A 241141-nucleotide genomic window follows, 5' to 3' on the forward strand; every position below is an offset into this window, starting at 1 on the left:
GGGTAGCTAAGGAAAGGGTGGTCCACTCAAGGGCAGTGAAGGGAATTTGTGTGTGGAGCCAGATGAGGTGGGTGAGGTCCTTAACGAGTTCTTTGCATCAGTATTCACAAAGGAGAAAGATGTGGTGGATGCTGAGTGTAGAAAGGTGGATGTCAACATTCTAGGACATGTTGAGATAAAAAAGGAGGAGGTATTGGAGGTTTTGAGAAACATTAAGGTGGACAAGTCCCCAGGGCCAGATAGGGTCTATCCCAGAATACTGAGAGAGGCGAGGGAAGAAATTGCTGAGGCCTTGGCCAAAATTTTTGTATCCTCTTTAGCCATGGGCAAGGTATCAGAGGATTGGAGAATAGCTAACTTTCTCTGTTTAAGAAGGGCAGAAGAGACAAACCAGGAAATTACAGGCCTGTGAGCCTTACATCAGTGATGGAGAAATTATTGGAGAAGATTCTTAGAGACAGGATGTACTCACATCTGGAAGAGAATAGGCTAATTAGCAATAAGCAACATGGTTTTGTGAAGGGGAGGTCGTGTCTCACAAACTTGATTGAGTTCTTTGAGGAAGTGACAAGAAAAATTGACCAATGCAGGGCAGTGGATGTTGTATACATGGACTTTAGTAAAGCCTTCAATAAGGTTCCTCATGGCAGGCTGATACAGAAGGTGAAGTTATAAAGGATCCAAGGTGAGCTGGTAAGATGGATCCAAAACTGGCTTGGGCATAGAAAGCAGAGAGTAGGGTACTTCTCTAACTGGAGGTCTGTAACAAGCAGAGTTCCACCAGAATCAGTGCTGGGGCCTCTGTTATTTGTAATATATTATAAATGATTTGGAGGAAAATGTAGGTGGTCTGATTAGTAAATTTGCAGATAATACAAACATTGGGAGAGTAGCAGATAGTGAGGAGGATTGTCAGAGGATATAAATCAGCTGGAGACCTGGGCTCAAAGATGGCAGGTGGAATTTAACCCAGACAAATGTGAGGTGATGCGATTTGTAAGGTCTACTGCAGAAGGAAAGTACACAATAAATGGTAGACCCCTTAGAAATATTAGCATACAGTGGGATCTAGGTGTGCAGATCCACATTCCCTGAAGGTGGCAACTCAGGTTGACAAGGTAGTCAAGAAGGCGTATGGCATGCTCACCTTTGTTGGTCGGGGCGTTGAGTATAGGAATTGGAAAATCATGTTGCAGCTATATAAAACTTTGGTTAGGCCGCATTTGGAGTATTGTGTACATTTGTGGTCGCCACTCTACTGGAAGGATGTTGATACATCGGAAAGGGTACAGAAGAGATTTACCAGGATGTTACCTGGTTTGGAGAATATGGACTATGAAGAAAATTTGAACAAACTTGGATTGTTTTCATTGGAGCGTCGGAGGATGAGAGGGAACCTGATATAGGTTTACAAGATATTGACAGGCTTGGTTAGAGTGGATAATCAGAGTCTTTTTTCCAGGGTTGACGGGTCAATTATTCGGGGGCAAAAGTTGAAAGTGAGAGGGAGAAAGTTTAAAAGAGATGCAAGGGGAAAGTTTTTCACACAGAGAGTGGTGAATGCCTGGCACGTGCTGCCAGAGGAGGTGGTGGAAACAGATTCTATCGCAATGTTCAAGGGGCATCTGGATAGGTACATAAATAAGCAGGGAATAGAGGGATATGGACCACATAGAGGCAAGAAAATATTAGATTAGAGAGGCATCTGTGTTGGCACAGGCTTGGTGGGCTTTGTTCTTATGTAGTATATGTGGAATGCTGTACTGTTGGAGGTGCTGTCTTTCAGATTAGACATTAAACTGAGGTCCTGTCTGCCTTCTCAGGTGAACACAAAAGATCCAATAACATTCTTTTGAAGATGAACAGGATAGTTCTCTTTGTTGTCCTGGGAAATATTTACCCTCAACAAACAGCACTAAAAATAGATTATCTGGTCATTATCACATTGTTCTTTGTGGGAGATTGCTGTGCACAAATTAGCAATTGTGTTTCCTACTTTATAACAGTGACTACATTTCAAAAATACTTAATTGATTCTAAAGAGTTTTGAGACATCTTATAGTTGTGAAAGGCGCTATATAAATGCAAATTCTTTCTTTATGCCTTGCAGTGTCCAAGAGAGCACTGCATTATTCAATTAAATATTAACCCTGTTTTCTCTTCACAGATGCTGCTTGAACTGCTATTTCCAGCATTTTCTGTTTTTAAACAGATGAATTTTTAAAAGATGGCTCTAAATAGGAAGATTTTTTATTCTGGAAGTATTAGAATAAGTAATTTTTAAACGGAGGTTTCTAGACATCTTTTTCCTACCTTCTGCTGCATTTGTAATTTATCACATTTGGCAGGAGGTGGCAGTGTGGTCTAACATTTTTTTCATATAGTACGTGAAAGGGAGGAAGACTTGCATTTACAGGAGCACTTCTCATGAATACGAGATGTGCTTTGCAGTTGTGATGATTGACCCTTACTCTGCTGTTTTGCACTTGATGTGGCAACACAGCAGCCAATTAAGTACCTTTTCAAGCATAGTTGCTTTGGAATGTCTCAAGTATATTCCACCTCTACATTGCAAACGTTTGCCAGGAGTGAACGCGGCATCTCCTTGAATGGCAAGAGACTGAATCACAAATAACATCCCATGTATCTTGGTGTTACCCTTGATTGAACACTGATGTACCAAAGCCTCTGAGCAACACAGTAGCAAAGATCAAAAGGCAACAAAAACAACATCCTCAGCAAATGTGCTGGCTCTTCATGGGGTGCAGATGATCAAACTGTAAAGACCTCAACTCTTGCCATCATCTACTCAACTGCAGAGTATTGTGCACCAGTATGGTACAACTCATCCCACACCAGTCTTGTAGATTTCCCGCTCAACACAACAATGCCTAACCACCCTGGGTACCCTCCAATCAACTCCCCTAGTTCCTAGTCCTGAGCAACAACCCACTGATGCACTATCAATTAGGCGAAAGACTACCGATATGCCAATATAAGTGTAGGCTTTTATTCACAACAGAATCAGGAGCAGATCCCAACAATTAACCGACCTGGACTGAACAAGGGGGAGGAGACAGCCACCTTTATACTAGGTGCTGAGGGGAGGAACCAAACTGGAAGGGGATGTGTCCAGGTATGACAAACACACACAACGGTGGTCCATATAGGACAAAGGCACAACTGAGGTCCACCACACCCACCTCCCTCACATAAGGAGGGAGATTGCAACAAAAAAGCTCCTGAAGACAGTCTGCATCCGCCCAAGACTGCCACTATTGCGGACCTTAACAATCCACCTGCTGCTCACCTCCCATCACGCCTGCCTGTATGACTAAGAACATCATGATGTGGAGATGCCGGCGTTGGACTGGGGTAAACACAGTAAGAACATAAGAACATAAGAAATAGGAGCAGGAGTAGGCCATCTAGCCCCGCGAGCCTGCCCCGCCATTCAATAAGATCATGGCTGATCTGAAGTGAATCAGTTCCACTTACCCGCCTGATCCCTATAACCCCTAATTCCCTTACTGATCAGGAATCCATCTATCCGTGATTTAAACATATTCAACGAGGTAGCCTCCACCACTTCAGTGGGCAGAGAATTCCAGTGATTCACCACCCTCTGAGAGAAGAAGTAAGAGTTTTAACAACACCAGGTTAAAGTCCAACAGGTTTATTTGGTAGCAAATGCCATTATTTGCTACCAAATAAACCTGTTGGACTTTAACCTGGTGTTGTTAAACCTCTTACTGTAAGAACATCATGCCAAGGAATAACAGCAAGACCCTGTGTTAGCAGGTATGGAACCAGCACGCCACTATTAAAAATTCACTTCCTTATCACAGATCCCACGGCCCACCCAACCTGCTGCAACCTGCCATGCCAACATTGGGCACTTCTCAACCATTTCTGCACTGGCCAAGGCCTTTATGCAGCAAATTGTCACAAGTAGAACCTTGCAGGGAACCCGACTGCAGCTATGGTGCACCCCAATCAATGACTCACATAATTGAAGACTGCCTCCTGACAAAATTCAGTGGAAAGCTCAGAGAGCTCCAATTAGTAACTGTGGAAACTACTACCTGGCTTAGTGATTACTGTACATATTAAAAAGATAACTTGTAATGTAGGAAAGGAAGAACTTGTGTTGATATAGCTCCTTTGATATCCTTGAGACATCCAACAGTGTTTCACAGCCAATGAATTATGTTTTGAAGTCATTGTTGTTATAGATAAATGCAGCAGGCAATTTGCGCACCACAAGCAATGAAGTAAATAACTAGCTGATCTGGTTGTGGTTTTGGATGTTGTTGCAGGATAAATGCAAACATACGAAAACCGTTGGATAGTAAAATATCAATTGTTCAAATCAGGCTTCCTCCATAAGGTTGTGATGCCTTATGGGTTACAACACAGGCACTCACTCACCTCCCTACCCCACAAGGGGCCATGTAATCTTCTGAGGAAAAAACCCCAAAAAATGTGGACTAATCAGCAGAAAAATTATGAAAATTCCTCTCCGACCCTTTTAGATGATTAAAATTATTCTCTGGGAAACTCCTGGCATCAAATCTAGTCATGCCTTCCATTTGTAAGTATGACCCCCTCACCCAGTTTTCCCAAACCTATTCAATTCAGTTATCCTGACCTCTGCTGGAGGTATTGTTTGAGCAATGAATGTTGACCTGGACATTTTTTCAAACAAGTGCCATGGGATCTTTTACATCCGCTTGAACAAGGCAGGTTGGGTCATGATTGAATGCCTCATATGAAAGATGCTGCCTCTGTCAATCTAGTGCACCTTCCATGCTGCACTGGAATGTAAGTCTTGATTTTATGTTCATATATAATCCAGAAATAAAATTGAAGTGTCATACTTGACACAACCTGTATTATTCCTCCTACACGAAAGCTGACAGACCTGCTGTGTATTCCCAGCATTTTCTGTTTTTATTTCAGATTTCCTATGCAAAGTATTTAAAGCGCAGAAACAGACCATTCGGCCCAACTGGTGCATCCCAGTGCTTATGCTCCACTCGAGCTCCCTCTCACCCCTCTTCATCTCATAGCATCAACATTTCTTTCTACTCCTTTCTCCCTCAAGACACTGATCTAATTTCCCCTTAAATGTATCTATGCCGTTTATCTGAACTACTTCTTGTTTTAGCAAGTTTCACGTTCTAAACTGAGTATATTCCAAACAGAGGTGGATGCATGTTTGATGACTAAGGAGATTAAGGGATATAGGGATAGTGCAGAAGACGGAGTTGAAGTAGAGGATCAGCCATGATCTTATAGAATGATGGAGCAGGATTAAAGGGCCAAATGACCTACTCCGGCTCCTATTTCTAATGTTCTGAACTTACTGGATTTGTTATATTTATAGCTCCTAGTTTTAGTCTCTCCGACAAGTAGAAATATTTTTTTCTCTACATCTACTCCATTTATTCCCCTTCGCAGTTTTAAGACTTCCCATTAGGTCTCCCTTCTAGAGAAAAGAGTCTCATCCTGTTCAGTCTTTCCTGATAGTTGCAACTTCTCATTTTTGGTATAATTTTTGTAAAGCTTTCTTGCACCTTCTCCAGTGTCTGAACCAGAATTGTGTACAATACTCCAAGTATTAATTTTTATTTAGGATATTGATAAAGATGTACCTTTTCCCCCCACATCTGATTTTTTCCCCCTCTGCTTCCCACTGTAAATTGATCAGAAACTGCACCATAGGGAGATGCTGCCACCTGTGGGACTGCTCCACTCTCTGCATAAGTTGAAACCTTCTGAAGAAAGGTCCATTCATTTGTTGTATTCTGCCCTCGGCGAAGATTCCAACTCCAGTCTCACTGAGATTTTCGAATTACTTACTAGAAATCATAGAATCCCAACAGTGCAGAAGGAAGCCATTCAACCCATCAAGCCTGCACTGACAACAATCCCACCCAGGCCCTATCCCTGTAACCCCATGTATTTGTCCTGCTAATCACCCTGACATTAGGGGTCAATTTAGCATGGCCAATCAACCTAATCCATACATCTTTGGACTGTGGGAGGAACTGGTGCACCCAGAGGAAACCCACGCAGACACGGAGAGAACGTACAAATTCCACACAGTCACCCAAAGCTGGAATTGAATCCGGGTCCCTGGCACTGTGATGCAGCAGTGCTCACCACTGTGCCACCCAGGCTAGGGAAGAGCACCTGAGGTAGTTTCCTATTATCTTTCCTGATGGATTTTATCTTCAGATATCATTCCCTGAAATAGCTTGCAACTAGGGATAAAGAATTCCTCTTTGGGATGGAGGGGGGCCACCCCCACACCCCCCTCCCTCCCCAGTGAGCATCTATCCCCACAGGTTGTCTACTGTCCCCAAGCCAGAATTTATTTCATCGAGATGTTAGTTACCAGCGGGACATCAATCCAGTATTCTCATTTCCACTCACTGTGGGATGTCTGGAATGGGCTCAACCCCCTTCACCTTTGGATTCAGAAGTGGGGAATGTGCTATTACTGAGCCAGTGGTCACTCCATCTGGATAGGAATATCTAACTGCATGGTGACTGACATCTAGTCTCCATTCACTGAGGGTGCTGATGGGCAGCTCAAAGGTTAAGCGAGAGAAAAATTACAAACAAAATCATGCAGGACTGTTTCTGAATGAAACAGATTTGCAGATCCCCAGATAGAGTAAAAACTCAGCTTCTAGTGAATGCTTTGGACTTCACAATATTGTTGAGCACAGAGTCAAATTCACAGGACAGACTTTGAATAGTTTAAAGTTTATTGACTCAGAGGGTGGTGATTGTTATGGAACACGTTGCTCAGGGAGATGGGCAACATCAGCAGGAAGGAACAGGTAAGAGACTTGACGGAGGAAGGGTGGAGAACTACATGTGTCAGATCCTATTGTTGTGTGTCACACTCCTTTTATGTACATAGAAACAGACCATTCAGTCCACTGGTCCTGCTCCACACCAGCCTCCTCATTTAATCCTATCAATATAACCTTCTGTTCCCTCATGTGCTTGTTTAGCTCCCTTTTAAATGTATCTATTCAAAGTATCACATGGATGACTCCCAGGGCCCTATTTTACCATTTTGATTCAAAGCGCTGGGCTGACTTGAAACTGGGAGTGTTTCAGATCCAATTTTTAGACCCATTCTCAGGCGCTCCCACACGCACTCTGCCTGAAAAAATATCAGCAATTCCGAAACGCATTGCAGAAGCCTGTGGGTGGGGCTTAACGCACTTGAAACCCTGCAGCTCCAATTGGCACCTCAAACTGCGCATGCGCAGAAAAAAAATGATAAAATGCGGCTTCCCCTGCCACATCACTCCCGGACCGGATAATGCCTCCCCCTGGCCCCCACAAACATTACCCCACCCTCACAATATTACTGACCCCCCCCCCACCCCCCCCCCACCCAGACCGATCGCAGGCCCCTCCCCCCCCTTCACCCCAACTGATCTTAGGCAGAGTGGCAGCAGACCCCCCTTCCCCTTCACCGATCTCAAGCAGAGAGCCGCCGGACACTCGGCACCTGCCTCCTCACTAACTGGAGTGCCCGAATCGGACTTTTGTGGAGCGTGTCTGTTTCATGCTGATTCTGGATGGGCGAATGCGGTAGTAAAGGGGGTGCAGTCCATTAAGTCAATTTAAATATATGCAAATGCATTTAAATGGCCGTCGTGCCCGTTTTGGCTGCGGTCACAATCACGGCCATTTTCGTGCCTTGGTAAAGGGGGAACCGGTGGGGAGGCGGACTAGATCGCGCTACTTGCCTCACACTCGACTTTACCAAGTTTCCACGCCTGAAAGCAGGCGCAACGCGATGTTGAACTTGTAGCAATTCAAAAAGATTGTATTGTAAGGTTTAGGCTGCACACCACTGCACTTTGTGCAATCCCAGCTCTTGATTATAGAACACAAATCCATCTATTATCTCTGTAGCTGCTTCCTTTAAACTCCTAGGTTGCAGGCCATCGGGTTGACTTTATGTTCCATTAGGAAGGTCAGGCACCAAGATAAGGAGGCGGGATTGTGCCGATAATAAGGGATGAAATCAGTACATTAGTGTAGAATCAGTTTGGGTGGAGCTCAGAAGCAGCAAGGGTAACAAGCATTGGTAGAAGTTGCTTATAGGCCATCAAACTATAGTGTAGGGCATGGCATAAATCAGGAAACCAGAGATGCATGTAACAAGGGTAATTTGATAATTATGGGGGACTTCAATCTACATATAGACTGGATAAATCTAATTAACACGAATGCTGTGGAGGATGAATTTCTGGAATGTATACGAGATAGTTTTCTGAAGCAGTATGTTGAGGAATCAACTAGGAAATATTATGCTAGTGATCTACTATTATGAATTGAGAGAGGGCTTATTAATAATGTTGTTGCAAAAGAACCTTTAGGGAAGTGTGACCATAATATGGCAGAATTTTCTATTAAGTTTGAAAACGATGCAGTTCAATCTGAAACTAGGGTCTTAAATCTAAACAAAGGGAATTGCAAAGGTATTTGGGGCTACTTGGCCGTGCTGAATTGGAAAAATACATTAAAATGTTTGACGGTAGACAGGCAATGGCTACTATTAAAAAAATTAATCTGTGGTTTACAACAAATATACATTCCTTGAAGGCACAAAAACCGAACAGGAAAAGTTAGTCAACCATGGCTATCAAAGAAAGTTAAAAATTGTATTTGATCAAAGGAACAGGCTTATAAAAGCAACGTGGGTTTTGACGAAGGGTCATCTAGACTCGAAATGTGGCTCTATTCTCTCCCCACAGATGCTGTCAGACCTGCTGAGATTTTCTAGCATTTTCTGTATTTGTAACAGGATTATAAAGTTGTCTCAAAAAAATGGCACGCCTGAGAATTGGGAGCACATTGGAATTCAGCAAAGTCAAACCAATAAACTGAAAAAGAAAGGGCGAATGTGAATGTAAACTAGCAAGAAACATAAAATTGGACTGTAAAGGTTTCTATCCATATGTCAAAAGGGAAAGACTAGCAAAGACAAATGTGGGTCGATTGCAGGCAGATTTATAATAGAATTTATAACAGGAACATTTATAATAGACAATAAGGAAATGGTAGAGAAGCTAAATAATTATATTTTGTCTGTCTTCACAGAGGAAGGCACAACAAATCTCCGAGAGATAATAGCAAACCAAGGGAGTAGTGAGATTGAGGAACTAAAGGATATTAGTAAAGGTAAAATAATAACATTGGAGAAATTAATGGGACTGAAAGTTGATAAGTCCCTGGGACCTGATGATCTATGTCCCAGAGCGTTAAAAGAGGTGGTTATAGAAATAATAGATGCATTGGTGATCATCTTTCAAAATTCTATAGGTTCTGAAATGGTGCCTGCAAATTGGAAGGTTCCAAATGTAACCCCACTGTTTAAGGAAGGAGGGATTGAGAAAATGGGGAACTATACACCTGTTAGACTGATGTCAATTGTAGGGAAAAAACTAGAATCTATTACAACGGATGTGGTAACTGGGCACTTAGAAAATAATGATCTGATTCTGCAGACTTAACATGGGCTTATGAAATCATGCTGAACAAACCTGTTGGAGATTTTTGAGGATATTACTAACAATAGATAAGGGGGGGATCGCCAACCCCCCACCCCTTCCGATTGCTGGCCTCATGATCACTGGCCTCAACCACTGCCTCCCCCCGTTAGGCTCCACCCTGTCAGACCCTGCCAATTCAGATCCCACCCCCATGGGGCCCTGCCCCTGTGGCACTGTCGGGTGCCCATTGGGCAGTGCCAGGCTGGCACTGCCCATGGGGCACTGCCCACCCCTGCCCCTGACCGAGGGCGTCAATGGCCTTTGGTCCCACCGGCAAGGCCATCACATCTGGTCCCCATTGGTGGGGACCATCTGTGATCCTCCACTGGTGAGGATGGAAAGTTAAGTGAGCCTGGACTATTGCATCCCAGACTCACTAATTACATTAAAATAAGTTTATAAATACTGAAATCAGCCTCTGCCCTTTCTGGGCGTGAGGCTGATTGTGCCGGCAGGCCGGGGCCAGCAATATTGCAAGAGGTGAGAAATTGGGCGTGAACCCGATTTTTTGTTACTCACTCATATTTCTGGCCGCACTACGCTACTCAATCAGCGCAGAGGGGTGGAAAGATTGCATCTGATATGTGGGTGCAGCAAGCAATTAGGAAGGTAAATGGCATGTTGGCCTTTTTCGCAAGAGGGTTTGAGTACAGGAGTAAAGATGTCTTCAATTACAGCCTTGTTTTGACCACACTTGGAGTATTGTGTACAATTTTGAACCTCTTATATAAGGAAGGATGTACTTCCTTTAAAGGGAGTGCAGTGGCGATTTCAGGGATGGTAAGACTGTCCCATGAAGAGAGATTGAGAAAACTGTGCCTGTACTCACTAGAGTTTAGAAGAACGAGAGGTGACCTCATTGAAACTAATAAAATTCTTAAAGGGATAGACAAGGTCGATGCAGAAGGGATTTTTCCCCGGCCCGGGGGAGGGGGTGTGGTTGGCGAGTGCACTAGAACTAGAGGACGCAATCTCTCACAGTAAGGGCCAAGCCATTTAGAACTGAGATGAGAGAGAATTTCTTCATTCAGACGCTAGTGACTCCTTGGAATTCTCTATTCTAGAGGGCTGTGGAAGTTCAGTCATTGAGTATATCTAAGACAAAGATCAATAGATTTCTAGATACTAGTGACATCAAGGGATATGGGCATAGTGCAGGAAAATGGCATTTGATTTGATTTGATTTAATTTATTATTGTCACATGTATTAGTATACAGTGAAAAGTATTGTTTCTTGCGCGCTATACGGACAAAGCATTCCATTCATAGAGAAGGAAAGGAGAGAGTGCAGAATGTAGTGTTACAGTCATAGCTAGGGTGTGGAGAAAGATCAACTTAATGCAAGGTAGTCCATTCAAAAGTCTGACAGCAGCAGGGAAGAAGCTGTTCTTGAGTCGATTGGTACGTGACCTCAGACTTTTGTATCTTTTTCCTGACGGAAGAAGGTGGAAGAGAGAATGTCCAGGGTGCGTGGGGTCCTTAATTATGCTGACTCCTTTGCCGAGGCAACGGGAGTGTAGACAGAGTCAGTGAATGGGAGACTGGTTTGCGTGATGGATTGGGCTATATTCACGATCCTTTGTAGTTTGTTGCGGTCTTGGGCAGAGCAGGAGCCATACCAAGCTGTGATACAACCAGAAAGAATGCTTTCTATTGTGTATCTGTAAAAGTTGGTGAGAGTCGTAGCTGACATGCCAAATTTCCTTTGAGATCCGACCCATTATGGTGGTGACGTCAGCAAACTTGAAAATCGAGCTGGAGGGGAATTTGGCCACACAGTCACAGAGTCATAGAGGTTTACAGCATGGAAACAGGCCCTTCGGCCCAACTTGTGCATGCCGCCCTTATTTTTTTTTGAAACCCCTAAGCTAATCCCAATTGCCCGCATTTGGCCCATATACCCTCTATACCCATTGTACCCATGTAACTATCTAAATGCTTTTTAAAAGATAAAATTGTACCCGCCTCTACTACTACCTCTGGCAGCTTGTTCCAGACACTCACCATCCTCTGTGAAAAAATTGCCCCTCTGGACACTTTTGTATCTCTCCCCTCTCACCTTAAACCTATGCCCTCTAGTTTTAGACTCCCCTACCTTTGGGAAAAGATATTCACTATCTACCTTGTCTATGCCCCTCATTATTTTATAGACCTCTATAAGGTCAGCCCTCAGCCTCCTACGCTCCAGAGAAAAAAGTCCCAGTCTATTCAGCCTCTTCTTATAACTCAATCCAACAAATCCCGATAGCATCCGAGTAAATCTTTTCTGCACTCTTTCTAGTTTGATAATATTCTTTCTATAATAGGGTGACTAGAATTGCACACAGTATTCCAAGTGTGGCCTTACCAATGTCTTGTACAACTTCAACAAGACGTCCCAACTCCTGTATTCAATGTTTTGACCGATGAAACCAAGCATGCCGAATGCTTTCTTCACCACTCTGTCCACCTGTGACTCCACTTTCAAGGAGCTATGAACTTGTACCCCTCGATCTCTTTGTTCTGTAACTCTCCCCAACGCCCTACCATTAACTGAGTAAGTCCTGCCCTGGTTCAATCTACCAAAATGCATTACCTCGCATTTGTCTAAATTTAAACTCCATCTGCCATTCGTCAGCCCACTGGCCCAATTGATCAAGATCCCGCTGCAATTGGAGATAACCTTCCTCACTGTCCACCATGCCACCAATCTTGGTGTCACCTGCAAACTTACTAACCATGCCCCCTGTATTCTCATCCAAATCATTAATATAAATGACAAATAACAGTGGGCCCAGCACTGATTCCTGAGGCACACCGCTGGTCACAGGCCTCCAGTTTGAAAAACAACTCTCTACAACCACCCTCTGGCTTCTGTTAAGAAGCCAATTTTGTATTCATTTAGATACCTCACCTTGAATGTCATCAGTGTATAAGGAGTATAGTAGGATTCTGAGAACACAACCTTGTGGGGCACCGGTTTTGAGGATGATCATGGGGGAGATGTTGTTGCCTATACTTACTGATTGTGGTCAGTGGGTTAGGAAGTTCAGGATCCAGTCGCAGAGGTAGGAGCCAAGGACCAGGCCACAGAGTTTGGAGATGAGTTTCATAAGAACAATGGTATTGAAGGCTGAGCTGTAGTCAATAAATAGAGTCTGACATAGGTGTCTTTGTTATCTATGTGTTCCAAGGTTGAGTGCAGGGCCAGGGAGATGGCGTCTGCTGTGGACCTGTTGCGGCAGTAAGACTATAAGACCATAAGATATAGGAGCAGAATTAGGCCACTCGGCCCATCGAGTCTGCTTCGCCATTCAATCATGGCTGATATTTTTCTCATCCCCATTCTCCTGCCTTTTCCCCATAACCCCTGATCCCCTTATTAATCAAGAATAGATGAACTGTAGTGGATCCAGGCAGTCTGAGAGGCTGGAATTGATTCATGCCATGACTAATCTTGCAACGCATTTCATAATGATAGATGTCAGAGTCACCAGACGACAGTCATTAAGGAACGCTGCTTGGCTTTTCTTTGGTACTGGGATGGTGGTCATCTTCTTGAAGCAGATAGGGACCTCAGATTGTTGTAAAGAGAGGTCGAAGATTTCTGCGAATACCCCCACCAGCTGATCCGCACAGGATCTGAGTGCTTGTCCGGGTACCCCATCCAAGTCACTTTCCATGGGTTGACTTTCTAGAAAGCTGTTCTGACATCTGCAATGGTGACCTCAGATACAGGTTTATCTGAGGCTTCCAGGGCAGAGGGCGTGCTCTCGCTGACCTCTTGCTCAAAACAGGCATAGAATGCATTGAGCTCATCAGGGAGGGGTGCGTTGAAGCCGGCGATCTTACATGCCTTCATCTTGTAGCCTGTTATGTCTTGCAGACCTTGCATAGATGGCAGGGGTCCGTGTGGCTAGCCTGGGACTCTAGCTTGGTCCAGTACTGTCTTTTGGCATCTTTGATGGATCTCCTTAGACCATGTCTGGCTTTCTTGTATAGGTCAGGGTCGCCTGACTTGAACACCTCAGATCTGGACTTCAGCAAGCAGTGGATATCCCTGTTCATCCATGGTTTCCGGTAGGGAAACACACAGATTTGCTTCTTTGGCACACAGTCTTCTACACACTTACTAATGGTCGGTTATTGTAGTGGTGTACTCGTTCAGGCTGGTTGCAGAGTTTTTAAATACTGACCAGTCCACTGACTCTATTTGAGGTAGAGGATCAACCATGATCTAGTTGATTGACAGAGCAGGCTTGAGGCACTGATTGGTCTACTCCTGCACCTATTTCCTATGCTCCATTAATTTCTCCAGTACTAATCAGTGCTAATAATATCCCGAAGTGCCTCATTTTCACTAGACCCTTGATTCATCCCTATTTCTGCAATAGTGATTTTTTATTGAGAAGACAGAAAAAGGTATTCCCTCGTATAATTGATATGTAATTTAGATGCATTCTGCTTTGTTTTCTGCTCGCTGAAGGTCATGGTTTTTGATCAAGTACTGTTCCATTGCAACCCCTGATCCAGTATTTGTTCTTTATTTGGGGAACTAAACCTTCAGAAGTTACAGACTTTAAACAATAAAGGGCATCATAGCCAAGATTAATAGAAGGCAGCTCACCACCACGTTCTCTAGGGTAATTAGGGATGGGCAATAAATGCTGGCTTAGCCAGCAAAGCCCACATCCCTTGAATGAATAAAAAATGCTGTCCACATCTCACATATACACATCCAAAAACATATAGACATATAAACATATAGATAAAAGCACTCAGGGATAAACATGCACGACACATACAATCACACATTCCTGTTGGGGCACTGGGTAGCCATCAGGATAGGTAATTTCTGGTTATTCTTTCACCACCATATGTTATAAAGTTTTTAAAAGTTTATTTATTAGTGTCACAATTAGGCTTCCCTTAACACTGCAATGAAGTTACACCACACTATGGCGCCTGTTCAGGTACAATGGCCAATGCACCCAACCAGCACGTCTTTTGGATTGTGGGAGGAAACCCAAGCTCCCGGAGGAAACCACATAGACACGGGGAAAATGTGCAGACTCTGCATAAACAGTGACCCAAGCCAGGTATCAAACCTGGTTCCCTGGCACTGTGAGACAGCAGTGTTAACCACTGTACCACCGTGCCACCCTACATGTGGGTATTGATGATATGCATTGCATGTCTAAAACCACTGTGTCTATGGTCAAGGATCAAATCTGAGACCTTGGAGTTAATATGACTCAGTTTACATTTTATAAGCCAAGACAATTAAGTCTTGCTTAAAGTGAAGTGACAATTAATAGGCCTGTTAAGAATGTTCAATAAGGCTGTCATTTTTACACTTGCCAGAAGGTGACACAATTGTCTTTTTCAGAGAAGTGGAAAGGAACAACCTGATGATATAATAGCCTCAGCTCTGGCAAAATTCAAGAACATGTCTCAAAACCCACATGGATTTTTACAGCACAGGAACAGGACATTTGACCCAGGACATCTGAGCAGGTGTGTATGTTCCACACATGCCCCCTCCAGCCCTACTTCATTAATATATACTTCTATTCCGTGAAACCACATATACTGATCTTAAATTTTCTTTAAAATTCATTTATGGGATGTGGGTGTTACTGGCTAGGGTAACATTTATTGCCCACCCCTAATTGCCATTGACTAGATAGTGGTGAGCTGCCTTCTTGAACCACTACTGTCCAAATGAGTTAGGTACACCCATAGTGCTGTCAGGGAGGGAGTTTCAGGATTTTGACCCAGCGATAGTGAAGGAACAGCAATATATTTCCAAGTCAGAGTGCTGAGTGGCTTGAAGAGGAAGTTTCAGGTGGTGGTGTTCCCATGATTCTGCTGCCCTTGCCCTACGAGGTGATAGCTGTTGTGGGTTTGGAAGTTGCTGCAAAAGGAGCCTTAATGAATGCCTGCTTTGCATCTTGTAGATGGTAGACACTTTTCATTGATGGTGGAGGGGAATGCATGTTTGTGGATGGGGTGATAATCAAGTGGATTACTTTGTCCTGGATAGTTTTGAGCCTTTTGAGTGTTGTTGGAGCTGCACTCATCCAGGCAAGGGGAGAGTATTCCATCAAACTCTTGATTTGTACCTTATAGATGGTGGACAGACTTTGGGAATCAGGAAGTGGGTTGCTCGCCACAGGATTCCTAGCCTCTGACATGCCCTTGTAGCCACAGTATTTATATGGCTGGTCCAGTTCAGCTTCTGGTCAATGATAACTCCCAAGATGTTGATAGTGGGGCATTCAGCGATGGTAATGCCATTGAATGTCAAAGGGCAATGGTTGCATTCTTTCTTGTTGGTGATGGTCATTGCCAGGCACCTGTGTAATGCAAATATTACTTGCCACTTGTCAGCCCCAGCCTGGACATTGTCCAGGTCTTGTTGCATTTGGACATGGACTACTTCAGTTTATGAGGAGTTTTTGATTTGATTTGATTTATTACTGTCGCATGTATTAGCATACAGTTGGGAGCGATCCTCCCAGCCCGCTACAGTGCTAAAGCATTGCAGTAGGCTGGGAGACTCGAGTGGAGGCCATTAGCGGGCTATCCACTGGGTGCCATGGCCTCCGCGAGTCTCTGGCCGCTGGATTTCTAGCGCTGTCAGCTCCATGCCAGAAATCGGCGTGGAGATGTATAAGTTATTTAAAGTAGAATTTGCATATTAGCAGGCCAGGGACTGATGTCTCCGGGCCTGCTAGTGTCTCTCCCTCCCCGCCAGGAGTGTTTCACTCTAGGAGGGTTTGCAATAGCTTCACATCCACCGGTTCTGCTTGGTTAACTCTACTCGTTACATCCTCAAAGAATTTTAATAGATTCGTCAAGCATGATTTCCCCTTTGTAAATCCATGCTGACTTTGTCTGATTATACCACTACTTTCTAACTGCTGAGCTATGAAATCCTTGATAATGGACTCTAGCAACTTCCCTGTGACCTAGGTTGACTGGTCTACAGTTTCCTGTTTTTTCTCAACCTCCCTTTTTGAATAGCGGGCTTATATTATACGGTGGGATAGAGCTTATCCAGGAGTGGTGATGGTGGTATCTGAGACATTATCTGTAAGATATAATTCAGTGAATATGGCTATGTCAGGTAGTTGCTTGACTTGTCTGTGAGACAGCTCTCTCAATTTTGGCAAAAACCCCCAGATGTTAATAAGGAGGACTTTGCAGGGTGACAGGGTTGGATTTGCTGCTGTCGTTTCTGATGCCTAGGTCGATGCCAGGTGGTCCGTCTGGTTTCATTACTGTTTTATTGACTTTGTAGTGATTTGATAATGAGTCAACCACTGCTGTGAGTCACATGTAGGTCACATGAAGACCAGATCGGGTGAGGATGGCAGATATCCTTTCCAAAAGGGCATTCGTGAACCAGGTGGGTTTTTACGACAATGGTTTCATGATCATCATTAACATTCCAGATTTGTAATTGAATATAAGTTTCACCATCCATGTGTTCCCCAGAGAGCGTTACCATGGGTCTCTGGAGTACTAGACCAATGACAATATCACTACACTATCTTTACCTTGACTTTTTTTGCAGTTGTGAGTGCCATATTCTCATAGCTCTTCTTATAAAGGGGTTTCTATAGAATTCTTTATTGTATTTTGACTCTTTCATATTTATGGCTCCTAGTTTTGGACTCCCCAGATATGGAAACATTTTTCCTGCCCTATCAACACTTGCATATCTTTAAAGAACTCTATCAGGTCACCCCTCAGCTTTCTTTCTTCTAGGGAAAAGAGCCTCAGCATATACAATCTTTCTCAAGAAGTATAACCTCTCAATTTGGCATAATCATTGTATCTTCTTTGAACCTTTTTCAGGGCCTCTTATGTTCTTATTGGAAATGAAGACCAAAACTGTCCTTCAAGTGTGGGCTAATCAAGAATCTAGATAAGTTTAACACAACATTTGTGAGTCATCTCTCGGCATTTGTTGGAAATGTTCTTCTTGTGGAGAACCACATGACATGTGGTCCTCTGTGATGTGCAATTTATTAAGTTGCTTGTTGGTTCACTGAGTGTATTCAGTGACTCACTATGTCATAACGGTTCCCAGGTCTATCCTTGGGTCTACACAGCCAGGTCAGAGGTAGAGATTCTACAGTGTGGTCTGGGTCCTGATGTGCATGGGGGAATTTGTATGACGTCCTCTTCACAGGAAGAGTAGTGGAAATTTGTAACTCTTTCAACAACAGTTACTTATACTTATATGGTGCCTTTAATGTAATAAAATGTCCCAATTCACTCTCACAGGAATAATATAAAGCAAAGTATGACACTGAGTCACATCTTGCTCAAAGGCTTTGAGGCCTAGGGGTCTGAGTGGAGGATCAACTGGAAATTTCCAGACTGAGATTGAGTTAGATTTTTTTTTGGTAACGTTATGAAGAGATATAAAATCAAGCGACCAAAGAAATCTGGGCTGACATTTCTAAAGTGGAACTGAAGGACTGTTGGAGATGATGAGTTTTGAATGAAATGTTAAACCAAAGCCCCATCTATCTGAAAAAGTCATATTATACTCGAAAAATTTGATTTGATTTGATTTATTATTGATTTATTATTAGGGAACAGCGAAAAGTATTGTTTCTTGCGCGCTAAACAGACAAAGCATACCGTTCATAGAGAACAAAATGAGAGTGTGCAGAATGTAGTGTTACAGTCATAGCTAGGGTATAGAGAAAGATCAACTTAATGCGAGGTAGGTCCATTCAAAAGTCTGATGGCAGCAGGGAAGAAGCTGATCTTGAGTCGGTTGGTTCGTGACCTCAGACTTTTGTATCTTTTTCCCAACAGAAGAAGGTGAGAGTATGTCCAGGGTGCGTGGGGTCCTTAATTATGCTGGTTGCTTTGCCGAGGCAGCAGGAAATGTAGACAGAGTAAATGGTTTAGAGGCTGGTTTGTATGATGGACTGGGCTACATTCACGACCTTTTGTAGTTTCTTGTGGTCTGCGGCAGAGCAGGAGCCATACCAAGCTGTGATGCACCCAGAAAGAATGCTTTCTATGGTACATCTGGAAAAGTTGGTGAGAGTCGTAGCTGACATGTCAAATTTCCTTAGTCTTCTAAGAAAGTAGAGGAGTTGGTGGACTTTCTTAACTATAGTATCGGCATGGGGGGACCAGGCCAGGTTGTTGGTGATCTGGACACCTAAAAGCTTGAACTCTCGACCATTTCTACTTCGCCCCGTTGATGTAGACAAGGACATGTTCTCCACTACGCTTCCTGAAGTCGATTACTATCTCCTTCACTTTGTTGACATTGAGGGAGATATTATTGTTGTCACACCAGTTCCCCAGATTCTCTATCTCATTTCTGTACTCTGTCTCTTCATTGTTTGAGATCCGACCCACTATGATGGTGTCATCAACAAACTTGAAAGTCAAGTTGGAGGGGAATTTGGCCACACAGTCATAGGTGTATAAGGAGTATAGTAGGGGGGCTGAGAACACAGCCTTGTGAGGCACCGGAGTTGAGGATGATGCGGAGGAGGTGTTGTCGCCTATCCTTACTGATGTTGACTCTCTCACCATAGGTACTGCCAGACCTGCTAAGTTTTTCCAGCACTTAATGGGTGGAATCTTACCATGTTATTTCAAAGTGTCAGTTCAGGTGAGAAAACTGGTGTGAATTCTATCAGAGCTGGTGAATTGCGCCATGCTGGTGGAAGTTAGCCTCTGATTCTCTTGCCCCGGGAAAACGTAATCTCTGCAACCACTGTGGCGCTCCTTCCCAGCACTTACTCCAGATCCAGTCGAGGGGATGGCTACCAGGAAGCCAGCAATAAGATTCTCAAAGGGAGGATGGGGCAACTGTGCCGCAAGAAGATGAATGACCCTCTTCACGCAGGCAGAGTAAGTTTGCCTCCTCATGTCTCCCACTGCCCCCCTAAGCATAGCCATTACACATCCTGAGTGATCTCTCACCCAGCCACCTCATGGGTACCCAAAACTTCTGATGTGGCCTGCCCATCCACACCCCTGCCACGCTCCACCCCCCACCATGGTCCCCCAAGTAACTAATGTGCTCCTCATATCCTTGCTCCTACTCAAGTTCCACACATGCCAGATTTCATCACCATCTCAACTGGCCGAACTCCTGCCTAGACTTTCCCATCTGTCTATTTGCAGGATAAACTCAAACACAGCTGGAGTCATACCCTAGCCAAGAACACTAACGCCCTTTGAAGAGAGAGCCCTTGAGTTTGCTGACAAGGAATAGGACCACACCCCTACAGAGAGCAAAGTGGAGGCAGCAAACAAAAGTGAGAACCCTCACATGCAGTCATGGTTCAAGCTGCACGTACGTAACTTTTCTCCCAGAGATGGAAGCGGGGACTTCCCAGGGAACCAGCACTCGGAGGAATGCCAGAATGGCATTCTAAGAGGAAGCCTAGGTTCCACTTCCTCACCCTCCCACTACATCTAGGTTTATTTCTCCAAGCAGGTGGAAGCAGGGACGTCCAGACTAGTTGAACTCCTGGCCGATGATGTCCGGTCATCCCAGAACTGCTGGAACTGCAAAGGCAGAGTCAAGAGCATCAGGAAGGGATGACAGCATCCATTCTCATCCTCCAGCAGCAAGTTGTTAAAGTGCCAGTACGTGGACATCGCCTAAGCACAAGATGGAATGAATTCTGCCCACAAGACAGTAATTTGAGTGTCGTACCTGCCATATGGAAATCGACGGAACATAGGGCAAGGATCCTACGAAATGTAAAGGTGATCAATTATGGACATTCCAGAATGTAGGCCTCACAAAAGTGAACATGCTGGCGTCAGGATGGAGATGTCACCAGACATCCACCAAGTTGAAGGACCCCCAACTTCACCATCGCTGGCGTGCAATACTGAGTATCGAGATCGAGGGTGCAATTGAAATGCCCCCCTTCTCCCCCCCGAGGATGATGTACTCGCCCTCATCGATGAAGCCAAGAAGAATGGACACTTGTTCAAAGAATGTTGTTTGCTGCAGGCCAGCCAGTGGAGCACCACACCCCCCTCACAGACTGTCATGTGCAGCAATTGGCCTGGCACAGACACCTTGACCCCCAAGATCATCAGCTGAAAATGCGAGGCCACCATGATAGCCAGCCCTCCAGAACTGGAGGCTAGGTGACTCACGTAGACCTCCCCTAGCCACGCCAGGAGCCATGTGACTCTGTCTCCCGAATGGTGTTGATTTCCTGCAGGAAGCACACCGCATACTTCCCATACAGAACAGCCAAGAAGTTCTGGAACTAGCAGAGTGCCTCGCTGCTACTGTTGATGTTGAGGCTGGCTATGGTCACCTTCATTGCGAAGATATTGTGCTCCCAACGCCAGCACCACTTTGGTACTCAGAGGAAGAGGAGGAAGGTATGCCCCTCCACTGTCTTAGGAGCCCAGCAAGGAGGCCATTCAGTCCATTTTGGACAAATGTCCAGCGCCCCTTTGGCATAGGCAAAGATGAACCAGACCAGCAGTGCCAGCTCTGACCAACAGTCAAGGGTCAGCTGGATTCTGGCTGAGGAACAAAAAGTCCCAGAATTCCCTGGGGGAATGAGGGACAACTTGGTGAGGGGCACAAGGGAGTCAACTACCTCACTGCAGATGGACTCTAACCCATCCCCATTGCCCACCAATGAGCAGCTGTCCTCCTCCAGATAGTTGCCTTCCGGGTCTGAATTCTCTGCCACAATTAGTGTGGCAGATGGCACGGACCCACCAACCAGCCTTAACTCTGTCTCGATCCCATCCCCAGGATCAATGACCGAGGGGTCCTCCTCAGGCACCTCAGGGCTCTGGGCCAGAGGGAGCCAGCGACTCAGACCCCATGACCCGGGTGCTGGGCTACCCAGCAAGTCTGGAAAGAGCTCCTGATCCAGGACAGAGGAACCCGGCACTAAAGGCTGGGACAGTGTGGGGAGCCCTCCCTCACCACTACTGCCCAGTGACCCCTGGCATTCTGAAAAAGGATGGCACCGGGATGCAAGATAGTTCTGGGTGGGACAAGGCTTCTGGGGTCCCACCCACCCCTGGCTCAGGGGGCTGTGACAGCATGTTCTTCTGTTTTTGTCTTACTTTTTTACCCACTGGGGGTTGGGTTGGGGTCATGTGCCCCATCGCCACCAGATCTGTAATCCCATGCCATAACGACTCTGGATCCAGTGTCAGGCACTGAGGCGTCATCTGGCCTGGGACCACATGCTAACACAACACCAGATCCGGAGTTCTTTCCCCCACCCCCGCAAACTTGTGTCTGTGTGTCAGGCGAGGGTTCGAGATCAGGGTCCATCTTAGTATACTTGGTCTTCCTCCGTGCCTTTCTTCTGGACGGACATTCCTCCCCCACCTCACTGACAGCCGTGGTCTAGTTTGCTGCCAGTGTCACACCCCCTTTCAGGGGATGAGATGGTGTGGTCATGGGGGAAGTGCAGCCACCTGGATGTCTTCAGCGGAATTGGAGGAGGGGCAGATCACCTTTTTATAAAGTTGTTGTAAATGGCACCAGTGTGACCGCTGAGTATTCATTGAGGGGGGAAGTCCCGGAGAGAGTGCTTGCTAATGACGTGCTAATGTATTAAAATGTGGTTGCTGGGCTCCCACAGTGTTTTTCATGTTACTCCGCCAGCAAGGAGGCTTGTGAATCTGAAATTGCGATCTTGCCGGCAAGATTCACACTTCCCAATTCTCTCTGGATTTTGCACTTCCATCAGTGATCCCGCACATGGCTGATGCGGGCTCAAAAATCATCCTCATTATTCCCCAAATGTTCTCGGGTGGATACACAGCATTGTATTAAGAGTAGGGGAGTTAACCCCATGTCCTGGTCAATGTTTAACTTCAAACAACTTCACTAAAAAAATTGGCCCTTATCACATTGCAATTTGGCAGCTGTATTATAACAGTGACTGCATTTCAACAAGTATTTTATTGGCTATTAAGTGCTGTGGAATGTTATGGCATTGTGAAAGGCTCTATATAAAGTTCAAGTTCCTCTTCAGCTGAATATTACCCCTCACCCCAAAAGTCTGTAATAGAAATGATGGTGGCTATTTTCATGGGGTGTCTCTACTGTAGTCTAAAAATAGGGCTTCCACCCCTGAGGATATGAGTGCTTGCACTTTCTTGCTGCTGCCTCCTGACTTCTCTAATCTTCTGACCAGGCCCAATTCTGCTGGGATCACTCTTTGAATCTCCACTCAAGTACAAGACACAGGAGAATTAAGACAGAAGCATAATGACATCACCATTTAATTTCCAAGCTCCTTTGATTTCCTGAACCTGCTCCAGGGGCTGGGGAGAAGGAAGACCCTGGGAGTAAATGAGCAGGGAAAAAGGGATGTTTGTACCCAGGAATAAGCAGCCTCAGTCGAGGAAAATCAGCCCCTCAGTCTCCAAAGCTCCCACATCACAAAATGTAACTTCTTTATTCTCCAAATTTAGAAATTTGATTTGATTTATTATTATCCGATGTATTGGGATACAATGAAAAGTATTTTCTTGCGCGCTATACAGGCTAAACATACCGTTCATAGAATACATACGGGAGAGGAAAAGGAGAGGGTGCAGAAAATAGCATTACATTCATAGCTAGGGTGTAGAGAGAGATCAGCTTCAATATATGGCATCTCGATTCAAAAGTCTGATGGCAGCAGAGAAGAAGTTATTCTTGAGTCGGTTGGTACGTGATCTCAAATTTTTGTATAGCGTGCAAGGAATAATAGTTTTCACTGTATCCCAATACATGTGACAAATTTTCCTGATGGAAGAAAGTGAAAGAGAGAATGTCCGGGGTGTGTGGGGTCCTTGATTATGCTGGCTGCTTTTCTGAGGCAACGGGAAATGTAGACAGAGTCAATGGATGGGTGGCTGGTTTGCATGATGGACTGGGCTACGTTCATCACCTTTTATAGTTTCTTGCGGTCTTGGTTAGGGCAGGAGCCATACCAAGCTGTGATACATCTGGAAAGGATGCTTCCTATGGTGCATGGCAAAAAATGGCAAATGTAGGCCTGGCAGCAGAAAGTTACTCATATAGATTGACCAATATATGGAATGGACTAAAAACAGAAAATGCTGAATATATTCAGCATGTAATGGACTGTTGAATACAGTAGAAGATACAAAAATAATGGAATAATTTAAAGAGGAATTAGGAGTTGTAATACTGGAGGATTTTTCTGGCTGTGTGAACTAAGATGAGCTGAATAGATTTCCTCATCTTATGATCTAATTTTTTAAGATGTCAACATCCATTGTCCCAATATCATGAAATGTAATTTGAAGGAATTTGGTGATTGCTGCCACTATTGTCATAGTTCAGAAGGTAACCAATCAAGCTTGCTCCATCTTTTTAATCCAAACTCCTGCCTTTTCTTCAAATTCCTTGGAAACTCACTTAGGAAATGAGGATTGTAAGGTAATTCTGTTATCTGCACTCTCCACCTTTCTCTAAAATATGCATCATCATGATGTTAAATAACGTACCAATTGACTCAAGAACAGCTTCTTCCCTGTTGCCATCAGACCTTTAAATGGGCCTACCATATATTAAGCTGATCTTTCTCCACACCCTAGCTGTGACTGTAACACTATATTCTGCACCCTCTCCTTTCTTTCTCCCTGTGACATTAGTGTACCTTTAAGAAGTGATTTTTAATCATGTACTCTGCAGTTCTAAACAAACTTTTTCAGTTTGTTTTTCTCACTGTTGCTGGGCTGTCTATGAGAGTCTTTTTATTGCTGCTTTAAAGGGGGTTTGTTTATTTTTACTGGGATGTTTATGACTGCATTGTTAGGAGAAAAATTGGTTGGCAGGTCAGGTGATAGGAGTTTCTTTTCCATTTTCCGTTTTGAACTGCAGGTTTGACTTTAGAAGGGGCATCGATCTGAAAAGAAGTCTCTCTATCTCTCTCTCTCTCCCGGGTTTTGGAAATTCTGCTGGTTAGCTGAAAGCCAAGGTCTTGCCTTTCTGAATGGGGGAATTGGCCATTCTGGCTGGCCTAGAGGCCCTGGTATTTTGGGAAGTTGTTCTGACTTCAAACGGTTCTGAGTCCATCCAGAGAACTGCAGACTTCATCCAAAGGTCTCAAGTTCAGTATCACGTGAGCATTAGACGCTGGTAATCTAGTGATGGGAGACAAGGAAATAGCTGAGGAACTTAATAAGTACTTTGCGTCAGTCTTCACAGTAGAAGACATGAGTAATATCCCAACAATTCAGGAAAGTCAGGGGGCAGAGTTGAATATGGTTGCCATCACAAAGGAGAAAGTGCTAGAGAAACTAAAAGGTCTGAAAATTGATAAATCTCCGGGCCCAGATGGGCTACATCCTAGAGTTCTAAAGGAGATAGCTGAAGAAATAGTGGAGGCGTTAGTTATGATCTTTCAAAAGTCACTGGAGTCAGGGAAAGTCCCAGAGGATTGGAAAATCGCTGTTGTAACCCCACTGTTCAAGAAGGGAACAAGAAAAAAGATGGAAAATTATAGGCCAATTAGCCTAACCTCAGTTGTTGGCAAAATTCTAGAATCCATCGTTAAGGATGAGATTTCTAAATTCTTGGAAGTGCAGGGTCGGATTAAGACAAGTCAGCATGGATTTAGTAAGGGGAGGTCGTGCCTGACAAACCTGTTAGAGTTCTTTGAAGAGATAACAAATAGGTTAGACCAAGGAGAGCCAATGGATGTTATCTATCTTGACTTCCAAAAGGCCTTTGACAAGGTGCCTCACGGGAGACTGCTGAGTAAAATAAGGGCCCATGGTATTCGAGGCAAGGTACTAACATGGATTGACGATTGGCTGTCAGACAGAAGGCAGAGAGTTGGGATAAAAGGTTCTTTCTCAGAATGGCAACCGGTGACAAGTGGTGTCCCGCAGGGTTCAGTGTTGGGGCCACAGCTGTTCTCTTTATATATTAACGATCTAGATGACGGGACTGGGAGCATTCTGGCCAAGTTTGCCGATGATACAAAGATAGGTGGAGGGGCAGGTAGTATTGAGGAGGTGGGGAGGCTGCAGAAAGATTTAGACAGTTTAGGAGAGTGGTCCAAGAAGTGGCTGATGAAATTCAACGTGGGCAAGTGCGAGGTCGTACACTTTGGAAAAAAGAATAGAGGCATGGACTATTTTCTAAACGGTGACAAAATTCATAATGCTAAAGTGCAAAGGGACTTGGGAGTCCTAGTCCAGGATTCTCTAAAGGTAAACTTGCAGGTTGAGTCCGTAATTAAGAAAGCAAATGTAATGTTGTCATTTATCTCAAGAGGCTTGGAATACAAAAGCAGGGATGTACTTCTGAGGCTTTATAAAGCACTGGTTAGGCCCCATTTGGAGTACTGTGAGCAATTTTGGGCCCCACACCTCAGGAAGGACATACTGGCACTGGAGCGGGTCCAGCGGAGATTCACACGGATGATCCCAGGAATGGTAGGCCTGACATACGATGAACGTCTGAGGATCGTGGGATTATATTCATTGGAGTTTAGGAGGTTGAGGGGAGATCTGATAGAAACTTACAAGATAATGAACGGCTTAGATAGGATGGACGTAGGGAAGTTGTTTCCATTAACAGGGGAGACTAGGACGCGGGGGCACAGCCTTAGAATAAAAGGGAGTCACTTTAGAACAGAGATGAGGAGAAATTTCTTCAGCCAGAGAGTGGTGGGTCTGTGGAATTCATTGCCACAGAGGGCTGTGGAGGCCGAGACGTTGAGCGTCTTCAAGACAGAAATTGATAAATTCTTGATTTCTCGAGGAATTAAGGGCTATGGGGAGAGAGCGGGTAAATGGAGTTGAAATCAACCATGATTGAATGGTGGAGTGGACTCGATGGGCCGAATGGCCTTACTTCCGCTCCTATGTCTTATGGTCTTATGGTCTTATGGTCTTTGCTGTGTTAAACCTGTGAAAAAGGTTTTGTCTATGGCAAGGGTTTTGTTTGATTGGAACATTTTAGATATATTTGCTAAGGGTTATACATTATAGTGGTTGTTTTGCTTCTTGTTTGTAATTGATAAAAATTCTTGCTACTTTTCTTACTATACATGTTAATCATTTTCTTAAATAAACTTTGTTTGATAAAAGCTCTCGAGTGGGTCATTTGAATTATACCTGAAATGAAACATCTTATGCTTATCCTAGCCAAATTCATGATGCAAAACCTATGACCCAGACTTGCTCCATAAAAAACTTTGGAGTTTCTGACTTGAACCATTACACTCCCCTATGTACTTTATATTTGTATAGCGTGCAAGGAATAATACTTTTCACTGTATCCCAATACATGTGACAATAATAAATCAAGTCAAAAATCAAATCAAATCAAATGAAGTTACTGATGATTCAATAGGTTTAGATTGGACAGTGCGGGTACTGATCGTCACATACCAGGAAGTTCCAAAATTCAATATAGATTCCTTACAGGATAGACAATTACAGTTGGTCCTCTCACCATGATGCGCATCAATTGGACACGAGGCACGAAGCTTCGGTAAAAGAAGGCTTTTATTAACTAACAATGGAACTAACAGAACTTTAACACACTATCCCAGACTGAAGAGGTCCCGCCCGAGCAGGGGGTCTTATACCTCTCCCAGGAGGCGGAGCCCGACTGGGATGTGCCACAACAGTAACAACCACAGGTGTATCAATCCCACCCTAGCCCAACAACAATATTAGAACAGCCCAACAACAACATTAGAACAATCCCACAGTGGGAACCAACAATGGTTCACCACACACCATTTGGCAAGGAAGGTTAGTGTGGGCCAGAAAGGAGTGAGAGGGAGAAGTCTGAATTCTATGCCCCCAGTGAAAAGAGCACATTGTTGAATATTGGGTCAGGATCAGTTGAGTTTCAGTGACCAGGCTGAGTCTGGGACTCAAAGCCAGTTCAGTTTTTACAGTAACCCTATCTCTACATAAGAAAATTCTGTCAGTGTTAATCTTGATAAAAGCATGTCACATCCAAATTCACAGAAAAGAGATTTGCATGAACTTGGCAGGCTATCACTTATTACAGCACCAGGCATTCCTTTTTCAGCCCAAACCTGTTCCATTGCCGATGTGGTTTCCGGCAAATCTCTATGTGCCCATAACTGGTTGATGGTTATCATATTACTCAAACACGCACAGTCTTGCACAATGCAGCTACATATTCAAATGTTCAATCTCTCACAACTCACATAAAAATATAATCGATACTGGATTTGATAAGGATTCTTCCCTTTTATTCAAAACCCTTTTAACCAGTTGGCATCTATCATGCCAACAGGTAGCCCTCTCTTTCATTGTGTCAGCGAGGAAAACTGTAACAGATCTCATAGGAAAGTAATGTGTATGTTTTGGGAAATGCAAGGCACAGATCAAGGATCTCAGTTTAATACATAAGATTCACGAAACAAGCTTTAGCTCATTGATTGCCACGTTAAGGTGACAGGTCGCAATCTGTAATACAAGATGTCAGGTTTGGGAATGGGATACAAGAGATACATTAGTAAGCAGAAAATAGATGAGACAAGCTTTGGTTTCAAAAGTTGGCAGATTGCTGGAGGCAGAGAAGACTCAAGTGGGGGGTAAGTAGTATCACTGTTTAGAGGTTTTGCAAAATAATGAGTTTGAGTAGGTGGTGTGATTGCTTGATTTCAAAAAACGCCCTGCGGTAAACAGGTTTGTCATGACTGAGAAATTAAAATGTTGAAATTCCAATGGCTTTCAAGCAGTTGGCTTGAAAGGGGCATTGCACAGATAGCAAATTCATGATTCATCCATTTGATGAACTAACCTGCATTTATTACTGAGACATTTTGTGAATTTGTAAAAAATAATTGAAGTAGCTGTTAATACTCATGGTGTCTTGAGCAAAGTTTTCTGTTTTGCCACCATTCTATTGCTTAATCTGCCTCTTGGGTTGGGCAAAAACAGTTGATTCAGTAGCCTTGCGGGGGTAAGATTTGTGAGGTAGCACCAAGTTATTATTTCATTAGATTAGATCAACAGATGACATGTGTACATTTACAAACAATATACATTCATATAGTTATTTTAGCAGTAAGACATGGGGCTTTTTTTTACATGCAAAATCATAGAAACCCTACAGTGCAGAAGGAGGCCATTCGGCCCATCGAGTCTGCACCGACCACAATCCCACCCAGGCCCTACCCCCACATATTTACCCGCTAATCCCTCTAACCTACGCATCCCAGGACTCTAAGGGGCAATTTTTAACCTGGCCAATCAACCTAACCCGCACATCTTTGGACTGTGGGAGGAAACCGGAGCACCCGGAGGAAACCCACGCAGACACGAGGAGAATGTGCAAACTCCACACAGACAGTGACCCGAGCCGAGAATCGAACCCGGGACCCTGGAGCTGTGAAGCAGCAGTGCTAACCACTGTGCTACCGTGCCGCCCTCCACTGTGCTACCGTGCCGCCCTTGGTAATGATAAGAAAATGAAAGGAAATTAAGTTTGAAGGAGGATTAGGAAGTTGTATGAGGTATCAAAGAGGTAGACTTTGATGATGCTTTTGAAATAAGGTGGAGAGGTTTAAGATGGGAATACTGGATTCCAGGTTTGTGATAGCGGAAGAAACTGTCATCAATGGGGATGTAGTATAGGCTCAATAACCATGGAGGGAACTTTGAGCCCAAACTCTCTGTGTGTGGGATTGGGGCATGGCTGTGAAATCTGGAGACAGTCAGAACTCGTGAATCTCAATGGCGAGATCACGATTTCCAATTTTTAACCCCTCGCGGAGTAATTTCAGGCAAGCTGCAGGAATCAGCGAACCCCATTTTAACATGAGCATATCATTACCAAGCACTCACTCCAGACTTTCCCAAATATTCAGTGGGAGCTGTGCCATTAACAACAGATTTGTATAAATGTAAACCTGGCACACTCCGAGGGGGATTTTGGAGGTAAGTGCTCAGGCATAACTTCTGCATGGGTGGAAGTCACTGACCCAAAGAGGAATGAGAGTCAGGGCTCTGGCAGGAATCCTTACAGCTCACTGTGGTGTTCTCCTCTTTTCAGTGCATGGTTCTGGAGAATCATAGAATCAGTTGAGTTGGCATTTCTGCTCATTACAATAGAGCCATAGCAGAGACACTGAACGTGGCCAGAACCACTGGCCTCTACTGGAGGCTGGGCCCGCAGCAGTTGCAGGAGTGGCACCACAGATGGTGGAGCTTCATAGGAGACACTAACAGCCAAGGGTCTTCCAACGTTGGTCATCCTACCTGCAGATGTCGCAGCTTCTGTGCTGTACCTGGAGGATGGGGGACCAATTCTGCCACTTCATGCAAGAGTTGGCACCTCATGGAATGGGAGGACACCCAGTGCCTTAAAGTTACCACCACGCTGAACTTCTATGCCAGTGGCTTGTTTCAGGGCAGCATAGGAGACCTCTGCGGCATCTCCCAATCAGCTGCACACAAATGCATCAGGGAGGAGAAATCAGGGAGGTGGTAAAGTGAAAGGAGGTCTCATTGGAGACAGTAAGGACAATTTGCCTCAGTTTAAAAGAGAAACATATGAGGTGGGAGAGAGATAAGACAAATTTTACCCCCATCAGGCTACTGAATCAACTGTTTTTGCCCAACCCAAGAGGCAGATTAAGCAATAGAATGGTGGCAAAACAGAAAACTTTGCTCAAGACACCATGAGAGATAAGAAACCTTAAATATTTTCATTGTAATAAACTTGGACACACAAAGTCACAGTGTTAGTGACTTACGAAAAATACTGGGAAGACAGACGTGTGTGCCACAGTGCTGAGCACTGCTGCATCACAGCGCCAGGAACCCGGGTTCAATTCTGGCCTCGGGTGACTGCCTAATTCTCCCCATTGCTGTGTAGGTTTCCTCCCACACTCCAAAGATGAGGGGGTTAAGTTGATTGGCTATGCTAAATTGACCATTAATATCAGGGGCATTAGCAAGGTAAATACATAGGGCTACGGGGATAGGGCCTGGATGGAATTGTTGTCAGTGTAGGCTTGATGGGCCAAATGTCCTCCTTCATCTTTGTAGGGATTCTATGATTAACAAAATTCCTCTTCTTGCTTCATCATTGATCATTTGTTTCTATGTTTCTATATTAGATATAGCTCTTGGGCTAAAGGGCTCAAGGGATATTGGGGGAAGGGGGTATCAGGATATTGAATTTGTTGATCAGTCAGGATCATAATGAATGATGGAGCAGGCTCAAAGGGCCGAATGACCTGCTCCTGCTTCCGTTTTCTATGTTTCTATGATTTGATTCGGCCTTCTGCTGCTTCTAGTATCTATGTTTCTAAACCAGGATAAGCCAGAGGGATGGATTTGTTAAACTGGCAAGAAATCCAATTAGATCAGGGATCCAGTTTTACCTGAAGTATGGATAGCTTAGGAGTAAAGCAATTTAAATCAACTGCTTATCATCCAGAATCACCGGGAGCATTAGAACAGTGGCATCAAACTTTAAAGACCATGTTGAGAGCCTATAGTCAGGATTAGCCAGAGGATTGGGATAAATGGAATTCCATTTGTACTCTTTGCATTTAGAGATGTGCCTAATGAATAAACTAAATTCAGTCCATTCAAAATGATTTTTAGTCATGAGGTAAGATGACCATTTACATTGATCAAGGAGAAATTGGTGAGTCAGTGTTCTGAGACTACATTGTTGGAATATGTGATGAACTTTAGGGAGAGATTAACTAGGGCTGGTAAATTGGCTAGATAGCATTTGAAAGTGGAATAGCTTGTGATGAAAAAGAAGCGGTTAAGAGACCAAAAACTCGTAATTTTGTTAGTGGGGAGACAGTAATAGTATTATTACCACTGGTAGATGAACCATTAAATCAAGGTATAGCAGGCCTTATCAAATCGAAAGAAAATTAAATGAAATAGATGCAGGATGTTCCCGATGGTGGGGGAGTCCAGAAGCGGGGGTCACAGTCTGAGGATTCAGGGTAGACCATTTAGGACGGAAGTGAGGAGACATTTCTTCACCCAAAGAGTGGTGAGCCTGTGGAATTCATTACCACAGGAAGTAGTTGATGCCAAAACATTGAATGTATTCAAGGGGTGGCTGGATATAGCACTCGGTGCAAATGGGATCAAAGGTTATGGGGAAAAAGCAGGATTAGGCTATCGAGTTGGATGATCAGCCATGATCGTAATGAATGGTGGAGCAGGTTTGAAGGGCCGAATGGCCTCCTCCTGCTCCTATCTTCTATGTTTCTATGAGATGAATTATTTGATAAGCTTGCCAGATAGAAAGAAAATGCACAGAGTGTGTCATGTTAATATGCTCAAACAGTATTTGGACCAGGAAGTAAAGCAGAAGGAGGATATGTTAGTTGTTACAACTCAGAGTAGAGGCAAATCCAGATGATTCTGAATTTGACATTCCTCAAATTAGATTGGACAATGAGGAAGTAATCAAAAATTGGGATAAATTATTGAGTTACCTTCTGGAGGAAAATCAAAATTATTTTAAAAAGTTATTATAATCACAAAGAGCTATATGTGGAAACAAACTGAGAAGTACCAAAGTAATTCTGCATGATGTAGATATAGGAAATGCCGTTCCAATTAAGCAACATCCATACTCAATCCACTAAAGTTGGCACCGGATCAAAAGGAGATTGAAAACATGCTTAAGAATGATATCATTGAAGTGAATTGCAGCAATTAGAGCTCACTTATCATGATGGTACCAAAGCCAGATGGTACACAATGATTATGTGTGGACTATAGAAAAGTCAATGCGGTTACGAAGTCAGATTCGTATCCTATTCCTCAATTGGAAGAATGTATTGAAAAGGTGGGAGAAGTAAATTGTATCACCAAACTTTATTTGCTTAAAGGATACTGGCAAGTACCTTTGTCAGAAAGGGTGAAGGAAGTTTCAGCTTGTGCGACACCAGCTACCTGAAGGGTTGAACGTCGGGCTTGCAGTGTGATTCACTTATGTTTATGCGCGGAGCCCAGTTCTTTGCAGACAGAGGGACCATGTCCATGCATTGCACCTTTTTCATCAGAACAAAAATAGGGGGGAATAGCCATTCTCTGATTCAACCCCAATAAGAGTCAACTTGTCTGGTTTGAGTTTGGGCAGGGGCTTGGCAGTTAACTGTTCTCTGGTAGAGGTTTTACCCTGGAGAATGCACCAATCAGTCCACTTGAACCTCTTTTTATGCAGTATAAATTGTTGTTCCCTTTGAGATTTGGTATTCCAGCATTTCTGTTGTGGTGAGTGCAAGATGAAAAGCTTTTTTTCAGCCATATGCCAAATATGAGGGAAAACATCAACCAGCTATTGCATCTGTGTCTGAGACCCCTGCCTACTGAGCCCAATTTATTCCATCCTTTCCAGTAGGAATTGCTGATCACAGATATTTGCCTCTTTCCAGGTGTTGTGGTGAACTGTATCATCCTTACTCCTGATCACTGCTTTAACACAGACCAAAAATCAAAGCCATTCTGTCTCCTCAGTATATATTACATGCCACATTTACTAACAGAACTGTCAATGCTGTTTCTGTGAGAGGTTTTAAACAGAATGGACAGCACAGTGGTCAGCACTGATGCCTCCAGCACAAGGTTCAATTCCAGATTCGGTTGACTGTGTGGTGTTTGCACGATCCCCCTGTCTGCATGGGTTTCCTCCTGGTGTTCCGGTTTCCTCCCACACTCAAAAGATTTGTGGGTTAGGTTGATTGGCTATGTTAAATTGCCCATTAGTATCAGGGGGCTTAGCAGGGAAAATACGTGGGGTTATGGGGATAGGCCAGAGTGGGATTGTTGTTGGTGCAGGTTTGATGGGCTGAATGGCCTCTTTCTGCACTGTAGGGGTTCTATGAAATGGTTTGTATCAATTTAATGTCATGCTGTTTGGAATGAAAAATCATAGACACCCTACAGGTTATTCGGCCCATCGAGTCTGCACCGACCCTCTGACAGAATACCTTACCCAGGGTCTATCCTCGTAACCCCACATATTTACCCCACTAATTTATCTTGGGACACTAAGGGGCAATTTAGCATGGCCAATCAACCTAACAATATGCCAGCAACATTCCAAACCCACAAGGTCATTTCTGGACTAAATAATTGTGGTGTATATAGATGATCTGGTGGTTTTCAGTCAGATTGGAAGGAACATTTGGGACATTTAAAGGAATTGTCTATTCAACTACAGGAGGTGGGCTTGGTAGTAAACTTGGCTAAAGGTGAATTTGCAAATGCCCAAGTCACGATCTTAGCGCATACAATTGGACATGGACAGACGGTCCCATGCAATGTGAAAACAAGTTATTGGAGTTCCCAATACCGTCAATGAGAAGTGCTGAGATTCCTGGGCATGAGTGGTTTCTGCAGGAAATTTGTGCCAAATTTTAGCAGTGTGGTTGCTCCACTGACCGAACTGCTGAAAAAGCACAGGAAATTTGAGTCTGGATGTCAGGAAGCAAGTGACAATCTGAAAATTGTGTTAACCACCTCACCAGTTTTGGCAACACCGAATTATGCAAAAGCAATTCAAGGTGACTATTTATGCAAATGATGTGGGTGTTTGTCTTCCTGTAACAGTACAGCACCATGAAAGGATAGAAAGACCTATTTGTTACTTTTCCAGAAAACTAAATATTCATCAAAGGAAATATTAAACCACGGAGGAGACGATGGGCCTGATTTTACCATTTTGAGTCTAAGTGCCGAATCTGGGTGTCAAATAGATCCGAGCCTGGAATCCTCTTTGCAGCGCGCCCATACGCTTTTTGCCGGCTCCAGTCCGATCCGCGCTGTGGGCGGGGCTTAGCGCTGCCGGAATGATTGGAGCTCTGAACTGAGCATGTGCAGTTCGAAAAAAAATCTGAAGCAGCGCGCCCAGGCGCGAAAGAAAAAAACAGCAGAGAGAGCAGAGAGGGGGGGAGGATGGACTTGGGAGAATCTTGCAAACTGAAAATAATGTAGCATCTTCTTTGTGCTGCCTAATTATCTATGGGAAAGGTAATTAAACTACAGTGTCCTAGTGAGCAATTAGTGACCTGTATAATACATTTGTGATCTGTAACTGGATTGTTGATGTCCCTGTAGCCATGAGCCAGGTGCTCAAATGTTCAGAGTCATGTGGTGAACTTGGAAGAATTGTCCCTGTGGTGGAACTTGGTTGGAAATAAGATTCAAGGAGATTACTAAATCTGGGAAATCAACCATAGTGAAAAGAAGTTTGTATTGGCAACTCTTCTCTCACATTCCATGGCAGCTGTGCCCCTACTTATGAATGTGATTTGCATGGGCAACGTTGGGTGCAGCTAATCAGCCTCTGGAGCAGCCTTGGATCCTTTCTTTCATCCTGTTTTCATCTGAGCATTGCACAGAATTAGAGCAATTCCCTTTGGAAGATAATGTCAGAATTATAATCGCAGGAACTAAAAACCTGACAGTCAAAAATTTGGGAAAATATTCCAAAATATATATCATCCATATTTTGAGGGGGTGGGGGGTGGGGGGGGGCTGATCCTGGGGGAGGGGTCTGATCCGGGGGGGGGTCTGCCGGGGTGGTTAGCGGGGGGTCTGCAAAGGACGGTCGAAGAGGATAGGCTTCGGAGGTTCCCCTGCAGAATAGAAATCCACTTCGCTAAAAGCGCGGATCCGGAACGGACCAGAAGATGGTAAAGTGGGATTTGGCGGTAGAGTTGGGCGCGCGGTTCATTAAGTCGATTTAAATGCATGCTAATGCATTTAAATCATTGGGCCGCCCGATTCGGGTGCAGACCGGACCCGCGCCCGAATCGGGTGTCGGTAAAGCCGCGATCTGCTCTGATTTGGGTGCAGATCGCGTTTAAGGCCCGACGCCCGACTTTACCACGGTAGGGGAACATGTGGCAAATAGTGACCACAACTCTGTTAACTTTAGGATAGTAATGGACAAGGATGAGTGCTGTCCTACGGGCAGGGTGCTAAATTGGGGGAAGGCTAACTATAGCCGGATTAGGCAGGAATTGGTGGATGTTGATTGGGAGAGGATGTTCGAGGGTAAGTCCGCGTCTGGCATGTGGGAGTCTTTTAAGGAACGATTGATAAGGCTGCAGGATAGGCATGTGCCTGTAAAAAGGAAAGATAGGAAAGGTAGGATTCGAGAGCCGTGGATAACCAGGGAAATTGAGGATCTGATTAAAATGAAAAGGGAGGCGTACGTTAAGTCCAGGCAACTGAAAACAGATGGAGCTCTGGAGGAATACAGAGAGAGTAGGAAAGAACTCAAACGGGGAGTTAGAAGGGCAAAAAAAGGTCACGAGATGTTCTTGGCAGGCAGGATTAAGGAGAATCCTAAGGCATTCTATTCATACATTAGGAACAAAAGAGTTGTCAGGGAGAAAATCGGACCTCTCAGGGACAAAGGAGGGGAATTATGCTTAGAACCCAAGGGAATAGGGGAGATCCTAAATGAATACTTTGCATCGGTATTCACGAAGGAGAGGGGCATGTTAACCGGGAGTGTCTCGGAGAGAGGTGTTGACCCGTTAGAGAAAATCTCCATTACAAGAGAGGAAGTGTTAGGTTTTTTAGGGAACATTAAAACTGACAAAGCCCCAGGGCCTGATGGCATCTATCCTCGACTGCTCAGGGCGACGAGAGATGAAATTGCTGGGCCTCTGACGGAAATCTTTGTCGCTTCTTTGGACACGGGTGAGGTCCCTGAGGATTGGAGGATAGCGAATGTGGTGCCGTTGTTTAAGAAGGGTAGCAGGGATAACCCGGGAAATTATAGGCCGGTGAGTTTGACGTCCGTGGTAGGGAAGTTGTTGGAGAGGATTCTTAGAGACAGGATGTATGTGCATTTAGAACGGAACAATCTCATTAGTGACAGACAGCATGGTTTTGTAAGAGGGAGGTCGTGCCTTACAAATTTGGTGGAGTTTTTTGAGGAAGTGACAAAAACGGTTGATGAAGGAAGGGCCGTGGATGTCGTCTATATGGATTTCAGTAAGGCATTTGACAAAGTCCCACATGGCAGGTTGGTTAAGAAGGTTAAGGCTCATGGGATACAAGGAGAAGTGGCTAGATGGGTGGAGAACTGGCTTGGCCATAGGAGACAGAGGGTAGTGGTCGAAGGGTCTTTTTCCGGCTGGAGGTCTGTGACCAGTGGTGTTCCGCAGGGCTCTGTACTGGGACCTCTGCTATTTGTGATATATATAAATGATTTGGAAGAAGGTGTAACTGGTGTAATCAGCAAGTTTGCGGATGACACGAAGATGGCTGGACTTGCGGATAGCGAAGAGCATTGTCGGGCAATACAGCAGGATATAGATAGGCTGGAAAATTGGGCGGAGAGGTGGCAGATGGAGTTTAATCCGGATAAATGCGAAGTGATGCATTTTGGAAGAAATAATGTAGGGAGGAGTTATACAATAAATGGCAGAGTCATCAGGAGTATAGAAACACAGAGGGACCTAGGTGTGCAAGTCCACAAATCCTTGAAGGTGGCAACACAGGTGGAGAAGGTGGTGAAGAAGGCATATGGTATGCTTGCCTTTATAGGACGGGGTATAGAGTATAAAAGCTGGAGTCTGATGATGCAGCTGTATAGAACGCTGGTTAGGCCACATTTGGAGTACTGCGTCCAGTTCTGGTCGCCGCACTACCAGAAGGACGTGGAGGCGTTAGAGAGAGTGCAGAGAAGGTTTACCAGGATGTTGCCTGGTATGGAGGGTCTTAGCTATGAGGAGAGATTGGGTAGACTGGGGTTGTTCTCCTTGGAAAGACGGAGAATGAGGGGAGATCTAATAGAGGTGTACAAGATTATGAAGGGTATAGATAGGGTGAACAGTGGGAAGCTTTTTCCCAGGTCGCAGGTGACGATCACGAGAGGTCAGGGGCTCAAGGTGAGAGGGGCGAAGTATAACTCAGATATCAGAAGGACGTTTTTTACACAGAGGGTGGTGGGGGCCTGGAATACGCTGCCAAGTAGGGTGGTGGAGGCAGGCACGCTGACATCGTTTAAGACTTACCTGGATAGTCACATGAGCAGCCTGGGAATGGAGGGATACAAACGATTGGTCTAGTTGGACCAAGGAGCGGCACAGGCTTGGAGGGCCGAAGGGCCTGTTTCCTGTGCTGTACTGTTCTTTGTTCTTATTTCACGCCCGAAAATGGGTGTGAAGTTTTGGTAAGATCGGGCCCATTGGGTCCGACTTTACCATTGCATTGCGCCAGTTTTCCGGCGCAATGAGGCAAGTAGTGCGATCCACGCCCACCTCCATACCAGTTCCCCCGAAAATGGCCACGATCGGGACCGCACCCAAAACGGGCGCGACGGCAATTTGAAATGTATTTGCATGCATTCAAATTGATTTACTGGGCTGCACGCCCAACCTTACCAGCACTTCCCCCATTACCACCACGTTCACCACCCAAAATCGGCACGAAACAGACATGCGCCACAAAAGTCTGATTCGGGCACTCCAGTTAGTGAGGAGGTAGGTGTCTAGCTCTCTGTTTGAGATTGGTTGGGGTGGGCGGGGGGGTGGGGGGGGGGGCGGTCCGCTGCCACTCTGCCTGAGATTGGTGGGGGGGAGGGGCCCGCAATCTGTCTGGATGGTGGGGGTGTGGGCAATGTCTGTGGGGGTCAGGGGGAGGCATTATCCGGCCCGGGAGCGACGTGGCAGGTAGCCGTATTCTATCTTCTCTTTCTGCGTATGCGCAGTTGAAGGCGCTGATGGGAGCTGCAGGATTTTGGGCACTTTAAGCCACGCCCACAGGCTTCTGTAGCACGATTCGGAATCGCTGACATTTTTTCAGGCAGAGTGCGTATGGGGGCGCCTAAGAACGGGTCTAAAAGTCGGATCTGAAACACTCCCAGTTTCAAGTCCACACAGCACTTAGAATCAAAATGATAAAATAGGGCCCATTGAGTTTGGGATTGGCCTTGCAACATTTTAACATTTATGTCGCAAACAATTCATCAGAGACAATTGTTTACACTGACCGTAATCCATTGGAGTTTCTGGAGAAGATGAAAGATAAAAATGCAAGACTGTTTAGATGGAGCTTATTGTTACAGCCATGTAATTTGAAGATCTATACATGTGGCAGTAAAAGAGAATGTGATTGCAAATGCTTTATCATGACTTCGATATGTAAAAGGATGGAATGTTCAATGTTGAAAAAGACTGAACTGAACTATACTACTGTTTAAATTTGCATGCTTCGATGTAATAGGATATACACACCTTATAAAGTGCTAATAATGTGAAAAAACTAGAGGCTTTAGAAAAATGAAGCCATCTTTTCATATTGTTGATTCATTTTTTTAAGGGGATGGTGTGATGATGATGATGCAATTGATATAAATATATATTTTGGTTTTTTATGTTTAAGGGGAATGTTTAAAAATTCAGCTTTATTCTATAGGGAGTCAGTATGTCTGGAGGAAATGCAACTGAGATGCTGGGAGACCATCACAGTACATTGGGAAATCCTCTCCCCCATGGACATTGGGAACCCCCCCTCATTGGTAGCATGTTCCGCCACCCCCTCCCCGAGACCGGTCACAGGCATCAGGGCCCTTCCAATGGCTCCTTCTATCTGATCCTGACATGTTGCCCCCATCAAGACCCCTGATATGCCCACCCCCATCAGGCTTCCCTGTCATGACCCCCCCACAGACCTCATTCCCTTGGCACTGACCCAGTACACTAGTGGTGCTTACCTGGCACATTAGTGGGGACGAAGTGGCACTGCCAGTCTGTCCAGTGACCAGTGGTCACTGTACGAAGGGTACTGCCCGGCTATGCACCAAACCACCCGGGGGCTTCAATGGCCCCCAAACCCCCGGCGTGACCATCTCGCCAAGTTTCTGCTTGTGGAGACCAGCAGTGATTTTCGCCATTATCTCGCTGCACCCGAACGCTGAAGAATGCCGTGCACTGGGATTCAAACATTCTATGCGTATTTAAATACTATTTTTAATATGCTAATCGGCCTCGCTCCCTCTCTGGGTGGGGGGGGATCTGGCTCGTACCATTAGAAAGAGGCCAGGAGAATCTCAAACCATTTGGCGTCAGGTGCAAAACCAATATCTAGGCCCGCATGCTATTTTCTGGGACCAGCGCGATCTGTTAATGGTGCAGCGAGGTCAGAGAATTGACCCCATGGTATCAAATGGTGGAACAAGAGGCCATGGGGAAGACAGTGTTATAATGGTAATGTTACAGGACTAGTAATCCAGAGGCCAAGTCTAATACTTTGGGGATATGGATTCAAATTCTAACATGGCAACTGGGGGAATTTAAATTCAATTAATACATGTGGAATTATCATAGAATCATACAGTGCAGAAGGAAGCCATGCTGCCCATTGAGTCTGCACCAACCACAATCCCACCTAGCCCCTATTCCCATAACCCCATGCGTTTACCCTAGCTAGTCTCCCTGACACTAAGGGGCAATTTAGCATGGCCAATCCACCTAACCCACACATCTTTGGAGTGTGGGAGGAAACTGGAACACCCAGAGGAAACTCACACAGACACAGGGAGCATATGCAAACTCCACACAGACAGTGACATTGAAAATTAGTCGCAGCGATGGTGACCATGAAACTGTCATCAATTGTTGTAAAGACCCATCTGGTTCACTAATGTTGTTCCTGATATAAAAGTCTGAGATCATGTACCAACCGACTTCTTCCTTGCTGCCATCACACTTTTGAATATACCTACCTAATATTAAGATGATCTTTCTCTATACCCTATGACTGTAACACTATATTCTGCACCTTCGCCCCATGTACTCTGTGAATGGTATGCTTTGTCTGTATAATGCACAAGATGTGGAGATGCCGGCGTTGGACTGGGGTAAACACAGTAAGAAGTTTAACAACACCAGGTTAAAGTCCAACAGGTTTATTTGGTAGCAAAAGCCACAAGAAACAATACTTTTCACTCCATACCAATAAATGTGACAATACTAAATCAAATCAAACCAAATGAAATTTAGAAATGGAAATCTGCCATCCCTCCCTGGTCTGGCCTACATGTGACTCTGAATCCCCAACAATATGGTTGGTTCTTAACTGCCTACTGAAATGGCCTAGCAAGCGCTCAGTTCAAGAACAACTGGGAATGGGCAAGAAATACTAGCCTGGTCAGACACACTCACATCTCATGAAAGAATAAAAAAAGAGTCAGAGGAATACGGAGAACTTGGAGGTTTGTAGTTCAGGCAGAGATTAAACAGATGGGGAGGGGCAGGCCAGGAGCTGATTTATACGTGAGTTAAGAATTTTATAATTAAGACAATAGTGAACCGAGAGACAATGTAGGTCAGCAAGCATATGGGCTATGATATATGCGGCAGAGCTCTGGAAGAGCTCATGTTTACAGAGGGTTGGTGGCCAGGAGAGAAGCCATGTCTGAAAGTAACAAACGCATAGATGAAGCTCTCAGCTGCATCCACAATGATGATGCAATGGAGATGGGCGATGTTACAGGGGTACTGGGTGGTCTTTGTGATGAAGACTATGGTGTCAGAAACTCAGCTTAGAGTTAAGATAAGAAATATGAAAGGGCCAAGTATAGATCCGTGTGCAGGCAAGGGATGAGAAACACAAAAATAAACTTATTGCTATTTGAAACAATGAAAATATTATGCAATCCTAATGACCACAGCAGTTATCCGATCTCAGCATATTTGTTATAAAGTGCTTACATTCGTTCCCGTGATGAAATATATTAGATTATTTCCTTGTAATTGTACCCAGATATCCATTATACTGTTTAAATGTAGAACAATGGGCATTGCTTGAGATCCCGCCACATTCCATTTAGGAACAAGAACAGTTAATTTGTCATGTCACTAGCTCTTCAACACATTGAGTCACTTATAATTGTATCTCAAGATTGAGTACCCATTCTTGGCTGGCTCTGTAACCTATCATTTCTACGTTTCGTTCTTACATGCAGTACAAAAGGTTGAAATCCATAAACTTGTCAGCAAACTTTTTTGATAATGGTTACTAGGTATCTAAATTCTAAGCGAACATTGACTCAGAGATTCCATTAGGAAAACACTTCCTTCTCAGCAGCACATGAACGCAGTTTTATACAGATTTTTGTTTTGTTTAGTCAGTCGGTTCCCTCTTTTATAGGATCATAGCTTCCTTGAGCCTGCACCACCATTCAATTGGATCATGTAAGATCTGGACCTCAACCCCATTTACCCACCTTTGCATTGTACCTCTCAAGATCTTTGCCTGACCAGAATCTATTGATCTTGGTCTAGTAAACTGTTTAGTACCCTTGTGTGAAAAAGTGCTTCCCATTTCACCTGACTGACCTAACTATAATTTTAAGATTATGCCCCATTGTTTTAGATTTCCCCACCAGAGAAAAAATGTCTACCTTTTCCTTCAGGGGATCCTCGTTGGAGAATGCTTTTACCAATTTTGCCTCTCTCCGCCACCATGCCCAAATAATTTCTTCCTGTGCCAAGTCAGATAATGATTGTCAGTGATAGCCCCTTTTTTGTAGAGAGGTGGTGTACCAATCTAATTCTGCCCTCATTTGATATTCAGCCACATCCCACTTCCCACAGTTTGGTGAAATGAGTTTAAACTGAGCAATAGTGGGAGTTTGCGTTGGGGGGGTGGGGGGCATTGCAACAGAAGGAGAGGTGGTAAGCCTGTAACATTTAACATGAAGGGAGGAGATTGCAAGGTGCAGAGGCATGGACACTAATTTTCAAATCCTTTCTGGCCACTGAGGTGTGCCAGAGAATTAGCTAATGTGGTATCATTATTCAAGAAGAGAAATAAGGAAAATCCAGTTAATTACAGGCCAGTGTGGGAAATTATTGGAAAGATTTTTAGGGACAGAATTAATCTCCATTTGGAGAGGCACAAATTAATCAAGGATAGTCAACTTGGTTTTGTCAGGAGATCATGTCTAACAAATTTGATTGAATTTTTCAGAGAGGTGACAAGGTGCAGAGATGAGGGCAATGCAGTTGATGTAGTCTACATGGACTTCAGTAAGGTTTTTGAGAGTGATGGTGGGAGGTTGCTTTTGGTGACTGGAAGCCTGTGTCCAGTGGCGTACTGCAGGGATCGGTGTTGGGTCTCTTGCGGTTTGTAATGTGCATTAATGATCTAGTCATGAATATGGGGGGTACGATCAGTAAGTTTGCAGAAAACACAAAATTGGTGGTGGAGTAAATAGCAAGGAGGGAAGTCTTACATTACAGGACAATATAGACGGGCTGGTCAAATGGACAGAATAGTGGCAAATGTAATTTAACCCTGAAAAGTGAGGTGGTGCATTTTGGAAGGATTAACAAGGCTAGGGAATACACAATGAACAGTAGGATACTAGGAAGTACAAAAGACCAGGGGGACCTTGGGGTGCATGTCCAAATATCCTTGAAGGCAGCAGGACAGGTTGATATGATGATTAAGAAGGTATATGGGATACTTGTCTTTATTAGCTGAGGCACAGAATATAAGAACAGGGAGGTTCTGATGGAGCTGCATTAAATGCTCATTAGCCCGCAGCTGGTGTGTGTAGTTCTGGTCGCCACACTACAGGAAGGATGTGCGGAATAGAAAGCGTGCAGAGGAGACTCACCAGGATGTTGCGTGGGCTGGAGTGTTTCAGCTATGAAAAGAAGCTGGTTAGCTTTGGGTTGTTTTCCTTAGAGCAGAGAAGGGGCGGGGGGGGGGGGGGTGACCTAATTGAGATGTACAAAACTATGAGGGAAATAAATAGGATAGGTAGGAAGATACCTTTCCCCTTAGTAGAGGGGTCAATAATCAAGGGGCATGGATTAAAAGGTAAGGAACAGGAAATTTAGAGTGGATTTGAGGAAAAACTTTCACCTGGACGGGTGGGAACCTTAAACTCACTGCCAGAAAGGGTGGTAGAAGCGGGGACCTTGACAACATTTAAGAAGCATTTAAACCAGCAATTGAAACACCATAGCATACAAGGCTATGAATCAAGTGCTGAAAAATGGGAATAGAATAGGTAGATGCTTGACGGCTGGTGCAGAAATGATGAGCCAAAGGGCCTCTTGCTGTGCAATGAAACTCTACGGGGGTGATCTTACCAAAATAATTCTAAATGCTGAACGAGCGTGAAAAAGGGGAGAATCACACCAATTTTTTGGGTGAGCTCCCAGGTGCTATTTTATGGTACTTAAAAAAGAGGCAAAACGTGATTCCTGCCAGTAGGGGAAGTGGGTGCTGCCTCTTCACGCTAAGAAGCCGGCTACTGAGCCATAGGGGCGCTGTTGTGCATGCACCCCAATCTCTCAGTGCACTGTACAAGTGTACATGCTACAATGGAACATCTATTGCAGCCCCCCCCCCCCATCGATTGCTGGCCCAGAATCCCCCCTGACCAATCACTGGCCCTGATATCCCCCTCCAGCCTATCACTGACTCCGATATCCCACTCCCACCCGGCCGATCCCCAAAGCAGAGTACACCCCCTTTGCCACTCTATCATGGCTCCGCCCCTTGTGTCACCTCCCCTTAGGCCCCATTCCCTTGGCACTGTCCAGGGTGTCAGACTGGTACTGCCCCTAACCACCCAAGGGGCTTCAGTGGCCTCCAGTCCCACTGATGAGGCCATCACCAGCGAGGTCATTAAACAAGTGAGCTCGGACAATTGCGCCTGATACTCACGAATGGTATTCAAATTACCTCAAATATTTACATCTGCCTTGCGCCCGCCGGAAGAACATGGCCAGTAAAATCGCGGGAGGCAAGGAACCAGGCACGAACGCAGTTTTTTGCCTTTTGCCCAATCTTACTGGTTCGCCACGCTGATAAACCAGTGTGATGAGCCAGTAAGATCGCCCCCTTATGACCCTAACAAGATGACCAGTGCAATGCTAAGTTGACAGTGCTTACAAGGAGGAAGCTTTTCTTTCTGGAATCAATCATCCTGCTCAAGTTCATAGAAGTTTAATACCTAATAACCATAATATGGATTCCATCCTTGCTCCACCATCAGATCTCAGACAAGGTAAAGGAGAAACAGGTTTATTCCTCCGCACTTCAATTCCCTTCATCCCAAAAGAAAGCATGAAATCTCAACCAGATCATCAAGGAAGGCACTGTACTAAGAATAGGGAGTTAACCAGAATAGGAAGGAATTATGTAGGGTTAAATACACTGATCCAGTCGTGCCAGTCTATTAATCTAAATTGCAGCTTTACAGTAAACATTTGCCAGTCATGTGGTTCATGTATAATGAACTGGAAAGTTTTCATTCATTTTAAACTACTCATTATCCTTTAGAGGATTATAATTAAAAGCAAGCCTCCTACAATATAAGAACACCATTATTATAATGGTTGATTCTGTGGGAATTGGCTTTTTCTTTGAAAAGGTTCACCCAACTAGGACATTTTACCCCAGCGAAAATAAAGATAATGTTACATCAACGTGAAGCTCACTTCAGTGTTCCAGAACATTTTAAAAATCAAAACACAGAGTCGAGATTGGTATGTCATAAGGATGCCATGAAGTTCACAGGCTTATTTCTCAATCGGTGAACACTGTGATTGGCCTCTGCTTCACTCAGAGAAGAAGGGAAAACACATTGACAAGCGCTTCCAGCTTTTCCATCATTGGTATATTGTCAGCTCAGTCAGGATTCCAGGAATGAGGCGATTGTGACTGCCCTTGGCATCAAATTAACATTTGACCAAGTTGAGCATCAAGGAGTCCTAGCAAAATTGTCAATGGATATCAAGGGGTAATCTCTCAAAGGAAGATTGTTGGGGTTTTTGGAGGTCAATGATCTCAGCCCTGTGTCATTGCTGTAGGAGGCCCTCAGGGTAGTGTCCTCGGCCCAATCATCTTCAGCTGCTTCATCAATGACCTTCTCTCCATCTAAATGTCAGAAGTGGGAATGCTCTGATGATTGATCAGTACTATTTGTGACTTCTTAGCCACTGGGGATGATTTGCCGGTCCCATTAGCCCCAGGTGCAAATTACGCTGTGACAATGAATTTGGAGAGGGGCCTAAAGCAGGATTTGTGCTGGCTGTAAACCAGTTTCCAATGCTCCCATCTGTTAAAGGTGACGTGATGATCTGACCTAACCTGCATCTGTTTTAACCTCATTAGTTAGATTATCATGATATGTTAACTATGTTCTGTCCACAGATGCTGCCGGATCTGCTGAGATTTTCCAGTATTTTCTGTTTTTGAGCGAGGATTAATATTTTTTTTTATACAGCGCTTCATAGTCCAATAACTCTGAACTGCTTCCAGGAAGGTACAGTTGTTCGGTCAGAACTCATTTCTTTTAAAAGGGGGCTTTTTTGCTACCTCTTATGCCTGAACAGCCTGGAGGCTACATTCCACCATACAGGCAACTGGCACCACTCAGACATTAAATTGCAAGGGTTTCACAATGACGATCTTCTTGCTGCCACTGTTGAATTCTCTGATATGAGACCACACTGGGGGGGGGGGGGGGGGGGGGGTTCAAAAGAGTCCATTGCAGCCCCCAGGTGATCAGGAAAATGACTGGACAGTGCCCTGGTGCTGCAAACATGGCAGTGCCAGGTTGGTACTGTCAGGGTGCCAGTGGGCAGTGCCAGGTTGGTACTGCCATGAGTTGGGGCCTGAAGGAGGTGGAGCCTTTGGCAACCCATAGTGAAGTGTTGCTCATTTGGAGGTGGGGGCACAGTGGTACTGGCAATTGGGGGAGGGGAGCTGGTGGCCTTTCTGGTGTTGATAAAAACAGCATCCCGATCTCGGAGGTTGGGGGTGGGGGGGGGGGCGGCGGTTTGGAGGCCTTGCCAGCATCCTTAGGTCCCACACATCTCATTCACAATGCAAATCACCCCAAAATCCAAAGGCGTGGGTGGATTGTGATCGGGATTGTGCCGATCCAGCCAGTGGGTATTACACACATATAATGAGCAGAGACCACACTTAGAAATTTTTTGGGAGAATTGCACCGACTGAGGCAGTTCACATCCATATGCAGCAAAACATTCAGGCTTGGGCTGCAAAATGACAAGTAACATTCATGTCACGCAAATGCCAATGACCATCTCCAACAGGAGATAACCATCTCCCACTGACACTTTAAAAAATGTATTTGTTCATGGAATGTGGGTGTTGCTGGCTAGACCAGCATTTATTGTCTATCCACAATTGCCCTTAAGTGATGGTGAGCTGCCTCCTTGAACCACTGGAGTCCATGTGGGAAATACAACTAATTAGGAGTCTAATATTGTTCGAGATACTTTCTCCTTAGAATTCACGCTTTTGTTAAAGGAAGAACGAACTAGCTTCATTTCCAGGGATAAATTCTTGATCATTTAAGACAGATGAGAATTTTTATTTTCTAAGGAATTCTCTTCCCTAGTGGAGGCATGGTCCTGGGTATCTTTAAGGCTGAGTTACATATTCTTGATTGACTCCCTTGTTAATGATTATAGGGAGTAAACAGGAAAGTATAGTTCAGGCCACAATCTGCCAAATGATGTAGCAGGATCAAGGGGTTGAATGGCCTTTTTCTGATCCTAATTTGTATGTTCATATTGGCAAAGGGACTTAAGTTTGTATAACCGAGAACAAAGCCAAACAGTGGATGATATGGTGGAGGTTGTCGGGTTTAATGCATGTTTTGATTTAAAAATTGTGACAAATTGCAAAAGAAGCAAATGTGATGTGAGAAAAAGCTTTTTCACGCAGCAAGTGGTTTGGGTCTGGAATTCACCACACAAAGTGTTGTGGAGGCAAGTTCAATCGAGACATTCAGGAGGGCATTAGATGATGATTTGAATAGAAACAATGTGCCAAGAGTAAAGGGAAAAGGAAGCAGAATGGTACTAAGTCATGATGCTCATTTGGAAAACCAGTGCAGACACGATGGGATGAATGGTCTCCTTCTACACCATGACAATTCTTCGATTCTGTGACCATAATAAAATGATTTTAATGATTTTGTTTTCGAGTAAGTCTCTCACAATGTTCCAAGACAGCAGACATTTTCAAGAAACTCAGTCTCTCCTTCATAATGTTGGTGATCTGCTTCAGAAATTCAGGGCCTATTCCATGTCACTATATACATGGAAGATTAATGTGTGACCATATACAACACAATATTATTTACAACTTAAATATTAAAGGCTAGCTACAAAATCATTAAATTAGGGTATAAAGTTAAATATTCATTAGCATAATTCCTGCTGGGAAATGCTGTATTTTAAGGGTTGTGGGGTAATAGAAACATAGAAAACAGAAGCCGTAGGCCATTTGAACCTGCACCAACATTCATTAGGATCATGGCTGATCATCCAACTCAATAGCCTGTTCCTGCCTTTCCCCATATCCTTTGATCCCTTTTGCCCCAGAAGCTATATCCTTCTCGGAAACACAATGTTTTGGCCTCAACTACTTTCTGTAGTAGTGAATTCCACAGGCTGACCACTCTCTGGTCAGAAAGAAGAATTTTTTTCTCATCTCAGTCCTAAATAATCTACCCCGTAGCCTCAGAGTGTGGTTCTGAACTGCCCTACTAATCAGGAACATCCTTCCTGCATCTACTCTATCGAATCCTGTTAGAATTTTATAGGTTTCTATGAGATTCCTTCCTCATTCTTCTGAACTCCAGTGAATATATCCCTAACTGACTCAATCTTTCCTCATATGTCAGTCCTGCCATCCCAGGAATCAGTCTGGTAAACCTTTGTTGTATTCCCCCAATAGCAAGAACATCCCTCCTCAGTTAAGGAATCCAAAACTGCACACAATATTCCAGGTGTGGTCTCACCAAGGCCCTGTATAATTGCAATAAGACATCCTTGTGCGTGAATCCTCAATTTAATTGAAGTGTTTGAAATGGTAAAAGAATTAAATAAAGTGCTTGCAGAAAAGCTATTACCTCCTTTGGAGGATCCAAAACTATGGGATATAATCCTAAATTTAAAGTTTGATATAATTGAATGGCTGAATAGGCGAGCAGGGAAGAATCAACTATTTCTGTTCCTATACCAAAAAGGGAAAGGCATATAAAATGGGACAAGTCTTTTTCTACAAGTGTATCATACACAAATTGCATGTAACTAGTCTGGAGATGAAAGTCTAATGTAAAAGAGCCAACTGATGACACAAGTAGCAAAAATGGAAAGGTAATAAATGCGCAAACATATTGTCTGGTTATTTTTTGGATCAGAAATTCAAATTTGGATTAAAGTTTTCATAAAGAATTAGAAACAGATGAAGACACAATGTACAAATGATAACAGACTCCTCCAAGTAACAGCTCTGCTGTAGGTTTTATTAGATATTCTGCACAGCATGATATGGTTAATTTAGATAGTAGGCATCAAACGTACTACCACCATAGGGTGGAATCAATCTGTTACTAGTGTGATTTTGATAGAATTATTGAACCTCAAGGAAGCCCAATACAGGAAGAGATTATCCTACTTAGCAGGACATAGCATAATACTATACAAGACCTATGGCACAGTAATAATTTGTGAACACTGAACGCAAGAAAATAATGTGCGAGTAATTTGATATTTAAGGCAGAAGATCATATTACTATCGACTATTTGGAATCCTTGCCCTACAACTGGTAAGGGGGATGAGTTTCTGAAAAGGACTATTCACAAAGGACAAAACAATGAGTGCTACGATGAAGATGCAATGGCAGAACAAAACAAAATGAAATGCTGATCAGATGGAAGACACCACATCGTTAGATAGCCTACCAACTGTTGTCGCCAACTGAGTTAACAGCCAACACCAGTCTGATAAGCTATCTCACAGAATGGTAAAATGATGGAGAAGCTGGATGTGACAGAAAATCTACACCTGGTACCAGAGGGTGAAAATGGAATGATGAGGGTACACAGAACCTTACCTCATTCTGAATTACTATGAACATCTTTTGAGCACAAAATATTGGCTTGTAGTTTGGAAAAAAAAAACTAACATCTACAAGAATGAAATTCTGTTACACATCTAATGTATTTTCTTATTTGGACAAAAGCACCAGTAATAGAATTCCAGTTTGCTGTGCCAGATGGTCACAGGTTTAAATCCCACACTTTGCAGAGATTCAAATTCTCAAGCCCTCATTGTACAAGTTTGCTTAGTTGTTGGTCAGGCTGTAGCAATGCAGGGTGGTGGTTGGTCCCACTGTATGGAGCATATTGTTGGCTGATCTGAGAGAGTAATAATGATCATTAATCCAGTCTCGCCGGAGAGAGAAGATTTACGTGGTCAAGATTGTGCACAGGCACCCAAAAAAGTGTTAAAGAGATAAATCCAACTTTGTGCAACAGAATTAATACTGAAAATCCCTCATTTGCAGTTTTTAATTTTCACAAAATGTACTTTTGGCTTTTCAAGGATTCAAATCACTTACCTAACACCAGGCACTAGAAAACATTGTGAAATAATTCTCCAGTTGGAATTATTGGAATAGAATAATGACACAGGAACTATACAAGCCACTTACATCTCCTCATGTGATTTTAATGAGGTACACCTTTATCATGAATAGCTATGCACAAACACTCTCATTCTTTTCCTTAAATGGACCAATTCCCAAAACTCCAATGGAAATGTTTGATGGAAAGATGGCAGAGTTACAGATCCTGTCAAAATGACTCTGTGGGCCAACCATCTGTGGAATGCTGAGATGTGTTACCAGAGTTGGAAATTGCTTTGGACGTATTACTTTTTTTGACTTGACATCATTGGTCCACTGTATGCTGAATGTCAGTGCTAACACACTGTTGATGGAAAAGCCCACATGCAGATCAATTGTGACTGAAATTGTAACCTAGATTCACCCAGTGCACTGGGCAAAACAGTACCCTGGAACCACATCAATCCATATTAGTTAAATTTGTTTACTTCGACGAAAATCCTAAAAAGATAATACCTTCGTTCCAATTTTATTCTGGTTAGAAAATGAAATAATTAAGACAGAATCTGAGTTTCTTTAGTTCAAACAGTTCCTACAGAGAAGTTTCTGAATTGTCGCTTTCATGCAACATACTTTGCATGTGAATAATTTAAGATTATACTCTACAGCCTAAAACAAAGACAAATTTGTTTGCGTATTCCATTTTTGATAACTGTACTGATATAAACAATAGAACATATTACTTTACGAATGGTACTATATAAATTACTATTGAGTTTATACATAATGGGCAGGTGTAGTTTTTGAAATATACACAATCATGACATTCCCCACAAAAAGTGACAAAGACACAGACTGAAGTTCAGTCCGTGGAATGACTGAATGTAGTTTTATAAAGTCATTAAATGTTAAAATTTACAGAGCAAAATGTTACGTTACTTTTCATATATACAGTTGGAGATGGACCGGTTCCATAACTTCAAATAGCTTTTCTTTCACCATCATTGTGTAAAATACAAGCAGAGATGAGCAATATAGTTTTAATGGTTTTTTGCCACGTAGGGCACAAAACACATGGCCTCATTAAGAGATAGATAAGATACAGATGATTGAGATAATAAATACCTACAGTTTTCGAAAAAATCTATTTATCTCTTTGAGATAGTCTACACATACTGCTGTTTCACTCTCCACTTCTATCCTCCATCAGTAAGTGTGAGCGGAACAAAATGGTACTTATTAACATCAATGCTTTCTCTTTTCAACCAAGATGAAGTGTACTTTCTGAAGATGATGGCCTGGTCTTTAGTGCCTCACCTAATCATTGGATGTTGCAATACTGATGGGACTCTTTATTATATGAAACTTGCAGCAACAAATCATAGTTCAAATAGTTGCTGGAGTATGAAATCTTCACAACAATGGCAATGTTATTTGGCAGGGTGTTGTGGAAGGAGGGATAATGGAGGTAAAAAGATGCAAGAAAGAGGGAAAAAGAAGTTTAAAATGTTACCATTTTACAATTCCAAGCTCCAAAAAAAAAGTTTAACTATTATTTTCAACTAATGGGTTAAAAGTTAATGAAACATTGTCACAATTGTGTTTAATGAGCTGACAATATGATCAACCACTATGCCAAGAAGGGCCAAATTTTGCTAGTCTGAGGATTCCAATTCAAAAAAAGGCACAAGTGAATACACTTGCTCCTCAAGCAACTGACAATGCTAGCATTCAACAAGCTAATGCAGTTGTGCTTTCCACAAACCACGTCAAGATCAGCACTGTGCCCAAAGTAATTTGGAGCAAGTTAAAATCATTGCTTTCAAGTGGGTTCCATGCCTAATATTTACATCTATCCTGCAATTTCCTTTATGCCATTTAACACCATTCACCACTAATACGGCCTCAACTGAAACTAAGATACATTCAAAAAAATAGGAGACAACAATTAGGCAAGAATCCAAAAAAGTGGACTCCAAGCTGGAGTGCCTGTGCTAATAAAGATGTTTTTTTCAGAACCTGTAAATGCAGAAACTTATAATACTCTCCCTACGCTTCCTTACACTAATTCCAGTTTGTGGAACCAAGAAGCAGCAGATGGTTTTCATGAATCACTATCTAACCTGGGCCTTGTGCAGTCCCATCTTTATGAATAAAAAAAGTTACTTTTTCATTTCATTTTCTCTTCAGTGTATTTCAGTGACTGGATCCGTTTGGCGTAGCTCTGAGCCATGGAATTAACGATGGAAAGAATGAAATAGCACACCATGATGATGACTACTTTTTCAAAGATCCAAGACAGCCAGTTTTCACTCTAATGGGGGTGGGGTTTCAGGGAGGAAAGAGAAAAACGACATAAAAAGTATTTATTAAAGACTGTTTAATCTGAAATCAATAGCAGACTGCTAGCAGCTTAATTGGACCAACATGCACAATTAGGAACAGTTCCAATTTTTTTGGTGTAAAATCAAAGAACTGAGGGATGGAGAAGTGTGCGTAAATCTCAGATACAGAATTGCTGGGAGCAGAGGTTGGGGGTGTTGCCTGGATGGGGAAGGATTGAAGGACCCTCCACAGACTAAACACATGTGTAGGAGGAATAAAGCAGTGGAAATATGTTTCTATTCATATTCAGTGTCAAAAACTATGCTTTATAAAGTTAACCTAGCAAATGGCATGAAAGTGCCCTCCAGATACTCTTAATTCACATATCCAATTAACCAAAATTCCAATTGTTTAATTTAATATTTGATCAAAGGACAGATTTAGTGCTGCAATTTGAGATGAACAGGGTATAATGCTATTAAAATATTAGCTACAGATCTAGCTGGCTCTTGGACAAATCAAGCGCATCAATATTGACACGAGTATAAAATTAATTTGTGCTACGAATTGCATTAAATTACACCAGTCCTGAGTCATTGAAACTTTCTCTCCACATTTCTAATCTCTCTGCTTAATTCTGTTTAGTTGGTATGGATGATTTCCTGAGGGAGGGTAAATTCATTTTGGGAATTGAAACAAGTTTCTTATTTTCTGGTTCCCAACAGAAGTTTGGTCAAAGATTTTTTTATATTTGTTCACAGTGGTGCCTCTGGCCAGGCCAACATTTATTGTTCATCCCTAATTGTTCTTGAGACTGTGTTGGTGAGCCAATAGTTGATGCTGAGGATAGCTTTGTAAAGTGGGCAACAAGGTGACAATCTGTTGGCCAGTACTGGAAATTTATTTGTCTTTATAACAAAGACAAAAAGCCATTGGAAGCCAGCGCAGCTACAGGAAACCAGATCCTCACTACTTTACTGAGGTTAAGTGTGTTCTCTCACTCCACTGAGGCCATTAAAAGTGAGCAAACTAAATTCTGGCAAATCTGACAGTGCAGTGGGGATCCCCACTCAGGAAGAAACAGATGGGGATTTAGTTCACCACCTGCTCTTTCAGGCACGCATATAGCACTTCCCGTCGCTGGTCAATTTAGCCTGTATTGGCTGTGCTGAGGTGTCTACTGATCTGCCTGCCAGCTGTTCCATCTGGAAATTTTAAAAAGCATGAAAAGCCAGAAAAAAAGAGTCTGAATCAAAAAGAGAGAAAATCTTTCAACAACTCAATTAGACTGACACACACACGCATACACATGCAATCCTTCTGTACTAATCTGGCACCAGGATCACCATTTTGCTATAGCATTAAGAGTTTGATTTAGATATTCTGCATCTACGTCAGTGCTGAAGCAATGGCTTTGAGCCAAACCAAAGTACTCTTGTTAAGATACTAGTGGAAACTTGTTTGATATGGGCTTAAAAAAAATAAAGCTTTTGTGCATTTTGAAATAGTTTGTCAGATACTGGAAAATACCATCATTATTTAAGAAGGAAGGAAAACATCTTTTCTGAAGTCTTTTCCCTATTTAAATTCCATTTATTAATGTCTTCAGAGACGGTAAGTGTGTGAATATTAACAAACACTTGGCTTTACTTTTCATCTGGATCACCAGCAGATTCAAACCACCAGTATTTTCAGCACAAACAGCAGATAAGCTTTTTATATTTAAAACCTGATTAAATATATTACAGTAATTAATAAAATAACTGGAAACTGATCCTTCCAGTTTTAACCTTCAACCCTCCGAGGGGGTCTTTTATTTTCATAGTTCAAAAATTAAATTGGTCAAAGAGTAAAATTCAGAGAATACTTTTACATCAGCTTTCACATAGCGTGCGAACTGTGTTGTAGAATCCTGTGTCTATGGCAGCATGACGCAAATTGCTGTTCCACCGGGAGGAAGTACTTCTTTTTAAAAAAGTTGCACAAGCGTTTGGTGACTGTTACATCCACGTCATCACAATTATATACCAGGAACCAAGTCTTTTTTGAATTGGAGTGGGGAGGGGGCTGGAAATGAGAGTTTGAGTATCTTTCTGGACAAGTTATTTTGGAGAGAATAAAAATAATGGATAATTAGTAGTGTCCTGGTATAAATCAGGATTAGAAAGATCATACCACATTAAAAATTAAGAAGTATTTTTGTTTTTTCCCCCGATACAAGGCATATGTTTCAAATCTGTCACATTGTTAAAACTATTCCTAAAAAAAAAAGTTAATTGAATTTGGAGGTTTACTATTTCCATAACTGATTTAATTGATTATTGAAAAGATGTTCTTCAAGGCTTTAATATCTGCACTAGTACAAGGTCCTGATTTAGTCATACATTTAGGGTCTGGTGACATCATTTAAGACCACACTCATCACTGCAGCCTACATGAAGATTATGTTGTTTAAGCTTTTGCTTCAAATAAAACTTCATTTATAGATGGCATAAAAAATTGCCAAGGATCTCTGCCAGGAATGGCCACCTCACCATGAGGCACTCTTCTTGATCACAGCTTATCTGAGACAACTCAAATACGCTGAACTTCAGACAAGTCACTTTACTTCCAGTTCTTTTTTCTAAGCAGATCCTTGACCACATTTTCTAGTTTCTAAATTATACCAGGCCTCGGTTTCTGGCCACTGGACCTTTGGCCAATTTGAGATCTCAAATTTCTATAACTGAAGGGTCTCCTAATTACTAGCATTCGACATCATGTTCACACAGAATGACACACACAGACCAACAAACATTTTAACGCAAAAGGTAGATAAGTTACATTCAGGGTATTCTTACCGCTTCTACTGCATCTCCAGACTTGTGGTGAAGCTTGGCTTTCTGGGCCTCCAGATATTCTCTGAAGGGTTTCTGAAGTGAAGGGCCTAAGCTTGGAATTGCCCTGTGTGGGTGAATTCCAATTCCACGAGTATATTTGGGAGGAGGGAAAAACACAAAGGTAACACAGTTAATATTACTCACCTATGGAAGCGCTGCATAAACTTAAAACAAAAGTTAAAAAGTAGTTAAAGTTGGTGCAACTGGTGCCGCCGCTCAACATGATTAAGGTAGGAGCAAGAGTATGAACTCAAGTACTGCGCTGGTAGACCACAGTATCTCAAATGAATGATTCTCACAAGCTGGCCCCATATATCACCGTCAGTTCCTGTAAAAACTGGTTTGAACTGATCAATAAGGAAGTGAGTCGGTGTTGTGTCATTGCCAGCTAAGAAAGAAACTACACTCCCACCCCATTTATGACTCGCCCCCACAGCTCCTAGAAGGGTGGCCACTTCCGAATATACCGGGCCTTATAAGGAAATACAGCATGTCATTTTTTTACTGTTAAGAACCTACTAGCAATTTTCATAGTACCTCCGCCTCCTTTTGCATCTCCTCCTCCCACCATCCCCACCAACACCCCCCACCTCCCAATACGACTCAGCAGTTGGTGATTAACCAAGAAACAAACAAGGTACTATGAACCTTATTGTAAGATTAGTTCACATTTATTTCCCCTATGGCACAATATACTCTTATTGAAATGAGAGGGAGTGTATGCCGCACCTACTGCACTCGGCATACAAAACTCTTGAATCATGCAATGACACCAGATACTGCGTATTTTATTAAGTTCTTGTACTTTCAGTGCAAAAGTTACTTGCAATAGGAAAGGTGTAAAATTGGGTAATGGGGAAGGAAAGAAAGAGGGGGGTCCCAAGGAGATAGCAAACTTAGGTTAACACAAAAATATATTTTATTTTGCTACAAACCATGAGTTAGCACTTCTAATGAATGACTTTACATTGGTACCGGAAGGAACACACTTTGAAACATATCTCTATAAGGGATTCATTTACCTAGATACCACGCTAATGGTTAAAAGTTCTTTCAAAACAGATCTGAACAAATTTTCTTCTCACTTATAAATGCAAGTAGGATCTTAAAAGCTAATGGTAGAGAAATAGATTAATATCTTCAGATATTTCATGGAATTTCCAATTTGTACAAGGCAGGTTAAATACTGATTGCTTTAATAAAAATGTGGTCAGCTTCATGCCCTCAGGTCCTACACTTTCCCATGAGTGGAAGCATCCTCCCAACATTTACCCTGTCTAACCCCTTAAGAATATTATATGCTTCAATTATATCACCTCTCATTTTTCTGAATATCCAAGGATTACAGACCCCAACTGTTTAATCTTTCCCCAAATGGCAGCTCCTCCATACTCGGGATCATCCGAGTAAACCTTCTCTGTACTGCCTCCAATTATAATATATCCTTCCTGAAATAAGGAGAGCAAAACTGTACACAATATTCTAAATGTGGCTTTACTGGTATCTTGTACAGTTGCAGCAACATCTCTTTATTTTTATACTCCAGCCCTCTTAAATAAAAGCCAGCATTCCATTTGCCTTCCTGATTAATTTCTGCACCTGTATTCTGGCTTTCTGGGTTTCATGAACAAGTGCAACCACCCCCCTATGTGTGTTTGTGCTATAGCTTTCTGCAGTGTCTCTCCATTTAAATAATAATCTGCCTTCTCACTCTTTCTCATATTTTCCCACATTAAATTCAATTTGCCAATTTTCTGCCCTCTCACTTAACCTGTCAATATTTGTCTGTAAACTATTTGTGGTCCCTTCATCCAAATCATTGATGTAGATTGTAAATAGTTGAGGCCCCAGAACTGATCCCTGTTGGCACTCCACTAGTTACAGCTTGCCAACCTGAAAAAGACCCATGTATCCCAATTCTCTGCTTGTTAACTAACCAATCCTTTATCCATGTTAATATTTTGCCCCCCACACCATGTCCTCTTACCTTTGATGGAGCACATTATCAAATGCCTTCTGAAATTCAAGTACACCATATCTACAGTTTACCCTTCATCCACCTCGTTTGTTACTTCCCCAAAACAAATTGGTTAAACGCGATTTCCCTTTCAGAAAGTCATTTTGACTCTGCCTGATCATATTATGATTTTCTGAGTAGTATGTTATAACCTTCTTATTAATGGATTCTAGCAATTTCCTGATGACAGGCGTTAGGTTAACTGGCCTGCAGTTTCCTGCTTTCCGTCTCCCTCCTTTCATGAATAAAGATATTACATAAGCTATTTTCCAATCCACTGGGACCTTTGCAGAATGTAAATGTTGGAAGATTATAACCAATGCATCTTCTATCTCTGCATGCACTTCTTTTAAGATCCTAGGATACAGGCCATCTGGTCTTAGGGACTTGTCAGCCTTTAGGTCTAATAGTTTTCCCAGCACTAGGGGTTTTTCCAGAACTAGGGGTCATAGTTTGAGGATAAGGGGTAAAATTTTTTCAACTGAGGTGAAGAGAAATTTCTTCACTCAGACGATGGCGAATGTGTGGAATTCGCCATCACAGAATGTAGTTAAGGCCAGAATGTTGTCTGAATTCAAAAAGAAATTAGATATAGCTCTTGGGGCTAAAGGAATCATGGAATTTGGGAGGGAGGGGAGGATCAGGATATTGAATTCGATGATCAGCCATGATCAAAATGAATGGTAGAGTCGGCTGGAAGGGCCGAATGACCTATGCCTGCTTCTAGTTTCTAGGTTTGTATTTCCTGCCCCCCCAACTCCTATTCGGCCAAGGGCGATGCATCCTTCTCAAAAACTCTTTCTTTCTCACTGGGATAAATCTTTGCTGACAGTTATTAAACAGTTCCAACAACTGTTCATCTGACTGCGCAGGCCTTTCCATTAACTGACCAAAACTTTTTAGTTTTGGCAAATTCATCACATTGTCAAAGTGGTACAATGGCACAGTAGCTAGCACTGCTGCCTCACAGCGCCAGGGACCCGGGTTCGATCCGGCCTTGGGTGATTGTGGAGTTTTCACATTCTCTCAGTCTGTGACTGAGTTTCCTCCAGGTGCTCCAGTTTTCTCCCACAGTCCAAAGATGTGTAGGTTAGGTGGATTAGCCTGAGTGAGATGCTCTTTCAGAGAATCGGTGTAGACTCGATTGGCCATATAGAACCATAGAATCGTACGGAAAGAGGCTATGTGTGGCCTGCCCATTGTATTGTCAGAAGGATAAACCATAGAATTGAGTATGCATAATACTGTACCCTGACCAGCATGTAGATGAATTTGTTATGGAAACAGCATGAACAGTTTTGCTCTGTTTGCCAGGGTTGCAGTTTTGTTTAATATTAGTTGATATACCAATTATTGATCCAACTGTTTAAAAAAAAACTTACCCCAACTGTGGCATGCATAATACTGACTGGATGATAAGCACCTAATGTCCAATCTGCTCATAATTCTTAAGGGATTCACAGCTGAGTCACATTCCAGTTCAAGACAAAAGCTCAAAAGTTGCCCAAGTGGACACACTAAGGATGTTAGAGATTACAGCATGACTTGTATTGTTTTTCACATCAATCACTAATTATGTTTCCAAATAAGCAAAAGAAATCTAGAGGTAGAGCATCATGACTGCACGGACTTATCTTTTCTGACCCTTGAATGTGACACTCATCGAAATTCTGGAAAGAAAATATTGTCACTAAATTAATCAAATTTTTGAGGTGATTACCATAGAGGGACATTGGAAACCTGATAAGACTGCATATCGAGATTGTCAAAAGCCTTTGATAACGTATTGTGCAAAAGGCTTTTAAATAAGATTGCATCTTGTGGGATTGTTGCTCAGATTGTGGATTGGACAATAAATTGATTGCTTTCATAAAGGAAATTCTTAATGGCAGTGACTGCATTGGTTCTTGTCATTGGCAGAGTCCTGCTGGCAGCAATATTTGGGCTGTTGCTCACCTCACCTTTATTAATAGGCTGGGTGAAGGTATCAAAGTAATAGTCTACATGTTAGCAGAAAACAAAAAATATTGGTAAGCAGTATCTTTAAAAAAATATAGTCTACAGATTTGTGGGAGAAGAATTCTATCAATTTGGACAAGAGCAGCAAGCTGAGCAGGGTAATTCAATCATGTGTAAACCATGTATAACTGCACACAACAGGGAGGGAGAGGGAGAAGGACCTATACTTGCAGCTAATGAATCATCAAAGTTCCATGAAAATAATGTGTTTAAATTTGTGGCGAGGAAAATTTGGTAGAAAACCAGAAGTGCATTCTGAGATTGTGAAAGGCACTACATGAATTCAAGTTCTTTCTTTTTATTAATCTCCAGAGGGTGGCATGAGATCCAAAAAGGCAGTGCAATTTTTATTGTGGTGAGTAAAAAGCACTTAGTAGAACCAAGATGTAGTTGTGAATTGACTTGGCATCCATGTACATCTTCAATGAGCAGTGAGAATCTGAACGGAATGAGATGCGTTCATGCCAATGGATCTGAAGACAGCAATTAATTGAGGCTTGGCCTCTTGATTTACAAAACTGAAACCATCCTTTGGGTAAATTCTGTCTGCATGAAACAATTAACTTGTGCATGAATGTATTGGGAAAGCCAGCTCAGCGTAGACTGTCAACACATTGTTAAGACCACAGAACCATAGAATCCCTACAGTGCAGAAGGCAGCCATTTGGCCCATTGAGTCTGCACTGACTCTATGGAAGAGCATCATTCTCTGACGAAGGATCATCCAGACTCGAAACATTGGCTCTGTTCTCTCTCCATAGATGTTGTCAGACATGCTGAGATTTCGCAACATTTTTTTTGACATATCTTTGGATTGTGGGAGGAAACCGGAGCAGCCGGAGGAAACCCACACAGACACGGGGACGTTTCCAGTAACGTCTACATCCCATGAAAGAATAAAAAAAATTAAATGTGAAACATTACTAGGGTAAAGGTGCTACAGCAGTGCAAATTGTTGTTGTCATCATGCACATTTAAAGAAATCTCTATAGTCCAATGTAAACAGTATTTTAATAATAATTTCCTATATTTGTTTGCCAAGTACCGTTTCACTTTATTCTATCTTTATAGCAATATAATACCTTATTTGATAGTCCTTCTCTCTATTAAATTAGTTTTCAAGGACAAAATAGATTTCTGGGAGTCACATGTATTAAGATATCCTAACATTTTTCAATCCCTTCTGAGAAAGTCAAATGCTAGGAAAGTACATGGTGCAAAATCCTCCAGTAATCCACCCTCCATATGTCTTATGGTCATATGAGTGGCTATTTGGAGGATATCAAACTCCAATCTCTTCCCAACTTGATAGCTCAATGCTTTTTCCAGCAGAGATCACAGCATTCAGGAATTGGAACAGTCCCGAGACTAAGGCTACTGAAGGTGATTGATACTCTAGGTGGCTTCAGCAAAATTAGACTGGACCAGGGATTGAACCAGTGACCTTTTGGCTTAAAGCTATCAAGAGATCCAATTTTCTATCCATTACATTGGATATCAATGAATGAATTTACCAGGAATAGATACAGGCCAAAATTATAATTTAGACTGAAAATCTTAACTGCTCTATTCAAGAGCTAATTCTTCTTACAAATTGTTACCTCCTATTTTCCTAGACGCTCCAAACAGCATTGGAAGGGAACAAAAGTACCAGGAATCTAAGTTATGTGGAAATGTTTGGGGAGCTGGAATTGTTTCATTTGTAGGAGAGATTTTTAATATCTAAATGAAGTTCTCAAGATAGTAAAGCTGGTTGAGGCTAACTGTTGACTATGCAGAGAAGTCCAAAAACAGGCAACATGAATTTTAAGAGAGAGGTTTCAAGTAGGAAGTAACAAGAGCTGTGTTAGGTGGACAGGCGATTAAATAGTAAAATGGACAAAAGCGGCAAGAAATAAAAATGATAGGTGGAACAAGGTTTGCACCCAGAGGGTGGCTAGATTCTGCAACGCACTTCCTGAGAGGGTGGTAGAGGAAGGTTTGATTGAGGTATCTAAAAGAGAATTGGATTGCTATCTGAAAAGAAAGAACATGCAAGGTTAAGGAGCTGTGGCAGGTGAGTGGGTTTGGGAAGAACGCTCTTTCAGAGAGCCAGTGCAAACTTGATGGTCTACATGATTTCCTTCTGCACTGTAAAAATTTCTGTGATTTCTTTTCTGTGAAGATGCCTTTTTAGAAAGAGCAAGCATTGAGGAGTTTGCTGAAACGATAAGCAACTAGAACAGAAATTTTTCCCTTTAAAAAGGAAAAACACAGGACAATTCCATCGATCCCCATTCCGAAACATCCTTACATTCATCATATCTAGAGCAAGTTGGCCATTATTCTCCAATACAGATCAAGAAAACTAAAAAAGTAAGAGAGAGGGATAAATAATTTTGGGGTGGGGGCAAGGAACGGAAAGAGGGGTTAGTAAAAGAATTGTTAGGAGAAAAAGAGGTCTATGTGAGCTAACAACAATCTAATGGCTGTTCTGTGGTTTACTGTGCAGCTGGAATCAAAGAACAATAACAAAAAAGAGATTTTGTGCTAGGTTTAGTAGATTTACTATTGAACCGAGAGAATTGGCAACTCTGCAACACCAATAAAAAGAACCTCCTGTTTCAGATGATATTAAACATTTAGTGCTGGTCAACTTGCAAAACATTGCTGGATTATTTTTGGTTTAGCTTTTCGTCAATGAACCACAGGGAAAAGATTCCTCTGAGGTTTGTAAGTTGATGGCTCAGCATCCTATTGTGATCCCCTTGCATCATTCTGAGCCGAGAGCTGGCAGCAAATCTGTTTGGCATTGCTTAAAGGAAAATTTTCAGTGACCAGTTTACAGCCAATAATGTTTGCTGTCTATGCAGAATCTCACATTCAAGTCTCCAAAATTACTTTATAAGGCCACTTCCAAGAAGTCTCAACTTTGCAGCAAGCATCATACTGCCAATTCAGTTGACTCCACAAGACAAAGTGTTCACTAAGTGCACTGCACATGAAGATTATGGGGTCTAGACAAAGTTCTGCTGAGAGCTGTACACCAGAGCTAGCCATTCCCTTTGCTAGTGCAGTATTTGCCTTGGCATCTAGCAGACAATGCTGAAAATTCTCCAGGTGCATCCCAACTACAAAATCTATCCTGTCAATTAATACTTTATTACCCTGCTCCTAATCATCAATAAAATAATGGAAGGAGTCACAAATGAAATCAAGCAACATTGATTCACCAATAGCCTGTTCACAAATACTCAATGGTTCCAGATCTCATCACATCCTTGATCGAGACACATAAGCTGCCACCTTCAATATCATAGAGTCATAGAGGTTAACAGCATGGAAACAGGCCCTTTGGCCCAATTTGTCCATGCCTCCCAGTTTTTAACACTAAGCTAAGCCCAATTGCTCGTGTTGGGTCCATATCCCCCGATACCCATCTTATCCGTGTAACTGTCTAAATACTTTTTAAAAGACAAAATTGTACCTGCCTCTACTACCACCTCTGACAGCTTGTTCCAGACACTCTCCACCTTCTGTGAAAAAATTGCCCTTCTGGACCCTTTTGTATCTCTCCCCTCTCACCTTAAACCCATGTCCTCCAGTTTTAGACTCTCCTTGCAAAAAGATGTTGACTATCTACCTGATTTCTGTCCCTCATTATTTTATAGGCCTCTATGAGATCACCCAAGCCTCCTACGCTCCAGGGAAAAGTGTTCCAGTCTATCTAGCCTCTCCTTATAACTCAAACCATCAAGTCCTGGTAGCATCCTAGTAAATCTTTTCTTCACACTTTCTAGTTTAATAATATCCTTTCTATAATAGGGTGACCAGAACTGTACAGTGTTCCAAGTGTGGCCTTACTAATGTCTTGTACAACTTCAACAAGACGCCCCAACTCCTGTTGTCAATGTTCTGACCAATGAAACCAAGCATGCCAAATACCTTGTTCACCATCCTGTCCACCTGTGATTCCACTTTCAAGGAGATATGAACCTGTACTCCTCGATAGCTTTGTTCTATATAACTCCCCAACGCCCTACCATTAACTGAGTAGGTCCTGCCCCGATTCGATCTACCAAAATGCATCACCTCACATTTATCTAAATTTAACTCCATCTGCCATTCATCGGCCCACTGGCCCAATTGATCAAGATCCCGTTGCAATCCTAGATAACTTTTTTTTTAATAACTGTCCACTATTCCAACAATCATGGTGTCATCTGCAAATTTACTAACCATGCCTCCTAAATTCTCATCCAAATCATTAATATAAATAACAAATAACAGTGGACCCAGCATCGATCCATGAGGCACACCGCTGGACACAGGCCACCAGTTTGAAAAAACGTCTCTCATCAAGCCAATTTTGTATCCATTTGGCTACCTCACCTTGGATCCCATGAGATGTAACCTTGTGCAACAATCTACCACGTGGTACCTTGTCAAAGGCCTTGCTAAAGTCCATGTAGACAATGTCGACTGCACTGCCTTCATCTACCTTCTTAGTTACCCCTTCAAAAAACTCCTGAGACATGATTTTCCACTCTTAAAGCCATGCTGACTGTCCCTAATCAGTCCTTGCCTCTCTAAATGTCTGTAGATCCTGTCTCTCAGAAAGACTTCTAACAACTTCCCCACTATAGATGTTAGGATAACCGGTCTGTAGTTCCCAGGCTTTTCCCTGCAGCTCTTCTTAAACAAAAGGCTAACATTTGCCACCCTCCAATCTTCAGACATCTCAGCTGTGGCTGTTGATGATTCAAATATCTCTGCGAGGGGACCCGCAATTTCCTCCCCAGCCTCCCACAATGTCCTGGGATACATTTAGTCAGGTCCCAGGGATTTATCTACCTTGATGCGCTTTCAGACTTCTAGCACCTCCTTCTCTGTAACATGTACGCTCCTCGAGACATCACTATTTATTGCTCCAAGTTCCCTAACATCCATGCCTTTCTCAACAGTAAATACTGATGAGAAATATTCATTTAGGATCTCACCCATCTCGTGGGTCCACACATAAATGATCTTGTTGATCCTAAGAGGTCCTACTCTCTCCCCAGTTACTCTTTTGCCTTTTATGTATTTTTAGAAGCTCTTTGGATTCTCCTTTGCCTTATCTGCCAAAGCAATCGCATGTCCCTTTTTTGCCTACTCGATTTCTCTCTTAGCTCTACTCCGACAACCTCTGTACTCTTCAAGGGATCTACTTGATCCCAGTTGCCTATGCATGTCATATGCTTCCTCCTCCTTTTTGATCAGGGCCTCAATATCCTGAGTCATCCAGGGTTCCCTACTTGATCCAGCCTTGCCCTTCACTCTGAAAGGAATGTGCTTAGCTGATTAACACATTTTTGAAAGCCTCCCACTTACCAGCCATCCCTTTGCCTGTCAACAGACTCCCCCAATCAACTTTTGAAAGTTCCTGTCTAATACCATCAAAATTGGCCTTGCCCCAATTTAGATTTTTAACTTTTGGGCCAGATCTATCATTCCCCATAGCTATCTTAAAACTAATGGGATTACGGTCATTGGTCTCAAAGTGATTTTTCACTAACATTTCTGTCACCTGCCTGTCCTTATTTCCAAGAGGAGGTCAAGTTTTGCCCCCTCTCTAGCCAGGCCACCCACATACTGAATGAGAAATTCCTCTTGAATACACTCAGCAAATTTCTCTCCATCCATGCCCCTAATGCTATGGCTATCCTAGTCAATGTTGGGAAAGTTAAAGCCCCCTACTATTACCACCCTACTTTTCTTGCAGCTATCTGTAATCTCCTTACATATTTGCTCCTCAATTTCCCACTGACTATTTGGGGACCTGTAGTACAATCCTATCAAAGTGATCTCTCCCTTCTTATTTTTCAGTTCTACCCATATAGACTCATTGGGCAAACCCTCGTATATATCAGGGCGATATTTAATAGAGTATATCACCAAGTAGTCTTAGAAAACCTGAAACCCATAAAAGTGAAAAGAAAATTCTCTCAATGGCTAAAGCCAAGGTGGATGTGACTGTTGAAGATGTGACATCACATTTCCATCTCATTATTACAGGATTTTGGAACTCTCTTCTTGAAAAGACAGTGGAAGCAGGGTCTTTGAATATTTTTAAGACAGTGGTAGATAGATTATTGATAAGCAATGGGGTGATAGGTTATTGAGGGTGAGAGGGAATGTGGAATTGAGGTTTAAATCAGATCAGCCACGATCTCATTGAAATGGGGAGTAGGTTGGAGGGGCCAAGTGGTCTTCTAACTCGTATGTTCATATACACTCAAACAAGTGAGAGCCCAGCAACCTATCTACAACCTCTCAAAATCAACTACATGACTACTAGAATGGGACAGTGACTGGGAATTTAAGATAAGCAGTTCACCTCTTTCCCCGAATAGATTATCTGCTAACTACAAGGCTCAAATAAAGGATGTAAAAGAATACTCACCACTTTCAATGATAACAACATTCAATTGGCTTGACTGGTTACTTTGACAACATCTTCATCCCTGCAACATCTACTATCAAAAACAAGAGCAACAACGTTCTTGGAGCATCATCTCCAAGCCACATACCATCCTGACTTGGACATACACTGAGGTTTCATTATTATTGCTAAGTCAGAGTCCTCAAATTATTTATCGAACATCATCTGGGGAAGTATCACTACAAAGACTGCAGGGGTTCAGGAAGAAGACCTACCAACACCTTCTTAGGATAACAAGGTGAGATAAGAAATGCAGCCTTGCCTGTATTGCCTTCAGTCAAAGGATAAATTCATAAAATGGAAATGAGATCCCACCTGGACTACCAGGTTTAATTCTGGCACTAGATTCTGTACAGTTTGGGGGGGAAAAAATCTTCAGGAACCTAAGAGAGGAGAAAGGTCAAGGTTTTTTTTTTGGAAAACAGATTTTGAGGTTTTAATTGAAGTACAAGATTAACATTGTGAAGTTGCAAATAAGAACTAGGAGCAGGAGTAGGCCATTTGGCTCCTCGGGCCTGCTCTGCCATTCAATAAGATCATGGCCGATCTTTTCGTGGATTTAGCTCCACTTACCTGTCCGCTCATCATAACCCTCAATTCCTTTACTGTTCAAAAATCTATCATTGCTTTAAAAACATTTAATCAAATAGCCTCAACTGCTTCACTAGGCAGGGAATGCCACAGATTTACAACCTTTTGGGTGAAGAAGTTCCTCCTCAACTCAGTCCTAAATCTGCTCCCCTTTATTTTGAGACTATGCCCCGTAGTTCTGGTTTCACCCGCCAGTGGAAACAACCTCCCTGCTTCTATCTCATCTATTCCCTTCATAATTTTATATGTTTCTATAAGATTTCCCCTCACTCTTCTAAATTCCAATGAGTATAGCCCCAGTCTACTCAGTCTCTCCTCATAAGCCAACCCTCTCAACTCCAGAATCAACCTAGTGAATCTCTTTTGCACCCTTCCAGTACCAGTATATCCTTTCTCAAGTAAGGAAAATAAAACTGTACGCAGTACTCCAGGTGTGGCCCCACCAGCATCTTATACAACTGCAACATAACCTCCCTGTTTTTAACCTCCATCCCTCTAGTAATGAAGGACAAAATTCAATTTGCCTTCTTAATTGCCTGCTGCCCCTGCAAACCAACTTTTGGTGATACATGCACAAGGACACCCAGGTCCCCCAACACAGCATCATGCTGCAATTTTTTTACCATTTAATTAATAGTCATTTTGCTGTTATTCCTTTCAAAATGGATGACCTCACATTTACCAACATTGTACTCCATCTGCCAGACCTTTGCCACTATCTATATCCCTTTGCAGACTTTGTGTCCTCTGCACACTTTGCTCTACCACTCATCTTAGTGTCATCTGTGAACTTTGACACTCTACACTTGGTCCCCAACTTCAAATCATCTCTGTAAATTGTAAACAATTTACATAGCAATACCAATACCAGGAAACAACTAAAAATTAGGAAGCTAGGATTAAAGTTAAAGTTTACTTATTAGTTACAAGTAAGGCTTACATTAACACTGCAATGAAGTTACTGTGAAATTCCCCTAGTCGCCACAGTCCAGCGCCTGTTCGAGTCAATGCACCTAACCAGCACTTCTTTCAGAATGTGGGAGGAAACCAGAACACCCAGAGGAATCCCAAGCAGACACGGGGAGTACATGCAAACTCCACACAAATACAGTGACCCAAGTCAGGAATCGAACCCAGGTCCCTGGCGCTGTGAAGCAGCAGTGCTAACCACTGTGCTACCCCTAAGAAGGGACATCAATGGAACTTTTAGAAGTCAAAAAGTTATAGGAACAACTGTTAAGGCAGATATCATATTTCTCTACCCAACTGAGATTCATTTCAAAAGTATTTAATTGCTGTAAAGCACTTTGGGATGTCTGGAGGTCACGAAAGACACCATATAAATGCTCGTTCTATTAAAAATGTGCTCACAAAACATTTAAGATTTTCAGCTAAGTAAGGATGCAGATATACAATGGTAACAGGGATATTGGATCTAATAAAAAACATGCTTTCTTTGTGCTCTAGTGCCTTTTCCTGTTCCAAGAAGGTCCAACACATTTATAAGATCAGCCCCCCAACTTCCAACGAACAAAAGTATGCTTTATGGTAAACACCCATCAGGAATTTGAAGACTTGCCCTAAAAAGGAGGAATATGAAGACAATATTATCCATCATCTGATCAGCAGGACCAGCTAAAATCACAGAACCACAAGATGTTCAAGCAAGTTTTCTCACTGTCGTGAGCAGCATCATCCAACTTTTTAAAAGCCATAACAGATTAAAATCTAAAACTCCAGGAGAGGAAAGTACAGGGAAAATGTGATGTGATGTCAACACACTGGTATGCTTTATAAGCTTGGACTCTGTGGTTAAATGATTAGCCTCGTGATAATGTAGAACCAGGAGAAACCAGACTGAATCAGTGCCAGCAATATACAGATGACTAAAGAGGTGAGACAAGGAGAAAGAACAAGAGATCTTATGTGTCTGAACTTGTTGGCAGAGGAGAAAGGACAAAGAATGAAAGAAAAGGCAGACGACAGAAAAATAGCAACCCCCAATAGAGTTACTCAAAAGCAATTGCAAACAAGGAAGTCAAACGTTCTACCACAGAATGCAAATCTACATCTTTTTTGACATTAACATTACCTGCCCATACTTCATCTCAAAAATCTAATGCACGTCAACTTGAGGCTTGGTTTTTTCAAAAAGCATTGTATTCCGTCCCATAAACTTCAACTTATTCAAAACTCTCATATACGTCCATACGTGCATATACAAGTTTAGCGTCCTAATCACTCCGATCTTCAATAAGTTCTCTTCCCCAGTGAATTGACTTTAAGACCTTGGTTCTTGCTTTTTAATTCCTTCACAGCCTTAATCAGAGCAAACTCTCCCAATTATACATCTCTGCATACACCTACCACTCCTCAGCCAAAAATATACTGTTCCCTTTCAATTCCATTTACTTCATTAGTTTTTCTAAAATAAAATGTGTTCTTATATAATCAACACTGGCACGGCTATGTCTAATTCTCATTCAAAACTGGCGTTTGTACAAGCCAATGGTGTTTGTACATGTCAATGTCACCAGTACACTTCAGATGGCATGAAGAGTCAATAATATCACGTGATAATGGATAATTAGTGAGCAAATAGCAGCACTTTTCCTGATGTTAACCCAAACATAACCTCATTAATTCAATTTTGTATGACAGGATTTGAACTTGTGCCAAGTGGAGTCCTAGTTCAGTACAATACAATTACTGGATTTCTAAAACTGACTTGTTTTCTGAATTTTTATTCTTAATTCTGCGATTCTAACCAGAATTAAGTGGTTATATTTATTAAGTCACAACAATTACATTGTTGTTTCAGGTTGTAGAGAGTTAATAGCAGTCAAGTTCCATAACTATAATTAGCATGCATCTGTTACCTATTGCCCTATAGTGTATAACAAGATCAGATTTTCCACACAGTGGAAACAGGTTTTTCTTAGAATACTGGAACTTGTTCCCCACCCACCTCCAGCATACTTGAGTCTAAAGACAATATACAAGCACAACACTCACTCCCAATAACAAATAAAATGCCCCGATTGTTTGAGGATGTGATCAGATGAATGCTACTTTACTACATGGCAGCATAGTATCCAGTCAATGATTATCAGTCAGGCATTAGGACATCTACATCAGAGTTTTGCTAAGTGATTAGAAGATGCAACAACTTGGCCATAAAGCTTTTTTAAGATTAGAGTCTGACATGTGGGAATAATAGGTGGAAATACACTTCAATAGACCTTTGAAATAAAAACTCATCATGAGGTCTCCTAATCTAAATAACTTTTTCAGGTGCTGAAAGATGTGAATTTCTTGCTCCCTTTAACTTTCTCATTCTCCTGCACTCTTCAGGCCTGTAAAATACTATTACACCAATTTCCTATCATGTGTTCCCTGTGTCCAGAGCTTTGGCCTTCAAGTTTGATTGCTGAGTAAAAATGGTTGGTTCCTCCGACAATAAAAGTAGGTCTCCTACCTGGACATGGGAGTTAGATAGTTTGGACAGCTTTAATTGCATTCCTACCTTCCTTCATGCTGTGATTCAGGTAGCATTTCTTGCAAAGTTAGAGAGCTTCATTTACTATATGAAAATTCGATTCAACCTTTTCTATTTTAATGGTAAATTTGAAGAACAAATTTGCAAGAAAGGTACCAAAAATTATAGAACAGTTGTAATGGGGAACTTTAATTATGCTATAGACTGAGTAGTGGTAGTAGTATTGGAGTGCTGGGGACTGGGGATGGAGGAGGAGGAGGAAGAGTTTTCCAAGTGCTTCTAGGAGAATTTTCTACATCAATATGTTTCCAGTCCAATGAAGAAGGAAGCATGCCTGGATTTTGTTCTAGGGAATGATGTTGGTCAAATGGATCAAGTGTGTCGTTAAGAAAACATTTGGGGTACAGTGATGATAGTATCATATAGATAAGGTTAGCCCTGGAAAAGGTCAAAGAGCCATCCAGAATAAAAATAATATATTGGGGAAGGGCCAATTTCAATAGAGTGAGAATAGATCAGGCTCAGATGAATGGAATCAAAGATGGGAAAGCAAAACTGTATTTGAACAATGGGCTGTTTTAAGAAGAGATAGTTCAAATACAGTTGAGGTACATTCCTGCAAGGAAGAAAAAGGTAGGACAAACAAATTGAGTTATCCAGATGATGAAAGTAAGAGACTAAAATGAAGCAGAAAAAGAAGTTTGTATGGCAGATGTCTGATTGGTAATACAAGTGAGATCTAAACCAAACTAAAAAGTTCAGAGAAGAAGTGAAAAAAAGTTTTAAAAAGCAGTGACGACACTGGCAGCTAACGTAAAAGGGAACCTAAAGATATTCAATAGGGATATAAGAGAGTGGTAAACCGAGTAGAACAAATTAAGGACCAAAAAAAGGGGTATGGAAGCAGGTGGTACGGCTAAGGTACTAAATGATTACTTTGTATCTATCCTTACCATAAGATGCTGCCCAAGTCATAGCGAAAGAGGAGATAGCTGTGACACTGGATGGGCTGAAAATTGATAGAGGTGTTAGAAAGGCTGGCTGTACTTAAAGGTGATAAATCACTAGAACCAGAAGAGCTGCATCTGAGATTAGTGAGGAAAGTAAAGGTGGAAACTATAGAGGCACTGGCCATACTCTTACAATCTTCCTTAGATACAGAGGTATCCACTCACCTGATGAAGAAAGCTCGTGATACCAAATAAATCTGTTGGACTTTAACAGCTAGTGAGATTCTGCAAGATCAGGGGGACACATGAGGACGGCCTAAACCGGGATGTTGGATTTATGTCACATTATCAGTAACCCCCACAGCTTTCCCCCTGATCTTGCAGAATCTCACTAGCTGTTCTGTCTGGAGACAATACACATCTCTTTAACCTGTGTTGAATGCTCCCTCCACCCACATTGTCTGTACCTTTAAGACCTGGCTGGCTGTAGAGATTTGCATTCTAATTAGTATTCTGTAACTTGATTTCTGTGTCTGTGCACTGTTGGAGAACAGATATCCACTCCATCTGACGAAGGAGCTGTGCTCCGAAAGCTTATGGTATTTGCTACCAAATAAACCTGTTGGACTTTAACCTGGTGTTGTGAGACTTCTTACTGTGCTTACCCCAGTCCAACGCCGGCATCTCCACATCTTAATTAAGGAAAGCCAGCATGGATTGTTACAGGCAAATTGTGTTTTGCAAGGTTAAGAAAGATATTATGGTCGGTTTGAGGTACAAGTACTTCAATGTTGGATCTAGCATTTATATTTTTAGATAGAATCATAGAATGTACAGCACAGAGACAGATCCAAACTGGTCCATGCCGACCAAAAAGCCCATCTAAGCTAACCCCATTTGCCTGATAGTTTCAGAGTTCATTTGAATATCAAAGGTCAGTCAGAGGTCACCAAAAACATTTTGCAAGAGTTCCATGGGTAAACAGAAGAGGGTATGTTACATCTTATTAACCTAAAAGCAGTGGCAAAATAGAAACAAAAGATTTTATATTTGGAAGGATTTGCGTTTCAAAGAGGTGTGTGAACAATGGGACCCGAGGTGAAAAGGAGGAACAGGTATTTTAGAGTTAGCGTAGGGAGCTTACCTGTTGTCTCTGTGAGGAAGATCTCTGAGAAACAGCTCTGGACTGGGAGAAGGGAAGTTTGAATCAGACTCCAGTCAAACCAGAAAGGTTTTGGGCTGCAAAAAGCAGTCTTGTTCTGACGTCTTGGATTTCCACAGCAGAGTGGAAATGAGTTTCAGAGTTCATGTGGAATACCTTTATTAAATCTACAGCAGTTTGCCTTGGTTATTATTATTAGATTTTTATAGTTAAACATCTATAAGGGAATGCTGTCCAGAAGCTGTTTATTTCTGGGTCTGACCAAATAGGGAGTCTTCTGAAGGGAATGTTTAGTAAGACTAATTTTAATTATGGAACTGTATTTTTTGTGTGCTTCAATTTTCTTTTATTTTGTTAATAAACCTTTTACTTTTAATGTTTAAAATCCCAAAAGTGTTACTGAACTTCTTTCTGATCAGTACTTTTCTTCGTGTTTTCAGAATTTGTAAAAGAGGGTATGGTCTATAAGACAGGTTTCCCTGGGATTTGTTATTTTTAGTTCATTTATGGGATGTGGGCATCACTGGATAGATCAGAATTTATTGCCCATCCCAAACTGCCCTTAACAGCATAACAGTGAGGGTTGATTAGAGTAATGCAGCTTATGATATGTGCATGGGCTTCCAAAAAGCATTTGATAAAGTGCCACATAAGAAGCCTGTCAGCAAAGTTGAATCCCATGGAATAAAAGGGACAGGGGTAACATGGGTACAGTGTTTGTTTAGTTACAGGAAATGGAGAGAGATGAATGATTATTTTTGCATTGGCAGGAGTACATGCTGGAGATCCCCAGTTGTTGATATTAGGCCTTTCTTGATCTCCATTAATGATTCTGATTTGGGTGCGCAGTGCAGGGCAAAATTTAAAATTTTCACCAATTGTTGAAGGTGCTGGACAGGTTGAGAAAGTGCTTAAGTTCCAGGATTTTGAACCAGCGACATTGAAGGAACGATGATATAGTTCCAAGTCAAAGTGGTAAATAAGGTATAGTGGATCCTGGACTTTTTAAATAGGGACATAGAGTACAAAAGCAAGCAATTTAAAGTGAACCTTTATAGTTTTTCGGCCTCAATGGGACATTGTGTCCAATTTTGCACACCACACTTGAAGCTGGATGTGAAAACATTGGAGACAATACAAAGAGGATTAACAAGAATGGTTCCAGGGATGAGAGCATTCAACTACAAGGATAGATTGATGATAGATTTGATTTGATTTATTATTGGCACATGCATTAGTAGACAGTGAAATGTATTGTTTCTTGCACGCAGACAAAGCATACCGTACATAGAGAAGGAAAGGGTGCAGAAAGTAGAGTTACAGTCATAACTAGGGTGTAGAGAAAGATCAACTTAATATAAGGTAGGTCCATTCAAAAGTCTGATGGCAGCAGGGAAGAAGCTGTTCTTGAGTCGGTTGGTACGTGACCTCAGACTTTTGTATCTTTTTCCCGACGAAGAGAAGGTCAAGAGGAGATTTAATAGAAATGTTCAAAATCATGAGGTGTCTGAACAGAGTAGAAAGGGAGAAACTATTCCTATTGATGGAAGAGTCAAGAACCAAAGGACATCAATTTAAGGTGTTTGGCAAAAGGGGCATGATCTTTTCAAACAAAGTCTAAGTGCCAAACAAGCAAGAAAACAGAAGAGAATGGTGTCGGTTTTCTCAGTGAGCCACGAGTCGCACTCCTAGGGCACTCAATGAAAAAAAGAGCCTGGATGCGATTCTCGCCATTAGTTGAGGGGGGGGGGGCGGAGCCTAAGCTCGCCGGTGAAGTTGGCTGCAGAGTGCTTAGGTGCCATTGTGCATTGGGGCCACTGCCAGGCCATGCCCTCAGCCACCTGGGGGCTTCAGTTACCTCCGATCCCCCCGTGAGGCTAATCAAGTCTGGTCCCCGTTGGTGGGGACCATGGGTGATTCTCATCGGAGAGGTCTCTTGCTGACGAGGGGGGAGGATTCCAGGGGGGCGGAAACAGATGTGCTGGCCTCGTTATCGTCATTTAAATGATGACATTAATATTAAAATTTGGGCACGAAGCCAACTGCGCTGGCAAAACAGGGCCGTGAGATGGCTTTCGGCGTGGGACCAGTTCGTGCCTGGCGTGAAAATCTCACACGCTATCTTCCCAGCTCTCTGTGCCAATCGAGCAGCACGGCGGGCAGAATGATCACGCCCAAGAAGTAACAAAGACATGAGGGAAAACTTTTTTTACGCAATAAGTGGTTATGATCTGGAATGCATTGCCTAAGAATGTGGTGGAGGCAGATTCAATTGTGGTTTTCAAAGGGACTTGGTAATTACCTGAGGAGAAAAAAATTGCGGAGCTACAGGAAATCGGCAGGGATTGGGATTAACTGAGTGGCTCTTACAGAGAGCTGGCAATGACATGATAGGTCTAATAGTCTCCTTCATCTGTGGTATAACCATTCTAATTTATAGTAAAATGGAAAATTTAAATCAAGAGACCAGTTAGTGCACCACATTTGTGCTGGCCTTAAAAAAGCCATTGAGGCAAATCCCACTTTCCAGCTCTTGATCTGTAGCCCTGTAGGTTACTGCATTTCAAGTGCACATCCAAGTACCTTTTCAATGCAATGAGGGTTGCCTCTACCATCATTTCAGGCGGCAAGTTCCAGACCCCCACTGAAAAAAGATTCCCCTCTAAATTTCTGCCAATTTTTTTCATTGTATGCCTTCTGGTTACACTTTGAAGGAAAACACGTCCTTCCTATCATCTATCTCGGCCCCTCATAGTTTTATGCACCTTAACTGATCTCCCTTCAGACTCCTCTATTCAAAGAAATGTTCAGTGTACATGAGAGCAAAGCTCATGCCTTTATTGATGTCATTCTAACCTGGACGCTAATTACAGCCTGCTTACTCACTGCCAATCAACAATAACCTTTTATATATACTATTATCGACAAAATGAAATCTATTCTTATGAAGTAGATTATAAATTATATGATCATGGTTATTGCACCATCAGTGTAAGATAATTTATCTGTATGATTGAGAAAGTACAATGACTTATTTTGTGTTACGGTCCTAAAGATGTATAATGGAATGGCATGTCAAATTGTAACAACTTAGCTTTACTCATCAAGAATTAGCACCAGCAGTCGTTGATCACCTGACATGCAGTCTAATATAAATAATACCTCGATCCACTTTAAATTTTCTGCATTCATCAAGGTGACGGATCTTAGTTCTATGGACTGGAACTCTTACTATTTCAGGCAGCTAGTTTTAATATTAAGCACATGTCAATGGCACAGCTAGATGCAGAGTAAAGATCCCCTTACTTGATTACAATAACATGCCTCAACTACAAATTCACAAGAGCACCCTCCCACTGCACCAGTGGGATAACGTTTCATACAAAACTAACAACAATTTTGTGGTTCCCTTATAAACCGGACTGAGATTGCACAAGAACTCTTCAGCAAAAGTGGCACACTAAAATTATTTTTGCAATCGGGGGAAAGAACAGTTCAGTCTAAGTAAAACTCTGTGGATGGATCGCAGAAAGACAACTTCTTTTGCATTCTCTATTCTGCTCCAGGTTTCCTCCTCGATTCATCAAGTTGGTTACTTCTGTCCAGAATTTATTTTTTTCCAGACATAAAACAAGATTAAAATCTGCAGACTTTCATGTGGAAGAACTTTGTACATCAAGTAAACAAATGCGCAGGTGCCTTCTTATGCTGACTTAAAAGTATGGGGATCAATTTTCAAAGAAAACTGAAAGTGGGCTTTTATTGATCTGGTATACCTGACATAACCCAAGTTCCATTAAAGATTAAACTCCTGGCACAAAGCGGGCAAACTTTGCACCTAGAGTAAAGAGTAAAGTCTTTAAAATGAATTAACCGCCATCGCAGGTGGATTAGGTCTCAAGGAGGATGTAACGATATATTCATTTCAATTAACCCTTGCTTGGGCAATTCCGCCCACCAAGCTTTCCATTTTGACACGCAGACGTGAAGATCAGTAGATAAATTACTCACCCTATCAAGGACACCATCTGTTCCACTATGTGCTTGCTGAACATTATAATAACAAACAGTTTCTGTGGGTTTAAAAAAAAGACTAGTTAGTTGGAGAAAAATTAGCTTGGGATAAAACAGGCACCCAAAGAATAAAGTCACTTAGAGGAATGAGAAGAGGTTTGCTCATTCAATATACCCATCAAACCAAAGTAAAAAAACTGAGATATTTATTTTGTGGAACAAAAACAGAAAATGCCAAAGAGTCATTCAGATTCAAAATGTTCGCTTTGTGTTCTCTCCATGGATACTATCAGACCTGCTGAGATTTTCCAGCATTTTCTGTTTGTGCTTCAGATTCCAGCATCTGCAGAAATTTGCTTTCATCTTAGTATTTATTTTGTGCATACTGGAAAGATGCAAGTGACTTATTTTAAAAAGTACTTTGAAATACACCATGGAATACAAAGCATGGTAGGTGAGCAGCATTTTCTGATCAACTGAGGCGTTTTGGAGAAAGGCAAAACCCACAGTACAGGTGACCAAGGTCGAAAAATGTGGGGGAGAAGACCAGATGAACGCCAATCTTGGGTGGTCGATTGTAGATGGAATGACTGCGGGAGAGGAAGAGATCCACAGCTTCAAGCTTCAGGGGAAAAATTAATTAGATTACACGGCAGTTTGAAAAGCCCCAATTTGATCTTAGCAAGGGTGGAGGAGGAAGGAAGAGGCTTCAGACAGCAGATATGGAGGTTCAAAGCAACAAGAAAGGAAAGTTCTGATAAACACTGAACACAGCAACATCTATCAAGAAATAAGAGGGCTTGAAGGAGAAGGAAATGCCATTTGTCAGAAATCAGCAAGTTTACACTATAGTGTAGTGTTACTTTGAGGGAGAGTGTTAGTTTACAATTACTGGCCCCCATCTTCCATTGATATTTTACTAATCATCAAGCATTACCCTGCATTATTCTTAGTAACTTGGGTTACTGCATAAACAAACATACGAGTTAGGAGCAGGATCACTTGGCCCTTCAAGCTTGCTCCACCATTTAATAAGATCATGACTGATTGGATTGTAACCTCCATTCCACATTCCCTCCTATCCACAATAACCTTTCACCCCTTGCTTATCAAGAATCAAATCAGCCTCTACCTTAAAAATACTCAAAGACTCTGCTTCCACTGCCTTTTGGGGAAGAGGGTTCCAAAGACACAACCCTCGAAGAAACAAATTCTCCTAATCTCTGTTCAAGATGGATGACTCATTTTTAAACAGTGTCTCTCGAACTAGATTCTCCCACAAGAGGAAACATCTTTTCCACATCCACCCTGTCAAAACCCCTCAGGATCTTGTAGGTTTTAATCAAATCTTACTCTTCTAAACCCTAGCAGATACAAGCCTAGCCTGTCCAACCTTTCCTCATAAAATAACCTGCCCAATCTTCTCTGAACTGCTTCCAATGCATTTACATGTTGCCTTAAATAAGGAAACCAATACTCTACACAGTACCCCAAATGTGGTCTTTCCAATGCTCTGTATACCAGAACCAGAACCTCCCTACTTTTGTATTCAATTCTCCTCACTATAAATGTTAACATTCCATTAGCTTTCCTAGCTACTTGCCATACCTGCATACTAGCCTTTGCAATTCATGCACTAGAACCCCTTGGTCCCTCTGTATCTTTGAAATATCTCACCATTTAGATAACATGAGTTTTAAAAATCTTTCCTGCCAAACCTATTTTCCTGGGTATGCTTAATCTCCATAACTTAACTGTGGATCAAAAAGATAATGGATTTAGGTCAAATATTTGAAAACAAAGTGATTTTGAAAGTCTCCATCTCTGCTTCAGGAAAATTCTAAACTTTTTGATAAGGCTATTGCTCAAACACTCCCAGTTATCCACCAGTATTTATATATGCGAACTGACAGCAATTCAACCCACAGGATACCAACATCGCGTTGCAGTGCTTATTATGGTTTGCTGGGATTACATACTGGAAGATTCCAGATATCCTCCTCAGAGATAAAATTATATTGGTTTAAAAGAACCAAACAGAAGAATTTTTACTGCGCAGTAGCAATAAACAAAAGTATGATTATGTTGGACCTTAGTGGCTAGAGGTCAACTCACCCTTTGGCGGGCTAGCCAATTTTTTTTTGTTTGCATTTTCCCATTTGTTTCAAGTCTGTCGGTAATCCAAATCACATTGACAGCTATGGCTGCCAACTTGGCTTAGTGTCGAGAAGAACTTCCATTCATATCATGCCACTTGTGACCTCAAGATGTCCCAAATGGAGTACTTTCAAAGTAGTCATTCGTATAACATTGGGAGACAACATTGCATACAGCAAGACCTCACAAATAGCAATGAGACAAATGGTCAGGTAATCTGCTTTAAATGTGATTTTTGAGGGATAAACATTCGCTTGGATACTTGAAGATTTGAATGGTGGCACAGGAACAAGTGCATGCTTGAGGATCACATCTGAAAGATGACAGCTTTGACAACGCTCCCTCAATACTGCAGTGTTAGTCTAGAGTGTGTGCTGAAGTTTTGGAGAGGGTCTTAAACTCATTGCTAGTATTGCTGACAGAGGTGCTATTTTCTGATTAGATATTGCCTCAAGGATGATTCAGGTAGATGCAGAAGATCCCATGGCACTATACAAAGAGCAAAGGAGTTCTCCTGGTGACCTGACTCCTGGTGCCTCAGCTCCTCATATGCAGAGCTTGCCATTCTTGCTCATGTTGCCATCACATATGGACAGTTAGCAACTAGAGACTATCCACCAACCAACAACCAGAGACTATCCACCAACCAACACTTCCAAAACCGAACAATTAGTTGTTCGTGATTATAGTGCAAAATAGCTACCTGGTTTACCAACATTATAACAGCAACTCCATTTCAAGAGTACTGAAAAGTTGTGGGTCACGGTGGGAGAATTGCCCCCCACAGACTACTGCAGCACCAGTAGAAGAAATTCAGGAACAGATCACATTTGCCTGTTGTAGGCTAACCAGTGTAAGCTGGGTAGTATAATGGGTTAAGGCACTTCTTTAATGTTTGGCATTTAGGCACATGTGAGTGAACAAAGTTCCAACTATTCTTTTCCTACACAAAAGCAGAGTAGGTTAAGGGAGGAGCTAATTGAATTCAAATCCATAATTCAAAATTATGAAAGGGTTTCAGAGGTTAATATGGAAGAATATTTACACTGATCAACAAATCAGGAACAAGAAACATAAATTCTGGGTCAAATGAAAGACTATTATTTACATTTAACATGAAATCTTAATTGTTTCCAGTTTCCTCAATCACCAACCCTCCTCAAACTGCCTACCCCAGAACATTTATGCAAAGAAATATCTGTGGAAATACATGTCACATTTAATAGATAGGCAAATGTCTGGAATGTAACTGGTGATGATATCTTGGGAGCTCTCATGATGCCATAATCAACTAAGATCACGGAGACAAGTTTGCAACACAAAACATTAAACTAGCAGAACGTAACAGCCGGCATATTTTACAATGGTCATTTTAATTTATTCTACGCTTAAGTATCACAATCTTATTCATAAAAGTCATTCACAATGAGTGTTCTTATGGGTGGAGCTGTGATGTCAGATTTATTTCACTAGGAGAATTTTATTTTAAAGGCCAGTCGAAAGTGGGGGTGGCAGTTAAAAAGATAAAAATAGGGACTTTCCACAGGAATGGTGAGATACAAAAGCAAGGATAGTAATTCCAGGTTGCTCATGCAGAACCTGGAGCAGCAATTTACAAACAGCACCATGGAAGCCCACAAGACCCAAGTCATCAGCTCAAGAGGACCTCTTGACACAGAACTGTCACTGTCTGTGTGGAGTTTGCACATTCTCCCCGTGTTTGCGTGGGTTTCTTCCGGGTGCTCCGGTTTCCTCCCACAATCCAAAGGTGTGCTGGTTAGGTGGATTGGCCATGCTATTTCTCCTTCAGTGTACCCGAACAAGCACCGGAGTGTGGCGACTGGGGGATTTTCACTGTAACTTCATTGCAGTGTGAATGTAAGACTATTAATAAATAAACTTTAACTTTTTTAAAAAGAACAAAAGTTTCACTACCCAGCTGCCCAAGCCATTCCCTCTGTTGGATGCTGGGTTATCAAGAAGTAAAGTTTAGAAAAGGGAAATCTGTTAAAGCTAACCAAAAACAAGTTTAGGGGTGGATAATGAGAATCTTGTTAATACTTCTACGATCTTCAATTATTCAGCCTACTGTTAAAGTTAAAAGTTAAAGTCTAAAAGTTAAAGTTTATTAGCCACAAAGCTTTAACATTAACACTGCATTGAAGTTGCTGTGAAATTCCACTAGTTGCCACAGTCCGCTGCCTGTTTGGGTCAATGTACCTAACCAGCACGTCTTTCATGATATGGGAGGAAACTGGAACACCCAGAGGAAACCGGAGAAAACCCACGCAGACACGGGAAGAACGTGCAAACTCCACACTGACAGTGACCCAAGCTGGGAATTGAACCCAGGCCCCTGACACTGTGAAGCATCAGGGCTAACCACTGTGCTACCGTGCCGCCCCACGTGCTGTTAATAGTAAAGCAAAAAGGATTTTCAAATTTGGAGAAAGCGACTTCCTAAACTTTTTTTAAGCTTTATTCAAACGTATGTTTTTAAAAAAAAGGAACCATCCCTCTTCTAATTCTGCAATGTGATCTGTGACCATTTATGACTTACCCTGGGATTTTACAACCACTGTACCACACTCTGACTGCCCTGTAATCTTAACTGAGCAGGTCAAAATTACAATCAAAGAACCTATTGAACAGTTCATATTCCACCCTGTAAATAACTGCTCTTTAAAGTAATTCACCTTTCTACAAGTTAGAAAATGCAATGTGATTCAGTCTCATTTCAAACTAAAATAACCTGCGACTACTACATAAACTAATGCAAAAGCTACTGCACAATATTTACCTCCAGACAAGACCAAATTGAATGATCCAGAAATAAGAAATATAATAGAAACAAGTTGAACAATGCCAAGCAGCCATTTTGGAAACACAAGATAGAATTTTACGTCCCCTATTAGCATGTTTAAAAATGGGGGAGTTCATTAAATTTCCCAGGTGACCTTTCCACCATCCTCCTGCCCAATTCCCAATCCATCTCCATTTTAGGCGGGCAGGGGAAGACCTAAGGTCGCCTGTCTGCCTTTGCTCCAATTGAGGCCCTTCCCACCCAAGATTCAATTTTGAGGCTGACGAGAGGAGTTCAGGGTTGGGGCAGAACGCTCAACAAGTCACCTTGCTCAGGCCTCAAGCGCAAAGTGGGGGGGTGCATCCCACACAAGGGTTCCTTTTCCACATTGGGTGCCCAGTCCCCACTGCCTCCCGCTGATGCACCCCCCCCCCCCCACAAAAGACATCCACACCCAATCCCCCCCACCACCAAAGACATCCACACCCACCTTGGGCTTCACCACCTCTCCCTGTCATGAGACCCCTGCACTTACTTAGTCCTGGATCTAGAACTTCGAATTTAAGGACTGCTTGACCGCTGCTGCCTCTGGGCCTGCTGGGACCACAGAGTTGCCAGCCACTCGGAGGTGGGGCCTCCACCCAGAAATCTCATCTCTATCCAATTAACATTCCCCAGAGCATTAAATGGCTGTGGGGCTGCTGTGATTGGTGGGAACGCTTTCCCCACTGATTCTTCAGGTGGTAGGGCAGGAAACCTGGTCATCAGAAAAATCCCAAATACTGGTCTCTATAATCAGCCAATCATTCAAGGTTTGGCCATACACAGGAGAAGGTGGCAGTTACCCACTAAATATATATTAAATTGAACTCTACTTTTGTAATTATAATTATTTTTTCTAAAGCATATTTCTCTAAAATCACTTAATACTTGTACTCACAATAATTATATAACTATATCTAGATGTTTTTGCTTTAAAAATAAACATGAGCTCAGTCTAGAGCAAGTTACTAAATAACAAATCCCTTCTGGGTGTGGTTTTATCCTTCAATGCGTAATTATTTAGTACTAAATAGCCATAGTTGAAAGCCAAGAGCCAAAATCAACTTCAATCTTCTTTGGATCAAATATCTGACGAGCCCACTTTCTCAGGAACAAATAATAGTGCGCTGAGAATTACATTATCACCAGGGTGATTCAAAATAGTCAACTTTGACCTACTTTAGTATGGAACCCGTCTGCTTCCCTTCTATGTGACGCATCATCTTTTAACCCTCAAGAGTGCAGAGAGTACTGATGGAAACTATAAAAACAGGGTTGCAAAATAGTAAATACTGTATTGTTCAATTCATAATCTTCAAAGGATAAATGCTCTCTAAACTTTGGAGTGTGAAATCTTGTGAGCCTTCACAACTCCTTCTTTGTTCTCCAAAAAAAACATGGGTCTGAATTTTTCGGATGACAAGGTCTGACTTCCTGCCACCCAATGAGCCAGCAGGGAACATATCCCTGCCAACTCGGAGTGCCCTGCAGCCAATTTACACTCCAACGAGGTTTAAAGAGCAGCAGACTCCTGCCCCTCACTTGGGAAGAGTTCCGGCCTTAGAGCTGCCGGCTGCAACTCTCCAGTCCCTGCAGTGACAGTGCTGCAGTGGACAGAAGTAGTGCCGGAGGACGCCTGAGCCTAAGCCTGGAAACTGGATGTCCAGGTAAGTTCAAGGGATCTGTGTGAGGAGGGTAGGAAAGGATAAAGGGGGCGAATAAGGGGCAGCTAAGTCCAAAGTGGAGAGAGGTCTAGGAGCTTCTGATCGAGATACCTGCCTGAGATGCAACTTTGTTTTTTTTTTAACCTTCCCCCACGGAGGTTCAATCTTCCCACCTGCATAGAAATTGAGGCTGGGTGGGAAATGGCCCTAAAGTGCCAATTTATGGGCCTCATTGGGGCAAGAGTGGACTTCCTATCCAAGGCCCTGCCTGCTCCAACATAAAATCGCTGTGTGGTCGGGGCAGGTGGGCACCTGAAGGGAATCCTGTACATTAAATTTCGGTGGGGAAGCATTAAATTCTGGCTATAGATCCACCAGAGCCATGTATGCTTTCCCAACCCAGGGTACAGGCAAGCAAGCTCATTTAACCAGCATAACATGTGCTCCACTTAACTTTGTACATCTAAAGCACTTTTAAGGTTCAAGACTAAGCATATATTTCATTTTACTGCCCCTGCTCCCTACACCCTTCACATATTTTCAACTCTCATGAAAACATAGCTTCATGTAGGATACAAGTAGCATGCGCAGACTATTCATCCACCGATGTTGAATGGGACATTACCATAGTGTTGAGTCCTATCCTGATTCAGTATTAACACACATGTATTTTATAGGGGAGATCACTGATTCAGGAATAAGAAATCTGCTTAGGAAGTTTTAGGCATATTGCAGCAATTCAACATTTGCCAAGGCCAAAATCAGCCAACTTGTTAGACTATGGATTAAGATTGGACTCTCTTTCTGATACAAGTTATTTTCTAAGGACAGATCATATTATCAGTAAATTACATCTTCCTTCTAAACTGAAAACAAAAGTGTGCAATAAATTGAGCAAGATATATTGCGTGGGAGTACTCAGTAACATTGAGTGAGATTAGCGAGAAAGTTGCTAGGATGCAGTGTGAGCCTGAACATGTTTGCATATTTCAAAATGGCTGAATGATTACACAATACACTAAGTTATTTTAACCCCTCAGGTGCTGAAAACCCTGGCACATTTTTGTTACAGAATATCTCCTGCTGCTTCACTTATTATATCATCAGGATGCTGTCAACACCTAACCCATTTTAGTATAGCACAAGATTTCAGTTTTATGTAGCCCAGTCTCTAGAAACAATTGAAATAATGAGAAAAAACACACAAAATATGGACTGTCTTGGCAACTTGTTCCACACTCTTCACTGCCTATAACTCTTAAGCTTTCCGATGTTTAAATGTTGTGCAGCATATGAACACTTCCCTACAATGAACAATTTGCCTTGAGATCTCTTCTCAGTGTTAGCACGCCACGTGGTGCAAAGCACGGTGTACAGTTACACATACCCTAAAGATTAAAATCTACTGCACAATCAATATCCCAGGAGGCAAACCAGCAGTATTTGAGATAAAGACTTTAAGCTATAAAATCTTGAAGTTTGACATTGCTTCTTTAAGGTCTTCCAGTTTTTTAAAAAAGGGGTGATAACTTTATACGTAAATGCTAGTCACCTACTTACCCATATTATTCCAAATAAGTTTTAAACATTGGCCTGAAATCCCATTTCAGAGAACCATCCCCAATGGGTGATATTTTCATCCCATCCCATTAGCATGCCCTCTCCACAGAGTAAGGATCTTTTTTGGCCCATCTATTAGCAATTGGCCCTCACTTTCCTTTCTAATTATTAACCAGTGTGAAAAAGAGACTTGGGAGCAAGAAAAGAAAAACCTTTGCTGTGGATAAATCAATAAGTTATTCAAACGGAGGTAGAAATTGTAAACAACAGTCCTCCAGCATTTCGTTCTAATTTTTCATGGCATGTTTTATGATTAAAGGACATCGCCCCTTGGTTTGTATTTATTGCAATGCTTAATAGCTGAAATTGGACAAAATTGGAATTCCATCCCTGTTAAAGAATATTAACAACACACCAGCTCAGGTCTAAACATCTTAAGGAAAGTGTACAGTTCAGTTGTCTCCAAGACAGGATAAAAACTCAAAAATATGCTGTTTGGCTAGGTTGACAGATTGATTTCACTTGCCTGGATATGCATTTTCACAATAGCTTTTCCAATAAGTGTTGCTCCAAAGAAGGTCCAGAATGGAACAAGGAAGTGTCCACATGTTATTCCAGCCAGGTCAAAGAGGGGATTGGGAATCTACAACACATCCAGGATAACATTTAATATAAAAGTGAACGCGGAGGGAAATGGATTGATCTCTGCAGAACTTAAATTCAATCACACTGTTGTAAAACATGAAAAACTACATTTTATGCCATGTACTACAACCAGTAAAATAAAGCTTTTAGGCATAATAAGCAAACATCCATTTTGTACACTGGAAATGCTGCCTCTAGCCTAAGTGTCATTCATATTTTTCGAGCAGCCGCTCATTATCTTTTGCTGTGAAAAGCAGTGTAAACATGGTTTCATAAGTACATTTAAACCATCGCCCTCCAAGTGAATGGTGAAATTTGAATCAATTGATCTGTTTTTAATGCCGTTTGCAGAGGGAGGAATGGAGGCCTTCCAGCTCTTAAAATATTTGATGTAGGAATAGGCATACAAGGCCTTCAAGATCTCAATCTGGGTGGAAGCACCGTCAACAATACTGAATTCTCCCAGGTTTAGATGAAGTGTTGGAGAGAGACCACACCATAAAGTGGCAGAACAGGCTTCAATCCAATGGTTTCCCACAATGATGTTTCCTATTTTCGCTGCCCGCAGTGGACACAAATCTAGAAAGTAAACACATTAACATAGAGACCTCAAAAAGGTTTCTGTCCTGATCTCTCTCACTGTGGTGGATGAGTGGTAAAGAGAGCGTACACTTAATTTTCTTAATTAGTTTTCTTACCATGGCAGTTGGTGAGGTAGAAATCTGCTTTAATTAAAGTCAGGTTGAAAAATTTGATGTTTAATTTTAAAGATTTCCCTTCAAGTCCTGAACTCCAGTGTACACAATAATGAGACCATTTGCAGGAACAGCTTTTATACATAGAAACCCGACAGTGCAGAAGGAGGCCATTCGGCCCATCGAGTCTGCACCGACCACAATCCCACCCAGTCCCTACCCCCACATATTTACCCGCTAACTACGCATCTCAGGGACAATTTTTAACCTGGCCAATCAACCTAACCCGCACATCTTTGGACTGTGGGAGGAAACCGGAGCACCCGGAGGAAACCCACGCAGACACGAGGAGAATGTGCAAACTCCACACAGACAGTGACCCGAGCCGGGAATCGAACCGGGGACCCTGGAGCTGTGAAGCAGCAGTGCTAACCACTGTGTTACCGTGCCGCCCGGTTTTTATAGAGAGTATGTTTATAACTAGAGTAAAATTTCCAGAAACAACATTCACAAACTATCACTCTTTTTACAATTTATTTTTGAAAATTAAACCAACACAATTGCAAGCCCCATCATAAGATGCAATGGATCTTCAGGAATTGCATGATGAAAGAGACCAACTGACATGGTAAGAAAACAAAATGAAATGTATGCTGTCTTTGCTACCCGCTCCTCCAGCACAGTGCGAGAGTTTCCAGGTCTCTATAGAGTCATAGAGGTTTACAACATGGAAACAGGCCCTTCGGCCCAACTTGTCCATGCTGCCCTTTTTTAAAAAACGAATCCCAATTGCCCGCATTTGGTCCATATCCCTCTATACCTATCTTACCCATGTAACTGTCTAAATGCTTTTTAAAAGACAAAATTGTACCTGCCTCTACTACTAGCTCTGGCAGCTTCACCACCCTCTGTGGGAAATAAATGCCCCTCTGGACACTTCTGTATCTCTCCCCTTCAACCTATGCCCTCTAGTTTTAGACTCTCCTACCTTTGGACAAAGATATTGACTAACTGATCTGTGCCTCTCATTATTTTGTAGACTTTATTCTATAAGATCACCCCTCAGCCTCCTACGCTCCAGAGAAAAAAGTCCCAGTCTATCCAGCCTCTCCTTATAACTCAATCCATCAAGTCCCGGTAGCATCCTAGCAAATCTTTTCTGCACTCTTCCTAGTTTAATAATATCTCTATGCTAAAATGTTTGGGGGAAATCAGAGGACTGAAGCCTAATCTATCATTTTAAAGTGTAGTCTCACTCCAACACTCCACCATAATCTGAGAAAACACTTCAGTGCAGCACCAGGAGAATTTTGCATTGATGGTGTCACGTCCCAGATTGAAAAGTGAAAGGTCTTGGCTACCTATTCCCATGTCAAATATTTTAAGAGTAGGACGTTCTCTCAAGCCATCTTTTCCTCTTCAATCAACAGCTTCAAAAACAAAACAACGAATCATTCATTTCATTCTTGTTTTTCAGGCTCTACTGTGTGTAAAGCGGTTGTTGTGTTCACTGACAAATGTTCACTGAACTTCAAATAATTAATTAGACGTGCAGCATTCTGAAAATCCTGACACAGGATAAGAATCCATATAAAAATAATTTTGTTCTTTCACCGGAGTCACCTCTGTTTATTTCCCCTTCTGACTACTGCGCACTATCTCTGAGCTTATTAACTTTTGTCTTTTACTTACTGAAGCACAGGCCAAGATTCCGAGGAACCCAACTCTTTGCACCAGGTTCTGAACAGCCAGCTTTGCTCGGGTGGGAAGGTCCTTATGAAGGAAAAACAGAATAAATTTTCAGGAAAATCTTAAAACAGTGATCTCTAATGTTATAATGCTGTTATACAGCTTCAGCATAGTCATAATTCCTTTGTATCTGTGAGAGCAAGGTTTTGGAGATCAGATTACAAACAGAGCTCTGAGTATGCTTTACCAAGTGATGTTGACAACCACCAACAGGTGTCAAGGTTTTACATCTGGAGTAATACAAATCTAGACCTTGTGGGTACATCATTAGAAACTCGTTTAGGAGATTTTAATTTTGTGAAAAGTAGCAATTCCTTTGCCTGCAACTTTACATTAAATATTGTCTGGAAGTGGTGCTTTGCGACAATATTCAACGTGAATTTAAGAGCATTCTCCTCTCTGAAAAAAGGATGATGCACAGCATGATGCAGCAAGTACTCTAACTTGGATTTTACACTTGTACAATACACACAAAGAAGACCAGTGTCCATAGTAATAAAAACAAAAAATGTTGGAAATACTCAGCAGGTCAGGCGGCATGTGCAGAGAGAAACAAAGTTAACATTTCAGAACCAGTGTCTATAGTACAGTGATGGCTATACAATCTGCCAAAAAAATACCAGTTGGAGGTGCCAAATGTAACAAAATAATTGGCTTCACCCAAGTGAACACCTCAAACTAAAGATCCGCACAGGAATTCAATTACTGTAGGTAATGACTTATGGAAATTTACAAACTTATGTACGCACTTTATACACAAGCTCAATGCAAATCAATTTCTTTCAGCAATGTGAACGAAATACAAGATTTTGCAGTCACATGAAAATGCTAAAGCATTTTCCCAATGTGTCATGCTCCTCAATGGCCAGAGCTGACAATGAAGCATCCAGAAGAGGAAGGACCCGAGTATGAAACTGCAGCCTGTGCTGAGTTAGACATCCTAAGTGCCCAGCTAAAGTCTAACTTGTGATTTATAAAAGTTCAGCATTTACCAATTAACCATTTACTTTAAATATTGGACTTGTCTTTTAAATATAGAATGAGCGGATAACAATAATTCAACTTTTTTCCTTCTCTCGAGCACTCGCGTTCTGAGTTTCATTAACCTCTCACTATCATTACTTGAAGGATTTTCATTCTTCCCAATTTGTACATTTTTCACTTCTTTGGCTCAATCTATACCGAATATTGGGATAAATTAATTGTAACCTCCAATATTCAATTGATTTAATAATCATAGAAACCCTATAGTACAGGAGGCCGCCATTTGGCCCATTAAGCCTGCACCGACAACAAACCCACCCAGGCCCTATCCCCATAACTCCACATATTTACCCTGCTAATCCCCTTGACACAAAGGGACAACTTAGCATGGCCAATTAACCTAACCCACAAATCTTCGGATAACTATCTGGAATCTGAAAATTTTCTTCATAATATAGTTGAAAGCCTGCAAGGATGTGCAACATTGTTGGCTATATTTTACTAAGAAATCTGGGCAACTAAAAGATAGTTTGTTGAAATTTTTTGTAAAAAAGACTAAAGTTCATGTTATGCATTTCTAGTATTGAACACACTAACATAGCATCAAACTAGCTGAAGAAATCGGAAAGGCAAATTTCTAACTGTCTTTTGGAAATTTCTACCTATCCTTAGAAAGTAACTGCTTTAAGGAAATAAAAATTTATAATTCTAATGCTCACAAAAGTTCTGATTTGATTTGTCACACATATTAGTATACAGTGAAAAGTATTGTTTCTTACGCACTAAACAGACAAAAATTCACGAGAAACCTTTTTTTGAAGGTTGAGACCCAGAGTGTTGATATCACCAAGATTTGAGAGAGTAATCAAGACAATGGCATTAGTAAAGTGGTAGCGATCGAATAATACCAAACATTTGTTTACAAGTCTTTTAAAAAGATTGCAGCTTTGGAAAGAGTTAAGTTTCATAATATATTTGTGTCAGAATAGGAGGCTATGCAACATGTCTTCCTCTCAATATAGCGAACTTTGTAGGGAGAGCAAGGACATGCAGAATGCTATTTTATCCTTGTAATAAGTTCTAAACTTAACCACAAAATACATTAGTAGGTTACTATATTTGCTCTGGTTGGCTGCCCACTGGAGACCAGTTCCAATATAGAACTCTGTTATTCAAAGAGTGCATTTTAAAAATATTACCTATTTTAGTAACCCTTTTAGAATTAAAATTGGCTTTTCATCCCCTGCTTGAACAGAGATCCATGGTTTTATTGATGTAATGTCTCAGCTTTGTACATAAAAACCTCATTCTAAAGATCAATTGGTTCATTCAACATTTCTTCCTTTGCCACCTCATATGAAAATAAGTGATTACGGGCACTAAAGTTTGGGACTAACAATTTTTAGCCAAACTGTGGAACTACTGAGAACAAGTACAACAACTTTTAAACAAGTCACGAGTGTGCACAAGGGCGGCCGAGCAAGGGGTGCACAAGGGAAGCCGAGTGAGGGAGCGCATAACTGCACGCGAGGGCAGCCAAGTGAGAGAGTGAGCGGACGCATGTCCGAGTGAGTGTGTGAGGGTGGCTGAGTGAGGGAGAGAACATGAGGGTGGCTGTGGGAGTGACTGAGTGAGGGAGTGAGTGCAGGGGTGGCTGCGTGAGTGAGTGAAGATGGGTGGTTTACACACATTGTCCTTGGAAAATGCAGTAGTTGGATTTTCAACTAAGATGGTCTGTTACAGCATGATCCAATACATCTTGGCAAAACTCAAATGTTGAACACCCATCGATATGGATTACTCGCATTTTTACTGTAAATGCCTAATTCAGATACCTGACTGACCTAATGGTTTATGCATCCAAATACAGGACCAATCATTCTTCGAATGTTAATTGTAATCATGCACATTTGCGTGCATGTTTTTGAGGGGCGAGTGTGTTGGAGGGTGAGAGGAGTGTTTTTAAAAATTCATTCATGGGACGTGGATGTTGTTGGCTGGGCCATCATTTACTGCCTATCCCTAATTACCCTTGAACTTAGTGGTTTGCGAGGCCATTTAAGAGTCAACCACATTGCGGCACATCTAGAGTCACACGTAGGTCAGACCAGGTGAGGATGGCAGATTAATGAACCAGATGAGTTTTATGACAATTGCCAGTGGTTTCATGGTTATCATTAGATTAATTCTAGATTTTTTATGTTGAATTCAAATTTCACCATCTGCCCTGGTGGGATTCGAACCGATGATGTGGAGATGCCGGCGTTGGACTGGGGTAAACATGGTAAGAAGTCTCACAACACCAGGTTAAAGTCCAACAGGCATATTTGGTAGCACAAGCCACTAGCTTTCGGAGCGCTGCTCCTTCATCAGGTGAGTGGGAGTTCTGTGGTGGGGGGTGGGGGAGGGAAGTGGGAGCTCCTTCGTCAGGTAAGTGGGACAGAACTCCCACTTACCTTATGAAGGAGCAGCGCTCCGAAAGCTGGGTGCTTTTGCTACCAAATAAACCTGTTGGACTTTAATCTGGTGTCGTGAGACTTCTTACGGGATTCGAACCCACATCCCCAGAGCATTATTACTCTGGGTTTCTGGATTATTAGACTTGTGACCATACCACATTGTCACCACCTCCCATGTGTCTGGGAGAGGCGAGTGTGTGTGGGAGGGGGGAGAAAAAGAGACGGAGAGAGAGAGAGAGGGGTGAATGTGCATGCGAAAGAGAGCATGTGTGCGAGTGAGGGGTGGGGGAGGGAAGTGTGTGTGCATGCGTGCGAGAGGGAGAGCAAGAGCGAAAACAGGCAAGAGTGAGTGAGCACCCTAGGACTGATAAGCTGAACACACTCCAATGGTCATCTTTATTTATTATATATATTTTTAAATTACCAATCTGTTGTGACTTTTTTATTTTTCATACAGCAGCTACTTTTTGAAATTCAGGATAAATGTTCATAAAATCCCTACAGTGCAGGAAGAGGCCACTTGGCCCATCGAGCCTGTACTGACAACAATCCCAACCTATCTCCGTAACCCCATGTATTTACCCTGCTAATTCCACTGACACATGACCAATCAACCTAATCTGCACATCTTCGGAGTGTGGGAGGAAACCTATGCAGACACGGGGAGAACGTGCAAACTCCACAGTCACCGAAGGAATTGAACCCGGGTCCCCTGCACTGTGTGATGTGTTGTGCTACCGTGTTATAGTTTAACTTCATCTTTCTGAAATTTGCTCATCAGCCCACCCTATTTGTAAGAAAAATTGAAACGTGTCTCCACCCCTATGTGAAATAAGAGCATAAGACATAGGAATAGAATTAGGCCAATCGGTCATCGAGTCTACTCCGACATTCAAGCTTGGCTGATAAGTAGTTTCTCAACCCTATTTTCCCACCTTCTCTCTGTAACCTTTGAAATGGTTGGACAAGTCTGGACTAACCCGAAGGGTTTCAAAGGTTAGTGTATAAATACCTTCTAAATTCACATCAGTTTTGCAAACTCACAACTGAAGGTGGGGCACAAAAGATTATACAGCAATAACCTAAAGCCACTATAGTGCAGAGGGAAACAGGTTTATTCCCCATTTTAGCCTATTGTTTACACTATGACCAAGGTATGCACATCAGCTATTTAGATAATAAAACATAGATATCTTGAGATTTCATTTTTTGGAATAGGACACGAAGCCTTGTGAGCCTGCTCTGTCATTTATTTAGATCATGGCTGATCTGTGCTTCATCTCCATTAACCAACCTTGGGAAAACCATTTCCCTTGGTATCCTTACCCAAAAGACAAAAAAATCCATCAATAGTAGTATTGAAAATTTCCAGCATCCACAACTTTTGCATGGAAGAATTCCATCTTTTTCCACTAATCTTAGCATGATGAACTGTTTAAGTTTTAAGTTTATTTATTAGTGTCGCAAGTAGGCTTACATTAACTCTGCAATGAAGTTACAGTAAAAGTCCCCTAGTCCTACACCCCAGCGCCTGTTTGGGTGCACTGAGGGAGAATTTAGCATGACCAATGCACTTAACCGGCACATGTTCGGACTGTGGGAGAAAACCGGAGCACTCGGAGGAAATCCACGCAGATACGGGGAGAATGTGCAGACTCCGCACAGCCAGTGATCCAAGCCGGGAATTGAACCCAGGGTCCCTGGCGCCGAGAGAAAGCAGTGCTAACCACTGTGTTCACCAATTTTACTCCTAAATGGCCTCTAACATTTTATTATGCATCTTCGTTCCGAATTTCCTCACTGCAACAACATATATTTACACAGTGCCTTTAACATAATAAAGTATCTCAAAGTATTATTACCAAAACAAAAGGTGATAATGAGACAAATAAGGACAAATTAGATACTAGAAGAAAATAGTTTTTCCATCGAACTTACTGAATTAATTCATCACTTTAAACATGTCAATTAGACAGGACTCAAGTTTATACAATTCACCCTAATAGCTTAAGCCCTGGTAACACTGATGAATTTGCATTGTTTATCACTATCTCAAGTGAGCATACTAGGACTGTGATTTTGCGCCCGCGTTCATCACAAGCACAAAAGGCAACGTTGGCGCAAAGTCGCATGACACTTAGAAAATGAGAATCTCGCTAGTGAGATCTCATTTTCCGATTCATCCCTTGCCAGTGATGTAATGAGGTTCGCACCCAGGAAGATTGGGAACCTCATTTCAATAAATATAATTACTGCGTGAGATGGGGGTGCGGGTGCCGCATATATGGGAGATGAGATGTGCCCCCCGCGTGTGTGGGATGGGGGTGTGTCCCCTCCCCCGCGTGTGTGGGATGGGGATGGGGGTGTCTCCCCCCACCACCCGCGTGTGTGGGATGGGGGTGTGTCCCCCACTGCGTGTGTGGGATGGGGGTGTCCCCCCCCCCGCGTGTGTGGGATGGGGGGGGTGTCGTCCCGTCCCCCCCACCGCGTGTGTGGGATGGGGGTGTCCCACCCCCGCGTGTGTGGGATGGGGGTGGGGGGGTCCTGCCAGCGTGATGACATGGGCCATGCCTCCAGATATCTTTTTTGATTGTGCTGGATTGCCTGGAAAGAAAACTCGGCTGTGCAGCCTGCAAGCTGCATACTGGCTGATCTTGCCTCAGCCACCATTTTGTGCAGAGAATGGAAAATTCCACCCTCTTATATTCTTGACAGATAATCATCCTTAAGTTGCATCACAGCTGACAAAGGATGATCAGGTGACTTGCTGCCAAACTTCCACTTGACGCTGCACCATGGTGTCAATTATCCTGGGAGTTTCCTTTCCTCCTTGGAATCTCACATCCTCCTTTAAACTCCTCACAGAGGAGATGAAACTTCAAATGCGTAGTGGAAGAGCAGTGTGTGCAAATCTGCAACTCATCATGGTGCACAGCATAACCAACCCAACATATTGCATCTTTGCAAAAAATAATCATCTAAATTTAAATGCTTTAAAATTATACTTTTGCTGCCTCAGGCACAAACCATTCACAAGACTGCATCCTGGGTAGTGTGTAAATTTTTCAAACCTACCATGTGAAAAATAAAACTGAAATGCACAAACGTACTTCAGCCCCCATTTATGGAAACGATTTCAGTTATGCAAATCACCTTCAGCACATCATTCTGTACCAAAAGAGAACATGAAAAACCACACGCCACCACCCATGGTTATAGTTACCAATTCTGCACTTACTAATCTAACGTGCCCCAGTTGATCAGAGGTGTGTGTAACACGTTGCTGATGGCTAAGCAAGGCTTTGCTGAGTCACTATTTGTTACTATTCATAACTTAGAGATAGTAAAATGGCTATGATAGCACAGGTGCAAGAAAGACCCAACCATCTTTAGCTCCTCAATTATTGACCTTCCCTCCATCTGACGGTTTGATGTGGTGTTAGCTGATTATTTCACTAATTATTCTCAACTCCTCAAGTATTGAAGCAGTCTGTGTCCAAATGCAGCCGGACTGGGGCAACACTCAGGTTTGGGCTGAGAAGTGGCAATTAACATCCACACCTCAAGTGCCAGGCAATGACCATCTTCAAATGGAGAGATTCTAACCATCTCCTCATGACATTAATTGGCATTCTCACTGCTGAATCCTCCACTCTCAACATCCTGGCAGTTTCCTTTGACTAGGAACTGAAACTGTCATTTAAATATTGCGGATCTAAGAGCAGGTCAGAGGCTGGGAGTTCTGTGGCAAGTAACTCATCTCATCACTCTGCAAATCCTGTCCACCATCTACAATGCACAGGTCAGGAAAGTAATGAAATACTCTCCACTTGCTTGGATGAGTCCAGCTCCAACAACACCATCCAAGTCAAGCAGTCTGTTCAATTAGCACTCCATCCACCCCCACCTTAAACATGCACTTCCGCCAACACTGACGCATAGTAGCTGCAGTGTGTACTATGAGATGCCCTGCACTAACTCACCTTCATCATCACCTTCCAAACCCATGACCTCTATCACATAGATGTGGAGATGCTGGCGTTGGACTGGGGTGGGCACAGTAAGTCTCACAACACCAGGTTAAAGTCCAGCAGGTTTATTTGGTATCACGAGCTTTCGGAGTACTGCTCCTTCATCAGGTGAGTCAATCGCACCTGATGAAGGAGAGAAACTCCGAAAGCTTGTGATGCCAAATAAACCTGTTGGACTTTAACCTGGTGTTGTGAGACTTCTTACTCTATCACCTAGAAGCAGATGCATGCGAACACCATATCTGCAAGATCCCCTCTAAGCCACACATCATCCTGACTTAGAACTATATTGCTGAACCTTCACTATCACTGGGTTAAAGTCCTGGAACTCCCTTCCTAACAGCGCTGTGGTTGTTCTTACATCACATGGACTGCAGAGGGTGGAGGCAACTCATCATCTTCTCAGGGGTAATTAGGAACAGGCAATAAATATTGGCCAAGCCAGTGATGCCCACACCCGATGAAAGAATAGATAAATAAATAAATTGATCCCTGAACACGCCTCCATTATTACCCCATCAAAACCTTCTACCCTCAAAAAGGAAATTCAGATCAACATAATCCGCTTCATTGGATGACTTTTTCAAGTGATTCATGCTTCAAATGGAACCATTCTGTTCGATTATCATAACCTTAAGATTATTTCTCCCACAATGTTCCATCTTCCATTCTAAATTCGGTGGTTGTTCCCATTTACACCAAAGTGAATAAACTGGTGTAATAATCTGCATGCTGTATATTTATCACGCTTTAAAACATACTTCTCAGCTAATGGAAACTTTTCTGACTGTAAGTATTGGATAATATCAATTCACATTAATGGTCTCACAATCTCATCTTTGACCTTGTGTAAGATTACAACTCGAGGTTCATCTAATCGCGATGAAAAGAATAGAGTTCACTTTCTGTCTCACTTCTATTGTTTGGAGTCTAAAAATGTCTTCAAACTGCAAAATTTAAGTCCATCTTTGTTCACAGGTGTTCAACGGCAACTGTAAAGCTGTTCTTGGGGATTTTAAATTCTTTGTAAACCTATTTAGCTTTTTCAACACAGATGTTTCCTATCTATAATTCTTCTTCCTCTTCTTTCTTTCCCCAACTTCTAACAAATATTTTCCCTCCCACCTTTACAGTACACACTAATCCCTGCCAAAGTAGTAGGCCAGCTGCCAACTCCACACCTTTTGTCAATGGTTCCATTCAATCCATTGAAGCAAGAGTGAGAGGGAACGAGAGCGGGGGCAGCAGGAGAGAGTGAGAGCGGGGGCAGCAGGAGAGAGTGAGAGGAAGCGAGAGCGGGAGCAGTGGGAGAGAGCGAGCGGGGGCAGTGGGAGAGAGTGAGAGGGAGCGAGAGTGAGGCCACGGGAGAGAGTGAGGGGGAGTGAGAGCGAGGCCACAGGAGAGATTTAGAGGGAGTGAGAGTGAGGCCATGGGAGAGAGAGAGAGGGAGCGAGAGTGAGGCCATGGGAGAGAGTGAGAGGGAGCGAGAGTGAGGCCACGGGAGAGAGTGAGAGGGTGCAAGAGTGGGGCAGCGGGAGAGAGTGTGAGTAGAGAGTGTGCGGGAGAGAGGGAGAAAGTGGGGTGTGGGAGAGTGAGAGGAGAGTGAGAGGGTTACCATTGACCAGAAACAGAACTGGACTAGCTATATAAATACTGAGTTCTGATGAAGTGTCATCAGGACTCGAAACGCTGGTTCTATTCTCTCCCCACAGATGCTGTCAGATCGCTGACATTTTCCAGCATTTTCAGTTTTTGTTTCAGATTCCAGCATCCTTAATATTTTGCTTTTATATAAATACTGTGGCTGCCAGAGCAGGTTAAAGACTAGGAATCCTGCGCTGAGTAACTCATCTGCTGACTCACCAAAGCCTGTCCCCATCTACAAGGCACAAGTTAAGAGTATGATGGAATATTCGCCACTTGCCTGACGAGTTCAGCGCCAACAACACTCGAGAAGTTCCACACCGTCCACGACAAAGCAGCCCGCTTGATTGCTACCGCTTCCACATTCAATCCCTCTACCACCGACGAACAGTGGCAGCCGTGTTACTGCCTACATGATGCACCAAAGGAACCCACCAATATTCCTTCGGCAGCACGTTTCAAATCCACAAACACTAACATCTAGAAGGACTAGGCAGCAGATACCGGAGAACACCATCACCTGGAGGTCCAAGTCATACCAACCTGGCTTGGAAATATATCGCCGTTCCTTCATTGTTGCTGAATAAAAATCCTGGAATTCCCTCTGTAATAGCACTATTGGTGTACCTATCTCAGGGTCTACAGCATTTCAAGAAGGCAGCCACCACCTTCCAAGAGATCCAGTTTGATGAACCATAGAGCCTTTTTTGGGTCTTATTTTATTCCATCCTTCCTCCTGATTTTCTCCTCTAATCAATCTGCATCTTCTTTAGGTTGGAGTAAAGGCTGGAGATTTGGCACAAACCTGGACTAATGTAATTCGCTAAGTTGTGCAAAACAGCAACTATGGTCACCAACCTTTAATGTTTTCCTTCAGCCAAGAACTGACTGACCTCTGCTAATCCCCTCATCCAGTATAATATGACTGAATTAGCTGTGACAAGAGATCATGATCCAAAAATACTAGTCTGTATATCTCTCCACAGATGCTGCCTGACATACCCAGTGTTTGTAGCATTTTCAATATTCTTAGTGAATGAGCGTAGCAGTAAAACTGTACTGTTCTAACACAATGACACTCCAATAAGTTATGTGCACTAATTTAACCTTCTTTTACACACACATACAAACACAAACTAAAGAGGACATACTTTAGTAGATAGGTTCAAGGTGAAGGGGGGGAGGTTTAACACAGATATCAGAAGGACATATTTCACACAGAGGGTCGTGGTGGCCTGGAATGTGTTGCCGGGCAAGGTGGTGGAGGCGGACACACTGGGAACGTTTAAGACTTATCTAGACAGCTATATGAACGGAGTGGGAATGGAGGGATACAAAAGAGTGATCTAGTTTGGACCAGGGAGCGGCGCGGGCTAATTGTTCCTGGTTTCTCGTTTCAAGGCTTCATTCTACGATCATCTTGCTGGTGCCAGTACAGAGTGAGACTGCGGATAGTTGGGAACCTGTCTCGGGGGCAGGGGATTCATATGGTGTTCGTGGAAGTGGAAATGACTAGGGTTGGGAAGCATTTTCCGATCGGGGCCATTGTGATCTCCTGGACTCGTTTCGATCGCCTCAGGGGGTCGGAGAGGAATTTCCCAGATTTTTTTTCCCCATATTGGCCCTGGGGTTTTTCACTCTGGGTTTTCGCCTCTCCCTGGAGATCACATGGTCTGGAATGGGGGGGTGGGGGTAAGTTAATAGGTTGTAATGAACAAAGCATCGTAGCTGTGAGGGACAGCTCGGTGGATAGGATATTGGTATGTAGATAGGCTGGAAAATTGGGTGGGGATCCTGGATTCAGGATTCAATCCTGGACCGGGGAGCGGCGCGGGCTTGGAGGGCCGAAGGGCCTGTTCCTGTGCTGTATTGTTCTTTGTTCTTTGTACTTCCAATAACCGGAAATTTGGTTGGTGGATTAACAGAAGAACTACAATAAGGTGACATAGCACATATGCAGGAACAAATCAGTGGATCAATCAAAAAATAAATAAAATCAATAATGCCAAGTGCAAGCTAGTGAGCTGATTTATTTTTCCTGGCCTTCACAAAGCAAGACCTCAAATTTTACCTTTTCATCTGTATGGTTCAATAAGATCACCCCTCATTTTACTAAATGCCTAGGGGCATAGGCCCAACTTGTCCAATCTTCCCTCATAAGATTAACTCCCATTACCACTCTCTCCACCCCATTAGTCAAGTGAACCTTCGCTGAACTGCTTCTAATGCAATTATGTCCGTTTTTAAATAACAAAAATGTACACAATACTCTAGGTCTCAGCAATGCCCTGTACAACTGTAGCAAAACACTCCTACCTTTATATACCATTCCTCTTGCAATGACCTTCCCAATGACCTACATTTTGTTTTGTGATTCATCCACCAGGACACCCAGATCCCTCTGTACTGCAGAGTTCTGCAATCTCCATTTCAATAACATGCTTCTTTTCTATTTTTCCTGTCAAAGTGGCCAAGTTCACATTTTCCACATTATACGCCATCTGCCAATCTTTTGCCCACTCATCTAACCCATCTTTCTCCCTTTGCAGCTCCGTATGTTCTCTGCACAACTTACTTTCCTACCTTTGTGCTATCAGCAAATTTAGCTACCATACATTTGATCCCATGACATTGATAAAAGTTGTACATAGTTGGAGCTCCAGCACTGAATCTCTGGCACTCCACTCATTATTTTTGAGTTTTGGTCTTAGACACTAAAAATATGTAAGCTTTGAATTCAGACTAGCTTAAAATGATATGCCTTGCAATATTTCCAAATAAGAGAACATTCATGCCTGAAAAAGGGCCCTAGGAACAAAAACTGAAGGAAACATAATTGTCAGAAAGGCAATAGATCAAGGCAATTGTGCCTACAAAGTCCAGTGGTGGGGCTGTTCCAGACAAGTAATATAGTTTAATAGCAGGAAGCTTCCTCATGACCTTGCTGATGCAATCTCACCACAGAAGTTCCAGCTAACTACTATAAACCTCTAAAGTCCACGTTGACAAATTCTTCAACAACTTTGTGGTTTAGAGGAAGCTGCTTTTGTTCTGACTCATCCCTGTCCAAACGGTTACTGGAAATGGAGGAGATTTCACAGAAGTCACGTGATCCTCCTAGACAAAAACCACACTCAGAGGGTGCAGTAATAGTTCACTGAGAACGCCCAGGGTTACACACACTGCAGCTGTTCCTCATTAATAAAAAAAGTAACCTAATTCATATTCTGAGACTTTTCAAAAATGTGTCTGCCAAATTAACACAAATGTTCCAGGCTTCACAATTGTCAATCTAAGTTACAGCTATGAAACTTAAGTTTCTACTTTTTTGTTATACATTTTTTCCTTTCACTTCTTAACATTATGAAAGAATGTACCCTCACATGGGAAGCCATCACCACACCAGCTTCTATACCATTTACAACAGTGCAAACCACAGAACATCTTAATTAAGGCTGAATGTTTGATCCAAAATAAGTTTTAAAGTTTTTTTTTGGAAAAGTTATCACCAGCTTTGAATTTTAATTTGAACCAGTTAAACCTTTGTAGTGTAATGTCAGTAAGAACTAACTATAGACCAAGAAATAAAACAGAACACGGAGTCCAAATGGCAGTCACGATCAAAGTGGCAATGTGGTTACATACAACAATTTTATCTTAAAGTGCAATAGATGCATTGGAGGTGGGGAAGATACAAGAACAGAATGAATAGCGGAAGGCAACGTGTTCACGGCACTAATGATATTCAGTAGTGGACCTTTTACTGCTGACATTCTTCCTGGTTACATATATTGAGCAAGTGACCAGATAGATATTCTTCATTGTGACACATTTTTACTGCCTCTGGCATTTGATCACAATAGTGATGCTTAGGGCAAGTGCAAGAACTTGCCAGACATCACACTATACCAATCACTTGTCCTACATGTGCTCTATTATGGGTTTGGCAAACTGACTTGAGACTCATGTCTTTGGAAATTAATTCACAATGCTCTAAAAGCATTCTCCCACTTCAGTACTAACTTTTTTTGTGTCAGCTTTCTGTATGAATAGGTCCTTGTTGAAATATTACTGGAGGGACACAGCAGCTGTCTAGTACAGTCTTATGCCCAAACAGCCATTTTTCAGGTTAAAAGCTGAAACTGAATTTTGGCCAGTTACTCAGCCACAGAGCACATCGCAGATCGGCCTGACCCTGTCCTCACCATAATGTTCAGCAAGGCTTCCCTAATCGCAATCAGGAGTGCACACAAGGACTCTCTTTTCCCCTCGACTGTTGCGTCTCAAATACTGCCAGGTACAGTAGTTTAAAACAAAAATCCAGGCAGCTGCCTGTGTTTAAGCATGTTCCATTCAACAATCTCCAAAATATGGAGGAACTGGGGATAACAATGTGAAAACAAAATGCAAAGGGTCGAAGGTCATTATTGATCAATGCAACACTGATCATCCCGAGAGAAACTGCCATGACCGGTAGTAGGGAAAGTATTAGATTTACTGGCTCTTGTACCAGTAGCCCATTTGAGAACTCAGGAGATTGTCTGTGAATTCCAATAATATTGACTAGAGTCTACTCTATTGAATAACTGTTTGACATCTTAATGCAATCTTCCTGGCTAAACCAAGTCAAAGGAGTGTATTGGATATCAACTGTTAAGAACATAAGAAATAGGAGCAGGAGTAGGCCATCTAGCCCCTCGAGCCTGCCCCGCCATTCAATAAGATCATGGCTGATCTGAAGTGGATCAGTTCCACCTATCCGCCTGATCCCTATAACCCCTAATTCCCTTACTGATCAGGAATCCATCTATCCATGATTTAAACATATTCAACGAGGTAGCCTCCACCACTTCAATGGGCAGAGAATTCCAGAGATTCACCACCCTCTGAGAGAAGAAGTTCCTCCTCAACTCTGTCCTAAACTGACCCCACTTTATTTTGAGGCTGTGCCCTCTAGTTCTAGCTTCCTTTCTAAGTGGAAAGAATCTCTCCATCTCTACCCTATCCAGCCCCTTCATTATCTTATAGGTCTCTATAAGATCCCCCCTCAGCCTTCTAAATCCAACGAATACAAACCCAATCTGCTCAGTCTCTCCTCATAATCAACACCCCTCATCTCTGGTATCAACCTGGTGAACCTTCTCTGCACTCCCTCCAAGGCCAATATATCCTTCCGCAAATAAGGGGACCAATACTGCGCACAGTATTCCAGCTGCGGCCTCACCAATGTCCTGTACAGATGCAGCAAGACATCTCTGCTTTTATATTCTATCCCCCTTGCGATATAGGCCAACATCCCATTTGCCTTCTTGATCACCTGTTGCACCTGCAGACTGGGTTTTTGCGTCTCATGCACAAGGACCCCCAGGTCCCTCTGCACAGCAGCATGTTGTAATTTCTTTCCATTTAGATAATAATCCAATTGCTATTATTTCTTCCAAAGTGAATAACCTCGCATTTGTTAACGTTATACTCCATCTGCCAGATCCTCGCCCACTCACTCAGCCTGTCCAAATCTCGGACATACTCGTAAAACGCTGGGTAGATTAAAGTACAAGTTGTTAAAAGTTACCAGTCACATATGGAATAAGATAAATCACAATGGCACAGCTGAAAGAAAGCAGTGGTTATTTGTGTTGTCTGAATATATTGAATTGACTGAAAGTTGACATGTGCATACGCAAATGCTTGTACATCCCATGAGAGCCAAGATTTGGATGGTTAGTATGATAAACAATTCTTCAAACCACTACTCAAAATACTCAAGTAGAAATCCAGTTAGTTATTAAAGGTGATTTAGAGACTTTGAATTTCTAAAAAATAAATTTCAAGAACAATTTGTAGACATTTTATAGACAGAGTTCATGTAGGCAATCCTTAGTTTCCTGTTGTTCAATAATCAACACAAAGGTTGAAATGGTGATGTATAACTGGTAAAGTCAATGGCAGCCTTTTTTTGGCAGTAGGGTAAATAAAGGAGGGAATACTTTCCATCGTACTTTCCTCTCCTCAACCAGGTTCAAACGTTACTTCCAGAGAACCTCTAGTTCTACTGGCTGAAAAAGACTTGCTTGAATGATAATGATAGCTGCTCTTCAGCTGATTACTACTCAATGAAATAGGATTCTGTATTCTTAAAGTTTAAAGTTTATTTATTAGTGTCACAAGTAGACTTACATTAACACTGCAATGAAGTTACTGTGAAAATCCCTTAGTTGCCACACTCCGGCATCTGTTCGGGTACACTGAGGGAGAATTTAGTATGGCCAATGCTAACCAGCCCGTCTTTCAGACTATGGGAGGAAACCAGAGCACCCGGAGGAAACCCATGCAGACATGGGGAGAATGTGCAGACTCCACACGAACAGTGACCCAAGCTAGAAACTGAACCCGGGTCCCTAGCACTGTGAGGCAGCAGTGCTAACCACTGAGCTGCACCACCTGCCAGTTGCCACTTCCTGCCCTCAAACACATCCGTAACAGACTAGTTCTGACCCAATAGTTTTCACTGGAATTATTTTTTCACAGGTTCTCTCCATACGTCAGTGACCACTGGTTGTAGCAGAAGCATACAGACAGACAGATTTACATAGCTTTTTACTGCCATCATTGCTCCCTGATCAAGTAAAGCAGCCAAGTCTCAATACTCCCAACAAAATGGACCTCACCATCTTGATTTACAAGCATAGTGAGCTTAATTTGATCATAAACCTGGGAGGTACATTCCCATGTCAGGGGAGGAATGATGGCAGTTAGAAGATATGTAAAGCATATCTGTACAAATTAATTTTAAAAACCTGACTCATACAAGATACCACAGTATCAGTGCTACATGCTTGTGTTTGGCTTTTAGTCATTTGGTGAATGTTTCACTGCTCATCTCAAAATAAGGGCAAAACCATTGTGCGTAATCTTGACTCAACATGCAGTAGCCAGATGAGTAATTTCATCTCCTGGGTTTATGCAAAACTCCTCTGAAAGGTAACCTATAATCAAAAGCTCCTAGAACATACTCATCTTACAACTACTTGCAAAACCAAAAAGAGAAACACCTCTTCCTGAAGTTGTTAGGGCAAGTTTTTTTTAAAAACAAGATAAGTTCTTTCTGGTTAGAAAGGCAGGCGACTGAGCGCCAATCCTGCCTCAAACAAGTTATGGCGGCCTACAGGCCGCATAAGATTCCAGGTTTGCTCCTTAGGTCTATGTCAATCATCTGGCCTCACCTGTGGCAGGTGCAGGGTGAAACAGTTTGTTTTTGACTAAATTTTGTGGGAGGGGACAATCATTCATTCAGGGTTTCCACTTCTAATCATCATAGTAAGCACTGCTTGAAATGTTTACGGCTTGATCACATGCGAGATTAGTCCCATGCCTGGCAGTAATAGCCCTACAATCAAATAGCTTGCTGACATTCACTGTTTAAGTTCACATTGAAAAACAGCCATTTTACAATGCAGCATAAGAGGACATCTACGTCCATGGAACCAGAGCCCGAGAGTTATCATCAGGAGCAAATGGAACACATGGCTCCAGTCAGTAGAGATCTTGGGGAGTACAAGTAGCCTCAACTAAATTCCATTTTAGGTACCAGTATACAAAAGCTTCCCACAATTTAGCAACAAATGGGTAATTCCAGAGAGGCAATGCAAGCAAATGGAGACAAAAATGTTACAATAGTGCAACTATGGTGTACACTGCTAGTGCAGAATTTCAGGAGTTTTATCATAGAATCCTACAATGCAGAAGGTGGCCATTCGGCCCATCGAGTCTGCACCAACCACAATCCCCATAACCCCATGCATTTACCTTAGCTAGTTCCCCCTGAGACTAAGGGGCAATTTAGAATGGCCAGTCCACCTAACCCGCACATCTTCGGACTGAAAGAAGAAACCAGAGCACCCGGAGGAAACCCACGCAGACACAGGAGGGGAATGTGCAGTCTCCACATAGACAGTGACCTAAGCCGGGTATCGAAGGCAGCAGTGCTAACCACCATACAATTGTGCCGCCATAGTGCACTTAGCTTTTTCTGGTCATGGTCAACTTTGGAACTGGACATAAAAATTGATAAAAAGTTTCTATTTTTCAGAATTAGCAACTTTAGAATTCAAAAAAAAATTTATGTAAAGTACAACAGGCATCCTACAATTTTTATTCCTAAAGTATTGCCATCATAGATATGGGAAATAAAAGCAACCCCGAGATCTACTGGGACATCAATAAAACCAGGATCAGAATCAAAAACCACACCATCCAAGTTCCAATTCTCAGGAGAGAAGTGCTGGTGGTTGAATCATAGTATCCATTGCCTTCCAAATTCCTTTCCCAAACTGGAGAGCAATTTGAGATGTGTAATCCATGCTATCCTTGCCATATGATGTCTACATTGCGTTAAAAAAACCGCAGCAGCATCAAAAAAGTATTCTCATCCCTCATTTCCACACACAGTATTATGCCTTTACGTGTTCTGCAACATTCAGATCTCAAGGAATTTGTTTTTTTAAATGCATAAACTAGCCCAACTTTTTTCCCTCCTCTCCACTCCACATCTATCTCTCCACCATTGAATTCGCTATTATGCATCTTCCAACTGCTGAGCTGAGTTGAAAGCAGTTCAACAATAGAATACATACATGTTGAGGGGTGTTTTGGGCCTATTTCATGTACTTGAGAGCTTCACTTCATTCAGAAATCATAACTTCTTTCACTTCAATACTGAATTAGACTAGTTACACATTAGGAACACTGTTCATGCACTACTGTCCCAAACCTAGAAGCCTACCAAGGCATCAAATAAATGGGTCACTCTCAGATTGGTCTTTTCTTTGCGGTGAGGTGGGGGCGAGGGGGCAGTTGGTTGTGGAAGATGGATATAAAAGAGAGACATTAGTCATTCAGTTTAGTCTGTGCTGCCATTCTTCATTTAAGCAGTCTAGGCAGTTCTTAGTAACGTCTGATCAGTGAAGCAACTCAAAACTTTCTGTGAAACCTTCCTCCGAAATGGATACAGTCATCATTACTTTGGGATTTGAATCTGGACTGGCTAGTGTATCAAATTACATATATCTGCATTCTGGAGATGAGAAGTACCTAGAAAAAAGCTATTTGGGAGACAAAATTGCAACAATTGACATATCAACTAATTCTGACCATACCACAGATCTAGCTCAGCTCAATTACTATGTCTCACTGCCCACAGACAAACACATGGGCAATCTGCGTCAGAATTGCAAAATCTTGCAGCCCAGCTACTGACCATTTGGCCAACTGTTTGTGCCAGCTCTCAAAACAATTATTTATTTAATGCCAATTCCTCTCCCATATGGTGTTCATTTTAAAATAAATTTGTTTTCAATTCTGCTTCTGCCATGGTTTCATAATTGGAGCCTTCCATATCCCCAAAATCATCAATGCAAACACTCTATCCATGCTTTGGATGATCTGATAACTTAGTAACTAGAAACGTAGGTATGAATTGAAAATTGACCTGTCATTGCATTCTTCAACGGGAAAAAACAATCTAATCCTATCTGAAGTAAGGAAAGGACTCAAGGGTGGGCATGTGGTTCAACTGGCATTATAGGGCAATGAACTTGTAAGAAAGATCGCCAGGTACTTTTAAGAACATTGTCCCAGAGTCTCAAAATTATATATTTTTTAAAAACAAAACAGAACACTCCAAAATATTCCACTTAATTTGTCAGAACATTTGTTTAGCATTTTACAACATATTTTTACTTGAATTTTAGCATTCACCAGGAATTTACTGCGAGTTATTCCTATCTGCTTTTTGCTCTCCAGTGCTGAAGGTCTTGATTCTTTCTTGTATATTTTTTCTTTAAATAGTAGCTTTCTAAAAATCAAATCACTTCAGAGATAGCAATGTCTTTAGGAGATTAACTTGTATATACTACTACTGCTTTATAATATTCTGGAATTGTAATTTATGTTACCCTGAGTTGAATGCTTTGATTAACCTCAACCAGAAAGTCTACTTAAAAGCTAGTTACACAACGAGTGCAGGAAAGCAGAGTGAAAGATTCTACTTGCTTTCTGTGCAGTTTTTAATCATCCATAATAATAACTTAAGAAATTTTAAAGGTGGAATTGTAATTCCCTGGCGGCAACTCACTTCTGGCTGCCAGTTAGTCAGCATTATAAAAAGCAACTGCAGCCTGTAAAACAATAACTTTCCCACGAAGATATGAACTGCTGATAAACTCCTGTCTATCTGAGACACCAGGGGGATTGATTACTGGAACTGTAATAATTAAACAATTACTTCATTCAGTAAAAATCTGTCCCCATCCTTCAATAAATAAACTCACCTCTGCACTCTGATCATGTTCCAGTATTTCCTCAAACTCCTCATCGGTTTCTGTGCCCGAGAGGCGAGCTGCTCGGGCCATGAAGTAGGGAGGTAGCTCTCCTATTGCAGTACCAGCACCCTGCAAGTTAAAAAAAAAGCAAGAATGATGATTCAAGGAGTATATACATATGTATAAATACGTAAATGCCAAAATAAAAATAGTTTAGTCCAGAATAACTGTGAAAATATTTAGCTGGCTCAACATTAAGGATTTACTGGCTTTACATTGTGTCCGGGACACACCAAGTGCAGATAAAAGGGAAAAAAATGTTTTAAATCTTAAAATAAACAGAAAATGCTGGAAATGCATAGATCAGCCAAAATCCTACTTTCTCTTCCAGTTGCAGATCAACATGCTTGTGATTTGTAAGATTGTCGCCTCTGCTTCCCAAAAGATACCAATTTTAACTGGCAAAAGATTCCAAAATTCTGTTCAGATTTTTTGACTGAAAATTATAGCCAACATTAGTATTGATGGAATGGAAAACATGACTTGGGAAGAGGCGATACTTAAATAACCAAAACTGGTTCAATTGTAGTGTCTGGACCAGCGACTGAATCAAGGTTGACATTATTTTCAGGACCAAATAATAATAAAAAAGCACATTGGATGCCTGTTGATATATCGAATATCATATAACTAAATCTCTTCAATTATGGCATTTAAAAAAAAAAGTTCTGTTATCTGCCTTATTTGTCTGCAGGAAAAAGCAGAATATTAAGATAGGAATCTTTCATATTCTTCTTCTGGTTGTGAACTCCACAACCAGAAGTTTCCAAACTGGGATACATAAGTGAACCCAATGGAGTTCAAGGTAACCTTGTACAGACAACCTTGGGAATTCTGTATTTGATAACTTAATCTGTTCTTTTGGTTCCTAAAGACTAATAGACTTTTAGTGATATGGTGATGCAGTTTTCCTCTAGCTAGCCAAAGCTTTTTTTGGGATGCAAGCTGTCCTTGGAGTACGTTAGTATTTATAAAGGTGTGTGTCAATATTCGTAAGGACATCTTCCACACTGAGGGGTTTAAAAAGCACTATTGTAAATATCAATTTTGTCACAGGGTGGATGAAATTCTAGATAAGGCACGCTGCAGCTGTTACTGGCTCCCAGTATCACGTGGTAGTTGTTTCTGGATTGCAGTTTCACTTAAAACAAAGCTTTGCACATACACCAGAGTCTGGTTTATTTCACTGGCTAAGCACAAACATACATTAAACCTGTTCACAGTATAAGACATTTCCCTCCTCATCTTCAATCTGATTAATCGCATTTTATTATTGAAAGTTACCAATCTGAAAGATGATCAGGATTTTTCAGGGAATGCAAAATGTGAAAGAAATATTTGTGGGTTTCTCAAAGGAGGTAGAACATAATAAAGATTTGTGCAGACATAACAAACCTAAAGTTATTCGTGTACAAAAAATTCATACAATTTGCAGTACAACTTTGCCAATTCACCATGAATATACAGAAAGTTTGGTTTTCAATGGATCTGTGAAGCAAGTTTATAATTAATGAGTCTCTTGCAGTTGCCCAAAATCATAAACCCATTGGGAAATATGTTCCGATCTGCAGAACACTGAGTGCCAACATGCTTTGCCTTCTGGTTACAAAGAAGAGCTTCTAAAAAAACTGTTACATTCTCAAAATGTAAAATGGCAGTGGGTGGCTGTGCTAAATGAGTAGTTTATGTTGATTGGGTCTCCAAGAATTGGTGCCAATCTATCATATAGATGCTATAACCAGTCTATTAATGCAATAGAAGTTAGCACAGATGATTTATGCTTAATCTATATGTTAACCTCTGCAGCTAACGTCATGGAATAGACTCCAATCTGGAACTTGGGTCTATTAGCTAAGCTGACACTCCAGTGCATTTATAGAGAGTGGTGCATTGTTAAGAGATGCAGTCCTTCAAGTGAGACATTTGAAATCTTGCTTGCCTGTACCACTCATAGCATTACTCAAATGCATGGAGTGAATTTCTCATGATATTTTGATCAAGAAGAATCGCTCATGGCTATCTGCTAAACATTGATAGCACAAAGTGACTGCTGTGTTTGATAACACAGTTTTACAAATCTCTGGTTAGGCCCCTGCTGCAGTAAGGCTTAAGCACAAAAATCAAAGCCATCACTCCAGTGTAGTACCATTGGAGCTGATGCTTTCCGATCAGATATTAAACAGAGGGCCTCTCTACCCTACGAAAGATCCCATGGCACTATTTCAAAGAAGAGCAATGGGGTCAATGGCCAATATTTATCCCTGAAAGAACCTCACAAAAAACACATTATCTGGTCATTATTTCATTGTTATTTGCAAGGGATTGCTGTGTGCAAACTAGCTGCGCAGTTTCCGATATCAGATCAGTGATTACACTTCAGAATTACTAATTGGTGGTAAAGCACACTGGACATCCTGTGGGTATGAAAGGCACTATATAAATGTAAGACTTTCTTTTTTGTGTTTCCAATACTGGACACCTTGCTTTGGGAAGGATGTCCAGGCCTTAAGAGAGAATAAAGAGGAGATTTACTAGAACGTGCAGTACTCCAGTGATGTGGTGAGATGAGAGAAGCTGGGGTTGTTCTTCACAGAGTGAGAAAAGGGGAGATTTAATTCAAAATCATTAAGGTTTTGATAGAATAAATGAGAGATTTCCCAGTGGCAGATGGGTTGGTAATCAGAGACCACAGATTTAAAGGTAATTGGCACAAGAACCAAAGATGAGGAACATTGACTGCATTAATTAAAAACAATCTTTTCTAGTGGCACAGTGGTTAGCACTGCTGCCTCTCAGCGCCAGGAACGTAGGTTCGATTCCCGGCTTGGGTCACTGTCTGTGTGGAGTTTGCACATTCTCCCCATGTCTGCGTAGGTTTCCTCCGGGTGCTTCGGTTTCCTCCCTCAGTCCAAAGATGTGCAGGTTAGGTGCATTGGCCATGCTAAATTCTCCCTCACTGTACCCGAACAGGCACCGGAGTGTGGCGTCTTGGGGATTTTCACAGTAACCTCATTGCAGTGTTAATGTAACTTGTGACTAATAAATAAACTTTAACTTTACTAGGAACTTGTACTTGCATCAAAAATTATACAATTACATCCAATCAAAAACTACACTTGTTTCATAACAATGTGAATTAATAATGCTTGAAAATTGTTAAAAACTACTTGATAAATGGTAACATTAGCGGTCAAAGAATGTTGTAGGTTACAAGGTAAATCAGTGCAAAAATAGTTTTTCTTCTAATGGAGACTGTTCAATTTAAATTAGTTCAGTTGGTAATTTCCTGACCTCTGTTGGATTCCAGTATTATGGACGTGAATATATAATCTAGCCTAAGCAGTACTGTACTGATTGAGTTAGAGGTGCTGTCTTTCAGATGAGCTGTTAATCAACATCACAAAAACGGATATTGGTTCACTAAAACATTGTTGTTTGTGGGGTTTTTTGTTGCACATAAATTGTGCCACATTTCCAGTGATTAAGCTTCTAAAGTACTTAATTTGCTGTAAAACACTTTAAGAGATTGTAAGGTTGTGAAGGGTGTTGTATACCTACACGTCTTTTTTCCTTTCTTTAAACTAAGGCTCCATTTCCTACTCACTCAGACCCAAAAGTTTCCATGGCCCCATCTGCAGTTCACTTCATCTGTTAGCAAGCCATTCCTCCCTCAACCAACACCACTGAAATCAGATTAGCTGGTCTGACATCCTTTTATAGACAACTTTAATAAAGATTCTGCTCATAGTTGTCAATGTCTTATCAATTACATTGTTAAGGAAAACAGCTGATGAGTATATGAACACACATAAATAAGAGATGGTTGGGACACGGAGTGGATGTGAAGAGTGTTGACACTGCAGTGTCTTAGTTTTGACTTCATCAACTGGCACAGGTTCTATTAACATTGGCAGCAGAGGACGATTGGCAACAACGATGAATTATTTTGGAGAAGACTGGCTGAAACCAAATGTAAAGTCTCAAGGTATGAGTTTCCATCGTTGTTCAGTGGATTGAACCTTATGACCAATGGAAGACTGAAATGGATATGTGGACAGGGGTTATGCCTTACCAAAGAAAAGGCAAGATACTTTTGCTCCCCATCAGAAGCAGGATCACGTGCAAAATATGTTCTGGACTGGAGTTAGATTCTCAGAAAGAGAAATGCCTTTGGAAAAGACGTGTGAAGTTTTAAACAAAAATTTCTAGGGAAACATTCATTTCCAACCATTTTCATGGCACCATTGCGACATTCAGCGGTAACACAAAAAATGTGGAGAGGCCGGCGTTGGACTGGGGTCGGCACAGTACGTAATCTCACAACACCAGGTTAAAGTCCAACAGGTTTATTTGGTAGCACGAGCTTTCGGAGAGCACTCACCTGATGAAGGAGCAGCACTCCGAAAGCTCATGTTACCAAATAAACCTGTTGGGCTTTAACCTGGTGTTGTGAGACTACTTACTGTGCCAACACAAAAGATGGAGGATTCAATGATGCTGGCATCTTGAGACCATTTAGTTATAGGCCGCAATCATCACTATGAAAGAAGAGCCATAAACAAAAGAAATGAGGATGGAGATCCTATTGGTAGCTCTAACAGTTGACAGGAATTGGGTTATCATGGCAGGCAAATGAACCCCAGGAATAGCTGAGGAGTGCTCAACAGCTGTCTCGAAATATCATTATACGCGGAACTGTCTGAAATGGAATAATAGGGATTTTGAAATGACACATGACCAGGAAGGATTGGAAGGGGAAGATGACAATACTGATCGGTCAGAAGTAATTGCACTGCTCACTATAAGATTTAGTCTGGCAATGCACATTTTAGTTGCAGACTCCTTCAATTGTGCTGAGTTATACAGATGTCCACATTATATGGAGTGGATTCTCTAAAGTGCGAAGTAAGGTTAAGGAATATGAAAGTTCTACTTGGTTCGGATTCTGGGACAATAACATGTTAAAGTCACTAGAGAGAGTGCAAAATAGCTGGGTTAAACCATTTTATCAGTACAGATCATGTAGCATCCAGTGAAATATCCTTCTGTTTAGGTCATCTATGAAAAAGGTTCAAATGAAATTAGATATGGAGCACAATAAGGCAATTTAAGAAATCTGTAAATTTACAGTTTACACAATTGGGATATTATTGTATCTCCTTAACAAGACCTAATAATTTCTAATCCTGATGTTAAAAGGTGTTGCTGATGTTTAAAGAAAAAAAGACAAACTGTTTTAAAACTACATTGGCAGTTTGCCCATCTATCTTGTCATAGGTTAAAAATTCTACAAAAGGATGCAGGGTAATGGATGATTAATATACTAAACTTATAGAAGAGATCAATTAGAAATGTTAAAAAAAAGTCACCACCACCACAGTCCATAGCGAGTCTCTTATTAGCAAGAGACTTTAATAAAATTGTAGTAAAGGACATAAATGTATGGGATACGGACAAAAACATTTTTTCTTACACTTCTTAGACATGGAAACTAGATTCAGCCTAGTAACAGTAATATATAATAAAGACAAAAAGTTAATTGTGAACAAGATAATGGAAAAATAGACAGGAACTGGACTGGGACTACTGGCTCTATTCCTAACTGACAAAGGAGGGGAACTTCCCAACAATTAATTTAAAAGTACGTGTGGAAATACAAACACAGCAAAAGAAAGTTCCTTTGGTAATGGGATTTCTGAAATAAATCGTGCAGTATTTGATGAGATGCTTCACAAAATCTTAGCGAACCAACTGAGCTTTAAATTGACATCTAATCTGGCATGGACAGTCCTTGTGAAGAATTCACTTCAAATGGTTGGGGGGCTACAGTCCTCATCAATTTAGTTTATGGGAGAAATCCAAAAATACTTTTGGTGATGTGGAATCATCCCCCAAAAGGGATTACGATTAGTACAATTTGTTTCTGAGCACTTTAATGCAATGTCCTGCATGCAGGGAGAAAAGGTGTTTATCAAGGCTGAGGTTTAAGAGAAAATTTGGTGAGTTTAACAACACTGCATAATGCCATTGGAAATAAATCTCAATCAAAGGACATGGTCTATTACAAAAGAGAGGAGCAGGAAGAATAGGAAGGGCTGAGTAAGGATATAGGCAGTGATGGAAAAACAGTAATTCTACAATATGACAATCGAACTGTTAAGGTATATCCCTTGAGGCTAACTAACACTGATTATACATTAACAGAATCTGAAGAGGCATCATGCAGTCCACAGACAAGCATTGGCACTCATAGAAACAATAGATATGAGAGTGTATATATACTGAAGGAAATCCTACACAAGGGGCAATCTGAGAAACGTCTGTTATAAAATGTTGTGGACAACCATTCTCTTTGGACAAAGCGTGACACTGAAAAAAGGTTGAAGATTGAACTTGCTAGCATAGAGGAAATGTTGGAAAGAGAGGTTTCCAAACTTGGATGGTTGGGCATGCTTCAGGCTGTATTATGATGTTGAGTCACAAGTCATTTAGTGGTTTGTATACATTTATGATGGAGATGAAGTAGAGGTCATCGGATTTTATGTCTTCTGTGTGGCTTTCTTTAACGTAGGTGGCTAGGCCACATGTCTTGTTAGCCCTGCTTGCAATGAGTTGGTATCCGGGAATGTGGGCTTGACAGCTGGAGCGGTCCACGAAATGGGTTTCTTGTAGACTGACTGTGTCCATATTCCTGTCAGAGTTCTTTTGCAAGTAGCTCAAAACCCAGGATAAACTGGAATCCCATAATTCCTATTGGAAGACACCTCTACAAACAGATGACTGCCCCACCTCTTGATGGCACACCTCCTGGTTGACGTCAAAATTCACCAACCAGAACCTGATAATTGACCCGTGGTAAAGTCCCAGGTTTGAGCCTTCCACAGAAAATCTGGACAACTCTCAATGTTTGAGGACAGGCCAAGGAGGAAGTGGCCACTTGCTACACAAGTGGAACATGAGGAACAACTGAAATTGTGACTGTGGCCATCCAAGTCAGACCATCACCCAATTTCCAAACTTTGCTCTTGGAGATCATTCCTGGTGGCATTACAACCATTTGTACTGCATTAGCTGAAGCCACTGAATAGATTGTTAACTTTGATATTGAACAATAACTGCTTCCTCAGCATATAAATTTTTAAAAATTAAGATAAAACATGCACAAAGTCATGCATATTTTGCTTGGAAGCGTGCACTTCCTGTGGTCATAATTTTGCTTGTGTTTTTGTGCCAACATTTACCGTTCAAAATTGGCACAATGCTTCTCATTAATTTTCTATGCTTTCAGTCTAGTTGAAGGTTCTGGCCACCAGGTGACATTGCAGAACGATTTTCTAAAGTGCCACTCCAATTCCATCACCACCTTACAAACAGTTGTTTAGAAATGTTCTTCTGGCCATGGACAATTTATCCTATACTAAATAAAAATAATGACCCAATGTAATTTTTAAAAAATAGATATCCCAACTCAAATGGTACTCACTCCCATGAGCGATCTACACTCATGGTACAAATGGTTAAAAAAAAATTGATTTATAAATGGTCTTCTCAAATGATTTTGTGCATTGCAATTTCAGTAGAAAGCATGCTTAAAAAAATAAAGCTGCAAAAGATCACAGGATGCCAGAGCAACAGAACACTGCACCAAAGAGGTAGGATGTGTTTCCAATTCTCCACACATTTCCAGGCTTGGCTACTCTGGGTAAAGACTCAGTGTTGCAACCTCAATGGCCTGAAAAGTTCGACAACTTCGGCCACTCGCCTTTGGCTTCCAACTTAAGTCACCCGAGAGCAGGTCTTCAACCCATCTTTCAATAAAAGTGTGTGTGGCCCAGGGAAACATCAGGAAGAGGGGAAAATACCCACAAAACCAAATTTCCATAAATGGCACAGTAGGTGCTGATTATCGCCAAAAGGCTACAAGCCAAGGTAAAGTGTTAGATTCAATCTCTGGACGGTAACGAGTTAACAAGCCTCAACATTCCCAGAAGCAGTGAAAGGTAAAAGAGCGGATTGCTAACTTATGATCCTTGCTAGAACCAGAGTGGACAACAGGTAGATAATGATAATTATCTACAAAAGAATTAGGGAGGAAAGATATTGCAAAAATATTACATTATCACAGGTCTTCAAGGAGATTTGATCTGCCTTATTCAAATAGGGTTACTCTTTTCTGTTGTTAGTCAGTTCTATATTTTTTCAAAACATTTATCAGGAAGAACCAGAACTTCCTTTTGCAACCCTCACAGGGAGTTACAATGGAGAGAGGATTTTTGATGCATACAGTAATTATTTCAGAATAGCCACAGGCATCATTATTTCTGTGAAATGCACTTCCTCGAATACATCCTGGCAACTCAGTTTTCCCAGATACTTCATTTACATGTAATCACCACAAGTTAGGGAGTTTGTTCCGGTTCAACCTGTCAGGAAGATTGCACTTATCCCTTGAAATAAAACTAATCAGGGTGTGGTTTATTGGAATTAATACAATGTTCGAAACTACATTAAAAGCAACCTTGTTAGATCATTGCTGCTAAAATGTATTTGTTATAGGAATAACATTAAATACAAAACAGCCATGAAGGGTGAAAAGTTTGGTTTCTCCACTGGTTCACTTTACAAGTGCGCATTTATGGCATCTTCTAAAGGGAAACAGAAGGGTGCAGAAAACAATGTCAGCCTTTACAGGATAGAAGAAAAGACAAATGAAAATCAAGGATGAGACACAAAAGTGAAACATTAATTTGTGGCAGGTGCAGATTCAAGAAGCAAAGTATAATCAAAGAGAAGGGTAGGAAGGGAGGTGGTAAAATCCAGAGATAGGGATAAAGGCATGAGGATGGAGGTCAGTGGCTGACGGAGCAGCCGCCAATGATGAAGTTGGGTGAGAGAACTTTCTCCAGTTAGGTCTGCAGCTGTGCAATTTTCTTTTGTTTGTTTAACCTTGTTGTTAAGCTCCCAGAGCTCGAGTAATTAAAATAAACCTGCCTATATTGTACCAGTTGAGTGCAAACTGGGTGTGCCTGCTCAAAGCCTGCTGATACCACACGTTCAAAATTGCCAGTCCATCAAGTCTGCTCAATGCCCCAAGATGGCTGGAGTATCAAGACTAGACACTTCCCAGCCCTCCAGTCATGCAATCTTGAGAGGGGAGAAAAATGCCAATAAGGGGAAAAATACTTTTGAAAATTCTTCTCTGTCCCCTTCAGACAATCTAAAACAGCCTCAGGGATCAGGTGAATCAAATTGCACAACAGAAACTGTAGAGACTCAACTGACAATATCAAATAGACTCATTGACTGATTCATTCAACAAATTCAAACCACTAAGGGATATTGAGGGTGTTCAGTAGAAAGCCGCGTGGGTGACTTTTCAAAACCGAGGCGTTTACTCACTGAGGGGTAAAATTGAGATTAACTTGGCCTTTAAAACATAATGAATTTTCTTGTAAAATGGAAAATTCAAATTACTTCTCTGTACTGAGAGGATAGTGAACATTTGTTTTGTTTAAAACTTCCCCATTCTTCAGTTCAACAATCAATTTAACAATTTAAATCATTCATAAGGTTATCCATGCTTCAGTAAGTGGCACTCCCACCTCTGAGTCAGAAGCTTCAGGTTTCACATCTAACTTCAGAGATTTGAGCATATAATCCATGCAGATACTCAAGTCCAGTACTGAGGGATGCTACTCTGTCAGTTGAGCCACTAAATCAATCTGCTCTCTGAAAGATTTCAGGCAGTATTTTGAACATGAGCAGAGAATACACCCCAGTGCCCTGTCTAACACTGATCTCTCAATCAACATGACTGAAAAAGAAACAGAATAGGCCGTAACTTTCTTGGTGTGGCAATGAGCCAGACTGCCACTCTGTACCCACTTAGTGCTAAAACTCTTAACAGCCTGTCTCGGCCAACCTTCCTGATTCATTTCCGGTGCGATTTAGACAGCGCAGTGTGACCCCGACTCCAGTGTCGAAGTCCAGAAGATGCGGAGCGAAGGAGGGCACGTTCCCTTTTTTTAATATAAACAGCATTAGCTGCCATAAGGCAGGCAAGTTTAAAGGTCTAATTGAAAATAACAGGCTAGGGAGAAGGTAAGTGGATGGGATGGGATGAGGGGGGTGGAGAGCAGGATTCAGGGTGTTGCGATGTCCAGTGCGGGGATCCGTTTGGGGTTTAAAATAGTTACACTGAAGTTAGAAGTGCTTTTATTTCTACTAACTTTTTCAGAATAACTATTATTGTAACTCTAGCAGAACTATCCAAAAGTAGTGATTTAAATCACTTTGTTGGATGGTTCCCAGTACAATTGTCCAGGGGAAATTAACGCTTCTGGACAATTGTATCGTGAACCTTAACTGGGGACTTCCAAGAGGGATTCCCAGTACATCTTTGGGATCCCCTCCAAATCCGACCGACGCTGGGGAGCCAGGAAGTTACAGGCCTTATCTGATATGATCACATTGCTATGCGCAAATTGGCTGTTACACTTCCTTTATTACCACAGAGACTATACTTTAAAAATACTTCTCTTGTTGTAAATGTTTTGAGATATCCTGAGGTTGTGAAAGATGTTTTCCTATAAATACAAGCTTTCTTAAAAAAAAAAATTATTTCAACTTTTTCCTTCGGGATTAGTAATATGAACAACTGCATATTTTGGTGATCAGGATCCAAGCTAACTTTATTTTCAGTAGCATTCATGACCAGGTTTTAAAAAACAAAATCCCAAGTTTAACTTTCTGTATGTTTCCCACCTTAAAAGTGCTTCAGCACCTCCTGCTGAAACATTGGTTTTTAATAAAAGCCTCATCAATTCAACCAAGCAAATTTTTAAAGTTACAGGTCAATTTCCTAAAGCATTCCACAAAAGGAATCAAGAATCAGTGTTGTCCTCATGTGAAATTATGTTAAAGGCTAGTGGATAATTGGACAGGGCATGCAGAAATAATTCAATCCCCATTACAGAGTTATACATTTTTAAGTGTTTGTGTTAGACTGCATTAGTAATGGAAACTGCACAATCTTGTCATACTGAAATGAAATCCTGCCACACCTATACTGGCAGGGTGGTATAATTACAACGTGGCAAATTTACAGAGACATTTTCCAGTACAAACATAGAAACAGAAAATCATGAATGGAATAAGTTGACAGGAAGCATAGATTTGAGATTCACAATGCATCAAATTGAACAAATTGTGTTCACAACCAGAGTTTAAAAGGCAAAAGAAGCATGTTTTTGATACAAGAACTAATTAAAAATATAAGAAAACTAGCAAAGAGGAAAAGGGTCAACTTAGACAAGAAGTGAATGTTCGTGTCATGAGGAAAAAAAACAAGGCAAGCCAAAGGTTTGTTTCGTCGTAAAGCAAAATTCCCTACTTCAGAAATGTTTTCTCCTCTTGCCTTCTATGGTCAGGCACAATCTGTACTTCAAAAAGTGCATGACTAAAGTCAGGGAGAAGTCTCCTCCATAGGGTTTTTCCTACTGTTTACCCCTCTGACCTCTTTCGTCTGCAGTGCAGACACAAAAGTCAGCAAAGAGTTTTAGATTTCACAATTTAAAAAATAATTGATGTTAACAGTGTACATTTTTCCATCAGATTTGTATTTAGTTTAAGGAGCTAAAATTCTTTAGATAATGCATTGAACATGACATCTTCTTTTGAGGTCTCTGCCCGAAGACAGGTCTAACCCAGAGCGCCACAACCTTGACTATGGGTAGGACAAGGCAGCAAGTTCCAAATCCACACCAGTCAGAATGGGGATCCAACATCCTATCCACATCGACCCTATCACACCCTGTAAGAATTTTATGAGTTTCAATGAGATCACATCTCATTCTTCAAAACTCTGGAGAATACAGGCCCAGTTTCCTTAATCTCTCCCGCATTCTAGGGATTAGTTTTGTGAACCTGCATGTTGCAGCCTGCAGCTATGATTAGTGATGGTAAAGGTGAACATGACATCACTGGGCACTATTACTAATATTCCCTGGACGATGAGAGAGAACTTGGTCCAATTTTATAGCTGCATATCCCCATATCACAGTTGCCAGAGAATTTGAGTGGAATAATTTAACTCAGCTTTTTAAAAGTTCCAAGTCTCTGCTGCCAGATTTACTATCTGAGGTCAAGGAAAAGCACATCCCATAAGCCCAAAGATCCTCAAAAATCTTTGGGCTTCCATAATTCAAGGGGTCGTGTAACAAGATTTGTAACCACCAAAAATTCCCCGTGTTGCCTGGTGTCACGGTAGCACAGTGATTAGCACTGGGCGGCACGGTAGCACAATGGTTAGCACTGCTGCTTCACAGCTCCAAAGACCTATGTTTGATTCCCGGCTAGGGTCACTGTCTGTGTGGAGTTTGCACATTCTCCTCGTGTCTGCGTGGGTTTCCTCCGAGTGCTCCGGTTTCCTCCCACACTCCAAAGATGTGCGGGTTAGGTTGATTGGCCATGCTAAAAAATTGCCCCTTAGTGTCCCGAGATGCGTAGATTAGAGGGATTAGCTGGTAAAATATCTGGGGGTAGGGCCTGGGTGGGATTGTGGTCGGTGCAGACTCGATGGGCCAAATGGCCTCTTTCTGCACTGTAGGTTTCTATGATTTCTATGATTCTATGGTGTCCTTGTCGGTTCAGTTTATTCCCATCTTCAATCCACAACACCCAATATTAAATGCCGTTTTTCCTCCTGACTGTAACCCCAGTTTCTGCTGTGGATATTAAATCACCTCTCTCAACTTAAACTTCAGTTTTTATGATATATATTTTTCCTCAAGCTTGTATATTAAGCAGCATGTTGGCAGAGTTACCAGGGTCCAACTAAATGCCAGTTAATCTGGTGAGAATTTTAAAGTAAGAGTTTTAACAACACCAGGTTAAAGTCCAACAGGTTTATTTGGTAGCAAATACCATTAGCTTTCGGAGCGCTGCTCCTTTGTCAGATGGAGTGGAAATCTGATTTCCACTCCATCTGACGAAGGAGCAGTGCTCCGAAAGCTAATGGTATTTGTTACCAAATAAACCTGTTGGACTTTAACCTGGTGTTGTTAAAACTCTTACTGTGTTTACCCCAGTCCAACGCCGGCATCTCCACATCATGACTACCAGAGAACTTTAGAGGCCAGATATATGATTAATAGTAGCGATAATACCACCACCTCTGAGGAGGTGATGGTCTCGTAGTATTATCGCTAGACCATTAATCCAGAAACTCAGCTGTTGTTCTAGGGACTGGGTTCGAATCCTGCCATGGCAGATGGTGAAATTTAAATTCAATTAAAAAATGTTATCTGGAATTAAGAATCTGATGACCATGAAACCATTGTCGATTGGCTGAAAACCCATCTGGTTCACTAATGACCTTTTGGGAAGGAAATCTGTCGTCCTTACCTGGTCTGGCCCACATGCGACTCCAGAGCCACAGCAATGTGGCTGACTCTCAACTGCCCTCTGAACAAGGGCAACTAGGGATGGGCAATAAATGCTGGTCAGTCAGCAACGCCCATGTCCCTTGAATTAATTTTTAAAATGTAGTCCCTTATTTTGCACAGGGTTTATAGATCTTTGAGGGAAGGGTCTCAACTTAAACTTCAGTTTTTATGATATATATTTTTCCTCAAGTTTGTATATTAAGCAGCATGTTGGCAGAGTTATTAGCACTGTTGCCTCTCAATGCCAGGGACCCGGATTCAATTCTGGCCTTGGGTGACTGTGTGGAGTTTGCATGTTCTTTCCATGTCTGAGTGGGTGTCCTCTGGGTGTCCCGGTTTCCTCCCACAGTCCAAAGATGTGTGTCAGGTGGATTGGCCATGTTAAATTGCTCCTTAGTGTCCCAAGATGTGTAGGTTAGATGGACTGGCCAAGGCAAATGTGTGTGGGGTTATAGGGATAGGGCAGGGGAGAGGGTCTGGGTCAGATACTCTGTCAGAAAGTCAGCACAGACTTGATGGGTTGAATGGCCTCCTTCTGCACTGCAAGGATTCTATGAAATTCTATTAAACCCCCTAGGGGAAGCCTGACATTTAAAAAAGATGTACATTCATTCCTTCCATTTAATCCTTGCTCAATTTAGTTCAGCTGTGCGAGTTTGAACTTGAGGAAATTTTATTTAATTATAACTAGGTTGGAGGTTTGAAGTCGAGGAAAAAGTGACAAATAGATGATATGAACAAGCTGTAGCATTGTTGGTTCCGTGGCCAACAGTCTGGAAGGGAATTATTAAGCACCATTAGGTCAACTTTTTATTTCCAATTTAAAAATTTGAGTTTTATTTTTAGTGCAAAACTGGATAAAAGGACAGTGGAAAGAAAAAACAGATCTGTATTTTTTTTAATAAATTGTATATTAGGAGAAAAACCAATAAAAGAAAAACTGCCCTTATTCAGATCATCAATAAATTCAGGACAAAAAGAAAGAAATATGAAGGCAACCCAAGTGCAAACAATTTATAAATGTCATGCTTACATGAATCACTAAAACTTACGTAATCTCAATTTCTTTTAAATTAAAAATAAAATTGTTTACAGTTGCAGTTTGAGCTACTTAGCTGGCACTATGATGGTGATATATTGAAGATTATACACAAGGGAAATATTATGATCTTGCTTTGTGAAAAATACCTTGGAGTGTGACTTAAGTCTGCCTTTATTAGAGGACCACAGTATGGTTCTGCCAGGGCTACACAGCTCCTGACCTCATCACAAGCCTTAGACCAAATATGGGCAAAAGAGCTGAACTCAAAAGGTAAGGTGAGAGTGACTGCCCTTGACATCAAGACTGGATTTGACAGAGTGTGGCACCAAGGAGCCTTAGTAAAATTGGAGTCAATGAGAATCATGGGGAAAATTCTTCACTGATGGGATCAAATTCAACACAAAGGAAAATGGTGTGATTGTTGGAGGTCAATCATCACGATCCCAGGACATCAGTGCTAGAGTTTCTCAGGTCAGTGTTCTAGGCCCGACCATCTTCAGCTGCTTCATCAATGATCTCCCCTCCATTATTGTCAAAAGTGGGGATGTATGTCGGTGACTGCACAACATCCAGCACCATTCGTGACTCCTCAGATACTGAAGCAGCCCATGCCCATATGCAGCAAAACATGTAGACAACCTACAGCTAGGGCTGATAAGTGGCAAGGAACATTCACATCACACAAGTGCCAGGCAAGGACCATCCAAACAAGAGGATTCAACCATCTCCCCATGATATTCAATGGTACTACCATCACTGTATCCCACACCAAAAACTTCCCGGGGATTACCATTGACCAGGAACTGAACTGGACATGCTAGAAAAACACTGTGGATACAAGAGTAGGTCAGAGGTTGGGCATTCTGTGGAGAATAATTCACCTCCTAACTGTCCAAACAAAGCCTGTCCACCATCTACAAGGCACAAATCAGTATTGTGATGGAAGACTCTCCGCTTGCCTGGATGAGTACAACTCCAACAACACACAAAAAGCTAAACATCATCTGAGTCAAAGCAGCCTGCTTGATTGGCACCCCATTCATCACTTAAATATTCACTCCTTCTACCATCAACATACAGTGGCAGCAATGTGTACTAGCTACAAGTACTGTAGCAACTCATTAAGGCTCCTTCCACAGCGCCTTCCAAACCCACAACCTCTGCCACCTAGAAGGACAAGGGAATGGTTAAACTACCACTTCCAAGTTCCCCTCCAAGCCACACACCATTCTGCCTTGGAACAATGTTGCTGTTCCTTCACCCTCATTGGGTAAAGGTCCTGGAGCTCCCTCCCTAACAGCAGTGTGGATGTACCTACACCACACAAACGGCAGTGGTTCAAGAACATGATTCACCATCACTTTCTCAAGAGCAATTAGGAATGTGCAACAAATGCTGGCCTAGCCAGCGCCACCAACTCACTGTGAAAGAGTAAAAAAGATAACAGCACACAGATCCGGGAGAGGTGGCAGAAAGATTTCAGTGGAGCATTCTGGGAGAATTGGGAAGCGGAAGATCTGGTGTCAAGGAGCAGTTAAGCCTGAAACTCTACATTGGCGTTTCCCATCCTTCCTCCTCCTCTGGCCAAAAGAAGGGCACAGACATTACAGGTCAGAAAGCGGTGCGAGACCAACGGATGCAGCTGATTGGAGGCCTAGCTGAGAACAGCAGCCTGGGCAGCACGATGGCACAGTGGTTAGCACTGCTGCTTCACAGCTCCAGGGACCTGGATTCGATTCCTGGCTCGGGTCACTGTTTGTGTGGAGTTTGCACATTCTCCTCATGTCTGCGTGGGTTTCCTCTGGGTGCTCCGGTTTCCTCCCACAAAGATGTGCGGGTTAGGTTGATTGACCATGCTAAAATTGCCCCTTAGTGTCCTGATTTGCGTAGGTTAGAGGGATTAGCGGGTAAAATATGTAGGGATATGGGGGTAGGGCCTGGGTGGGATTGTGGTCGGTGCAGACTCGATGGGCCGAATGGCCTCTTTCTGCACTGTAGGGTTCTATGATTCTATGAGATCTGAATCGGCACCTCATTTTCAGCAGCACTGGGAGAACCTTCAGGATTACTTCCTGCCGACATCAGATTTTAAAAAGATTGGCTCTTTATAAGTCAAGTGACCCACATCCTTAGCCCATTCTCTCTCAGGTTCACAAGAGTAGAATCTGAGCTACATTTTAAGGTGAGAGTTTTATTTTATTTTCACACTTCCTAGAGGGTAGCAAGCTAAACTTAAAATTTATACCAACCTGTGCACCAATTGTAGGGTCCTATTCGTGAGAGCAGCAGCAGCAGTAATTCTTAAGTGCCTAAATAGTTTTTAAGTCCTCCCATCCATTGACTGTCTATACTTTCCACTGCCTCGGCAAAGCAGCCAGCATAATTAAGGACCCACGCACCCCGGACATTCTCTCTTCCACCTTCTTCCGTCGGGAAAAAGATACAAAAGTCTGAGGTCATGTGCCAACCGACTCAAGAACAGCTTCTTCCCTGCTGCCATTAGACATTTGAATGGACCTTCCTCGCATTAAGTTGATCTTTCTCTGCACCCTAGTTATGGCTGTAACACTACATTCTGCACTCTCTCGTTTCCTTCTCTATGAATGGTATGCTTTGTCTGTATAGCGTGCAAGAAACAATACTTTTCACCGTTTACTAATAGATGTGACAATAATAAATCAAATCAAATCGTATTTAACTTTTAATCTCCAATAGAAGGAGACAGATGTCAATTGGAGGGGTTGTAAGTTTGCCGATGACACAAAGATTGGCCGGGTGGTTAACAGTGAGGCTGATTGTCTTGGGTTACAGCAAGATGTAGACAAGATGGTCAAATGGGCAGATAAGTGGCAGGTGGAATTTAACCCTGAAAAGTGAGAGGTGATCCACTTTGGAAGGAGTAATTTGACAAGGAAGTATACCATGAAAGGTCTGACACTGGGAAGTTCCAAAGAACAAAGGAACCTTGGCATGTTTGTCCATAGATCTCTGAAGGCAGAAAGGCAGGTAAATCAGGTGGTGAAAAAGACATATGGCACACTCGCCTTTATCAATCGAGGTATAGATTACAAAAGCAGAGAGATCATGATGGAGTTAAGACCATAAGACATAGGAGCAGAATTAGGCCACTCGGCCCATCGAGTCCGCTCCGCCATTCAATCATGGCTGGTATTTTTCTCATCCGCATTCTCCTGCCTTTTCCCCATAACTCCTGATCCCCTTATTAATCAAGAACCTATCTATCTCTGTCTTAAAGACACTCGATGACCTGGCCTCTGCGGCAAAGAGTTCCACAGATTCACCACTCTCTGGCTGAAGAAATTCCTCCTCATCTCTGTTTTAAAGGATCATCCCTTTAGCCTGAGGTTGTGCCCTCTGGTTCTAGTTTTTCCTACTCGTGGAAACATCCTCTTCACCTCCACTCAGGCCTCGCAGTATCATAGAATCCCTACAGTGCAGAAGGAGGCCATTCGGCCCATCGAGTCTGCACCGACCACAATCCCACCCAGGCCCTACCCCCACATATTGTTATCCGCTAATCCCTCTAACCTACACATCCCAGGACTCTAAGGGGCAATTTTTTTTTTTTTTTTAACCTGGCCAATCAACCTAACCCGCACATCTTTGGACAGTGGGAGGAAACCGGAGCACCCGGAGGAAACCCACGCAGACACGAGGAGAATGTGCAAACTCCACACAGACAGTGACCCGAGCCGGGAATCGAACCCGGGACCCTGGAGCTGTGAAGCAGCAGTGCTAACCACTGTGCTACCGTGCCGCCCTGTGAAGTAACCACTGTGCTACCGTGCCGCCCTGTGAAGTTTCAATAAGATCCCCCCTCATCCTCCAACAAGTACACACCCAGAGTCCTCAATCATTCCTCATGTGACAAGCTCTTCGTTCCAGGGATCACCCTCCTCGAGACCCTTTCCAAGGCCAGTACGTCCTTCCTTAGAAACGGGGCCCAAAACTGCTCACAATACTCCACATGGGATCTGACCAGAGCCTTATAACAGCCTCAGAAATACATCCCTACTCTTGTATTCTAGCCCTCTCGAAATGAACGCTAACATTGCATTTGCCTTCCTAACTACTGACTGAACCGGCACATTAATCTTAAGAGAATCTTGAACAAGGACTCCAAGTCCCTTTGTTTCTGATTTCCTAAGCATTTCCCCATTTAGAAAATAGTCTATGCTTCCATTCCTCCTTCCAAAGTGCATAACCTCACACTTTTCCACATTGTATTCCATCTGCCACTTTGCCCACTCTCCTAACCTGTCCAAGTCCTTCTGCAGTCCCCCTGCTTCCTCAATACTACCTGTCCCTCCAGTTGTATAGAACTTTGATACGGTCACAGCTGGAGTAGTGTGTGCAGTTCTGGTCGCCACATTATAGGAAGGACGTGAACGCACTGGAGGGGGTGCAGAGAAGGTTCACCAGGATGCTGCCTGGGATGGAACATTTAAGTTATGAAGAGAGGTTGGGTAGGCTTGGGTTGTTTTTGTTGGAGCAGAGAAGACTGAGGGGCGACCTGATTGAGGTGTACAAGATTATGAGGGGCATGGACAGGGTGGATAGGGAGCATCTGTTCCCCTTAGTTGAAGGGTCAGTTACAAGGGGACACAAGTTAAAAGTGAGGGGTGGGAAGTTTGGGGGGATTTGAGAAAAAACCTTTTTACTCAGAGGGTGGAATGCGATGCCTGGGAGGGTGGTGGAGGTGGGATGCCTCACACCCTTTAAAAGTACCTGGATGAGTACTTGGCACACCATAACATTCAAGGCTATGGGCCAAGTGCTGGCAAGTGGGATTAGGTGGGCAAGTCAGAGAATTCCATGCGTCGATGCAGACTCGATGGGCCGAAGTGCCTCTTTTGCACTGTAGTATTCTGTAATTCAGATGTCCCTGGGGACTATATCTGTGGAAAGTGCATCCAGTTGCAGATGCTTACCGAACGTATGGATCGGTTAGAGCAGCAGCTGGAAGCACCGAGGAGCATAGAATTAATGGAAATTGTTATAGATAATAGCTACAGAGATGTGGTCACACCCAAGGTGCAGGAAGACAGATGGGTGACCGCCAGATGGGCTAGGCAGTCAGTGCAGGATCCTCTGGCTGTCCCCCTCTCTAACAAGTATGCTATTTTGGATACTGATGAGGAGTGAGGTCCATCAGGGGACAGCAACAGCAGTGGCCAGAGCGAAGGGACCACAGCTAGCCTTGCTGCACAGATAGGGGGCTGCAAAGCATAGCAAGACTGGTAGGGGATTCAATAGTTAAGGGCACAGATAGGTACTTCTGTGGAAAATGGACTCCAGGATGATAGTTTTCCTCCCTGGTGCCAGGGTCCTGGATGTCTCTGAACAGGTACAAAACATCCTAAAACGGGAGGGAAATCGAACAGATGTCATTGTCCACATTGGTACAAACGACATGAGTAGAGGGGTCCTGCAACAGCAATTTAAGGAGTTAGGTAGAAGATTAAAAAGCAGGATCTCGAGGGTAGTAATCTCAGGATTACTCCCCATGCCACATGCTAGTGAGGCTAGGAACAGGGAGATAGTGCAGCTAAACATGTAGTTAAAGAACTGGTGCAGGAGGGAGGGCTTCAGATTTTTGGATCATTGGGATGTCTTCCAGGGAAGGTAGGGCCTGTACAAGAAAAACAGGTTACACCTGAACTGGACGGGTACCAAAATCATGGCTGGAAGGTGTGCCAGTAAGGTTCGAGTGGATTTAAACTAGTGTGGCAGGGGGGGTAGGAATCAGAAGAGTAGGTCAGCAAGTGTAGAGACTGGGGATGAGCATGGGACCTAGGCCAGGCTAACTAAGAGAAAAAGCAGGCTGGGGGAGGTCAAACTTAGTGAGCCTGGAGGTCTGGAGTGCATCTGCTTCAATGCAAGGAATATAACAGGTAAGACAGATAAACTTAGACTCTTGATTCATGCGCGGAACTTGGATGTGGTTACGGTAACAGAGACTTGGTTAAAAAAGAGACAGGACTGGCAGCTAAATGTTCCAGGATATAAATATTTTAGGCGAGACAGTGGGGAAGGCAAGAGAGAGATGGGGGAGTTGCAATACTGGTTAGGGAACATATTACAGCCGTACAGAGTGAGGACACCTTGGAAGAGTCATGTAATGAGGCACTGTGGGTACAGCTCAGAAACAGGAAGGGGCAGTCACTATGATGGGGGTGTACTACAGGTCTCCCAACAGCCCATGGGAAGTTGAAGAACGAATATGTAAGCAGATTTTGGACAGATGTAGAAATAAAAGGGTTATTGTGGTGGGGGATTTTAAATTTCCTCATATTGACTGGACTTAGGGCTAGGGGCCCGGACGGTGAGGAATTTGTTAAGTGTGCCCAGGCAGGTTTTTTGGAACAAGATGTAAATCATCCGACTAGAGAGGGGGCTATACTGGACCTGGTACTAGGGAATGAGCCCGGCCAGTCATCAAAATTGCAGTGGGGGAACACGTGGCGAACAGTGAACACAATTCCGTAAGTTTTCAGATACTCATGGAAAAGGACAAGTGTTGTCCTAGGGTTAGGGTGCTAAACTGGGGAAAGGCTAACTACAGCTGGATTAGGCAGGATTTGGAGGCTGTTGTTTGGGAGAGGCCATTTGAGGATAGATCCACATCTGGCATGTGGAAGTCTTGTAAGGAGCAGTTGATCGGAGTGCAGGAGAGTCATGTGCCTGTGAAAAGGAAGGACAGGAAAGACAGGATTCGGGAACCTTGGATGACCAAGGAAATAGCGAGTTTAGTTAAAAAGAAAAAGGATGCATACAGAAGATCTAGGCAACTAAAAACAGACGAAACACTTGAAGAATACAGAGAAAGTAGAAAATAACTCAAACAGGGAGATACGAGGGCAAGAGTCACAAAATGTCCTTGACAAGCAGATTGAGAATCCAAAGGCATTTTATATATATGTTAGGAACAAGAGGGTAGTAGGGAAAGAATTGGTCCACTCAAAGACAAAGGAGGGAAATTATGCGCAGAACCAAAGGAAGTAGGTGAGATCCTTAATGAGCACTTTGCATCGATATTCACAAAAGGAGAGGGACATGTTGATTGATGGTGTCTTGTAGGGGTATGTAAACCCTTTAGAGCAAGTCACCATTACGAGGGAGGAAGTGTTAGGTGTATTAAAAAGCATCAAGGTCGACAAATCCCCAGGGTCACATGGCATCTATCCCAGATTACTGAGGGAGACAAGCGAGGAAATTGCTGAACCTCTAACAGAAATCTTTGTTTCCTCATTGGCCACAGGTGAGGTCCCAGAGGATGGAGGATAGCCAGTTTTGTCCCATTATTTAAGAAGGGTAGCAAGGATAACCTGGGTAATTATAGGCCAGTGAGCTTGACGTCAGTGATAGTGAAATTGTTGGAGAAGATTCTGAAGGATAGGATCTATACACGTTTGGAACTGAATGGTCTTATTAGCGACAGACAACATGGTTTTGTATGAAGGTCATGTCTTACTAAGTTGATTGAGATTTTTGAGGAAGTGACAAAAATAATTGACGAGGGAAGGGCTGTAGATGTTGTCTACATGGGCTTTTGTAAAGCACTTGACAAGGTCCCTCGTGGTAGGTTGGTACAAAAGGTTAAATCACACGGGATCAAGGAATCAAACTCAATTCCAAATGTATTCATTTGGACATGAACAAAAAGAGTCAATGTCAACATCAAGTTAGATTTCTGGCGCAGGGTAACCCTAAAGTTGCTTTCAGCTAATCTCATCTTTCTTTTGCCTGCCAGCGTCTGATATAAATAGGAAGAGTGTTAAATTCTAAGCTCCTGCTTTAGAAGTGGGTATTTGCACTATACGTGCTGCTGAACCATATAGAAAAGACAGCTCCAAGTTCGATTTACAGTCTGTGCAGAGCTAATTAATCTCAGTGAAGCTGAGGGCATTAAATATCATTCCAAGCCAAACAGGAAAGAAAAAAAAAATCAGCAAAATTTATATCTTCCCTGAGTAAGAGGAACAAAATGCATACACATGGACAGAAACAGCCTCAGTTGTGGCAGCCACTATGGTTAAATGTTTAAATTCATACTCAAAGATTGCTCACTTAGACACGTACTGGAAGTTGATGCTATTGGTTGAGGTGTAGTTCACAATGACAGAGGTAATGGTAATTTTTTTTCCATTTTCACCTTTTTATTACAGTTTTCTCTTCTCTTCCTAGCCTTTTCTAGAGTACCTCATCCAAGGGGCCATTCTTAGTGTTTGAGCTTAGGGAGGGAGTGTTTGACCACAAGACAAGTCTGATCCAGTTTTCAACAGATTCACACATGCAGACTTTACTATCAGGGCTTGCTGAATAGCATGGCAGGAGTCTGGCCAATCTTCTAGTTCCTTATTCAGGGTATAGAACACACTTATAATGCCTTGATCACAACTTCAGCTGAGATTAAACTGAATATTGTGGTAATGTGGTCCCTTTACGGGCGGCACGGTAGCGCAGTGGTTAGCACTGCTGCTTCACAGCTCCAGGGTCCCGGGTTCGATTCCCGGCTCGGGTCACTGTCTGTGTGGAGTTTGCACATTCTCCTCGTGTCTGCGTGGGTTTCCTCCGGGTGCTCCGGTTTCCTCCCACAGTCCAAAGATGCGCGGGTTAGGTTGATTGGCCAGGTTAAAAATTGCCCCTTAGAATCCTAAGATGCGTAGGTTAGAGGGATTAGCGGGTAAATATGTGGGGGTAGGGCCTGGGTGGGATTGTGGTCGGTGCAGACTCGATGGGCCGAATGGCCTCCTTCTGCACTGTAAGGTTTCTATGATTTTACGCGATCAGGCCGGTCCCTATGGAGGGGCCACGCAGGAAGTCGTGCCAATCGGGACTAGGGGCTCAAGTCCTGGAATGGGGAGGAACCTCAGTTGGAGCCAAGAGAAGACAGTAGAAGTGTATTGCAGTTCCTTCAGACTCTTTTTTTTCTACATTTATTATTGTTGGTAAATCAATTATTACTTGAAGCCACAAGAAGTCGTCTTCGACTTTACTGCACATATAAAAGGGAGAAAACATAAGGGACTGTGTAGAAAATTCTTCAATGTTAAAGCCATGTACGTGTTTTTAACATCACACTCACAGATGCAAATGATATTGACAAGTAATTTAGATGCTGGATGTCTTACCCACATGCAGGCCTCCAGCCTGACTTTGGAGATAATGGCCCATAGAGAGATTGTCTCTTCCAACTTCTCATCAGGACAAATGATTTTATCTGGGTACGGAGGCTCTGGGAAATTCACAGAGTTACATTCATAAGCAGCCAATGTCACTGAAGCGATATGTGGACCCTGAAGATAATGCACAAGAAATAAAGTTTTGTTACTCAAGAACAGATCTTCAATCCATTACTTTCAGAAATTCTACAACCTGCTGAATCTCAACAATCTCCTTCTTTAAGAAAACCAATCCCCCTGCTGGAATGGTTAGATTTTCAACCCCAAAAGGGATCTTTTTCCTCCGGCGAGTTTCTGATCTCAGTTGGGCCATCATCGCTGTGAGCAGAATGATAGAGGGGAGGGGAAAAGGAAAACAGAGAGCATTCATTCCTAACCGAAGCTGCATAATGTTGAGAAAGTGAGTGCATGAAACCCCTCTCGCATTCATTCCTATTATATAAAACCAGGCCTATAATGATCCTTGATTATATGTACTTTTTCCTCAAACGCTCAGCAAACACGACTATATTCATTGCCAAGTTTCCTCCTTGCGGCAGCAGCATTTTTTTAACAAATAAATCATTCTGCAAAAATATAGGTTCTTGGTGAATGATTTACTGCTTGGCTTGTTGTACTCAATGCATAGTTATAAATGAGCTGCAATATGTGGGGAACCCCCTCTCCTTTTTTGGCAATTACTTTGAACTGTACTTATGAAAAAGCAACCACTAAATAAATGGCTATTTTTGGAGGAAGCTGTAAAAGAGCAAGAATAAACAAACTTCCACTTATCTCACACCTTATATCCCAAGAACATCCAAAATCTTTTTTTTGGGTATTTCAGTCATCATTAAGCATATGAAGTAGTCAATTTCAGCATGTGATCCATAAACAAATAGTCAATGAATAACTAGAAAATGTGCTTTGGCAGTATTAGCTAAAAGAGGAATGTTGGCCAACATATTCAAAGAACAGTCTCCACATCAAACAACACCATGGCATCCTTTTTATCCACTTGAATAAGCAGACGGGACCTCAGTGTGTCTCATCCAACAGATGGGACATCTGTATATATAACACCTCCCAGCCGAGATTATGCGCTCAAATTGTTGGAATGAGACTTGTACCTAGAACATTTGACTCAAGAAAGAAGTACTGCCAAGTTGGCAAAGCAGACATAATGGCTACACATTTGAGGGAACTGAAAATTGCAAATGCATTGATTAGTACATTATCAGACAAGACTCAAAAACCTAGTAGTTATTAGAAACACTAAAACTTTAAATGTGTATGCTGTCCCTAACAAGGATTTCTCATCTTTGCCTGAATTCAGTATTGTAAGTGATGCTGGCCTTTTTATGCACACATTTCAAAAACTCTACAGGTTGTCAACCTAAAGTAGGTGCACAAGTCTGTATAGTGGGGTTTGCGCTGGTAATCTCTGTTTCAGAAAACTGTAATAAACTGAGTCAAGTTTGGGAAAGCCAATTCATTCATGATCTTTTTTTGAGCAAAGGGAAGAGGGAATGGGTGATGCGGGATCAACTTTTAACATTACCCAGCACAGGAATTGTCCAGCTCTACTGGGATTCCAGTTTTTTGAACAAGATCAAAGTTGAAAAGAAACAAGACAAAATAAAAATCGTAAAAAGGCATTTCACAAGCCTATAACTATGTAGCATTAAGCATTGCCATAAAACCATTATAAAAACATTTTGGGAGAAATATAATCCGCTTTCATTTGTACTAATGCTACTTACTCCCAACACACAAGTATCATGCAACCAGTAGTACCAAAGACAAAGCTACCAGTTTTCCCAAGATTGGCTGCATTAAAGGCGAGTTTTTAAAAAACCATTCTTCAGAGTTCAGTTCACTATTCTCATCGAGTTGCGATTAGCATCAGTGATGCAAGGTGATAGAGCATAATGTCAAAATTTCAAGGTGAACGCCTTCAAGTTGTACTGGATAGATTGCTGACGTTATGCCAGTCCTTCATGTATGTAGTGACTAGGCATATGCAGTCATAAATATGGTCATTTCAATTTAGAGTTTGGTTCCTCGTTTTATGCAGAACAGTGACTAAACTGCGCAATTATTCTTCAGACTAAAAAGATGGTGTTCAAAGTGGCTTTGGGGAAGCTCAGAGATGGGCTGCCAAAACAAAAGTGACAACTTAATTGTCACCCCCTCCAACAAAAAAGTCAAGTTGCTTGGATGTTCGGTCACAAGCAGTAACCACAAAGGGAGTCCTTTATTTTAGCCATATTATTTAATGGAGTTGGCATAATTCCATGTATCGCGCTTCCCTACACACACCTAGAGATGGGGAGATTAAAAAAAAGAGCAAGCCATCTTCGGTCACTTTTCTGCATGAACCAATTTCACAGCCTAATCTGTTCAATCGTTCTCAATCTGAATACAGTCATAGAGGTTTACAGCATGGAAACAGGCCCTTGGGCCCAACTTGTCCACACTGTCCTTTTTTTTTAAGCCCCTAAGCTAATCCCAATTGCCCGCATTTGGCCCATATCCCTCTATACCCATCTTACCCATGTAACTGTCTAAATGCTTTTTAAAAGACAAAATCGTACCCGCCTCTACCAACCTCTGGCAGCTTGTTCCAGACACTCACCACCCACTGTGAAAAAATTGCCCCTCTGGACACTTTTGTATCTCTCCCCTCTCACCGTAAACCTATGCCCTCTCGTTTTAGACTCCCCTACCTTTGGGAAAAGATATTGACTACCTAGCTGATCTGTGCCCCTCATTATTTTATAGATCTCTATAAGATTTCCCCTCAGCCTTCTACGCTCCAGAGAAAAAGTCCTAGTCTATCCAGCCTCTCCTTATAACTCAAACCATCAAGTCCCGGTAGCTTCCTAGTAAATCTTTTCTGCACTCTTCCTAGTTTAATAATATCATTTCTAAAATAGGGTCCAGATGAAGTGCAAGACAATCTAATTTAAAGAATTTTTCTTCTCTATCAATCCCTATTAAATTTTTGTATATGGTTTAGAATAATTCCCCCCACCCCCCCCCCCCCGCCCCCGCCCCCAAGGTATTTAAAACATTTTAGTTCTTGCCCAGTCTCTTCAACCAAGTATCAAAACTGTCTGCCACAGAGGGCAGGCATCAGCATACGAACAGCGGTCAACCACATCAATTCCCGGCTTAAAATTTTCCTCTGGACAACCCAGTCATCACAATGGCAGAAGTCCCACATTTTCCCCTTTTTGGAAAATAAATGTAACCAATATTTACATTTTAGATTTGTTAGATCATTTATTGGCAATTTTCAAAAGACAAACATTTTTTCTCATCAAGGACAGTTCCAAAGTACTCATGGCTCTTATACTTGTGTCTGGAACCAGTCTGAAGATTATACATGACAAGTTGTTTCTGTGGAAAAACGTAGTTAAACTTCTGAACTGCAGCTTGTTGAAAGAACTATAGATCATCTACAGAAGCAATATATGTAATAGGGAACAGTAATGTATCAGTGTTGCAAGTTTCTTATTTTTACCAACTGTAGAAACCTATATCAACAAACCAAGCCCCAGGTATTGAATCTAATAGCCCCCTTTTTTGTTCATCTGACAAAAAAAAACCGTTTTAATGCCAAATGTTTACAATCTTATTAGTTTGGTTCAGTTTAGTACTTTTGTCTTTCATGCAGAAAACAATGTTCAAACCCAATTCAGGGCTTGAGCACCGAAACTAGGCTGACCCTCCTTTACAGTATTTTCCAGCCATTCACACCCTGCCACTGCAAGCAAGGACAGAAAATTTAGCGCTCAGGCAAATCTCCGTTCACTGCAACGGGACCAGAGAATCCTGCTGACGTGAATGGCCAGAAAATTCCAGCCATGCTCTTTTGTCCATCCTTCCATGGCCATATGCTCCATTCCAACCTTGCACCCACCCCATAGCCCATTATAGCACTTATGACAACTTAGTGCCAACTCATGCCAATCCATGCCCCCACAAGCACCATTTGCCCTGATACCTATCACGCCAACCTACCTAGTATCCACCTTGGGAAGACCTCAGAATTCATGATGAGATTAAGTAAAGTTCCAAGTGCCTATTGCAAATGTTTTTTTTTAAAATTACTCCCCTTCATAAAAACCTATTCACTACATTTACAGTCCTTCAACTACATTAACCCTTATAACAAACATTTCATTTAATTGCACGATTATAAAAACAAGCATTCGAATTCATAGCCCCACTTCAAAGAGTCCCTAAACACATGAAGCTGTCAATCAAATAATGAAACGACAGGCATTGAACTGTGATAATGGACAGCTATGAAATCAGTCATGCAGCACTAATGTCCAAAGATGTGCAGGTTAGGTTGATTGGCCATGCTAAAAATTGCCCTTAGTGTCCTGAGATGCGTAGGTTAGAGGATTAGTGGGTAAAATATGTAGGGATATGAGAGTAGGGCCTGGGTGGGATTGTGGTCGGTGCAGACTTGATGAGCCGAATGGCCTCTTTCTGTACTGTCGGGTTTCTATGATTTCTAATCCATTAATGGTAACCCCAAGGCTTATATCAATAGATGGAGTGAAATGCCATACAAAACAATAATTTTCTTCAAGACGCCAAACAGTTTTATTCAAAAAGTTAAAGGGCAGGAGTTTTAAATGCCTTAACGGCTTCATCTCAACATTTTTGAGAGCTGTTTTTGACAACTCCGCTTGGCAATTCGTCTTGACACCTTTGACAATTGTTTTTGACAGTTCCAATGAGGTTGTGCACCTTTTTACACTTATTCATACCTACCTATAGCAATCCCAAAGGGCACCTGACTGCATCAGAACCATACCTGAAAGGATACCTCACATCTCCAAAAGGATACCCTGGCTATTCAAATAAATCCACAAAGTTCAGACCTGCTTTTACCAGGTCAAATCTGTACATGTTTGGTTTTAGACACCTCTCGCACCAAAATCACACTTGAATGGACACCGGGGGGGGGTTTGCCTCCACGGAATACACATTGGCTCATTCTTGCCCCCACAAAACTGGTGGGTGATGTGCTCAGGACTTCGAGATTTGTGTCTCTTCTGCCATTTTTACAATGACGGAGAGGCTCTCCAAATGTTGCAAAAATCCAGCCCTGAGTGCATGGCTTGATTTTCTTTTAGAAAAAGGCCTACTTTTAGTGATTTTTTTCCTCTATCCTCTTAGAATATTATCCAAGTAATATGTGTTTTGCTTATTTGCCATATCAAAACGTACCACTTCACATTTATGTTGAAATTCATTCAGACCAATTCCAAGTTTAATAATGTCTCCCTGTATTCTATTGTTATTTGATGAGCAACTTATTAAAAAGTTTATTTGTTTCTCCTGTTCAAAGTCTTTGCTTAACATTTACGAACACGGTCACATTAGTACCACTCAACAGAATAGATTTGACAGAACGGAAATAAAGGGCACCAAACCTCAGATTGAAAATCATTCACAGCTTCTCACAAAATATTAAGGTTTGAGACACGAGACCTAAATCCTTGCAAGTCCCAGCCAACGTTTTCAGGGTAGCACATTATCAGGTTCCTCTGAAGTAAATTTGCACAGCACCAGAGGCAATTTCTAAAAGCTTATAGTAGTTCATTGTGAAATACATCAAGAGTTGGTGATCCAGAATCCAAGATTACCAGCACCGTTGACCCCTTGGTAATTTCTTCAACGGATCAAAGTGAAAACAGCCAGCATACCACATTCAATTGTTACAAAATTGGCTCAGGAGCTCACTAATCCTTGGGTATAAATGAAGTACACGCAAGAGGCAGTCGACTCTAATTTATAACAGATGGACAATCATATTTCTCTTATATTTGCACTATGGAAACATTATAAACAAAACAAGCCACATGTTTTGTGGTTTACCATCAAATCATTGGCAGGAGCTTAACTCCGTTCACAACACAGTATTCAGGGTTTAAACGCTCAACTATTTTGCAGTTTGACAGAAATTGTATCACTATATTTTTCATTTCTTTTAAAAACAATTCTTTCAACATCTGGGTTTCTTCACTTAAGCTGAAGTAGAGTTGAGGGGGCTGCTGGAAGGGAAGACCAAATGTACTAGAGAGGATCCAATTTCACAAAACAAAAGTGCATGAAAAGCGCCACATGATCCAACATGATCTATTCCATTGTTTATGAATTTCAATGATTGAGCAATCCAAGGGCTTTGGGTCCATGGGTTAGAATGAAATGGATGTGTTGAAATCAGTATTTTGTTTTATCTGTTTCTTCTCCCACTCCTACCCATTAGTCATTAATTTTCTTCATTCTTTCATCTTTCTGATAGAGGATGTTGCCTTCCCCGATTCCCCTAAAGCTACAATTGTTCTTTTCCTCCATGTTCCACCTCCCAGAAGGGTGAAATGGCTCTTCCCAAAGTCTGGATTTTTTTTAAAAATTCAAACTTTTGAGCTTTACCCTCTGTAAAAAATCCAACTCTGATTGCAGTAAAGTTAGGCAAGCACGAATGTGTACTGAAGACTCCAGTGGGAAATTTCACAGGTTTTTCTTGAATACAACTTCAGACCCAAACAACTTGTAAGTTTTGCAATTTCACCAAAACTCAAACTTTATTTTTAATCATAGACAGCCATGTCCTTTGATGAACAAAACTGCTACTCATCTGAAAGACATCACATTTCTCATTGAAAATTTCAAATATTTTATAACATGTTGGAGACGTATCTCGAATTGAGAGGTCATGCGCCACAGTACTGCGAGGTGTCAAAAGCAGATTACAAAGGGAAAATACTTCAGCTGTCATCTCGATTTACAAAATTCCCCATCATGGTCTTCAACACACTTCCATGCTTGTCGAACTTTATTGCAACCAGGGTTGGATTTTTACAGAAAAACCTCAAAAGACTTTCCAGACTTCAGGAAGAACCATTTCATTCCTCGGAGAGAAGGAAGGAGAACAATTGCAGCTTTAAGGGAAATTGGGGAAAGCAACTTCTTACAAAAAAACAAAAGGACTGTAACTGCTCTTCTGCAATGAGTATTAGGCCCCTCTTCCCACATACCGTGACTCATTCTGTACATATTCCTGTGGTCAACAAATTTCTACAGCTGCAAAGAGCAGCACCCACCCAGTCAACTGAGAACAGAAAGATTAATCTAACTAGAGATAAAGTACCAACCACAATTGAACTAGACTAAAACTCAACAAAGTAGCTCTCAATCATGGATCAGAAACCAGTCTCAATTACGTCTCCATTTTATTGTAATGATGTGATGCGCAACAAAGATTTTTTTAAAATGAATGTGTCTGAGTGAAGTATTGAAATAAGTATCGAGACAACAGTCTTAACAGAGTTCACATCTGGGTTTCATGATGTCGGTCCCACACGGTGGGGTCATTTGCAGCTGTTGAATATTAAAAAGTTAACATTTGCAAAAAAAGTCATTTTTATGAAAAGCCTTAACCAAGCTCTTAAAAATATTACCCTTAGAGCACTAAAAATGTAATGGGATGAACCTGGATTTAAATATAATTTGGAATACTGGATGAGGCGTTTTCAATAGACCAGCTATAATGGTCTCAAGTCAGGGATACCTGCGATTTTGATCTTTGTGGGTCAGTCTCATTGATCATTTATATACCAGTAAAGGCAATTTTCACAGTAACTTCATTGCAAAGCCTACTTGTGACACTAATAAATTTTTTTAAAAGTAAATTTTAAAATCAGTGCTCCCATTAAGCAGCATAAACCCCATATCATAATAGAACTTGTTGGCCTGATTTAAGAGTCAGATTTTGCTGTAGCCTATAGCCAGACATCTAATGACATTAGCCATTAGTTGACTTGTTCATACACCTAAAAGGTTTAAAAGTGTGTTGCATAGCAAGTTGCTAGAGTTGCAGTCTGACAGCAAGGGCAACACTACACATAGGAAAACAAATGGGACCACAGGATGACAGGTCCCTTGGACCTAATGGCCAGCATACTACAATCTTAAAAGTTGAGGCTGCAGAGATAGCAGATGCATTGGTTGTTATGTATTCCAAAATTCTGTATTCTGGAAAGGTCCTTGCGCAATGGAAAACTGCAAAACATAACACATTAATTCAATTCTCTTCCCTCCAGCGGGGTGGGACCACCTGTTCCCCGTTAGTGGGGAGCACGATTAAATCGGGCGCAGTGGGGGGAGGGGGTGGAGGGGCATGTTAGGGGTACCCGAAAACCTCAGTCCCAGACCCACTAATTGGATGGAAATTGTGATTTCCATATTGTACTAAGCTCTGTGGCGCCTATTTCCAGCGCAGAGCTGATTACGCTAAAAAGAAACTTGGTTCCGAAGATACGTGGAGGCCATGGTGCACAGCGGAAAGCCCGCGAAATGGCCCCTGTGATGTCTCCTGGTCCGCCTCACTCCTCAAGTAGAAGGAGTTTATTCTATATTTTGCTAATGTTATAAATACCTTGTTTATGGTAATGCTTTAGAGATAATTTTTAGTTTTGGAATGTTAACGTTAACAGTAGAAAATGGGATAAATGCAACCAAAGCAGCTTTAAGACTATTTCACTTAAAATGGTTAGGGCCATATTGACTTAAGGGGTTAACAGCTAAAAGGATATAAAACAGGTGGGCTTACTTATCTGGAGAATTGGAGACAAGGGGCGGAATTTTCCTGTCCTGCCTGCCATGGGAATCATAGTGGGCGGGGGCGGACCATGCAACGGTCTGTTGACCTTGGGTGGGATTTTCCGGTCTTGGGGCGAGTGCGGTTGGAATATCCCACCTAAGGTGTCAACGTTGCTTGCATAGAAATGTAGCCCAGAAAGCGGCTTTGTTTGGGGAGTTAAAGCTACACTTAATTCAAAAGCATTCACTGGGCTCTGGAAGGCTGCACCATGGAGATGGGTGAACTTAAGTTCTAGGGTTTCAATTTAATCGGTATTTTTGCTGGGGAAGTGAGTTTCCTGCAGCAGTGGAAAGGCCATACCAAAAAGGTGCTACTGTTAGCAGGCCCCAGACAGCTAAAGTGTTGCTGTTAGCTTTCTCTGTATAGTTGAGGCACAGGAGAACTCCAGGAGCCATTTGATAGCTCAGTGCAGTTAGGGCTCAGAAGTCCTCGGGAGCTGAAAAGTTGGCACAAGGCCACTGGCTCTATGCTGGAAAGGGCTAGGGCTCAGGAGCAGTCCTGGGAACCATTTATAGTTTGGTGTAGCTGGGGAGATTGGAGTGTGGTGCAATCCAGTGACAGTGCCAATCCAGTACATCTAGCCAGTTATTAAGCTGAAATTATGCAAGCTGAAACTGCAGCGCAGGCTTGGAAATCTAGGGGAATAGAATCTCAGGAGACAAGATTAAAGCTCTGGAAGTTGTGCAGAGACAAAGTGAGTTGGAGCAACTTTGAGGGAATTCAAAGGCTTTCTCTTCAAAAAGTGAAACGTTTGTTGTCCCTTCTTTGTTAAGTCTGCTTTCAAGCAATTGTCCTGATTAATCAGCAATTCCTTCTCCTGTTCCCTGTGATACTTGAAGTTCGTCATGTTATAATTGAAGAACATTTTTTGTTGAACTTGTTTCTACAAGTTCATGATTTAAGCATTTCAATTCTTTCATGTGCTCTACATGCTTTGAGTGACATTCTAGTGTTCTCATTATTCGCATTTTTCCTTTTCAAATGCATCTTTCATACGTGAAAGTTAATTCTCTACACTGGTCCACGTTTTCCTCAGTAAAGTACAAAAGAAAATACATATTTTTGAGACTGAGGTGGTGGCATAGTGGTATTATCACTGGACTAGTATTCCAGATCCTCAGGGTAATGCTCTGGAGACACAGGTTCAAATCCCGCCACAGCAGATGGTGAAATTCAATAAAAATCTGCAATTATAAGTGTAATGATGTCCATGAAACCATTGTCGATTGTCAGAAAAACCGATCCGGCTCACTAATATCCTTTAGTACTTTGAATGTTAGCTCTATTCTCTCAATTATTTGATCCTGATGTATATGATCTGTGTTATGTTCCTGGAAGATTCTGGCTAAATCTTAATGACGGTGAGCCGAGTGAAGACATGAAAATCCTCGTTTGACGGATATGATCAGGGTGGGGCCCTGTTCAGTGGCGGTTTCACTAGTGAGCAAGTCTACTCTTCGGCAATTCTGTTGGCCTGGAGGTGATGGCTGCCATTGTGAGTGAAGTTGTGGATGATGGTCTTGGCTCCCCGGCACAAATTATTGGTGCTCACATTGATGAACTGAGAGATATCTTAAAGAGAATGGGTGAAGCAGAGAAGAGAATTCTGTCTGTCGAGAGCCCCTGGTTGGGGCTCAACTTCAGTCTTCACAAACCTTGCTACAGGTCAAACATCCTGGTTGATTCGGAGAGATGGGGCCGGAGCAGGAGTAGCCATGCGCCCAATCTCTGGAGGGGAGCTAAGTGAGGATGAATTCCCAGCCGAATTTGAGAACTGTCTGCCATGCTTTCACAATCTTGATTTGAAGACTGGGCATTAAGTTTGATGGAGCACAGTGTATCTGGTCTTGAAGCCGGAGGTCAGTTGAAGACTCACACCACTTATGTTACATTGTCTTGTGCTTGGTGTTCATCGAGAAAGGTTGGAGGTGGCTGGACAGGACGAATTTTATCCACCCCCAGGTTTCTCTTTACCGGGGCATCAGGACAACGACATGGCAGAGGTACAAAGGCTTCGGTGAAACTCTAGATGGATCCTGGATGTTGCGCAACGATCCTGTCATGGCTTTGGCCTTGTCAAGCTCCATGGATGGTTACATTATCATCAATCCTGAATTTTGTTCTCTTGTGATTATACTCCTGATTTTGTAATATAGTCTCTTATCCTGACAAGATTTATGATATACAAGCACAAAGGTGTTTGTCACCTGTTTTCCTGCAAATCTCAAGATTCATTAATCCTGGATTGTACCCCCATAATTATATCCTTGTGTTGATCCTACACTGTGCCTTTTTCATACTGAAAGGGGCAATCCCGTTACTGAGCTAGGAGGTGAATTTCACAGATTATCCTGTTTTGAGTAGTCTTTGTTAATCCTTGAATGTCTCCCCTGTAATTTCATCTGTTAATTGATCCTGTTATGTGTTTTATCACATTGATAGGGGCAATCCTGTGAGTGAGCATGACGACAAATTTTTGTTTGTAATGCAGATATCCTGGTGAACCCAGGGAAATCCACTTACTGGACCGGTGTGATTTTAATCCATTTTTACATCTTTTAATCCTGGCGTATGTAGTGATGGACTTTTTCACCTTTCCTATGCCACAATTATGGTAAAAATGAGTAGCGCCTTTGCAGGGAGGTGGGTAAGTGGTTTAACATGGAGGTAGTGGGGAGGGTCCTATGAGTCTTCACAGCAGGTGAGGAAAACCCCCCTTGAATTTATGGGCTTGCATTTGTTTGGTATTATAGTTGTTTTGGGGTTATAGACTCTCCGATTAACTCCGTTATGGTACAGACAGGCTATATATCCTGGGAAAAGATGTTGTATTGTATTGTTGGCGCTCCATGGTGGAAGTCACCTCCTAGCTCAGTTACGGGATTGCCCCTTTCAATATGAAAAAGGCACAGTGTAGGACCAACACAAGGATATAATTGCATGCCTAACTGCGGTGTGAAAATCCTTGGTGGTTAAACCACCATTTTGCCTGTGCTATCATCCTGTATACTTTGTGGTTGAATAAGCAACGGCAGTAACTTCTTTGAAAATTTGTTTTCCATAAGTTCAGCAGCTCTGTCGCCATTATCCTGGAGATTGGGTGTCCACCACTGAGCCAATTGTATTGGTATCCTGTAATCCTGATATTCCCCCCCATCTTTCGATATATCCTTTTATTACTTGTATGATGGGAGACTTTGGATAAAATGAATAATCCAAACCAAATGCGTTGGTATTTCCTGCCTCTTCCTACATATATTTGTAGGAAATGACCTTGCTGTACTGTACCAATCTTTGAAAGTTTGTGGGGTCATTTGTAAAAAAAATGAAAAGTCTTCAATAAGAATATAATTTTTAAAAATTCTGGAGGGATGAAAAGAGAAGCTCAAAATTTGCAGAATTTTGCAACCAAGTCAGCAAATGGCAAATACATATTATACCAAACAAACGTAACATACTGGTTGGAAAACTCTGGGATGAACTAAGTTTCAGAAAACCGACACAAGACAACTTAAGAGAATCTGAAAGTAATGAAACAAGTGAAAGGTTGGGTATATAGACAGAACAATGGAATACAAGTCTTCCAAAAGGCATTTGATACAGTGCTGCACAACAAACTTCTGAGGAAAGTCATAGCTCATGGAATAAAAGAGACATTAGAAACGTGGATACAAAATTGGCTGAGTAATAGAAAACTGTGCGCAATAGTGGGCGGCAGAGTGGGTAGCACCGTTGCCTCACAGTGCCAGGAACCTGGGTTCAATTCCATCCTTGGGTTACTGTGCGGAATTTGCACGTCGCTCCCATGTCTGTGTGGGTTTCCTCCAGGTGCTCCGCTTTCCTCCCAAAGTCCAAAGATGTGCAAGTTAGGGTGATTGGCCATGCTAAATTGTCCCTTCGTGTCCCAGGATGTGTGGGTTAAGGGGATTAGCAAATTAAATATGTGGGATTACAGGGATAGGGTCTGGATAGGATGGTCTGTCGGTGAGTCGGTGCAGACTCGAAGGGCCAAATGGCCTCCTTCTACACTATAGGGATTCTGTGATTCTATGATAGTTAATGGATATTTCTCAGGCTGGAAATAATTTTTTAATGAACTTCCTCAGGTCACTATTGGGACCCTTGCATTTCCTGATATAAAATTAATGAGCTTGATGCGCAGGGAACAATTTCAGAATTTGCAGATGACATTAGACTTGGAACATTGTAAACTGTGAGGAGGGTAGTGTAGAACTTCAAAAGGACATACATAATTTGGTGGAGTGGGCGAATAGGTGACAAATGAAGTTCAATGCAGAGAACCAGTAGAAAGAACTTGGACAGACAATATGAAATATGGGTACAATTCTTAAGGGGGTGCAGGAGCAAAGGGATCTGGGTATATATGTGCAGATCATTGAAGGTGGCAGGTCTGGAGGAGAGAGTTAATAATGCAGACAATACCCTGGGCTTTATTAATAGGGTCAGAGAGTACAAGAGCAATGAAGTTATGCTGAACTTATACTAGCTAGACCTCAGCTGAAGATTTGTGTACAGTTCTAGGCACCACATAAAGGAAGGGAATGAAAGCATTTGAGAGAGAGCAGAAGCGATTTACAAGAATGATTCGGAATGAGAAATTTCAGTAACGAGGATAGATTGGAATGGCTTGGGACTGTTCTCCTTGGAGAAAAGAAGCTAAAAGGTGGTTTGATAGAAGTGTTCAAAATCACGAGGGAGCTGGGAAGAGTAGATAGAGAGAAACTATTCCTGGTCTGAAAAGGATGGAGAATGAGGAGGGCACAGAATTCAAGTGATTTTCAAAAGAAGCAAATGCAGTGTGAGAAAAAAAACTTTGGAATGCGCTGCCTGGAAGTGTGGTGGAGACAGGTTCAATCGAGGCAGTCAAGAGGCCATTTGATGATTATTTGAAAAAAAAACAATATTCAGGGTTATGGGGAAAAGCAGAAGAATGGCACCAAGTCATATTGCCCTTTCGAAGTGCCGGTGCAGTCACAATGAGCCGAATGGTCTCCTTCTACGTCATGGCAATTCTGTGATTCAGAAATTATGCCAATACTTTACAATGTATTGGCCAAACCACACTTGGTGTATTGTATTCAATTCTGGCCAGCACACAGAAAAAGGATGCAAATGCATATGAAAGACTTCAGCAAAAAGGATTCCAAATGTAAAAGGGATGAGTTATGAGTAGGATTAAGTATACCTGAGCCTTGCAGAAAAGAATTGAGTGGCAGTGGAGGGAGGAAGACTTAGTGGAATATAAAATACTAAGCTGCTTAGAAAAATACAGCATACTGCTTCAAAGAAAACAAGCCAGCAGGATGATGAAAAGTTTACAGAAAATATAAATTTGAAACTGGTATAGGGAAGAACTTCTTCACAAAGATTGAAAAATCACACTAGAAAAAGGATGTTCATGCAACTGAGACATTTCAACAAAAAGGATTGCAAATGTGAAAGAGATGAGTTAAGAGTAGGCTTAACATTGAAAAATCCATCAGGCAGAATAAAGGAATGTTCAAAATTTATCTGCATGTTCGATTGGGAGTGTAATAGCATTAGAGAAATAAACAATATTGAGCCAAAGTAAGCTTTCCTGCCGTGTACCAAATTCAAGCACAACGCGTCAGTCATATTTACAAATTAAGGACAAAAGAAAATGGAGGAGGAATTTTCTTAATAAGAGGAGCTGTCAGACTGTGGAAGAGATTATTGGCAGTGGGGTGGGGTGAAACAAGAAACCTTAATAAGTTTTAAGAAGGAACTAGGCAGGTTCTTGCCGACAAGTGAAATTTAGGGTTATAAGAAATGCATCAAGGGAAGACTGCGTGTAGGTGGATCAAATGTTCTCTACTAAGACTGTTAGAGTGCAAGGCATATTCTCCTCCTAGGTCTTTTTGCTAACACTGGGTATTGAAGTGGAAAGTGTCACTCACCTTAAGCATAAAGTACACACAAGAACATTTTTAAGATCCAAATTCCAGTTTCCTTTCATACACCCATTTGTAAAACCACAGCATACTTTCATATGCACAGGAGATTCCTCATTCCAGGGAACAATAAGAAACTTTATATTCAAGAAACTTCAATGGCAGCTAAACTTGGAAGCTGGGTGATACAATGGAATAGAATATCTGTGGGACTTGGGTTTGAAACCTGCCCAGCTTGGAGAGGGGAGGCCTGGCTTTCCATCCCAAACGGAAACATTCTCAGTTAAGAGTGTTCACAACTGCCCCAACCCAAGGGCAAATGAAAATGGTTTCCTGGCAGAAAGATTTTCATAAGTCATCATGGCAGGATACTATCAGTAATGGGAATTGTGTAGTGAAATTAATGGTATTCCATAGATGTCCAGGACAGAATTATTTTAACAAGGCAGAGGAGGGAATGCATTGCTCAATCTCTTATGAATTTTAATGTACTTGTCATAATCAAAACTCAGAAATAATCACATACATACCCTGTTTAACACAGGAAAACTTCCCGAGGTGGTCACAGAAAGCGAGGAAAAAAATTCAGGCTAACAAAAAGGGGTAGGGCTGGTTAGGTCAGTTGGCTAGAGTGTGATACTAAATAAAGGCAATGAGATGGGCTCTTTAGAGCTAAGGTAGATATTAGAGTCTGCATCTTCTACTTGTCCAAATGTTATATCAGCACATCTGTGACAGTGTGTGCATGCATGTGTGCATTCATTCATTCAAACTGGAGGTACACATTTCTACTTTTAATTTTCTGTATGCTCAATTTATATTAATTACTGACCAAGGGCACGATTGTTACAAATCCTACTCCCAAGGTGATTTTTCCTTTAAATTCCACACATACAAATGAAAAACATACAAGTCCATGAACATTATGTGCTCCCTTCAATTGAACAAGGATATGTTTTAAACCTGATCCCAGTTTCTGAGCCACCAATGGCTGTTAACACAGCAGCAGCAATATTCACAAAGAACATAGAACATAGAACAGTACAGCACAGACCCTTCGGCCCACGATGTTGTGCCGAGCTTTTTCTGAAACCAAGATCAAGCTATCCCACTTCCTATCATCCTGGTGTGCTCCATGTGCCTATCCAATAACCGCTTAAATGTTCCTAAAGTGTCTGACTCCACTATCACTGCAGGCAGTCCATTCCACACCCCAACCACACTCTGCATAAAGAACCTACCTCTGATATCCTTCCTATATCTCCCACCATGAACCCTATAGTTATGCCCCCTTGTAATAGCTCCATCCACCCGAGGAAATAGTCTTTGAACGTTCACTATCTATCCCCTTCATCATTTTATAAACCTCTATCAAGTCTCCCCTCAGCCTCCTCCGCTCCAGAGAGAACAGCCCGAGCTCCCTCAACCTTTCCTCATAAGACCTACCCTCCAAACCAGGCAGCATCCTGGTAAATCTCCTCTGCACTCTTTCCAGCGCTTCCACATCCTTCTTATAGTAGGTGACCAAAGCGCACAAAGCTTATAACATCTAGGATTCCAAGCATAGTTCACACCAACCAAAGTTCATAAGTCACTGACGTAATAAGCAGCTAAGTAACATACATTAATGCCATCATTTCTCTTTAGGATCAGCCTCAAGGGTTGCTATAACCAAAAACTGAGTAAAGCTCAATGAATGAACCATTTATGCCATGTTGGGATTTGAAGCCATGTCCCCAGAGCGTTAGCCTGGGCCTCTGGATTATTAGTCCAGTGACATTACCACTACCTCCCCAAATGTAACAAGTTCCAACATGTAACTAAATATTTGCAATAAGAATCTTTTAAAAGGGGCACTGAAAAATATCACACATAGAATAAAGCAAGCATTAGGCTGCTCGCAATCTTCAGATATCCTCTCCTCCCCCAATCATTGGCATGTCTAAGTCCATCTCTTGATATTTTAATGAAAGCACTTTGAAGTGGGGCTTCCAAACACTCGTATGTTCCAAGAGCAACTGAAATCTAATGCAAATGCTTCAGGATTTCACTGAGGGACAGTAGGAAAACATTTGATTTGATTTATTGCCACATGGAATGGGATAGTGTAAAAAGTATTGTTTCTTGCGTGCTATAGAGTCAAAACATACTGTCCATAGTGTACATAGGGGAGAAGGAAAGGAGTGGGTGCAGAATGTAGTGTTACAGTCATAGCTAGGGTGTAGAGAAAACAGGCAGGCAGGGAGTGACCTGAAGCAAGTGAGAAGAAAAAAAATGTGACTCCCCATTCAAGTGCACCAATCGTATCAAATTAAACTTACTGGAAGACAACTTCAATTCCAGCATGCTTTGAAGACAACTGCTGCTCTCAAGGTCCAAACACTGAGTAAGCAAGCACTGTGATTTTGCAGCAAGATGAAATTTTAATTAAAAATTTAAACTTTTGGTTTTGAACTAAATGAATGATTCATTTTAATTCACCACTGAAATATTCAATACTGACCATAGGACAGTTATCTCATTATTGTAAAACCTCGCACAAACTCATCTGTAAAGTCATTTCAGAATGTTAATGGTCAATTTGTCTGAGCTAACACAATTTCAAATTTGAAGGAAGCATGAGAAATTGAGCGTTTCAGAGAGTGGGAGAATACAACCAGGATGTTTACCTCCACAAAGCTATTAATTCAGCACTCCATTTCGCCACAAGGTAAAGCAGCCACTGGTGAAATCTGAACCTGCTGCATGCACACTTCATCTTTCATCACATCTGTACCTAATTAGTGTTCTCTATTAAATATCAATACCAAACCAAACTGGAGAAGCAAAAAAATCTCAATTCCACAGTTGGTGGTCTCAATTTTGTAATCTTGAAAATAATCTTGTCAGCTACTTGCATTTGGATTGTACTTGCGTTACGCTGCAGAAACTGTAAATTCCCATCCTCCTGACTTCTGTGCCAACAAACCATTGGCACAAGGCCAGTTCCTAGTCACGACATGCCGCATGACATGTAATGATAAAACAGCACCCTAGTATCACCCAAAACTAACACCCTTGCATATTTCAGTTCCATTTGGAGAATTAGCCTACGCAATGTTCAGTCTTTTAACAAATCTGTAGAACAAATCTAGTCAAATATTCTTGCATTATTGAGTAGAGTTTCTATTCTGCATGTAAAACACCTGTTCAGAGCTGTTCTTTGCAGTCTTACGAAAGGAGCTTCTCTCTCCTCATCATGTTGGTTTTGGTGTAGAGTTTCGACCTCTTCGAGTCATCGAATGGTCACAGCATAGGAGGAGGCCATTTGGCCTAATCTGTTGTGATGGTCCACTGAAGGAGAAATTCGCCTAATGCCACTCAATTGCCTTTCCCTCGCAGTCCAGCTCAGAATCTTCAGAAAAGCAGAGTTGAGACTGTGTGGACAGTCACAGCAGTGAAACCGCTTCCCACTATCTCTAGCATGAGGAGTTGGAGCTTCGTAGCAGAACTCTAGCATACTTTTTATTTACATAAAGGGTTCTTAGGGATGTAGTAGCTATTTCTGTTTAAGCAGTATAGCACATGGCGAATTGGGAACAGATGTGGATTATTGTATTTTTAATTAACAAATTTCAGTGTGACCACAATACGCCTGTCTGCACGGCATAGCATGTGAATTTGAAACGTTTTTGTGCATTTGCTGGTAAAAGTGGTACGATGAAAAGCAAAGTGTGTGAGTACTTTTTGTTCTGAGTAAGTGTTTTGCTTCCTTAGTTACTGAATGGTGGTAATGTTTGTTAAGTAAATATACACGTGTAGCACATTAACCCGTATTGTACGAGTGTACGCAAGGTGGTTTATACTGAAACTAGGACACAATTGAAATGCTACCATCATAGCCACACGTATAGCTAATTAATGATTTCTATTGGACAAGAATATTTGACAATCATATTTTGTTTACTTATCAAGAGTGTAGTTAAATATTAATAAAAATGTTCCATTAAAGTTTCACCCGAAACATTAAATATTCAAACAAACAGTCAACATTAATGGGCCTTCTATTCCATTGCTCATGCCAAGTGAGAGTATATCCTGTTTTAGCATCAGAAGACAAAGGTTAACATTTTGGATAGAGACCCGAGTGGTTCTGATGAAGAGACACATCACCACCTTAAATTGGCTCTTCAGATGTTAAGAGACTTACTTTGTGTTTCCAGTACTTGTATATATTTTTTTCATAACCCCCCAACATGGCACATCTGAAGGGCTGAGAATAAAAGTAATAAATATGGTATGGAGAGAAAAATCACATTTCAGATCACTCCTGTGCACCTGGATTTAAAGCAATGCTGGTTCAGAGCTGGGAACCAGCAGCTTGCGCATTCAACCATTCACTGCTTGAAAACTTAAAACAGGTGATTAACTTGTATTTAAAGTGGGGAATTTTTCTCTTCCTCAAATATGCAAAGTTGGGGTTATTTAGGTCCAAGTTGTCAGTCCAATGATTATTTGGAGAATAGGTGCCACCTAGTGTAGTAAACGAACTAAGTTTTGCACGAGAGAGAATTTGGTCAATTGTCTCCTTTGGTCAGTTTGAATGCTTAAGCTCAAGTTGGGAGTTTCTAATCACTCTCTCTTCATTTATCTCATCTTTTCTCACAAAAATTGGTATCATATTTGACCCCAACTTCAGCTTTTGACTACATAGCTATGCCAATCACCAAGATCACTTGTTTTCACCTCCATAATGTTGCCCAACTCTGCCTTTGCTCATCTGCTGCCCAAATCCCCAATGCCTTTGCTCCCTCTAGACCTGACCATTCCAATGCGCTTCCAGCCAGCCTCCACCATTCATAAATTGGAGGTTATCCAAAACTCTGCTGACTGTCTCTTTGCTCACACCAAGTCCCATTAACTCATCTAATCCTGGTCTTAAGCAATCCCAGTTTTAATTACTCCACCACTGGCAGCATTGCTTTGAGTTGTCAAGGTTCTAAGCCCAGGAATTCCCTCCCAAATTCTCTCTGCTTTGCTCGCTCTCTTTCCTTCTTTAAGACATTTGATTAAACTATCTGCCCTAAATTCATCTTAAGTGGTGTCATGACAAATTTTGCTTTGTAATGCTACTGTACGGACTTTAAGAAGTTTTGACCACATTAAAACTTACCATATAAATTCAAGTTACTGTTGTAGTGTTTGTGGCTTGGGTTGTGTCCTGCAACAGGGACCTTAAATCAGCACCCATGTTTTGCAATATAATTCCATGATTAGCAGAAGAGCAAGAATTTATTTTAAATAAATGATTGAAAGTTTAAAGTTTATTTATTAGTGTCACAAGTAGGCTTACATTAACACTGCAATGAAGTTATTGTGAAACTCCCCTCGTCGCCACACTCCTGTTTGGGTACACAGAGAATTTAGCACGGCCAATGCGCCTAACCAGCACAGTCTTTTAGACTGTGGGAGGAAAGCGGAGTACTCGGAGGACACCCATGCAGACACGAGGAGAACGTGTAAAGTCCGCACAGACAGTGACCCAAGTCGGGAAGCAAACCCAGATTTCTGGCGCTGTGAGATAGCAATGCTAACCATTGTGCCACCATGCCACCAATGGGTGTAAAGGGCAGAAAAAACAGTTGTGTCCTGAAAAGAAAATGGGTAATAACCACAGCTGGTTGAATAGCCATTTCTCATTCCTACATTATATTTTAAACTTGTAGCCAAGTCTAAAATTACAGTAATACACAAAAAAATTAAGTACTTTGCTCAAAGATCTGAAATTTCCCAGTCAAGCAGGACACTTAATTGTAAAATTAAGATTTAAGGCAATCATACCACCACATATCAATCTAACTCTGAAACCTTGCGCCATTTCATCCAGATGAGCTGAGAGCTCCATCTGCTGGTTAGTCCTAGACACAGTAAGAGTTTTAACAACACCAGGTTAAAGTCCAACAGGTTCATTTGGTAGCAAATGCCAGTCCAACACCGACATCTCCACATAATCCTAGACATATACTGCTGCAATATTGCAGAAAGACCAGCTGGCTAATGTTACCTGCATCACTTTCCAAATAGTTGGAAACAACACAGATAAACCAAATGTTTTTGAACAGAAATCTCTTCTGCAAGATTCAAGTGTGCAATTTTACAGTAAAATCCTCAATTTTGATGACTGCACTGTCTCCCCCAACTACACCCCCCCACCCCTTCTCCAATGAAACAATACTTCAACACACAAAGCAGGCAAGTAGGCTACTCCAAAGGCAGTGTTAACACCATTTTAACCAACAACAAGAAGATGGGCGAGTGGCTGCAAAGCTGTGGATTTGCTTTCCTCCTTTACTCGGGCAAGAGTTTGGCTTCTATATAATTTATTTTGCCTCTTTCCCCACTACAAAGCAGAAAACGCTGCAAAAACACAGCAGGTCTGGCAGCGTCTGTGGAGAGATGCTTACTTTTCTCCCACCCCAGTCAAAGGATCAGTAGCTCACCTGAAGGATTTAAAGGCATAAACTGACAACACGCTGCTGCTCCGATGCGCTGTCACAGCTGGGTGCTCCTTCTTCAACCTACAGCTGTTATTCTGCCTTGTCTGTGCTAAATTAACTGAACTACATGACTGTTCTGCAGCTGGCCCAGAGACAAGAAAACATGCACAAAAAAAAACTTTGCTCCTGATCACTATCCGGTGATTCTTGCTGGAAAATACACATGCTGATGGAAACTGGGTCAGGCTCTGCTTATGATACCTCCTATGGCTGAAGAGTTTCATTGACTGTCTAGGTTCACATAAGAAGAAAGCCACCTTGGGATAGGTATCAGAAGGGAGACTGAAGTTCATCCTGTTTCTGATTCAACCAAGTGTCTTACATCTTTGAGTTTACACTGGCCAATTCTACAGATGTTCCAGAAGGCATCATGCTTGGATAATGATAACTTGTCAATGGGATAAACCTTGTAGAGGTGATGTTTCTCCTCCAGCAGTTTCTGGATAACCTCATTGTTTTCACTGAAACAACCTTATGCTCAAGAGAGTTATGGCCGGGGACTTCTGGAGCAGTGGAGTACACCATATTCCAGAAAGTCGCCCAGTCATCTTCAACACAGTGTCCATTTCACAGTACATAAGCGACTGTTTGAGTTTGAGAAGGAGAGAGATTCCTTCATGACTACCTGTTTTGAGCATCAAGGCATTTTTGGACCTTTATGCCCTGGAGGCATCTAAGGAGAGAGGTGTTGCTGTTTATCCTCGAAATGATAAGACTGTTCAGTCGAGCAGATGGCACCGCACATGGTTTTTGTTGCACGCACATCCCGTCTGTCCCTCTGCCTGGTGATGTTATAGTCAATTAGATATCAATGCATGGAACAGGGATGCATTTAAGAATGTGTGTTGCCATAAAGGAGATGGAAAACGGCATTGCTGATTAAGAACTCATGCTCAGCACACATCTTAAGAGGAGACCACTGCTGTTGCAGCTGACAACGCTCTCCCCGCCCCCCCCCAGATGACACCTTTCCACATCGAGTGACATGCATCAACTCTTGCACTGAAGTCACCAAGAATGACTAGCATGTCTGACTTAGCAATCAAGGTGTGCAGGTCATCATATAATTTATCCTCGACTTTAATCATAGAAAATCATAGAAATCATAGAAACCCTACAGTGCAGAAGGAGGCCATTTGGCCCATCGAGTCTGCACCGACCACAATCCCACCCAGGCCCTACCCCCACATATTTACCCGCTAATCCCTCTAACTACGCATCTCAGGGACAATTTGTAACCTGGCCAATCAACCTAACCCGCACATCTTTGGACTGTGGGAGGAAACCGGAGCACCCGGAGGAAACCCACGCAGACACGAGGAGAATGTGCAAACTCCACACAGACAGTGACCCGAGCCAGGAATCGAACCCAGGACCCTGGAACTGTGAAGCAGCAGTGCTAACCACTGTGCTACCATGCCGCCCTTCTATCCTCCCAATTCCATTCGTCCAATCCCAACCCCTCAATCCCAATCCCATTCACCCAATCCAAAAACCTGCAATCCCAATCACCCAATCCCATCCTCCCAATCCCAACCCCTCAGCCCCAACCTCTCAATCCCAACATCCCAATTCCATTCACCCAATCCCAACCTCTGAATCCCATTCACCCAATTCCAATCACCCAATTCTACCCTCCAAATCCCATCTACCTAATCCCAACTGTCCAATCCCAATCTTCAAATCCCATTTACCCAATTCCAACCCCTCAATCCCAATTGTCCAATCCCAACATCCCAATCCTATTCTCCCAATCCAATTATCCCAATCCCAACTGTCCAATCCCATTCTCCCAATCCCAACTGTCCAACCCCATTCTCCCAATCTCATTCTCCAATCCCAACATCCCAATCCCATTCATCCAATCCCAACCTCTGAATCTCAATCACCCAGTTCTACCCTCTGAATCCCATCTACCTAATCCCAACTGTCCAATCCCAATCTTCAAATCCCATTTACCCAATTCCAACCCCTCAATCCCATTCTCCCAATCCCAACTGTCCAATCCCAGTCGCCCAATCCATCCAGCCAATCCCAGTTTCTGTTCTAATCCAGTCAGGGTTGAACATGGTAGGAATTTACACACTGATGAGAGTCTGTTGCCTTTCAGGGAGTATTTAAGAGCCATCATGATTATTACCACCCTTGAGGAGGCAAGTCAACTTATTGACTAGTTGGTTCATGACAGCAAGTCTATGACAGCTTTGCTCCCTTCTTTCTGTCCACATTCACTCCAAAAGTATGTGTAGTCTGCACCAATTTCTTTGAGGTGATCCTTCTCAGGTAGATGAGTCTTGCTAAGGGCAGCAACCTGGATGTTGTACCTAGTAGCTCCCTAGTGTGATGATACTGTGCTATTAATATATGTTTAAGGGTGGGGGGGGGCGGACTGCTTTAAGAGGCAGTGTTTTTCTACAGAGAGTTAATTTGTCTGGGAAGGAATGCAGCAGATGTAGAGAAAGGGCTAATTACTCATTTTAGCCATGCAAGTGTTTATTTAACAGAAGGCTTAATGGGGTGTTTTTTAATTTTAAGTAATGGAAGGTAAATTAAGTTAATGGGAGGAGCTAGACTTGTAACAGAAAAAAATAGTTTCATTTTCATTTTAAACAAAGGGCAGTTGTACCTGAAACCAAGCATCCGTTCCATATTGAGACAGTCACAGCAGAGTTAGCTGGTTATGTAGCCAGTATGCCTGATAATCACTTAGCAAAGCAAATTTCCGATGGAGGCATGGTCATATGGCAGTCAAAGGAAGCACTACAAGGACACTCCAAAGGCTTCACTTAGGAGTTATGATATGAAATTCAAGTTTTGGGTCAAGTTTGCCCAGGATCACTGCGTCCAATGCAACCAGATAAAAACTGTGCAGCTTTCCTCGAAAGCAAGCAGAGGCAAAGGGAGAAAATTCCGAGGCAGCAACATATCCAAAACTCTATCATCTGCAGTATCCTTCCTTATTTGCAGCTGAACATTCCAGGTGCAGATCAGCCTTAGCAGTCACCTGCGTATCCATCAGAACCCTGCCGAACGCCCCAGGCAATACACATGGTCATCTTCACCTCAAAAGGTCAAACAAGACCAGAGGGAGCAAGTATCTGCAAGACTGTACCGCCAGCACAAGAGAGTTAGATGGAATATTTTAGACAATAAAACTTTCATTCAAAACAACTAACTCCAGGATATTCTATTCCAATGTAAAATTAATTGGATAGCTACTAGACTAATTGGCTAGCTATTTCAAACTGACAAAACAGGCACAATGTGTCATGGGGAGGCAATGGCCTAGTGATATTATCGCTAGACTATTAATCCAGAAGCTCAGCTAATGCTCTGGGGACCCGGGTTCGAATCCTGCCACAGCAGATGGTGGAATTTGAATTCAATTTTTTAAAAATCTGAATTAAGAACCTACTGATGACCGTGAAACCATTGTCAGAAAAACCCATCTGGTTCGCTAATGTCCTTTAGGGAAGGAAATCTGCCATCCTTATCTGGTCTGGCCTACATGTGACTCCAGAGCCACAGCAATGTGGTTGACTCTCAACAGCCTCCAAGGGCAACTGGGGATGGGCAATAAATACTGGCCATCTAGCAACGCCCGTTTCCCACAAAATGAATGAAAAAAATTCCCTCCTTGTCATGCAAGGTTCTATGAAATTAATAAATCTAAACAGGAGAACTCTCTCAAGGGTTCTGATGGAAGATACACTCTGATGTGAAACCAAAGCACAGGCATGTTCATACCAGTTGCAGTAGCATGTGAACAACTAGCATGAGACCTTATCTTTTCCATCTACTACGCACTGGAGTCACATGCTTCCTCACCAGTTCATCAATATGCAACAGAGATGCGGACACAGAAGTAGGAAAATAAACATTGCGTCATCCAAATCGCTTTTGAAAAAAAAAGCATTTTAATTCACATTACACTGCGGCAGTCAACTGGAGGTCATTTTCGATTGCATGCTGTGAAAATGGAGCATCCTGTGTGCTATATGGTACATTGCAATACGATCTCACTGAAATATAACCAGGGGAGAGGTAAGCTGAAACATCAGATTGCTGACCTTTTATCAGTCAACCCACATGCACATGTAACACACTACCCACAAAGTAAAAGGTCAAGATTTCAATCTTCGTCTTTTGCCCACTCAAAGGTAGTACATCAACTTGTGTAAAGCACCATTAATGCAGAAAATGTCACTTTAAAGAAACATCATTAGACTGAAACTGACACAAAGCACAAGGGAAAGAGGTATCAGGAGGGAGAAGTGGCACAGTGATTAGCACTGCTGCCTCACAGTGCCAGGGACCTGGGTTCAATTCCAGCCTCGGGTGACTGTGGAGTTTGCACATTCTCCCCGTGTCTGCGTGAGTTTCCTCCGGGTGCTCTGGTTTCCTCTCACAAGATGTGTAGGTTAGGTTGATTGGCTGGGGCAATTTGTCACTTAGTGTCCAAAGATGTGTAGATTACGGGGATTAGCAGGCTAAATATTTGGGATAGGGCCAGTGTCAGATTGTGTTCAGTGCAGGCGCAAGGAAATTTGGCATGTCAACTGCAACTCTCACCAACCTTTACAGATGCACCATAGAAAGCATTCATTCTGGTTGTATCACAGCTTTGCATGGCTCTTGCTCTGCCCAAGACCACAAGGAACTACAAAAGGTCGTGAACGTAGCCCAATCCATCACGCAAACCAGCCTCCCATCCATTGACTCTGTCTACACTTCCCGCTGCCTCAGCAAAGCAGCCAGCATAATTAAGGACCCCATGCACCCCGGACATTCTCTCTTCCACCTTCTTCCTTCGAGAAAAAGATACACAAGTCTGAGGTCAACCGACTCAAGAACAGCTTCTTCCCTGCTGCTATCAGACTTTTGAATGGACCTACCTTGCATTAAGTTTATCTTTCTCTACACCCTAGCTATGACTGTAACACTACATTCTGCACTCTCTCATTTCCTTCTCTATGAATGGTATGTTTTGCATGTATAGCGTGCAAGAAACAATACTTTTCACTGTATGTTAATACATGTGACAATAACAAATCAAAGCAAAGGGTTAAATGGCCTCCTTCTGTATTGTAGGGATTCTGAGTAAAAGTTTGGTAGAAGGACTTTAAGGAAGGTTTTAAAGAAAAGGAGTGGAGAGATGGCAAAGATTAGGAAGGGGTGCAAAGTCAGGAGTAACGAGTACTGAGCCAGAATTAATGAATAATTGGATTGTAAGAGATCATCTTGCAAATAGTGACAACATGATGGAGTTTGACATTAACCTTGAAGAGAAGAAAGATCACGCTCAAGCTAAGGTTTTAAACTTAAGTAAGGCTGACTTTAAAGGAATGAGATGCAAGCTGAACACATTGAGTAGGGCTGAACTGTCAACAGGTAGAACAGCTGAAATAGCTCCAGAAGAAAAGTGGAAGGTTAAAGAGCAAAAGTTCCACTTGAATGGTCAAGCAGACAGTCAACATGAGGCAAGGCAAAGTGTAAAGCTATAAGGAGCCTCAAACAAATGCCAAATAAATGGTAATCTGTGAGCATTAGAGTCAACAAAAAGACACATACAAGTATTAAGAGCTTGACAAAGGGAATATGAAAAAGTACCAAATCATATAAAGGACAATAATAAAAATTTGTAACACTAAACAATGGCAAAAATATTGAGGAACAATCTGCAAGGACATTACAGAGAGGTGCAAGAATTATAAAGTAGTTATAATGAAGGACTTTAATTATTATAAAAAATGACTTCAATTAACACCTCTACCAGAGTCCTCTTGCCAACTAATCTGAACCCTCTTCTCATGCAGAATAACTTGTTCCCTTTAGAATTTTTATTCTTGCGAGTCTATCCTGATGAATACAAAACAAAAAGCTTTGACAGCATGCCTCTTTTTTCCAGCAATTCTCAAGTTCTGTACTATCAAGCGATATTAATGATGCTAATATAGACTGGAATAGTAATACCATAAAGGGCAGAGAGGGGCAAGAGTTTCCAGCATGTGCTGGAGAATTTTCTGCATCAATACATTTCCAATATACGAGGAACGAGACATTGTTAGATCTGGTTCTGGGGAATGAAATGGGACAAGTCGATCAATTGCCAGGAGGGGAACATTTAGGGAATTGCATTGTGAGGCTTTACTGGTGAAGCGCGCCGTATAAATGCAAGTCGTCATTGGTGAAGCATTTGTACTGAAGGGCACAAATTATGGACATTGCGTTTTGTATCAACACTGAAAATCCTGAAAACTCATGCCATTGAGGCAGAACAATATGTTTTCTTTCTTCAATTAATATGTAGAAAATTCAGAACTCGTTCAAAGTTTAAGAAAATGTGTATAATATCCCAAGCTTGTTTTTTGCAGCAATTGAGTTTTGATGATAATATCACAATTCACCTACCAAAAACCAGCTCCCAAGTTTAAAAATTGGGACCATTAAGAATTTTGGGCTAACACCTGTAAAATCAAACACAGCCACAAGATGGCAGAGCAGATATAGGTTTGTATAGCACAATGAATATCATGTTTCTGCACATTGCATAATGTTATTTATGCATTCCAGGCTAATCACAATTCGGGCTTCACAGGAACTAATGCAATTTTACATTACATTACATTAGCTCGTACACGAGTTAAGTGCTTACTTTGTAAAATGCAATACCAAAATCAGTTTTGCGATTAAGCAGCACTGCTGAAGTTAGGCAATTTAAGACACAGTGGAAGTGATGAGAACCATAAGTTCTGACTAATAACCTGCACCCTTGCACAGTAGAGGCAAAGCTCCCCGGCGCCCATAAGGAGGTAGGTGATCTCGGATAGCTTGGAGTACCTCAAACATCATTACTAAAGCCAGGATTCAGTTCTCATGTCCCAATTCTTTACAAATTTCCATTTCCTCCATTTGTCTCTTCATAGAATTCCTACAGTGCAGAAGGAGGCCATTCTGCCCATTGAGTCTGCACCGACCACAATCCCACCCAGGCCCTATTACTGTAACCTCACATATTTATCCTGCTAATCCCCCTGACAGTAGGGTTAATTTAGCATGGCCAATCCACCTAATCTGCACGTCTTTGGACTGTGGGAGGAAACTGGAGCACCCGGAGGAAACCCACGCAGATACAGGGAGAATGTGCAAATTCCACACAGACAGTGACCCAAGGCCAAAATTGAACCCGGATCCCTGGCATTGTGAGATAGCAGTGCTAACCACTGTGCCATTCTTCAAACGTGCATTTGGAATTTCTCAATTTTCCTTCTCTCCCAACCTTCCAGTTTCTTAAATAACCAAAATTCTAGGGTGCTGAAATCTGAAAGAAGATCAGAGAATGCTGGAAAAACTCAGCAGGTGCAGCAGCATCTGTAGGGAGAAAAAACAACGGTAATGTTTCAGGTTTGTTTAGCTCTTCAGAGTTAAAAAGGAGTAATGTGTTAGATACTAAAGTGTAGCTGTGAGAGATTGCAACAAGGTGTCTTGATAAGAACAAAATATAGATGGCCTGGCATGGGAGGGAGGGGTCATTATTGGATTGAGACAATAAATGTGTGGGATATATTTTTAAAAGGGTTTAAGTGTATCTCATCTTCCAATTAGGCACATTACAGCCCTCAGGACTCAATATTGGAGTTCAACAACTTTAGACTGTGATCTTTCTCCTCCATCTTAACCTATTTTTAACCTTATTTTTAAATATCCCATTCATTTATTGTCTCAATGCAGTAATCTTCCCTTTCCCTCCACCCCCACACATCAGGCCATCTGTTTTTTTGTTCTTATATGCTGCGACATCTTGTTGCAATCTCTCACAGCAACAGTTCAATTTCTCTCTCTTTAGTCCTGATGAAGAGCCAAATTAACTCGAAACATTAACTCTGTTTTCTCTCCCTACATATACACCCAGACCTGCAGAGTTTTTCCAGCATTCTCTGTTCTTATTTCAGTTTCTTAGTTCATGGAGCTTCTTCTCTCCCACAAACCTAGCCATCATTTAGCCATTGTTTGTTTGATCTAGATGGTGTTGCACACTATGACTCTTATAAAATATAAAAACAGAAAATGCTGGATAAATTCAGCATCTTTGGAGAGAGAAAGAAAGTTAAAGTTTCAAGTTCCTTTCACACAAAGGTTCCTCAGGAAAGAAAGGTGATAAAACATGAATGGGACTATGACTTGGTCACAGTGTTTCATAGGTAGGTTTAGAATCTGGATATTCTGCATTCCAACAATTGGGAGTGAATAGCCTCACAGAATAAAAACCACAAATTTTAAACTACATCATTGTCATGAAAAGTTGAAGTCGCAGACAGTGGAACGGGTGCTACAGTTGTCATAGAATCCCCACAGTGCAGAAGGAGGCCATTCGGCCCATTGAGTCTGCACCGACAACAATCCCACCCAGGCCCGATCCCCGTAACCCCATGTATTTACCCTGCTAATCCCCCTGACACTAATGGTCAATTTAGCGTGGCCAATCCGCCTAACCCGCACATCTTTGGAGTGTGGGAGCAAACCCACGCAGACACGGGGAGAACGTGCAAACTTGTCATCGAGTCAGAGGTTTACAGCATGGAAACAGGCTCTTCAGCCCAATTCGTCCATGCCACCCTTTTTTTGTTTAAAAACCCTAAGCTAATCCCAATTGCCCACATTTGGCCCATATCCCTCTATACCCATCGTACCCATGTAATTGTCTAAATGTTTTTTAAAAGACAAAATTGTACCTGCCTCTACTACTACCTCTGGCAGCTTGTTCCAGACACTCAACACCCTGTGTATGAAAAAATTGCCCCTCTGGACACTTCGGTATCTCTCCGCTCTCACCTTAAACCTATGCCCTCTAGTTTTAGACTCCCCTACCTTTGGGAAAAGATATTGACTATCTATCTTGTATATAGTCCTTGGTATCCCTATTTTTATGGGGTTGGGTGCAGAGGAGTGGGTTGGGAAAGTTGAAAAAATGAAATGTGATAGGAAAGAGAAAAATAAGTAATCATTGTGAATCCCACAAACCCAATGGAAATGCACACAAGGTAGACATTGTAGCTTTGATGTGGTCCTCTATGCATTGATTAATTTAATATTCATGAACCAAAGCTCTCACATGTAAAATGTCCATTTGAACATGGTATCCGAAGGATGCCAATGCCCACAGTACACAGATCAACACCTTAAGGACCAGAGGAAGAACCACACCAAAACAATTTTAAAATTACATTGCATTCTAAACAAGCCTGAGCTTGCCGTGTGAGGCAGTGGCATATCTCCAGGTTCAAGCACTGACTTCAGTTTTGTTGTAAATGCTGGTTGATCTCCTGTGGTGTTGTACATGGGGAACCAGGACTAAGTGCACCTTTCAAAGGTGTTTTTTTGGGGGGGGGGTTGGTGAATTGGTAAGATAATTGAACTGGTATACAAACACATAATCCAATCTGCCCTTAGTTTTACACAATGGTGGGGATTAATATCATTTAAAGCTCCCTACCGTGAGGGGATTAAGACCTCACACTATATTTTTTTAAAATATAAATATTCAATATATATATCCTCAGATAATTTTTTTAATGTTAAAACTGGACAAAGAGCATTTTTAAAAAATGGCTTAAGTTATGTTTGTCTGTGACCCGCGAACCTTGAACTGTACTAATGATCATGGGTTATGTTGAAATTGACACCTCGTTAATTCTGAAGAGATCTTAATGATTCCCAGTGGGCTACAACAACCAAATTCAAAAGGAGCTATACAAAGGCCATCTACATTTCATAAACCAGGCCTGGCTAACTGGAGCCAATTTATCTTATGGGACAAAGGAACCCACAACCTCCCTTTAAGATTTAATGGTTAGAACATTAACAATCTCAGAGACCCAGACAAGGGATTCATATCTTGTGTCATATGATATGAACGCCTAGCTGGAGATATTGCCACGTAGAGCTGCAAAGCTCCATCTGCCATATTTCCATCCACCTAGCAGCAGCACAGAAAAGAGGCTCATCCAGACTGAATACCTGCCTCCTTTCTGGTTTGTTTCTATCAGATCTCCTGCACCATCACCTGCATGATTGAGCTCAGCATGCTTATTGTGAAAGTAATCTCTAATGGAAAATTGAATTATCCAGCATCAATTTAACCTGCTAACCTCTAAATCTCTCACCACTGGACATTGATTCTGGACCCACATGAAACAATAATTGTTTTCTGTGATCTTTGCCCTGTAAATCTTTCTTTTTCTGTCCCTCTTTCACTATACAAGTGCACAGGGGGCTCCGTGGTGACTGGCCCTCTTCCCCCTCAGCATATTGCATTCTGAGTGTGTGCAAATAAACTAACCCTGAGTTTATCCTATTTCAGGTTTACCAAAAAATCGGATCACACCACAGGTGAGGGGTTGGGAAGCATGCCACCTCTTGATCAAGAGAGAAGCCATTCAAAACACCTTTGTTTACAGTTGGTGAGAGGAGAAATCACAGCTGTTGAAATTAACCACTCTCCAATCTGTAGCAGTACCAAAACTTTCAGCATTTAAGAAGAAGTTGTTGTTGGTGGTAGGATTGGTCTTTCTTGCATTATACACAGATCCAGTAAGCAAAGTGACAGTTGCAATGGTGAAATTGGAGCCAAATGCCAATTCTCTAAGGATAATTAATCACAGAGCAGTCGACTGATGTTAGGAAAGAAATCACTACATTTACAAAACAATCCACAAATGTAACTGATACAACATTACCATTCTGATTTCTCTGGCGCCAACCCGCAACATACCATAAATGCTCTTTTTACATTAATTACATTATCCCCCAGGATTGGTCAATCAAGCAGCTCAGGAAAAATGTAGATTGAATTTTAAAGAATGATACATGGTACATAGTATGACCTTTACTCAGGGGCTGGACAGTTTGCCCTTCCCCCAGAAACTGTCATAGAAATTGAGTTGTACACTGTGAATTTACAACCTTTCTGGGGTGAACCAAGGATGGAGTAGAGATTTGTAAAACTTTCCTTTAAGCAATCTCCTCGTGACAGAAATTCCCAGACTTTGCACACGGTTATCCTCAACATTGATGCCCCCCGCAAGGCTGTGTGGTTGTGTCCTCAGCCCCTTACTATACTCCTTATACACTTATGAAGTGGCGTCAAATTCCACTCCAACTCAATTTTCAAGTTTGCTGATGACACCATCGCAGTGGGTCGGATCCCAAACAATGATGAGATGGAATACAGGAAAGAGAGAGTCTGGTGAAATGGTGTGGTGACAATGTCAATAAACCAATGTCAGTAAAACCAAGGAGATAGTCATTGACTTCAGGAAGTGTAGTGGACATGTCCCTGTCTACATCAACAGTGATGAAGTGGAAATGGCCGAGAACTTCAAGTTTCTAGGTGTTCAGATCACCAACTTGTCCTGGTTCCTCCACGCTGACGCTATAGTTAAGAAAGCCCACCAATGCCTCTACTTTCTCAGAAGGCTAAGGAAATTTGGCATTCCCGCTACAGCTTTCATCAATTTTTACAGATGCACCAGAGAAAGCATCCTTTCCGGATGCATCATAGCTTGGTATGGCTCCTGAAACAAAAACAGAAAATGCTCGAAAACCTCAGCCAGTCTGACAGAATCCATAGGGAGAGAGTAGAGCCAACATTACGAGTTTAGATGACCCTTTGGCATCTAGACTTGAAATGTTGGCTTCATTTTCTCCCCACGGATGCTGTCAGACTGGCTGAGATTTTCCAGCATTTTCGGTTTTTGTTTCAGATTCCAGCATCTGCAGTATTTTGCTTACATCTTGGTATGGCTCCTGCTCTGACCAAGGCCGCAAGAAACTACAAAGGGTTGTGAATGCAGCCCATTCCATCACGCAATCCCAGCCCCTCCAACCACTGACTCTGTCTACCCTTTGTGCTGCCTCGGAAAAGCAGCCAGCACAATCAAGGACCCCACGCACCCCGGACATACTCTCCTCCACCTTCTTCCATTGGGAAAAAGGTACAAAAGTCTGAGATCACATACCAACCGACTCAAGAACAGCTTCTTCCCTACTGCCATCAGACTTTTGAATGTACCTACCTCGCACTAAGTTGATCTTTCGCTACACCTTAGCTGTGACTGTAACACTATATTCTGTACCCTCTCCTTTCCTTCTCCCCTATGTACTCTATGAACAGTATGTTTTGTCTGTATAGTGAGCAAAAACAATACTTTTCACTGTATCCCAATACATGTGACAATAATACATCAAATCAAAAATGGGCGAAAGTGAGTCAACGCCCTGTTATGCACCACTTCCAGTTTTTATTTTCTTACATTTATTTTGATGAGGCCCAAGATTCACAAGCTTCTGGGGCGGCACAGTAGCACAGTGGTTAGCACTGCTGCTTCACAGCTCCAGGGTCCCGAGTTCGATTCCCGGCTTGGGTCACTGTCTGTGTGGAGTTTGCACATTCTCCTCGTGTTTGCGTGGGTTTCCTCCGGGTGCTCCGGTTTCCTCCCACAGTCCAAAGATGTGCGGGTTAGGTTGATTGGCCAGGTTAAAATTGCCCCTGAGAGGCATAGGTTAGAGGGATTAGCGGGTAAATATGTGGGGGTAGGGCCTGGGTGGGATTGTGGTCGGTGCAGACTCGATGGGCCGAATGGCCTCCTTCTGCACTGTAGGGTTCTATGGTTTGGAAATATCAGCCCAGCACGTCATCAGAATTATGTCTACTTTCAGCCATGATGAACATGCAAACTGTTATTTATATACTGGTTTAAATACAAAAGAGAATTGAGAAATATACAGTATTTAATTTTGTGGTACTAAACCTTAAAAAGTGACCCTCTTAACTACCCCCGACCTCCCAAACCCACCTCCCACCCCATATCAACCTAACCAACCCCCCAGCTCACTTCTCACCCGAGCCCCATGCCCCCATACCGCTTCCCCCCCCCCCCCCCCACAGCAGCCCTCTCTCTTATCACCTCATTTTTCAAGAAGATAGTCAACTGACACTACTCCGACAGGAGCTGCAAATAGGAACTGCTGCTGACCTTCGGGCAGCTTCGTGCTTTTCTGGCAGGTTTTCAAAGATAATCTCAGAACCACGAAGCTATCCAAAGGTCGAAGTAGTAGCTACTACTATCAGTGAAACTGACTCGGAAGACTGACTTTATAAAAAAAAAAGCAGAACTGTAAGGCTAATGGTTCTGAATTTTTTAAAGCCAATCTTTCAGGTCTGTTCTTCGACCTGGACACCGTTTACAAGGTCGAGTCTCAGTATTTGGCATTGTCTGCAATCCCCCTCTCCCAGAGGAAGAGTGCAATAACAGTGCGACAAGTTTACAAAGGCCACGTCCATTAAAAATGTGAGCATAGGAATTTATAATGTAAAAAAACTGTCAAGTGTACACACATTTTTATTATGCACAGATGATTATGATCATCTTCCCTGCATACATATGTTCACTACTGAACCACACACCAATATTCTTCTTTACTGGCAGTGTGTTCAAGTCTGTTCCAATTTCTATTTTTCCTAAATTATTCAATCATACTACACAAAATATTTCTCCATATTAAATTTCTCCTTAGTTGTTTACACACCTTTTTGATTCTCGAATGTTTCTATGCGTGATGACTGAGAAGATTTGCTGGAAAATGTTGGAAACGCCAATAGGTCACAGTCAGTATCACAGAGTAGGCAAGTTTATGCTTTCAATGCAGGCCCTGAACCAAATGTAAGAGGCAGTCACCGTTTTAAAAAACAGGGGACAATGATAAAAATCTTCTCAGTCATTAAGGAATCCAAAAGGAGTGTAAGCAACCAAGGAAGCAGAGTTTGGTGAAATTATGAAGGTTTCAAACATAGAAAATAAGGGAAGGTCAGGTATAATACTAAAATAGATTTGAAAATAAGGCAATAGCTGAAGTCTAAAGTTATTGAATGCCAAAACCAGGGTGACTTAGAGGACATAGGAAGAAAATGATATTGTTCTTGAGATTTGTGTTTAGCTTCACTGAACCAATGTACAAGATCAATGATTGAAATGCTAGCGTGGGATTTGGAGGGGAGGTTGAGATAGCTCAGTCTAGCATTGAAACGTCAGCCATCCGTACAATCACAATACACCAAATTACAGTTAGTACACATTAACTGTTGCTTCTGTCCTGCTGAGTCATTGCAGAGGGGCACCGTTGGCTTACAACAGAAAGCACATAGTAACTTCAGTTAATTTCTCCTCTGGCATCACAACACTTGGCAGTCAATACTTCACCAGCAGCTGGCAATTAAACAGCAAGTTGCCATACTGGACATCCAATTAGAATATCAATGCATATAATCAAGCTATAGTCAATCGCTAGACGTATTCAGGTAATGCCACTGGTCTGTTTTCTGGAGCAATTACATGTTTTATATATATATTTTTTCCTCTCAGAATGGCTTGCAGAATCAGCTACATAGTGAAGACTGGAATCACATGACGATCAGGCATGATTGCAGGATATGACAGTTTCTCTTCCTTAAAGGCTATAACTAGTTCAATTTTTAAAAAAATCTTCTGTCAAGTTCAGTGCTCATTTGTGTCTGCTGCCAGATTTACTCAGTTCAAGTAACTTGCCAGCTGCTAGTTCAATACCAAAGCCACTACTTTCCCAACAAAGAAACATTACAACAGAATTTCAGAAATAGAAGCGGTTATACTGAATAAATGTACTTACTAAATAGAGGAGGAAAGTGTGGAGGCCCGTGCCTAATCCAACGGAAGATAGAATGCCTAAGCCTACCCAATAGGCACACCACAAAAACTTCCTTTCCACAAAACGCACGTACTGTCAAAGAAGGAAAACAAAGGCAAAATTAACAAACAATTCATTATTGTGCCTTTAACCTAAAAAACATTCCCATGGTCAAACCTGACTAGGAATAGATGGGGATTTTAGCGCAATTATTGAAATTACAGTTTCATGGAAGGACTATGAAAAGGTAGATTTTAGGTTACAAGATGCCAAGTCCAGTCTTGGAAAACATCGTGAAGCCATTGAGCAACAAACACATTACTTTCAAAAGATGGACAATCATCAGAAGTGGACGTGAAGCTTTTTCATTCTGAAAATCTGATTTATGCTGGGGACGCAGTTCTTCTGTCAGCAGTCGGTCTTGAATAGCCTCTTCAGGTGCCTATACTTCAGGTATAGGCTTAGACAACCAAATGAACGTGGCCACCACAGCCTGATTTAGTTGTTGTCTGCTACATGCCCTGCCTGGATCATTGAATGAACAGTGACCAAGAACAGACATGGACCCTGCCCTAGATCAGGTAATCATGAAGGGAAGATGCCGGTGTTGGACTGGGGTGAACACAGTAAGAGTTTTAACAACACCAGAGTTAAAGTCCAACAGGTTTATTTGGTAGCAAATACCATTAACTTTCGGAGCGCCGCTCCTTCGTCAGATGGAGTGGAAATGTGCTCTCAAACAGGGCACAGAGGCACAAAATCAAGTTACAGTATTCTGTAACTTGATTTTGTGTCTCTGTGCCCTGTTTGAGAGCACATTTCCACTCCATCTGACGAAGGAGCAGCGCTCCGAAAGCTAATGGTACTTGCTACCAAATAAACCTGTTGGACTTTAACCTGGTGTTGTTAAAACTCTTACTAGATCAGGTAACTCAGGATTTGAAAACTTCTTGCTCTATATTACCAAGTAGGAAGTCTCATAACACCAGGGCAAGGTCCAACAGGTTTATTTGGTAGCACGAGCTTTCGGAGCGCTGCTCCTTCATCAGGTGAGTGGGAGTTGGGTTCACAAACAGGGCATATATAGACACAAACTCAATTACAAGATAATGGATGGAATGTGAGTCTTAACAGGTAATCAAGTCTTTACGGTACAGACAATGCGAGTGGAGAGGTTTAATCACAGGTTAAATATATTACCAAGCACACCACCAGATTCTGCTGTTAGCCACTGAACTAATAGGACAGTTCAAATGTAATTATCACTCGAGGGATTCACGTTACGTTAAAGGAAATATCAAATGACGCGCACACACACACACACACACACTTCAAAAACCAGTTTTGAAATTTCCAGAACTGCATTAATCTAATTAAATACGATGCAACAGGGTTGTCATCAGGCAAAAGCTAACATCAAGCCAAGGAGACTGTGCGTGTGTTAAACGATCACAAAGGGTGAGCAAGTAGAACTTGGGTCATAATGGAACATTAAAAAAAACCTAAAATTTACAGGACATAGTAGATGGGATGCCAGCTGAGAGCCCTGGATTAGATGCATGAAGGTGATGAAAATATGGATGAGCATTTCAGAAGTAGATGGGCTAATGCAACGGTGGAAGTAGGAGATGTTACAGAGCTGATGAAGAGGATAAAAGATGGAATTCAGTGTTCTGAAAATTATTTTCTCTATTCTTTTCACAGTTTAGATTTTTTAATAGCAATATTATTGGATAAAATTTCCCAGTTACTCATCTAAATCATCAATTGAAGACAATCCACTGTTTAAATTAACTATTCTTGACAGATTTCCACAGACGCGAACTGATTGTAATGAGACAGTCTATTGGAAATACTGGAACTTTCAGCGTTTTAATGCTATTTAAGACTTATAGTGTCATTAATAAAGACTAATGACAATTAATGATGGGAAAATGTTTATAGGGCTAGAAGGAAAGAACGATATGGGACTATTTGGTTAGCTCCACTAAAGAGCTGGCACAGATGTGGGTGCGTCCAATGGCCTCCTTCTGTGCTGTACCATTCTACGATTCTATAAATTGGACAGCAATGTAAAAGCAAAATCAATTCAATAATTTCAGGTGAAATTGAACAGCAAGAATCAGTGTGACGGAGAGCCCCATCACAGAAAAATTTCCCTCTCACACACAAAGTCTGTGTGCTAGTGTTGTTGGTGGGGAGCCATGGCTTCTGTACGTCCTGGTGTGGACCTAAAGTGGGGGAAGGGCATGTGACCAGGGGGCTGTTAATATGCCTGCATGAAAATTAAAACTGACACCTAAAACCGGGTTTGAACCACGGGTCTGTTAGTATTTTCTTTGTTTTGCACTTAGTGTGTTTTTTTTTTCTCTGTAAACCTCTATGGACTTTTGGGTGAAATAAAGACCTGGTGAAAGTACAAGTTTTGCTTTCCTCTTGCCTTCTTGCCAGCTCTGGAACTGGAACAGGCAGTTTTAACACAGCGCCCGCAGTTCACGATACTCACACTCAGGTGACAGTGAGACAATAAGTTACTGTAGCTTTTTCCCCAAATCTGGTTGCAAACCCTCTGCACGCTGTCAATAGTGAATTAAAAATTAAAGACCCGATTTACAACTCAGAGCAGGGTACAAAAACTAAAAAAAAAGATGCAGTCACGCAATGCAAGTGTGGGAATGGCTGCGTTTACATGAGTGTCACTGTGAACGTTGCTTTTTCCTTCCATGTTCAAAATCCACTGATATTCAGTTGCAATAAATTGGATGAATCTGTCAGATTCTGATATGATATTTATTTTTCAGTTTCCTGACTCCAAATCGTCTCCTTCTAGTTCAGTCTGCCACCAGGCGTGGGAATGGCTGCGTTTACATGAGCGCTGGCTCTACTCATCTTTTAATCCTTTTATTTATCTTGATGCACAACCCATAATTATCTAATCCTGAATGTATATTCCATATTATGGTCCTGGAAGATCCTGATTAAAGCTGGGATGACAAAGGGTCCAATAAAGTCAAGAAAATTCTTGTTTAAATCAAGGTGCTCGGAGACAGCCGGGTTAGGCCTTCTTTGCAGTGGCAGTTTAGCTGGTGAGCAGGCTCATGCTCTGGAAATGTCATGGGCATCGAGGTGATGGCTGCCATTGTGAATAAAAGTTGTGAATGATAGTTTTGGCTCCCTGGAACAAATCACTGGTGCTCACATTGATGAACTGCAAGATATCTGAAAGAAAATGAATGAAATGGAGGAAAGAATCCTGTCAGTCGAGTGGGCAATTTCCTTGGTGGAGACTCACCTTCAGTCCTTGGAAATTCTGCTGCATGCTAGGTTGGACATCCTGGCTAATTTGGGGAGATGGGCCAGAGAAGAAATTTCTGTATGCCCGGTCTCCCAAGGGAAGCAGAGGATAAATTCCCAGCTGAATTTGAGAACCGGCTGCCATGCTTTTGTAATCTCAATTTGAAGACTGGGCGTTTCAAGTTCGAAGAGGCATATTGTGTCCGGTCATCGAGATCTGGGGTCAGTTATAAGCCCCAATCGCTGGTCTTGCATTGTCTTGACCTCTGTGTTTGTCAAGGGCAGCTGAAAGAGGCCGGACGCGGTTGGAACTCGCCACCTTCTGGGGCCTAGGTCTCTCTCCAATAGGGCTTCTGGGTGACAGCACAATGGAAGCAGAGGCTTAGGTAAAACTATGGACGGATCCTCGATGCTGCTTGACAATTCTGCCAAAGCTTTGGCCTTTTCATGCTCCATGGATGGCTATGTTATCTTGCAGTTCATCATTAATCCGGAACTACTCCCCTTGCAATTATAATACTGATTTTGTGATGTTGTATTTTACCCTGATAAGGGTGTTTGATCTATGTGCACTGAGACGTGTGTTGCCAGTTATCCTTTGATACTTTGAAAGCCAGGTTTATCCATTTATTTATAATAGGATTCATCCACCATAAGCTCTGGTGGTGGAACAAAAGAGATCTTAGTTTAAGATGTGTTGACGCTTCCATTCAATCTTGGTCTTTCCATGTGGCACCGGGGGAGCTGGGTCGGAAGGGAGTCTGCCCAACCTGCTTCTGGCCCCGTGACAAATCCAAACTCCTGAGGTCTAGTGTTTGTAATACCGAGCTATATTCTTTGCTTGAGGGCTAATAATAGGTCCTCTTCATTCTATTGGAGATCATGCTGGGTTGGTTGTATGTCATCAGGGTTGAGAGATATTTTATCTTTTTTTGTATTATAATCCTGGCATTTATAAAAGGAGGTTTACATTATATGGGATCCTCTACTTTAATTATGGATAACATGAGTAACGACACAGTAAGATGGTGGACAAGCAGTTTGGTATAGAGATGGTGCGTATGGCCTTATAGGTCCTCATAATGGGCGAGGAAAACCACCTTTAAAACTGATGCTGTCACTTTTTTTGTTAGTTTGGGGTTAAAGAATCCTTGTTGGTCTCCTGTGAAGATACAGGCAGATCATGTATCCTGGAAAAGAATGGGTGTTATTGTCTCTGGTACAGCTGGAGTTGGGGGAAATATATGCTGGTGCACACCCAAGCATAGCTGGGGAATCCCTGGTTGTCTCAACCTTTTTAGGTTGGTTTCCTATATTTTCCTTGGCTGCATGGGTTGTGACAATTGCTACTTGGTAGTTTGGCGCCTGGAGTCTTTGGTGAACACATCATCGCATTGACAGGAGGAAATTCTTGTTCTTCCGAGATATCTTGACTGTGGATGTCTAACGATGACTCCTCCTGTTGTTAGGGGTTCCTTGATGGGGAAATGGCTGGAATTCCCTTCATGGTGGGGCCTGAATAGCCTCTCAGGTGTAACTGGAGACAGGGGAAGCTTGGTTCATTTGAAACCCAAAGGGTGGCATGCGTACTCCCAGTGTCAGCCTTTCAATTGTGACGTTGCCCTATGTTTATCTATTAACATAGATTAGCGCAGTAGCTATTTTGATTATCTGTTCCTAGACCCTGTGGAAAATATACTAGAGGAGAGAGTACGCTGCCCTCCCGATATGCCCCCTTTTTGCGACTTCTGGACAACTCTCCTTTTTGTGTGGAATCTGCACATTGTCCTGTGTCTGCGTGGGTTTCCTCCCACAGTCCAAAAGATGTGCTGGTTAGCTGCATTGGCCATGCTAAATTCTCCCTCAGTGGACCCAAATAGGCGCCAGAGTGTAGCAACTCGGTGAGTTTCACTGTAATTTCATTGCAGTGTTAATGTAAGCCTACTTGTGACACTAATAAATGATCTTTTAAAAATTTTGAACTCTTCAGGTTTAGGTTTCTCAGAGGGCGGGTAGTGCCCTGTTTACAGGATCTGAGTGTGAGCCCAAATACTGGGGCTCTGCATTATCTGAGTTTCTCCTAAGAGATTGTGTAGCTATGTTCTTGACATCCTGCATATGAGAGTGAACACTATCAAACCACGTCTTGTGTCTCTAGTCTTATCCTGGTGTCCTTCTCTATCCGACGTTTCCTTTCATTATCTGGGACAACAAGATACTGATTATAGGCTCCAATTTATTATATTTGATCCCACGAGGTTTCCCTCATCTTTTCAGGAAGGGGAGGATTGTATCTTTCCCTGAGATATCCCACCTGTGGGTGTTTTGACGACTTTTTTCTTCCAGTTGGTGGGATCTCCTTGATGGGGAAAATGGTTAAACTTTCCGGCTGATGGTGGGATACAAGAAACACTTCCTGTGTGGCTGGAGATGAGTGAGACTTATTTTGTGATGAGCCCAAGTGTGGCTTATTCTGTGTCCATATTCCTTACTTTCTTTGGCTGTGTAGGCAAGGGTCGCAGCCATTTTGAAAATTTGTACTTAGAGGCATGGAGATTTTATTATAGGTTTAGGTCTCCCTAATGAAGGTATCCTGTTATTAAGTATTCGATTAGATACCTGGGCTCTGTTTTACCTGCACTTTTCCCATGAGGCTGAATAGCTCTGCTCCCATTATCCTATGAGGGCATATACGGGTTTGAGGTTGTTTCCTGATGTTCCCCTCTTTCTGTGATTTGCTTTCATTGTTTGGAGGCTTTGGGGCACTGTTTCATGTTCTGATTGGCTGTATTTGACCGCAGGGGGCTCCGTTATGCTATGTAATCGGTCCTTGTTATCCTGTGGGCAAGGGTGTGCTATGTGCTCATGGCTTTATCCTGACATCCCCCACTCTGTAATCCTTTCATTATCCATATGAATGGAGGCACTGATTACAACAAATTGCAATTGATTATTAATATTCCAAACCAATTGTAATGAAATGTTTCTGTGTGTATATGTGGAAAAATGGTTACACTGTACTGTACCAATTCTTAAGGGTTCATTCCATTGTTTGTAAAAATGGGAAAAAATCCTCAATAAAAATATATTTTTAAAAAGTGCATCTAATCTGTTGCAAAACCAGTATTAAAACTAAGCAGAACAAAAACTACATTTTTCAAGTGCTATTTAAAAACTCCACACACACTAGTAAAGCAAAGAAATTTCTCACTCCAACAAAGTTGAAAATGCACCGAACTGGATAAGCCACAAATAGAATTCCTATAATGCAAAAGGAAGCCATTCAGCCCAGAGTCTGCACTGATTCTCCAAAAGAGCATGTTTACCCAAGCCAACCCCCTAGCCGATCCTTGTAACTCTGCACATTTATCATGGCTATCCACCTAACTTACACATCCTTGGACACTAAGGGGCAATTTAGCAGTCCAACTAACCTGCACATCTTTGGACTGTGGGAGGAAACTGGGGCACCTGGAGGAAACCCATGTTGACTCCGGGTGAACATGCAAACTCCACATAGACAGTCACCCAAGACCATAATTAAACCCATGTCCCAGGCACTAAGGCAGCAGTGCTATCAATGTACAAATTTAAACAGCTTAAATGCTCCATCCCATAATAATCAGCATGGCAAATGTTTGTTTTGAAAGTTTAGCAAGAGACCTCAGCTTGTCGATGATAGACAGGTTCTAACAATACATTCCAGGTGTGTGAAGCATTCATCGATATCCTAGAAAACCTGTTCATGGTCAATGTCGTGAAACAGAATTTGAAGTTGACTAAATTTAATTTGGAATTAGGATTAATTTGGATTATGACTGAACGCCTCTAAATCAGAATCCCGCCTAAAAGTAACGATACCCTAGCACCACGGATCACTGGTTGGCCTGGAATAGCCAACTCCGGTCGGTGTGGAGTGCCGCTCGATTTGAGGCTGGAGCACGGCCAGATGGGCGCCGCCTCCCTCCTGTTAACACACAGCATGTTCGGTGTTGTTGCAATAGTAATCATGTTTAATTTGGAAACAAATTGCTTCTTTTCTTAACTTCCTCCTTTCTGAAGGCATCAATACTTGCAGGATTGAGGTTCAAAAAACAGTCACTGGTACCTGACTTTGTAGCTATGCTTCATTTCAAACATCAGCAGGCTGACTACACTAGACATTGCAGCCTACATGCCTACACATGTCATACCACAGACAGAAATCTGTGCTTAATATGGGATTTATTATGTGCTTAATATGGGATTTCTTTGTTGCTGTGCTGATGGCTCATTGATGAGTTCTTGAGGTGTGTGTTCAAACATAAACACTTTTTGTAGGCTTTAACTATGTACAGTTTCAAATACAGTCTTGCATGGAACTGTTCCGTACTGGTTTGTTGCTTTCCCACTTGCGTGACAAATTCAGCAATCTTGTTCTGGCATGTAATCTCAGTTTTTTAGGTCTGAATTGCTGATTCTGTTGCCAATTTCACTTTTTTTCTCTTCTGTTAATTTCTCATTGTCAAGCTTCCTTTCTTCAACCTCTTATTCATCTGATTCAATTCTTCACTGAACTTATCTTCTGGTTGCTTTTTCAGAGTTCAGTTAATTCTCCATTATCTCATGAAGTTCTCCTGCAATTTTTTGCCATTCTTTTTTCAAGTTTGCTGCCAATTATTTCATCTCATTGTTTTAATGTCTTCCCTCGAGCTTCAATTCATTTTGCTGATTCCTCTTTATGTTCAATAGTTCCTAGTTTCTTTTTAGATCTTTAATTTCTGCATTTCTTCCAAGGTAAATCCATCATACTCTTACTGGACATATACATTTCAAAAATGGAACCTTCAATTCTACTCGTCTTAAATTCAACGAAACCCTTTTAGACTTCACTGTTAGTCGGGTTCGTCCCTGATGAAGTGTTGACTTATTTCCATTCTGCAATTCTCTCGCTATCCTTCATTTGGTCATTTAGTGTGTTTCAGTGCCCTCCTTCTGGGGTCTTTCACTGCCTCCTCTGAGGTCGTCTGTTGACTCTTCCTTGAAGTCTTCACCAATTTTCTTGTCGATTGCCATTTGTTCCTTCTTGCAGTTGTCAGCTTAAGTGCATTGCCACCTTAAATGTACCACTACTTTAAGACTATGTAGTAATCTTTCCCCCTACAGAGGTTGTAATTGCTTGGATTTGGTTGGCTTCCCTTTGCAGGTGTATTTTACAACAAATGTATCAATGCAGGCACAGAGTGTCTCGTTCGGGCTTTTTTTAAACTCTTAAAGCTGTAGCATGCTTCCTAGTGCCAGTTTTTTTAAAGCATATGAACTTGTTTAACTGCAGCAAGTCTTTGACTTTGATCCAAACTCCTCCTTTTTCAATGCAAAGATATAGCTCTTCCAGCTGCCAGCTCCCCGGTGAATTTTCTTCTTCTTCACTTAAAACACTGCTTTTTGTGTTCACTTTATTTTTTAAAGATTTTGCAGCAACTCTTTGTTTCTCTTATTTTCCTTAAATTCAAAGTCACAGTTCTTGCTTCTGAGAGTTATTTTCTCTTATTTCAGGTTTGCATCTGTCCCTCAGAGTTTGGCAATACCTCAACATCTCAAATGGGTCTATTTGCCCAATGACAGGCATTCCACTGAGTATTTCTTCTCTTCAGAATTTGATTAAAACAAGATACTCACTAGGGTTGGGCCACAGGCAGTGTCATCAATAACCCATTTTATCCTCATTGCCAATGTAAAGATGCACATTCACAGACTTCTCAAACACAAAAAGGTACTTATTAATTAGGAAAAAACTGTACAGAAGCCAGCAGCCCCCCAAATTCCCCAGTCACTACACATCTTCTAGATGTCTTCAGATTGTTTTCTGCCCAAGATTCCATTCCAGAATGATTACCCACTCAGTCACAATTGTTCCCTCAAACCACGTGACCCTCTTCTACTGTGTTGCCCTTAAAGGGATAATTGCCCAAGGCCCATAGAAACCATCAATGTGAGAAGTCAGGACAGAAGATATCATACCTGGGTTTTAAAAACTCTACAGGTAGAAGAATGAGAAAGAACAAATGGGAAGAATGAGTTAAGAGTTTACTTTTTTAGAAAATATTAATTTTTCCTTTCTGCATCTGAAATTTGTATTTGTAAACAAATATGTTCAATGTACAATCTAAATTGGCTGCTGGTTGTCATGATACAGCACACAACTAAAATAAAAGATGCTGCGTCATATTGTCATTTCAAATGTCCATGTCAATCCTTTTAACAGTGATGTAAAATGAATTTCATAGCCATGATCTTATTGAATGGAGGAGCAGACTCAATGCATTGAATGGCCTATTCCTTATAATTTTATGGCACAGTACATGATATACATAATGAAACTAGTCCATAAAAAAACACCAAGGGCAGGATTTTCCAGTCCTGCTGAAGGCGACCCCCCATGGCAGGATAAGTAAGCCATACAAAACACCGTAGACTTTGGTGGGACCAGAAATCCTGGCCTAAGATTTGCACTGAAACCCAAATCAATTCTAATGAAGAACAACAATTCAACTTTGACCAGATTTGTTTTTCAGATACAGATCGGCCTGCTATACATTTCCAACAATCCTGTTACCTCGAACATTACTCGTCCAATTAAACCTGATCGTTAACAACAGCCCAAATTATCACCACTGAGCTCACCTGCTGATGCCCACCTTCAACATAGTAGGCAATTGTTGATACAGCCAACAACAAAAGGGTGACGAGAACCAACTGTCGTCGTTGCCACAACCTGAAAAGAAAAAGCACGCAAATCCATTAAACTGTAAATGTTCTGAAAGTGAATGATTCTGTTCACCTGTTTCGCTGGGAAGGGAAAAGTAGGCAGGGGAGAAAGAAAGCAAAGAAAGAAGAACAAAGAAAATTATAGCCCAGGAACAGGCCTGCACCGACCATGCTGCCCGACTTAACTAAAACCCCCACGCTTCCAGGGACCATATCCCTCTATTCCCATCTCATTCATGTACTAGTCAAGACGCCCCTTAAAAGTCACTACCGTATCCGCTTCCACTACCTCCCCCGGCAACGAGTTCCAGGCACCCACCACTCTCTGTGTAAAAGATCTGCCTCTTTTAAAACTTGCCCCTCGCACCTTAAACCTATGCCCCCTACCAATTGACTCTTCCACCCTGGGAAAAAGCTTCTGACTATCCACTCTGTCCATGCCCCTCATAATCTTGTAGACTTCTATCAGGTCTCCCCTCAATCTCCGTCGCTCCAGTGAGAACAAACCAAGTTTCTCCAACCTCTCCTCATAGCTAATGCCCTCCATACCAGGCAACATCCTGGTAAATCTTTTCTGTACCCTCTCCAAAGCCTCCACATCCTTCTGGTAGTGTGGCGACCAGAATTGAACACTATATTCCAAGTGCGGCCTCACTAAGCTTCTATAAAGTGTCAACATGACTTGTCAATTTTTAAAACTCAATACCCCGGCCGATGAAGGCAAGCATGCCGTATGTCTTCTTGACTATCTTCTCCACCTGCATTGCCACTTTCAGTGACCTGTGTACTTGTACACCCAGATCCCTTTGCCTATCAATACTCCTAAGGGTTCAGCCATTTACTGTATATTTCCTATCTGTATTAGACCTTCCAAAATGCATTAGCTCACATTTATCCGGATTAAACTCCATCTGCCATCTCTCCGCCCAAGTCTCCAACTGATCTATATTCTGCTGTATCCTTTGATGATCCTCATCGCTATCCGCAAATCCACCAACCTTTGTGTCGTCCGCAAACTTACTAATCAATCCAGTTACATTTTCCTCCAAATCATTTATATATATATTACAAACAGCAAAGGTCCCGGCACTGATCCCTGAGGAACACCACTTGTCACAGCCCTCCATTCAGAAACGCACCCTTCCACTGCTACCCTCTGTCTTCTTTGAGCGAGCCAGTTTTGTATCCACCTTGCCAGCTCACCTCTGATCCCATGCGACTTCACCTTCTGCACCAGTCTGCCATGAGGGACCTTGTCAAAGGCCTTACTGAAGTCCATGTAGACAACATCCACTGCCCTACTCTCATCAATCATCTTTGTCACTTCCTCGAAAAACTCGATCAAGTTCGTGAGACACGACCTCCCCTTCACAAAACCATGTTGTCGCTCACTAATACGTCCACTTATTTCCAAGTGGGAATAAATCCTGTCTCGAAGAATCCTCTCCAATAATTTCCCTACCACTGATGTAAGGCTCACCGGCCTGTAATTACCAGGATTATTCTTGCTACCCTTCTTAAACAAAGGAACAACATTGGCTATTCTCCAATCCTCTGGGACCTCCCCTGTAGCCAGTGAGGATACAAAGATTTCTCTCAAGGCCTCAGCAATTTCCTCTCTTGCCTCTCTCAGTATTCTGGGGTATATCCCATCAGGCCCTGGAGACTTGTCTACCTTGATGTTTCTCAAGAACCCCAATACCTCCTCCTTTTTGATCTTTAGATAATAGGCAAAACTTATTTTATTCATTGTCCCACATTAACATTCCTCAAGCCCCCCACCATCCCCAGAACCTCAAAGCTGGAAGCCCTCACTTCCCTCTCTTCTTTTCCTCTCGTGGTCTAGATTATAAAACTTAACATTGGGATCGTCAAACTATTATTTTTATCCTACTATTTCCAAGTTTGATGGCATACTGCATTGTAGCCCTGACACTTTCACTGATGTTTCATAACAAAATTTTAAGTTAGTATTGTTACCAAGAAACCAATGTCACATCAGGTTGACTAACATACTGTACCACAGATGCAGCAAAGAAGAAAATTGATTGCTTGAAATACTTGGTCAGATTGTATAAAGAGCTTTCAGTTTTTACGTCACAGATGGTAAATGTGATTTGCCAATTTATCAAGTTCCGGATCTCAAAGACAACGCAAGAGGAAGAAAACAAATAGAGATAAGGCGATTTGCCTTGGAAGAGGAGATAGGAGAGAAAAAGACAGTTCACAACCTGCTTTCTTTAGTTGTAAATTGTCCTCGAAGGCAAAAAAAAGACAAAAAGGTGAAAGAAAAATGAATGCAATGAAACAACAAGTTTAGACAAGAATACTTTTTACATGGCAAACAGAAATGAGGGCCACACAGCCTTCTGTGCTATACTGTATATCATCGCAATCAAGAATGTAAAAATAATGATTAACTACAATCAGCTGAGCATTTCAGCCGCACGTAATATGCAACCAAACTTTCCAGTTTATCAGGCAGAAATAATGAACACAGTGGGGAAAACATTTGAATGCTGAAAATCCAATTTTATAAATCCTACAATATTGAGATTAATCTAGGGTGTGTTACGAGAGGTGCATATTTTTATTTGTGCGTGATTATGTTTTCTGTGCAGTTTCACTGTTGAATTTCAATGGGGAGTTCAAATTGAAAAAAAAACTTAAAGAACTTTTGCATCTTACAGGATTTCCATTTATATAAATAAGGCAATGTATATTAAATTTTATTGATGCGAAAGTAAAGGCAAACCAGAAAACTTTGAATTCAAAGAGGTGTTTAAGGACAATGGAATCTAACATGAAAGGGGAAAAGATATTTAAGGAAAAGGATATTTAACTGGAGTGGAGTTGCTGTGGGGGAAAGCCCTGAAGACAATTTCCTTTATGTTGGATGCTGAGAAGCTGTGAAGGTTTTGAATTGGAGACAGCCACCCACTGTAAGCCAGGAGAGCCTTTGGCTCAAAATTTCCCGTATCACCCGCCACTAAAATTGTCGCTGGTGGGATGGAGAATTTGATGGACAAGCAAAAGGTCGTTGATCTCGAGTGAGAATTACCAGGCCTGGGGCAGACGGGACCAGAAGATTCTGCCCTTTGTTTTTAGGAAGCAATTTATTTCTGAACCTCCTTTCGGAATTCCACATCTGAATGGATGCAAGTGAAAAGTTATGAAATGTACTTTTATTGAAGTGGCAACAATCCCTTGTCTTGGGTAATAATTGATGGATTTTTATGGGTAGGAATCTATAAGGGGTTGTTACCAAAAATATTTGTGACCAAGCGTGTTTCTTTTTGGGGATCGTTCTATGCTTTTAAGGTCAGTCAGCAAGTCTTCTTCCTTGTTTTCATAATTTAAAAAAGGTTCAAGATCAGCAGGACATACTTCACTCGGGGGTGGGGGGGGGGGGGGGAGAGTCTGGCTTACTCAGCAATAACATCAGCTGTGGTCAGAGCAGGTGTAAAAATTAATCTGGATGAGTTTTTCTTTTACAGTTTTATGAAAGTCAACACGTCTATATATTGTGGCTATAACTGGCTAGATTGGGTTTGTTCTACTTTTTGTGGACAGGACATACCTGGGCAAATTCCCATTTTCTGGGTAGATACCAGTGTGGTTGCTGTACTTAAACAGCTGGGCTAGATGTAAAGGTAGCTCCAGGACTCAAAGTATTCCTTCAATTTATTATAACTATAAAAGCCGTGTTCAAAGGGCATGAAATATACATGAAGATATGTGACCTGTGAACCAGATATTACAGGAAAGGAATTGGGAGTTAAATTTCTTATTCTAAAAATACTCTAGAATTCAATTTTTTTAAGTTCAGAAAAGTTGAGATATTAGCCAGCTCCTCAACAGCCTCATGGTGAAATATGCAATTTTTTACCTTAATGCCCATTCTTTTAAGTTTATAGTGGTTTCCAAAAGGAAGTACTGCAGGGTGATGATAGGTCGCCTCCATAAAACAATGGTCTCCCTCTCCGTTTGATCCTTCAGTTTCCTCTCATTCAGGGTCAAGAGATCTGAAAATATTTAAAAAGTGATATTTTCAACTGTACTGTCCATCAAAAGTGAGTTTGAAAATGAATGTGTAAGTGGCAGCATTGCGCCAACCATACCCCCTCCCCACACAAAAAAAAAATTTGATCAACAATTTTACAACTGGAACTAAATGTGTTTTTTTTGCAAAAATCTGGAATTGCAAAGTTGGCAAAGGAAAGTGTAGAAAACAGAGAAGAGAAAATTGCATCTAAGATTTCTCACATAGCGGAGTCACAAGCATGGGCATCATTTGGGTATAGCATGAGGAAGCAGACCCAAAATCTTGGACTATCAGGTGGTGTCATCAACACTTTATATTTTACGTGCTTGGCATGGGATAAGATTAAAAGATAATAGTAATTAAAACCAAATTCTGTGCCAAGCTAACAGAGATCAACTGGCCTCTCTTATCCTGCCATTTCAGTAGGATGATCAGTTTAGATTTTTAGACTGAAGGGGAATCAAAATGCAAGGGTCCTTACCCAGATCACAATAAAACGCACATGTAGATGTCAGTTTATATTAGGATTGATGGATCTAAAGCCCCATTATCCAGTCAAAAGCATGCTGACAGTCATTTCGTGTGTGACCCAAAGCACTTTGAAAAGTAACCAAGATCACCTGGTGCAAATGTCCCTGTATGAGTCAGCACTCTCGTGAGAGGAAACAAAAAAGATGATAACTGCATAACTGGCCTATTTCTACGTTAACGTTTGCTACTGATATCACTTTGAATATTTGTTCGAGGTAATCAAACACTGACATGGGAGCTGGCCAGCCCAGAATGTAAAGAGCACTAAAACAGACTTAAACACCTAGGTATCCCAAGTTAATACTTGCAGCTCTGATGAGAATTAATTCCATTGCACTGTTGCGATCACCAGCTCAGATCAAACAAGGGGAAAATATTTTAATTAAGGAAGTTGAAGTAAATTGTTTGCACCAGTTTGATTTCAGCAGTGAAAATTACTGGATGTTTAAAAGAAAAATTAATTGATGCAACAGCAACCTCCAGAGACAATGCCTTACCTGTGGCATTACCATTCTGCTGTTCTTTCTGCATCCTTGGGCGGTGATGCTGCAGTTCATGCGATTTTTCACTTCCAGCCATTTTTTAAATTCACCACCCCCTGTGATTCTGTCAAAACAAATGGGAATAAAATTCAGAATAGTGCAATAGACAGGATTTTTGCTAGTGATGGGCTTGATGTGATGGGCACTGGCTGGGAAATGGTGGGGCAGGGGCACAGTCTCAGGATTAGGATCGATAATTTAGAACAATAAATTATTTTGATAATTTATTTATATGTACCATCTTTAACATAGTAAAACATCACAAGAGCATTATAAAATAAATAAGACACTAAGCCACACAGGAAACACTAGGTCAGATTACTAAAAGCTTGGTCAAATAAGTGAGTTTTAAGGAAAGTCTTAAAGGAAGAAAGTGAGGTGGAAAGGAGGAGAGATCTAGGGATGATATTCCCAAGCTTTGGGCTTAAGCAACTGATGGCGCAGCCAACAAAGATGGTGTGATTAAAATCGGAACATTCATTTAACCTTGATGGCCTGGCAGTATTATCACTAGACTATTAATCCAGATTATTAAATGTTCTGGGGACCCAGGTTTAAAACCCGCCACGGCAGTTGGTGGAATCTGAATTCAATAAAAAATATCTGGAAGTAAGAGTCCACTGATGACCAGTGATGAAACCATCAGAAAAAAAAACATCTGGTTCACTACTATCCTTTAGGGAAGAAATCTGCCATCCTTAGCCGGTCTGGCCTACATGTGACTCCAGACCCACAGCAATCTGGTTGACTCTCAACTGCCCTCCAAGGGCAACTAGGGATGGCAATAAATGCTGGCCAGCCAGTGAAACCCATGCCCCATGAATAAAAACAAAACTGTGACCCAATTTCAAATTAAATCAAGCACATTGAATTAACGGAGGGGTTTCAGCTTCCCTGCAGTTGTAGAAATATAGGCCAATTAAGCCTTCAGCTTAATCATGGTTGGTATGTCCCTTAACTCTATTTATCCACATATGCTTTATATTCCCTAAATACTCATAACTTACAAAAGTCGCTCAGTTTGGCCTAACAGCTTCGGGATGGTGTGGAAAAAGTTCAAGATTTCCAGTACCCTTTGTGTGAAGAAATGCTTCCTCATAGCACACCTGAACAGCCTAGTTCTAATTTTGTATATTGTCCCTTGTTCTGGATTCTCCTGGCAGCAGAAATAACTCCCATCTACATTATTAAGTTACTTAATCACCTTTAAACATTTCAGTTAAATTGTCCCTTAACTTTTTATAGTCAAGAACCTGAGCTTTTCAATAAAAGATGTGTGAAAGAAGTGTTACTCAAGATTGGTAAAGGTACAGAACTGCAGATATAGAATAAGGAGACACAATTTCAAGCTGGAAGAGGGTACAGTTAAGGGAGCTAATATTAAATTCTTCACACAGTAATCAACATGTCGAATAACCTTCAGAGGGAGAAATGCTGGAATCACTGAAGAAACAATTGAATACAACAAAAGGATGATGGTAGGACCTCTCTGGATAGATGGATCAAGACTGGATATACTTTCCTCATCCATTATCATCTTGAAATCTGGTCAAGTATCATAACAAAAGTGAAATCAAGCAACTCAATTGAATTTCAGCGTTTCACAGAATGTCAAGTTACTATAAAAAAAGAGTTGTGATTTGCATTACTGTGTGAAACCAATGTGCTTTACAAACTTAGCCAAGGGGATCCCTGTGGAGCAGGTCTGGTTCCTACCATGTGTCAACATTTTAGAATAGATCACAAGCTGTCTCAGCTTGCACATGGCCAAAAACAATGTTCAGAATTTGACACAGCAGATGGATTCCACTGACAAGATCTTAAAATACTACCTTCTTGTTGAATTTTGAAGCAATTGATCTTCAATAGATTATTGACTTCGGCATTCAGCATGCTTGGTTTCATCGGTCAGAACATTGAATACAGGAGTTGGAATGTCTTGTTGAAGTTGTATAAGACATTGGTACGGCCACACTTGGAATACTGTGTGCAATTCTGGTCACCCTATTATAGAAAGGATATTATGAAACTAGAAAGAGTGCAGAAAAGATTTACTAGGATGCTACCAGGACTTGATGGATTGAGTTATAAGGAGAGGCTGGATAGACTGGGACTTTTTTTCTCTGGAGTGTAGGAGACTGAGGGGTGATCTTATAGAGGTCTATAAAATAACGAGGGGCACAGATCAGCTGGATAGTCAATATCTTTTCCCAAAGGTAGGGGAGTCTAAAACTAGAGGGGATAGGTTTAAGGTGAGAGGGGAGAGATACAAAAGTGTTCAGAGGGGCAATGTTTTCCACACAGAGCATGGTAGGTGTCTGGAACAAGCTGCCAGAGATAGTTGTAGAGGCGGGTACAATTTTGTGTTTTAAAAAGCATTTAGATACGTACATGGGTACGATGGGTATAGAGGGATATGGGCCAAATGCGGGCAATTGGGATTAGCTTAGGGGTTTAAAAATAATGGGCAGCATGGACAAGTTGGGCAGAGGGGCCTGTTTCCATGCTGTAAACCTCTATGACTTGCTTGATATTTGATGTTACGCTATTTTTCTTCTGTTAAGGAACCTGGATGAAGGACTAAAGCCTCTAGAACCACTAACTGGGAAAAGACGAGGGCCAGAATTTTACTGTCCCGTCCACAACGGGAATCGGAGCAGGCGAGGGGCAGACCACAGAAAGGTCCCTTAACCTTGGACAGGATTTTCCAGTTTCGGCGCAAGTGCAGGTGGAAAATCCTGCCCAAGGAGTCCAAAGCCAAGGTCTCCCTATTCTACACGACTTAGCTACTCACTGGATAAGCTACTGAGCAGGTTCCAAGCAGGCATTTAAACATCACCTGACTCCATGTGTGTTTCAGTTCATCTACTGCCAAAACCCTCTTCCACGTGTTTGTTAATGCCAATCTTGGCTATTCCAATGCTCTCCCATGAGTCTCCCATCTTGCACCCTGCATCCAAAACACTGCTACTCATACCAAGTACCACTCACCGTTTGTTCGCTGGCCTACATTGCCTGCTGATCCAGCAATGCTTCACTTTTAAAATTATCTTTTCTTCAAATCCATTCATCTTCCCTCCCTATCATTGTAACTTCTTCCAGCCTTGCAACCCTTTGAGATTAGTGTTCCTCCAATTCTAGCATCTTGTACGTCCCAGATTTTGAAATTGCTCTGCCATTGGTTGCCAAGACTTCAGTTATCTTGGCTGAGATTTTCTCACTGACCCACTCTGCTTCTCTACCTCTCTCTCGCCTCCTTTATGATGCCCCTTAAAACCTACCTCTTTGGACAAAATTTTAGTCATCTAACATGTCTATATGGCTCAGTGCCGAATGTTGTCAGATGATGTTCCTGTCAAGTGCCCTGGAGTGTCTTATAATTTTAAAGGCACTATGTAAAAACGCATGTTGTTTTTGTTGTTGGAAAGATGAGGAAAATTATCTAGAAATGATTAGGTGTCATGATATTTGAGTTTTAAAAGTGTGAATTGTGAAGTAAAAGGATGATCAAGAAAGGCAATGAATAATTTTAATAGCAAAGAAAGGAGGCATTGGAGATAGTACAGGATAGATTGTGAGCTGGAATTTATATATGGCAGACCTCAGGAAGCCAGTGACAAGATTTTTTGGAAATTCAAGCATGGAATCAACAAAGGCATGAATAATTTTCAGCAGTTGTGTGGGTGTAACAAGGGAAGGGGCTGGTACTTTTGCAGGGGTTGAAACTAGCTTAATTAATAATGGCTTGTAGGTTTGCACTTCAGCTCCGAGTCAAATAAGGCATAGAGATTGCAAACAAGTCAGTTGCAGAACTGCACCGCCTGTAATCTTTTCCAGATGGAACAATTTCCACCACTAAATGCCAATTTCACTGGAACGTACAGCAAGTAGTAACTTCTGTAAATAGTAGGAATCCATTTCAAGCTATTGTCTTGCTTCGGACTGTGATGGCAAAGTTCAAGTCTCTTGATATGTTATACTCTTCCCATATCTACACTGGACATTCCATTTCCCTTAACACAGGCAAAATTCAGTTCAGACCACTTGGAACAGCAAAAAATCTAAACAGAATAAAACAGCCTCATTTGCGGTAACAGTGCACATTAATCTAAGGAGGGCGGATCTTAAGCATGTACTCTCCGTCTGCGAGATCGCCGACAGGGGCTCATGATCCGGCGAAATGCAAGAATCACAAATCTCACTGGCAAGACCGCAATCTCCTATTTTTGTCACCCCTCTCCAGCGACATATTCAGATTCATGCCCACACTGGGTGAGAACCTGATTTGCATTTGCTTAAATAAATTATAAATAAATAAATTGCCAGAGCTTCATTACGCCGGTGAGGTTTACAACACCCAGGTGTGAACCTGTTGTGGAGATTCCCCCGGGGGCACAAAGGTTGCTATAGCCCCTGGGGGAGAGAGACATGGCCAGGCAGTGCCCTGGCAATGCTCCGGCACAGCTGGCACTATCAGTGATGAGTGGGAAGGGGAGAGAAGGCCACAAATACCTCTATGGTGGAGAAAGGATTTTTTGTTTTAATTATTGGAGTATCCTTTAAAAAGGACACCCCCTCAGTGGAGTCGGTTCCTGGCTCTAAGAGAGCCCGAAGCAAACCACACCCACTCTTTTTTTTTGGCAGTTAAAGTGACAAGATCTGGAGAGAAAACTGGCTAGTGCAGTTTGACAGTTCCATGCCAGTTTTCTCACCAGAACTGACACTGCCAAATTCTTCTAAGATTCTGCCCATAGTGATTCATCAGATAAAAACTATCAATGCGAAATAGAAAATGCACAGAGGTCAATCTACAGATAGGTTAATGCCTCAAAAGGGATCTTTCATTAGTCTTGATGAAGGGTCTTACTGAGAAAGTTTGCCTTTCTCCTTCAAACTGACCCAATTGGCAATCTCTCCATTTCCCATCCCTGGTTTCAGAAGTTAGTCTTGATGTAACGCTCTCCAGTCAGTCACGTATTCAAACCCACTCTCAAGACTTGAGAACACAGTCTCGGCTGATTCTCCAGTGTGGCAATGAGGAAGAATTGTACTTTCTGACACACATTTCAGATGATACAAGATACTATACATTAAACTAAGATACCATCTGCCCCCATCATGCGAGCAAAAATAGCATGCACTGTTCAAAGAATTACAGAGTGTAGGAGGGCAGCGACTGTTGTGTAGCAAGGAGTAGAGTTCTCTTGGGTGCCCTGATCAATATTTATCCTTCAACCAACTTTAAAATGTTTTACTCCATCCTTAAAGTTACAAAGCCAATGTTCAGAATGGACCGGGCAAACCCAAACCCATTCCTTGCTTCAAACACCAAATTCAAAATCCATTTGAATCCAGTTCATGGTCCCCACAAGAGAGACAAACAAGATCCAAGCTGACAAGATAAGGCATTGCACCCCATCATGGGCTTGATCTGACAATGCACGATCTTAATTGAAAGGCTGAAACAGATGGCCTGGTGATTTATCTCATAGCTGTTTGTAGTACCTTGCTGTGTGCAAATTGGCTGCTGTGTTCCCCTATTCCCCAACAATGATTGCCTTCAAAAGTGATTTAATTGGCTCTGAAGCACTTTGGGGGTGTTTCTCTATCAGAAAATCTGCAAGAAAAATTCAAAGTTGACATCCTAATTCAGATTAAAAACTGCACTCAAATAGGGGAGAATTTATATGATCTAAAGATAGTGAATGATCAGATACACGAATGTCTAACAAGGCCGTGCTCATCCACTAGCTCAGTTAATAGCCGTAATCAAAACTGCTGTATGCAGGGGCCACCTATTCTTCACCAAAAAGAGAAGTGATTTGGATTCAGGAATTGGAGGATTGGTACAGAAATTTGCAGATGATGGCAGGTTGAGGGATATAACCAATATTGTAGGGGACAGCACCAAAATAAAGGAAGATTAATGAGAATTGAAATTCAATATAGTGAAGCGTAAAGTGATTTAACTTAGGTAGGGGGAATAAGGAGGTCACATATTCCCTGGATGGCAAGAAACTAAATGTGGCAGAGGAACAAATAGATTTGGAAATACAGATATATAAATCATTAAAAGTAGCAACACAAGTTGGTAGGCTATTTTTAGGGGCCTAGATAATAGAGTGGATAAGAAGGACCTATTTTCTCAGCAAAGAGGTCAATAACTATAGGGTAGTTGATTTAAAACTAATTGGTAGAGGGAAGTTGAGGAGCAGTTTTTTTCCCCCAAACAGAGGATTGTGTTGGGGGTGCTGCCTGGACCTCACTGCCTGAAAGAGTGGTAGAGGTAGAAACCTTCATTGCATTTACAAAAACTAATTGATATGCACTTGAAACACTGTAACCGACAGGGTATTGGACCAAGAGCTGGAAAGTGAGATTAGATTAGCTTCCCCCACTCTGGTCACCATGGACATGATGGGCTGAATGGTCTCCTTCCAAGGCATAAATCTTTCTATGTTTCCCTACAAAATAAATGCAAGTACCAAGTTTCATTTCTAGAATAGAATACAAATGCATGGAGGGATTATTATATTAATATGAAACTTGATTAGACCATACTTGGATTACTTTGATCTCTACAGTGTAAAAAGGTTGTCGAAACACTGGAGTAAATCTGGATTTGCAACTATGTTAGTAGAATTGAGATGATGCAACAATCAGGAAAATGGAGGAGGCAAAAGACTAAGAGGAGTTCTGATAGAGTTTCAACTTGTGGGCGAGTCCAGAGCAACAGAGAGAGAGAGAGAGTCAAGACCAGGGCAGGGTAGGTGATGTGAGTGAGAGGAAGTTCAAAATGGATATAAATGCCAGTATAGATTAATTGTACAGAATGGTCCGTCTTTCAGTGCTGTAGATTCAATCTAATTATTCAGCTACACCACATAGACACTTTCATATTAATCCCAAAACTACTAAATCCAGCTCATTCATTCTGGCAGCAGCATCATAAACCCAATTTGTCATTGCACTGTGCTGGGAAAAGCAAGCCAAACTTAATATAGCACCTGTAGCACCAGTGCAAAATGTTTAATGATTGAATGAGACTCAAATCATAATTCACGTGATTCAGTACAAAGTTTGAGAGCTGCAGTTTTGTTGATCTGATAATGCTCCTCACCCTCCCTCCATACATGCTCACTTCAGCAAAATATAATCAGCATATCAATGAGATGCAGCATCTGTGCCTAGTGCAATTAAAAATCAAATTGCAAATCAACACTAGGGCCTGGCACCAAGCCAAGAATGACTCAGTGGAAACAAAGGAAGACCAGAGCACTCACCAGAGGGTTCAGAACTAACAAGTACAAGCAAAAGCATTCATTCACAACAATGCCGGTTTGTCACAGATGCACCTCAACACCATCCCAAAATTATAGTGCAAAATATCTTGCTCCCCTCCCTCCACTCGATAAGATTGTATCTATTAGCCCAGACAGCCAATTATGATGCAATTGAAAAAATACTTGCATTTATATAATGCCAAGTTGTCAAATGCCTCAAAACACTCATATTATGAGTGGAGTGACCTAAGCAGGGAGACAGAGCATCCATTCTGCACCAGCAATATCTAACAAGTGGTAATGATTGAATGATCAGTTAATCTGTACTTTAATGCTTCATAGTAATAGATTGATATGTGCAAAACTCTTGCACAGCACACAAACTAGTACTTTTCTTTGCAAATTAACTGGCTGACAGTAGATGCTGAAAACAAAACACTACTTGAGGATAGCACATCAAACCTAATTTTCCATCATGGTTGGAAAATCAGGTAACATGCACCGAGGACCCATTTTCCCAATGTTCTTTTGACGTGCAATACCGTTCACGGGAAATGCAAATTTACCCTTTGTATTCCACATGCCAATTCATGAAGGGAATACCCTGATCATTTTTAGACAGAAAACCTTTCTGATAAAATAATAAAAAATGCTTGATTGTATAGCTGGGAGTTAATTCTTTTGAGTTTGGGGGTTTGAGTTGAACGGATTTCTAACAGAATAATTTTATTATCTATGTCCTGCTTGGAGCCACAGATGATCACACTATCATCTAAGGGATTTTTAAACACTGCACATTAAGCTCTTTCCCTATAATCCACAGATTTTTAAATCACTGGTCTGGTATCCTCTAATCAATAGTTCAGAATTTAGTTCGTCTTCTCTCCTTTTTTTTCAATCTTAGTGGTGTCTTGCACAATGGAGCCAGACCCTTCAGCCAGCTTTCTTCAAAGAGTTAATGAAAGATGGTACATTCAGGTGACCTTAAGGAGCGGAAAGACGTAAGCAAATTGCCTACGATGAAAGATCCTAATTTCATAGCTTTATCATTGGGGTGTGCTCTGGGGGGGGGGGATTAAGTATTTGGCTCAGAAAATATAGATACCCCTCCTTTTATTAGCAATTTCAAGTGTCAGTCAATGCTAAGAACCAAATTTAGATCGCATGGATGGAAATTTCACAATCACACATTTTGTCTGAATATTAAGGGGAGTCACAAAGCACAAGAGTAAAATTCCCATCTGTGCTACGAGATTACTACAGACTCAAAACCAGTTGTTTTTTAAAAAGACTGCATGAAGTGAGTGTGAGTAATTCTATTTCCTCTGTCAGCCACAGACATCATAGAAAAAAGATCCAATGGGTATAAAGTCGCAACCGGTTCACTAGTTCCAATTCACATTATTTTTAAAATGCACTTCTGACAACAGACACCATCTCAGGACTAGCTTATGAACTGTACAAAACCAGTAGCAATTACAAAGAAATCGTACAATTAACCAGTACTTTAAGGAAATTCAAGTCTGCAGAATTGTGTGTATCTGTGTTCAAAAGAAGTATCTAATTGGAGCGGCACAGTGGCGCCAGGAACCCGGGTTCAATTCCTGGCTTGGGTCACGGTCTGTGTGGAGTTTGCACATTCTCTCCGTGTCGGCGTGGGTTTCCTCCGGGTGCTCCGGTTTCCTCCCACAGTCCAAGGATGTGTGGGTTAGTTGGATTGGCCATGCTAAGTTGTCCCTTAGTGTCATGGGGGCCAACTAGGGTAAACGCATGGGGTTATGGGGATAGGGCCTGGGTGGGATTGTGATCAGTGCAGACACGATGGGTCGAATGGCCTCTTCTGCACTGTAGGATTCTATGTCTATAATTTGATTTAACATTGCATGCACCCCCCGATGTAAAATGCTGAGTTTCTCTATGAAAAATATAATCTATCACATCTGCAAGAAATATTTTTAAGTTTCTATAACCAACCACTTCTTAGGAGAGAAAATGCTGGAAAACCTCAGCAGGTCTGGCAGCATCTGTAAGTCATGATGTGGAGATGCCGGCGTTGGACTGGGGTGAACACGGTAAGAAGTCTCACAACACCAGGTTAAAGTCCAACAGGTTTATTTGGTAGCAAATATTAATATTAAGCTTATGGTATTTGCTACCAAATAAACCTGTTGGACTTTAACCTGGTGTTGCAAGACTTCTTACAGCATCTGTAAGGACAGAAAAGAGCCTTGTTTCAAGTCCAGATGATCCTTTGTCAAAGCTAAAAGGCATAGAAAGTGGGAGATATTTATAAAGAGTGAAAGATGAGTCATAGCCACAGAAACCAGTTAATAACTGTCCACAGAGAGAATAAAGGTGTGAATGGCCAAACGGCAGAGAAGCTGAAATGATGATGTTGGGGGCAAGAAAAATGAAGAAAGACAATAAAGAAATAAAAGGTAGAGAACAATAAAAAATTAAATAAAATAGAATGAAAACAAAGGGGTCACGGTGGAGTAGAGCAAATCATTTGAAGTTGTTGAATTCAATGTTGAGACCGGAAGGCTATAAAGTGCCGAGCCGGAAGATGAGATGCTGTTCCTCCAGTTTGCGTTGACTTCACTGGAACATTGCAGCAGGCCAAGGACAGGCATGTGGGCATGGGAGCAGGATCGTGTGTTAAAATGGCAAGCAACAGGAATGTCAGGGTCCTGATTGCGCACAGACCAAAGGTGCTCGAATAATTAACCCTGGCATATATTTTAAAGTTGAACAAGATTATTTTTTAGAAAAAAATTCCACAAATGTAGTGGCAGTTCTTTGGAGGCAGTAAAAATATGGTTTTCTGAGAGAGAAATCGCTTATCCTAATTAATGGGCTTGGTAAAGCAATCTTATTTGGGATCAGGGAGCAAAAATGATGTGCGTTGGCAGAATTTATCAGAAAACTTTGAATTTTCTACTTCATACTGAAAAGGTGCATATTCAAGCACAAAGTACATACAAAACAAACTAACACTTTGGATATTTTGAAATGGTTTCAGGTTGTGTGAACAGCCTCAAAGTAATGGTACAGTCGGATTTGCTGCATTACATTTGTCATTGTCTCTCAGCAGCATAGGCTGTACAATACACCCCGAAGAACTGAATATGCTAAAAATGCTGGGTGTTCACATTTTCTAACTTAAAAGGAACTGCATCCCTGTAAGACTTCTGGGAAAGCAACACCCGTTTCCTCCCATTCCTCAACTACTGCAGCCTGTTAGAAGAGGATGCTTCTGTTCGCTCCAGAGGTGCTGAATAGCCTGCTGTGCTTCTAGTATTTTCTGTTTTCATTAGGTATCACGATCTTTTGATCGATTAATAAAGGTAGTGATAGACTCTGTTCCCATTATTAACCGCGATTACAAAATGAAAGGAAACAAATAAACTACATCTGGCCTTGCTAGTAAAACATTTTTGCCTACAACACTCTCCTGTGTCATCTTAAAACCAGGTCCAAGCTGTGAGATACAATACTTGAAAAAAATAAAATCTAGTCATTTTCCATCTAGAAACTTATTCCCCACATTGATCTGAATGTTTTCCACTCAACTGGCAAATAACATCTGAAAGTTTAGCCTTTGCGTACATTATAACTGTGCATTTCAAAAGTACTTAATTACTCTGAAGTACATAAGACACTGCAAATTTGAAAGGTGCTATAGAAATTCAGCTTCTTGCTTCTTTGTTATATGACCTTGAGAGTTCTGCCATAATCTGGACATTGTCCCCTACCCCCCGCCCAAAAGGTTAGCAACTTTGATTCAGAAATTAATGATCATTTTATTTTTAATTTCACTGGTTCAATAAGAGCTTTGCAAGTTTTGTGTTTTGCATAAAATAAGCCCCTGGTGTTTTAGCCCCTTCTCACACTGCCCTTTCCTTTCTGCTTCCTGGGCTACATTTTAACTGACTAATGGAATGAAAGTTCTGTTTATCTTTTCTCCTCTTCAAGCAGTTAGAATTCCATGTGAAGGATCTGAAACTGTTGCAACCACATTTGTACAATGTCATGTTTGTGTGAAATAAAATTACCACACTGACACTTACACGGGACAATCTCTCGATTTTGCTACCACATAAACTGCGTGGAGAGTAAGGAATTTTACTAAGCATACAATCAACTCTACATAAAGACTAAAGGCACCAGGAATGTTTTGAATTTAAAAGTTGCATTTTTTGGGATGAAGAGATTCCATCCCTTTCTTGTTAATGGAAATCATTGAGATTTCAGAATAAATAAAATAGATCAATCACTGTGTGTTCCACCATGAACAAACGCTCAAGTACAACGGGACACGAGTTCAAACTTAGGCAAGAAAAAGGCAAACTATGAGTATGAAAGATTGGATAGGCTGTAATTAGAGTGCCGTGTGTAATTTTAGGTGGTCCAAAAAGAAAAGATATTAAAGCCATTGAAAAAATATAGCGTAGATTTACCAGAATGCTACTAGGGAAAGAAAATTTCCTTCTTCAGAAAACGCTTGAAATATTGGGACTACTTTCACTGAAGAAAAGAAAGCCAAGGGGGTATAGAGATCTTTAAAATTGTGATGGGTTTTGGTAAGATGAATAGGGAAAGGCTATTTTCTCTGGTAGAGAAGTCAGTGACCAAGGAATCATCAATTTAAGGGAGGAGGTGGATTAAGTATTTATTTATGCAACAGATTGGTGGGTCAGGGAAGCAGTGCTTGTGATGTTTTTTTGGCACAACTGATCTGCAACTTGTGTAATAAATTTTTTTTATAGCCCTGTTAAAATCATTAGTGAAATCCGAGAAGTGTCAATTGACTTCACAGGATTATTTTTACACAGTAACCTGCTTGGAAATGGTGTATATTCAATGTAGAGAAATGCAAAGTGCTTTCACATAGGAACCAAAAAAAAATCCAAGAAGTGAGGATTAATTAAATGGGAAAAAAAATTAAGTTAGATGAGAAATGAAAACGAAATCGGGAGATTCCAATTGACAGCAAATTTCTCTGCAATGTCTGCTGGCAGCTGGTGAAGTAAATCAGACTTTGTGATTTATTAAAAAGTCAATATTTAGCCAAAATGTGGTAATCCTGCCACATTATGAACCATTGATGGTATTTAGAATGCAGTATGATTATTTTGTGTGTGCACATGTGTGGTGTGGTGGGGTGGGATGGTTTCTCACTGGCGAAGAGAGGATTGAGGGTGATACTATTGCTGGCTCTAGGATTCAAAAAAGTTAAGTAATTGTAGACCACAACAAGCCTGTAATTTTCAGAACAGTACAGACAGACTGCTAGATTATACTTGAAATAATATTAGTGAGTAGTCAGTCTACGGAACAAGTTCCCTGGAGAGATTTTAGAAGATGATATTCATTCAAATGCAAATTAGATTCCTTTCATTTCATAACAATTTGGAATGCAGCTGAATAATTTCAAACATGACAAATGGCAAGTGTAACATTCTTGGGTAGAACAGGGTCTGGGTTTGTTGTCAATAAATCAATATATTGCTATGCTTAGTCAACATCAGTATCATGATACCGTGCGACTTGAAGGTGAACTGGAAAAAATCAGTCACGGATCGCACTATTGGGCACAAACCAGCAAGTCTTCATAAATTCAGATACAGGTGGAGCACGAAATGATCTCGCTTGGAATTACCCTCCACAGTTGAACAACCTATCAATTACCCATAAATAAGTGAGGCCGAAATATTGTGTTTGAGGCCAGAGCATTGTGTGGTTTCAAGAAAAAAATAGATGTAGCTCTTCGGTCTAAAAGGGTCAAGGGATATGGGGGTACGGTGGGATCAGGATATTGAATTTGATGACCAGCCATGATCAAAAGTAATGGCAAAGTAGACTCGAAGGGCCGAATGGCCTACTCCTTCTTCTATTTCCTAAATTTATATGTTTCTAACTGGTTGGACAGGGAACCTTGGGAACTGGACCCCAGCAAGGGGTCCCATGTCTTCAGAGGGTTGGAGACGAAGTTGGATGAGGAAAAAAAAGCACCCATCAAAAGCTGCCAAAAATAAAAGATTGGATTGGGATATATACAGATACCTGTTTTTTTTTCAGGGAATAAAGGTTCCTGATGTAACAATAAAGAATGATGCTGGAATGACATTTATAATACCCTGCTTGTTAACCCATATTTACTTTTACACGCGCTGCAGTAAGTTCTTCGTACTTCCTAACTTGAAAAAAAAAGGTTAGCACCACTGCAGCAGAGCACATTCTTTGGAATCCTGATACAATTTTATTAATATTCATCACCGTGTAATTTGCCCAATAAAAGTACAAAGGGGATCTTCTCATTGTGTAATTATAGTTTGTGCATCTACCTATCCATTAAAACTAAAGACTTATGCCCCATAGCACCATTGAAATCACTTGACCTGTTGGGTAAATGCAGGATCCAGAGTCCACAGCAGTACTGCAACGTAGTCATCCGATCAGAGGTCAAACAGCAACAAACACACACGGCAAAAGATACACATTTCCCTACTGGTGTTCAAGATGCACAGAAGCAAAGCAGTATCATGTGCCATCCATTTTTAGACCATACTGCTATTTCAGAGTCTGGTAACACATAAAAATGTTAATAATAATCTTCCATGAAAAACTATACTAACAGCTCCCTCGATAGCTGACATAGTAAACTATTTAATTAATCCCACTCACCGGCTCTTTCCACAAACCTTGCAAGTTTTTAGCCTTTGAGGATTTACTCGGTCTCTTTGACCGCTAATATTGAATCTGCTTCCACCACCCTTCCAGACACTACATTCCTGATCATCCTAACTTGCTGGGAGAAAATGCTTCCTTAGATCTCCTCTGGTCATTTTACTTTAATGCTGTATTACTGACCCTCTGCCACTGGAAACACTTATTTTCTCTACCAAAGCCCTTCATGATTTTCAACACCTCTATCAAATCTGCCCTGAACATTCTCTGTCATACAGAGAACAACCGCAGTCTCTACAGTCTATCCGCATAACTGAACCACAGAAATATTATGGCACAGGAGGCCATTTGGCTGTGTCAGCTCTCCAAATGACCAACTCACCTAGTTCCATTCTCACACCTTCTCCCTGTAACCTTTTTAATTTATACAAATCCAACATAACCTAACAGTGTTCCAGAGTTGTCCTGCCACATTCAAATATTTGTGTACATACATTCCTGGGTTTTGTTGTTCTGCACCCCATTTTCAACTGTACCAGTTGGCTCATATTGCCTCTCCTCACTCAGCTGCCCAAAATGCATCACTTCGTAATTCTCTGGATTATATTTCACCTGACATTGGTTAGCCCAATTCATCCTCCTGAAGTCAGTTACTGTCCTCCCCCCTGTTGCCTACGTTTTTGAGTTTCCTAAGATCTGCAAACTTTGAAGTCATGCCTTGTATATCAAAGGACGGAACATTAATTTATATCACTAAGATCTGTTAAACAGCTCTGATGACGGGTCATCTAGATTCGAAACGTTAGCTCTATTCTCTCCCCACCAATGCTGTCAGACCTGCTGAGATTTTCCAGTATACGATTCTCACCAACTTTCACAGATGCACCATAGAAAGCAGCCTTTCCAGTTGTATCACAGCTTGGTATGGCTCCTGCTCTGACCAAGACCACAAGAAACTACAAAGGGTTGTGAACGTAGCCCAGTCCATCATGCAAACCAGCCTCCCATCTATTGACTCTGTCTGCACTTCCCGCTGCCTCAGAAAAGCAGCCAGCATAATTAAGGACCCCACGCACCCCGGACATTCTCTCTTCCACCTTTCCACCATCTTCCATCGGGAAAAAGATACAAAAGTCTGAGATCACATACAAAACGACTCAAGAACAGCTTCTTCCCTGCTGCCATCAGACTTTTGAATGGACCTTATATATAGAATAGAATCCCTACTGTGCAGAAGGAGGCCATTCGGCGCATCGAGTTCACACCGATCACATAGCCTCACATATTTACTCTGCTAATCCCTTGACATTAGGGTCAATTTAGCATGGCCAATCAACCTAACCCGCACATTTTTGGACTGTGGGAGGAAACCAAAGCACCCGGAAGAAACCCATGCAGACACAGGGAGAACGTGCAAACTCCACAGACATTGACCGGAGGCCGGAATTGAACCTGGGTCCCTGGCGTTGAGAGGCAGCAGTGCTAACCACTATACCACTGTGCCGCCCTACAAATCTTATTAAGCTGATCTTTTTCTTCACCCTATCTGTAATTGCAACACTATATTCTGCACCCTCCCCTTTCTTTTTCCTCCACGTACTGCATGGGTGGTATGTTTTGTTTGTCTCGAGTGCAAGAAACAATAGTTTTCATTGCATCCCAATACATGCGAAAAAAATTAATCAAATCCAGATTTCTGTTAATCCCCCCCGGTGGAGGGGGTGGGTGTGTGTGTGTGTGTGTGTGTGTGTGTTTAAGACAAAGTTTTACACAACGTTGTCTGATTCTCATACACAATTGCTGTCTCAGATCTCTTTGTAAAAAATGTACATTAGCTGTGTGTTGGATTCTGAATCAACCTACACATGTTGTGTTCTGCCTGATGACAGGTCCTTGGCTCATTGTTGGCTGACGATTTATCCTGAGCCACTTTTTCTAGGCAGTTGTGGTCATTTCCACTTTCCAAGGCAGGGTGAGGAGGCAGGTCCCAACTTTACCTCAGCCAGAACGGGAATTGAGAACACACAATTGCCATTATCCTGAACCACTCACTAGCCATCTAGCCAATGGAGCTAACTGTAGTCCCCTCAATTTACCTCATCTTTCCCACCTTGGACTTCCACCTTATTCTTCTGCAGTCAGATCAGCACAAATAAACATCTGGGTGCAATCTTATAGGCCGGTCGAGCCACGCTCCTACTACGGTGAGTTTGGAGAATTTGGCACCAAGCCACATCTCCATTCACTGCAGTGGGATGGAAAAATTCCACCAGTGTGAACGGCCGTAACATTCCAGCCCTGGTTTTTTCGGTGGGGATCAGAGAAAAATACATTTTATTCTATTTTCAATGTCATGTTTATCTTATGCTTCCTGTTATTAGCATATATAAATGATTATGAAAAAAAAAGAAACAATCGCAAAGTCAAAACACAAAGATCCACAATTTATTGCACCATCTGCCTGTGAAACACTTGTAAATATGTATTTTAGCATTATACAACTCAAAATGCTCTCGCCGGATATAGCAAAGATTAAAATCTAGAAATGTGTTACTGGGTACTTATCAGCTGAAGTAAACAAAAATCCCAGACCATGGCACTTTACCCCATCCGAGTGATACTAAGTATATTCCACTGGTGCATCACAGTGATTAACTGAATGTTACAAAGCAGTTTCAACTGATATCTTTGACACAAAGACAAAACATACATACAAGAAAGGTCAGAATTTTTCCCTTTCAGATTAATCGGGTGACATGGTCCTCCCCATCCCACTTCACTTACCATGCAACTCAGTGCAAAATCCACGTTATTACAACCAGAAGGATCAACAAATTCACTTGGATTAATGTCTTCAGTTAAAAATATCTGCAGGCACAAAAAAAATGAAACAAGGTTCAGTTCAATTGCAAAAAAAGCTGAAAATTTAATTAATCTTAAAAACTGCCCTTCATTTCCAGCACCACCCCCAAATAAATACAGCATTTCAAGCTTTTTGAGCTTTCCGATCTGTGTAACTATTTATCAGGACATAAAAGATCATAGTGCCCCTGTCCTGGTCCCCCCATGCTGACACTATAGTTAAGAAAGCCCACCAATGCCGCTACTTTCTCAGAAGACTAAGAAAATTTTGCATGTCCGCTATGACTTGCACTAACTTTTACAGATGCACCATAGAAAGCATTCGTTCTGGTTGTATCTCAGCTTGGTATGGCTCCCGCTCTGCCCAAGACCGTAAGGAACTACAAATGATCGTGAATGTAGCCCAATCCATCACGCAAACCAGCCTCCCATCCACTGACTCGGTCTACATTTCCTACCGTCTCTGCAAAGCAACCAGCATAATTAAAGATCCCACGCACCCCGGACATTCTCTCTTCCACCTTCTTCCGTCGGGAAAAAGATACAAAAGTCTGAGGTCACGTACCAACCGACTCAAGAACAGCTTCTTCCCTGCTGCTGTCAGACTTTTGAATGGACCTACCTTGCAGTAAGTCGATCTTTCTCTACACCCTAGCTATGACTGTAACACTACATTCTGCACTTTCTCATTTCCTTCTCTATGAATGGTATGCTTTGTCTGTATAGCATGCAAGAAACAATACTTTTCACTGTATTGAATACATGTGACAGTAATAAATCAAATCAAAATCAGTTAGGCTATAGCACTACAATACAATACCATTGAGAATGCCCCAGAAGCATGGCCACCCCACAAGAGGTGATTTCACTCCCTGCCTACAGGGACAAAGCACCAACAAGAACATTATTTTATTCTGGCACCAAGTGAGCTGTAGGACCATCCCATGACATTTTCAATAAAAATGGAGCGCCAAGAGAGAGTTTCCCTCCCATTGGAAGCAGCTGGTCTAAAATCTGCACCTCTTCCCAACACCTTTGAAGGTCAGGAATCTGAGTGTGATCTGTCACTACTGCACTGCATATTAATTAAACAGCATGCTAAATTATAAAAACTTAGTTCAGGAACACAACAAGTTCTTTGAATCAATACCAAGAGTGAAGCAGTTTCAAGCTAAAACATTTACTTAACTAGAACTTGGACTAACAACGTTGTTGTAGGCATTGAAAGTCAGTAAAACCCAACTGGTTAACAACCCGAGAAAACAGATTTCACAGTTTCAACATATAAAATCAGTGATTACCGATGCCTCTGGTTCTAGAGGTAAGTGCAGCAACTAGTTTGGTACCAAGCCAAACAAAGATCGCAGATTTCAATTCTTAATCTGAATGAATCATTTCAATCTGGGTCGCAATGATGTTTCAACTGGCCTCAGCAGCTCAAAGTATGAAGACTGTTGGAATGGAAGGGCTGGAGGAGGAGCAAAGTAATCAACTCATGTTTCTGATTGGTGCCTAGGTGTGCATCAAAAGAGGCAGACATGAGAGAGGAAGAGAATATTTGAGCTTCCAGGAGTCATAAAGTTAGAGTTTTACAGCATAGAAAGAGGCTCTTCAGCCCATCATATCCATGCCAGCCATTAAGTGCCTATCTATTCTAATCCCATTTTCCAGCACTTGGCCCATAGCTTTGTATGCTATGGAATTTTTTGCCCCCTTCCAAGCCTGTCACACTTTGACCATCTAATGTTCCCCTACCATTCTTACCCTATTATTCTTACTATTCTTCAGGGGTTTGCCTGCATATCTGCCCTTCCATCTCGCCAGACTCACTGTGGCGGCAGAGTTGGACCAGAAGGCGACTGTCCAGAGGAAGGCAGCTGCTCAGTGGTGGGCACGGGGTCGGAGTTAAAGTCCATCAGCAGCAAGGCTGTGGACTCCTTTGCCTCTCAAGGTTTCCTCACAGAGCTGCTGTGGGAGTGGAGGCGCCATCTTGCACCCCCACTCCCTCCGAGCACTAGAAAATGGTGTTAGTTGCACCATGCTTTTGACATGAAGGTATCCATAGCCAGCCTCAACATCAACGGTGACAGAGAGGCACAATGCAGGTGCCAGGACTTCTTGGTCCTCCAGGATGGGAAGTATGCAGTATGCTTCCTGCAAGAAACCCACACCAGTCTGGGAGATGAAGCTACAGTGGCAAAGTGGCCCTACTTGAACCACCTAGCACCTAATTCTGGCAGGGTGACTATCTTGTTGGTGCCGCGTTTTCAGCCAGAGATCTTGGGGGTGAAGGAGCCTTTGCCAGGGCAGTTGCACTTGACGGCTTACAATGGGGGTGTTTGACCTTATGAACGTCTACACTCCAACTGCTGGGCAACAGCAAACAACTTTCTATGAGAAAGTGTCCACTCATCTTGACACCAATGCAGGCGAGTGCATTGCCCTCGGTTGGAGGGGAGGTGGATTTCAACTTCACCCTCAAAGCCCCTTGCACCACATGACGGTGATGGTGAAGTTGCAGGACCTGGACAGGTCCCTCAACTTGATTTACATCTGGAAACATCTCCATCCTGGTTCCAGTGTCTTCACGTGTATTGGAGCATCCAGACTTCACCACCTTTATATTTCAAGGGCTTATGCATCTGGCATTCCGTCGGCCTCTGTACAGCAGGTGCCATGCTCGGACCACAACTTGGTGTGGGCAGATCTCATTTCATCTCATCAGGGTGGCGTCAGTGTACTGGCACTTTAACAACCGGTTGCTGGAGGACGGGCGGTTCCCGGACTCGTTTTTGTAGTTTCTGGGCTGGCTGGAGAAGGAAGCGCGGAGACTTCCCCTCCATGAGGCTATGGTGGGATGTGAGCAAGACTCACGCCCATCACCTTTTGTCAGGAATACGCGAGGGGGTCGACAAAGAAGTGGAAATCCAGGATCGAGGCGGTGGTTTTCAACTTGGAGTTACATCTGAACCCAACAAAGACCCAGCCCTACAGCTGGCGTACAGTGAGAAGGGCACGGTGGCACTTGCAACTTGTCAGGTCCCGTGGCACGTATGTGAGGTTGCAGATCCGGATCTGTATGGACCTGGACCACAGCTTCCCTTCTACTCACTGGAAAAAAGACTTGGGACACATCAGCAGCTCCATACGCTGCTGGCCAGCAACAGTCCCCTTGTCTCGGATCTGGAGAGCATCAAGGCTCTTACTTGCAATTATTATGTTGCCGTTTTTTCGCCAGATCCATCCAGCGAGGATGCCGTAGAGTTTTGTGGGCGGTCCTGCCGCAGGTTGGTTTGGAGGACGCCGGTAGGCTTGATGCTCCTATCAGCCTAGAGAAATTGGCCGGCACCCTCAACAGCCTCTCTAGGGAAAGAGCCCCAGAGTTGGACTGGCTGACAGTGGAGTTCTTCAGGGAATTCTGGGTGATCCTAGGGGATAGTATTGCGACTGGGGAGGTTTTGTGGTGCAGGGTCACAATTGCCCTGCTGCCCAAGAAAGGAGATCTCCACCACCTCAAAAACTGGCACTCGGTCTCGACCTTCTGTCTTCAGACTCTGCAGCGATACCTTTACGTTGAACCCCCCTTCTCGATGGCGTGCCCTGGCGACATATTTCTTCTGCTCGGTGCACAGCCTGAACTAATACGTGCAGCTCCTGTTCATAGACCAGAGGGGTGTTCAGAGCTTGAGGGACCCCCTTAAAGTTGCATTGTGCCACAGTTGTCCCCCGTGTGGAATGAGCTGGGTAAGAATTATCTGGGTAGTGGAGGACAGGGCTGGATGAAAGTGCATGCGCTCACCCTTGCGTCTATCTGTAGCTGGAGTGCTGTGTGCAGTTCTGGTCTCCTTACATTAATAGGAAGGATGCGATCGCACCGGGGGGGTAGAGGAAATTCAACAGGATGTTGCCTGGGATGGAGCATTTGAGCTATAAAGAGACTGGAACAGAGAAAGAACAAAGAAAAGTACAGCACAGGAACAGGCCCTTCGGACGTCCAAGCCTGTGCCAATCATAATGCCCTAACTAAAAAATAGCTCTGCCCTTACTTAGACCATATCCCTCTATTCCCTCCCTATTCATATACCCATCCAGATGCCTCTTAAATGTTGCTAATGTGCCTTCTTCCACCACCTCCTCTGGCAGCATGTTCCAGGCACCCACCACTCTCTGGTGAAAAGAGTCCCCTGCACATCTCCCTTAAACTTTCCCCCTCTGACCTTGAATCTGTGCCCCCTTGTAATTGACAGTAACACCCTGGGAAAAACCTCTGACTATCCACCCTGTCTATGCCTCATAATGAGATAGGCATGGATTGTTTTCTTTAGTAAGAAGTCTCACAACACCAGGTTAAAGTCCAACAGGTTTATTTGGTAGCAAATACCATAAGCTTTCGGAGCACTGCTCCTTCGTCAGATGGAGTGGAAATGTTTCCACTCCATCTGACGAAGGAGCAGTGCTCCAAAAGCTTATGGTATTTGCTACCAAATAAACCTGTTGGACTTTAACCTGGTGTTGTGAGACTTCTTACTGTGTTCACCCCAGTCCAACGCCGGCATCTCCACATCTTGTTTTCTTTAGAGCAGAGAAGGCTAAGTGAGGGACATGATTGAGGTGTGTAAGGTTATGAGGGGTATGGACAGAGTGAGTGGGGAGCAGCTGTTCCCCTTGGCTGTGGGGGTCAATCATGAGGGGGCATAGTTTTAGGGTGAGGGACAGGAGATTCAGAGGGGTTTAAGAATTTTCTTTCACTCGAGGCCAGAAACTTTACAATCTTTAAAAAATATTTGGACGAGCACTTGAAATATAATATTCAAGGATATGGGACAAGTGCAGGAAAATGAGATGAGCGCGGCTTTAGTGGTAAATACTATCGGTGCAGACTTGATGGGCCAAAAGGCTTTTCGTGCTTCTATTTTCTATGTTTCTGAACTGTTTGACTCTATTATTAACAATTTCTGCTGAGCCTCAAATATAAACAAAGCTTCCATGGATACAACGTCTTTCAAAACCTCAAGATGTCTGGAAGCAATTTATAGGGAATGAAATACTGTTGCCGTTTTCATGTAGGCAACATGGCACCAATTTACACACAGCAACCCACTAAGCGCAACATTCTTTTATTTGCTTACTCTTCCCTGCATTCTCATTGTGTTAAAATTCAGATTAATTGCATTGCTTTCCACTCCAACTCCTTCCTTGCTACAACTGCAAAACTGTGGGGCCCCTGTCACCTACAATTTACACGCTTTTATAAATGGTAAACTTTTTGCATCACAGATCCTCCACACTTTGCTTACCCGCTATTCTCTTGTTTTCGCAATCTTGGTGAAATCATGTACTCACCGCCTAGACCTTTCACCTAGATTTCTCAGTTAAAACAAAAGGCCTTTGAATCTTCCCCCTCTTAAACAGCATGAACTTTAGAGATAATTCTGTACAAACACACAGATAAACATCGCCAACCTTAAAATGCTGCCAGACAGATCAAATAAGCAGATTAAGCTCCAAATGGGATTAAACTGGTGAACTCAATGTGCCATATTATTTCAAAGCAAGTGCATCAAACATATGATTGTGAAAGTATTGAAAATGCTAGATCTCTTACTGCAGAAGCAATGCTAAATTCAACTGTTCTCCACAGAAGTACCTGCCAGACCTTACTCCTCTCCTCACTCACACTACCATAAATAAACGAGCCCCTTCAACAATTCTTACCACATTCTATGTTGTGCTTACTATACTCTTGCATTTCTCCCACATATAATAATGCAATTTATATAATGATGTAAATTTATCTTTGTCTTGGCCTTTCGTCAATATTTCTCAATCCAACTGCACCAGAGGGAATTTACAAGAAAATGCATAGAACTTAAGTGGCAAGCAATATAGAGTGGATGTTTTCCTTTGTTGGACATTCTAGATCAAGAGGCCGTAGTTTTAGGCTAAGGGGTGGCAGACTTAAAACAGAAATGAGGAGGAATTACTCCATTGTGGAATTCTCTACTCCAGAGTGCAGTGGATGTTGGAACACTAAACTAATTTGAGGAGATAGGTGTGTTTTTAAGTAGAAGCAGGACGAAGGGTTATGGGAAGCAGGCAGGAAAGTGGACATGAGATTAGCCATGATTGTTTTGAATGGCAGAGCAGGTTCTTGGGGCTGAATTGCCTACTCCTGCTCCTAATTCTCATGTTCTTTAAGTAAAGATTGAGTACTAAAGCAAATATAAGACTTAAGTATGAAGAAAGTATACAAGATGCACAAGGGTAGAATGCTAAAGTAGCTTTTACACTGATTATTTACTAATGCTCGAAGCAGAACAATACAGAGATGCAAATATGTCCAATACATTTCAAACACAGGGCTAGTTTCCCATGTTTGCCAAGCTCCCTTAACCAGGGAGCTTGAAATATTATTACACAAAGGTGCCAGCCTCCAAATATTAAGGCATTTATTCTACAGAGTAACAGATCCCAGGTCTGCTATCAGCACAATTCATGCAAAATAGTATTAGATAGACTCAAGAATGACAACAAGAAATAGATGATAAAGAGAGGACAGAAAGCACTGTAAAACCACTGAGACGGAGAACAAAAATAACGAGGCAAGAAAGGAATGACAGGCACAAGTGGGATGGAAACAAATAGGCTTTTACTTTATCTTCCTGCTCAATCAATATGAATAGGAGATGGACTGGAATTGTTTCTGTATAATACAAACTTCCAAGTTAAGTGTTCACATTCACAAACAAATCCTGACCAGCCAGTTTGCAACAGTAACAAACTACACCATTCTCAAAAGCAATGTCACGGGGATTAAATAGCACCACCATACCAATTCTTGCTTCCAAAACCTTCAAGTATTCAAAAGCAGAACTACCTATTCAGAGAAAGGGTAACTAGAATATAATGTATAAAAATGAAGGATATATCGCTCAGAAATCAACATAGAACTTGGTCTCAACCATTAACGCAAGATTCTACATTAAATTAATCTCATGTTCCTACCTATCCTCTGCCATAAACTTTAACTTTATTTATTAGTGTCACAAGTAGGCTTACATTAGCATTGCAATGACGTTACTGTGAAAATCCCCCAGTCGCCACACTCCGGCGCCTGAGGGAGAATTTAGCATGGCCAACGCACGTCTTTGGACTGTGGGAGGAAACCGGAGCACCTGGAGAAAACCCACTCAAACACGGGAAGAACATGCAGACTCCACATAGACAGTGACCCAAGCCAGGAACCAAACCCCGGTCCCTGGCGCTGGGAGGCAGCAGTGCTAACCACTGTGCCACCATGCCGTCATGTTCCAATCATAACAATAATCCCAGATCAAACTGGATTCATCTATGTAATGAAAGCAAACACATGTTTGCTCAACTGCATTGAACCAGTGATTCCCCACAACAGAACACAGTAAACTTTAACCATTTTTTAAAAGGTTTGTTTACAAGTTAACACCGCAATGAAGTTACTGTGAAATTCCCCTAGTCGCCACAGCCCGGCACCTGTTCAGGTCAATGCACCTAACCAGCGTCTTTCAGAATGTGGGAGGAAACCCAAACCCAAGCACCCGGAGGAAACCCACGCAGACACATACAGACAGTGACCAAAGCCGGGAATCAAACCCAGGTCCCTGGCGCTGTGAAGCAGCAGTGCTAACCACTGTGCTACCATACCACCTGTAATATTCAATAAGCATCTTATAGATTCCCCCAAATCAACACGAGCAAAAAACAACTTTAAATATGACTAATTTACAAACAGAAAGCTGGGAGTCTGAAGGAAACAACATTTAAGATTCAATCATTCTTCTCTTCCTCCAAAACACAGTGCAGCACCCACACCCCCAGAACACTTAACTATCTGGCCCACGGTCCTCCCAGCAAGTTCCGTGTTAACCCAGAAGATCACAGCCCAGTTGCGGTGAATTATTAACAACTATTAGAGGTCAAAGTCTTGATCCGAGCCAGGACTCTGTCCCCTGTCTCTATCACAACACAGTTAAGGGGCTCTCAATAGCCTCAGCAATCCCCATCATAGCACTATAACAACCCTTCAAGATGGGGCTGGTCTGCCTGATCGCTCCAGTCAGCCTCCCACTGCTTCCCCAACCCTTGGGCCCCAGAATATGCCCACCTGATCACTGGCGACATACACAGGAACATGTCCTGTACCAGCTGAGATTATTCATGAAGGCCCCACCTTCTTAACCTTGCCATTCGTCTGAGCTGTGGTGATCCTCAGGTTAAATCACCACCAGTCAGCTCTCTCCCTCAAAAGCAGCCTATGGTCATCTGGGACTATGGCAGTTTTACCTTTACATAGAAACATAGAAATAGAAAATGATTACTGCAAAGGCATCAAGTGAAGACACCAGGTTAAAAAATGCTGCATTTATCTTCCCCTAATTTCTTAACCCTTCGCCACACAGCTTGTTGTGAAGTTGTAGGTTCCACAGATGCTACGGAACAGGGGTAGACCATTCTCCCTTTGAGCCTGTTCCGCCATTCAATAAGATCACGGCACATCTGGTTGTGGTGTCAACTCCACTTTCTTGTCCACCCCCACCATAACACTCAATCTCATTTACCCCACTTCCACACACCTCTGTCCAGATATGGTCTCACTTCATATCCTTCCAGCCCCCTATCCCTCACGGTGGCACAGTGGTCAGCACTGATTCCTCACAGCTCCAGGGACATGGGTTCGATTCCTGGCTTGGGTGACTGTCTGTATTGAGTTTGCATGTTCTCCAATTGTCTGCGTGGGTTTCCTCCGGGTGCTCTGGTTTCCTCCCACAGTCTGAAAGTGCAGGTTAGATACATTGGCAGTGCTAAATTTGCCCCCAAACAGGCACCGGAGTGCGGCGACTAGGAGATTTTCACAGTAACTTCATTGCAATGCTAATGTAAGCCTACTTGTGACTAATAACTAAACTTTTTTATTGTGCTGATCATCATCCTGAGTCACCTCAGATACAAAAGTCTGAGGTCATGTACCAACCGACTCAAGAACAGCTTCTTCCCTGCTGCCAGACTTCTGAATGGACCTACCTCACAATCTCGCACGTTGATCTTTCTACACCCTAGCAATGACAGTAACACTACATTCTGCACTCTCTCCTTTCCTTCACCCCTATGTAGTCTATGAACGATATGTTTTATCTGTATAGTGCACAAGAAACAATACTTTTCACTGTCTACCAATACATGTGACAATAATAAATCTAAATCAAAATCAGATCACCTCTCTCAGTATTCTCTTCAGTCCCAGTCCCCACATCAGGCTCAAACCTGCAGCGCCTACTCATCAACCCGCTCCCACCCGCACAACCCTTCATCCTCTCCCACCCTCTCCCACCCCCCACTCCTCCTCACCCACCCCCCACTCCTCCTCCTCACCCCCACAATCTTAGCCCCTCTCCTCCCGAGGGCGCCAGGCTCCTCTCTGCCCACCTCATTTCCCCCCCTCCCCGGTTACTTCAGACATGGATCGAGGCCCCCGCCGCCTCTGACTCGCCCGGGTGACTGAGCCCCTGCTCGCTCCCCCCCCCCCCCCCCCCCTCCTCCTCCATGGCCCCGGTTACGGCGGGTGCCGGCTCCCTCAGCCTCTCTCGCGCTCCCCCGCCCCGGTTACCGGCTCCCTCAACCTCCAGCGCTTCCCCCACCGTTGCTCCGGTTGCCACAGGTGCCGGCTCCCCTCACCGTTGCCCCGGTTACCACGAGTGCCGGCTCCTTCAGCCTGTCGCGCGCTCTTGCCGTTGATCTGGAGCCGCACCGGAAGTAGACGTGTTTCTATTCGCCGCGGCCGTAAGTCCCTGACGTCGATGAGGCGCCTCCTTTTTCGGTGCGCGCGCGTTTCTTTCTCTTTAAACTTTCCCATTCCCGGAAGCGCTTTGTGGCCTCCTTATTGGTTTTTTTAAAAAAATGTTATGCACTTTTTTGCCAGAGTTTTAAATAACTAAAAAATCTAACGGGTAAATATGAGAACGGGCTCGGTGACGTCATAACCATGCGCCGCGGCGGCCTGGTTTCGGCGCCTCGGGAAGCGGCGGCTCAGCAGCTGGAGACCTGTGAGCGGCAGCTAAAGGTAGAGAGAGAGCTGGGGGCGGGGGGATATCTGTGCTTCACAGACTCCATGCAGCCACACTTAAAGCTTATCCTCGGCTCAGATCTGGTTACGATCACGGGCTAGCTCCAGGCTAATCCTGACTAGGCCCCAGGGTTGCCAACTCTCCCGGGTTGATCTGGAGCTCTCCAGACATTGAAGAATTAAAATTCCAGGACACTGCTACAAGGACGCACGGAGAATACTGATAGGGGCTTTTTTTTTTAAAAATGTCGCATGTTTTCACTTTCTAGCTTATATAAGATATTGGAGTTGAAAAGTTACTATGTAGTGGTTTTTCAGTGCAGAAAGAAGCCATTCAGCCCATCGAGCCGACACTGACAATCCCACTCAGACCCTATCCCCGTAACCCCATGTATTCACCCCACTAACCCCCCCCCCTGCCTGACACTAAGGGGCAATTTAGCATGGTCAATCAACCTAACCCGCACATCTTTGGACTGTGGAAGGAAACCGGAGCACCCGGAGGAAGCCCACGCAGACACAAGGAGAATGTGCAACTTCCACAGACGGTCACCTGAGGCCTGAATTGAACCCAGGTCCCTGGTGCTATGAGGCTGCAATGCTAATCCACTGTGCCACCATGCTGCCCCACGATTCACAATTCAATCATGTAAGAGTTCATTTGACACTGGAAGACATCCATTGTAAAGGATGTTGGGTGACCATTGGGCATGCTGATGGGGGCAAGTAATCTTGTGATGGATGGCATGGTGGCACAGTGGTTAGCTCTGCTGCCGCACAACGCCAGAGACTTGGGTTCAATTCTGGCCTCAGGTTACTGTCAGTGAGGAGCTTGCATGTTCTCCCCGTGTCTGCATGGGTTTCCTCTAGGTACTCCATTTTCCTCCCACAGTCCAAAGATGTGCGGGTTAGGTTAATTAGCCATGCTAAATTGACCCTAGTGTCAGGGGGATTAGCAGGGTAAATACATGGGATTGCGGGAATAGGGCCTGGGTGGCATTATGGTTGGTACAGACTTGACGGGCCAAATGGCCTCCTTCTGTACTGTAGGATTCTATGATTCTCAGCCCAGAGCCACTGAGGAGACAGTCTTACTTGACACCCCCCCCCGGGCAACTGTAAAGACCAAGCAAATGTATAACTTTGCAGGTCTAGTATTGTGTCAGAGAATGCCATTTAACCACTGAACCCATTTCCTTTGTTGAAGGTGGTGATTTCAGACCTTTGGAGGCATTGGTGGTGTTTCAGACAGCAGAATGTTCTGGTTTTTCTCTGTTTCTCTGGCCTTAAGTTTTAAGCTTATTTATTTGGGAGGAAACCGGAGCACCTGGAAGAAACCCACGCAGACATAGGGAAAATGTGCAAACTCCGCACAGATAGTGACCCAAGTCAGGAATCAAACCCGGGTCCCTGGCGCTGTGAGGCAGCAGTGCTAACCACTGTGCCACCATGTCGCCCTGATTCTGATCTCTATTTGTGTTAATGGTTAGTGAGCGGGGGTGGAATCCAGGATGCAGAAAGCATAGCGGATTGTGTCACTTTGTGATAGTAATTGACAGATGGTTTGATTCATGCCAAGTAGTGTAGATAAATCTAGAAAAAGCGACAATGTAGATCCAGATTGGCTGCATTGTCACACTGACGCATTTTCACACATCACAGATCTTGTGCTGCTGGAGGTATCAGGATGGCTAAATGTCTTGGTTTGACCAGGATAGTCATTCCTTTCAGAGACAAGATGATTTTGTTGCAGAATTAAGGGATCACATGGAAAGTTTAGGACTTTTGCTGCATAAAAGCCCAATTTCTTGAATTACGTATTAGGTAAAATGCTGCCAGCGATTTGCGTCAGGAGTTATGGTTACTGTAAAGGCCAGACAGGATAATCTTTCTTTGTCTTCACACTCATAGGTGTTTGCAGAGAGGCACAGGATGGAGTTTCTGACCACCCCATTGACTTTAGGGATTTTGACTGGAGTTGGATGTGGGTTGTGCCTGGGATGGATGGTACGAGGACGATTTGTTGGATCCTTAAAAGCCCTGCCCTCTGCGCGGAACGCAGGGATGGAGACCAGCACCATGGGGGAAAGCGGGGAGTACAAGATGGTTTTGGTAGTCCGTAATGACCTGAAGATGGGAAAAGGTAAAGTGGCGGCTCAGTGCTCGCATGCTGCCGTCTCCGCCTACAGGCAGGTGCAGAAACGGAATCCAGATCTGCTCAGGCAGTGGGAGTACTGTGGGCAGCCCAAAGTGGTCGTCAAGGCGCCAGATGAGGACTGCATCGTTGATCTGCTGACAAATGCCAAGGATCTGGGGCTGACCGTGAGTTTGATCCAGGATGCTGGTCGCACTCAGATAGCACCTGGATCACGTACTGTCCTGGGCGTTGGACCAGGCTTGTCCGAGGTAGTGGACAAAGTTACAGGGCACCTGAAACTTTATTGAAATGTATCTGTGCTGCAACTCAGTGGGCGGTTACAGGAACGCATGGGTCTCAAACCTACAGCTGGAGTGTTATTGACAATCAATGCATCCCTGCCGATGAACTCCAAGATCTTGTGTTTTGAGTCAATTTATATTGATAGGATATTGTGTGGTGCTCTGTATTCATTCCTCTCAAGCTGACAAGACTGAAGTGAATGGATGCGGTTGAAGACGCTGGTACCTGCTGTTCTGTGTGGGTGAAAATGTAACACATGCAGAGTGCTGCTGATCTGCCCACTCTGTCATCAGATGGCAGTGGCCCAGCTGGTACTGCTGTGCCTCAGGATGTTACGTTGTTCAGAGGGGCAGTGTTGGCACTGGTTTAAAAACTCCACAATGAGGGCAACTCCGTGTTTGCTGAGGCACAGAGGAAATGGAGGCATTCCCATCAACAGAGCTCTGAGTCCGGGGCAACTTGCTAAGGAATTTTAGTAACACACTGGCACCAATAAAACGTCCGATATCGAGGGCTCTTTCTAGCACACCTCTCTTGCTCCCACCTCCGTCTGTTCACCGTGGGGAAAAAAAATCAATGCTCTACATAATATCCCTAGAATAATGGAAATCCCAAAACAAATTAAAACCAGCCTTTTTGGGCTGATCTGTGGGATGTGCTGAATATCAATGACTTTCTGTAGAGGTTACCGATCCTTTCAATTGAAGAAAAATCTGCACAGCCTTCCTAATCCGAACCAATCTTTACCAAACAACATGAACTCTGAGACAGAACAGTATCTATCAGGTGCATGAGAGACCAATACATTTAATTAATGCAAATTGATACTTGGTGGCTCTGAGAAAGTCATTTTGCCTTTTTGTAAAAATATCCGCTCCCAATGACTGTCTTCATTGTTCCATATTAAAGAATCACATACCTGATGAATTACTCTATTAATGTGTTGGTATTCCATGTTAAAGAATCATCTACATGATGAATTGTGTTGGTATAATATTCCTAATGAATTTGCACTTAAACATAATGGTTGACTTGCAGAGTACCTTTTTAAACTTTCTGTTTAAGTGATGGAGCGTTTTTGCTCCCACCGCATGCCATCCTTCCTGCAGCACTTGGTAGGTTAGTCCTCTCGGCCTTTCGATTTTCCATCGTCGAAAATATCAGTGCCCCTCCTCACTCACTCGCACAGACCTAAAGTTAACCGGTGCACGCCAGGTTTAACCGTCCATCGTCAGATCTGGCTGGACCACATCAGGTAGTAGCAGACCCACAAATCTGCAAAACAATACAACAATTTGTGGTTCCAACAACACTGGAAAAAATAACCTATGGCAGCTTCTCTTTATCAACCGATTCCTTAAACCCCTTATCCTTCTCTCCCACTTCCCACAAGTATTAGAAAATCATGGATGTTTGCGTCACTGAAACTGAGACCATCGTTTCGACCGTCACTGATGTCTCCATTTACCTTTCAAGCCAAAGTGTTCCCAAAGTCTCGCCCCCCGCAACTCCCTGCCCTGAACCTGCATCTTTGTCTAGTTTTTCTCTCAACTTCCCTCATTACTGCCCACCCAACTTCTTTTTCTGGCACTTGCCAACACTAAAAGGTTCCCTCATCTCTGGTGATGTCTTTTTCCATTTTAAAACTGCTGTCACCACTAGCTGCTCAAATAGCCACCCCCGATCCCTCATTCCATGAAAACTACTGCCCCATCTCCAGCATTCCCATTGTGAAATTCCAACCTGTCTTTCCTGAAATGACCCCGATCACAGTCACAAATATCCTCTGCAGATGCAGCCTTCCGTTGTTCACCATCCTGATTATCCACCAGAATTTTCATGGGATGCCATGAATCGTCTAGTTTGTTCTCTGGGTATGGCCATCGCTGGCGAGACAGTAGATGTGGCCGATTGCAGGTGGCGAGATAGTACTGGTGAGCCTTCTGCTGGACTGTTGATGTCCATGTGCTGATGGTCCTCCAGCAATGCTGTCACAGCCCCCCACAGGTCAAGTGACCTGTTTATCTCGAGCAGAAATGAATCCAGACTCAGGCTGGTTGAATGTGCAGTGATTGAACAAACCTTGTTGAGGCAGAAGACGTACAGATCCATCGTTTTGCTGTGTGATTATTTTTATACCCAGAAACAGCAAATGTGCTACATTGGATTAGATGTTACAGTTTCTCTCTGCATGAAACGTTTTGACTCACAGCCTTTGCTGTTGTGAAAGTTGGTTTCCAGACTTTTCCTCATTAATGACTTTTATTTCAGTTTCTTCTGAAAGGAGATTATTTCATTTCCCCCTCATAAATTATCATAGAGTGAGATGGCGGGATAGTGGTAAAGTTGCTGGACCGGTAGTCTGGTGGCACAGTGGTTAGCACTGCTGCCTCTCAGCGCCAGGGACCCGGTTTTGATTCTCAGCTTGGGTCACCGTGTGTGCAGAGTCTTCATATTCTCCCCGTGTCTGCGTGGGTTTCCTCCGAGTGCTCCAGTTTCAAAGAACAAAGGAAATTACAGCACAGGAACAGGCCCTTCGGCCCTCCAAGTCTACACCGACCATGCTGCCCGGTTTCCTCCCACAGTCTGAAAGACGTGTTGGTTAGGTGCATTTGCCATGCTAAATTCTCCCTCAGTGTACTCAAACAGGCGCTGGAGTGTGGCAACTAGGGGATTTTCACAATAACTTCATTGCAGTGTTAATGTAAGCCAACTTGTGACACTAATAAAACTAAACTAAACAGGATAATACTCTGGGGACCTGGGTTCAAATCCCATCACAGCAGCTGGTGGAATTTAAATTCAATTAATAAATCTGGAATTATAAAGCTGCTTTCAGTAATGGTAACTGTTAAACTATCATTGATTGTTGTAAAACCCCATTCGGTTCAGAACAAAGAACAATACAGCACAGGAACAGGCCCTTCGGCCCTCCAAGCCTGCGCCGCTCCCTGGTCCAAACTAGACCATTCTTTTGTATCCCTCCATTCCCACTCCATTCATGTGGCTATCTAGATAAGTCTTAAACGTTCCCAGTGTGTCCGCCTCCACCACCTTGCCCGGCAGCGCATTCCAGGCCCCCACCACCCTCTGTGTAAAATATGTCCTTCTGATATCCGTGTTAAACCTCCCCCCACTTCTCCTTGAACCTATGACCCCTCGTGAACATAATGCCCTTTGGGGAAGGATATTTGCCAACCTTACCTGGGCCAGCCTATATGTAACTTCAGACCCACAACAATGTGGTTGACTCTTAACTGCCCTCTGAAATATTCTAGCAAGCCACTCAGTTCAAGGACGTTTAGAGATGGGTGACAAGTGCGCTGATCTTGCCAGTGACACCCACATCTCAAGAAAGAGTGGGGGAAAAAATTCAAAGGGAATGTACGAGGAAAGTGATTTCTAATGTCATTAACGCTTGTACGAGCCATGCATATAGTGGACAAATTGCATACAAAAGAACTCTCCTTGTTGTAAGTGGCAGAGACGGTAGGTGGAGAATTCCAAGAAAGTGACCCAACAATTGACAGAGGTCCACGTGAGGAGAATTTGAAAAAATCTGATTGTTGCCTTTTTCCTTCTGCGTGTTGGCGATCACAGGGGTGGGGGATGCTGTCGTGCACCCTGTATACGATCCTGCAACAGTGTGCCAGTGATGGAGGGAAAGAACACACTGCCTCCAGGAAAACGGGCATTCATTAAAAGGCTGTGCCCTGGCTGATGTCGAACAATCAGCATTTCAGCTAACACTTGATGTGCAATTTTTATTTCTATATGACAATTGTGAAATAAATGCAATATGATTTTAAAATCGGGGTGGCGCAGTGGTTAGCACTGCTGCCTCCCAGAGCCAGGGACCCCGGTTCGATTCCCGGCTCGGGTCACTGTCTGTGTGGAGTCTGCACGTTCTCCCCGTGTCTGCGTGGGTTTCCTCCGGGTGCTCCGGTTTCCTCCCCCAGTCCACGGGTTGGCCATGATAAATTGCCCCTTAGTGTCAGGGGGACTGGTTAGGGTAAATGCATGGGTTCTGGGGATAGGGCCTGGGTGGGATTGTGGTCGGTGCAGACTCGATGGGCTGAATCGCCGCCTCCTGCAATGTAGGATTCTATGAAAAGATTGTGAATGCACCACTCGTGCTGTACTGAGTTGGTGCTGCACTGTCACAGGTACTAACTTTTGTATGAGATGTTAAACCTAGGTCCCCTCGCAGGTGGACCTAAAAGATTAAATGGCATTATTTCAAAATTCTCCCTGCCAGGTAGCCAAGCCAATGCTTAGCCGTCAAACAACCGCATTAAAAACAGATGCGCTGGTATATATCTCGATGTAGGAGCCTGCAGTATGCAAGTTGCATTACAACAGTTACTTTAACAATTTTCTTTAAAAAGCTCTGAAGATTTTAAAAAAAGGGTGCCAACCCCCTGTCTGTAATCAAGTAAGATTCCTGGAGATGGCTAAAAGCGTGACTCAGTCTCAACTGACGAGCTGCTTATCCCCATAACTGAACTGTCTTCACTCAGCAATATGTCAAATTCCTTTCAAATGACTGTTGTCACTCTGACTCAGCTGTTCGCTCCTAAGGATGGTAATTCAGGATCGAAAGAAATATATCCTGGTAGTGAATCAAACTCTTTGTAAATGTAATTTATCTGCATGCCTCTTAGTCCAAGCATTCCCTATTCATCTCAAGTAACCCATATCACTGCACCTAGACAAATCCTCTCGCTGATCATTTTGCAAACGTTAATCATATTCCCTCTCAGCCCATCTTGTCCCCAAAGTAAATCATTCCAAACTCTTGGAGTTTATCTTCATTGGCATCCTCCTGCTTACCCTTTCTGGGATGTCAGCTGTGGCTCAATTGGTAGCACTTTTGAGTCACAAGGTTGTGAGTTCAAGCCCCACTCCTGAGACTTGAGAACAAGAACCTTAGACTCCAGTCAGCATCACAGAATTGTTACATCGCTGAAGGAGGCCACGATGGCACAGTGGTTAGCACTGCTGCTTCACAGCGCCAGAGACCCAGGTTCGATTCCCAGCTTGGGTCACTGTCTGTGTGGAGTCTGCACGTTCTCCCTGTGTCTGCGTGGGTTTCCTCCGGGTGCTCCGGTTTCCTCCCACAGTCTGAAAGACGTGCTGGTTAGGTGCATTGACCTGAACAGGGGAATTTCACGGTAACTTCATTGCAGTGTTAATGTAAGCCTTACTTGTGACTAATAAATAAACTTCATTTTACATTACATTCGGCCCATCGTTCTTCACCAGCTCTCCGAATAAGCATCATGACTTGGTGCCATTCTCCTGCCTTTTCCCCGTACCCTTACATATTGTTTCTATTCAAATAATCATCTAATGCCCTCTTGAATGCCTCAATTGAACCTGCCTCCACCAAACCTCCACCAAATCAGCATTCCTGACCCGGACCACTCATTGTGCCATCACTTTTGCTGCTTTTGCAATTCACTTTCAATCTGTGCCCTTTCATTTTGGATACTCTTACAAGTGGGAACAGTTTTTCCCTATCTACCAACTTGCTCATGATTTTGAACGCCTCCATCAAATCTCCTCTTAACCTTCTCCTCTCCAAGGAGAACAGTCCCAACCTCTCCAATCTCTCCTCAGTACTGAAGTTTCCCATCCCTAGAACCATTCCTATAAACCTTCTCTGCACTCTCTCCAATGTGTTCACATCCTTCCTAAAGTGTGGTGCCGAGAACTGTGCACAATACTCCAGCTGAGGTCTAACCTATACGAGTTCAGCAAAACCTCCTTGCATTCCGTGTCCCTATTAATAAAGCCCAGGATAATTATACTTTATTAACTACTCTCTCCACCAGTCCTTTCACCTTTAATAATCTATGCATGTATACACACAGCTCCCACTGCTTCTAAACACCTTTAGAGTTGTACTCCTTATTTTATATCGTTCTACACTGTCCTCAAAGTTTACAATGCTTTGTATCTTTTTATTCATTCGTGGGACATGGGCGTCGCTGGCTGGGCCAGCATTTATTGTCCATCCCTAGTTGCCCGAGGGCAGTTGAGAGTCAACCACATTGTTGTGACTCTAGAGTCACATGTAGGCCAGACTGGGTAAGGACGGCAGATTTCCTTCCCTAAAGGACATTAGTGAACCAGATGGGTTTTTCCAACAAAGAAAAGGAACAGGCTCTTCGGCCTTCCAAGCCTGCGCCGATCATGATGTCTGCCTAAACTAAAACCGTATGCACTTATGGAGACAATAGAGAATGGTTTCACAGTCACCAGTCAATTCTTAATTCCAGATTTTTTTTATTGAATTCAAATTCCACCATCTGCCGTGGCAAGATTTGAACCCGAGTTCCCCAAACATTAGCTGAGTTTCTGAATTAACAGTCTAGCGATAATACCACTAGGCCATTGCCTCCCCTGCAAACTTTGAAATTGGCCACTACACACCAAGATCTCTATCATTAATATGATATCAGAAAAAGCAAAGGTCCCAATACTGACATCTGGGGAACCACCACTACAAACCTTCCTCCAACTTGAAAGATATCCATTAACTATTACTCGTTGTTTCCTATTACTCAGCCAATTTTATATTTACGTTGCGACTGTCCCTTTTTTTCCATGAGCTGTACACCAATGCTCAGGGCTTGACTATGTACATGTAAAAATAGGGTTAAATGATCATTGCTGTAAGTACAGGCAAGTTGAGTCCATTCGTCTGTGTTCCCTGAGTCATTGCTTACTGCAGAACTGAATGATGGGGATTTTCTGCCTCCTGACTGTTTAATGAACTGACACCAGGTTTCCATTTGCACATCAAGGCCACACTTCATGCTGCACACTCCCAGGGCGGGCAGTGGTGTAGTGGTATTGTCTATTGGACTATTAATCCAGGGACCCAGGGTAAGGCTCTGGGGACCTGGGTTTGAATCCCACCACAGCAGATGGTGAAATTTGAAATTTAGTAAAAATCTGGAATCTACTGATGAAACTATTGTCGATTGTCATAAAAACCCATCAGTTCACTAATGTCCTTCATGGAAGGAAATCTGCCGTCCTTACCTAGTCTGGCCCACTTGTGACTCCTTGTTGGCTCTTAACTGCCACTCAGTTCGAGGGAAATTAGGGATGGCCAACAAATGCTGAAATAATTTTTTTAATGTATTCGTGGAGGTGGCGGTTCATCGTCTCGTTTGACACTGTATCAAATGCCTTTTGGATATCCATGTGCACCACATCAACAGCATTATCCTCATCAACCTTCTCTGTTCCCGCTTCAAAAAACTCCAGTAAGTAATTAAACATGATCTTCCCTTAAGAAATCCATTCTGGCTCTCCATAATCAGACCTTATTTTTCCATGGAAAAATTAATTCGATCCAGAATAATTGTTTCTAGAAGCTTCCACACCACCAAAATTAAACTGGGCTGCAATTGCTGTTTTTTTTACAACGTATTTTGAACAAGGGCCAAAGTTTTCAACTCTTCAGTCCTCAGGCACCTCCGCTGAGTCTAGGGAAGACAGAAAGATTGTAGCCTTTCGCCTCTGCAATTTCCACTCTCACTTCCTTCAATATCCTGGGATGCATCTCATCTGGTCCCAGCGTTTTGTCAATTTTAAGCACCAACAGTTTCTCCCAACACTTCCTTCTTGTCAATTTTAAATCCTTATAGGAACATAGTTTGTTTGTCTGTCACCATGGCCTGCTTCCTTGGTAAAGACAGATGCAAAGTATTCATTTAACACTTCCTGACTCTGTCTACACTTCCCGCTGCCTCGGCAAAGCAGCTAGCATAATTAAGGACCCCATGCACCCGGACATTCTCTCTTCCACCTTCTTCCGTCGGGAAAAAGATACAAAAGTCTGAGGTCACGTACCAATCGACTCAAGAACAGCTTCTTCCCTGCTGCTGTCAGACTTTTGAATGGACCTACCTCGCATTAAGTTGATCTTTGTCTACACCCTAGCTATGCACTCTCTCCTTTCCTTCTCTATTCACGTCCTTCACGTTCTCCCCGTGTCTGCATGGGTTTCCTCCCACAGTCCGAAAGATGTGCCGGTTAGGTGCATTGGCCATGCTAAATTCTCTCTCAATGTACCCGAACAGGCGCCGGAGTGTGGCGACTAGGGGATTTTCACAGTAACTTCATTGCAGTGTTAATGTAAGCCAACTTGTGACACTAATAAATAAACTTAAAAACTTAAAACATTTTTCATTCAGGGAGCTCTGGATTTGTTTGCTCCACTTTTCCCTTTTGAGGGAATATACCTTGACTGTGCCCCGACCATTTCTTCTTTGAAGATAGCCCATTGTTCAGCCACAGTTTTTTCGACCAAACTTTGGTTCCAGTCTATCTGGCCCAACTAGATTTTACCCCATTGGAGTCGGCTGTTCCCCAGTTATTCTTACCCTGACTCGCTTATTATCCTTTTCTACCATCATCCTCAACCTTGTGATGGAATGATCATTATCTCCTGAATGTTCCCCACTGACGCTTGATCGATTTGGCCCATCTCATTCCCAAGAACCAGCTCTAGTAGTGCATCCTTTCTTATTGGATAGGACACACACTACTGTAAAAAAAACCTCCTGAACATACTCTGGAAACTCTTGCCCCTCTCTGCCCTATAACCTACCACTATCCCAGTCTATATTTGGTTCATTAAAGTCCCTCGTTATAACTGCTCTATAATGTTTCCACCTCTCTGTAATTTCCCTGCAGATTTATACCAATCCATCCTTCCCATTATTTGTTGATCTATAGACTACACCGAGCAATGTGATTTTGTTCCTTAGCTCTAGCCAAATGGACTCTCTGGGACATCCTCCAGTACTGCAATGCTCTCGTTAACCAATACCACCACTTTTCCCTTTTTCCTTCCTGTGATGTCTCTCCTGAACACCTTGTACCCAGGAATATTTAACACCCAGTCAAAGAACAAGGAAAAGTACAGCACAGGAACAGGCCCTTCGGCCCTCCAAGCTTGTGCCGACCATGATGCCTGCTTAAACTAAAACTGTCTGCACTTACAGAGTCCGTATCCTTCCATTCCCATCCTATTCATATATTCATCTAGTTACCCCTTAAATGCCGCTATCGTACCTGCTCCCACCACCTCCCCGGGCAGCGCATTCCAGACATTCACCACCTTCTGTGTAAAAAAACTTGCCTCGCACATCTCCTCTAAACTTTTCCCCACACACCTTAAACCTATGTCCCCGAGTACTTGACTTTTCTACCCTAGGAAAGAGCTTCTAACTATCCACTCTGTCCATACCACTCATAATCTGTAGACTTCTATCAGGTCACCCCTCAACTTCCGTCATTCCAGTGAGAACAAACCAAGTTTTTCCAACCTCTCATAGCTAATACCCTCCAGACCAGACAACATCCTGGTAAACCTCTTCTGTATTCTCTCCAAAGCCTCCACGTCCTTCTGGTATTGTGTCCTGCCCTTCCTTGAGCCAGGTCTCTGTTATCATCGCAGCATCATGATTCCACTTGGCAATTTGCACCGGTAGGTCACCAATCTTATTTACAATACTCCGTGCATTCACATGCATGTAGTTTGGCCCTGATTTAGACAGCATTACTTTCTCTCACTCCGCCTATTAATTTACCATTCTCCCAACAGCACCACCAAACCACCCTGCAAGAAACTCAGTCTGTTCGGGTGCAACCTGTCCCAACTTTTAGACCCTAGTGCCAGTCCCAGTGTCCCAGGAATCTACAGCCCTCCCTTCAGCCTCCATTTTTCCAGCCACCCATTCAATCTGCCTTATCTCCCTCTTTCTGTACTCACTTTTGTGTGGTACTGGGAGTAATCTGGAGAATACTACTTTGAGATCCTGCTGGCTAATTTTAAAGCAGCCGGCATAATTAAGGACCCCACGCACCTTGGACATTCTCTCTTCCACCTTCTTCCTTCGGGAAAAAGATACAAAAGTCTGAGGTCACGTTCCAACCGACTCAAGAAGAGCTTCTTCCCTGCTGCCATCAGACATTTGAATGGACCTACCTTACATTAAGTTGATCTTTCTCCACACCCTAGCTATGACTGTAACACTACATTCTGCTCTCTCTCGTTTCCTTCTCTATGAACGGTATGCTTTGTATAGTGTGCAAGAAACGATACTTTTCACTATATGTTAATACATGTGACAATAATAAATCAAATCAAATCAAATTCAAATTCTGACTAGCATCACATCTCCCTTCCGACCTAAGTCATTGGTAACAATGTGGACCACTGGTTGTTCACCCTCTCCCAGGGGAATGTCCTGCAGCCACTCTGTGACATCTTGACCCTGACACAGAGAGCCAACACACCCTCCTGGAGACACAGAGAGCCAACACACCCTCCTGGAGTCACATCTACGGCCACAGAAATGCCTGTCTGATTCCCGAACTAGCATATCCCCTATCACTATTGCTCTTCCTCTTCCTGCTCTCCTGTACAGCTGAGCTGCTGGTGATGTCACGAAACTGGCTCGGACTGCATTCCTCCAAGGAACCAACACCCTCACCAGTATCCAAAATGGAAAGGCGATTAGCAAGCAGGACCCCGGGGGACCCCTGCCCTGCCTGCCTGGCGGTACTGAGGAAGTGCTGCGCTGACAGAGCTGCCATCTTTCAGATGAGATACTAAGCTGAGATCTTGCCTTCTCAGATGGAGATGAAAGATCCCTTGGCACTATTTCAAAGATGTGGAGCAGAAACTGATAGCCAAGTTCCGCACACATGAGGACGGCCTAAACCGGGATCTTGGATTTATGTCACACTATCAGTAACCCCCACAGCTTGCCTCCTGGACTTGCAGAATCTCACTGGCTGTCCTGTCTGGATCCTTTGATCCGGATCTTCAGATCTCTTTAACCTGTGCTTAATGCTCCCTCCACTCACATTGTCTGTATCTTTAAGACCTGGTTGGCTGTAGAGATTCGCATTCTAATCAGTATTCTGTAATTTGATGTTTGTGTCTCTGTGCCCTGTTTGAGAGCAGATTTCCACTCCATCTGACGAAGGAGCAGCGCTCCGAAAGCTAATGATATTTGCTCCCAAATAAACCTGTTGGACTTTAACCTGGTGTTGTTAAAACTATTACAAAGGGCAGAGGCGTTCTCCCTGGACTCTTGGTCATTATTTATTCCTTATAGTAAGATCTATTTTTGCAGCGACTGGTCATATTTATTCCTTATCTGGCTGCTATCACACTGCTGCTTGTAGGGGCTCACTCCACAAATTTGCTAATGATGACACTTCATTGGCTGTAAAGAACTTTGGGGATGTCCTTTTGGTCATGAAAGACGCTATGTAAATGCAACTTTTTTTAATTTTGAAACTGGAGACAAGTGCAAGTCTCAAGTGCAGATGTTCCAGAGCTTTATTTAGCCCAAGTAGCAGCAGTGTGTGCTACCTACAAGATGCACTGCAGCAATTCACCAAAAATCCTTAGGCAGCACCTTCCAAACCCATGACCACCTCCATCTAGAAGGACAAGGGCAGCAGATACAGGGGAGCACCACCACCTGCAAGTTCCCCTCTAAGCCACTCAGCATACTGATTTGGAAATATATCGCCGTTCCTTCGCAATCGCTGGGTCAAAATCTGGAATTCCCTCCCGAATGGCATTGTGGGTTAACACACAGCACATGGACTGTAGCGATTCAAGGAGGTAGCTCGCCACCACCTTCTCAAGGGCAACTAGGGATGGGCAATAAATGCTGTGATGTGGAGGTGCTGGCGTTGGACTGAGGTAAACACAGTAAGAAGTCTCACAACACCAGGTTAAAGTCCAACAGGTTTATTTGGTAGCACAAGCCAAGTGGCTTGTGCTACCAAATAAACCTGTTGGACTTTAACCTGGTGTTGTGAGACTTCTTACAATAAATGCTGGCCAGCCAGCGACGCCCATGACCCACGAATTAATAAACAAAAAGTATTTTGTACTCCATGATTCAATTAATCCTGTAGCCACCTCACATTGCTAATGCATCTTCAATGGGTGATTCACCAATTATCTCCGACACTCTCTCATGCTTTCCTTTTAACGGGTGTAAATATACCCGGAAATATGTAACATGGAGCCCATCTGTTCACAGTAAACACATATGCCATGAAGGAGCTTTTGTCTAATTTAAATCTGCCTAGGATTTACTTCCTAAATGTCGTCAGCACTGACTGAAGGGCTGTGCTTTCTGGGAAGTGAGGCCGTTTTGAAAATGGCAAGTCGAGAAAGTCAGAATGATGAACAAAGTGGGTCCAGTTGTGGTAAAATAGTACTGGCACACAGGGCCTTTACTTCATGACCTAATTTTATATATATATATATATATACACATATGTGTATAATTTAAGAAAATTAAAACTCAATCAGTCACTGCAAAAATAGATCTTACTATAAGAGGAAAAAGATTCAATTATTTCTAAAATTACATCTAATTATGTTGTCCCTAATTATTTCCTGACATTGCTCCATCATGTAATTATCGAGTCCTGGGACTTCGAATCAGAGTATTGAGCTAGTGAAGGTCACTTTCTGCCCGACGCTTTCTCCCAGTATAAGTTACTCCAGTAATTTATATCTGACATGTGGTACGGTGTAGGACAAACCAGGAAGAGAAAGGTGCTTTGGAATGCAACCATGACCAGAGGCAATTTCAATTCAATTTCATTTTAATTCGGGGAATGCAAACACGTGAAGAAGAGTTAAAAGGAGAAATCAAGAGTTTTTAAGTCAAAACTTTTACTCGACGGCCTTCTGAGAAACAGCCCCACTGATGCCTGCGGAAATGTAATTGTGGACCTGAATCAATTGTCACATTACAGTTGAATCCTGATGCCACAGAAGGCGGTGGAGGCCAGGTTACTGAGTGTACTTAAGACAGAGATAGATAGGTTCTTGATTGGTAAGGGGAATCAAAGGGTATGGGGAAAATGGGGTTGAAAAACGTATCCGCCATGATTGAATGGCAGAGCAGACTCGATGGGCCGAATGGTCTAATTCTGCTCCTCTATCTTATGGTCTCCAAACTTTAAAGTTTAAAGTTTATTTATTAGTCACAAGTAGGCTTACAATAACACTGCAATGAAGTTACTGTGAAGATCCCCGAGTCGCCATACTCCAGTGCCTGTTCGGGTACACTGAGGGAGAATTTAGCACAGCCAATGCACCTAACCTGCACATTTTTGCACTGTGGGAGGAAACTGTGCTTTATCCTTGGACAAATATCCCATGGCACGATTTATAGCCATGATGTGGAGATGCCGGCGTTGGACTGGGGTAAGCACAGTAAGAAGTCTCACAACACCAGGTTAAAAAAAGGCCAACAGGTTTATTTGGCAGCACAAACTTTCGGAGCGCTGCTCCTTCTTCAGGTGAGTGAGGAGTTGTGTTCACAAACAGGGCATATACAGACACAAACTCAATTTACTAGATAATGGTTGGAATGCAAGTCTTTACAGGTAATCAAGTCTTAAAGGTACAGACAATGTGAGTGGAGAGAGGGTTAAGCACATGTTAAAGAGATGTGTATTGTCTCCAGCCAGGACAGTTAGTGAGATTTTGCAAGCCCCTGTAAGCCGTGGGGGTTACTGATAGTGTGACATGAACCCAAGATCCCGGTTGAGGCCGTCCTTGTGTGCGGAACTTGGCTATCAGTTTCTGCTCAGCGATTCTGCCTTGCCGTGTGTCGTCAAGGCCTACCCGAAGATCAGAGGCTGAATGCCCGTGACTGCTTAAGTGTTCCCCAACTGGAAGAGAACTCTCCTGCCTGGTGATTGTCGAGCGGTGTTCATTCATCCATTGTCTTGGCATCTGCATGGTCTCCCCAATGTACCATGCCTCGGGACATCCTTTCCTGCAGCGTATCAGGTAGACAACGTTGGCCGAGTCGCAAGAGTATGTACCGTGTACCTGGTAGATGGTGTTCTCACATGAGATGATGGCATCCGTGTCGATGATCCGGCACGTCTTGCAGAGGTTGCTGTGGCAGGGTTGTGTGGTGTTGTGGTCACTGTTCTCTTGAAGGCTGGGTAATTTGCTGCGGACAATGGTCTGTTAGAGGTTGTGCGGTTGTTTGAAGGCAAGAAGTGGGGGTGTGGGGATGGCCTTGGCGAGATGTTCGTCTTCATCGATGACATGTTGAAGGCTCCGGAGAAGATGTCGTAACTTCTCCATTCTGGGGAAGTACTGGACGACGAAGGGTACTCTGTCCACCATGTCCCGTGTTTGTCTTCTGAGGAAGTCGGTGCGGTTTTTCGCTGTGGTATGTCAGAACTGTCAATCGATTAAGAGGGCATCTTTCAGCGTCTGTTGGTGTCTGTTGCGATCCTCCTCATCTGAGCAGATCCTGTGTATACGGAGGGCTTGGCCGTAGGGGATGGCTTCTTTAACGTGTTTAGGGTGGAAGCTGGAGAAGTGGAGCATCGTGAGGTTATCCGTGGGCTTGCGGTACAGCGAAGTGCTGAGGTGACCATCCTTGATGGAGATGCGTGTGTCCAAGAATACAACTGATTCCGGAGAGTAGTCCATGGTGAGTCTGATGGTGGGATGGAACTTGTTGATGTCGTCATAGAGTTGTTTCAATGATTGTTCACCATGAGTCCAAAGGAAGAAAATGTCATCGATGTATCTAGTGTATAGCATCGGTTGAAGGTCCTGTGCATTGAAGAGGTCTTGTTCGAACCTGTGTATAAAAATGTTGGCATATTGCGGTGCGAATTTGGTCCCCATGGCTGTTCCATGTGTTTGAATGAAGAACTGGTTGTTGAAGGTGAAGACGTTGTGGTCCAGGATGAAGCAGATGAGTTGTAAAATTGCATCTGGAGATTGGTAGTTGTCGGCGTTAAGTACTGAGGCAGTTGCAGCAATACCATCATCGTGGGGGATGCTGGTGTAGAATGCCGAGACATCCATTGTGACGAGGAGTGCTCTGGGCTCAACTGCTCCATGTGTGCTGAGTTTCTGTAGGAAGTCTGTAGTGTCGCGACAGAAGCTACGGACAAGCCTTCCGTATACACAGGATCTGCTCAGATGAGGAGGATCGCAACAGACACCTACAGACGCTGAAAGACGCCCTCATAAGAACAGGATATGGCGCTTGACTCATCGATCGACAGTTCCGACGTGCCACAGCGAAAAACCGCATGAACCTCCTCAGAAGACAAACACGGGACATGGCAGACAGAGTACCCTTCATCGTCCAGTACTTCCCCGGAGAGGAGAAGCTACGACATCTTCTCCGGAGCCTTCAACATGTCATCGATGAAGACGAACATCTCGCCAAGGCCAGCCCACACCCCCACTTCTTGCCTTCAAACAACCGCACAACTTCAAACAGACCATTGTCCGCAGCAAACTACCCAGCCTTCAGGAGAACAGTGACCACGACACCACACAACCCTGCCACAGCAACCTCTGCAAGACGTGCCGGATCATCAACACAGATGCCATCATCTCACATGAGAACACCATCCACCAGGTACACGGTACATACACTTTCAACTCGGCCAATGTTGCCTATGCTGCAAGAAAGGATGTCCCGAGGCATGGTACATTGGGGAGACCATGCAGACGCTACGACAACGGATGAATGAACACCGCTCAACAATCACCAGGCAGGAGTGTTCCCTTCCAGTCGGGGAACACTTCAGCAGTCACGGGCATTCAGCCTCTGATCTTCGGGTAAGCATTCTCCAAGGCAGCCTTCACGACACATGACAACGCAGAATCGCTGAGCTGAAACTGATAGCCAAGTTCCGCACACGTGAGGACGGCCTCAACCGGGATCTTGGGTTCATGTCACACTGTCTGTAACTCCCACGACCTGCCTGGGCTTGCAAAATCTCACTAACTGTCCTGGCTGGAGACAATACACATCTCTTTAACCTGTGCATGGCCCTCTGTCCACTCACATTGTCTGTACCTTTAAGACTTGATTACTTGTAAAGACTCGCATTCCAACCATTATTTAGTAAATTGAGTTTGTGTCTATATATGCCCTGTTTGTGAACACAACTCCTCACCTGAAGAAGGAGCGACACTCCGAAAGCTTGTGCTGCCAAATAAACCTGTTGGACTTTAACCTGGTGTCGTGAGACTTCTTACTATTTTGTAGAGGAGGGGAGATCTCCCTGGTGTCCTATTCGATATTTATCTCTCATCAACATCGATTAAACAGATTATCTGGCCATTATAACTGTGTCTATTTGTGAGATTTTGCTATGTGCAAATTCATTGCTATGTTCCTAATTACATCAGTGGCTACACTTCAAAAGTAGGTCACTGTCTGTATGGCTATCTTTTGATGTTCGAAACTCATAAAAAACCCAACAGAAAATGTAAGTTAAAAGCAAATATAAAAGGAAATTACTGCGGATGCTGGAGACAAAAACAGAAAATGCTGGAAAATCTCAGCAGGTCTGACAGCATCTGTGGAGAAAGAATAGAGCCAACATTTCGAGTCCGGATGACCCTTCGTCAAAGCTTTGACAAAACGTCAGCTCTTTTCTCTCCTTACAGATGCTGCCAGACCTGCTGAGATTTTCCGACATTTTCTCTTTTGGTTAGAGCTAAACTAACGTTTTGAATATAGATGACCCCTCGACACAGCTCTGACAAAGTCATTCAGACTTGAAACCTTCCCTCTGTTCTCACTCCAGAAATGCGAGTTATTTCCTGTAAACGGTTGCATCAAATTAAAGTAAAATCTGGCTCCTATCTGGCACTGGGCCATAAAGACAATGTACTCCCTCCCTAACAGCACGGTGGGTGTACCTACACCACAAGGACTGCAGCAGTTCAAGGCGGCAGCTCATCACCACCTTCAAGGCAATTAGGGATGGGCAATAAATGCTGGTGGAGCCAGCAATGCCCACATCCTGTGAAAGAATGATGTCAAGCTCAGTGTCCAGCTGTGCTGAGTTGGTAGAGGTGAAGGGAGAGTTTAGGTGAAGATAGAAAATGGTTCCAGTGCCATCGGGAGTAAACTCAAGAGCGTAGCACAGGTTCCTGCTCCTGACTGCCACCTTGTGACATCTGCTAGAAATTGCAGTGTGTGGATGTATTTATTTCTGATCTAACTCTGCCTTTGAGACAAAAGTGGGGAAAAATATCTGACCTGTGACAATTTATTGAAAATATTTATTTTAAATCCAAGATGCTATGAGCAAAAACAACGATAACATGATGAAATATGATGGGGCGGCACGGTGGCACAGTGGTTAGTGCTGCTGCCTCACAGCGCCAGGGACCCGGGTTCGATTCCCGGGGGCACGGTGGCACAGTGGTTAGCGCTGCTGCCTCACAGCGGCAGGGACCCGGGTTCGATTCCCAGCTTGGGTCACTGTCTGTGTGGAGTCTGCACATTCTCCCCGTGTCTGCGTGGGTTTCCTCCGGGTGCTCCGGTTTCCTCCCACAGTCCGAAAGACGTGTTGGTTAGATGGATTGGCCATGCTAAATTCTCCCTCAGTGTACCCGAACAGGCGCCGGAGTGTGGCGACTAGGGGATTTTCACAGTGACGCGTCCTAGTCTCCCCTGTTTCCATTAACAGGGGAGACTAGGACGCGGGGGCACAGCCTTAGAATAAAAGGGAGTCACTTTAGAACAGAGATGAGGAGAAATTTCTTCAGCCAGAGAGTGGTGGGTCTGTGGAATTCATTGCCACAGAGGGCTGTGGAGGCCGAGACGTTGAGCGTCTTCAAGACAGAAATTGATAAATTCTTGATTTCTCGAGGAATTAAGGGCTATGGGGAGAGAGCGGGTAAATGGAGTTGAAATCAACCATGATTGAATGGTGGAGTGGACTCGATGGGCCGAATGGCCTTACTTCCGCTCCTATGTCTTATGGTCTTATGGACTTCATTGCAGTGTGAATGTAAGCCTACTTGTGACACTAATAAATAAACTTAAAACTTGTATAAGGCAACTCACAGGTTTCACTGTGACATCAATCAATCAACTGACAGCATCATTGTCACCAACACACCCCATACTGAATCAGACTGAATGAATCTCAGTTCCTCTCTGATGATTTATATCCATGATGTGGAGATGCCGGCGTTGGACTGGGGTAAGCACAGTAAGAAGTCTCACAACACCAGGTTAAAGTCCAACAGGTTTATTTGGTAGCAAATACCATGGTATTTGCTACCAAATAAACCTGTTGGACTTTAACCTGGTGTTGTGAGACTTCTTACTGTGATTTATATCCATGCATTAAGCCCTACCCAGTGCTCAGGGCTGAAGGAGCAGCTGATGCACTGAATGGAATTGCCACTTCCTGAGCAGCTGGAAGGGAGAGAGAATAAAGAATGCACAATTAGCCCATATATTAGCAATCTTAGCATCCATCTATCTCCTCTCCCTACACTGCCCATTTACATTGCATACCAAGGGTGGCACAGTGGTTAGCACTGCTGCCTCACAGCACCAGGGACCCGGACTCAATTCCGGTCTCGGGTCACTGTCTGTGTGGAGTTTTGATGTGGAGATGCGGCCTTCATGACACACGACAGCGCAGTGTCGCTGAGCAGAAACTGATAGCCAAGTTCCGCACGCATGAGGACAGCCTAAACCGGGATGTTGGATTTATGTCACATTATCAGTAACCCCCACAGCTTGCCCCCTGGACTTGCAGGCTGTCCTGTCTGGAGACAATACACATCTCTTTAACCTTTGCTTAATGCTCCCTCCACCCACATTGTCTGTATCTTTAAGACCTGGCTGGTTGTAGGGATTCGCATTCTAATCAGTATTGTGTAACTTGATTTTGTGTCTCTGTGCACTGTTTGAGAGCACATTTCCACTCCATCTGATGAAGGAGCTGTGCTCCGAAAGCTTATGGTATTTGCTACCAAATAAACCTGTTGGACTTTAACCTGGTGTTGTGAGACTTCTTACTGTGTGTGGAGTTTGCACATTCTTGATTTGATTTATTATTGTCACATGCGCTATACAGACAAAGCATACCATTCATAGATAAGGAAATGAGAGAGTGCAGAATGTAGTGTTACAGTCATAGGAGGGTGTAGAGAAAGATCAACTTAATGCGAGGTAGGCCCATTCAAAAGTCCGACAGCAGCAGGGAAGAAGCTGTTCTTGAGTCAGGTGGTACGTGAAGAACTGTCCTTGAGTCGGTTGGTACGTGACATCAATCAATCTCCCTGTGTCTGCGTGGGTTTCCTTCGGGTGCTCCAGTTTCTTCCCACAGTCTAAAGATGTGCGGGTAAGGTGGATTAGCCAAGTTAAATTGCCCCTTTGTGTCCTACGGTATATAGTATAGGGGTATTAGTGGGGTTATGGCGTAAGCTTGGGTAAGAGTCAGTACGGACTCAATGGGCTGATTAGCCTCCTTCTGCACTGTAGGGATTTCATGAAGGACAGCATAGCCACTGCTGCAAGACCCCCCTCACTCCTGTCTGTGTGGAGTTTGCACATTCTCCTCGTGTCTGTGTGGGTTTCCTCCGGGTGCTCCGGTTTCCTCCCACAGTCCAAAGATGTGCGGGTTAGGTTGATTGGCCATGCTAAAATTGCCCCTTAGTGTCCTGGGATGCGTAGGTTAGAGGGATTAGCGGGTAAAATATGTAGGGATATGGGGGTAGGGCCTGGGTGGGATTGTGGTCGGTGCAGACTCGATGGGCCGAATGGCCTCTTTCTGTACTGTAGGGTTTCTATGTTTCTATGTTTTATTTCATGAGCTATTTCTTGTGTTTCCCCACCTTCTCCCCTGTAATTCTTCTTCAACACATTGCCCTAAGTTTGCTCTCGAATTACCAATGCTCTGGCTCCCGGAAGATCTGCAATTTTTCCCTTCTTTGGGTGCCAGCTGCAGTTCAGTGAGTAACACTTTCTCTGCTGGACAGGAGATTGTCCCTCTCCGGAAGCTCAAGTACAAAAATCTAGGCTGACGATCCAGAACTGAGGGACTGCTCGACATACAGATGCCGCAGACGCCATCTAAGTGAGTGGGCGAGGGTCTGGCAGATGGAGTACAATGTTGGTAAATGTGAGGTCATCCATTTTGGTAGGAATAACAGCAAAATGGACTATTATTTAAATGGTAAAAAATTGCAGCATGCTGCTGTGCAGAGGGACCTGGGTGTCCTTGTGCAGGAATCTCAAGGAGTTGGTTTGCAGGTGCAGCAGGTAATTAAGAAGGCAAATGGAATGTTGTCCTTCATTGCTAGAGGGATGGAGTTTAAAAACAGTGAGATTATGTTGCAGCTGTATAAGGTGCTGGTGAGGTCACCCTGGAATACTGTGTACAGTTTTGGTCTCCTTACTTGAGAAAGGATATACTGGCACTGGAGAGGGTGCAGAAGAGATTCACTAGGTTGATTCTGGAGTTGAGATGGTTGACTTATGAGGAGAGACTGAGTAGACTCGGGCTATACTCATTGGAATTCAGAAGAATGAGGGGAGATTTTATAGAAACATATAAAATTATGAAGGGAATAGATAAGACAGAAGCAGGGAAGTTGTTTCCACTGGCAGGTGAAACTAGAACTAGGGGACATAGCCTCAAAATAAGGGGAAGCAGATTTAGGACTGAGTTGAGGAGGAACTTCTTCACACAAAGGGTTGTGAATCTGTGGAATTCCCTGCCCAGTGAAACAGTTGAGGCTACCTCATTGAATGTTTTTAAGGCAAGGATAGATAAATTTTTGAACAGTAAAGGAATTAAGGGTTATGGTGAGCGGGCGGGTAAGTGGAGCTGAGTCCACAAAAAGATCAGCCATGATCTTATTGAATGGTGGAGCAGGCTCGAGGGGCCAGATGGCCGACTCCTGCTCCTAGTTCTTATGTTCTTATGTACTTATTTCAAAGTCCATTAGAGTCAGCATGGTCTTATGAAGGGCAAATCATGTTTGACTAATTTGCTAGAGTTCTTCGAGGACATAACAAACAAAGTCCAAAGCTGTGCAGGTTAGGTTGATTGGCCAGGTTAAAAATTGCCCCTTAGAGTCCTGGGATGCGTAGGTTAGAGGGATTAGTGGGTAAAATATGTGGGAGTAGGGCCGGGGTGGGATTGTGGTCGGTGCAGACTCGATGGGCCGAATGGCCTCCTTCTGCACTGTAGGGTTTCTATGATTTCTATGAAAGTGGATAATGGGGATCCTGTTGATGTATATCTGGACTTCCGGAAGGCGTTTGATAAGATGCCGCACAAAAGGTTAATTCGCAAGGTTAGATCATGAGATTAGGGGTAATTTATTAGCTTGGATAGGGGACTGGCTGATGGACAGAAGACAGAGAGTCGGGATAAATTCTTTTTTCTGGATGGCAAGAAGTAACTAGTGGGGGTGCCACAGGGTTCGGTCCTTGGGCCCCAGCGATTTACAATCTATGTTAATGACTTAGATACAGGGATAGAAGGCTCTATAGCCAAATTTGCAGATGACACAAAAATAGGTGGGACAATAAGTTGTAATGAGGAAATAAGAACCTTACAAATGGATATAGATCGGTTAGGAGAGTGGGCCAAAATGTGGCAGATGGAGTTTAATGTGGATAAGGGTGAGGTCATGCATTTTGGTCAGGAAAATGGGAAGGTGACTTATTATCTAAATGGGGAGGGACTTCGGGGTGCGACGGATCTGGGTGTCCTCGTTCATGAGTCACAGAAAACTAGCATGCAGGTTGTAGAGGGTCTTTTACTCCACACGTGGTGGTCTCCACCACCACTCTTGGACGTGTGTGTCTCTCCTGCAGGTGGAGGGAACGGCGGAAGTGTCACACTGGGATAACTTCACAGGAGAGAAAATGAGCCACTGTTTATGCCTGACCAGTGAACAAGCTTGAGTGAGCGTTTGAGGCACCCGAACCCCTATGGTTCGACACTTTGGAATTATGTTCTAGCTCTGTGATCCACCAGAATGAAAAGAGAGAAGAGTGGGTGACACAAAAGGCCAAATTTTATTTAGGAAGGAATGAAATTAATCAGACCTGTCAACATGAACACATAACCAGTTACTCTGCTATGGAAGGAAGAGATTATAATGACACAACAGATATTTTTAGGTTTATACAATTCCCAACCACCCTTCCTCAATACTTGGCTAATTGGGGATTTCTGGGGACTGTAGATTACACTCACACTCCTGGAGTCAAAGAGGCAGTGCTGTCTTTAAGAAAAGGTCAGGGCCATCTTACCTTCAAGGGACCCACACCTTGGTCGTGTGGTCAGGTAGGTATAAAAATCTTTGCTGTGCAATCCAGGCCTTCAGTCTGGGATTGTGTCCGAAAAGTGGTTTCTTGTATCTTGGATCCTTGCTGGTAAGTACTTGTTGAATTTCTTTCTTTGGTGGTTGAAGAGTAATTTCAGAGTCCTTTCAGTTTTTGGAGCCGATAAGAAACAAGGTTGCGGCTCAGTCAAAGTTGGTTGGTTCTGCTTGGAGAAGAGTCTCTGGCTGTAGCCATGTGCTCTGGCTAAAAGAGTCTCCTGTCCTTTGTTTTAATCCAATTTTAAAAGATGCAGCCTTTGAAATTCCGGCAGGCTCCTCCCAATGGCCGAATTTTGATGAGTGCTTGGAGCTGATGAGGTGTAAAATGGTTTTTGATGGTACTCAGGAGGTGTTGATCGCTTTCTCATCGAGATGCTTTTGCAAGACACAGTCTGGGCCCAAACAACTTGGAGCCTATAATGTGTGCTGTCCATAGATGTTGTAATGGGTAGCGTAGTTAGCCAGGTCTACCAGGGCCCGTTTTTACATAACCAGCAGGCTAGTTTTGCCCGTGACTCATTGTCCTTTGTCAGCTCAAGCAACTCCTATAAGACATAGGAGCAGAATTAGGCCACTCGGCCCATCGAGTCTGCTCCGCTTCCTCTTGTGGAGCATTCTAGGACGAGACATCATAGTCTTAGGATAAGGGGTAGCAAATTTAAAACAGAGTTGAGGAGAAACCCCTTCTCCCAAAAGGTTGTGAATCTGTGGAATTCGCTACCCCAAAGTGCGGTGGATGCTGGGACAGTGAGTAAATTTAAGGAGGAGTTAGACAGATTTTTAATTGGTAATGGATTGAAGGGTTATGGGGAGAAGGCAGGAAAATGGGGATGAGGAGCATATCAGTATTGGTCGAATAGCAGAGCAGACTTGATGGGCCGAATGGCCTAATTCTGCTCCTATATCTTATGAACTTATTTACCCTCTGCAGCTGTACGTAGAGGATCCCATTCACTATTGCGAAGTACAAGGGAGTTCTCCCCAGTGTCCTGGCCAATATTTATCCCTCAAAACAGCAGTAAAAGCGACCTGGTCATTATCCCAGATGTAGGACCTTGCTACGCACTAATTGCTTGCTGTATTTCCTGTATTACAGTGACTGCAATTCAAATTACTTCATTGGCTGTGTACTGCTTCTGGATGCCCCAAAGCACTTTACAATTTTTAATTAGTCTCCAAATGACTTTATCAACTGCAGCAAACTAAAAATGGAACTGAAACTTTGCAAGTCCCAGAGTTTTCAATTATCTGAGGTCAGGGAACAAAAGTGCATCTCACTCGGGATCTGTCCATTCCCATTCATCACCTCAGCACAAGGTGCCACCTCACCCAAGACAGCAATGTAATAAACAGAACAGAAATTAATACCAATCCCTGTAATTCATATAATCACCTTATCATAACTCAGTGCACTTGCAATGAGACATTTGCAGCGACTGTTATATAGTCAAACACAGCTGCCACTCTGAACCAATAATGTTCTATAACTCAAACATCATCTCTCGCTATTTAAACAAGAGACTTCTGTTGCTGCTGATTGCTGCAGTTCACTGCTGGAGCTGTTAGCTGCAGTTCTGTTGCTGATTATACACACCAACTAGTACTGAGTGCTGCTGCTACTGCTGAAGGGAGACAGGAGCTGCGTCTGGAGCTGCCTTGCCTTGGGCCTAAGCCCAAAGACTTGATAGCCCAAACACAGAGGGAAAGCTGGAATTGCTGTCACAACCACTGAGCACTGCTGCTGAGACGGGGAGAGGAGCCGGTGTAATAAGAGGCCTGTGTGTATCTAGGCTGTGAACACAGAATATGAAATTCTAGTGGGCGGCAAGGTGGCACAGTGGTTAGCGCTGCTGCCTCACAACACCAGGGACCCAGGTTCGATTCCTGGCTTGGGTCAGTCTGTGTGGAGTTTGCACATTCTCCTCGTGTCTGCATGGGTTTCCTCTGGATTTTCCCCCACAGTCTGGAAGATGTGCTGATTAGGTGCACTGACCTGAACAGGTGCCGGAGTGTGGCGACTAGGGGAATTTCGCAGTAACTTCATTGCAGTGTTAATGTAAGCCTTACTTGTGACTAATAAACAAACTTTGCTCAGTGGCTTAACACTAAAAGTTAGTCAGTCCTCAAGAACTGTTTCTGTATTAGAAAGCCAATGCTTAGGGGCTGCATAGGCAATCCCAATTTATGATTCAGCTTTTACAACTGGGGGAAAAGTGAGTTGACCTTCACAAGAATGAGTCACATCATCACATCTCAATAAAGTAGAAGAGTACATCCTCAGTGATCTTTATAGATCTGTGGATTCACAGCATCATTGCTTATGGCCTGCCAAAATTACCAAAGCCATCTGCTGGAGGTGTCAATACCCTCTGGTATCCAAGAGATCATTCTATAAATGTGGATAGGCATCAGCAAACCACTCCATAACCCACTCCTACTCTCAACCAACATACCCAAGCATTTTTCAATAGAATTCTCTACAAGAGGTGACCATGGGATGACCTGATAGAGATCTTTAGAATGTGAAAGGGTTTGAAAAGATGTTTCTACATTTACCTGTTGTGGTTCACTGCAAATTTTTGCTTTTATAATGCTCCCATCAAGCATCTTTGGACATTGTTTTTATATAGGGAAGATATAGGGAAGCTTGTTGGTGAATGTCATTGCCTGGCACTTTTGTAGCATGAATGTTATTTGCCACTTGTCAGCTCAAGCCTGGATATTGTTCAGGTCTTGCTGCATTTGGACATGGACTGTTTCAGTGTCAGAGGAGTTCTGAATGGTGTTGAACATTGTGCAATGAGTTAATGCCACCACCTCTGACCTTGTCATGGATGAAGGAGCAGCAGATTGCTGGACCTACGACACGATCCTGAGGAATTTCAGAACTTTAACTTGGGTTGGCAATTCAGTGTGTGACTGATTGCAGCGCTACAGGAGGGGCAGTTTACTGGAGCATTAAAGCAACATTACATCTACCAGATCAGGCAGGTGTAAACATTCACATTACAGGAGTAGGGCACTCCTCCAGGTTTGTGGACAATAATCACTTCATCTACACTAGTCTTCATATTTATGTTTTGATTATCAGGCACAAATTGACTGACACATTTACCAAGATACTCAATTTTGATAATGTACTGCCATCCTATAGAATAGAATCATACAGCACAGGAGACCATTCAGCCCACCCAGTGTGTGCTGGTTCTTTTGAATGGCAACATTTTCTCCTTCCAGCATTTATCCAATTTCTTTTTGAATGCCGTTTTCACCAATTTAGCAGACAGTGCATTGCAAATCCTAACCACTCAGGAGAAACTCTTTCCCCATTTTGACTGATTCTTCTGCCAATCACCTTGTGCCCTCTAACTATTAACCCTTCAGCCATTGGAAACAATGGACTGTACATGTGTAGGCCTGCTTGTGATTATGCAGAATGCTCATAAACTAAATTGATTATAGAGGCACAAACTGACCATTCAGCCCAACCATTCCACATTGGAATTAATTTTCAACTTGTGCCTCCTTTGAACTTTATCAAAGCACGTGTTTAGTTGCCAAGGATAGGCTGTTTACTCGAGCAGTGGAGGTGTCTACCATGTAATCAGTAAGTTAGTCTCAAACTTATTTTAATCAAGCAAGCTGAAGCTTTTGCTCCTTCCTATAATCAGCTGAGTGTTCCAACTCCCATGTGGCAGTTCAGTTTTCATTGGTTTTAATGAATTAATAATCACTTGCTACTGAAATATTAAACAGGGTATTCCGTTCCTTGATCCTATTACCAGATTAATGTTTAACAATGAGACTGACTGGGATAACGATGCAAGTGAAAACAGATCAGAGCTGTGCACCTATTTATTCAAGTAGCATTCTTAAACATGCTTCATCTGTCATCCACCCTACTCACGGCTTTAAAGAATTTAAATCTGGACATTACCCACTACCTTGCCAATATTCTGTTCCTATAGAATACAAGAACTTAGACAGACTGCACCTTTTTGGTTCCCTTCCCTCAATAGGGTATCACCATAGAGCAAACGTAAAGAAAATTGGAGAGACTTGTTCTGAGGTGGCAGGACTGTCCTGAAGAAGGTTTGGGAAAACTAGGAGTTTAAGACTGAGAGGCGATCTATTTAAGAATACAAAAAAAAATTGTTCCCCTGGTTTTTTTGGGGCGGAGGGGGAGGGATGGAAGAGAACTGGGGGCACACTTTCAAAATGAGGAAGCCACTTAGGACTGAGGGGAGAAATTTATTTGAGGGGGTAGAGGAAGCTTAGAGTACCTTTAAAAGGAGATTGGATACTTCAATGCCTTTGGGTTTCTGATCAATGAGCCATGATTGTATTGAATGGTGGTGCAGTTGAGGCCTACTCCTGTCCTGCATGTTCCTGAAAACAAGAACATGGGTGGGGGGGGGGGGGGGGGGGGGGGGGGCGACCTGCAAGAAGGGGAAGGTTACTGGCTGAATGGAAAGTTACAGAAAAAAAGGAACTGGAGATTAAGGTTGGTACAATAATTTAGAGAAAACATAGGAGTCAGTATTATTCCTACAAAACTCATCTCTAAACTGCATGGCTTAGGCCTTGGCGAATGGATCCACAAATCAGTAAGGATAGACAACAACATCTCCATGATCACCCTCAACACCAATGTCCCACAAGGCTGTTCTCAGCCCCCTCACTATACACCTGACTGTGGCCAAATTCCTCCAAAACTCTATTTTCAAGTTTGCTGATGACACCACTGTAGTGGTTCTCAAACAATGACGAGACAGAGTACGAGAAATCAGTGAACTGGTGTGACGACAATAATCTCTCCCTCAATGTCACAAAATGAAGGAGATCGTCATCGACTTCAGGAAGCAGTGGATAACATGCTCCTGTTTTCACCAATGGGGATGAAGTAGAAATGGTTGAGAGCTTCAAATTTAGGTGTCCAGATCGCCAACCTGTCCTGGTCCCTCCCAATGCCCACACTAGTTACAAAAGCCTACCTCTGCCTCTACTTTCTCAGAAGAGGAAGGAAATTTGGCATGTCAACTACGATTAACTTTTAGCGATGCACCATAGAAAGCATTCTTTTTGGTTGTATCACAGCTTGGGCTGGCTCCTACTCTGCTCAAGACTGCAAGAAACTACAAAAGGTTGTGAATGTAGCCCAATCCATCACGCAAATCAGCCTCCCATCCATCGACTGACTGCACTTCCCACTGCCTCGGCAAAGCCAGCCAGCATAATTAAGGACCCCATGCACCCTGGACATTCTCTCTTCCACCTTCTCCAGTCAGGAAAAGGATACAAAAGTCGGAGATCATGTACCAACTGACTCAAGTACAGCTTCTTCCCTGCTGCCAGACTTTTAATGGACCTACTTTCTCTGCACCCCAGCCATGACTAACCACATTCTGCACTCGTTTCCTTCTCCATGAATGGTATGCTTTGTCTGTATAGTGTACAAGAAACAATACTTTTTCACTGTATGCTAATACATGTGACAATAATTAGTTGAGAAAAACAGTACAAGTGGGACAGGAAGCTCAGGGGTGGGTTTTCTGGTCTCAAACAAAACACCATAGCCAAGTCAATGTTACTGTACAATAGGTTTAAAAATCAGTTGACAAGTAGCAATTTCTTTTCTGCAAGTAAGCTAGCCCTGATAAGTATTTAGATTGAACCGTTCAGATATTATAAAAAGCATAGGCCAAGTAGAAGATTTGTACATCAGAAACAAGCAGAGGGAAAGGCAAATGTTTGGAAAAATAATGAGCCACTGCAGACATGTTAGAAGCACTGAGCCCCAGTTTGACAGAAGCATCCATTACTGCAGAATCAACCCAATAAGCAGATTTTTCAAAAAGTTTATTCATTCACTCAGTACAATACTGCTACACCAGCATTCATTGCCCATAGCAATTTCCCCAGGTGATGGTAGTGAGCCACCTTTAAGCACTAGGTCAGTCCATGGGTTGAAGGAACAGTGCCGTTAGGAGGAAATTCAGTGTTTTGACCCAGTGATAAGTGGTAATAATTCCAAATCAAGATAGCGGTCTGCAAGGAGCTTGCAGGTGTTATGATTCAAGTCAGAAACTCGTGTTTTATGGAGCCCTCCTGGATCATAAATTTTGCATCTTGAATTTGGCTAGGATAAGCATGATAGGTTTCACTTCAGGTATGATTCAAATGACCCATTAGGGAGCTTATCAAAGTTTAAGAATATAGTTAACATGTAGAGTAAGATTAGCAACAACTATTAAAGACACCACAAAATCAAGATAACGTACAACCCTTAAATGTGGGAGCTGTTGCAAACAAGACCCTCGTCATAGACAAAACCCTTTAAACAGGTTCAACACAGCATAGACTAATGCTCATGATACTCGAATTGAGTCATTTGGATGAAGTCTGCAGTTCTTTGGATAGACTCAGTTTGAAGTCAGAACAATTTCCCAAAACGTCAGGGACTCCCGCTCCAGAAAGGCAAGGCCTTGCTTTCAGCTGACCAGCAGAATTTCCAAAACCAGAGAGAGAATTTTCAGCTTGCTGTCCCTTCTTAAAAACTTAAACCTGCAGCTCATAACTGAAGAGCTATCATCTGATGGAGAAAAACTTGTCATAAAATAGCACAGTTAAAAAAAACAAATCCCCATTTAAGCAGCAATAAAGACTCCTCCAGACAAACCAGTCATAATAAAAACTGAAGCCAAAAGGGCCTGCTTACAACTGCAGAAAACATTTAGAAAAACCCTCTTCAAGGTACACTATCACAGGTGATGGTCTCGTGTCACCTGCTCCTTTCCTTCGAGGTGAAGAGAGGTCACAGGTTCAGAAGGTGCCATCAAAAAGAGCCTTGTAGATGATGCACACTGCATTGGTGGAGGAGGGAGGGGATGTTGAAAGTGCCAATCAAGTGGACTGCTTTATCCTGGACAGTGTGGAGCTTCAAGTGTTGTTGCATGTACACATCCAGGAGTGTATTCCACACTCCCAACTTGTGCACATTTTAAATGGGTCACAGAATTCCCAGCCTCTGACTGGTTCTTGTAGCCACAGATTTTATAGCAGGTCCAGTTCAATTTTGCAATGGTAACCCCCAGGGAATTGCTAGTGGGTGTTACAATGAAGGTAATGTCATCGAAAGTCAAGGGAGATGTTTGGATTCTCTTGTTAGAGCTGGTCATTGCAGGGGATAAATACTCATCAGGAATGTTGGCCAGCTCTTACTGAAGCACTCTGGTGTCCATCTGCAGCATCTGACAAGTTGCAATTGGTACCAAACATTGCTTTCAGCAAATGTCCCCATTTCTGACCTTATGGAGAGAAGATCATGGATGAAGCAGCTGAAATTGGTTGGGCCTAGAACACCAAGGAACTCTTGCAGTAGTATCCCAGGGCCATGACGACCGATCAGAACTACAACCCAATTAACACAATCTGTTTATTGCAAAGCAAGGACCCCTTGATAGCAGTCAACCTCTTCCATCACTTGATTGAAAGACTGATGGGTTGTAGTTTGCAGGGTTGGATTTGTTCTGCTTTTTGTAACCAACTCTTCTCCTGCCCCCTTCAAATGAGCACTTTGCTAGCAAGGTAAAAAGCCATTTGTGAACAACCTTTGCACCAAGTCAAACCTCCCCTTGAGGTTTCCTGTCCTAATCAAAGAACTCCTGTCTATCTAGTTTCTCAATTTGCCTTCAAGGCACAAGATCACATTGATATACCCCACTAAAGGCTGGCCACCTAACTTGCTTTCCTGTCCCATGTTAGTGGACATTGTAAAGGATTTCTCCTCGAATTACTCATCCATTCCTTTAAAAACCCAACCTGGAAAAAATGTGAACAATGCATTCCAATCAGCATCTCCTTCATTTCATTGAATTTATACAGCTGATCACACCACCCAGCTTCAATACCTCCCACTGTCCAGGGAGTAGGATCACCAGTGTGATTCACTGCCTGATCATATTGGACTATTGTTTATAAAATGACAATGAAAAGCTGACCCAGATTTAATGAATGCTACCCAGAATACCAGAAGTACCAAGTGGCACAAGGCTAAAGGTGAAATTAGGAACATGCCCAAGTTTCAACTGATTGGGAATG

At 42.5% G+C, this 241141-nt stretch overlaps 2 protein-coding genes across 5 annotated transcripts; one reads left to right on the top strand and one right to left on the bottom strand.

The window, feature by feature from the left end:
- Window positions 1–50086: 50086 nt before the first annotated feature.
- vmp1 (vacuole membrane protein 1) lies at window positions 50087–208094 on the bottom strand. 3 transcript variants are annotated; one of them, XM_078224649.1, is made up of 13 exons: window positions 207995–208094; window positions 198209–198292; window positions 181407–181515; window positions 180223–180358; window positions 176250–176340; window positions 166275–166385; window positions 130381–130545; window positions 106688–106807; window positions 87185–87265; window positions 84679–84795; window positions 75924–75985; window positions 55173–55275; window positions 50087–52321 (listed from the first exon to the last, which is right to left on the bottom strand). In XM_078224649.1, exons 3-13 carry the CDS (start codon window positions 181486–181488, stop codon window positions 52178–52180), a joined length of 1212 nt encoding a protein of 403 aa, XP_078080775.1. In that variant the 5' UTR covers window positions 181489–181515; window positions 198209–198292; window positions 207995–208094; the 3' UTR covers window positions 50087–52177. The 3 variants fall into 3 exon arrangements, with proteins under 3 accessions (XP_078080775.1, XP_078080774.1, XP_078080776.1); XM_078224648.1 differs by having other exon boundaries at window positions 207958–208076; XM_078224650.1 differs by having other exon boundaries at window positions 208010–208063.
- Window position 208095: 1 nt separating this feature from the next.
- ptrh2 (peptidyl-tRNA hydrolase 2) lies at window positions 208096–211838 on the top strand. 2 transcript variants are annotated; one of them, XM_078224651.1, is made up of 2 exons: window positions 208096–208379; window positions 210294–211838. In XM_078224651.1, exons 1-2 carry the CDS (start codon window positions 208302–208304, stop codon window positions 210825–210827), a joined length of 612 nt encoding a protein of 203 aa, XP_078080777.1. In that variant the 5' UTR covers window positions 208096–208301; the 3' UTR covers window positions 210828–211838. The 2 variants fall into 2 exon arrangements, with proteins under 2 accessions (XP_078080777.1, XP_078080778.1); XM_078224652.1 differs by having other exon boundaries at window positions 208097–208136; window positions 210294–211750.
- Window positions 211839–241141: the final 29303 nt, after the last annotated feature.

This window comes from Mustelus asterias, chromosome 12 (genome assembly GCF_964213995.1).
Source record: "Mustelus asterias chromosome 12, sMusAst1.hap1.1, whole genome shotgun sequence".
Taxonomy (NCBI): Eukaryota; Metazoa; Chordata; class Chondrichthyes; order Carcharhiniformes; family Triakidae; genus Mustelus; species Mustelus asterias.

Excerpts from the sequence above, each read along its gene's own strand:
- vmp1 (XM_078224649.1), bottom strand. The coding sequence starts at position 181,488 with ATGGCTGGAAGTGAAAAATCGCATGAACTGCAGCATCACCGCCCAAGG. Across the intron at positions 166,386-176,249 it reads TTGAAGGTGGGCATCAGCAG|TACGTGCGTTTTGTGGAAAG; the intron begins GTGAGCTCAGTG and ends CTTCTTTGACAG. Across the intron at positions 130,546-166,274 it reads ACACTTTCCTCCTCTATTTA|GGTCCACATATCGCTTCAGT; the intron begins GTAAGTACATTT and ends CATTATCTTCAG.
- ptrh2 (XM_078224651.1), top strand. The coding sequence starts at position 208,302 with ATGCGCCGCGGCGGCCTGGTTTCGGCGCCTCGGGAAGCGGCGGCTCAG. Across the intron at positions 208,380-210,293 it reads CCTGTGAGCGGCAGCTAAAG|GTGTTTGCAGAGAGGCACAG; the intron begins GTAGAGAGAGAG and ends TCACACTCATAG.